Raw genomic sequence first — 224,985 nt, 5'->3', positions numbered from 1 at the left:
GGCCAAAAGGGAAGGCTCACTAGTAGAAAAGGGGACCCTGGTGAGCCAGACAACATTCCTTTCTGTCCCCTGAACCCGGATGCAGATCCAAGCTACTTTACGTTACAACCCACAGTCCCTGCCTCTGTCAGCTCTCGTGGGCTCTGGTGCCGAAGGAAACCTTTTGGATGAAAACATAGCTTCCCAGGCCGGAATTCCTCGGGAGCCGTTGAGTACCCCTCTGGAAGCCCGGGCACTGGACGGTAGACTCCTGGCCCAAGTCACACACTGCACACCAACCCTGTCTCTTATTCTCTCTGGGAACCTTTGGGAACAGGTATGATTTAACCTAATTTCCTCACCTCAATGCTCTTATACTACTTGGGTACCCCTGGTTAAGCCACCATAATCCCCACATTGACTGGTCCACCGGGAAGACAGTCAGCTAGAGTCCGTTCTGTCACTCCACTTGTCTACAATCGGCCCTTTCCCCTGTGAAAGTCACCGCGACCTCGTCTGCCGCTGAAAACCCTGAGTTATCCAAGGTTCCAGCAGAATATCACGATCTGGGAGAAGTGTTTAGCAAACAACAGGCTCTTTCCCTACCTTCACACCTCCTTTAGGATTGTGCAATTGACCTTCTCCCCGGAGTCCCTCTACCCACCGGCCAGCTGTATAACCTGTCCCGGCCCAAAAGGGAAGCAATGGAGGCTTACCTATATGACTCTCTTGTGCTGGCATTATCCGACCCTCATCTTCCCCTGTAGGCGCAGGTTTTTGCTTTGTGGGGAAGAAAGATGGTTCACTGCGCCCCTGCATTGACTGTCACGGCCTAAATAGTATCACCATAGATAATAAATATCCACCGCCCCTTATCAACTCTGCTTTTGAACCCCTTCATGGACCCACCATCTTGTCTACGTTGTGCCTACTAAGTGCCTACCACCTGGTCAGAATAAAGGAGGGAGATGAGTGGAAAACAGCTTTTAACACCCCTCTTGGTCACTTCGAATACCTGGTCATGCCATTTGGTCTCACCAATGCCCCCACCATCTTCCAAGCCCTGATAAACAATGTCCTTGGGGACTTTAATTAACCATTTCGTTTTTGTTTATTTGGACATCTTAATCTTCTCCCGCAGTCTTCAGGAACACACCCACCATGTCCGTCAGGTTCTGCAGAGGCTTTGGGAGAACAAACTATTTGTGAAGGCTGAGAAGTGCAAGTTTCATGTCTCTTCCGTCAGCTTCCTGGGGTACATCACCAAGAGCGGGCAAGTGAGGGCGGATCCCGAAAAGATCTGGGTGATGGCAGAGTGGCCAAAACCCACCTCACTCAAGCAACTCCAGCGATTTCTGGGGTTTGCAAACTTTTATCGTTGCTTCATCAGGGATTACAGCTGGGTGGCAGCGCCCCTTATTCGACTCACCTCTCCTACAACCCCTTTCCACTGGGACCCCGAAGCGGACTCAGCCTTCTCGGAGCTGAAGAGGTGTTTCACCTCCACTCCCATCCTGGTCCAACCTGACCCCTCTTGCCAATTCATTGTGGAAGTTGACACTTCCGACTCTGGGGTGGGAGCGATCCTCTCCCAACGCTCTGGCCCAGACCAAAAACTCCATCCCTGCGCAGCCTTTTCTTGCCGGCTATCCCCCACCGAACAGGACTACGATGTAGGGAACTGGGAGTTACTGGCCATCAAACTCACTTTGGAGGAGTGAAGACACTGGCTGGACGGAGCAGAACATCCATTCATCATCTGGACAGATCACAAGAAACTCACATACATCCAAACTGCCAAACACCTGAAATCCCGCCAAGCCCGTTGGACATTATTTTCTGGCCGTTTCAGATTCACACTCGCCTATCGTCCAGGGTCCAAGAACGGGAAGCCCGATGCACCCTCATGTCAATACATCTCCGAGGAGGGCCTTCCGAACCCCGAGACTATCCTTCCACCATCCTGTGTAGTGGCTGCCCTCACCTGGGAGATCAAATCCATAGTCAGGGACCCAACAGACTCAACCTGACCCAGGCAATGGACCCTCCAATCGCCTCTTCATGCCTGACTCGGTTTGGTCTCAGGTTCTCCAGTGGGGGCACACTTCTCATTTCACCTGCCATCCTGGAATTGATTGAAATCTGGCTCTTCTGAAGAGACATTTCTGGTGGCCCTCCATGGACACCCATTCCTTCGCCTCTGCTTGTTCTGTTCGTGCCCGTGGAAAAGCCCCTCACCGGCCACCTGCTGGGTTGCTTCATCCCCTACCAGTCCCTAGCTGCCCTTGGTCTCACATTGCACTGGATTTTGTTAATGGACTACCTCCTTCACATGGGAACATTGTCATTCTCACCGTGGTGGACTGCTTCTCCAAAGCTGTGCACTTCGTAGCCCTTCCCAAACTCCCTACAACCCGTGAGACAGCCGACCTCCTTGTTCATCACATCTTCCGCCTTCATGGTATTCTCTCTGACATTATTTCTGACCAGGGTCCCCATTTGATCTCTCAAGTCTGGAGATCCTTTTGTCAAGCCCTTGGATCCTCAGTAAACCATCTTCTGGCTTCTATCTGCAGACTAATGGTCAAACAGAATGAGCAAACCAGGATTTGGAAGCAGCACTGCACTGCATAACCACCAACAACCCGTCACCCTGGAGCACCCATCTCATTTGGGTCGAGTACACCCACACCTCCCTGGTCAGCACCACCACCAGAATGTCTCCCTTCAAATGCTCTCTCGGTTACCGACCCCCTCTGTTTTCCACACATGAAGATGACATTGCTGTGCCTTCTGTTCGGACCCATCTCTGCCGGTGCCGCAAGATCTGGAAGGATGCACGGGTGGCCCTACTCCACTCAGCCAGCCACAACTGGAGGATTGCCGATTGCCATCGAATTCCTGCACCAAATTATTGGCCTAGGCAGAAGGTTTGGCTCTCATCAAAAGACATCCCCCTCAAGAATGAACCCAAGAAACTCACCCCTCACTACCCAGAACCATTCAAGATTGAGTGTGTCATCAACCCCTCAGCTGTCAGACTCAAACTGCCTGGATCCATGCACATTCATCCCACATTTCACATCTCCCAATTGAAACCTCTATCTGTCAGCCCTTTGTGCCCTCCTGCCGAACCCCCTCCACCCGCTGGATCATTGATGACCACCCAGCGTACACCGTCTGGCAAATACTGGATGTGCGCTGCTGAGGCAGGGGTCTCCAGTACCTGGTCGATTGGGAGGTAAACAGCCCAGAGGAACGCTCCTGGATTCCCCGCTCTTTCATCCTGGACCCTTCCCTCATCCGAGATTTCCATCAAGACAATCCGAACAAGCCTGGTGGTTCGCCTGGAGACTCCCATTGTGGGGAGAGGGTACTGTCACTGTCCTGATTGTTAATTCCCTATTCTTCTCCTAATTTCCTTTGATAGTGCCATGGTTCTGACCGATAATTTCCCATTTGCTTCTAATTCTCTTTGGCACACCTGGTTTCCATCAAGACCTGCAACATAAGAACCCCAGTGTTACAACCACTAGTAGCTAGTAGCCAGATCGTTGGTTTTGCATGTGTGGTAATTAATGTTTCCCAGTCACTTAGGACTGTGTGCTTTAAGTTTTGCTCCAGTTTCAAGGTTTACCTGTGAAACTCCATCTCTGTGTCAAAGCTCCATGTCCAGATCCCTCGTGTTTGCTGTTCAACTTTCACGTCCATGTACGCATCCTAACTCAATCCCCATGCCTGTGTCCTGCACTAGGATTGCTTCATTTGCTCATTGCAATAAGTGCCAGGAGAGAGATTAGCAGGAGAAACAAATGGAGAAAAGAATCACAGAGGGAGCAACCCTGTGGGAAGCAGAGAGAGTGGGCTGTAGTAAATATGTTTGGTGTTAGGATCCCATTGAAGCTGGTGGAAGTTGTGGAGAACGATGTGTTGGATGTGGAGGCTCATGGGGTGGTAGGGATAGTAAGGGGATCACTATTCCTGTTAATCCGAAGTCTTATTCTTACTAAATATCTCATCTCATTTCTCATGCCTCTGATTGTGTCACTTAACTCTCAATTTTGTTCTGTCACTATAAACATGGCTTTTCACTTATCCATTACCCCTAGGATGGCAAACCTATGGTATGCGTGCTTCAGATGAACTGCGCAGAAATTTTGTTGGCATGCAGTACTGCCCCTTGATTCTTTGAACCCATAATAAAAAGATACATAGTGATGCTATACCTTTACTGCCAAATAAAGCAGTGAATAACTTTTATAACCTCTGAGCAGTGAGATGTTTTCACAGGAAATGCCTGACACCAGTTTGGTGCCAGCCAGATGATTGAGGAATGATACATTCTGAAAACCTTGCAGATCTCATTTACACCAGTATTTGGATAATACATGGCACTGGCTTCAATCTAGTTATATTTTTTCTTCTGTTACTTGTGAGTTAACATTGGATACTCAGTGACAATTACAATTACAATATATAAAATAATTGTCCTACAGCAACAAAAGTCTCATTGAGAGTAAGGTGTGTTTATTTTCTTTTCCTTGATTAGTTACTAATATGCACTAAAGCTTAAGTTTACATTCACATTTCTTATATTAAGCAGTATATGAGATACTATAACAATACTATTTTAAAATAGTCATTTTTCAATTCTTTTAAATATTAATAATTTTGAATAGGTTTTCTAAAATTCATTGATTTCAATCTCTCATACTTTTATTAATAAAGCAATAAATGCATGTAACTAAGAAACAGGACTCATCCTTTTTCCTTTAAAAAGTTCTTAATTATTATTACTAATTCATTTATCAATGACAATCTCATTCAAAATTACTGTGGCATGTGAGAATTTTTAGATCCCATGCTCAGAAAAGTTCGCTCCCCCTGCTAAGCAATTGTTGCTCTATTAATTTGCTAATTGTGCAGTTGACTGTTCACACACAACTGCAAGGCCAGACACCCGAGTGATCGTATTGTCAACTTCACTGATGACATGACGAGGGAGAGACGGCTTACAGACAGGATGTAGGAGAGCTTGAGGCCTGGTACCAGAAAAATAACTTCTTCCTCAACGTCTACAAAACAAAGGGGATGATTGTCAATTTTAGGAGAACTTGCACCACTCACATCCCATACACCGGTAGCAACTGCGAGCAGTTTCAAACTCATGGGGATGCATATCTTGCACAACCTCTCATGGTCCAAGCACACATCCTACACAATCAGGAAAGCTCACCAACACTTCCACTTTCTGAAAAGTCTGAGGACAACTGGATGACCTTGTACAGATGTGCAGTAGAGAGCTTCCTAACATGCTGCATTACTGCATGGTATGGAAACTACACTGTGATGGACAGGAAGTCTCCACAAAAGGTAGTCAAACTGCCCAGCTGCATCACTGGCACCACCCTACCTGCCATCAAGGACATATATACAATATGGTACTGGAGAAGGACCAGTAGTCATCATGAAAGGTCCCACCAATGCTGCTCATGGACTGTTCATTCCACTCCTGTGTTCGTCCCACTATGTGGCTAAGTACAGCTCCAACACGGTATTAAGTTTGCTGATGACACTACTGTTGTGGGCTTTATCAAAGGTGGTGATGAATCAGCATACACGAGGGAGAATGAAAATTTGACTGAGTGGTGTAAATAAAAATAACCTGTCAATCAATGTCAATAAGACCAAGGAACTGATTGTAGACTTCAGGAGAGGGAAACCAGAGGTCCATGAGCCAGTGATCATCAGAGGATCAGAGATGGAGAGGGTCAGTAATTTTAAATTCTTGGGTGTCACTATTTCAGAAGATCTATCCTCGAGCCATCATATAAATATAATTATGAAGAAAGCACAACAGTACTTCTACTTCCTCAGGAATCTGTGGAGATTCAGCATGTCATTAAAAACCTCGGCACACTTCTATAGATGTGCGGTGGAAATAAGCTGACTGGTTGCATTACAGCCTGGTATGAGAACACCAATGCCTTTGAGCAGAAAATCCTACGAAAGGTAGTGGATTCGGCCCAGTACATCACAGGTAAAACCCTCCAAATCATTGAGCATGTCTACATGAAACATTGTCATAGAAAAGCAGCATCCATCATCAAAGATCCTCACCACCCAGGCTATGCTCTTTTCTCACTGCTTCCATCAGGTAGATGGTACAGGTGTCTTAGGACTCACACCACCAGTTTCAAGAGTAGTTACCACCCATCAAACATCAGGCTCTTGACAAAAGGGGATAAGTACAGTCATCTAATGACTCTCTTATCTTATTTCATGCTCAGTATTTATTGCTATTTATTTATTATCTGCATTTGCAGTTTGTTTACAGTTTACAGATGCTGTTTAGAGTTACTGATCTATAGATTTGCTAAGTATGCCCACAGAAAAAGAATCTCAGGATTGTATGAGGTGACATGTATGTAGGCTGATGATAAAATTTACTGCGAAATTTGAACTTTTCCCATCTGGGAAGAGGCTATGTAGTATCCACTCCTAGACCAACAGACTCAAAGACAGTTATTTTCCAAAGCACTAAGGTTGACCAATACTTCCACTCACTAATCCACCCCTCCACACCCCCACCACCACTATTTGATTTCCTCTCAGTCACCTTATGTACAGACACTGCTGTGCCTAGTATCACTTTATGGACATACAATCAATCTATGTATATAAGCTATCTTATATATTTATACATATTTATTGTATTCCTTTTAATTATTCTGCTTTTTATCTAATTTTGTTTTAGTGCTGCATAGGATTATTTTGTTCTCCTTTACTCTTATGCACTGGAAATGATATTAAACAATCTTGAATTAATCTTGACTTATACATTTACAGCCTTTACAGAATTATTTTTCATTTCTTTTTATTAGTAGAAAGGATTCTCAAACGTTCAAACATTCTCCTCTGGTGAAACTGGGGTAGTACATTTCCAAGTATTAACCTGACATTCTGATATGTCTATCCATGGCCGCCTCTATTGTCAAGATGAAGCCACACTCAGGTTGGAGGAACAACACCTTATATTTCGTCTGGGTAGCCTCCAACCTGATGGCATGAACATTGACTTCTCTAACTTCCATTAATGCCCCACCTCCCCTTCATACCCCATCTGTTATTTACTCATTTATTATTACTTTTTTTCCTCTCTCTCCTTTTTCTCCCTCTGTCCTTCTCACTATACTTCTTGCCCACCCTCTGGGCATCCCCCTCCCCCTTTCTTTCTCCCTAGGCCTCCCGTCCCATGATCCTCTCATATCCCTTTTGCCAATCAACTTAAAAGCTCTTAGCTACATCCATAGAAACCATAGAAAAACTACAGCACAGAAACAGGCCTTTTGGCCCTTCCTGACTGTGCCAAACCATGTTCTGCCTACTCCCACTGATCTGCACATGGACCATATCCCTCCATACACCTCCCATCCATGCATCTGTCCAATTTATTCTTAAATGTTAAAAAAGAACCCACATTTACCAGCTCGTCTGGCCCCTCATTCCACACTCCCACCACTCTCTGTGTGAAGAAGCCCTCACTAATGTTCCCTTTAAACTTTTCCCCCCTTCAACCTTAACCCATGTCCTCTGGTTTTTTTCTCCCCTTGCCTCAGTGGAAAAAGCCTGCTTGCATTCACTCTATCAATACCCATCATAATTTTATATATCTCTACCAAATCTCCCCTCATTCTTCTACACTCCAGGGAATAAAGTCCTAACCTATTCAACCTTTCTCTGTAGCTGAGTTTGTCAAGTCCCGGCAACATCCTTGTAAATCTTCTCTGTACTCTTTCAATCTTATTAATATCCTTCCTGTAATTTGGTGACCAAAAGTGAACACAGTACTCCAGATTCGGCCTCACCAATGCCTTATACAACCTCATCATAACATTCCAGCTCTTATACTCAATGATTAATAAAGGCCAATGTACCAAAAGCTCTCTTTCTGACCCTATCTACCTGTGACGCCACTTTAAGGGAATTTTGTATCTGTATTCCCAGATCCCTCTGTTCTACTGCGCTCCTCAGTGCCTTACCATTTACCCTGTATGTTCTACCTTGGTTTGTCCTTCCAAAGTGCAATACCTCACACTTGTCTGTATTAAACTCCATCTGCCATTTTTCAGCCCATTTTCCCAGCTGGTCCAAATCCCTCTGCAAGCTTTGAAAACCTTCCTCACTGTCCACTACACCTCCAATCTTTGTATCATCAGCAAATTTGCTGATCCAATTTACCACATTATCATCCAGATCATTTGATATAGATGACAAATAACAACTGACCCAGCACTGATCCCTGTGGCACACCACCAGTCACAGGCCTCCACTCTGAGAAGCAATCCTCTACTACCACTCTTTGGCTTCTTCCAATGTCTAATCCAATTTACCAGCTCTCCATGTATACCTAGCGACTGAATTTTCCTAACTAACCTCCCATGCGGGACCTTGTCAAAGGCCTTACTGAAGTCCATGTAGACAATATCCACTGCCTTCCCTTCATCCACTTTCCTGGTAACCTCCTCGAAAAACTCCAATAGATTGGTCAAATATGACCTACCACGCACAAAGCCATGTTGACTCTCCCTAATAAGTCCCTGTCTATCCAAATGCTTGTAGATTCTGTCTCTTAGTACTCCCTCCAATAATTTACCCACTACCGACGTCAAACTTACCGGCCTATAATTTCCCAGATTACTTTTCGATCCTTTTTTAAACAACAGAACAACATGAGCCATTCTCCAATCCTCCGGCACCTCACCCGTAGACACCGACATTTTAAATAGATCTGCCAGGGCCCCTGCAATTTCAACACTAGTCTCCTTCAAGGTCCGAGGGAATACCCTGTCAGGTCCTGGAGATTTATCCACTTTAATTTGCCTCAAGATAGCAAGCACCTCCTCCTTTTCAATCTGTACAGTTTCCATGATCTCACTACTTGTTTCCCTTAATTCCATAGACTTCATGCCAGTTTCCTTAGTAAATACAGATGCAAAAAAACCATTTAAGATCTCCCCCATTTCTTTTGGTTCCGCACATAGGCGACCACTCTGATCTTTAAGAGGACCCATTTTATCCCTTACAATCCTTTTACTCTTAATATACCTGTAAAAGCTCTTTAGATTATCCTTCACTTTGACTGCCAAGGCAACCTCATGTCTTCTTTTATCTCTTACTATCTCTTCTTTCAGTTAGTCCTGACAAAGGGTCTCAGCCCAAAACGTCAACTGTACCTCTTCCTATAGATGCTGCCTGGCCTACTGCGTTCACCAGCAATTTTTATGTGTGTTATTTGATTATTTTCCGTTACCCTTTGTCAGAAAGCCAATATGATAATGAAATGCCTCCAGTAACTTTAGCTAGCTGATAACTGAAAATGATAAGAAACAATTCTGATCCTGTAACATGACCATTCAGTGAAGTTGCTTTTTGTTTATTTTATTTCAGTAATGCCTTATAACAGTGCCCATTACTGTGTTGTGAAAGTGGAAAACTTCCTGTTTGTACCAGGAGGAGAAGACCAAATGGAACCCAAATGGTAATAACAAACTGCATGATTCTTCTTACTTCCCTTCAAAAGGATGCATCAATATTTTTTGGGAACAGAAATAATGAAAGTTGATTTCATTTATGTTAATGTCAATAAACCAGAAAATGTAACAACTGTGGGGCAAGTAGAGGAAAGGTTGTTAAAACTGAGATATTTGTGGTGCTACTTACCTTACAGTCCAAGTTAATTTCCCTTTTCATCATAACTTTATTATTACAGTATTGAAAGCACTACCGTCCTGTTTCTCTCCACTTGACTTAGCAAGAAGCAAGTTCCCAGTTGTTGCAAATGGTCATTAAATCCTCTTTTTGTTAACTTCACCAGTACTTCTTTTTGTGCATGTAATCAATCAATGTAGGTAAGCTATTTTATGTACTTATATTTATTGTGATTTTGTTTTATTATTATTATGTTCTTTACCTTAGTGTGTTTTTATATGCTGTGTTGGATCCAGAACAATTATTTTGTTCTCCTTTACACATGTGTATTGAAAATGACATCAAACAATCTTGATAGCAACATTGACATTGATATTGAGAATTGATCATGTAAATATAACAATTATGACTACGTCCACATATATTTTTCATCACAAAGAATAACTATTTCCATCTCAGTGATATTATTACAGCTTTTTCTCATATTAACCAATGGAGCAACTGAAAAATAGAATCATTCTTGACTATTCCAATACTATTCTAATTATAAGTTTCTTCCTTCCTTGGTAAATTTCCATTGTCAGCATGTTATCTACTCACCATAACCAATTTCCCTGCTGAAATACTTTGGTTTCTTCTTCCAAGAGCACAACTTGGAAAGAAAAGAGGGGAAAAAAATACCGAGGTTGTGTCCATTCAGCAATCTGATGGCAGAGGGAAATAAGCTGTTACTGAAATGTTCAGTGTGTGTCTTTAGGCTCCTGTACCTCTTCCTTGATGGTAGCAATGAGAAGAGAGCATGCCCTGTGTGATGGGGGTCCTTAATGATGATTGCCATCTTCTTGAGGTATTGCCTTTAAAAGGTGACTTGGATGCTGGGGAGGCTAGTGGCCATGATGGGGCTGGCTGAGTTTACAACTTTCTGCAGCTTTTTCCAGTCCTGTGCAGTGACCCCTGCTTACCAGATAGTGATGCAACCAGTTAGAAGGTTCTCCACAGTACAGTATATCTGTAGACATTTGTGAGTGTCTTTGGTGACATACCAATTCTCCTCAAACTCCTAATGAAGTATAGCTACATTTGTGCCTTCTTTGTAAATGCATCAATATGTTGGGCTCAGGATAATTCCTCAAAGATGTTGACACCCAGGAACTTGAAATTGTTCACACTTTCCACTTCTGATCCGTTGATGACTGGTGTGTGGTCCCTCAACTTCCCCTTCCTTAAGGTTACAATTGGTTCCTTGGTCTTACTGATGTTAAGTACAAGGTTATTGCTGGAAAACTTCTCAACCAGCTGAACTATCTCTCTCCTGTCCACCTCCTCATCACCATCTAAAATTCTTCCAACGATAGTTGTGTTTTCGGTAAATTTATAGATGGCATTTGAGCTGTGCCTAGCTGTACCATCATGGGTGTAGAGAGAGTAGAACAGTAGGTTAAGCACGCATTGTTGAGGTGCATCAGTGTTGATTGTCAGCAGAAAGGAGATGTTACTTTCAATCGGCACAGACTGTGATCTCCCAGTGAAGAAGTCAAGGATCCAGTTGCAAACGGAAGTACAGAGGCTCAGGTGTTTGGAGCCTGTTGGTTAGAACTAAGGATATGATTGTATTGAGAGCTGAACTGTAGTCAACAAACAGCAGCCTGATGTAGGTATTACTTTTGTCCAGGTGATCCTAGGCTGAGTGGAGAGACAGTGAAATGGCATCCACTGTAGACCTATTGTGATGATAAGCAAATTGCAGTGGGTCCAGGTTCCTGCTTAGGCAGGAGTTGATTCTAGACATGACCAACTCTCAAAGCCATTCATTACAGTAGATGTGATGCTACTCGGCGATACTCCATTGAAGCAGCTCACCTTGCTCTTCTTTGGCACTGGTATGATTGTCACACTTTTGACAGCAAGTGGGAATCTTCGACTGCAGCAGTGAGCGATTGACGATGTCTTTGAACACTCCCATTAGTTGGTTGGCACAGGTTTTCAGAGCCCTACCATCAGGTCCCGATGACTTGCAGGGGTCTACCTTCTTGAAAGATGTTCGGACACCAGCCTCCGAATCAGAGATCAAAGGGTCACCAGATGCACAGGTGTAGCTTTATTCTCCCTTTCAAAGCGTGCTTAAAAGACGTTTAGCTCATCTGGGAGAAAGCATCATAGCCATTCATGTTGTTAGGTATTGCTTTGTAGGAAGTAATGGCGTGCAAGCCCTGCCAGAGCTGCTGTACATCCGATTCTGTCTCTAACCTCGATTGGGATTGTTTTCTTGCCTTTAAAATAGTCTTCTGTAGGTCACACCTGAGACTCTTGTATAGTTCTGGATCACTAGTCTTGAATGCCACAGATCTAGCCCTCAGCAGACTACAAATTTCCTGGTTCATCCATAGCTTTTAGTTTGGTATGTTCTCGAAGGCACACACTCATCCACACGAGTCTTGATGAAGTCAGTGACAACTGTGACATACTCATTCAGATTCGAAGATGATTCTCAAGTAATGCCCAATCCACTGAATCAAAGCAGCCCTGAAAGTGCTCCTCCACCTCCCTTGACCATACCTTGGTCCTCACCACTGGTGCTGCAGTCTTACGTCTCTGTCTATTAGCTGGGATTAGAAGTACAGCAAGTCGTGGGCATAGGATAGCACGGTAGTATGAAGTGTACTGACTGGCTGCATTACAGACTAGTATGGGAACACCAATACCTTTAAAGGGAAAATCCTACAAAAGGTTGTGGATTTGGCTGAGTACATAATGGGTAAACCCTACCAACCATTGAACACATCTACATGAAATGCTAGGAAAGCAGCATCCATCATTAAAGATTCTCATCACCCAGGCCATGCTCTTTTCTCGCTGCTGCCATCAGCAGAGGGTACAAGTGCCTTAGGACTCACACCAACAGGTTCAAGAAATGTTACTATCCGGCAAACATCAGGCTCTTGAACAAAAGAGGATAACTACACTCATCTATTGAAATGTTACCAGAATCAATTATCTCAATATAAGGACTCCTTATTTTGTTATTTCATGTTAGTCATTACTTATTGCTGTTTATTTATATTTGCATTTGTACAGTTTGTTACCTTCTATTCTCTACTTGCTCTTTTAATGATCCTTTTTATAGAAACATAGAAACCTACAGCACAGTACAGGCCCTACAGCCCACAAAGCTGTGCCGAATATGTCCTTACCTTAGAAATTACCTGGGGTTACTCATAGCCCTCTATTTTTCTAACCTCCATGTACCTATCCAGGAGTCTCTTAAAAAACCCTATCGTATCTGCCTCCACCACCATCAACGGCAGCCCCTTCCATGCACTCACCACTCTCTGCATAAAAAAAACTTACCCCTGACATCTCCTCTGTACCTGCTTCCAACTATGCCCTCAAGAGCTAGCCATTACAGCCCCGGGGAAAAGCCTCCGACTATCCAGGCGATCAATGCCTGTCATCATCTTGTATACCTCTATCAGTTCCCCTCTCATGCTGCATCGCTCCAAGGAGAAAAGGCTGAGTTCACTCAACCTATTCTCATAAGGCATGCTCCCCAATCCAGGCGACATCCTTGTAAATCTCCTCTGCACCCTTTCTATGGTTTCCACATCCTTCCTGTAGTGAGGCGACCAGGACTGAGCACAGTACTCCAAATAGGGTCTGACCAGGGTCCTATATAGCTGCAACATTACCTCACGGCTCCTAAACTCAATCCCATGATTGATGAAGGCCAACGCACCGCGTGCCTCCTTAACCACAGAGTCAACCTGTGTAGCAGCTTTGAGTGTCCTATGGACTTGGACCCCAAGGTCCCTCTGATCCTCCACACTGCCAAGAGTCTTACCGTTAATACTATATTCTGTCATATTTGACCTACCGAAATGAATCACTTCACACTTATCTGGGTTGAGCTCTATCTGCCACTTCTCAGCCCAGCTTTGCATCCCATCAATGTCCCGCTGTAACTTCTGACAGTCCTCCACACTATCCACAACACCCCCAACCTTTGTGTCATCAGCAAATTTACTTACCCATCCCTCCACTTCCTCATCCAGGTCATTTATAAAAATCACGAAGAGTAGAGGTCCCAGAACAGCTCCGAGGCACACCACTGGTCATCAACCTCCATGCAGAATATGACCTGTCTGCAACCACTCTTTGCCTTCCGTGGGCAAGCCAGTTCTGGATCCACAAAGCAATGTCCCCTTGGATCCCATGCCTCCTTACTTTCTCAATAAGCCTTGCATAGGGTACCTTATCAAATGCCTTGCTGAAATCCATATACACTACATTTACTGCTCTTCCTTCATCAATGTGTTTAGTCACATCCTCAAAAAATTCAATCAGGCTCGTAAGGTATAACCTGCCTTTGACAAAGCTATGCTGACTATTCCTAATCATATTATGCCTCTCCAAATGTTCATAAATCCTGCCTCTCAGGAACTTCTCCATCAACTAATGTAAGACTCACTGGTCTATAATTTCCTGGGCTATCTCTAACTCCATTTCTTGAATAAGGGAACAACATCTGCAACCCTCCAATCCTCTGGAACCTCTCCCATCCCCGTTGATGTTGCAAAGATCTTTGGCAGAGACTCAGCAATCTCCTCCCTCGCCTTCCACAGTAGCCTGGGATACATTTTGTCAGGTCCCGGTGACTTATCTAACTTGATGCTTTCCAAAAGCTCCAACACGTCCTCTTTCTTACTATCTACATGCTCAAGCTTTTCAGTCCTCTGTAAGTCATCCCTACAATCGCCTAGATCCTTTTCCATAGTGAATACTATTGTATATTCACTATTATATATTTATTATATATTTATAGTTACTAGATTTGCTAAGTATGCCTGCAGGAAATGGAATCTCAGAGTTGTATATGGTGACATGTACTATATGTACTCAGATAATAAACTTTACTTTGAACTTTGGTGTATTACAGTGGTCAAGTGTGTTGACTCCCCTGGTTTCACAAGTGATATGTTGGTGGTAGATGTTCAGAGACTTCTTCAAACCAGCCTAGTTGAAATCTCCCATTAGGGAAGGCATCAGTGCATGCAGTTTTATGCCTGCTGATTATGTTGCTCAGCTCCTCCAGCGCCTGCGTGATGTTGGCCTGAGGTGGGATATACACCACTACCAGGATGATGATGGAAGATTCCTTCAACAGAAAAAATGAACGATATTTGACTGCTTGATATTCCAGGTTAGGCGAGCAGGATGGAGACAGCGCCACCACGGTTGTGCACCATGTTGAGTTAATCATAAAGCATGCTCCTCCTCCTTTGTCTTTAAAAAAACTGAGCTGTCCTGTCTTTGTGGAGAATGGTGGAATTCTTGGGCTGCAGCACTGTGTCCAAATTTGCAAGTATGAGCCATGTTTATGTGAAGCAGAGTGCACAGCAGTCCCTGATGTTCCTCTGATACATCAATCTTGTTCTAAAGTCTTAAATATTATTTTCCAGAGACTATTCATTCACCAGCAGGATAGTCAGGAGTGGAAGTCATGTCTCGTTCATACCTGGAGGCTGGCGTGGCATCCCCGTTTCTGTTTTCTTAACGAGCCAAGTCTGCTATTTGAGGTTCATCAATTTTGAGTATCAACACCTTAAAACAATGCTGCTTACTAAAGTACCGATCATCATCTGGTGTAACCTCCTTTGCTTGACTGTTAGTGACTATGACTTCAGAGGCCTTGATTACAAATTTGTGGAATCTTCTCCCTTCACCACTGATTTGACCTTTTTTCTTATCCTTTGAGACCCACCCCCCACTTAAAGCCAATTTCTCTGACCAAGCTTTAGGTCACTGCTACTGGCATATCCACTGTTTGTCATCTTTTTTATAAACAGACCACTGTGCGATACCGAGGAACCATTTTCAATATGGCCCATATTTTATAAATGACAGCTGTTTCTTCTTGCATATTACTTTTGAACCATTATTTCCAAGTTTAGTCCACAATCAAAATTGTCATACTCTGCCAAAAGAAACAAGGCTATATCATATTTATTTAATAATTTCAGTGAACTTGGATAAAGAATTAAATGGGTAGCATAAGATATATCCAGTTAGTTCAACAACCGTTCAACTTGCATAACAGACAACATAACATAGAATGAAAAGAAAATGAGCAAAATTAAATATCCAATTTTGTTCCACCCAAAGCACAAACCCTTAATCCTTCATCAGGTATCTCTTAAATCTCTTCAATTTTCAAAGCACAATGACATTCCTTCAAAATTCTCAATAGGCCATGCACAATCTGGAAAAACAGAAGCGTAGTTAACATTTCAGGTTAGTGACCATGCATTCGAATGGTTCTAATGAAATGTTGATCATTGACCTTTATGTCTGCATGATCTATTGAGAATTTTTTAAAAGAATTTTTTCTCTTCAAATTTTATCGGGTCTGCTGAGTATTTTCAATATTGTCCACTTTTGTAGTTCAGATTTCCAGTATTTGCCATATTTTGCTTTTTGGATAACATTTGATTTAAGGTAGGATAACTAAAACTATCATATAATTCCCCAAAACATTGTGGGAGTCGCATTACGACAAGGACTGTAAAAGTTCAAAGCTTATAAATCCACTTGCAAACCTAACAGAAATGGTCAATAAATATAAGAACACAAGCAAATAGTAGTACAGGAGGTCTTCTAGTGATCCAATCTCCTGGGATAGGTATTTGATAGATTCACTACCTCCTGAAAAGAAATTTCCATGCCGCTACATTTTAAATAATCACACCCCTATCTCCCAGCATTTGAGACTCTCCAAGCAGTGAAAACATCTCAACATCGATCCTGTCAAGGCCCCTCAGGATTTTATAATCAGTGGTCATTTTATTAGGTGCACCTGTACACTTGCTTGTTAATGCAAATATCTAATCAGCCAACTCTATGCATAAAAGCAAGCAGACCAAACATCAGAATTGGGAAGAAATATTATTGAAGTGACTTTGTGGAATATTTGTTGGTGCCAGATGGTGGCTTGAGTATCTCAGAAACTGCTGGTCTGGGATTTTCATGCCGAATAGTCTCTTGAGATTTACAGTGAATGGTGAGAAAAACAAAAAAACTTCATAAGATCAGCAATTCTGTGGCTGAAAATGCCTTGTTAATGAAAGAGTTTAGAAGAGAAAGCACAGACTGTTTCAAAATGACTGGAAGGCCACAGTAACTCAAATAGCCATGTGCAGAAGAGCACCTCTCAATGGAACCTTGGGTTACAACAGCAGAAGACCATTAGGAGGTACTTAATAAAGTGACTACTGAATTTACATGTATTATTCTTCTAAACTCTAAAGAACAAGACCCAAACTGTTCAGTCTCTCATGATAGGGCAATCTTCTCATCCCTGGAATTAGCCTGGTGGATCTCCTGTGGACTGCTTCCAATGCTACTATATATATTTTTTTAGGTAAGGGGCCTGATCTGTTTGTAGGACTTGATTAGAATTAGAACTGGAATTGATTAGATAGCTAAAGGTAAAAGAACCCTTCGGGGAAAGTGGTGATAGTATCATCAAATTCACCCTGAAATTTGAGACGGAGAAGCTGAAGTCAGATGTATCAGTATTAGACTGAACTAAAGGGAATTACAGAAGCATGAGAGAGGAGTTGGCCAGAACTGATTAGAAAAGAACACTGGCAAGGATGACGGCAGAGCTGCACTGTCTGGAATTTCTGGAAGGAATTCAGAAGGCACAGGATATATACATCCCAAAGAGGAAGAAGTATTCTAAAGGGAAGATGACACAACTGTGGTCAACAAGAGAAGTCAAAACCAATGTAAACACCAAAGGGAGGGCATATAATAAAGCAAAAATTAGTTGGAAGTTAGAGGATTGGGAAGTTTTTAAATAACAACAGAAGGCAACTAAAAAAGTCATTAAGAAGGTAAAGATGGAATATGAAAGTAGGCTAGCCAATACTATTAAAGAGGACACCAAAAGTTTCTTCAGATACATAAAGTGTAAAAGGGAGGTGAGAGTGGATATCGGACTTCTGGAAAATGATGCTGAAGAGGTAATAATGGGGGACAATAAAATGGCAGATGAACTGAAGAAGTATTTTGCATCAGTCTTCACTGTGGAAGACACTAGCAATATGAAGGAAGTTCCAGGTATTAAGGGTCATGAAGTATGGGAGAAGGTTCTTGAGAAACTTAAAAGGTCTGAAGGTAGATAAGTCACCTGGATCAGATGGTGTACACCTCAGGGGTTTTGAAAGAGGTGGCTGAAGAGATCATGGAGGCACTAGTAATGATCTTTCAAGAATCACTAGATTCTGGAATAGTTCCAGAAGACTGGAAAATTGTCATGTCACTGCACTGTTCACTCTTCAAGAAGGGACAGAAGCAAAAGAAAGGAAATTATAGGTCACTTGGTCTGACCTCAGTGGTTGGGAAGATGTTGGAGTTGATTGTTAAGGATGAGGTTTTGAGTACTTGGAGGCACATGATAAAATAGGCCCCAGTCAGCACGGTTTCCTCTAGGGTAAATCTTGCCTGACAAATCTGTTAGGAATCGTAGAAGAAATAACAAGCAGGATAGACAAAGGAGAATCATTTGATGTGTACTTGGATTTTCAGGAGGCATTTGACAAGGTGCACACATGAGGCTGTTTAATAAGTTATGAACCCGTAGTATTACAGGAAAGATTCCAGCATGGCAGAAAGCAAAGTGTGGGAATAAAGGGAGCCTTTTCTGGTTGGTTGCTGGGACTAGTGGTGTTCCACAGGGGTCTATGTTGGGACCAATTCTTTGTACATTATATGTCAATGCTTTGGATAATGGCTTTGTTGCAAAGTTTGCAGATGATACAAAGATGCGTGGAGGGATAGAAAGTTTCAAGGGAGTGGAAAGGCTACTGAAAGACTTAAACAGATTAGGAGAATGGGCAAATCTATGGAATTCGTTGCCAAAGGCAGCTGTGGAGATCAAGTCTTCACGTATATTTCAATAGTCCCGTTTAATATCAGAGTATGTATACAACATACAATCTGAAATTCTTACTCCCCACAGACATCCTCAAAACAGAAGGAAAAAACCCAAAGACTGAATGACAGAAAAAAGGCATAAGAACCCTAAAGCCTCCTATCCCCCTCCCACACACGTGGTAATAAGCAGCATCTACCCTCCCCTGCCCCAAATTATGCTAGCATAAAGTATTAGCATTCTTACCACCCACTATGCAAGGAACAGCAAAGCCCGCAAAGAGAGACCATGGTTTACATGCCAGCAAAAACTAACTTCACTTCAATCAAATAGTGAAAGTGGACATTTCAGATCAAGACCCTTCATCAGAGCTGGAGAAAAAAGATGAGAAGTCAGAGTACAAACAAGAGAAGTTAGTGTAAGATGTGGGGGAAGGGGGAGGAAGATATAAAAGGTAGTAGGGGATAGGTAAAATTTGGATGGGGGAAATAAAGATCTGGGAAGTCAACCAGTGAAAGAAATAAAGGGCTGGAAAAGGGGGAATCTGATAGGAGAGGACAGAAAGCTATAGAAGAAAGGGAAGGGGTTGGAGCAACAAAGAGAAGTGATGGCCAGGTAAGGAGATGAGGTGAGAGAGGGAAATGGGAATGGTGAGGTGGGGGGACACCATTACCAGAAATTTGAGAAACTGATGTTCATCTACCTCAGCATTCCCCATTCCCATTTTCTTTTCTCACCTCATCTCCTTACTTACACATCACCTCCCTCTGGTGCTCCTCTCCCTTCCTTTACTTCCATGGCTTTCTATCCTCTCCTATTTTATTTCCCCTTCTCCAGCCCTTTATCTCTTTCACCAATCAATTTTCTAGATCTTTACTTCACCTCTCTCCCTGTCCCAGTTTCACTTACCACTTACTACTTTGTATTTCTTCCTCCCTTCCCTCCACCTTCCGACACTGACTTCTTATCTTTTCCCTCCAGTGCTGATGAAAGGCCTCAGTCCACAACGTTGACTATTTACTCTTTTCATAGAAACATAGAAAACATACAGCACAATACAGGCCCATCGGCCCACAAAGCTGTGCCGAACATGTCCTTACCCGAGAACTACCTAGGCTTTACCCATAACCCTCTATTTTTCTAAGCTCCATGTAGCCATCCAAGAGTCTCTTAAAAGACCCTATTGTTTCCGCCTCCACCATCACCACCAGCAGCCCATTCCACGCACTCACCACTCTGTGCGTAAAAAAACTTACCCCTGACATCTCCTCTGTAATTACTTCCAAGCACCATAAAACTATGCCCTCTGTGCTAGCCATTTCAGCCCTGGGGAAAAGCCTTTGACTAGCCACACGATCAATGCCTCTCATTATCTTGTACACCTCTATCAAGTAACCTGTCATCCTCCGTCGCTCCAAGGAGAAAAGGCCGAGTTCACTCAACCTATTCTCATAAGGTATGCTCCCCAATCCAGGCAACATCCTTGTAAATCTCCTCTGCATCCTTTTGTATGGTTTCCATGTCCTTCCTATAGTGATGCGACCAGAATTGAGCACAGTAATTCCAAGTGGGGTCTGACCAGGATCCTATATAGCTGCAACGTTACCTCTTGGCTCCTAAACTTAATCTCACGATTGATGAAGGCCAATGCACCGCATGCCTCCTTAACCACAGAGTCAACCTGTGTAGAAGCTTTGAGTGTCCTATGGACTCAGACCCCAAGATCCCTCTGATCCTCCACACTGCCAAGAGTCTTACCATTAATTCTATATTCTGTCATCGTATTTTACCTACCAAAATGAACACCTCACACTTATCTGGGTTGAACTCCATCTGCCACTTCTTAGCCCAGTTTTGCATCCTATCAATGTCCCGTTGTAACCTCTGACAGTCCTCCACACTATCCACAACACCCCCAACCTTTGTGTCATCAGCAAATTCACTAACCCATCCCTCCACTTCCTCATCCAGGTCATTTATAAAAATCGCAAAGAGTAGGGGTCCCAGAACAGATCCCTGAGGCACACCACTGGTCACCGACCTCCATGCAGAATACGACCTGTCTACAATCACACTTTGCCTTCTGGATCCACGAAGCAATGTCCCCTTGGATCCCGTGCCTCCTTACTTTCTCAATAAGCCTTGCATGGGGTACCTTATCAAATGCCTTGCTAAAATCCATACACACTACCTCTATGGCTCTACCTTCATCAATGTGTTTAGTCACATCCTCAAAAAATTCAATCAGGCTCGTAAGGCACGACCTGCCTTTGACAAATCCATGCTGACTATTCCTAATCATATTATGCCTCTCCAAATGTTCATAAATCCTGCCTCTCAGGATCTTCTCCATCAACGTACCAACCACTGAAGTAAGACTCACTGGCCTATAATTTCCTGGCTATCCCTATTCCCTTTCTTGAATAAGGGAACAACATCCGCAACCCTCCAATTCTCCGGAACCTCTCCCGTCCCCATTAATGATGCAAAGAGATGATGATGCCAGAGGCTCAGAAATCTCCTCCCTTGCTTCCCACAGTAGCCTGGGGTACATCCCGTCCGGTCCCAGTGACTTATCCAACTTGATACTTTCCAAAAGCTACAGCACATCCTCTTTCTTAATATGTACATTCTCAAGTTTTTCAGTCCACTGCAAGTCATCCATGCAATCGCCAAGATCCTTTTCCATAGTGAATACTGAAGCAAAGTATTCATTAAGTACCTCCACTATTTCCTCCGGTTCCATACATACCTTCCCACTGTCACACTTGATTGGTCCTGTTCTCTCATATCTTATCCTCTTGCTCTTCACATACTTGTAGAATGTCTTGGGGTTTTCCTTAATCCTTTCTGCCAAGGCCCTCTCATGGCCTCTTCTGGCTCTCCTAATTTCCTTCTTAAACTCCTTCCTGCTAGCATAATCTTCTAGATTCCTATCATTACCTAGTTTTTTGAACCTTTCGTAAGCTCTTCTTTTCTTCTTGACTAGATTTACAACAGCCTTTGTGCACCATGGATCTTGTACACTACCATCCTTTCCATGTCTCATTGGAATGTACCTACTCAGAACCCCACGCAAATATCCCCTGAACATTTGCCACATTAATTCCACATGTTTCCCTGAGAACATCTGTTTCCAATTTATGCTTCCAAGTTCCTTCCTGATAGACTCATTGTTCCCCTTACTCCAATTAAACATTTCCCTAACTTATCTGTTCCTATCCCTCTCCAATGCTATGGTAAAGGAGATAGAATTGTGATCACTATCTCCAAAATGCTCTCCCACTGCGAGACCTGACACCTGACCAGGTTCATTTCCCAATACCAGATCAAGTACAGCCCCCTCTCTTGTAGGCTTATCTACATATTGTGTCAAGAAACCTTCCTGAACACACCTAATAAACTCCACCCCATCTAAACCCCTCACTCTAGGGAGATGCCAATCAATATTTGGGAAATTCAAATCTCCCACCTCAACAACCCTGTTATTATTACTCCTTTCCAGAATCTGTCTCTCTATCTGCTCCTCAATGTCCATATTACTATCGGGTGGTCTATAAAAAACACCCAGTAGAGTTATTGACCCTTTCCTATGCCTAACATCCACCCACAGAGACTCCGTAGACAACCCCTCCATGACTTCCTCCTTTTCTACAGCCGTGACACTAATTCTGATCAACAGTGCCACGCCCCACATCTTTTGCCTCCCTCCCCTATCCTTTCTGAAACATCTAAAGCCTGGCACTTGAAGTAGCCATTCCTGACCCTGCACCATCCAAGTCTCTGTAATGGCCACAACATCATAGCTCCAAGTGCTGATCCACGCTCTAAGCTCATCCACTTTATTCATGATACTCCTTGCATTAAAATAGACACACCTCAAACCATCAGATTGAGTTCGTCCCTTCTCTATCACCTGCCTATCCTCCCTTTCGCACTTTTCATTGATGCTCTCTGGCCTGCTGAGTTCCTCCAGTATTTTGTGTGTGTTGCTAGATTTCCAGTATCCACAGATTTTCTCTTGTTTGTTCACTCTAATATTTCAACATCCCACAGGCTATCTGTCTCACTAACAAGGGAGGGACAGATATCACTCCTTCCACAGCGGCAGGAGAGACAACAGTTACTATTTCAGTCTGAAGCACTGCTTTTTATTTCAAGCTCCCTGACTCAAAAATCAGCAAATTGATTACTGAGTGCAGAGTCCTCTATAGCCACTCTCGCTGTTTTCAATGTTCCATCTCCTGTTATACTTAAGTATGTGACACCGACAAGAATTCATGTCCTCAGAACCGCGCAGGCCTTCCTGATGGCAGCAGTGAGAAGAGAGCATAACCTCGATGATGGGGTCCTCGATGATGGATGCTGCTCTCCTGCGACAACACTCCATATAGATGTGCTCAATGGTGGGGAGGGTTTTACCCATGATGGACTGAGTTATATCCACTACTTTTTGTAGGGTTTTCCATTCAAGGGCATTGGTCCATACCAGACCATGATGCAACCAGTCAATATATTCCCCACTATACATCTATGGAAGTTTGCCAGAGTTTTGGATGACATTCCTAATCTTTGCAAACTTTTAAGGAAGTAGAGGCACTTGTGTGCCTTCTTTGAAATGGTACTTAAGTGCTGATCCTAGGACAAATTCTCTGAAATTATAATGCCAAGCAATTTAAAGTTGCTGACCCTCTCCACCTCATGTCATTTGATAAGGACAGGCTCATGGATCTCCAGTTTCCTCCTAATAAGCAGCTCTTTGGTTTTGCTGACATTGAGTATGAGGTTGTTGTTGTGGCACAATTCAGCCAGATTTTCAATCGCCCTCCAGTATACTGATATACAGCATACAGCCAACAACAGCGATATCATCAAGAAATGTAAATATGGTATTGGAGCTGTACAGCCTCAAACTCACAAGTATAAAATGAGTAGAGCGGGGGGCTAAGCACACCGCTTTGTAGCGCACCTGTGCTGATGGTGATTGTGGAGGAGATGTTGTAGCCAATCCAATCTGACTAGTGTCCGCAATTGAGGAAATCAAGGATCTAGTTGCACAAGGAGGTATTGAGGCTTAGATCTTGGAGTTTATTGATTAGTTTTGAGGCGATGATACTAGAGTAGAGCACACACAGGAAATCTGCAGTAAGAGGATGTACAAACTCCATGCAGATAGCTGTGAGATAGTAGCACTAATCATGTGACCTACTGTCGAATGGGACTTAATGATATCCCCAAGCACCTGCTGCCTTTGTCTTTCCAGGTGATGGTAGTCTTGTGTCTGAGAGATCAATTAATTTATTTATTTAACCAGCAGTTTATATTTTTAAGAGACACCTACCATCTTCATCTTGTACCTACCCTGTCTATCCCTATTTGATTTATACTCTGTAGAAATAAAATGCACAATTCAAATGAAGTACAGGAAGAAATCAGCAAGTCAGGCAGCATCTATGGAGGGGAATAAACATTTAATGTTTCAGGACTGAAAAGGAGGTTGAAGAAGCCAGAATTAGAAGGTGGGGGAAAAGAAAGGAGTACATGCTGGCAGGTGATGGGTGAAACCAGGTGTGGAGAAAGGTATTGCTCCTCCAACTTGATTGTGGCTTCATCGTGGCAGTAGGGAAGACCATGTTGGAATAGGAATAGTAAGTTGAATTGAAATGGGTATCCACTGTGAAATTGTGCTCAATGAAGTGGTCCTCCTATCTCCAGGTTGGATCTCACCCATGTAAGAGCTGCCTTAATGACTATCGACCAGTAACACTCACATCTGCAGTGATGAAATGCTTTGAGGGTTTGGTCATGACTAGACTGAACTCCTGCCTCAGCAAGGACCTGGACCCATTGCAATTTGCCTATTGCCACAATAGGTCAAGGGCAGATACAATCTCAATGGCTCTTTATATGGCCTTAGACCACTTGGACAATACAAACACCTATGTCAGGATGCTGTTTATCGACTATAGCTCAGTATTTAATACCATCATTCCCACAATCCCGATGAAGAATTTACAGACCCTGGGCCTCTGTACCTCTCTCTGCAATTGGATCCTCGACTTCCTCACCGGAAGAACACATTCTGTGCTGATTGGTGATTATATCTCCTCCTCGCCAATGATCAACACTGGTGCAGCTCAGTGGTGTGTGCTTAGCCCACTGCTCTACTCTCTCTCTACCCATGACTGTGTGGCTGGGCATAGCTCAAATACCATCTATAAATTTCCTGATGATACAGCATTGTTGTATCATCAACAATGATACAAGAGGGTGTACAGGAGTGAGATATGCCAACTAGTAGGGTGGTGTTGCAGCAGCAACCTGGCACTCAATGTCAGTAAGGCAAAAGAGCTGATTGTGGACTTCAGGAAGGGTAAGATAAGGGAACACACACCAATCCTCATAGAGGGATCAGAAGTGGAGGGAGTGAGCAGTTTCAAGATCCTGGGTGTCAAGATCTCTGAGGACCTAACCTGGTCCCAACATATCGATGCAGTTATAAAGACAAGACAGTGACTATACTTCATTAGGAGTTTGAAGAGATTTGGTATGTCAACAAATACACTAAAAAACATCTATAGGTGTACTGTGGAGAGCATCCTGACAGGCTGTATCACTGTCTGGTATGGCAGGGGGTGGATGGGAGGAGGCTACTGCACAGGACAGAAAAAGGCTGCAGAGGGTTGTAAAGTCAGTTCCATCTTGGGCACCAGCCTACAAAGTACCCAGGACATCTTCAAAGAGCAGCGTCTCAGAAAGGCACCGTCCATTATTAAGGACCTCCAGCACCCAAGGCATGCCCGTTTCTCACTGTTACCATCAGGTAGGAGGTACAGAAGCCTGAAGTTACACACTCAGCAATATAGGAACAACTTCTTCCCCTCTGCAATTGGATTCCTAAATGGACATTGAACCCTTGGACTCTACCTCACTTTTTATATACATATTATTTGTTTTTTGCACAATTTTTAATCTATTCAATATACTGTATACTGTAATTGGTTACTCATTATTATTATTTTTTCTTCTTCTATATTGTGTATTGCATTGAACTGCTGCTGCTAAGTTAACACATTTCATGACACATGCCTGTGATAATAAACTTGATTCTGATTCTGACCTCATATTCCATCTGGGTACCCATCAACGTGTTGACATCAACATCAATTTCTCTAACTTTTGGTCATTTTTTTCCCCACTCCCCCTTCTCACCTTTTCAGGTTTCCCTCCCACCCCTTCTCCTCACCTGCCCATCACCACTGTCTGGTGCTGCTCCTCCTTCCTTTTCTTCCCTGGTCCACTATCGTCGTCTTCTTCAACCTTCCTATTGCACGAATCACCTCACAGCTTCTTCCTTCTTTTAAAGTGAAAGTCAGTGTAAAATTGTACAATATTCTACCCTGAGATTCATTCCCTTGCAGGCAGTTACAGGAAAATAAAGAAATACAATATGATTACATAAATATATACATAAACAAATACTGACAAAGAACCAATGTGCAGAAGATAAAAGTGAGTCTGTAGGCTTTGGAATCAGTTTTAGTGTTGTGGTGTGTGAAGTTATCCATGCTGGTTCAGAGCCAGATGATTGTCGATGTTACTGAACCTTGTGGCATGGGACCATAGGCTCCAGTATCCCCTGCCTAATTGTTGTAGTGAGACAAAAGCATAGCCTAGGTGATGAAGGTCCTTCCCAACCCACACTCTTTCCCCCTCACCTGGTTTCATCTATCACCTACCATCTTGTACTCCTTCCCTCCCCCCCCCCCCCCGACCATTTTCTTATTCTGGCTTCTTCTCTCTTCCAGTCTTCCAGTCCTGATGAAGGGTCTTGACCTGAAATGTTGACCGCAGTCCCTTCCCAGATATGAGGCCCAAAACTGCCCACAACACTAATGCCCAACAAGAGTCCCAGCAACACATCCCCATTCCTACACTCCAGACATCTCGAATGCCAACACCACACCTAATATCCCCACTTAGCCTGTATGCCATACCCTAGGGAACCCTGGAGTTGGAAACCCAAGTCCATTGCACATTTAACCTCTGAACCTAGGAAATAGTCTACGCCTTGATTCTGTCTACCAAGCAAATGACCTACACTGCATTCCATCTGCTAACCTCCACCCCCCCATCCAAATGCCCCTACAGACCCCTCCTTCGCAACACCACCCAGATTTGACTACAACGTCATCAATTCTACCACCTAGATCATCAACGGTTCCTTAAGGTTGTCATAGTTGGGGGAGGCTCCCAATGGTGTGCATCTCGAATAGCCTTTGAAAATCAGATCCAGCTCCTGGCCTTCACGTGTGACTTAACTACTAAGCCCGGCAGAACTATTTCTACTGACAGGAGAAAGAGCAAAGGCAGGTTACTGGTGCCTTAAAACCAGTCACTTTGGCCAGATGAAGCTTATCAGTCATGGTTGGCAGCTCATCTGGGAGAAGGAAAACTCTGATCTTAAATCGACGCTGCCTTGCAACTATACCCATTCATGGGGAAGGCTTCAATAGTAAACCCTGAGGGAAATATCTAGAGTTGGAGTCCCTAAGGCAGTCCAATGCTGACTGGCATCTTCTGCAATGCTGCTTTTGCCAAACTGTATCAGTCTCTGCCTTTCCTTTGGAGTCATCAGCTGTGTGGAAAGGATGAATCTGCTGCATGGGCAATGGCTTGCTTTCCATATTGTACTGCCCTGACTTGCGTGTCATGTTGAGAACTAGGACACCGTATGAATGGGCAACCCCAACCGATGGAGGGCCTTATAGAGAGATCACCAACATATAACATGAAAAGTAGTAGACTTGACACTGACCCCTGCGGAACACTACCAATCACTGGCAGCCAATCAGGAAAGGCTCCCTCATTCCCACTCCTTGCGCCTGCTAGCCATTCATTCCTCCGTCCACACCAGCATCCCTCCTGTAACACAATGGGCTCCCAGCCAATCCAGCTGCTCCACATGAGACACACCACCAAAGAACTTCTGAAAATCTAAGCAAACAACATCAATCAACTCTCCCTGGTCCACTCTGCCTGCTGTTTCCCCAAAGAATTACAACAGATCCACCAGACAAGAACAACCAAGGGATCCATGTCAACCCTGATCCACTTTACCATGTGCCTCTAAGCACCCCAAAACCCCAACAATAGCCTCTAACATCCTGCTAACCAACGAAGCCAGGCCAACCGGCCTTCAATCTCCCTTATTTTGCCTCCCTCCCTTCCCAAAGAACAGAGTGACACCTGCGCTTCCCAAATGATTAAACGAAAGATCAGAGGAATGGTAGCCACAGCAGTCAATTGACAGGTGATAGGGTTCAGGAGAAGACAGATGATATGACAAAACATGCTGAAAGGAAGGACAGCAAGGGCAGGCTAATAAACATCATGGAACTGATGGACTATAATGTGTTTATTTCAGTGGTAAGACTATTATGGGTAAGGAGCTTGAACTTAGAGCCTGGATCCGTACAGGAAATTACAATGACCTAGTTGCATGAGGGTCCAGGAGTGGCAGCTCAATGTTCCTGGGTTTCATTGTTTTAGATGTCTTTGAAAGGGGTATAAAGGAGGTGGAGGGGATACACTACTGATAGGGGAGACTATCACAGCAGCCTTCAGAGAAGACACATTAGAGGGCTCATCTGCAGAGGGTGGAGCTCTAAAATCAGAAAAGTACAACTTCACTGGTGGGATTATATCATAACTCCCAATCGTCTCCAAAATGTAAAAAAAACAAAAATGCACACAGATTATGGAAAAGCGCAAGAACAACAAGGTTGTTATGGTGGCTATGATAGGGAATGTACTTTAACTTCCCCAATATTGATTGGAGCTTTCATAATGCAAGAGGCTTAGATGGGGCAGGATTTCTTAAGTGCACTTAAGAAGGGCTCTCGAAACAGTATGTGGAGAGTCCACATACAGGGAGTGGAAATGGAGGGGGTCTTTTCTGGTTGGCTTCCAGAAAACATTGCTAACAGTGTTTGGGTTATTGTTAGAGATCAGGGATGCCTAGGAATGTGGGCCATCCAATCAGGAAAGAAGGCTGGGGACTGTTTTGTTTTTGTGCTTGACACCAGTGGGAGTCTTGGGAGATAGAGAGAGAAGACGCTGGAGAGAATCGGTCATAGGATTCGATCCAGGGTGGCGGGGGGGAGGGGACTATGATCCATGGAGCCAAGGTGTGGAAGTCTTCTGGGGATCCGTGAATATGGCTTTTGGAAGATTTGAAATCCAACCTGTGCATATTTAACTGTTTGATTATAATGGGCCCTTTTTGTTTGTTTCTTTCTTTTCTCTAATAACTCTTAAGTTAAGTTAATATTCATAAATATACTCTCTTAATTGTATACAGTGTGTGATCTGTTATTTCTGGCGACGAGCTGTAGCAGGGCAGCAAATCACACAGCATTCACACAAACTGGGGCTTGGATGGGTGAGACATCCCAATCTCACGTATTTGGTGGGACCAGAGTGTGTATACCCTAGATGTATGCGGCCGGGGAAAGGTCAGGTTCTCGGTGCTGACTTGGGAGGCTGCCAGTGACGGCTAATGAGCCCTTTCTTGAGACGTCCTGGAAGAAAGGGGGTTTCATCAGCAAAACTAAAAAAGCTGAATTGGGGGAAGGAATTGGGGGTCCATGGTCTAGTCCTCATTAAGGGACTAGATCATGGAGGTGGCGAGAGTCAGTAACTTTAAATTCCTTGGCATTATCATATGTCCTGGGATCAGCAAGTAAGTGCTATTTCAAAGAAGGCATGGCAGCTCCTTTATTTTCTTAGATGTTTGCACAGATTTGGCATGCCATCTAAAACTTTCTATAGGTGCATGGAGGAGAGTATCCTGACTGAATGTGTCAGGGTCTGGTATGGAAATACCAATGTCCAACAACAGAAAAGCCTACAAACTGTGGGGATACAGCCCAGTCCATCAGAGGAAAAGCCCTCCCAACCATTTTGCACATCTACAAAGAGCACTGCCACAGGAAAGGACTCATCGTCAAGGACCCCCACTATCCAGGCCATGCTCCCTTCTTACTGCTTCTGTCAGGAAGGAGGTACAGGAGCCCACACCTCCAGATTCAGAAACAGTTTTTTATTTTTCAACCGTCAGGCTCCTGAACCAACGTGGAAAACTTCATTCCCCTCACCACTGAGTAAGAACTTACTTTCAAGGACTCTACAACTCATGTTCTCATTGTTAATTATTTATTTTGTTTTGTATTCTCACAGTTTGTCTTTTGCACACTGGTTCCTTGTTGGTCTTTGTAGTTCGTCAAAGTATATTTATTATCAAAGTCTGTATACAAAATACAACTCTGATATTCGTCCTCCCAAAGGCAGCCATGAAACAAAGAAACAGTATGGAACCCGTTCAAGGAAACATCGAACACGCAACACATGAAAAAAGAACAAACTGCACGCACAGCAAAAAGTGAACGAACAACACATAGAATATGAAGCATTAAACCAGAAGTCCAGTAGTATTCAGTTTAATTCAGCCCTGTGCCGCTAGTCCACTACAGGCTGCACACAGAGGAGCCATTCTTCCCTGAAGCACCCCAGTCTATATTAATCATCTCAATCAACTGCTCAAGAACAGCAAAAAAAGAGTAACTAGAATACAGAAAAACATGCACCATGATCCTCGGAGTCTCCAAAAATGAATCCACAGCCTCACTGGTCATCCTTGCAGCATGGAACCCAAGACTCATGCACTTTCCTCCGAAAGCAGCTAGCGAGAGGGAGAGGAAGACCAATCAAATGCAGGCAGATGACACTGAACACCCACTTGTCCTCCATTCTCATCCTCGTCAACTTTGCTCTAGCTCAACACCTCAATTGGAGAGAAGCAATGGAGCCGATCATGAGCTTTTCTGGTCTCCAGGCACTCCGCTCCAAATGTCACCAAACTCCCTCAGAGACAGCAAAGTGCTAGACTGCTCAATCAGCCCAAAAACACACCATCAAAATGTAATGCACAGGTTCAAATCTAACACAGCTTAGTAGTAGGATCATATGTGAAAGAAAAAGAAGTACAAAAAGTAGTTTGGTGAAATGCCTGCAGGAACATCACCGTTGGTCATGTTGTTTGCTGGTGCTATCTTGCCACATTAAGATGATTCTTTTGTATTTCTTTATTCTACTGTGATGCTTGCTTGAAAATGAATCATAGGTGACATACCGTGATATACACTCAGTGTTTGTTCATGGTTTTCTGCTGCTGTAGCCCATCCACTTCAAGGTGTGATATGCTGTGTATTGAAAGATGTTTTTCTGCACACCGCTGTTGTAATGCATGAATTACTGTTGCCTTCCTGTCAGCTTGTACCAGTCTGGTCATCTTCCTCTGACCTTTCTCATTAAGAAGGCATTTTCAATCACAGAATTGCCACTCACTCAATGAGTTCTACACCAGAGATTATCCGATTATCAATTTAGTAAATGTCCTTTAGGCCTCCCAGCACAAGGTGGCAATATTGTTCCTCCATAGTCTATTTCTCTTGGTCTGAATGACCAAGAGTTTAAGAACACAGGAAACATGCCATGATTTGTATTTTCTCTTTATAGTTGCCCTCATTTTACAGATTTTAACTCTTTTTGTTCAAGTTATCTATTTCTAACTGCTCTCATTAATCCATCTCCTTCCTGCACCAGCTCTTTGGCCACACATTCAACTATCTTCCTATTTCTTGCCTTACTTGCCTATAACAGCAGGGAGTAATGCTGAGATTGGAGTCTCTGCCTTTTAATTTTCTTTCCAACCACCTAAACCCTCTCATGTCTCTTTTGACTTGCATACTAATTTGATCATGACCTCTGGTTATCACCCTCCCCTTTTAGTCAGACCCTTGACCCTGAAACAATTGAGGCAAAACACCATCCTGAAGTCTCTGTGACTATGGAGATCCCCATCATTACTGCTTGCCTAGAATTGCATAAGAGCCAGTTATGCTGCTGATGTTTTCACCTGGGAGACTATCCCCTGCAACAGTATTCAAAATGAGGAGACTTCTGCATGACCTGCCTGGGCACTTTGCCTGAACTTTTCATGTGACCACATCCATGAAGTTCCTATTTCCAAATCTTTCTGTATGTTCCTCAATGAGCCCAACTGCTGTTCACCTGGTCTAAGAGTAGCTGCAGTTAATCACCCTTCCTGCATACATGGTTGTCAGGGACACTTGAATGATCCCTCATATTGAATGAAAATTACTACCCAAAGAAGATATCTTAAAAGGATACAATCTCATGCAAGCAATACATGGCGGAGAAAATATTCACAACTTCGAACACCTGGAGGTAGAGCAGAAGGGAGTAACAGCAAAAGTTACTAAACTGCAAACTTAATAAACTCCATTGTGGAGAGGGAAAAATCTAATGGATGGTGAAAAACATTTGTAGGCCCAGAAAGATCTGAATCAGAAAGTTCATTGGCCAAATTATTTCAGCATTGGCAGTGAGCAATGTTTTCACCAAACTACGCAGAACTGTCGGGACCAGGAAGCTTGATGAATAATTTTCACTGTTGACAATATTTAACGCACAATTTAAAGGATATAGTTCCAATGATAGAGTAAGACACAATGTCTTTCAGCGGAGAAAAGATAACACCATGCAAAGATGTAGTAATCATAGTAAATTGCATTCAGACCTTTGGGGTGCATGACAGAGAATACAGCTATCATTTCTGACAGATCTGACTGTTTATTTTCAGATTGGACTCTTTAATTGTTATTTCCTTTACAGTTTAACAATTAATTGTCTGTTTGTATTTTATATAATTACTTACAGTATATACAAATAACTGCTCACTGTGCTTCCTAATGGTCACAGTGTGTATATGCAATTCTTCGGTGTGTCTCCTAGTGGTCACATTTGTATGATTCTGGAAGTTTCTCTTGGTGCTGCATAATTTGAATAGAGGGTATCATAGTGGTTGATTCTTATCTACAAATTTAATATGGAATTTTTCTTTATCTATGGTTATAAAAGAGCTGACCACGAGGCCAGAGGTCTTAGTCTCTTTGTTTTTCAGCCTTCTCCTACTAGCTCCTGTCACTATCCATTTCAATTTTTCTTTGTATTATTAATGCTTAGTAAAAAGATCATGAAGCACCAAGTTTTCTGCCTCTTTCATGACTTCAGAAAGAACCTTGGACCGAAACACCAGAATCCAACGTCTCCATGAGGCAATGGAAGAATGGCAAAGAATGGAGTTAAACAGAATTCTGATGAATGCATCATAAGAGAATGTGCCACTTCTTTGGAATGATATACCTGTTCAATGATACCCATATCAATTACCATTGATATTCATAATTTTCTTTAAATAATTGTTTCAGTTTTATTACATATTTTGACAAATGACGAATGAAACAATTTATGCATTAGATTAATCCCAGAAACTTTCTTAGCTTTTTCTCATTCTTTATTACTCCTGTCTTAGTGATAGTTGTGACTTTTATGAACTTGCCTTCACTGTCTAGCGTATGTACCAAAGTTTAAAGTTCAAAGTAAAATTTATTATCACAGTATATACATGTCACCACATACAACACTGAGATCCTTTTCCTGCGGGCATACTTAGAAAATCTACAGAACAGTAGCCGTAAACAGGATCTTAAAGGCATCCGTTAGTCTTGCGAGATTGCGCCTGGAAAGTCTTCACTCTCCAGGGCGCAGGCCTGGGCAAGGTTGTACGGAAGACCAGCAGTTGCCCATGCTGCAAGTCTCCCCTCTCCACGACACCAATGTTGTCCAACGGAAGGGCATTAGGACCCATACAGCTTGGCACCAGTGTCGTCGCAGAGCAATGTGTGATGAAGTGCCTTGCTCAAGGGCACAACACACGTTGCCTCGGCTGGGGCTCGAACTCACGACCTTCAGGTCACTAGTCCAATGCCTTAACCACTTGGCCACATGCCCACAAACAGGATCAATGGAGAACAAACTGTGCAAGTGCAGATATAAATAAATAGCAATAAATAATAAGATAAATGAATCCCTAAAGTGAGACCATCGTTGTGGGAAAACCAGAGTAGAATGAGTGTAGTTATTCCCTTTTGTTGAATCTGAAGGTGCGAGTCCAGAGGCATTTGTACCTTATACCTGATGGCAGCAACAAGAAAAGAGCATGGCCTGGGTGGTGAAGATCTTTGATGATGCTTTTCTATGGCAATGTTTCATGTAGATGTGCTCAATGGCTGCAAGGGTTTTACCCATGATGTACTGGGCTGAATCCACTAACTTTTGTAGGTTTTTCCAGTCAAAGGCATTGGTGTTCCTGTACTAGGCCGTAATGCAGCCACTCAGCACACTTTCCACCACACATCTGTAGAAGTCTGCCAAGGTTTTGATGACATGCCGAAGCTCCGCAGACTCCAGAGGGAGTAGAGGCGCTGTCGTGCTTTCTTTGCAATTATGTTTATATGATGAGTCCACGACAGGTCCTCTGAGATAGTAACATACAAGAATTTAAAGTTTCTGACTCTTGCTACCTCTGATTGTCTGACAATTACTGGCTCATGGACCTTTGGTTTCTCTCTCCTGTAGTCTACAATCAGATCCTTTGACCAAACCAAAGAAGGGCACTTTTTCATATGATAAGTTCACCTGATAAATTTAAAACTAATAAAGCTGTAAAAACAAAGAGACTGAAAAAGGAAATTTCAGATACTGCAATTTCAAGTAGTTCAAGATATTTATACAAAGAAAATCTCTACATTCACCCTGTTAAAATCATCAGGATCTCTGATGTTTCAATCAAGTTCCCTCTCACTCTTGTAAAGTCCAATAGTTACAAGCCCAGCCTGTCCAAAGATGCTCCTCAAAGGCAACCATCCCATTCGAAAGACCAAATAAAGGAATTTTCTTTAAACATTGAACACATTTTTGTCTTTCTTTAAATAAGGAGACCAATGCTGTAGAGGGTACTGTAGATGTGATCTCACCAATCCTCTATATAATGGAGGAATACATAGCAATTTTTGTATTTAATTCTCCTTGCTAGAAACAATAATATATTCTTACCTTTTCCCAATTAGCTGCTGCACCAATGTAATAATCTTTTTCAATTTGTGCACTAGGTCATCTAATTCACTATACATCACAAAGCTCTACAGTCTTTTATCATTTAGATCACATACTTTTTTTGTTTTACAGTCAAAAGAGGCAATTTCACGTTTGCTAACTATATACCCACTCACTTAAACTGTCCACATTTTATGTAGCCTCCTCATATTCTCTTCACTATAGGTCAGTAATAAATTCAGTTCTGTTTCCTTCCATCACTTAGTCCAAATTATTTAAATTGTAAATTGCTGAGGCAGCAATACCAATCCTATTGGTACATCTCTTGTTACATTTTAGAAAAAATCCTTTTATGCCTATTCTCTGTTTTGTTAGCAAGCAAATCTTCTAAATTCTTTCAGCAAATCTATAATTATGTGTTACCACCTACACCATGAATTTTTAAAAAATTTTCTACAAATAACCTTTGCAGCATCTTATCAAGAGTCTTCTGGAAATCTAGTATATTACATGTACCAGTTTTCCTTTAACCACAGTACACATTACTTCTTCATAGAAATCCAATAAAGTAGTCAAACATAATTTTCCCGTCACTAAATCTTACTGCCTTTGCATGAATACCTTGAATCTTTCTAGGGACGTATTTTAATCTTTAATGATACCTTCTAACATTTTCCTTGCGAAGGATGTTAACCAAATCAAATTTTAATTTCCTGCTTTCTTAATGTTCTGTCTGTCGAGGTACTATATCCGATGCGGACATTGGTGACCATGGTTTTCCATATCGATCTATCCCTCTTTCTTTGGATGACTTCCATTTCCTTGATGTGTAGTCACCTGGCTAGGCTTTTGATGTACATAAGCCGAGGTCTTCCTCTAGGTTTGCTGCCCTCGATCTTTCCAGAGAGTATGAGTTTTTCTAGTTCATCTTTCTGCATGATGTGTCCGAGGAATCTGAGTTGTCTTTCTCTTATTGTTGCTATGAGTGATCTAACTGCTTGGGCTCTTCTGAGATTCTTAAGGTTATTTTCAAGAAATGAGCACAGGTAGTCCACAAATGACTGTATTGACTTTATCACTTATCTCTTTCATATACATGAGGAGTAAAAATCTTTAAATTACTTATCCATCTAAACATGTAACGTGCAATTTATAGTAATTTATAATAAATAGTATGTACAACAGGACGGTCAATATAACATAGAAATACAGTTGTGTCAGCATGAATTAAGCAGTCTGATGGCCTGGTGGAAGCTCTCCCGGAATCTGTTGGTCCTGGCTTTTAAGCTGCGGTACCATATTCCTGATGGTAGCAGCTGGAACAGTTTGTAGTTGGGGCGACTCGAGTCCCCAATGATCCATCGGGCCCTTCTTACACACCTGTTTTTGTAAATGTCCTGAATAGTGGGAAGTTCACATCTACAGGTGCGCTGAGCTGTCCACACCACTCTCTGCAGAGCCCTGCAATTGAGGGAAGTACAGTTCTCATATCAGGCAGTGATGCAGCCAGTCAGGATGCTCTCAGTTGTGCCCCTATAGAAAGTTCTTAGGATTTGGGGGCCCATACCAAACTTCTTCAACTGTCTGAGATGGAAGAGGCACTGTTATGCCTTTTTCACCACACAGCCAGTATGTACAGACCATGTGAGATCCTCAGTGATGTTTATGCCGAGGAACTGAAAGCTGTTCACTCTCTCAACCCCAGATCCATTGACGTCAATATGGACTAGCCCTTCTTCATTCCTCCTGTAGTCGACAACCAGCTTCTTTGTTTATGTGACATTGAGGAAGAGGTTGTTTTCTTGACACCACTGTGTCAGGGTGATAACTTCTCTGTAGGCTGCCTCATTATTATCTGAGATTTGGCCAATCAGTGTAGTGTCATCAGCAAAATTAATTAGCAGATTGGAGCCGTGGGTGGTAACACAGTCATGGGTATACAGAGAGTAAAGGAGGGGGCTTAGTACACAGCCCTGAGAGACACCTGTGTTGAGGGTCAGAGGTGAGGGAGCCCATTTTTATCACCTGCCGGTGATCTGACAGGAAGTCCAGGATCTAGCTACACAAGGCAGGGAGAAAGTCGAGGTCTCTGAGCTTCTTGTCAAGCCTGGAGGGAATTATGGTGTTGAATACTGAACTGTAGTCCAAGAACAGCATTCTCACATAAGCATTCTTCTTCTCCAGATGTATAAAGATGGTGTGTAGAGCACAGTTTGCTTTTAGCTTGTCCAAAGAAGAGGAGTGAGCACGTCATGTTAAGAAGACAAGTGGCATGCTTGCCTTCATAGGTCAGAGCACAAAATATAAAAGTTGTGACATTATATTGCAACTACACAAAAACTAATTATACTGTATTTGTCTTTTCCCGCGATTACAGACATTTACACGACACGCTGCACCCGTAAAGCCAACAGCATTGTGAAGGGCCTCATGCACCCCTCATACAAACTCTTCTCCCTCCTGCCATCTGGCAAAAGGTACCGAAGCATTTGGGCTCTCACGACCAGAGTCTGCAACAGTTTCTTCCCCCAAGACATCAGACTCCTTAATACCCAGAGACTACACTGACATCTACATCATTTACTATTATATTGTAATTTGTCCTCTACTGTGCCTATTGTCTTGATTATTATTTACTGAACTGCCCTGCAGTGTTTTGTGCACTTTATAGTCATAGAACATAGAACATAGAATAGTACAGCACAGTACAGGCCCTTCGGCCCACAATGTTGTACCAACCCTCAAACCCCGCCTCCCATATAAGCCCCCACCTTAAATTCCTCCATATACCTGTCTAGTAGTCTCTTAAACTTCACTAGTGTATCTGCCTCCATCACTGACTCAGGCAGTGCATTCCACGCACCAATCATTCTCTGAGTAAAAAACCTTCCTCTAATATCCCCCTTGAACTTCCCACCCCTTACCTTAAAGCCATGTCCTCTTGTATTGAGCAGTGGTGCCCTGGGGAAGAGGTGCTGGCTATCCACTCTATCTATTCCTCTTATTATCTTGTACACCTCTATCATGTCTCCTCTCATCCTCCTTCTCTCCAAAGAGTAAAGCCCTAACTCCCTTAATGCATACTCTTTAAACCAGGCAGCATCCTGGTAAATCTCCTCTGTACCCTTTCCAATGCTTCCACATCCTATAGTGAGGCGACCAGAACTGGACACAGTACTCCAAGTGTGGCCTAACAAGAGTTTTATAGAGCTGCATCATGTCATAGTCAGAGTCATACTTTATTGATCCCGGGGGAAATTGGTTTTCATTACAGTTGCACCAACCAAGAATAGAGTATAAATAAAGCAATATAAAACCATAAATAATTAAATAGTAATATGTAAATGCCAGGAAATAAGTCCAGGACCAGCCTATTGGCTTATGTAGTCCTGTGTAGGTCCTGACGAAGGGTCTCAGCCTGAAACGTCAACTGTACCTCTTCCTAGAGATGCTGCCTGGCCTGCTGCATTCACCAGCAACTTTGATGTGTGTTGCCTATAGTCTAGTGTAGTTTTTGTGTTGTCTTATGTAGTCTAGTGTAGCCTTGTGTTGTCTCACTTAGTCTAGTGTAGTTTTGTGTTGTTTCATGTAGCACCATGGTCCTGGAGGAACATTGTTTCATTTTTACTGTGTACTGTTCCAGCAGTTTATGGTCGAGATGACAATAAAAAGCGACTTGACTTGTATTGTGTGCAGTCTGGTCACCACTATAGGAAGGATATAATTGAGTTGGAGAAAATGAAAAGATGATTTACTGGAATTTTATATGGATTGGAAGATATTGATTACGTGGAGAGTTTGGACAGGCTCTGCTTGTTTTCCCTAGAACAAGGAAGGTGGAGGCTTAACCTAACAGAGGTACATAACATCATAAGAGAAATAGGTAGGCTGGATGGTCAGAATATTTTAAGACCATAAGACAAAGGAGCAGAAGTCAGCCATTCGGCCTATCGAGTCTGCTCCGCCATTTTATCATGAGCTGATCCATTCTCCCATTATAAGTCACAAAGTTTGTTTCCTGAAAATAAGAGGGTACTGGTTTAAGGTGTGGGAAAGTGTTTAATAGGGATCTGAGGGGATTTTTTTTGAGTGATTGATATCTGGAACCAAAGAGGTGGTGGAACCAGATACAATCACTGTGTTAAACAGGTATTCCAATAGATGAGGCACAAAAGGATTTGGACTTAATACAGGTGAATGGGATAGGTGTTAAGACAGGCCACAAGGATAACATTGAATGTGTTTGGCAAAGGACTCGTTTTAGCATACGATAAAGTACAAGTGCTTCATCTAGGCTTGATGGTTTCCTGCATGATGACAGGAAGAGGTAAAAGGACAAATATTGCATCCACAGCTTATCTCAAAAGCAACTACATTCCCTTTGGTTCCACTATTCACTTACCTTTTGTCTCAAATTCCATCATCTGCAGCCCTTTGTTGTCTGCACTTTTCACTGTCTTCATCCTACCTTCTCCACGTGTCTCCATCTGTTAATGAACCCACCTTCGACCATTTATTCCCTTCTATTATGTTGCTCAAGAGTTTGAACATGTACAGAATCTCGTGGCCACATATCACTTGACAGCTCTTTCCCAGCCCCTCCTTTCAGCCTTTTTCTGCATATCATCTCTCATTCAATTCAGATGAAACATCTTGACCAACAGATACTTGATTAATCAGGGCATTAAGGGAAAAGGTAGGTGATTGAGGCTGAGAGGCAAATGGATCAGACTCAATGGGCCAAATGGCTTAATCTGCTCCTATATCTAATGGTGTAAAATGTCGACTATGCATTTCCTTTGTCAAAATGCATTGATCCTTTAGCAGCTGATTTTTCCCTCTGGATTCCAACATCTGCAGCTTCTTATATCTGCTCTCTGAAATGTCGATTAGCTTCCCATGGCTTCTACTACTTTCGCCCTTCGCAAAAAAAAAGAATTCTGGGTGAGTTCTCCACTTTTGAGGGGCTAGCCCCAGTTCTGGTTTATTCTAGAAACACAGTTCCCTGTAATTGTACTTCATAGATATTTTCCATTCAAATCTTCCGCCGCCCACAACCAGGCCAACTGCACGCTTCCCCGGCGCCGTCAACTGACGCATGCGCGCTGCATCAGAAGTGGTTTGCGTAACTGGCACATGCGTCGTGCGTTCGGGCCGGGTTTGCGTAATTGGCGCATGCGTCTTGCGTTCGGGCCGGGTTCCTGTGAGTGTTTGAACAGGAAGGCGGACATGTTGATCAGGAAAAGAAAGTTGCAACTGACGGCTGCATTTTCAGGAAGGAAAAAAATTGTTCTGCATTTTTGTCGTCTTTGAGAAAGAACCCGGAGAATTATAATCTTCGTTGCTTTTTGCTTTGAAACAAGTTTAATAATTAATTTAAATGAGCTGCTGGTTTTGTGATCTACGATAAGCGATGTGCACAGAGGATGTTAAATGCGCGCCGTTCAATACAGTCTGAAGAAACATTTGCAGAAGTTCATTTTCCTGAACTGAAGCTGTCAAGATACCAGATGTGTTGTTCAGGCCTTATATAACTGGAGGCTGTTACAGGAGCTTGAAAGTGTGATTTCCTGCAAGTTGAACTTTTAAGGCAAAATTGCACATTTCTACTGTTTCAATACGTAGATGATGAATGTATATATTATATAGGGTATATTTTTAAGTGCAGGTCAGAATACTTTTTGGTAAATAAGTCACTGCCCTCTTAAGTTTTGAAGAGAAACGGGAAGTCTATTTATTTTTAAATGCGGCAAAAATTCTCAGAAACTTCATGGGAGGTTTTATGGTTCCGAGTGTTGGGGAAAAAATGTTGGGTGAAGCAATGTCGTGAAGCGGTTTGCGACGAGTGTTAAACCCATCTTTTCGAGGCTTCTGAAAGGACAGGTGTCATATCGGAAGTGCTTATTTTATATCAATTTTGTTTACTTTAATTGCAACAAAACTTAAAATATCAGGACACGATGTCGTCTGGAGAAAATTTGGAGGCTCGGTTTGAAAAAATTGAATCCATGTTAAAGGATCCCAAGTGCGAGGTGAACTGCGAAAGTTTGCTGGTAGGTGAAGTCTAATGCATTGCTTGTGATACACCAGCTGTCTTGATCGTGTGTAGATGTGAACTTTCAAGTACAGTATCACACCGAGATTTATAATGGATAGTTTTCAGAAATTTATCATTTTATATTTCTACCAACAGTGATCAGTGAGATTGTTTACGTTTTAATCTAATCAAATTCCCGTTTGAATTTGATTTGTACAGTATTTTGGAATAATTAAGTACTTCTGATAATGTTTTTCTAATAAGGCACCTTAACCTTTCAAGTTAAAAGTTCCCTGTACATTGATTATCAAAGTGCAGTATACAACGTTGAATTTCGTCGTCTTGCAGGCAGACGCAAAACAAATACAATCGAACCCACTTTAAAAACATGCAGCAAAGATTGTCAAACACCCAATGTGTGTTTAAAAAAAAATCAAATCGTGCAAACAATAAAAAGGAAATAAGTAACACAGAGCATGAATCGCGGTGAATGAAGATTTCAAATTACGGAGTTCACAACCACGGAACTAGTTCAGCGATGCAGCCGGTCCAGGAGGCTGTCGGCTGCAGCTACCGAGCCAGTTCAGCGCTGAGCTTTTCTTTATTGCCAACATAGAAAAATTGAGTTGTTGGGTTTTAAAATGAGATCAACTGATTAGAAGTATTCTTATGATCAAGAAGGCGATTCAGCTAAAAGTATTGTAATGAGAATTACTGCTTTTTTAAATTTAAAAGGTGCTAGGGTGGTTTTGGATGGAGCAAGGGAGATTGAAAATGTTAATTTTTATTTTCTATAATTGTGGTTTGATATACACTAAAATAATTTTCTGGGTGTTATCAAGATGTTTTTTTTCTGGGCAACTACAATGCTTACTGTTGCATGTCCCATTTTATGGCAATGCCTTGATTTCAAAAGGGTTTTGTCTGCAAAGCATTTTGGGACATTCAAACATAAAATGGAGTGTATAAATGCTCATATTTTCGTTGTGTGTTTTGGATAGTCTGGAGATCTGCATCTGTAATCCTTTTTAGCCACCATATTGTTTATGCCTGGTTTAGTCTCTGTGTTTGTTCATTGGTACTGTCCAGGTGCTGAGAGGGCCTGGTGATGGTGTTTGGTTTTGAGGTTGTCCTTTCTTTTGAAAATGGTAGATTGTGTGGCACGTGCTTTGTGATAATTTTATTTCATCAAATTAACTCTTAATGTTTTCTGGATCTTGCTGCACTTTATCTTGACACTGATGGCACTGTACTTAATTGCAATTCTAAAATAAGCCAGATTCACTAATGTTCAGCAACTCCTTGGGTTCATTCTGAAACCCTGTTGAGGTTTCTCATTTCACCAGTTATCACTTTGTATATTTGGATAGTCAATCGCTTTAATCTAATCCCTTCATAATTTGAAATCTTCATTCACTGAGTAATTTCCCTTTTAAGGGGAAAGCATCATCTTGCATATGAAGGAAGAGAAAACTACAGACTAATAATGAAAGTTTGCTTTTGGAAAGCATATGTCAGATTCTCTTAATATCCTTTATTTTCATCAATAGCCTTCATTTCAACATAATGTCACATGAAGTTTTCATTAATGAAATTCCATTGCTCAAATCTATTCCTCAAATAATGAATTAATTTGGCCCTTTTTAGACAATACCTGGAGAACGTTCAATGATGGGCTGATATAGTGAAAATTTTTGTGCCATGCAATAGAAATCTGCTTGGTTATAAAATTTAAAACTCAACTGAACCACAGTCAACTTGATTGCTATATGATCTTGAGCACATGGCAACTCTAGCTGTACCCAATTGGAAATAATTGCTTTGTCCTAAACATCCATCCCACATTTGCTACTGAAAACTACCTTGTTTTACATAGAACATGGAGTAGTACAGCACAGTACAGGCCCTTCGGCCCACATTGTTGTGCCAACCCTCAAATCCTGCCTCTCATATAACCCCCACCTTAAATTCCTCCATATACCTGCCTAGTAGTCTCTTAAATTTCACCAGTGTATCTGCCTCCACCACTGACTCAGGCAGTGCATTCCACGCACCAACCACTCTCTGAGTAAAAAACCTTCCTCTAATATCCCTCTTGAACTTTCCACCCCTTACCTTAAAGCCATGTCCCCTTGTATTGAGCAGTGGTGCCCTGGGAAGGAGACGCTGGCTATCCACTCTATCTATTCCCCTTAATAGCTAGTATACTTCTATCATGTCTCCTCTCATCCTCCTTCTCTCCAAAGAGTAAAGCCCTAGCTCCCTTAATCTCTGATCATAATCCATACTCTCTAAACCAGGCAGCATCCTGGTAAATCTCCTCTGTACCCTTTCCAATGCTTCCACATCCTTCCTATAGTGAGGTGACCAGAACTGGACACAGTACTCCAAGTGTGGCCTAACCAGAGTTTTATAGAGCTGCATCATTACCTTGCGACTCTTAAACTCTATCCCTCGACTTATGAAAGCTAACACCCCATAAGCTTTCTTAACTACCCTATCCACCTGTGAGGCAACGTTCAGGGATCTATGGACATGTACCCCCAGATCCCTCTGCTCCTCCACACTACCAGGTATCCTGCCATTTACTTTGTACTCTGCCTTGGAGTTTGTCCTTCCAAAGTGTACCACCTCACACTTCTCTGGGTTGAACTCCATCTGCCACTTCTCAGCCCACTTCTGCAACCTATCAATGTCTCTCTGCAATCTTTGACAATCCTCTACACTATCTACAACACCTTTTTTCTCTTTTCAAGTTCTGTCAAAGAAATTTAACCCTAAAACATTATCACCTTTCATTGATGTTGCAATATGCTGACAGTTTTCCAGTATTCTGTCCTAATGGTGTGTTTGCGTGGGATTGTGCATTGAGTATACTCTGATCATTTTGAACCCATGTTTCTCAAATTTTTGCCAGGAAATTGAGTTGCAGCTTGAGAGTGGGCTTGAAGGAAGGACCACTGCATCAGTTTTGGATTTATAATTTCTGCAGCTTTCAGTGGGCTTCACTATGCGTGATGTTAGGGCACAAATAACACCACCCAGCTATCTGAATCTGGAGTGCTTGGTTCCAGCTAGAACTCAACACCTTAAATGTGTGTTTAAAAAATAAATATACACCTACCCTGAGTTGAATGCTTGTTTGTTGTTTGAATTTTCTGAGAAAGCATCAGCTCCAACTGAACTATTCACTGTATGTTCTAAATGCCCTTCAGACACATGCTTGACCGCAGAGTGCTGTTTCTTGTCTGACAATTTCCAGCAAGACAAGTCAAAGCATTTTAGATTAGTGTTCAATAGCATTATCACTGGTGAGATTCCTCCATTTCTAACATTGTTTGTTGTAATGATTTAGCAGAAACTTAATTAGGCAGATCAGGGCAACATCGAAGGTGGATAGGAGTTTCAAAAATCTTAATATTTTTTGTAAAATGCACCAGCCTTCAGAGTATGTTGTTACATTCAGAGTATAATGTACTGTTTCAGGTCATTGAAGGCGGTGGGAGAGCAATATATTTTTTAAAGAAGCTGGCTCTTCACATCTTTCTTTCAGGATAACCTACCAATGTCAAGAACTTCACATTTCATTAGCTGCTTTAATTCTCACCATCAGCTTTGTATTGAAATCTTTCATTGAGTTTCATTCACTTTCTTGTGAGTGGTGCAGTTGAATTTGCCTGCAGTGATACCTCAGCATTGCAGTTTGCCCCTACACAACTTGTTATAATAATAACAGAAAATGGTGGAAGCTTTCAGCTGGTCAGACATTCATCTCTTTCTTCAAACATTCTTCTGTCAACCGTCTTCTATATCCTCTAGTTTTTGACATCCTTGCCTATGGAAATAGATTCTGTGAATACCTTTGATTTTAAGTAATTGTATCAATTTCCTTCTCGTATCGTGACTGCTCACCTTCACAACCATTATTCAGTTTTTTGGAGAAAAAGGAAATTCTGGAGTGACTCAATAGTTCAGGAGCAATCGTTAATTCAGTTTTCTCCCCCATGTTTCTGGTTTCCGATATTGCAAAGAGGGAAGGGTTGGACAGAATAAAGGAAACATTTTGCAGCAGGATGAGACCCAAGTTTGTGTGGGTAATATAAATGCTGTTGATGCTACCCCAAGAGAGTGATGAATGTTAATATCATTTGATCTGCCCAGTGAAGTGTAAGTATAAGGACATGAATGAGGGCAACGTAGCAAAAATGAAACAAAAGTTGGAACCATGACTTGCAGGACACAGCAGTTTCTGAAAATTCTGATGATGAGAAATGCTGAAATGCTCATCAGATCAAGTAGCACATGTAGGGAGGGAAAAACTAAGTTGATATTATATGAGTCCCAATGAAGGATCTTGGCCCAAAACATCAACTATTTACTCTTTTCCATAGATGCTGCCTGGCCTGTTGAGTTCCTCCAGCATTTTATGGGAGCTGCTTTTGATGTTATATGTGGACAACCTTGTGTTATATCTGGCTAGTTCAAACAGTTTGCTGATTTGTTTATTGATTTCTAATGGCTGCAATGTGTCTAGATAGAAGATGCAATGCTCTTCTTTGAGCTTGCTTTTGAATGCTATCTCGGCCACAGGTACAGGTGAGAGCGAATTAAAATGATAGGCAATAAAAGCTCAGAGCACTCAATGGATTGATTGGAGGTGTATTGAAAAGTAGTCAATCAGTTTACATTTTTATCACAACAGAGAGGAGAGCACGTCTGGTGCATTGAATGCAGTTCATTAAAGTGCAAATAGTACAAGTGAATTGCTGCTTCAGCATGACTCCCTACATTAGATGTCATGGGGAAGCACCTTGTGTTATAAGGCAACTGTCATTATTTTTTTGCAACACATCCTCCCTAGGTAGACCTTTGGGATCACAAGTGACTTACTTCCACTTTACTAGTTTGTGGGTTTCAAGACAGCAATGTGATTAGAGGGCTTGTGGGATGGAGAGCTACCATAGGTTATAGAAGTCTGAGAAAGACTTCAGTAAAGTCGAGAATTTACGTAGAAAATGAATAAATAATAAGTTAAAATATTAAATAATATATTATATAATTAGTACAAAAGCAAGGAAATCCTTTTGCATTTGTACAGGGCCCTGGTGAGACCACACCTGGAGTATTGTGTGCAGTTTTGGTCTCCAGGGTTAAGGGAGGACATCCTGGCTGTGGAGGAGGTGCAGCGTAGGTTCACTAGGTTAATTCCTGGGATGTCCGGACTGTCTTACGCAGAGAGGTTAGAGAGACTGGGCTTGTACACGCTGGAATTAAGGAGATTGAGGGGGGATCTGATTGAGACATGTAAGATTATTAAGGGATTGGACAAGATAGAGGCAGGAAATATGTTCCAGATGCTGGGAGAGTCCAGTACCAGAGGGCATGATTTAATAATAAGGTGTAGGTCATTTAGGACAGAGTTGAGGAGGAACTTCTTCTCCCAGAGAGTTGTGGAGGTGTGGAACGCGCTGCCTCAGAAGGCAGTGGAGGCCAATTCTCTGGATGCTTTCAAGGAAGAGCTAGATAGGTATCTTATGGATAGGGGAATCAAGGGTTATGGGGACAAGGCAGGAAGCAGGTATTGATAGTAGATGATCAGCCATGATCTCAGAATGGTGGTGCAGGCTCGAAGGGCCGAATGGTCTACTTCTGCACCTATGGTCTATTGTCTATAATATACACTGCATGCCAACTGCTATGTGATTGGGTTAGCCGCATCTCCTTAGGGAGTAGCTTACAATGTCTTCAGACATTTATGTTTGGGTATATTTTGCTAAATGTGAAAATGGGACTTTCATTTATAAAGGTTGGGTCTTGCTGATTTAGAAAGCTGAAAACCTTTTAAGAATTTCACATTACTTAATGGCTGTGAATGCTCAGTTGATGATTAGACGCAAAATAATATGGGTATAGTACAGGGAAAAGGTGTTGAAGTTGTTCTTGCTGTTGTACTGTTCCGCAAAAAATTGCCATTTATTACCTCGGACTTTACTGATCTTACAGCAGTTCCTCCTCTGTACTTTCTGCCACCATCTGCAATATGCCACTAAGTTTGCATTTCTCACCTCTCCTGCAGAGTCATAATGGATCTATTCAATCAGAATTAGGTTTAATATCACTGACAATGTCCTGAAATTTATTGTTTTGTGGCAGCAGTACGTTGCAATGCATAATAAAAAACTATCAATTACATTAAGAAAAATATATATGTACAAAAAAGAGCTAAACAAAGTGAGTTTGTGTTGGTGGTTCATTTTCCATTCAATGGCAGTAGGGGAGAAGCTCTTCTTGAAAAGTGATGCTCTGGTTCACTCTTGCATTTATGATGGCACCCACTTCAGTTCTCTTGGCATCTTTTCGTACAATTGTACAAGATGCAGATCTGACCTTTCAGCACCCCCCCCCCCCAGCACCTTCACACATACTTAATTCATGCACTCTTTCCACATGAAGTAGCAATTGTGCTACGTCCAATGTTCTGTTCTCCATTCTATAGAATGGATGTGGTCATCCCCCTGTTTTGAAAACCAAATCTAGGTTAGAAATTGCTTTGCAGAATTCCATTGTGCAGTCTTCAAAGATGTGATCGTGACCATCCTTTTGCCTGCCACACTAATTCTTATCTTGCTCCCACTCTGACTCCTGTCTTTTGGCTCCTGCATTAAATTTGTTTTGTTCTTCATTGGAACCAAAAACCAGCACCCACATGTACCACCTAAGTATTTTGTAATCCTTGGATCTTAGCTTTGAGGTCAATATTTTTGTCAGGGTGTAGCAGAGTTGGCCGGTACTGGTTATCACTGCGCTGTTAACTGGTTTATTTCTTTATAGGTGCTACTGGACTTGCTGGCTATTTCCAGCATTGTGCTTATTTCACATTTTCAGCTTTAGGCAGTGTTTTTCAGTTTTGTTTCAATTCCAGTGTTACTTTCTATCTCTTCCCCCCCCCCCAACACAACACTTCTGTTTTTATTCATTTCCTCATATTGATATCCTCTTGAGACATTATCTACAGTTTACAGGCCATCACTACCTTTTCTCAGCTGGCATGGACCCCATTTGTGCCATTCAGTCTTCTCTGGTTTCCATCTTGTCACAACCATTCCCCTTGTTCTCCCCATTTCTCCCCTTCACTAGAACTTAAAATTTAATTTCTAAAGTTTCTTAATTCTGAAGAAAGGCTTTTAATTTGAGACTCTAAACTTCGTTTCTTAATTCACAGATGCTACTTAACCTACTGAATCTTTACGGTGTTTTCCTGTGATCCATTTAGGAATTTTATTTTTTATATAGGAAACTAGGCAGACTAGGCAAGCAATTACAAAGTCAGTATCTGATTTTTTTTTATTCTCTCCAGTCCTCATGAAGGGGCTAGGCCCAAAATGTCGATCATATTGTTTTCCATGGATGCTGCCTGGCCTACTGAGTTCCTCCAGCATTTTGTGTGTGTGTGTGTGTGTGTGTGTGTTGGTGCTGCTTGGATTTCCAGTGTCTGCAGATTTTCTCTTGTTTGTTCATTCTAATATTTCAACATCCCACAGGCTTTCTCTCTCACTAACAAGGGAGGGACAGATATCACTCTTTCCACAGCGGCAGGGAACATAACAGTTGCTACTTCAATGTTAGACAGTTTGAAGCATTGCTTTTTATTTCAAGTTCCCTGACTCAAGAATCAGCAGATTGATTACCGAACACAGAGCCCTCTGATAGCCACGTTCACTGTTTTCCATGTTCAATCTCCTATATATAATCATATAACAATTACAGCACAGAAACAGGCCATCTCGGCCCTTCTAGTCTGTGCCGAACTCTTACCCTATCCTATTCCCACCGACCTGCACTCAACCCATAACCTCCATTCCTTTCCTGTCCATATATCTATCCAATTTAACTTTAAACAACAACATAGAACCTGCCTCCACCACTTCTGCTGGAAGTTCGTTCCACACAGCTACCACTCTCTGAGTAAAGAAGTTCTCCCTCATGTTACCCCTAAACGTTTGTCCTCTAATTCTCAACCCATGCCCTCTTGTTTGAATCTTCCCCACTCTCAATGGAAAAAGTCTAAACACATTAACTCTATCAATCTCCCTCATAATTTTAAACACCTCTATCAAGTCTCCCCTCAACCTTCTACGCTCCAAAGAATAAAGACCCAACTTGTTCAACCTTTCTCTGTAACTTAGGAGATGAAACCCAGGCAACATGTTAGTAAACCACCTCTGTACTCTCTCAATTTTATTGACATCCTTCCTATAATTCGCTGACCAGAACTGTACACAATACTCCAGATTTGGCCTTACCAATGCCTTATACAAATTCAACATTACATCCCAACTCCTATACTCAATGCTCTGATTAATAAAGGCCAGCAAACCAAAAGCTTTCTTCACCACCCTATCCACATAAGATTCCGTCTGCAGGGAACTATGCACCATTATTCCTAGATCCCTCTGTTCTAAAGCATTCTTTAATGCCCTACCATTTACCATGTATCTCCTATTTTGATTAGTTCTACCAAAATGTAGCACCTCACAATTTTCAGCATTAAACTCCATCTGCCATCTTTCATCCCACTCTTCTAACTGGCCTAAATCTCTCTGCAAGTTTTGAAAACCTACCTCATCATCCACAACACCACCTATCTTAGTATCATCTGCATACTTACTAATCCAATTTACCACCCCATCATCCAGATCATTAATATATATGACAAACAACATTGGACCCAGTACAGATCCTTGAGGCACACCGCTACACACCGTCCTCCAATCTGACACACAGTTATCCACCACCACTCTCTGGCGTCTCCCATCCAGCCACTGCTGAATCCGTTTCACTACTCCCATATTAATACCTAACGATTGAACCTTCCTAACTAACCTTCCGTGTGGAATCTTGTCAGAGGCCTTACTGAAGTCCATATAGACAACATCCACCGTTTTACCCTCGTCAGCTTTCTTAGTAATCTCATCAAAAAATTCAATAAGATTTGTCAAGCATGACCTTCCACGCACAAATCCATGTTGACTGTTCCTAATCAGACCCTGTCTATCCAGAAAATTATATATACCATCTCTAGGAATACTTTCCATCAATTTACCCACCACTGACGTCAAACTCACAGGCCGATAATTGACGGGTTTACTCTTAGAACCCTTTTTAAACAATGGAACCACATGAGCAATACGCCAATCCTCCAGCACCATTCCCGTTTCTAATGACGTTTGAAATATTTCTGTCAGAGCCCCTGTTATTTCTACACTAACTTCACTCAAAGTCCTTGGGAATATCTTGTCCGGACCCGGAGACTTATCCGCTTTTATGTTCCTTAAAAGTGTCAGTACTTCCTCTTCTTTAATTGTCATACTTTCCATAACTACCCTACTTGTTTCCTTTACCTTACACAATTCAATATCCTTCTCCTTAGTGAATACTGAAGAAAAGAAATTTTTCAAAATCTCCCCCATCTCTTTTGGCTCCGCACATAGCCGTCCACTCTGATTCCCTAAGGGACCAATTTTATCCTTCACTATCCTTTTGCTATTAATATAACTGTAGAAACGCTTTGGATTTATGTTCACCTTACTTGCCAAAGCAGCCTCGTATCTTAGAACATAGAACATAGAATAGTATAGCTCTTCTAGCTTTTCTAATTTCTTTCTTAAGATTCTTTTTACATTCTTTATATTCCTCGAGTACCTTATTAACTCCAAGCTGCCTATACTTATTGAAGATCTCTCTCTTTTTCTGAACCAAGTTTCTAATATCTCTTGAAAACCATGGCTCTCTCAAACTTTTAACCTTTCCTTTCAACCTAACAGGAACATAAAGATTCTGAACCCTCAAAATTTCACCTTTAAATGACCTCCATTTCTCTGTTACATCCTTCCCATAAAAACATTTTCCCAATCCATTCCTTCTAAATCCTTTTGCATCTCCTCAAAGTTAGCCTTTCTCCAATCAAAAATCTCAATCCTAGGTCCAGTCCTATCCTTCTCCATAATTACACTGAAACTAATTGTATTGTGATCACTGGACCCGAAGTGCTCCCCAACAAATACCTCCGTCACTTGCCCTGTCTCATTCCCTAACAGGAGATCCAACACTGCTCCTTCTCTAGTTGGTACCTCTATGTATTGCTTCAAAAAACTATCCTGCACACATTTTACAAACTCCAAACCATCCAGCCCTTTTACAGAATGGGCTTCCCAGTCTATGTGTGGAAAATTAAAATCTCCCACAATCACAACCTTGTGCTTACTACAAATATCTGCTATCTCCTTACAAATTTGCTCCTCCAGTTCTCGGTCCCCATTAGGTGTCTATAATACACCCCTATAAGCGTCACAACACCTTTCCTATTCCTCAATTCCACCCAAATAGCCTCCCTAGATGAGTCCACTAATCTATCCGGCCAGAGCACCGCTGTTATATAATCTCTGACAAGCAATGCAACACCTCCTCCTCTTGCCCCTCCTATTCTATCACACCTGAAACAATGAAATCCTGGAATATTTAGTTGTCAATCACACCCCTCCTGCAACCACGTTTCACTAATAGCTACATCATCATATTTCCAGGTATCAATCCATGCTGTAAGCTCATCCACCTTTCTTACAGTGCTCCTAGCATTAAAATAGATGCATTTAAGAAACTCTCCGCCTCCCACTCTCTGTTTATCCTTAATTGAGCAAACAACTTTGTTATCTTCTTCTTCTTTTTTCCCTTGCATCAACCTTCCCTCTCCTAGTCTCCTTAATTTGATTCCCTCCCCCCAACCATTCTAGTTTAAAGTCACCTTAGTAGCCCTTGCAAATCTCCCTGCCAGGATATTGGTCCCTCTATGATTCAAGTGCAACCCGTCCCCTTTTTACAGGTCATGCCTGTGCCAATAGTGGTCCTGATGATCCAAAAACCCAAATCCCTGCCCCTTGCTCCAATCTCTCAGCCACGCATTTATTCTACATCTCATTGCATTCCTACTCTCACAGTCGCGTAGCACAGGCAGTAATCCCGAGATTACTACCTTTGTCGTCCTTTTTTTTCAACTCCCTTCCTAACTCCCTATATTCTTCTTTCTGCTGCACTTCAGTACGTGACACTGATGAGAATCCGTGTCCTCAGAACTGCGCAGGCTTCGAAGTCGCCTGACTTCAGGTCAAACCTGGACATGCCAAAATGAGGCTGATTGGCGAGCTTCAAGAACGGGAACTCGCCGTCATGCAGAACCGCAGTGTTTGAGTGCTGCTGTAGATCAAAGATCCCAATAGGACCCCAGTCAGAAAAGGAAAATAGAGACATTAGAATAGGAAGAATTTAACTTTTATGTTGATGAGCTACGAGAAATCACCCTCTGGTGCCATCTTTAGGTTGATAGATTCTTGTTTGGTCAGGGCAAGAGATTGGGATTGAGAGGGAAAAATGGATCAACCATTATGCATGATCCATCAGGCAGAGCAAACTTGATGAGTCAAAAATCTTCATTCTGCTCCTATATCTTGTGGTCTTATCTGTGAAGTTACTAACCATACATTGTACATTCTTCAACTAATACCAAAGAAGATACTAAAAGCTTTTTTTTAAGTATATGAAGGGTAAAAGAGTGTCTAGGGTAGATATAGGACCGAGAGAAAATGACGCAGGAGATATTGCGATGAGAGACACAGAGATGGCAGAGGAACTGAATGCGTATTTTGCATCACTTTTCACAGTGGAAGACATCTGCAGTATACCGGACATTCAGGAGTGTCGGGAGTGAAGTATGTGCAGTGAAAATTGCAACTGAGAAGGTGCTCAGGAAGCTTAATGGTCTGAGGGTGGATAAATCTCCTGGACCTGATAGAATGCACCCTTAGGTTCTGAAGGAAGTAGCTGGAAAGATTGAGGTGGCACTAACAGTAATCTTTCAAGAATTGATAGACTCTGACATTTTACTGGATGGCTGGAAAATTGCAAATGTTACTCCGCTATTCAAGTAGGGTGGGAGGCAGCAGAAGGGAAACTGTAGACCTGTTAGCCTAACATCAGTGGTTGGGAAGTTGTTGGAATCGATTGTTAGGGGTGAGATTATGGAGTACCTGGAGGCACATGACAAGATAGGCCAAAGCCAGCATGGTTTCCTGAAAGGAAAATCCTGCCTGACAAACCAACTGCAATTTTTTGAGGAAATTACAAGCAGGGTAGACAAAGGAGATGTTAGTAGATGTGGTGTACTTGGATTTTCAGAAGGCCTTTGACAAGGTGCCACACATGAGGCAACTTAACAAGAGCCCATGGAATTACAGGGAAATTACTAGCATGGGTGGAGCATTGGCTGATTGGCAGAAAACACAGAGTGGGAATAAAGGGACCCTATTCAGGCTGGTTGCCACTGGAGTTCCACAGGGGTCAGTGTTGGGATGGCTGCTTTTTACGATGTATGTCAGTGATTTGAACTATGGGATTAATGGAATTGTGGCTAAATTTGCCGATGATACAAAGATAGGTGGAGGAGCAGGTAGTGTTGAGGAAACAGAGAGCAAAGAATAGAGAACATGGGCAAAGAAATGGCAAATGAAATACAATGTTAGAAAGTGTATGATCATGCACTTTGGTGGAAGAAATAAACGGGCAGATTATTATTTAGATAGGGAGAGAATTCAAAATGCTGAGATGCAAAGGGACTTGGGAGTCCTTGTGCAGGATACCCTAAAGATTAGCCTCTAGGTCGAGTCCGTAGTGCAGAAGGCGAATGCAATGTTGGCATTCATTTCTAGAGGTATAGAATATAAGAACAGGGATGTGATGTTGAGGCTCTATAAGGCACTCGTGAAACCACACTTGGAGTATTGTGTGCAATTTTGGGCTCCTTATTTTAGAAAGGATATACTGACGTTGGAGAGGGTTCAGAGAAGATTGACAAAAATGATTCCAGGAATGAACGGGTTACCGGATGAGGAATGTCTGGCAGCTCTTGGGTTGTATTCCCTGGAGTTCAGGAGAATGAGGGGGGATCTCATAGAAACGTTCCGAATGTTGAAAGGCCTGAACAGATTAGATATGGCAAAGATTTTTTCCCATGGTAGGGGAGTCTAGGGCAAGAGGGACAGATGCAGAGAAATTACTTTGGTCAGGTGGTGGTTAATCTGTGGACTTTTTTGTCAAGAACGGCTGTGGAGGCCAAGTTATTGTGTGTATTTAAGGCAGTGATAGATACGTTTTTGATTAGTCAAGGCATCAAAGGGTATGGGGAGAAAGCAGGGGAGTGAGGAAGGATGAAGGAACGAACTAGGAAGTTAATTAGTGAAAGAGACAGAAGGCCACATAAGAAAGAAAATAATGGGTGGGGGAGGAGCACCAGAGTGAGGCGATGGGTGGGCAAGAAGATAACATGAGAGAGGGAAAAGGGGAATGGGGAAGGCACTGTTGGAAGTTTGAGAAAACAATGTTCATGCTATCAGCTTGGAGGCTACCCAAACTGAATATAAGGTTTTGTTTCTCCAACCTAAGTATGGCCTCGTCACAACAGTTGAGGAGGCCATGGATGGACATATTGGAATGGGAAGTGGAATTAAAATGGGTGGTCACTGGGAGACCCTGCTTGTTCTGATGGATGGAGCATAGGAGCTCGGTGAAGCCATCTCCTAATCTACATCGAGTCTCACCGATATACAGGAGGCCACATAGGGATCACCGAACACAGTATATGACCCCAACAGACTCACAGGTGAATTGTTACCTCACCTGGAAGGACTGTTTGGGACCCTGAATGGTAGTGAGTGAGGAGGCATAGAGGCAGGTGTAGCACTTATTCTGCTTGCAAGGATAAGTGCCAGGAGGGAAGTCAATGGGAAGGGACGAATGGGCAAAGGAGTCACGTAGGGAGTGATCCCTGCGGAAAGCAGAGAGTTGGGGGGAGGGAAGGATGTGTTTGGTTGTGGGATCCAATTGGAGGTGGCGGAAGTTTCAGAGAATTATGTCCTGAATGCAGGGGCTGGCAGGGTGGTAGGTGAGGACAAGAGGAACCTTATCCCTGGTAGGGTGATGGGAGGATGTGGTAAGAGCAGACATGTATGAATGGGAAAGATGCAGTTGTGGGCAGTGTTGATAGGGGAGAAAGTGAAGCCCCTTTCTTTGATAAAGGAGGACATCTCCTTCATTCTAGAATTAAAAGCCTGGTTCTGAGAGCAGATGTGGATATGGAAGAAGGAATGGAGTTTTTACAAGTGGCACAGTGGGATGAGGTATAGTCCAGGTATCTGAGTGACCATTGGTTTTTAATAGACATCAGTGGGTAAGTTGTCTCTGGAGACAGGCAGTATGATCTAGAAAGTGAAAGGAAGTGTTGGAAAAGGACCAGGTGAATTTGAGGGCAGGGTGAAAGCTGGAGGCAAAGTGGATGAAATCGACAAGTTCAGCACAGGTGCAGAAAGCAGCGCCAATGCAGTCGTTGTTGTAACACAGGAAACGTGGGGGATGGTGACCAGTGCAGGCTTGGAATGTAAACTGTTCCACGTAGCCGACAAACAGGCAGGCATAGCTGGGTCCCAGGCAAATGCCCATGGCTACTCCTTTTGTTTGAAGGAAGTGGGAGGAGCCAAAGGAGAAATTATTTAGGGTGAGAACAAGTTCCACTAGACAGAGGAGAGTGGTGGTGGAGGGGAACTGATTGGGTCTGGTGTCCAGAAAGAAACGGAGAGCTCTGAGGCCTTCCTGGTGGGGACTGGAGGTGTGTAGGGACTGGGCATCCTTATTAAAAATAAGATAATGGGTCCAGGGAACCTGAAATCCTTGAAAAGCTCAAGAACATGTGAGGTGTCATGAATGTAGGTAGGAAGAAGTGGGGATAAAACAGAATCCAGGTTTGGAGATTTTGGGGCAGGAACAAGCTGAAACAATGGGTCTACCTGGACAAGCAGGTTTGTGGATTTTGGGTAGGAGGTAGAACTGGGAGGTGCGGGAAGTTCCTCAAACTTCCAGTAGTGCCTCTTCTCCCCCGCCCCCCCCCCCCCATCATTTCCCATCTCCTTTCCCCTCTCTCACATTTTTCTACCCGCCCCTCGCCTCCCTCTGGTGCTTCCCCCCCCCTCCCTTTTTCTTTCTTTCGTGGCCTCTGTCTCTTTCACCAATTAACTTCCTAGCTCTTTGCTTCATCTCTCCACCAAGTTTCACCTATCGCCTGGCCCCACCTTTCAAATCTACTCTTCGGCTTTTTTTCTTCCAGTCCTGCCGAAGGGCTTTGGCCTGAAACATCGTCTGTACTTTTTTTCATAGATGCTGCTGGCCCGCTGAGTTCCTCCAGCATTTTGTGTGTGTTTCTCAGATTTCCAGCATCTACAGATTTTCTCTTGTTTGTGATCAGTATCTAATTTTACATTTTTACTTGCAGCAACTTCCACTAATGTGGGTATATTGTGATGTCAGGAGACGTTGAGATTTCTGTGCAATACTTAGTAGTTTTGTGGAAAGCTGATTTGTCGATTAGAGACCAATTTTGGTATTTCTATTTCCTATGTACTACTTTTAGTACATTCTCTGGGAACTGAGGGGGAAACAAGTTTGGAACATAGTCAGTAAAGAGATCTTAAATGTTACAAATATATTACCATCAGTGCTATTCCTAAAATAGAAATACTTATCATTCTCTGGATGAACTATGTAGGTTTTTAAAAAAAAGGAATAACAAACATCAAGTCTTTAACTCTTTGTTCTAAATTCGTGCACAATTGAAAGTTAAATTCCTTGGCGTTATCAGAGGGTCTATCCTTGGACCAGCACATAAATGCCATTACAAACAAGGCATGACTGCGCTTTTATTTTATGAGAAGTTTGCGCAGATGAATGAAGTATCCTGACTGGTTGCATCAAGACCTGGTATGGAAATGCCAATGCCCAGGAATGGAAAGGCCTACAAAATGTAGTGGATGCATCCCAGTACATCACAGGCAAAGCCTCCCCATCATTGAGTATATCTACAGGGAGTGCTGCCACAAGGACGCAGCATCCACAATCAAGAACCCCCACTATCAGAACATGCTCTTCTTGCTGATACCATCAGGAAGGCATTCGAAGAGCCTTCAGTCCCACACTAGCAAGTTTATAAACATTTATCAGTTTCAAATCAGCATGAAGAACTTCACTCAGATTGACTGAACTGATTCTGCAACCTATGTACTCAATTTCAGACTCCACAACTCGTTCTCAGCATTATTCATTTGTTAATTTGTTTATTTCACTTTAGGTATTTGCACATTGGTTGTTTGTCAGTCTTCGTGTTTAGTTTTCCATGGATTCTGTTGTTTTTTTTTCTACTGTGAATGCCTGCAAGAAAATGAGTTGCAACGTAGTATATTTTGACATTTACTAAATAAATTTGAAGGTTTTATTCCTGCTCTCTCAATAAAAGGATCCTCAAATGTGCCTTAAGAAGTTATATAATACCCTATTCTCTCCAACACACCTGAAACTGTTTTTTGGTTTCACTCAAAGATCGGATATTTAACCAATCTTCAAGTTTGTTTATTATTGTCTTTTATTTGTGTTGCTAAGTGTCTGTATTCTAGCATCATGGTCAATTGAAGAGCTTTATGTTTTGAAAGAGTGGACACAGATGTAGTACCTGAAAATTTGAAATTGATCGATGTGTTTCTTTAAATGATAAATAAGAACATTGATGTTACCTTGGGTTTGAAGTGATATCTAAAATCTGATGTTTTTGTGGATAGAACATTATTAAAATCAGCAATGCATCAGTTTGAAATATTTTTGCTAGGATGGTAGTATGGTCTTCGGTACGTATATCGTTAATTCTGTGTCGCTTTTAATATCTCAGTCCTCCCCTGTCTGTGATAAGAAATTGTGGGAAATGGTAAATTGCAATGATCCTGCCCATTTCAACTTGTTACCAAGATTATTTCCTCAGTGTTGTATCATTGAAAAAGAAACTTGATAATTAGGAATTTTCCAAGTTTTATTATCGAATCCATGCTATTTCCCAACTTTTATCTGACCTGCAGAGGAATTTACAGTAGGAGGGGAAAGATCCAATTGTTGTCCATGTGGTTGATCAGCGAAAAAGGTAGAGCAAGGAAAGAGGTTTTGCTGAGGGAATTTGAGCAGCTAGGGACTAAATTAAAATGCAGAACCTAGAAGGTGATGATTTCTGTATTACTACCTGAGTCATGTGCAAATTGGCACAGCATCAAGAAGATTAGCAAATTAAATGCATGGCTCAAGGATTGGTGTGGGAGAAGTGGGTTTAAATTCATGGGAAACAGGCACCAGTATTGGGGAAGGAGGGAATTGTTCCATTGGGACGGGCTCCACTTGAACCATGATGGGCCTGGATCCTGGGGAGTTGCATAACTAGGACTGCCGGTGGGGCTTTGAACAAGTTGGAGAAGTATGGATAAAGTAAAAAGAGAAAAATGTAGCCAAAGATAAAGTAAAAGCAAAAGTTAAAAAAGAGAAAAGTCAAGTGCAAAAGGACAACGATTACTAAATTTTAAAAGCATCATGAGTGTAAGGGCACTTGATCTGAATGCCCATAGTATTCGAAACAAGGTCAGTGAACTTGTGGACCAAATCAGTATAAAGGGGTATAATTTATTGGCTATTACAGAAACGTGATTGCAGGGTAGAGAGGATTGGGAATTAAATATCCCACTATGGAATAGTACGGAAGGATAGGCAGGAAAGTAAAGGAGGTCAGGTGGCGCCCTTCATTAAGAATGAGATCAGGGCAATAGTGAAAGGCGATATAAGATCTAAGGAACAGAATGCTGAATCCATCTGGATAGAGAATATGAACAGTAAAGGGGGAAAAAAATCACTGGTGCAAGTTGTCTATCGGCCACTGAATAATAGCATGACAGTGGCACAGGCAATAAACCGAGAAATATCTGAGATATGTAAGAGTAGAACAGCAGTTATTGTGGGGGACTTTTAACTTCTAACACGTAGATTGGGTGAGTCAAGTTGGTTGAGACAGTCTTAAAGAGGACTTCAGAATGCATATGTGATGGCTTTGTGGAACAGCATGTTACTGAGCTTACAAGGGAATGTGCTATCTTGGATCTGGTCCTGTGCAATGACACAGGTAAAATTAATGATATTGTAGTTGGGAATCCTCTTGGAAAGAGTGATCACAGCATGATTGAGTTTCTCATACAAGTGGACGGTGCAAAAGTTTAATCTAAAACCAGGTATTCTGCCGGAACAAAGGAGACAACAGCCGGATGAGGGAGGAGTTGGAGGCTTGTATGGTGGGATGGTTGAGGAACAGTGAAAGCCTTTCACAGTGCTCAACAAAAGTATATTCCAGTTCAAAGCAAGGGCAGTAGGGGTGGGAGGAGCCAGCCATGGATAACCAAGGAAGTAAAGGAAGGAATCAAACAGAAAGCTTGTGTGTACAAAGTTGCCAAGAGTAATGGGAAACTGGAAGATTGGGAAAACTTTAAAAAGCAACAAAGAGCCACTAAGCAAGCAATAAGAAAGGGAAGATAAGTTATGAAAATAAACTAGCACAAAATATATAAATGGATAGTAAAAGTTTTTAGAATTATATAAAGTGGAAAAGGGTGGCCAAAGTGAAGTAGATCCCTTACAAAGTAAATGGCAGGATACTTGGTAGTGTGGAGGAGCAGAGGGATCTCGGGGTACATGTCCACAGATCCCTGAAAGTTGCCTCACAGGTGGATAGGGTAGTTAAGAAAGCTTATGGGGTGTGAGCTTTCATAAGTCGAGGGATAGAGTTTAAGAGTCGCGATGTAATGATGCAGCTCTATAAAACTCTGGTTAGGCCACACTTGGAGTACTGTGTCCAGTTCTGGTCACCTCACTATAGGAAGGATGTGGAAGCATTGGAAAGGGTACAGAGGAGATTTACCAGGACGATGCCTGGTTTAGAAAGTATGCATTATGATCAGAGATTAAGGGAGCTAGGGCTTTACTCTTTGGAGAGAAGGAGGATGAGAGGAGACATGATAGAGGTGTACAAGATAATAAGAGGAATTGATAGAGTGGATAGCCAGCACCCCTTCCCCAGGGCACCACTGCTCAATACAAGAGGACATGGCTTTAAGGTAAGGGGTGGGAAGTTCAAGGGGGATATTAGAGGAAGGTTTTTTACTCAGAGAGTGGTTGCTGCGTGGAATGCACTGCCTGAGTCAGTGGTGGAAGCAGATACACTAGTGAAGTTTAAGAGACTACTAGACAGGTATACGGAGGAATCTAAGGTGGGGGCTAATATGGGAGGCAGGGTTTGAGGTTCGGCACAACATTGTGGGCCGAAGGGCCTGTACTGTGCTGTACTATTCTATGTTCTATGTTAGAGGATAAGAAGGGGGAATGAGGAAATGGCAGAGGCTTGAATGTCTATTTTGTGTCCAACTTCATGGTGGGGAATATGTCTAATGTGCCAAAGGGACATGATATGGATGCAATAGGAGGTGAGGACCTTGATACAATAGCTATCACTAAAGAGGTAGTGCTGAGCAAACTTGTGGGCCTAGATATAGACAAGTCCCCTGGTCCTGATGGAATGCATCCCAGGGTACTGAAAGAAATGGCAGAGGTTATAGTAGAGGCTTTGGTGATAATTTATCAAAAGTCTCTGGACTCCAGGCAGGTCTCGGCAGATTGGAAAAAGACCACTGTTCAAAAAAGGATGTAGGCAGAAGGCAGGTAGCTATCGGCCAGTTAGTTTAACATCTGTATTTGGGAAAATGCTTGAAGCTATCATTAAAAAAGAAATAGAGGGGCATCTGGAAAGAAATGGAACCATCAGGCAGACACAGCATGGATTCAGCAAAGGGAGGTCCTGTTTGACAAATTTACTGTTCCTTGAGGATGTAATGAGTATAATGATTAGTTGGTCTATTATGAGAGGCATTGATCGTGTGGATAGTCAGAGACTTTTTCCCAGGGCTGAAATAGCTAGCAAGAGAGGGCACAGTTTTAAGGTGCTTGGAAGTAGGTACAGAGGAGATGTCAGGGGTAAATTTTTTCCACAGGGAGTGGTGAGTGCATGGAATGGGCTGCCAGCAATGATGGTGGAGGCGGATACGATAGGGTCTTTTAAGAAACTCCTGGATAGGTACATGGCACTTAGAAAAAACATCTGAGGGCTGTGGGTAACCCAAGGTAATTTCTAAAGTAAGTACATGTTTGGCCGAGCATTGTGGGCCGAAGGGCCTGTATTGTGCTGTAGGTTTTTTATGTTTCTATTACAGAAGGTTGAACATGAGGTTTTCTTCCCTACACCCAACTATCATAGGAGGAGTAGCACACATCTATAATGGTGCCTGTCCTGCTGAGTTCCTCCAACTGTTTTCTGTGCTGCTCCAGATTTCCTGCATCTGCACTCTCGTGTACCCATAAGAGATGAAAGTATGGCCCTATGGGTGCTTCAGTTTATGAAGATGTTTAATAATGTGCAATCACTAGACACTCAGGGCTGCTCTTAGACTGAATTGAAGTGTTTGTTGCTTGGTTTCTCCATTGTAAAGGAGACCACATTGCGAGCAATAAATGCAGTATGCTAAATTAGAAGCATGAAAAGTGAGGTGGATGTACATGAAGGTGGGAGAATGAATCAAGGGGCTTTGAGGAAATGGCCCTTATGAATGCAGAAAGGTGAAGGGTCAGTTTTTGCAGCACTGATTCTTGGGATTACCACAAGATCAATGATGACTGCTGCCTCTGGTTTTGTGGGTTCTGAGGTAATTGAAGTCTGTAAGAGAATTCAGATACTTCTGCCTTTCCAGTGGGTGCCTAGTAGATGGAGGTGGTGTGTCCAGCTATTTATGAAGGGCTTCTGTGTGCTTCCAGTGCATGAGCTCAAAATTCTCAATATCATTCCATATGCTGCTTTAACACTTCTGAAAACTTGTTGCAAATTTTCAGGGAGGCTCTGCACACATTCTTGAGTCTTTTCCCCTGTCTAGCAGATATTCTGTTTCCTAGACGGAACTTGGACTAGTGCTTCAGGAGTCTGAAGTAATGCAGCTGAACAACATGGCCCATCCAGTGGAGTCATCTGAGCATAAGTTGAGGCCTTAATAGTGATGTGATTGCTGAATGGTTAGTGTTTTTTTCCCCCCCACTTCATGCACATACTTTATACCCATCCCTTCAAGCTTTGCATTGTGCATGTTCTTTTAAAAGAAATGAGATTGCCTATCTCTGATCTCTATCTGAATCTATAATGCATTCCTTAATAAGCTTGAATTTAGGTTGCATGTAAGAGACAGGCATCTTGTTTTGACCTTGAATGCCAGCACATCAAAGGACAGTATTTACAGAAACAAGTTGGTCAACCCAACAGGTCACAGATTTGCTCCATACAAACTGATGTAATGTGAAATTACCTAATTGAGTTGATGTATTTTTGAATAATATTTCCATTTTATTCTTTCAAATTACTTTTATCACTGCCACCAGGGATGAGTTGAGGGTCATAAAACTTAGCATGAAGAAACTCAAACAATTCAATGACCATCAAGGGGAAAACATTGCAATAGCTAAAGTCATACCTTGCTGAAAGAGAAGATTTTTGGAGATCAATTGTCCCAGTTCCAGCTCCAGCTCCAGCACACTTGTATTCAAGACTCACTGACTCACAGTTTCATCACTGGCTTTCCTTCCTTGTATGACTAGGAATGGAGATGAGTGCTTAGTATGATTTTTTTTAGCAGTCTATGCCTACTTGTAGCAAAGCTTAGACAGCATCGAAGCATGGGCTGATAAATGGCAATTTGCATTTCTGTCATGGAGGTGTCATGGAACAAGAAGCTCTAGAAAGAGTCAGATTACCTAAGCCTGCCACATGATGGTATTACCTCACCATGTCCTCCACCATCAATATCCTGGATGTCATAGTCAATAGAAGCTGAACTGAGTCAGTTTAATAAATATTGTGACAGTAGAGCAGGAGTATTGTAGAATGTGAACGACCTTCTGACACTTCAAATTCTTTCTACTACATTTCATAAGACCCAGGAACAGAATTGGGCCATTCAGCTCGTTGAGTCTGCTCCGCCAATCCATCATGGCTGATTTATTATTCCCCCTCCCCTCAACCCCAATTGATCAAGAACTTATAAACCTCCACTTTAAATATACCCAGTGATCTTGCCTCCTCAGCTACCTGTGGTAATGAATTCCACAGATTTCCTACCCTCTGACTAAAGAAATTCCTCCTCATCTCTGTTCTAAAGGGACGTCCTTGTATTCTGAGGCTGTGCCCTCTGGTCCTAGACTTCTCTGCTATAGGAAACCTCCTCTTCATGTACACACTATCTAGGTCTTTCAATATTCAATAGGTGTAAATAAAATCCCTTCTTTGTTCTACAAAGAAACAAGTCAGAAGCGTGAAATGCCACTTAAGAGACAAGAGACTGCAGATGCTGGAATCTGGACCATCGAACAACCTGCTGGAAGAACTCAGTGGATTGAGCAGCATCTGTTGGAGGAGAGGAGTTGTTGACATTTTGGGTTGGTTGAAGCTCGCATCATACCACATGGATGAGAATATTACCAATAATTATTTTTTAGTTCATCACTATTGGCACCCGTTGACTACCCAAACATACATTTTCGCAGCAATGATGCACAGTACCTAAATTGTACAACATCTTCATTGCACTGCCGTTACTCATCTTAGTGACACACTATCTACGCCTCTCATAATCTTATACACATTTATCAAGTTGCCTCTCATTCTTCTTTGCTCCAAAGAGAAAAGCCCTAGTTTACTCAACTTATCTTCATAAGATATGTTCTCCAATTCGGGTACCATACAGTCAATCTGTTCTGTACCACATCCCTCCGATGATGAGGCAACCAGAATGGAGCACAAACTGCAATAGTGGTCTAATTTGAATTTTGCAATGAAGTTTAACAGAATTGAACTGAAAACATTTTAAATTTGTGTGTACTGGGCAGTACCATTATTCTCCACATTATCTTGGAATTGCTTGATTCTGCTTTACCAGTCTAAGGACTTGATGGTTTCGAAATCTTTTTGTTCGTCATGCCTAAAGAATTTCCAAATAGATATTCCACTTCTCCAGGTTTTATGTCCGGTGTTTTGTCATTATTTCTGACTTCACAAAGTGTATAACTATCGAGTCGCGAATTTATTGAATTTTCATGCTGATTTGGTTTATGTTGTGGTTAAATCTCTTACCTAGATCTCATGATGATAGTTCATGCTGGAATTGTCTACATTCTGTACTGGTAATCTCACTATTGTGGAAGAGGTTTCTTATAGTTCTGACTTATTTAGTGAGTTTGGTAGTGAAGTAGATTTGCATTCCTCTTGGTTGGATCATGTGCAAAGAATCAAATTCATCAGTTAAAGAGAGGCAAAGAGCTGGTAGTTACAGGATGAAGGGGGAGTTCGGGCAATGCTTGAGGATGGGGTGATATTGAGTGCTAGTGTGGGAAGAGAATTTGTTGTATGTAGCAACTAGACAGAAACCAGCTGTTGGCCAACAGTAAAAGGAAGTTGAATGTTTACAGTTGAGAGCCAATCACACATAACTTAGTTTTCTCATTTGCATTATATTTGGTGCTTTCCTACCACCTTGCACAATGCAGTTTTAAGCTACCTTTGTTAATCTCCTAGCTTGATCTTTTAATTATATATAAATGCCCCAGGCATTTTCAAAGCCACTCTTCATTTTTGTGATGGTATTACTCCCTCTATTGAATAGTTATTGAACCAATCTTCAATGAAGGCTTTATTTAACTTACTCTTTAATGAAGTTTTTCTTCACTACAGAAATTGGTAGGAAACACTTAAAGACTTATTGATATATGTGGAAATAATATTGAACACTTTTTTTGATTGGGAAGCAATCTGCTATTAAATTTTGGTGTGGGAGGGGTATGGGTGCTGCAGAAAGATTCTCTTAAACTCTTGTGCTCTTCTATTTGACAACAATGGACATAAAATGAATGACTTTATTAAAGCAAGCTATGCTTTTAGTTATCCTCCTGCAGTTTATTTTTATGGAAATTTGAGGTTATCCAAAACTGTTAAGTTGGGCCTAAACTAACTCAAGTTCATTTGCCTATCACTCCAGAGTGAATGCTGAACTATGTTGGGTTGCAGTAAGTAATGCACAATTATAAAATTCTTCAAATTTTTAACATTTGTTTTCTGGTCCCTCATCTGTCCAACGTAGTACTTCTGATATTTCCTTTAGTAATACAACTCTGAGATCCCTGCATTCTTCTTTCAGGTCTTTTGACGAAAGCTAGTTAGAATAATTTCAATGCTTGCAACAGAAGACAAGGCTCCCAGTATCTGGTTTTTGTTTGGTTAACATTCTTCTTGCAAAATATTCTTCAGAAATCCAATAAAAATCTGTTTGATGGGCGTGCATAAAATTTTAAAACGATTGGTCTATTATCTCAATGGGACTGAATTTGTAACAGCTAAGAATGATCTTAATTATGTAATTGTCTAGTTTAATCTCAACTGGAGTACCATATTCGGAGTATTGCAATTCCAGTAAAGTACATTAGAGGTTGCGCTCATGATATGCCATGTTATCAGAGGTTAGCATGTTAAATTTTGAAGATGGATATCAAATAATTGATTTAAATTGGAATTGTTTTCCTTGGTGCTTAAAAGATCTAATTTTTCGTTTTCATCCAGAAGGTGTGTGCTTTGTTAGCAAGGTTAACAATGCCCATCTTTACGCTTGGTGCTTGAACCTCTGCGGTCTGTAGAAAGGAAGTACTCCTGTTGTGCTGTTATGTGGCTTTACAAGAATCAAATCTTCTGACAAATGGGCGGAGGTTCTTTTACAATCTTTGACATGGGTGGGGTAAAAAATGGCACTTGTAAGTTCTCATGCTGGCTTATCCTTTTAGAAACTAGACACTTAGATAAGTGCAGTACTCAGAATTGAGTATACAGTCTTGCCTATGACATAACATATGAAATACTAAGTGTAATATTTTGCATTGCTAACTTGGTTTATTATTGTTACATGTACTGAGGGAAAGTCCTGGGTGTTAACGCACAAACAACAAGGACACGTTTTTCTTTTGTTGAAACAACTTTACTTTCACAGTCTTCCTTCAATACTCGAGGGCCACCATGTTTACATCCCACAATTCCCCTCTCTGCACATGCATAACAGGGAGAGTGTGCATGTCTACTAAATACCTACATAGTCCAAATGAACAGAACTCAACAATCTCCCATCCCTTTTATGTACATAATAAAACATTAAAGACGATTCAAATGTCCATTAGGATAGGAAAATTAGTTCTAACCCTTGAAGTTCATTCAATTCTTAAGGTACCAGATGCCTTCGCTAAGTGCCTTTAACAGCACAATAGCTGGAGCTCCCTTCTTTGTGAGTCAGTCAGCTCGTTGTTCTTTTTTGGTTGACCATAACACATGATGAATTTTCTGTGCTTGGACAAGTTCCCTGATGCTGCTTATCTTTTCTGTAACAAAGCTCCTATTTTTTCTGTAACTGACAGTGGATTTGATGGCACCAACCAAAGAGTAGTTGTCTGTGACTGTCCTTCTTTGGGTCACCATGGAAAAGCTCAGAATGGAGTGTGGCCAGAAAAAAAACAGCATTCTCAATTCCTTCAGACATTGCAAGAGTTTTTCCTGCCAGTGTACTCAGTGCAACTTTTTGGATCCTTTTTGATTGCCAATAGAGAAGTGAAAAAACTTCCTTCTTCTCCCATCAATACAATAAAATGTCTCCCTTGGGTACGTACATCAGGAAGATTTCAAAGTGAGGCATCACTGAAGATGTGCTGGATGCCAAGTTGCAGGCATCTGACGTGATGCCATAGAATTTGACCTATCTTTGACCCAAGTTGCTCCGCTTCAGCTTCACTAAGAGGTGAATTCAGGTGAGTGGCGCATGAGGATTCCATGCAGGTTGTGTGAAGATGCTTGATGTAGCTTTCTTGGTGCAGTTGTACTGTTCTGTCAACAGCAAGGATGTCTATCCCTACCCAGTAGTATATGTCATGTTCCTCTCATTCAAAAGGTTAGGCCACACTTGGAGTATTGTGTCCAGTTCTGGTCACCTCACTATAGGAAGGATGTGGAAGCATTGGAAAGGGTACAGAGGAGATTTACCAGGATGCTGCCTGGTTTAGAGAGTATGCATTATGATCAGAGATTAAGGGAGCTAGGGCTTTACTCTTTGGAGAGAAGGAGGATGAGAGGAGACATGATAGAGGTGTACAAGATAATAAGAGGAATGGATAGAGTGGATAGCCAGCGCCTCTTCCCCAGGGCACCACTGCTCAATACAAGAGGACATGGCTTTAAGGTAAGGGGTGGGAAGTTCAAGGGGGATATTAGAGGAAGGTTTTTTACTCAGAGAGTGGTTGCTGCGTGGAATGCACTACCTGAGTCAGTGGTGGAGGCAGATACACTAGTGAAGTTTAAGAGACTACTAGACAGGTATATGGAGGAATCTAAGGTGGGGGCTTGTATGGGAGGCAGGGTTTGAGGGTCGGCACAACATTGTAGGCCAAAGGGCCTGTACTGTGCTGTACTATTCTATGTTCTATGTAAACTGAAAGGCTGACTTAAGCTAAGGGATAACTGTTGTGGCAAAGTTTTGTGAGCTTCCCCATATGAAGTGAGCTACATAACAGACAAGTATTCCAATCACATGATATCCTGAACCTTGTTGGTATAAAAACAGCTGGATCTACTTGTGACATCTTTCAACATTATTTCCTTGACCTTTTCATACTGTTAGAGTGATGCATCTGCTAGACCATACACATACTTTTTGAGTTCCACAGTGTTCCTTCACTTTTGGCTTCAGGAGGGGTTTTAATGTAAATGTCACATGACAGCTCCATTCCCTATAAGAATGCACATTTTATGTCCATGCAATGGGGTTGCCAAGGCTTCTCATGTATCGCTCAGAAGTAGTTGGAGAGACAATGCACATGTTGGTGAGCCTTTTCAGAGTTCTTCTATGTTTAGTTCCTCAAAATCTCAAGCCGCCATATGAGCTTTTGGTATAATTCCTGCTGGGATTGCTTTCAGGGTGTACATCCATCTTGAAGACACTATCTTTTGGCCAATATCTCTTGCTTCCTCAAACACTCCATTATTTCTACAACTTCTGGTTTCATCCTGTTTTTCAGATTCAAACAACATCTCTTGAGTTACTAGGGCACCTTCATCTTGATATTTCTCAGAAGGTCTAGCCTGATGATTCAATATGAAACCTGTCTGCACATGACATGTCGACTGACCCGGCAGTGCCAGTGACTGTGACTGGTTCTAGGTAATTAAAGTTGTACCAACTTTTGTTTCTCCTAGTGACTTTGCCTACTCGTCTTAATACTTCAGCTTTGTATGAGATGCCGGTGTTTTGGTCTACAAATCTCAGTTTGTCTTGTTTAAGACTGAAACTTCTGTTATCTTTGCACATGAGAATCTTTGTTCAGGCAAGTCTGTTAAGTTCTCAACTGTACTCTCTTCAGCACTGTTTGTGCCACTGAGCTGCACTCTCTTCATCCCTGCCTGTGCTATGTGACTGTGTGCCAAGTAAATGCTTTTCATTTTTTATGTCATTCTCCATGGAGTTCTGATGGCCTTCAGTTTGTGGTTTAGGTAGACTAGAAAGATGCACCCTCTCATATGTACCTCCATGCCTCAAGAATAGTACAACTCCATCCTGACCACTGACAACTCCAGGACTTTTCCATTCAGTACAATCTGCTCTTTTGTAACAGACTTTGTGCCCTGTGTCATTGAATTGACTTTATTACTTGCACCCTTCATATACACGAAGAGCAAAAATCTTTGTGTTATGTCTCCATCTAAATGTGCAATTTATAGTAATTTATAATAAATAGTATGTACAACAGAACAGTCAATGTAACATAGAAGTGCAGTTGTGTCATCATGAATTAAACAGACTGATGGCCTGGTGGTGGAAGAATTTGTCCTGGAGCCTGTTGGTCCTGGCTTTTATGCTGCGATACCATTTCCCGGATGGCAGCGGCAAGAACAGTTTGTGGTTGGGGTGACTCAGGTCCCCAGTGTCTTTGTAAATGTCTTGAATAGTGAGAAGTTCACAACTACAGATGTGCTAGGCTGTCCACACCTCTCTTTGCCGAGCCCTGCGATTGAGGGCGGTACAGTTCCCATACCAGCCAGTGATGCAGCCAGTCGGAATGCTCTCAATCATGCCTCTATAGAAATTTGTTGGGATTTGGGGGCCCATACCAAACTTCTTCATCCGTCTGAGGTGAAAGAGGCGCTGTTGTGCCTTTTTCACCACACAGCTGGTGTGTACAGACCACATGAGATCCTTGGTGATGTGTATGTCGAGAAACTTAAAGCTGTTCACCCTCTCAACCCCTGATCCATTGATGTCAATTCTCATTTGTAGAATAGACCTGTACCCTCAGTGCTGTTCAAATTCTCTCTGAACACTGCTTCAGTGAAAGCCTTCCTTGCTGCATGCAGTGCTGAAATATGTTTACCAATTCAGTCACTCCTTGTTGTGCCCTCTAGAGCAGGTGGTCTGTCAACCAATACAGAAGGAAGGCTTGGATTCTGGCGGAACAGCAATTGATACAGGTTGTAGCCATGTACATATGCATGGTATTCTTTGCCATAATGGCCCAGTCCAGAGCTGCATTTCAAGCACAGCCATTTCTTTTCATGGATAAGGATTTGATTGTGTCGCTCCAGAAGTTCAATACTCCAAGGACTATATGCCGCTGTCATCTTTGTTTCAATCTTACAGTTCTCTGCCATAGCTCTGAATTCATTCACAACTATTATCACTGAATATTTTACAAGGTGGACCATGCACACTTATACAGGAACTTAACCAGCATTGAAACATGTGAACTTATCAATGATGTGGAGATACCAGATTCCTTGTTCCAGTTCACGTAGGTCTACAGGCTATTGTTTCATTGTATTCAGATGCTAGTGGCGGACTAACCACAGGCTTGGGCTTTCCAAACTTCTTGGCACGTCTCACAGCTGTCAATTTATCTGCTTTAGAATGGAAAAATAATCTGCATCTTTGTTTCCTGCACTCCTGACCAGTTTCTGAAGTCTATCAATTGAAGCGTGTCCAAACTGCTTGTGAAGTTTGAGATACACTTTGCACTTCTCATCTATGGTCATGTTTTGTGTGACAGTTTAGTACTTCATTCTCACATTGATTCTCAGTCGTGTCTTTATCTAGAATGTAAACAGGGTAATATCCAGATCTGGTGAGCTCAAGGGACACTGGCTATTGAAACATCATTGCTTGGTCATTCTCCATACCCAGTACCGCCCCTGCTTTCTTTAGGGAAGGTTTATTGAGTAATGGAATGTTCAGTTGTACCTCCTCTGTTTCAATGTAATGATTTGTCTGCCCTGTTTTTACGAGAATTTTCATGGGAACGTATAATCTTTCCAACTCCAAATCTGAATGTTTTGTTACTAGGTGTATCTATGTTCACCTGTTTCTGCACTTCATTCTGGTTTAGTTCACTCGCATAGCTTTCAAGCCATTTTTCTCTGTGCACTGTATATGTGCATGCTGTATCAATAACAACAGGTCCTAGAGATTCTGTCATCAAAATCTCTGCCTTAGATATCTCTGCATTAGTGAGTGATTCCTTCCCAAACATTGTGATATGGCACTATTCGAAATCTTCAGATTTGTTATTTTCTTCCGATGTTTGGTTCTGTGCAGACAGTTTCTTGCTCAGAGGTAAATACTTCGATATACCACACATTTCGATCTCCTACCGTACTTGTTTATTGGATTTGTGACAGGTAATGGTAGTCTTGTCTAGTCCCTCTGGGATCTATGCTTGCTTTACTCTTGTTTCTGCTCAATGAAGTTTGTCATTTCCTGACACAAATTAATTCCGACTGTTGTCTTAATGCCTTTTTTTCCAAAAATCCTCTAGTGCTGATTTCATGGATACAGATGTAAGTTCTGTGCATGCAGTTAATGCTAGCTGTCTACCCTTTGTCTACACACACAATATTCAACAACTTAAAAGCTAATACCACGTCAGGAAGTTCAATTTTGTACTTCCGTATCTGAGTGTATGTTTGTTCAAAATCGATAATATAATCAGCCATATTTTTCAAATTGTCTATAAATTTTGTCAGTCTGAATATGCCTCATAAATCAGATTCGTACTGTCACCTTTGTTCAAGTCTTTCACTGAAATTCCCATCGAGGTCTCTCTCACTGTTCCTGAAAGCGACAACGCAACAGCCAAGGCTTGCTTCGTATTTTCGTTCCGTAACACAAGTCCATATTCCAATCTCAGTTTTCCAGCTTTCATAAGGCTTGCTCTCATCAAATGTGGCGGGATCCTACAATTGGAAGCCATCCTCTGCTACCACTGTTAACGCCCAGACAACAAAGGATATGTTTAAACAAAAGAAAAACAACTTTACTTTCACAGCAACACACATCAAAGTTGCTGGTGAACGCAGTAGGCCAGGCAGCATCTCTAGGAAGAGGTACAGTCAGCGTTTCGGGCCGAGACCCTTCGTCAGGTCTAACTGAAGGAAGAGCTAGTAAGAGATTTGAAAGTGGGAGGGGGAGATCCAAAATGATAGAAGGCAGGAGGGGGAGGGATGGAGCCAAGAGCTGGGCAGGTGATTGGCAAAAGGGATATGAGAGGATCATGGGACAGGAGGCCCAGGGAGAAGGAAAAGGGGGATGGGGGGGAAAAAACCCAGAGGGTGGGCAAGGGGTATAGTCAGAGGGACAGAGGGAGAAAAAGGAGAGAGAAAGAATGTGTGTGTATAAATAAATAACAGATGGAGTACGAGGGGGAGGTGGGGCATTAGCGGAAGTTTGAGAAGTCAATGTTCATGCCATCAGGCTGGAGGCTACCCAGACGGAATATAAGGTGTTGTTCCTCCAACCTGAGTGTGGCTTCATCTTTACAGTAGAGGACGCCATGGATAGACATATCAGGTTGGAGGAACAACACCTTATATTCCGTCTGGGTAGCCTCCAGCCTGGTGGCATGAACATTGACTTCTCTAACTTCCGCTAATGCCCCTCCTCCCCCTCGTACCCCATCCATTATTTATTTATATACACACATTCTTTCTCTCTCTCTCCTTTTTCTCCCTCTGTCCCTCTGACTATACCCCTTGCCCATCCGCTGGGTTTTTTCCCCCTCCCCCCTTTCTTTCTCCCTGGGCCTTCTGTCCCATAATCCTCTCATATCCCTTTTGCCAATCACCTGTCCAGCTCTTGGCTCTATCCCTCCCCCTCCTGTCTTCTCCTATCATTTTGGATCTCCCCCTCCCCCTCCCACTTTCAAATCTGTTACTAGCTCTTCCTTCAGTTAGCCCTGACGAAGGGTCTCAGCCCGAAACGTCGACTGTACCTCCTCCTAGAGATGCTGCCTGGCCTGCTGCATTCACCAGCAACTTTGATGTGTGTTGCTTGAATTTCCAGCACCTGCAGAATTCCTCGTGTTTACTTTCACGTCTCCCTTCAATACCTGAGGGCCGCCACCCTTACATTACACAATTTCTCTCTCTCCACAAGAGTGCACTTGCATAACAGGGAGACTTACATAGTCCAAATGAACTGAACTCAACAGTGGCTGGGTATACAGTCTCTGGAAAATAATATTAAAGACCTCCGAACAAGACTGCAATACCAAAGGGACATCAGGGTCTGTTGTGTACTCTGCTTTACAGAGACATGTCTCACCCTCAGCGCTTCATACACAACACTCCTGTCCAAGGGCTTCACCATCCATCACAAGACAGTGCATCAAGTAAAGGTAGAGGTGGTGGCATTTGCTTCATAATTAACTGATCGTAGTGCACTGGTGTGGCAGTTCTGTCTCAGTTCTGCTCTCTGTGGTGGTCAAGGTCAACCATTCTATCTGCTGAGGGAATTCTTCACTCTCATCCTGGTTGCGGTGTACACTCTGCTCCTGGCAAACTGGCACCGGAAGTGCTGAGCACTGTAATCAGTAGTTGTAAGACAGTGCACCCTAATGCCTTCCTGATCATTGAGGGCATGCACCGGGCTAGCTTGAAGTCTCAAACACACTATCACCTGTGTAAGCAGAGGAACCAATACACTTAATCGCTGTTTCACCACCACCAAGAATGTTTACTGTGCCATCCCACGACTGTATTTTGGCAAGTCTGATCACTTGGCTGTATTTCTATTCCTAGCATATAGACACACTTTAAACATTGAAGCTCCAGTGGTGAGAGTGGCAAAGGTATGGTCAATGGAGGCAGAAGAGCGCTTGCATGACTGCTTTGAATCAATGGATTGGACTAAGCTCGGGGATTCATCTTTGGATCTGAATAAATGTGCCACAGCCATCACCACCTTCATCAGGACCTGCATAGATGAGTGTGTGCCTTTGAAATTACAGCTCAGCATTAACACCATCATCCCCTTAGTACTAATCAGTAGTCTTCAAAACCTGGGTCTCTGTATCTCCCTCTGCAACTGGGTTCTTCATGGGAGAATGCAGTTAGTACAGATTGGTAATAATTTCTCTTTGTCACCAACTGCCAACACAGGCACACCTCAATAATGCCTACTTAGCCACTGCTCTGCTATACTCTGCACTCATGACTATGTGGCTGTGTATGGCTCAAATGCCATCAATTGGCAGAATCTCAGATGGCAATAAGGAGGCATGAAGACGTGCAATGAATTGGCTGGTTGAGTAGTATCATGACAGCAGGAATTGATTGTGGATGTCTAGAAAAGGGAAGCTGAGAGAATATCTACCTGTGTATTCGGCAGCCAGTAGTTGGAAGTGTGAGCTTCAAGTTCTTTGCATACCTGCAGCTCTACTACTTTAGGTGTTTGAAGAATTTTGGTATGTCACCAAGGATATGCAAATTTCTGCAGATATACTGGTTGCATCACTGTCTGTTATAGAGCATCCAATGTGCAGAATCAAAAGAGGCTGCAGATGGTTGTAGATTCAGCTGTAAACATAACTTTGCTAGATCAAAGAACGACAGCACAAAAAGATCGTTACTTATCTTTTCATCCGTTTATTTTTTCGAGCTCAACTGGCGAGTGAATTTGGACCCGACATCAGGGAGAGAATCTTTCTCATCTCCCCGGCAGTTCAGCAAGTTGACTGCCTGATGTCAGAATTGTCAGAAGTTATAAGGCCACCGATACAAAAGAACAATCAATTTGATAACCATTCCGGCCAAGTCAATGGACTATTGATACAGAAGTGCAATCAATTTGTTAGACACTCCAGCCGCCTTAATTAAAGAAAGGAATGTCTTACCTGGTTTGCTGGAGCCACAACTTAATTACAAAGATAAAAACATCCATCAAATTTATGCTTGAATTAGGAAAGGAATGTTCTGTCTAATTTCCATCAGGTACTGCTTTTTGTCAAAATCAAAAGGTGTGAAAAGCCCAGAGACATCTTATGTGGATCTGGGTGAACTTTAACCCTTGCTCCAATGAAGGTAGCTGTGAGACATTATTCAAACACACTGCAGTCATAGACATAGTCAGTACTGAATCCATTGTTTACAGGAATCTGAGAATTCCCCATTCCCTTAAACTTCATCACAGCCAGCTCCATCATGGACACAACCCTTCCTAGCATCAAAAGGTCGTGCCTCAAGAAGACAATATTCATCATTAAAGACCCTTATCATTGGGTTGTGCCCACTTCTCAGTGAGGAGGTACAGGAAACCAAAGACCAGCACTCAGCATTAGGAACTGCTGCTTCCCCTCTGCTATCAGATTTCTGTAAAGACCATAATAAACACTACCTAATTTGAACTGATTCACACAATTTTTTTTATTTATTTATGCTGCCCAAAACAACAAATTTCATGACACATCAGTGAAAATAAACTTGATTATAATCTTTGATTATGTTGGCTGCTTTACTGAGGCTGCAAGTGGTATAGACAGAGTCCATGGAGTTACATCTGCTTTCTAAGATGTAGCCACAACTCGGCACAATATGGTTTCTTGGAGTCTTGGGCCGAGTAGATGCCATGTCAAGCTTTGCACCTGGATGGAATGCCTTCATTGGTACATCAATTTAAAAACTGATGAGGGTCAACAAGGGCATGCCACATTTTTTTTTAAACTTCCTGAGGAATTAGATAGATAGATATACTTTGTTAATCCCGAGGGATATTTGGTTTAATTACAGCCGCACCAACCAAGAGTAGAGCGTAAATATAGCAATACAAAAAAACCCAACAATCAAACACCAAAATGCAAACTATGCCAGATGGAAAATAAGTCCAGGACCAGTCTATTGGCTCAGGGTGTCTGACCCTCCACGGGAGGAGCTGCACGTTCGATGGCCACAGGCAGGAACGACCTCCCGTGCCGCCAAGTGTTGTATCACGGTGGAATGTGGCCGAAGTCCAACAGTAAAAGGTTCAGTATCCAGTCTGTAAACAAGTTTCTCGATCGTAATATACCCCGGATTGCACCATCCGTTGTTAGCCAGAACAGTAAGCACCGAACTCCTTTACGCTTACCGCTCTTGGTGCACTTCCGGTCAGTCGGAACGGTATTACCCACCGAACTCCTCTTCTCCAAAAGTCTCTGTTGTCTCGACCTGGTCCTCTTTCCTCGGCTTTGTGATCCCCCTCTGTGTGTTTTCCTCCGGATTTCAGCAAGGGTGTCCACCGCTCTGTTGGCTAAGCCGGCCGGTCTTTGCTGGTCCGTGAAATACACAATGCGGCCTTGCTTCTGTCCCGCGTGTCGGGATGTAACCATTTCCAGCGCTAAAGAAAACCCAAATAAAACCCAAAGAAACACTGGTGTGTTTTTTTTTGGCTGTGGTGCCTGTGGTTGAACCAGGACAGGCAGTTGGAGATATTCAATCCTAGGAACATGAAGCTCTTTACCTTGACTCAATGCTGTTGATGTGAACAGGAGCATGTGCACTGACATCCCCTGCTCCATCCATTCCTGAAGTCAATGACCATCTGTTTTGCTGACATCGAGGGGAAAAGTTATTGGAGTGATAACATGCTCTAGGCACTCTGTCTCATTCACAGTTATTCGAGATTCTGCCCACCTGGAAACGTGTAGATAGAGTTGGAGCAGAATCTGGCTACATTGCCATGAATATGTAGAGAGTAAAGTAGGGGGCTGAGTATGCGGATGTTTAGGGGACCAATGTTGAATATAATTGTAGTGCAGGGTCTCGCTGCCTATCCTTACTGATCGTGGTCTGTTGGTCAGGAAGTCCATTTGCTAAGGGAGGTGTTGAATCCCATGTTTAGGAGTATTGGAGATGTTTGCTTGGAATTATAGTATTGAATGCAGAGCTGTAGTGAGTAAACATTAGTTTAGGATAGTCTTTACTGTCAGATGCTCCTGAGATATGTGTAGGGCCAGGGGTTCATTTGGTTGATCTCTTTTCAGAACTTAAAATACCTTTTGTCTGTTGCATGTTGAATTGTTTTTTTGTGTGTGTAATGGAGGGAAATTAAGTTACTATTGGGAAAATTGAGGTGACCTTTTCCAAAATATTTCTCTCCCCTCCCCCCCCCCCCCCCCCCCAAAACATGTATAAGAGAGTATTTTCTAAAGCAAGATATGAAAAGTGAAAATAACAACTGTTGATGCTGGAAATTTATTTTTTATTTAGTGATACAGTGCAGAGTAGACCTTTGAGCCACACTGGCCCAGCAGCTCCTGACTAACTCTAACCTAATCAGGGGACAATTTTAAAAATTAACTTATGTCTTAACAATATGTCTTTGGACTGTGGTACGAAACTGGCACACCCAGGAAGGATGTACAGACTCCTTAGAGGTGGCACCAGAATTGAACTCTGGATCACACCAAGCTGCAATAGTGCCACACTAACCACTGCACTACCATTGCACCAAATCTGAAATGGAAATGCCTAGCAGGTCAAACAACATCTGAGAAGAGAGAAGTGATGTGTTATAATTCAATAACGTTTCATTGGCGCACTGGCTATTGCTAGCATTAGCTAGAAAAGCTACCTCAGCTGATTTAATTAAATTCAAATTGAACCCTAAAAGTGCCTGGATAGACAAAGGGATTCCATAATTTAAGATTCTCCTCCTTGTTTTAAACATCTCCAATTTTCATGTCATTTGCACTGATGAATAAATTAACTTTAAGAACGTCATTTATCCTATTTAGAATTAAATAAATAATATTAATGGGCATATTTTGCAATTTCTGTAGCCTCAACATTTACTGTCTTCTTAGCCGTTGCTTACCCTTTAAATATTACATGCTGACACGGAAAATTGCAAAGTTGTTTATTGACTTTTAAAGCTTGCTAGACTTTTCTCAACTATAGACTTGGTCTAACTGATCTATAACTTGTCCAGTATCTCTCTTGCTTGCCTTTTTAGTTACAATAGTGAAGTGACAAATCTGTGCTCACAGAAGAAACAGTTCTGAAACTAGAGATCTTTGGAAAATCATAAATATGGCATCTGCAATGTTCTTAAAAATATAAAATTCATTGGTTTGTAATCTCTTTCTGGGGAATGTCGTAGTTTTATTCATAAATATTATTTTGCCTAGATTATTTTGGCAACCCCCCAATTCTCATCGTTTATTTCAATACTATGTATGGCAGTACTTTCCCATGTACTGCAAGTACTAATGTAAACTAATTATTCAACATATCTGACATTTCCTTTTTTTTTACTACATTGTCATAATCTGTTTTCCAGTCACCCCCAGTATCTTACCTCACCCTTACTTGGTGCCTTTTCTCCCATTACCCTCTTTCCATTCATTACCAAAAACCTTCCTTGCTATGCAAGCAAACCCTTAGTTTTTTCACCTCTCTCTCGCTCTACCCTGCTGTTATCTTGCTCTGGCTGCTACCTGCCCTTCTGTCTTGTTCATACTCATGCTTAGTAGGCTGAAAGGGCTGTTTCTTTGCTGTAATACTCTGTGACTTTGTGCCAACTAAAGGCTGCTGGGAACAAATGCTGGAAGAGCACAGCCAGTCAAGCAGCATCTGTGAAAAGAGGAATTGATCAATGTTTCATGTCTGAGTTTCAGATTCCAGCATCATCAGTATGATTTGTTTGCTATTGTTGCAAAGGTGTCACAGGCTCCCCTGGCCCCACCAACCTCTCCCACTACTATCACCATAGCCCTCTTCAAGACAATTGCAGATTCAGTATGAGAAAGACACACTGTGGTTTCTGTAACTCCATTTTATACACTTAAAAACTGATGGAGCCATGCTATAGAGTCCAGAGGACAATTGAAATAGACAACTTCAAGAGCAACAGTGGACTGCTTTTCATCTTCCGGTGCTTTAGAAGCAGTGGTAACTACCATGGAAAGCCAGCTTGCAGGAAGTTTTGTCCTGTAAATAGTACACATCAGGAAAATGGTGAGTTCCTGAACATATGTTATGGATTGCTTCAGCATCCTATCTGATTACCTGGCAGATGATGAAATTTAGTGAGTGTACCTTGGCCCATGTTAGAGCCTGGTCATCATCTTCTGTCCCTGGGTCCTTTCAGGATTCTTCCTGCTCTGACAGTAGACTTTTTTTTAGGGATAGCAACATCTTTGGCTTTGAGAGCATTCAGGCTTTTGACTGACCAATTTACTTATTGTGTACTGTTGGAGATTTTGCACACAAGGCTCTCAAGAAATTTCCACACTATCCGGACTCCATTTATCACGGAAGATTTCTGCTCCATTATGGGCCAGATAGTATATAATCACATAATGGTCTTCATACAGATTTGTGAAAGGTGTGTTATGAACTGGTTCATGCATCTTAGGGACAGTCACATTTTCCTCCAGCAAAGAAAGGAAAGGTTGGACAATTGTACCTCCTATGGTACATACTTCCTACTTTTTACCTGCTCCTAATCACTTGTGATAACTAAGTAACAAATCAATTTCTAACACCCGGCCTCCAGATATCCAGGCCTTGTGAGTTGGTTGTCAGGATTTGTTCAACGTCCTCCTTGATCTGTTCGGACCTCCAAATAGCTTTTGGGACTGGCCACTTTGAGGCCAGAGGCACCTAGCTAAAACATGGCGGATTTAATAAAGAACCCAAAGAAGGAGGAATACAAGCAGTTTATCAAAATCTACTTTCCATAATTTCTGATGTCTTGCATGTCAGTAGTATGCTGAGTAAATGTACTTGGGTACACTTGTTAATTTAGTTTCTCTTGAATAATGCAACTGTTGGCTTTCGAGATGACGTAAATCCTGCTGCATGCTTTACAATATAGTGAAGTACTGAATGTTATAGACATGGAGGGAAAAGAGCAGCAAGACGATGAAGCTGAGAGGAGTGGTATGCAATGCTATTGAAGATATTTGGGCTGTCCTGGCTGTTTTGAAGTTCAAAGTAAATTTATTATCAAAGTACATACATGTCACAATATATGACCCTGGGATTCATTTTCCTGCAGACAATCACAGTAACTACAAGAATCACAATAGTATCAATGAAAGACCACACCCAACAGGACAGACAAACAACCAATGTGCAAAATACAAAGTGCAAATGCCAAAACAAACAAATAAATAAATAATCAATATAAAGAGCAGGACATGTGATGAAGATCAATGAACCTCCAGATTTATCATAACTGACAACCACACTTTGCCTAGCCCTTTCCATAAATATTAATGGGTCCCATATTTGGTATTACATCCTTTGTCTACCCCTGTTGGAACAGTTCAATCTTTTTCAATAGTTGACGATATGTTTTTAAAAAAGACTGGTAGCATATGTGCCATTTGCTAAGGCTGAATACATGATCACTATGGGACAATACCATCAAATACATGAGCTTAGGAGCCGAGAGGTAATGTTGCAGCTATATAGGATCCTGGTCAGACTACACTTGGAGTACTGTGCTCAGTTCTGGTCGCCTCATTATAGGAAGGATGTGAAAACCATAGAAAGGGTGCAGAGGAGATTTACAAGGATGTTGCCTGGATTGGGGAGCATGCCTTTTGAGAATAGGTTGAGTGAACTTGGCCTTTTCTCCTTGGAGTGTTGGAGGATGAGAGGTGACCTGATAGAGGTGTATAAGATGATGAGAGGCATTGATCGTGTGGATAGTTAGAGGCTTTTTCCCAGGGATGGAATGGCTAGCATGAGAGGGCACAGTTTTAAGGTGCTTGGAATTAGGTACTGAGGAGATGTCAGGGGTAAGTTTTTTTTTATGCAGAGAGTGGTGAGTATGTGGAATAGGCTGCCGGCGACGGTGGTGGAAGTGGATATGGTAGGGTCTTTTAAGAGACTCCTAGACAGGTACATGGAGCTCAGAAAAATAGAGGGCTATGGGTAACCCTAGGTAATTTCTGAGGTAAGGACATGTTCGGCACAGCTTTGTGGGCCAAAGGGCCTGTATTATGCTGTAGGTTTTCTGTGTTTCTACATACTAAGTTTATTCAGTAATATGAAGATATAATTACACTTGTTAGGAAATCCACAAATTGTGGGATACTATCAGTTTATAGATAATATTTTGAGCTGTTCAGAACAAATAATCCAGAAAATATATTAAGTCTCCATTTAAGGTTAAAGGAAATAATTTGTGCAAAGATTTATTTTCTCACCTTTTTTAAAAAAAAAAGTAAATATTCCTTTATTGGGGATTTGGGCAGAATAGGAAATGAAAGAGGAAGACATAAGATAGAAATAATTGATGGTCTGCCTATATATAAAATCATACAAAATATATGTATCATTTTGGAATAGGCCAAAGTGGCACTCCATGCAGCTGTTGCTAAAGTGAACTTCAGTTTTATCATATAAATTAAGAGTAGCAAAACATTTTTTTTTAATTTTCCCAGTATTTACATTTTAATATACAATATTATGCAATGACATTGTTTGATTTAAAAAAAATTAAAGCCTGTCTTTAGCTGATACTTTTATCAGGTCACACTTCTGATACTCCAGTGAAAACAATTCAAGTTTGTCCAACCTCTCCTTATAACTAATACTCTGTTGCAAGCAACATCCTGGAGAACGTCTTAGGGCACCCTCTCGCATCCTGAGCTGCACCCAGTGCTTGAAATGTGATCTAACTAATGTTTTATGCTTCATAATTTTTGTACTTAATGCTTGACTGATTTAGGCCATTCAGCCCATTGAGTCTGCTCCACCATTCTATCATGGCTGATTTATTATCCCTCTCAAACCCACTCTCCTACCTTCTCACCTTATCTTTGACACCCCCCCTTCTAACCAAGAACTTATCAACCTCCATTTAAGTATACTCATTGACTTAGCAATGAATTCCACAGATTCACTATGCTCTAGCTAAGTAAATTCTTCCTTACCTCTTCTAAATGGATGTCCCTCAATTCTGAGGCTGTGCTCTCTGGTCCTAGACTCCCCCAGTACAGGAAACATCCTCTCTGCATCCACTCTATCTAGGCCTCTCAATATTCAGTAGGTTTCAATGAGATCTGCCCTCATTCCTCTTAACTCTAGTGAGTGAGCCATCAAATGCTCCTCATATGTTAAACCTTGCATTCCTGGAAACGCCTCTGGATTCTCTGCAATATCAGCACATCTTTTCTCATATAAGAGGTCTAAAACTCCTCACTACTTTCCAAGTGCAGTCTGACCAATGATTTTTGAAGCCTCAATCAGATTCTTGCTCTTAGATTTTAGTCCCCTCAAAATGAATGCTAATATTGATTTGCCTTCCTCACCACTGACTTGAGCTGCAAGTTAACCTTTAGGGATTCCTTTTTCATCACCTTGATGACAATTCATTGCAGCAGATTTGTTGCTTTAGTTTACTTAGATGTAATGAAACTTCGCTGAGACATTATTTCAAGAGGGTTTGAATAAAAGCAAGGATATAATGCTGAGGCTCTAAGGTGTTGGTCAGATTGCATTTTTGAGTACCCGTGTCTAAAGAAGGATGCGTTGGCATTGGATAGGATCCAGAGGAGGTTTACAAGAATGATCCTGGGAATGAAAGGGCTAACATACAAGGAATTCCTGATTGTACTGAGTCTGTACTTGCTGAAGTTTACAAAAATGCAGGGTGGAGTCATCTCATTGGAGTCTACCGAATATTGAAATCCTAGGTTGAGTGGACATGGAGAGTATTTTCAATAGTGGGAGAGTCCAGGACCAGATGGCACAGTCTCAGAATAGAAAAATGTCTCTTTAGAACAGAGAAGAGGCAGGATTTTTTTAGCCTGAGGCTGATGAATACAGTATGTGGAATTCATTACCACAGATAGCTTGGAGACTAGGCCCAATCTGAGTTGAAATTTGCAGGTGGCAATTCCACTGCTGCTGTTGATCCTTACTCTTAATAATTTCTCTTTTGGCTCCTCCCACTTCCTCCAAACTAAAGATGTAGCCATAGGCACCCATATGGGCCCCAGCTATGCCTGCCTTTTTGTTGGCTTTGTAGAACAGTCCATGTTCCAAGCCTATACTGGTATCTGTCCCCCACTTTTCCTTTGCTGCATCGACGACTGCATTGGCACTGCTTCCTGCACGCATGCTGAGCTCGTTGACTTCATTAACTTTGCCTCCAACTTTCACCCTGCCCTCAAGTTTACCTGGTCCATTTCCGACACCTCCCTCCCCTTTCTTGATCTTCCGGTCTCTATCTCTGGAGACAGCTTATCTACTGATGTCTACAATAAGCTACGGACTCTCACAGCTACCCAGACTGTTCCTTTTCCCACCCTGTCTCTTGCAAAAATGCTATCCCCTTCTCACAATTCCTCCATTTCTGCCGCATCTGCTCTCAGGATGAGGCTTTTCATTCCAGGATGAAGGAGATGTCTTCCTTTTTTAAAGAAAGGGGCTTCCCTTCCTCCACCATCAACTCTACTCTCAAGCACATCTCTCCCATTTCACGTACATCTGCTCGCACCCTATCCTCCCGCCACCCCACTAGGGATAGGGTTCCCCTTGTCCTTACCTACCACCCCACCAGCCTCCGGGTCCAACATATAATTCTCCATAACTTCTGCCACCTCCAACGGGATCCCACCACCAAGCACATCTCCTCCCCCCTTCTGCTTTCTGCAGGGATCGCTCCCTACGCAACTCCCTTGTCCATTCGTCCCCCCCACTTCCTTTCCCATTGATCTCCCTCCCGGCACTTATCCTTGTAAGTGGAACAAGTGCTACCTCTACCCTTACGGTTCCTCCCTCACCACCATTCAGGGCCCCAGACAGTCCTTCCAGGTGAGGCGACACTTCACCTGTGAGTCGGCTGGGGTGATATACTGCATCCGGTGCTCCCGATGTGGCCTTCTGTATGTTGGTGAGACCCAATGCAGACTGGAGACCATTTCACTGAACACCTATGCTCTGTCCGCCAGAGAAAGCAGGATCTCCCAGTGGCGACCTGTTTTAATTTCACGTCCCTTTCCCATTCTGATATGTCAATCCATGGCCGCCTCTACTGTCAAGATGAAGTCGCCCTCAGTTTGGAGGAACAACACCTTATATTCTGTCTGGGTAGCCTCTAATCTGATGGCATGAACATTGATTTCTCTAACTTCCGTTAATGCCTCTCCTCCCCTTCTTACCCCATCCCTTATTTTTGTTTCCCCCCTTTTTTCCCTTCTCTCTCTGTCCCTCTCACAATCACTCCTTGCCTGCTCTCCATCTTCCTCTGGGCTCCCCTCCCCCTTTCTTTCCTCCCTCGGCCTCCTGTCCCATGATCCTCCCCCTTCTCCAACTCTGTACCCCTTTTACCAATCAACTTTCCAGCTTTTAGCTTCTTCCCTCCCCCTCCTGTCTTCTCCTATCATTTCGGATCTCCTCCTCCCCCTCCCACTTTCAAATCTCTTACTACCTCTTCTTTCAGTTAGTCCTGACGAAGGGTCTCGGCCCAAAACATCGACTGCACTGCTTCCTACAGATGCTGCCTGGCCTGCTGCGTTCCACCAGCATTTTGTGTGTGCTGCTGTTGAAGATTTTTTGTAGCTTTCTGCCTTGAGAATGTACTAATTGCTTCTGGAAAATTTTGAGGTGTTACAAGTATGTTATCTAAGTACACATGATGGAGAGGGCTGTAGGGAATGATAGTTTCTTTGAAGGCAGTTGAGTGCTGGTGCACCACCCACAAGAACTGCTTTGCCTGAACCACTGTATTTCCTGTGGTCAGCACAAACTGATTTATCTTCACCTAGGGTTTCATCTCATCCATTCCAATGGACATGGTGTGAATCAGCATGAGGAAATGAGATGTCTTCTACTCTTTCCCCCTTGCTGACACTTGTGAGTACATATTACTAACTTGCTGTAGAGATATGAAATGAGAGCTAACTTTTTTGCTTGAGCCAATTATTTTTTATTTCCAAACAAGAGTAAATCTGCAGGTGCTAAATCTTAGCAGAAGGACTGCGAAGGGTCTCGACCCGAAAAGACAACTGTACTTTTTTTTCCATAGATGCTGCCTGGCCTGTTGAGTTCCTCCAGCATTTTGTGTGTATTTTTTTATTTTGGTGGTTGTTTTGCTTGCAAGTCTCTACCCTGACTCCAGTGCACCATATATTTTTTTTTAAAGTCAATCCATAGCCTCACTGTTTCTTGTATGTTAAAGATCATTTGGTATTCAGGTTGTGTAAATAAGTCATGCTTAGAAGCCCTTTTAACTGAAATTTGAAACTCTAACACTGTTAGAAACTCTAAAACTCTAATACTCATCTGGATAAACTTTTGCAGCAACCAATATGCTTTGTTCCTCCTATCAGAAGTTCCATTAAGGCTGATTTATACTTGTGCGTACTAGCTTACGCTGTAGCCTATGCAAGTGGGCTACGCCGTTGTGAGCATTTATACTTGTGCATTGGTGTGCAGTGTGCATTGGTGTGGCTGCGTCACTCTACAATTCACTGCCAAAACGCTAGTTGGCGGTGGGGTTTCTATGCCACTGTGTTGAGTTTCTTCATGTTGAAACTCAACACGAAGAAACTCAAACTTCAAACAATGGTGACTGAAACTGAAGGAGGGTGAATTTTCTGCGCTTGTCCGGCCACTGAAAGATATGGACGAGGAAATTCATTTCAAATATTTTTGGATGTCGGCAGGTAGATTTATCGATTTGGTTCATCGTCTCCAACCATTTATTTCGCATCGGTGTTTGCACAGTATACTCAGAGACTGGCAATCACCATTCGAGTTTTAGCTTCAGGTGGAAGTCAACAGGCTGCAGCAGGTAGATACAAACTGGCGTCAAGAACAGGGTCCTCCATAATTTCGGGGGTCTGTAAAGCTTTATGGAAAGCATTGCAGCCAGATTTCCTTCCCTGCCCTTCAGTCGCCCAATGGGAAGCTATTGCAGCGTAGGAGGAAATGCGATGCTACCAAGTGGACCAATCATAGTTGTTGTGGTCTGAGTTGCCGCGACGCGTAGTTAAATTTTTGGGGAGGTGCGCGTCTGGCTACGGCATAAGGTATGGTGTAGAGTACGCAGCTAAGCTGTACCTATGGCATCGATTTGACGCACAAGTATAAATTGGCCTTAATGGTGCAAACCTGTGGTTGGACAGAGGAGTAAGGAAGCTCTTGACAGCTGAAATAGACGGTCAATATTTTTGGTGTGTTGGAGCCTGAGGGCCCTGCTTTCTCTGTTCCTTTTCTGTTCAAATTTTGTTCTTGTTTTTCTTCAGAAATTGTGTATACTTTGTTTAACGTGTTTTCGTTGTGAAGGTGGATCTGATGCTCTATGCCTGCGATGCAGCTTTGAGTTAGTTTTTCATTGTGTAGGGGCTTCATCGGCATATAGCATCATATAAGCAGTCTTCACAAGAAAAGCATAAATTATGCAACACTTTACAAGAAAGACGACAATTAGAACAAAACGCCCATTTTATTGCAAAGTGGTCTTGGTGTTGCTAAACAATAGTGATTAGAGTTTTGGCTTAGGAACTAAATGGTTGAAGGGCAGGAGCTGTTTGTAAATCCAGTGGTGTGGGATTTCTTGCTTCTGTACCTCATGCCCAATGGTAGCTGTGCAAAGGTGGCAATGGTGATGGGGATCTTTGCGAGATGTTGCCTTCTTGAGGTAATGCCTCCTATTTGATACTATAAGTGGTAGGGAAAGATGTGTCTGTGAGGTATTGCACAGAGTCCTTTGCTCTCTGCAGCTTGCATTTCTGTGCATTTGAATTGTCAGGGTACTTTCTACAGTATATCTCTGCAAATTAGAGCACTCAGTGACAAGCTGAACCTCATTCTAAAAAAAGTGAAGACATTGGGGAGCTTACCTTATGATTGTATCTCTGTGTTGAGCCCAGGGCACATTATCTGATTATACTAATACACAGGAATTTAAAGCTGCTGACTCTCTCCACCTCCACTCCTCCCCCCACCCCCCGAAGTAGAACTGGTGCATGAACTGGGACTACCTGAGCTTTGAGATGGTGCAGGGTTAAGTATGGGTCTTGTGCTTTTGTACCATCATAGTGAGCATCAGCAGAAACTCCTCTGATGTTGTCTTGGGTGTCTGGGTGACTGTGGTAGGGAACATGCCATTGATAAAGGTAAAGTTGTGTGTAAGCAATGGCTGGATTGAAGAGTTCTGAAAAAGATGACTCAAGTTGCAAAATGAGCTGTTTGGAGGAATGGTGTGTGGAGTTGACGTCAGAGGGTAGATGAGCGGTATTGTAATCATCGATACATTAGAATAAGTGTGAATGAATTATTTTCTAAGCTGATCAGTACAACACACTTCTGTTGACTTCTGGGTCTTTTTCTAGTCAGATCTTGTGTTGTCCACAGATTTCTTCCTTCCTTCAGAAGGGGCTAGGATGGTTCTGTGGACCCACTATTGCTCCTGCCAAATGTTCCATTGAGGATTCTATAAATCTTATTTAATCAGTGCATTGGTCCATTGATTTTGATGTGCAGCCAAGTCCAGAGTTGTTCAAATGTGATTCTTACAGTGTGCTTTTCAATATTGGAGATGAAATTCAATTGTGTGTGTGTTATTGTGTCAGTATATTAAATCCAGAAATATCGTTGGGATGGCTGAGTTACAGTGCTGTTGATGGTACTGTAGAGAAAATTTCAGAACATTTAGTTTGTTCCCAGTACTTAGAGAATGAATGGACATATGCATGTAAACCCCAATGAATCCCTTCAAATTAAAAATGTAAGTTCAGTATGTAAAGTGGAACTCCATTTCCAACAGTTAGTGTGTTAAATGCATCTCAAATCCTATAAAGGCAGCTTATTTGGTAAGTGAGCTTGTTTATCTTAAATCTGCTCCATCTCTTTGTTTTATCAGCCACTGTTGTAGTTTATTAGAAGTGGTTTTCTGTCAGTATTGTAATTTTGTTATAAGAAAAATAATCAATTGTATGAAGATTCAAAATGGAAAAGCTTATTTAAGATTCTATTATGCATTTTTTAACAACATTTTGATGAAGAACAGACCTTGCATGAAATACTTTATGGTTTTACTGTTTGAAAAAAATATCAGAAAATTCTTTATTTTATTATTTACTAAATATATTATTTTTGAATGGCAATGTGTGTTGAACCATGGCTGTAATTTCAAAATCTGATATATAGCATTCATTGTTGTGCCTGTCATAAAGTACATATATGAAACATTTTAACACAATGTCTTTGTTTTCTGGAAGTTACACATGAATAGCAGACTTTTTGACTTAAACTATATGGTTGTTCTTTTAGGATAGCTTGGATGCCTTGATTTATGATTTGGACTTCCCTGCCTTAAGAAAGAACAGGAACATAGATAACTTCATTAATCGATGTGAGTATTATAGAATTACCTAGAGGATTTTGTGTTTCTGAAATGCTGTTTTGTTATGACCTCAAGTTTCCAAATAAGAATTCTTAACTTAATTTTTAAAAAAAATTAACAGAAGTGTCTCTTTATGAATATTGTTATGCAGCCTGAGTGTGCCGCATGCTAATTTAAGTGATCAAAAATAGAAAATTTATATTGGTTTAAATTGTTTTAATTGTTAATTACTGATAACATTTCAAGTTGATTTTTCATCAGAACAGATAATTTGTGTTAACTATCAGAAAAGAAGTAGTGTATACCATCCTGATAGGGTGAAGACCAAGAGAGAGTGACGCAAGTAATAGTTTTGCTGGCTGAGACACTGACAGTGAGACCCTCCGTTGGTCAAGCTGTTACCCAAGTAGCAGACTTCCCCTCTCCACACAGCTGTTGAATCCAAAGGAATGGCGGAGACCAATACAGTTTGGCATCAGCAGCATCGCTTAGACTCTGAGGAATTGTTATTTGAAGCTAACTTGCTTGGCGGAGGTGAAAATGGAGAAAGAATGAGACATAATGCTAGAGCTGTGAGACTTGAAGTAATAGAAGATGGAAATCTTGAGTGAAAACCGTGAATGTTGAAAATTTTCAAATCAGGAATGAAGAAAAATTTACAGTCTGGTGTTCATCAGAATTAGCCAAAACTGGAATGCATGGGTTTTCTGAAATTTAAGATCTGAGGAGTATGCTTGCCAAGTACACCTATATATTTTTTAAAAAAAGAGACTTCAACATTGAAAAAGTAAATGGGCAGAATAATTTTAAATATCAAACCGAAAGAAAAGTTGAGAAGGAAAGATTATTTGGAAATATTCAAAAAAAGGTTGTGCTCTTCAAACAAATTTGCTTCAGAAATTAAAAGGGAATTGTTTGTTATGAGGGAGAACACGGCAACGTGCAGGCTATTCAACTGAACTTTATTGATAACACTGCTTGAACAGTGTGTGAACTCCTCCCACCTTGCTCTTTAAGGCCAGCCTCCTTCACCACCCTGTCTACTTGTGACTACACATGCAGTGAACATGTACATTTACTCCAAGGTCCCTCTTTTACAATATTTACAATTTAGGGTAGCACAGTGCCACAGTGATTAGTGTAATGCTATCATAGCACCAGTGATCCGGGTTCAATTTATGCTGCTATCTGTAAGGAGTTTGTATGTTCTCCCCATGATCTTGTGACTTTACTCCAGGTGCTCTGGTTTCCTCCCATATTCCTAAGATGCGCAAATTTGTAGGTTAATTGGTCACATGAGTGTAATTGGACAGCACAAGCTTGTTGGGCCAGAATAGCCTGCTACTATGCTATATTTCTGAATAAAACAAAAAACTAAAATTCCTCAGGGCCCTGCCATTCATTGTGAAAGTCCTTCCTGGATTTGACTTTTAAAAGTGCAAGGCTTCACACTTACCCAAATTACCTCTGTTTGCCATCCTTGGCTCACTTACTCAATTGATCAAGATCCTCATAGTTTTTTGATAACCTTATTCATTGTCCACTATAGCATCTACTAAAAACAGATTTTGCATTTTTAACCAAATCATTGATGTAGACAAACAACAAAGGATCTAGCCCCAACCTCTGGGGATCACTGCTAATCATGAACCTCCAGTCCAAGAAACAACCTTTCACCATCACAACTCTGCTTCCAACCATCAAGTCAATTGTGTGTGTATTAACTAGGTCTCTCTGAATTCCATGCAGTCTAAACTTCCAGAGCAGCCTGTCAACGTGGAATCTTATCAAAAGCTTTACACAAGTCCATGATTACCCTCCGGCCACATCAAATTTCTTGGTCACATCATTTTAAATTCAGAAGACAGGATATTTTAACTTTTTTTGTTCCATCAGGATGAGTTTTAGCACTTCTAAAATTTTGTTCATGCAAAATAAAAAATTATAAATACTTCTATTTTAAAAAGCTGGTTTTCCTAAAGTGTTGCACATCATCAGCTTTATTTTACCACACCACTCAATTTCTCTTTGCAAATTTCTTTACTATCAACAGTAATAATGTATATACTCTTTCTGATCTATCACAGTCCTGAATAGTTTGATTTCAATGTTCAATCTTATAGCTCGTTAAAAGACTGAGCTGGCAATGAAATTGCCAGTAGCAATACTGAAATGCAAAGCATTTCTTTATGGTTTGGTCCACAGTTACTTTTGAGTTTTAATTTTACAGAAATCTAATGATCTTTACATGGCAAAATCTGCAGCAGTTTTGTAATGCATTGTACAGCTGGCTATTACAGATCAAATCCCAGTGGATTTTAAAAGACTTTTCTTGGAAAATGATAAAATGGTTATTTTCTAAAAGTTGCTTAAGGCAGAAGATCATCCAGTTCTGAACCATACATGAATGTGTTCAAATGCCTGTAGGATTTTTCTATGTTTTTCCATATAATTTGCCAAGTGCCTAAAATCTGCGTTCCAAAGTATAAACTGGTCATTGCTGTAAAATGCTGAGATAACTTCATCTAAGGGAACAGAGTAAAAATAACATTGGTCTCAATTCAACTTTTCTTTTTCCCCCAAATATGAGGTAAAGTAAACTATTGATTCAGTTTCGTTTGAATGTTAAAGAATATTGGCTAGGTTTATATATTTTTTTTCCACCATCTGTTTATTTTCCACGGATTGTTCAGGCTATCTTTACCCTTAAGATTTCTAGTAAGTTTATTTGTAACGCTTTATATTTGGCAAAGTGTAAGCTAAAGAATCTTGTAAATTTTAGACACTTGTGACATGTAGATTAAACAAGCACAACCAAAGCAATAGTGTTTAAAAACTGCAGATTTCATTCTTGAAATAGTTATTTGAAGCTTCTTTACTTCAGAATGTCAATTATAGATATAGTGCTTGTAAAAGTATTCAATCTCAACTCTTTTTCACATAGATGCTCCTTTTTTTGACAGTAGACCCCAAAAAATGGAAAATTGAAAAGCATGAAAACTAAAAATTGAAAACCTGAAATGTCAGCAGTTCAAAAGTATTCATCCCCTTTGCCCAGTGCTTAGTTGAACAATTACTTACTGCTATTACAGCCAGTAATCTTTTTAGATAAGTGTCTATTAGCTTTGGATAATGTGATGGAGCAAGATTTGCCCATTCCTCAGTGTAAAATTGTTCAAGCTGTGCCAGGTTAGTTGGGAAGCAGTGGTGGGCAGCCAGAGATCTTCGATCAAGTTAAAGTCAGGACTGTGATTGGGCCACTTAAGGACATCAATTTTCTTCTTGTGAAGTTCCTCCATGGTTGCTCTGGCAGTGTGCTTTGGGTTGTTGTTTTGCCAAAAGATGAACTTCCTTCCCAGTTTAAGCTTTCCGGCAGGGGCTATCAAGTTTTTATCCAGGATCTCTCTCTATTTGGCAGCATTTATCTTCCCATCATTTCTGATCAGATTTCCAGTCTCTACTGCTGAATAATGTCCCCACAGCATGATTCTCCCTCCACCCTACTTTATAGTAGGGCTGATGTTACCTGGCTGATGCACAGCATTAGATTTACACCATTGGTGCCACTTAGTGTTGTGGCAAAAAGTTCAACTTTAGCCTTATCCAACCACAAGACTATCTTCCACATCTTTACAGTATCTTTGAAGTGACACATTGCAGTCTTTATGGGCAAGGATATGGTTTTTCTCGTCAGGACGACTTCCTTGCCACACTTTCATAAATGCCTTTTTTGTACAAGGCCTTGGAGATTGTGGAGCCATGAACTTGATCTCCAGTTGCATCTACAGTTTCTTAGTTTGGGATGCACTTGTTTCCATTCTCACACTTTCCTTTAAATTGCACTAACAGAACATTCACAATCACTTGTGATATGCAATAAAAAGCAACTTGTTGCAAATATTGGCAATAGTTGATTATATTTTAAACCAGTCCAAATAAATCACAAACAGAAACAAAAATTTAGTAATATTCAGCATAGATGGCATCCACAGAAAAAAATTTAGAATTAACATTCAGGATAAACAACTATTATCCTTCATTGAACTTTTGAGCTCAGAGAGAAATGAAGTAAAACTGTAGTCTGAAGTGCAAAAAGTTTAGGTGTGGCAGTGTTATGCTGTCTTTAATAGTCATATTTTCTGTATATAAAATAACCCTCGCCACATTAATTGATTCTTGTTAAGTTATATGATCATTTTTTGAGCTATTCATAAATATGTAATGTGATCATCCATCAACTTGGCAACATCTGTTGATTAGATCAAGGGTTTCCCAACCTGGGGTTGATGGTTGTAAACCCCTGGATTAGAAGACCCTGCTAAGATTGTTGTACTTGAACGAATATACAAACAAAGCTGCATGGTTTACAACTTATTTTTTTAGAATAATTTTAACATTGAGTATCATTGTGAACACATACCACTTAAGTTTCAGTTATCCTAAATTTAAATGCACTAATACCATGCAGCTCATACCCACATAAATTGCTATAAGCTCTCAATATACTTCTAGCCTAACAAACTATATAGATAACTGCTTCTTCGCAATATCAGTGAGGTGTATAGATTGGCAAACAGGTCTGGTAGCTGGTTGCTATTCTTTTTGGCAGAATATTCTATTGTGCTGCAGGGATGACTGGGCATCTTCAGTTAACATGTCACAGACTGACCTCCCAAAGATATTCTCAGTTGATGACTGTTGTATATAGCATCCTTCTTGGCCTTCACCTTGTAGCATTTAGGTTGTGACTATTGCCCTGTGATTGTGATTTTGTGGCATTCATTCAATTTTCCATTTTAGTTGTCTCAGTTGTTCATCTTTCACTCTGTGCAAGCAACCTTAATTTAAAAAGGTGACATCCAAGAAACAATTGGATTCCAGCAATACTTTTCAAGCTTAGCATTTCCATCACTACTTTCATTTTGCATCTGTTCAATAAGATTTGCATTTTTCTGTCGCAGTTTTTCTCTGCCTCTGCAATAGTCTGACCTTTTGGATCGGCGAGGATGTCATTCACTGTACTCTTTTTGCCAGCCTAACATGAAATGTTTCAATTGTAGTGTTAGTTCCAAAATGAACCCTCAGACATTGATAGCTTATGAGAATTTTATTCAAAGTCTTCAGAAATGAATACTCATGCTGAAATTCATTCTTATCATTTAAGCACTACTTAAATAATAGATTAGGTAATCTAATAGATTGACAACTAAAGACATCCTGCTGTATCTGAAAAACAAAAATTCTCATCATACTATACCTTCAGATATGGCAGGATGTCTTTAAATGTTAGATAATAAATTTCTTTAAGTGGTTTGCGATACAATGTAAATTAGATCTCAAAGGGACAGGATTGTATCATTGTGCGATGATCTGTCTCAATCAGACTTTCATTCTCACTTCTCAGTTTCTCAGTGACAACCACTGGGTCATGTCTTAGAAGATTTCTTTCAAGCTGATTATCCTCTCCTAGTTTTTGGTGGTTTTGTCTTCAGCTTTCCATTAAGTGCATCTGTAAATTTGTGTGCTGCTACTTGTTGAACACAATTGCATCTGCAGAAGCTCGTATACTTGCTATCTGCCTGTACTTTTATCAGTTAACATTTACCGAGTTGCACAGACCTGCGATGGAGTTCTCTTCAAGTACAAAAACCTCTGCTTAGCTCTTTTCTACATTCTGTTAATATTTAAAGAAAATGGCTAGCACGGACAAATGCACATTATTAACTGAAGAAAATCAGTAAATAATGGTCTGAAAAATTGGCGAGATTAAAAATTGATAAATCAAGAATTCAGTGATTTCTCCCTCAAAATTTTGAGTGGTGGGTACAGAGGTAATGGATCCATTGTCGATCGTCTTTAAAAATGACGTGGTTTCTAGAGTTTTGCAGATTGGTGTGTAGCAAATGTCATCGCTATTTCAGAGAGAGAGAGAGAAAATGGGGAATGACACACTTCTTGGTGTAAAAATGCTGTAAGAAAATGCTGCTGTCTATAATGATGTATGCAATGACAGAGCATTTAGGGATGAATTGTTGGACTGAGCTGAGCCAGCATGGATTTACGGAACAGGCATGTATTGACATAATCTGTTAGATTATTTAAGGCAGTGTTTGGTTATCTTATTGTTCATTATTTGTTCTTGACTAAGACAATGAAATCTATTCCATATTCGTGCAATGTACATGGAAGTGGCTATTTGGGAACCTGGACAGTTCCCTTCACATGGGTGATAGGGTAGTTGGGATGCTGTAGCATTAGTGATTTTTGAGATTCTGTTTCTTCTTCCTTCCTCCTAAGAGTGACACCATTTTTAATGGGTACATGCCAGACAGAATGATCCAATACTCATTGTTCCCAGTGGTATGAGTCAATAATGAAGCTCTTCAAGGATGTTCTACGAGTCTTTGAATCCATTTTGCTGTCCATCAAGTGATTGTTTAACCTTCACTCCCCTCTCCTGAAAATTGTTGCTTTTGGTTTTCTGTCATCACTTTCTTCTGACATGTCTTGCACATCTGTGATTGCTTTAGCAATGTTTTTGGGACAGTATCTATGTGTCTAGAACCTTGTCCTGCCTGTTGATTTTACAGACCATGTGGAAGTGGTTAAGCTGTCTGGAATGTCTGCTACACATTGTCCATGTCTTTCAGGCAGAGTATAAAGTGGGTATGTCAACAGCACAATACATCTTCAGCTTGGTCTTTGGGCTGATACCTCTTCATTCACAAGCTTCTCAGTCTTTCAAAAGCAAAGCTAGCTTTTGTTGACCTGTTGCTGACTTGGTCATCAATGTTGACTGAGCTTGCCAACATATGTAAACTTGTCTGTTGTCGGAAGCTTCTGGAAGGGTTGTTTCTGTGTAAGACCATAAGATATTGGAGCAGTATTAGGCCATTTGGCCCATTGAGTCTACTCTGCCATTTCATTGTGGCTGATCCAATTTTCTTCCTGGCCCCAATCTCCTGCCTTCTCCTCATATCCCTTCATGCCCTGACCAATCAAGAATCTTATCAACCTCTGCCTTAAATATACATAAAGACTTAACCTCTACAGCTGCCTGTGGCAAAGAATTCCACAGCACCCTCTGGCAAAAGAAATTCCTCCTCATTTTCATTCTAAAAGGACACCCGTCTATCCTGAGGTTGTGTCCTCTGGTCTGAGACTCTCCCACAAGAGGAAACATCCTCTCCACATCTTCTATCAAGGCCTTTCACTACTCGATAGGTTTCAATGAGGTCAGCCTTTATTTTTCTGAATTCTCGTGATTACAGGCCCAGAGCTATCAGACGCTCTTCACATGACAAGCCATTCAGACCTGGAATCATTTTGTGAACCCTCACCAGCTTCAGCACATACTTTCTAAGATGAGGGGCCCAAACCTGCTCACAATATTCCAAGTGAGTCCTCATCAGTGCTTTATACAGTTTCAACATTACATCCTTGCTTTTATATTCTAGTCCTCTTGAAATGAATACTGACATTGCATTTGCCTTCCTCACCACCAACTCAACTTGCAAATTAGGGAATCCTGCACAAGGACTCCTAAGTCCCTTTGCATCTCAACTTTTTGTATTTTCCATTTAGAAAATAGTCAACCCTTTCATTTCGTCTAGCAAAGTGCTGACCATACACTTCCAACGCTGTAATCCACCTGCCATTTCTTTGCCTATTTTCTCCTAACCTGAGTCCTTCTAAAGCCTCTCTACTTCCTCAAAACTACCTGCCCCTCCACCTATCTTCATATTGTCTGCAAACTTTACAATAAAGCCATCAATTCCATCATCCAAATCATTGACATACGACATAAAAAGAGTCAGTCTTAACACACTAGTGGAACACCACTAGTCATTGGCAACCAGTTAAATAAGGCTCCCTTTATTCCCACTCTTTGCCTCCTGCCAATCAGCCACTGCTATATCCATGCCAGAGTTTTTCCTGTTCTACCACGGATTCCTAGCTTGTTAAGCAGCCTCATGTGTGGTACTTTGTCAAAGGCCCTCTGAAAATCCAAGTACGCAACATCAACTGATTCTCCTTTGTCTATCCTGCTTGTTACTACTTCAAAGAATTCCAACGGATTTGTCAGACAAGGTTTTCCCTTGAGGAAACCATGCTGACTTCAGCCTGTTTTATCATGTGCCTGCAAGTACCCTGAGACTTCACCCTTAATAATCAACTCCAACATCTTCCCAGCCACTGAGTTCAGACTAACTGGCCTATAGTTTCCTTTCTTCTGCCTCTCTCCCTTATTGAAGAGTGGAGTGACATTTGCAATTTTCCAGTCTTCTGGACCCATTCCAGAATCTAGTGATTCTTGAAAGATCATTACTAATGCCTCCATGATCTCTTCAGCAACTTCTTTCAGTACACCATCTGTTCCAGGTGACTTATCTACCTTTCAGACCCTTCAGTTTCCCAAGAACTTTATCTCTAATTATGGTAACTTCACACACTGCATGAGCCCTGACTCCTGAAACTTCCACCATACTGCTAGTATCTTCTTCCACATTGAAGGCTGATGCAAAATGCTTTTTCAATTTGTCTGTTATTTCATTATCCCCCATTACTACCTCTCCATCATTTTCCAGCGGTCCAACATCCAGCCACTCCTCTTTTACACTTTATGTATCTGCAGAAACTTTTGATATCCTCTTTAATATTATTGGCTAGCTTACTTTCGTATTCATTCTCATTGACTTCTCTTGTTAGCCATGGTTGTGTCATCTTTCCTTTAGAATACTACTTCCTCTTTGGGATGTATATATCCTGTGCCTTCAAAATTGCCTCCAGAAATTCCAACCATTTCTGCTCTGCCATCATCCCTGCCAGTGTTCTTTTCCAATCAGTTCTGGCCAACTCCTCTCTCATGCCTCTGTAATTTTCTTTACCTCACTGTAATACTGATACATCTGACTTTACCTTCTCCTTCTCAAATTTCAGGGTGAATTCAATCATATTATGATCATTTTCCCCTAAAGGTTCTTTTACCTTAAGCTCTCTAATCAATACAGGTGTAGGTTTTCTGTTTTCTTTGTGCCAATTGTGAGCAAATGTTGCCATAGATACAGGCAAATTTGTCCAGTCTTTCCTGCATATTAACTTACATCATTCTACTAAGTGCTCTACTGCTTCTGTATGCCATCTCATCATCATTCCTGATGAGTCATCAGTGAACTTGATTCAGTTTGAGTTGGATCTAGCGGTATAGTCATGTGTCAGCTGTATGAACAGCAGCAGGAGGCACCGGCAGTCAGCATGATGGAGCTAATAATATTGCTGCTAACATGGACTGACTATAGTCTTTCTGCCAAGAAGTCCAAGATCCGGTTACTGAGTGAGGTGTTGATTGCTAACGACAACTGTTTATTCACTAGCTTCTGAGGGATGATCATATTAACCGCAAAGCTGAAACAGCATCCTGGTGTGTGAGGCACCATTTTCTAGGTGAAATAGCTTGGAGTAGAGAGCAGAGACTATGGCATTGTCAGTGGACCAATTTGAGAGATAAGCTAACTGTAAAGGGTTTAATGCAGAAGGAAGAAATGATTTAATATGGTCCATAAACCCACTGTTCAGAGCTCTTGATTATTAAGGTCATTGCCAGTGGATGGTAGTCATTAAACCAGGATGATGGTGGCTGCCTTGAAGCCAACAGGGACAATGGAATGTTTCAGGGGGATGTTGAATATGTCTGCTGGAATTTCTGTTAACTGTACTGCACTGTCTCTTAGCACCAACCAAGTATGTTATCAGGCCCTGCAGCTTTTCATGGGTTTCTCACACCAACTGCGGCCAGACAGCGTGCCTGCTCCTCAGGGGTTGGGGGGGGGGGGGGGTTGTCTTTTCTTGTATCAATCGGTGACTAAAAGACATTCAGCCTATCAGTGAATCTTGATGATTTCATCGATGTTTTGGACCCAGGATAGAACTTCAGAGATGTTGATGCCCAGGTGCAAGCAGCTGCTCCCCTTGTCAGCATGCTGAACAGACTATTCCCCCCCCCCCCCAAAATTCTGTAGTTTGCTTTCCATTTCCAACAAGTACTCCTCTTCTCATTGCATTTTTCCAATCAACTGCAGGAGAGGCAAAACCTGCCCTTTTACCTCTTCCATTACTGTTCTTCCAGGTGAAGCAGCAATTCACTTGCCCTATCAACTTAGTGCATTTCATTCAGTGCTTACAGTGTGGTCTCCTCTGGCAAACCCATCAAACTGGAAGATCAGTAGTCAAAGTAGTTCAAGGATGAATATGAGCTTCTAGTCTTCTGATTCTAATTCTTTGTGCCACTACCACTCTAAATTCTGCTTTGGTTTAGTGATGGACAAGATAAGCTCAGAGTGTCACTTCATTTTCACCTGGCTTTATCACAAGCATGTTTTGAACATGGTAGTAGCTGCTTAAATTTATTTTATTTTTATCTTCTGTCTTTAACTGCTGGTTTGTAAAACAATTGTTAGCTTGACAGCTTTGGTCTCTGTCTTATTAAAGACATAGTCCCTGTTCTCTCCACCACCCTCCATTTAGCAACTTAAAACGAGTTTATCGTCTCACTTTTCCACTTCCTGTAGCGAGCTCTTGAGTCAATTTTTTTCTCAGTCTCCTTGCCCAACCAAATTCTAGAATTGTCTGTTTATTAATACCTGGTTGTAAGTTCATAATTCAATCTTCTTTCTTTATTGGATATTGTTTTAAACAAGTCACTAAAACTGAAAATTATTGCATTGCAGCTCATGAATTCAACAATGAATGCAACAGCAAACTTAATCATGAGTACATATGGATGAATTAATCATTTTTATATACATCTCTTACAGATAAAGATGCAATAAGTAAAGTTCGGGATTTGAGAATGAAAGCAGAAGATTATGAAGTTGTTAAGGTGATCGGTAGAGGAGCATTTGGTGAAGTTCAGCTGGTATGTTTGTGCTAGTACTTGTTATGTGTTGTTGAAGCCAAAATCAAAGTGGTGATGCAACAAAAAAACTCAAGTGCCACACCCTCTATTGCGGGAGCAGCAATCTACTTTTTCAATACAGCTCTTTCATGAATGGCAGATAGTATTGTAACCCCTTGATAAAAGAAAGCTGAATGTAAGTTGTGAAATTTTGGGAAAAATTGAATTGAGGATTAGGGTCAAGATAAAGGAATGGTCAACATTAGTAGTCCTGGGCTGTTAAAAGTTTTGCTGATATTATGAAATACATTTTGCGCAATTATCTTTTCTGGGGTATTGTAGTGTTCTCGTGCAGTGTGTTGAAACTCTGACTAAACACCAAGTTAAACCAGAGCCAATGAAGACAGAGTCATAGTAAGGTTAACCATTTACTGTTCACTCTTCCACATTAACATCGTATGGTGTAAACTGTTGATTAAAAAAAATACAAACCTATACAGCGTCTGTTTCATTCTGGAGACCACACGTGCTGTCTTCTTTTAGCGAGTGTCTCCAGCCGCCCCGAGTAGCGGGCGAGGGGGTCGCGTCAAACCGCCATCGTGCTCGAGCCAACCCCGCGTTTGAAATGGAAAAGCCGGCACGCGCGCTGTCCCAACCGCCGCTTCCTTAACAGAAACCGCGTTAATATTTTCTTATGAACTTACGACATTGCTTCTATAACGTTTCTTTGTGGGTAGAAACCGTGCTGTTCACGATCATGCTGCACACATGACACCCACTTTTACACCTTTGCGAACCAAGACGCGGCGAAACCGGACGTGACATCATCACATGCCGCGATATACCATAGACAATGAACTTACCTTTGTTATACTGTAACTTAATCATCAACCTTTAACTTTAACTAGAAAATAGTTACAAACAAATCATTTAAAGCGCAGACCCAACAAAGTCAAATAAATGCCTTAAGGGCAACACAGGTATAGTGAGCCTATTGTAGTGGAATGCAATTCCGGCCAGGTACAAGGAGGCATGTTCTTTCGGGCATCCAGCTAAATTTTATTATTTCATTATTGTCAAATATTACTGGGGTACAGTGGAAAAACCTGTATACCATCTAAACAGATCAATTCATTACAGCACGTCGATTGAATTAGTACAAGGTAAAAGAATAATAGAGTGCAGAATGAAGTGTTACAAAAGAGTACACTGCAGGCAGAATGTAAGGTGCAAGATTACAACAAAGTATATTAAGGTAAAGAGCCCATCTTGTTATACAGTAAAGTAGTTTTATAATACTGGGAGGAAAGCTGTCCTGAAGTCTGGATTTTACAGGTTTTGTATCTCCTGGCTGATAGGAGGAGGGAGAAGAGAATATTCATGGAGGGTATGAATTTTAATTAAGACTGTTCTGAAGCAATCTCAAGGTGGAGACTGTCATGTTGAAAGCAGGACCTTGTCTCCAAGGTTTCCTACCAATGCTGTAATCAAAGTCAAATTTATTGTCATGTGCACAAGTACATGTGCAATGAAAATCTTACTTGCAGCATATAAGCACCATTTACAAAGAAAAACATATAAATTGTACACAATATTTGCATGAAAGAGCACAGTTAGAATAAAAAAAGTCCATCTTAGTGCAAGGTGCTGAGATGTTGCTGAACTCTAGTGATTGGTTCAAGAACCACTCTGAAGGGGAGTAGCTGTTCTTGAACCTTGTAATCTGGGATATCAGGTTTCTGTACTTTCTGCCCAATGGTAGCTGCGAGAAGGTGGCCTGGGTGGTGGGGATCTTTGATGGATGTTGCCTTCTTGAGGCAGTGCTTCATATAGGTATTCCCAAATGTGGAGAGAAATGTGCCGTGATGTATTGGCTGAGTCTACTACTGTCTATGACTTCTTGTATTTCTGTACATTTGATTCATCGTACCAGATCATGATGTAATCACTCAGGATACTTCTACATAGGTAGAAGTATGTTTATGTGTTCGGTGACATGCCAGGTCTCCTTCACCTTCCAGGAAAGTAAAGAGATTGATGCTGTCCTTGTGATTACATCAATGTGCTGTGCTGAGGGCAGGTCATCTGGTATGTTAATGCCTAGAAATTTGAAACTATTGACTCTCTCCACTGCTGATTTTATCCCGGTGTAGCCTAGTGTATGTTCGCCTTCTTTTCCCTTCCTGAAATCAACAATCAGCTCTTTAGTTTTACTGATGATGAGTGAGAGATTGTTGTTGTGGCACCACTCAGACACGTATCCTCTCCTGCTCCAGTAGAATATAGGTACGGCGGGTAGATGGGTAAGAACATGGTCAAATAGGTTCTCTTCTCTACAAGTTCTATCACTACAGCCTGTGGCCACGTTCGAAAGCTGTTTTTTTTTTCAAAACCTGTCTGACTTCATGAGCATTGTATTACTGAGACATCTGGTGCTGGTGTTACACTATATTCAGTACTGAGGTACCATATATATGTGATGCTGCTTCAAATTAGGTTTTCTTTGCACCTATGCTTGCGTGTATTAGTACAAATATTTTTAAGCATTTTGCTTGTGATAAAGCTATTATGCATTCTGCTCTTTTGCTGCCCTCTTTTAATATTCCAACTGGTGTTCAGTGTAGAGTACTGATTTCATTGCCTGAATCTATAAGTGGCAATCAAAAGAAAATTGTTCAGCTTTATTTGAATAATTTAATTCTTAACTTGTGTTTATTGTTTATTTAATCAATAGCTGGGAAAAGAATGGCTCTCTTAAATATACTTGAGATGGTATGGGAAATCTTATTAAGTAATCATTAAAATTTTACTGTTCCTGAGATTACTTGAATGCATTCTGAATGTTGTAATGAAATATTTCTGACGTTTTTTTTATAGGAGCAGAATTGGGCCATTTTGCCCATCGAGTCTACTCTGCCATTTCATCATGGCTGATCCATTTTCCCTCTCAGCCCCAATCTCCTGCGTTTTCCCCCATATCCTTTCATGCCCTGACCAATCAAGAATATTTCATCGTCTGCCTTAAGTACACTCAATGACTTGGCATCCACAGCCACCCATGGCAACACATTCCATAGATTCACCGCTCTCTGGCTGAAGAAATTCCTCCTCTTCTCCATTCTAAAAGGATGCTCCTCTATTCTGAGGCTGTGTTCTCCGGACTCCCACCATAGGAAATATCCTTTCCACATCCACTCTATCGAGACCTTTCAACATTTAATAGTTTCAATGAGGCAGCCTTTCATTCTTCTGAATTACAGTGAGTAGAGGCCCAGAACCATCAAGCACTATTCATATGACAAACCTTTCCATCCCAGAAGAATTTTTGTGCACCTCCTTTGAACCATCTCCAATGTCAGTATATCCTTTCTAAGATAAGGGGCCCAAAACTGCTCACAAAGCTCAAGTGAAACTTCAGTGCTTTATAAAGCCTCCCCATTAAATCCTTGCTTTTATATTCTAGTCCTCTTGAAATGAATTCCAATATCACATTTGCCTTCCTCACCACAAACTTGACCTGCAAATTAGCTGTTTAGGAAATCCTGCACGAGCACTCTCAATTCCCTTTGTACCTCTAGATGTTTGTATATCCTCTCCATTTAGAAAATAGTCTATGCTTTTATGTCTTCTAGCAAAGCACATGACTATACACTTCCTGGCACTGTATTCCACCTGCCACTTCTTTGCCCATTCTCCTAATCTGTCTTAAGTCCTTCTGTAGCCTCTTTACTTCCTCATAACTACCTATCCCTCCACCGATCTTTGTATCATCCAGAAACTTGCCCATAAATTATCAGTTGCGTCATCCATCCAAGTTGTTGATGTATAACGCAAAAAGAAGCCATCCCATCACCGGCCCCTGTAGTCACCGAGAGTCAATCAGAAAAGGCTTCCTTTATTCCCTCCAGCCAAGGCTTCATGCTAGAATCTTTCCTGTAATGCCATGGGCTCTTAACTTGTTAAGCAGACTCATGTATGGTACCTTGTCAAAGGCTTTCTGAAAATACAAGTACACAACATGAACCAATTCTCCGTTGTCTATCCTACTTGTTTTTTCTTCAAAGAATTCAAGCAGATTTTCCCTTAAGCAAACAATGCTGACTTTGGCCTATTGCCTCCAAGTTCCCCAAAAGCACATCCTTAACTATAAACTCCAACATCTTCCTAACCACTGAGGTCAGACTTTCGGACCTACAGTTTCCTTTTTTTGCTTCTCGCCCTTCTTGAAGAGTGCAGTGACACTTGTAATTTTCCATTCCTCCAGAACCATGCCAGAATCAATTGATTCTTGAATGATCATTACTAGTTCTTCTACAATCTCTTTAGCCGCCACCTTCAGAACCTTGGGGTATATATCATCTGGTCCAGGTTACTTACCTACCTTCAGACCTTTCAATTTCCCATGAAACTTCTCCCTAGTAATAACTACTTCTCACATTTCTGCACACTGATACACTTAAACTTGCAGCATACTACTAGTGTCTTCCACAGTGAAGACTGATGCAAAATACTTATTCAGTTTGTCCACCATGTCCTAGTCCCCCATTACTTTCTCCAGCATAATTTTCCCGCGGTCCAATATCTGCTCTCGCCTGTGTTTTACACTTTATGTATCTGAAGAAACTTCTGGCATCCTTTTTAATATTGTTGGCTAGCTTACTTTCGTATTCCATCTTTTTCTTCTTTATGACTTCTTTAGTTGCCTTCTGTTAGTTTTTTTAAAAAGCTTCCTAATCCTCTAACATCCCACTATTTTTTGTTCTATTATATGCCCTCTCTTTGGCAATTGTGCTGGCTTTGACTTCTCTTGTCAGCCATGGTTGTGTCATGTTGCTTTTAGTATGCTTCTTCCTCTTTGGGATGTATATATCTGTATTTTTCCCAGAAATTCCAGCCGTTGCTGCTCTGCCATCATCCTTGCCAGTGTTCTTTTCCAATTAATTTTGGCCAGCTCCCCTCTCATGCCTCTGTAATTTGCTTTACTCCATTGTTATACTGATACATCTGACTTTAGCTTCTCCTTCTCAAATGGCAGGGTTAATTCTATCATATTATGATCACTTGCCCCTGAGAGATCCTTAACTTAAGCTTGCTAATCAATTCTGGTTCATTGCACAACACCCAGCCCAGAATAACTGATCTGCTAGTGGGCTCAACCATGAGCAGCTCTAAATAACCATTTCGTAGGCACTCTAGAAATTCCCCCTCTTGGGATCGAGCACCACACCAGTCTGATTTTCCTAATCTACTGCATATTCAAATCCCCCATGACAATCATAGCATTGCCCTTTAGGCATGGAATGTATATCTCCCGTTGTAAATAGTAGATCATATCTTTACGAAGATATTATGACGAAGGGTCTCGGCCTGAAACGTTGACTGTACCTCTTCCTAGAGATGCTGCCTGGCCTGCTGCGTTCACCAGCAACTTTGATGTGTGTTGCTTGAATTTCCAGCATCTGCAGAATTCCTGTTTGTGTTCATATCTTTACTACTGTTTTAGGGTCTGTATATAACTCCCATCAGGGTCTTTTTACCTTTGCGGTTCCCGAGCTCCACCGACATTGATTCAGACCTTCTAACCCTATGTCACCACTTTCTAATGATTTGATTTAATTTTTTACCAACAGAGGCATGCTACCCCCTCTGTCTACGTGCCTGTCCTTTTGATACAATGTGTACCCTTCGACATTAAGCTCCCAGCTATAATCTTCTTTCAGCTATGGTTCAGTGATGTTTCTTTTAATGTGCAATATTTTAGACGATCCTTTTCTCTTTGCTTCTTGAAAACTTCTGTGAAGTTTGTATTAGTGAGTAATGCATAATGGACAGGAGCTGAATGAGGACTTTTATTCAACCAGTTATAACATTTTTAATTTGTTGCAATGTTTAATATTATAAATATTTTTGAATCTTGGTAAATTTGAGACAACTTCAGTATTTGCATATAGTGCATGTGAAAGAATAGGTTCTAATGTGTTCAATAAAATTGAAATAGTTTAAATATGAAATGTTACAGTCAAAGTTATATAGTCATAATTTTTTATGCTATCAATGTCAATGACATGTTAACAACATTCATCTAAAAAGTATACAAGTCTTTCTTGGACTTATGTCTTAGCCTTGCATGTTGTTGGTATTCTTTTTTAGGTGAGACATAGAAATACGCGTAAAGTCTTTGCAATGAAATTGCTCAGCAAGTTTGAGATGATAAAGCGATCTGATTCGGCGTTCTTCTGGGAAGAAAGGGGCATCATGGCATTTGCAAATAGTCCTTGGGTTGTACAGGTACCTTGTGCATATTATCACTTGGAAGTTAATAGCTTTCAAATTCTGATTATAATTTGAGTCCTAGATTCTGAAAATGTCTTCATGTCATTTAAATTTCAAATTTAGAATTGGTTCTCATCCTTAAACATGAGAGATTTTAGCGAATGTAGTTGGTAGTTGAACCATACTAATTGGAAAGGTTCTGAGTTCAATGGTAATCAGCAGTTTTTAAATATTAACCCTGACATTGACTAAGAGTAAACATTTAGCTTAGACTTTTAATTTGAATTTTTTCTAATAGTGGGAGCAGCGTGAATGACATCAGATGATGACAGTTGCTTAATAGTAGATAGAATAATTGATGGAAATTATTACGACTTTATGATGAATAGTAGCAGCTGAGCAGGGGAATTGGGGGTTATGGGAAGAGGCAGGTAGATGGAGCTGAGTCCACAGCCAGATCAGCCATGATTGTATTGAATGGTGGAGCAAGTTTGATGGGCCAAATGGCCTACTCCTCTTTCATATGTTGAGGGAGTTATAGAGAGGGCATGTGCCCATATCCATATAACATTAGTCCCATTTCCCCATTTACTTCCTTACATTCATGCCATCAACTCATTCACACACCCCCCACCCCCCGCACACAGGTGCATTTTACTATTGTCATCCAATGCCGCACACTCTGCTTCCAGCACTACAAAAGCTACTTAATAAAATAAGAATAATTTGTTAACCATTTTACAAGAAATGAAAATTTGAAAATGAACAAAATAACACAAATTTTTTGATTCATAGCCATTTGATTTGTCATTCACCAGCACCCATTTTTGTCATTTAATCAGTTTGTTCACCCTGTAGATGCCTGAGAATTTTTGATTATTTTCTGATTTCTAGCGTCTCTGTGATGTGCATTTTCATTTGCATAAATGGAGCAGTAATATTATGATTTCATGCATGTGAATGTGCGGCGCTATGGTAGTGTAGTGGACGCTATTACAGCGTGAGTCTTCGGAGTTAAATTCTGATGCCGTCTTTCTCCCTGTCACCGAGTGCGTTTACTCCGTGTACTCTGGTTTCCTCCCACAATCAGAATCAGGTTTAATATCACCAGCATGTGACTTGAAATTTGTTACCTTAGTAGCAGCAGTTCAATGTAATACATAATCTAGCAGAGAGAGGAAGAAAATAGTAATAATAAATCTTATTCCGTATACTTTATACAGTATATGTATGTTGAATAGTTTAAAAATCGTTCAAAAACTGAAATACTATATATTTTTAAAATGTGAGGTAGTGTCCAAAGGTTCAATATCCATTTAGGAATTAGATGGCAGTGGGGAAGAAGCTGTTCCTGAATCTTCAGGCTTCTGTACCTCCTACCTGATGGTAACAGTCAGAAAAGGACATTCCCTGGGTGCTGGAGGTCCTTAATAATGGACGCTGCCTTTTTGACACACTGCTCCTTGAAGGTGTCCTGGGTACTTTGTAGGCTATTACCCAAGATGGAGCTGACTAAATTTACAACCCTCTGCAGTCTAAAAACATACTGGTTAGTGGGTTAATTGGTCATTGTAAGTTGTTCTCTGATTAGGCTAGGGTTAAATTGGTGGGTTGCTGGGTGGCATGGGCCAGAACGGCCTGTCCGCGTTGTACCTCTAAATTAATTAACTAATCAACATCAACTTTCCTCTTAATAGCTATCGTATGCTTTTCAAGATAATCGTTATCTCTACATGGTGATGGAATACATGCCTGGAGGGGATCTTGTAAATTTAATGAGTAATTATGATGTGCCTGAAAAATGGGCCAGGTTTTATACAGCAGAAGTTGTTCTTGCTTTGGATGCAATTCATTCCATGGGCTTCATTCACAGGTAATTATTGAACAGTTGATCATAACAATTGCAAATTGGTAAAACAGATTTGCTACAGTTATGTGCTAAACATGATATTAAAAACTAAACATTCATGTGAGTACCATGTTCACATGTTTTTGAGGCATGGTTTAATATTATTCCTCTAGAATGAGTCAGAAGGTTGCGGGCTCAAATTCCATTCTCAGGATTTGAGCTCCAAATCTAAGTTAACACTGCATGATATTGCTGAGGTGGTGCTGCAACTCTCAACGTGGCTCTCTCTGCCTTCTGGGGTGGGCATAAAAGTTTTTGTGCCGTGAAACAATATTTATCCCTTGACCAGCAATGCAGAAGCAGCTTACCTGTTGTTAAAATATTGCTGTTAATGGGATGTTGTCCATAATTTTTTTTGTTAAATGGCAATGGTAATCAGACTTCAGAGTACTTTAGCTAAATTTTTGGTTACATCCAAGAGTGATGGAATGTCCTACTGTAGTACTTGCTTTTCCTTAGTATGTCAGTGGGTGATTGTTAAGCATGTTTGTGTGTGAGGTGTATATTTTGGATGTTTTTAAGTACTATACTGAACTAAAGGATATAACTTGTGTATTTAAATAAAGTGAAATAACTTTTTTTTTGTCTTTTCAGAGATGTGAAGCCAGATAATATGCTGCTTGACAAAGCTGGTCATTTAAAATTAGCAGATTTTGGAACTTGCATGAAAGTGAATAAAGTAAGTTGCAGTGTCCTGAAAAATGATTATTAATTCTTTAAGTCTGCTACTTTTCATATTGCTTTTATCTCCCAATACACTAAATACCATATAAACCATTTAAAAATTACTGTAATAAATATGATAAAACAGTAGCATTCTGGAGTGATTTGATGGGCCAAAGCCCCTGTTCCAAACTGCATTTCCTTAAGATTCTATGGAGTGTCAGGGAGGGGTAGCACCTCTGATGGGGGAACATGTCGCATCCTTTTCAGGGCGGTTAGTCCACCTTTGGTCCCCACCTGGCACTCAGCTCTCACCTGTGGCTCCTCGTAGCTGTTTGCATGCGACAGCGGCCACACCCCGGGCAACGGCTTCGACAAGCCGGCTAAACCAGGTGAGGGTAGCAGACGGGTCTCAAACCCTCGGTGAGATAGGGAGTTGTCTATCCCAGCATGTGAAGACAGACCCCGGCGGATTGAGCGGATGAGACCAGTGGAAGGTCCAACGGTCAAGAAGGCGGTCTCTGCAAGCATCGTGGAACGTGTAGAGCAAGACAAGACACAGAAGACGTCCTGGTCATCCACTGCACCTAGTCCCATCTCCAGCCGTCTAGACTCTGTCTTGCTACTGGATCCAGATGGGAATTGGGAAGGGAGAGTGAGGCTGACACTGCGCAACTCTCCCTCAGTTAAATCCAAATCACACGCTAGTCTCGACACCATCATAATGGTGTTGAGGTCCTCATCGACGTCAATGATGGACGAACAACATACTGAGATGAAAAATGGTTTTGAGTGCTAATAATCTCCCGAAATTGATGATTATTCCTAAAACTATAAACAAGTAGCAATTTACCAACTTCTGTGAGTCTTACAAATTCCACCTGTATTCATTGTGTTATTGTTCAGAGCTTCCTGGTTAGAGTCTGGTACAAATAATTTTTAATTGAATAAAGGTAGGTTCTGACTCAGAAGGTGTCACATTGAAACAATGGCATTGCAGAATAATTTTAAGGCAACTGACTAATATATCCTTTTTATAAAGATCAATTTTTAAATCCAAGGTTTCTTTTCTGTTTTTTAGTTTCATCCATATGTGATAAGTACTTGTTAATAGCTTTATAATTGCTTTTAATGTAGATTTAATTGTTACAGAAAAGAATAACATGCATTTCATATCTTTCATTGAAAAATATTTTGGCAGTAAGGATTAATTGTAAGTTGTTGTTACTATTGGGCTTTGTAAGTGGTAGATGAGCATAGTAGCTAGGGCAACACTATTACAACAGCTTGAGTCGTCAGAGTTCGGAGTTCAAATCCAACATCGTCTGTAAGAAGTCTGTATGTCCTCCCCCAGGAGTGCATGGGTTTTTCTGGGTGCTCCAGTTTCCTCCCACAGTCCAAAGACATACAGGTTAGTAGGTTAATTGGTCATTATAAATTATCCTGTGATTAGTTTAATTGGGGGGTGCTGGGTGGCCAGAAGAGCCAATTTCGCAGTGCATCTCTATGAGTAGATAAATAAATAAATGCATTCCACATAAATCAGGGGTCCCCAACCTTTTTTGCACCACAGACCAGTTTAATATTGACGATATTCTTGCGGACCGGCCGATTGGGGGGGGGGGGGTGGTGTTCAAGTTCAACAGTGCGTGACGGAACGAGGAAAGGTGCAGCTGACTCATATTATTTCATATCGCCAAATCATATCGTTTCCGCGCGACCCAGTAGCACATGCTCTCGACCCGGTGGTTGGGGACCACTAACGTAAATAATCAATGTGATGTTGGATTGCCCACTGAGTTGAGAGTATACATTTTACATAATCCTGGGCCGTATCCTCATCCAAAAATGGTGCACCCAGAAATGCAGTGCTCTTTATTATTACTGGGGATGATGAATCCCTAGAGTTGAATTTGAATCTAAGACCTTCTGACTTAGCCAAGAATACTATGACTGAATGAATCAAATTCTCTGTATAATCATTGCACATTCTATCCTACATTTTGTCACATGTTTTTGAAATTCTGTAACTGCAATATAGGATTTTGCTTGGAATAAGTAATCATTTTACTTGTTATTGTAGGAAGGAATGGTGCGATGTGATACAGCTGTTGGGACACCCGATTATATTTCCCCTGAAGTGCTGAAATCTCAAGGTGGAGATGGCTATTATGGGAGGGAGTGTGATTGGTGGTCAGTAGGAGTATTTCTCTATGAGATGCTTGTTGGTGAGTGAAGAAATTGTGCATTAAATATGTGAGTCTGAATAAATATTAATTCTCACCAAAAATGCTGTTTTAAATTTAAAATTTCTGTAAACAATTTTTGTTAATCTTACGAATTTGAAAGAGACAATATTACTAAGGAAACTGGCATGAAGTCTATGGGAATTAAGGGAAACAAGTAGTGAGATCATGGAAACTGTACAAATCGAAAAGGAGGAGGTCCTTGCTGTCTTGAGGAAAATTAAAATGGATAAATCCCCGGGACCTGACAGAGTGTTCCCTCGGACCTTGAAGGAGACTAGTGTTGAAATTGCAGGGGCCCTGGCTGAAATATTTAAAATGTCGCTGTCTACAGGGTGAGGTGCCGGAGGATTGGAGAGTTACAGACAAAGGTTGAATAGATTGGGACTTTATTCCCTGGAGCATAGAAGAATGAGGAGAGATTTGATAGAGGTCTATAAAGTTACGATGGGTATAGATAAAGTGAATGCAAGCAGGCTTTTTCCACTGAGGCAAGGGGAGAAAAAAAACAGAGGACATGGGTTTAGGGTGAGGGGGGAAAAGTTTAAAGGGAACATTAGGGGGGACACAGAGAGTGGTGGGAGTATGGAATGAGCTGCCAGACGAGGTGGTAAATGCGGGTTCTTTTTTAACGTTTAAGAATAAATTGGACAGATACATGGATGGGAGGTGTATGGAGGGATATGGTCCGTGTGCAGGTCAGTGGAACTAGGCAGAAAATGGTTCGGCACAGCCAAGAAGGGCCAAAAGGCCTGTTTCTGTGCTGTAGTTTCTATGGTTTCTATTTGGAAGTTAGTGATTCTTTGTGACTGTAACATTTATACATGCTGCATTTATCCTAATGGTGGGACAAAGTCAAAGCGTGGAGTAATTTTTAAATGATATAACTGTCCAGGAATTCTGTTCAACTGGTGTGTTTTGGTTTAGATTTGCCCTTTACTATGTGTGTAATCTTTGGTTGCAGCTATATCAGCTAAAATAATTTGAATAAGAATTGAGGTCTTTGGCTGACTGAAAGACAGTGGAAGTGCAAATATGTCTGTTTGGTGCATTTTCAAGCTGTTCTACAGGCTGGATGCTTCCAAAATAAAATGAGCATTAAAATTGAATATTGTAGATGGTGAATTATTCTAGTGTAATAGGATGATATAATTTAATGGTGATCTGTTGTGGGAACTAGTATATACTATAATGAAATAAATATTGTGGTAGATAAAGTTATTACATTAATGATATTAATACTTACGAAGCATAAATGGTAACTTTCCACTTTTCTAGGTGACACACCATTTTATGCGGATTCATTAGTTGGAACATACAGCAAAATTATGAATCATAAAAACTCATTGTCATTTCCTGAAGATAATGATATTTCTAAGGATGCAAAGAGCCTTATCTGTGCTTTCCTCACTGACAGGTATGAAAGTTAATTTCAGCTGTCTAAATGCCACTATGCCAGCGGTTCCCAACCTTTTTTATGCCTATGACCCCTGTCATTAACAGAAGGGTCCATGGATGTCAGGTTGGGGCCTTCTGCACTGTGCAACTGATGTTCCATAGCAAATAAAATATATTTTCTAGATTCATTATTACTGAAAAATGTTAGTTTGGACTCATACTTGAAAGTAGTAATCAAGATTATAAGTAGTCTGATCTGTTTGTTTGAAAACTGCAAAATTCTAAATGAGAATCAACTATTTACCAGACTTCCATCCCATGTTCTATTGGCCTACATTTAGATAAATATAAAGATGGTGAAATTGTTGAACAATTATTAGCTTTATTTGTCACATGTACATCAAAACATACAGTGAAATGTGTCATTTGTGTCATTGACCAACGCTGTCTGAATATGTACTGGGGCCAGCCTGTAAGTTCTTCTTGATGCTTCTGGCACCAACACAACATGCCCACTGCTTATTAACCCTACCTCATATTTGTCTTTGGAACGTGGGAAGAAAGCAGAGCTCCGGAAGGAAACACTCGCAGGGAGAGTGTACAAATCCTTACAGACAGCAATGGGAATTGAACCCCAATACACTAACCTCTATACTATCGTGCCACCTAAATGGGCATTGAAATTTTCTCAAACATGTCAATTCAGCAATCATTATTTTGAAAGCCTATGGAGCCATGTCACTTCAAATATTCAGACTAAGGAAGTTTTCTATGCAAAAAGACTTCAAAAATATTGCTTTTGCCAGCGACTCAGATTAAAATTTTGAAAATTGGTTCAGTGATGACTTTTGTCAGTTTGGTTAATTTAGAGAGTTAACTAGAATTGTTAATGATTTTAAATTGAATTGGCTTGAAGGAAACTATATCCTGTTTGAAACACAGTTAAGCTATAGGTTATATACTTCTATTTTTCCTGATATGAAGTGCAGTATTTCGTTAGTATTGTTGATTGTTTTCACTAGGGAAGTAAGACTAGGCCGGAATGGTGTTGCAGAAATAAAAAAGCATCCTTTCTTCCGAACTGATCAATGGACCTGGGAAAATATTAGAGAGAGTAAGTTATCATAACTGTCACTCATAAAAAATGTTTTGCAATGTTATTCTGCAATTGTGTTGAAAAACATTATATCTTTTTGTATTTTCTGTTGGACACGATCATATTTTCTAGCAGGTTGGAAAATCGTATTCCATTGATGTCAATGTGCTATTTTTATTCATGTAGCTATAAATTGTGAGTAATGGCAAGCTTCTGACTCTATTGCTGATCTTAAACGTGATTTTTCCATCTTTACAGGTCACTTATCTTTATGGCCATCCTTCGTTATATGTCTGTAATCTATAAATCTAGGTCCCCTGATCCATGAGAAAAGATTGTGTTGAATGGGCCTTTGAGTTTTGAAGAATGTGTGATTCTTTTGTTGAAGCACAATTCTGAGGAGGGTTAACCATAGTAGAACTGTGAAAATGATTCCTCTGGAAGCTGAGTCAAGAACTAGGAAAACAGTCGCAGGTTAAGGAGAGGGTCACTTAAGGCCAGCAGTATTTCCTCATTTGCTTGCAAATCTTAGAATTATTTATGCCCGAGAGTCTTGGCGGTTAATCTATTCTCATCATATTAAGAGTTTACATTGGTTCCTTGTTGCCTCAGGTTTTGTATTCTACACTTCCGTAAAAACAAAACCAGAATTCCTATTTCTTCTTTATGATTAAGTTTGGAGAAGTGGCTTGGTATTGGTAACCATGTACTACTAATGTGTTGGAAAGTGAATATAGATGGTCATAGAGAAGTACAGCACAGAAACCAACTGTTCGGCCAATCTAATCCTCGCCAAAACCTTTTAAGCTGTCTACTCACATCAACCTGCACTGGGACCATAGCTCTCCATACCTGTACTATCCATGTACCTATCCAAACTTCTCTTAAATGTTGAAATCGAGCACGCATGCACCACTTTGTCCTGACAGCTCATTCCACACTCTCATGACCCTCTGAGTGAAGACATTTCTGCTCATGTTCCCCTTAAACTTCTCACCTTTCACCCTTAACTCATGACCTCTGGTTTCGTCCCACCCATTCTCAGTGGAAAAAAAACCTGCTTGCATTTATCCTATCTATACCTCTCAGAAGTTTGTATACCTCTATCAAATCTGCCCCCAAGCTTCATGTTCCAAGGAATAAAGTCCTAAACTGTTCAATCTTTCCTTATAACTGAGATCCTCTGTCCTGGCAACATCCGAGTAAATTTTTTTCTGTACCCTTCAACTTTATTAACATCCTTCCAAAACTGCACGCAGTACTACAAATTTGACCTCACCAATGTCTGATACAACTTCCAACATAACATCCCATCTGTTGTACTCAGTACTTTGATATATGAAGGCCAATGTGCCAAAAGCTTTCTTTAGGACCCTATCTACCTGTGATGCCACTTTCAATGAATTAATGGCCCTGTATTTCCTAATCCCTTTGTTCTACCACACTCCTCTGTGCCCTAAAGTTTGCTGTGTAAGACCTATCCTGATTGATCCTACCAAAGTGCAAAATCTCACACTTTTCTGCATTAAATTCTATCCACCATTTTTCAGCCCATTTTTCCAGCTGATGCAGATCCCTCTGCGAGCCATGACAGCTTTCCTCACTGTCAACTACAGCCCCCGATCTTGGTGCATCTTCAAATTTGCTGATCCAGTTAACCACATCTTCCAGATCATTGATATAGATGACAACCAACAAATGACCCAACACTGATCGCTGCAGCACACCACTAGTCACTGGCCTCCAGTTGGCAAGATAACCCTCAGTATGCACTCTCTGGCTTCTCCCACAAAGCCAATGTCAAATACAATTTTTTTTAGATTATGAGAACACTCAGTCCTCGTTTATTGTCAGTTAGAAATGCATGCATGCATTAAGAAATGATACAATGTTCCTCTAGAGTGATATCACAGAAAAAAAAGGACAAACCAAAGACTAACACTGACAGAACCACATAATTATAATGTACAGTTACAGCAGTGCAAAACAATACCATAATTTAATAAAGAACAGACCACGGGCACGGCAAAAAAAAAAGTCTCAAAAGTCCGGAGTCGGATCGACTCCCAAGTCCCCAATAGCAGGTGGCAAAGGGAGAAACTCCCTGCCATAAACCTCCAGGCACCGACAACTGCCGATGCATTGGAAGCACTCGACCACAGCCAACACTGAGTCCATCCGTCCGAAAACTTCGAGCCTCCCACCAGCCCCTTTGATACAGCCTCCTGATTGCCATCCTCTGCTGAGCGCCTTCGACCTCGCCCCGGCCGCCGAAACAAGCAAAGCTGAAGATTCAGGGCCTTCTCCGGAGATTCTGGACCACACAGTAACAGCGGCAACGAAGGAGGCATTTCAGAAGTTTCTCCAGACGTTCCTCCATACTCTCATGTCTGTCTCTATCAAATCAGAATTGTGCACGGTCCCCTACTTGACAAATAACAGACATCACCACCGAAGTGGCCGCGCGTACTGTGTCACGCCGCCATCTTCTCCTCCTCCCTACTTCATCCTGAATGCTGAGCAACTGAACATTTGACCTTGTCAAATGCATTACTAAAGTCAATGTAGACAACATCCACTGCCTTGCCTTCATCCACTTTCCTGGTAACCTCCTCAAAAACTACAAAATTGGTTAGCTGACCTACCAAGCATGAAGCCATGCTGACTATCCTTAATCAGTCCATGTCTATCTAAATACTTATATATCCAGTTCCTAAGAATACCTTCCAATAACTTTCCCCCATTTGATGTCAGACTCACTGGCCTGTCATTTCCTAGTTCATGTTTAGAGCCTTTTTTAAAGAGTGGATTTGGGAGAAGATGACAGTGCGATGACAGCGTGCGCGGCCTCTCTGGTGATGAATATCTGTTATCTGTCAAGTAGGGGACCGTGCACAATTCCTGATTTGATGGAGACAGACGTGAGTGCGCAGTGGAACATCTGGAAAACTTCTGAAATGTCTGCTTTGCTACAGCTCCTACTGTGTGGTAACCGGAATCTCTGGAGCTGTAGGCCTCGAAATCCTTGGCTTTGCGTGTTTCAGTGGCTGGGGAGAGGTCGAAGGCGCTCGGGAGGCTGTATCGGAGAGGCTGCTTGGTAGCTCGGAGTTTTCGGACGGATAGACTCAGGGTCGGCTGTGGTCGGTTGCTTCCAAGGTATCGGCAAGTTGACGGTGCCTGGAGGTTCATGGCAGGGAGTTTCTCCCTTTTGCTGCCGCTATCGGGGACTCGGGGACTTTGAGGCTTTTTTTTACTGTGCCTCTGGACTGTTCTTCATCAAATTATGGTATTGCTTTGCACTGCTGTAACTAGATGATATAATTATGTGGTTTTGTCAGTGTTAGTCTTTGGTCTGTCTTGTTTTCTGTGATATCACGCTGGAGAAACATTGTATCATTTCTTAATGCATGTATGCATTTCTAAATGACAATAAAAGAGGACTGAGTGTTCTCATAATCTAAAAAACATTGGCTATCCTCTGGAGTACTGCCATGACATTTTCACTGGTTACTAACGTCATCCCTGCTCTGTCATGTCTAAAACAACAGAACTCCAGAATATTGATCTGCCAGTACTGCCCCTCCTGCAACCAAGTTTCAGTAATGGCTACAACATCATAATTCCAGGTGTTGATCCTTGCCCTGAGCTTATCCACCTTTCCTCCGATGCCTTACAGTGGAGTATATGTGCTCAGGGCGCTAGTGGCACCATGCTTAACCTTTTGATTCCTGGCTTTGTCTGGGTCTTACCAACATCTGTCTCCACAACCTCTCCACTAACTATTAAGGGATTCTGGTTCCCATGCCTCTACAACTCTAGCTTAAAACCCACATGTAGCATTAACAAACCTTCCTGTGAGGATATTATTTCCCCTCCTTTTGTGCAGGTTCCACCTTCCCTGGAAGAGAGCCCTATGATCCAAAAATCATATGCCCTCCCTACTACACCAAATCCTTAGCTACATGTTAAACTGTATAATCTTAGTTCTGACCTCACTAGCACATGGCACAGTTAGCAATCATGAGATCACAATCATGGAGGTCTTGCTCTTCAACTTAGCAACTAACTCCATGAGCTCCCTCTGCCGAACCACGTCACGCGTCCTACCCATGTCATTGGTACCAGTGTGGACTATGACTTCTGGGTGTTCACCCACCCATTTAAGAATGCTGAGGACTTGATCTGGGACGTCCTGGACCCTGGCACCCAGGAGGCAACTTGCCATCTGGGAATCTCATTCTCGCTCACAGAACCATCTGTCTTTTCCTTTAACTACTGAATCCCCTATCACGAGAGCATGTTTTCTCCCCACTTCCCTTCTGAGTCAAAGAGGCCAAAGAACCGACCGCTGTGCCTTTCCTCTATTAAGTCATCTGCCCCCAATGGTATCCAAAGTGGTATATGTGTTGTTGAGGAGGATGGCCACAATGGTATTCTGCACTGGCTACTTAACCTCTTTCCCCTTCTTGACTGTCACCCAGTCTCCTGTATCCTGCGCACTCATCCACACAGCTCTTGAACTTGGTTGCAACTATGCTGTATGCATTCAGACTTGAAGATGAATTCTTGAATATTGTCCAGTCTGTTGACTCAGAGCAGACCTATAAGCATTCCTCTGTCTCCTTTGACCACACCTCTTGATCCTCCTGGCTGGTACTGTATTTTTTCGTCTCTGCCAGTATGACGGGAGGAACAGTTCATATACCCTATATACAGTAATGCATGCCTGTTTTTGAACTTTTTCAAGTGATTAGGCAAGTCCATATACACGGTCATTCCTCTAGAATTATTCTTAATACTGGCTTAAGTTGGCTAATTTAATTCTTAGCAATCAGTTTAAAATATTTTTTTCCTATTGTTTTAATATGCAGTGGTTATCAGTTTTAGTAGCAGTTTATCTGTTGCAATGATGTCCAAAAGTATTTTGCAGTTACTCATTTATAATGTTAACTTCCAGAAGAGAAAATTTTGATCCTGTTACTGGCACTGGCTGGCATGTTGTCACAACTACCCTCCATATTTGAACATTTCTTTGTGCTTCCAAACTTCTGAAAATGCTTTGAAGAATGTTTTGAAAATTTTATCCCATAAATGCTGACTGACCTCATTTATTTCCAGGCTATTTTGATTTTTTACAATAACATAGCTTCTCTTAAAGCAGACCTCTCAAATGTAGTTCAGCAGATGTAGAAAAAAATTCTGCAAAACTTGAGGTAGAACAAAAATATTAGAACCACAACATTCAAGTCCATTCAAATGTTAGATTAGGCAGTATTGGTACAGGGAGAAATAGATTTGATATTTTCAAGGTTCAAGGAAAATTTATTATCAAGTATATGTATGTCATCAAATGCAGCCTTCAGTTTGTTTTTCCAGAGTCATAGGAAAGTACAGCACAGAAACAGGCCCTTAAGTCCAACTAGTGCAGTTCAATCCATTTAGACTTGTTAGTCACATCGACCTGCATAGCCCTTCATAACCTTCCCATCCATGCACCTATCCATACTTCTCTTGAACATGGAAATTGAGTTCATATGCACCACTTGTGCTGGCAGCTCAGTGTACACTCTCACAACCCTCTGAGTGAAGAAGTTTCCCCTCATGATTCCCCTAAACATTTTCTCATCCGTTACCCCTCAGTGGAAAAGCCTGCTTGCATTTACCCAATCTATACCCATCATAATTTTGAACACCTTTATCAAATCTCCCCTCAATCTGCTATGTACCAAGGAATAAAGTCCTAACTTATTCAATCTTGTACCGTGGTACCGGAAACTTCGTGAATGCTGTAGAGTTTTCTGTTTCTGCATAAATATGACCTAAAATGTGATCAAATCTTCAAGTAAGTCCTAAAGCTAGATAAAGAGAACCCAATTAAATAAATAACATAAAAACATTATACTTGTTCATTTATTTATTGAGAAAATGATCCAACATTACATTTATTTATTGGTACAAGTATGTGAGTCTCTGGTGCTAATGCCTTTACAAAAGCTATTTGGAATCAGGTGTTCCAATCAATGAGATGAGTTTGGAGGTGTGGGTTGTACAGCTGCCCTGCCCCATTTAAAAAAAAAGAAGACACACAAAGTCCGGTTACTAACAGAGTCTGCGCTTCTCAAGAAAGATCTCTTTTTGTGCACCATGCTTCAATCAAAACAACTTTCAGAGGACCTTAGAAGAATTGTAGAGATGCATGAAGCTGGATTTCAACAGCATTTCTAAAGACCTGAGTGTTCATCAGTCCACAGAAGGAGAAATTGTCTCCAAGTGGAGGAAACTCAGTACTGTTGTCAAGAGTGGGAATCCTGCAAAGATTACATCAAGAGCACAACATACAATGCTGAAGGAGGTGAAAAAGAACACAAGGGTAACAGCAAAAGACGTGCAGACATCCCTAGAACTTGCTAAAGTCTCTGTTCATGTGTCCATTATATTAAAAAAAACACTGAACAAGAATAGTGTTTATGGAAGAACAGCACAGAGAAAACCACTGCTCTCCAAAAAAAAACATTGCTACACATCTCAAGTTTGCAAAACACCACCTGGATGTTCTACAATGCTTCTAGGACAACGTTCTGTGGGCCGATTGGGCAAAAGTTTAACTTTCTGTCAGAAATGCACATTGCTGTGTTTGGAGGAAAAAGGGCTCTGCACACCAACACCAAAACCTCACCCCAACTGTGATGCATAGTGGAAGAAGCAACATGGTTTGAGGCTGCTTTGCTGCCTCATGGCCTGAGCAGCTTGCACTCATTGAGGGAACAATGAATTCAAACCTGTATCACAACATTTTACAGGAGAATGTCAGGGTAGCATTCTGTCACTTGAAGTTCAATAATCCTGACCTTAATCCTAAAGAAATGTTGTGTGCAGACCTGAAGCAAGCAGAAGCAGCTCTTGCAAGGAAGCCCACCAACATCCCAGAGTTGAAGCAGTTTTGTAAGGAGGAATGGCCTAACAATTACCAACAATTATTAACAATTACCGGTACCATCTGGTTGAAGTTATTGCTGTTCAAGGGCATCACACCAGTTACTGAAAGCAAAGGTTCACATACTTTTTCCAACAAATACATGTAATACTGGATGATTTTTCTCAACTAATAAATGCGCAAGTATAATGTTTTTTGTTTTTTAAATTTGATTCTCTTTATCTGGTTTCAGAACTTGTGCCAAACGCTTTCTTTGAGACCATATCTACCTGTGCTAGCATTTTCAATGTGTTATGGGTCTGTATTCCCATGTCCCTTTGTTTTACCGCACTCCTCACTGTCCTACCGTTCTCTGTATAAGACCTAGCCTGGATGATGCGACCAAAGTGCAACACCTTGCACTTGCCTGCATTGAATTCCATCTGCCATTTTTCAGACCATTTTTCCAGCTGGTCTAGATCCCACTTCAAGCTCTGATTACCTTTCTCGCTGCTCTCTCAATCTTGGTGTTAATGTGCAAATTTGTTGATCTAGTGAACCACATTATCATCGAGATCATTAACATAGATGACAAAGAACAATAGACCCTGCTCTGATCCCTGGGGCACTCCACTAGTCACAGGCTTTCAGTCAGAGAGGCAATCATCTGCTACCACTCTCTGGCTTCACCCACAAACCCAATGTCTAATCCAATTTACTACCTCATCTTGAATGCCAAGTGACTGAACCTTTTTGACCATCCATCTGTGGGACCTTATCAAATGCCTTCATCAACTTTCCTGGTAACTTCCTCAAAAAACTTTTTAAGATTGGTTACACACACACAAAGCCATGCTGACTGTCCCTAATCAGTCCTTGTCTATCCAAATACTCATATATCCAGTCCCTTAGAATACCTTCCAATAACTTTCACACTACTGGTATCAGTATAATTTCCTGGTTTATTTTAGAGTCTTTCTTAAGTAGTAGATTAACATTAGCTAGGATGATTTAAATATCTCTGCTAGGGCCCCTGCAATTTCTGCACTTTCCTCCAAGCGAACATTTTGTCCGCTGGGGGATTTATTCACCCATATTTTTATCAGGACAGCACTTACCTCTTTTCTGTAGTGTGTAAATACTCTATTACCTCGCTGCTGCTTTGCCTCACTTCTAAAGACTCTGTGCCCATCTCCTGAGTAAATAGAAATGCAAAAAATCCATTAAAGATCTCTCATCTCTTTTGGCTCCACGCAGAGATCTTCATTCTGATATTTCAGAGGTCCAGTTTTGTCCCTTGCAATCCTTTTGCTCTTTACATATCTGTAGGATCCGTAAGATTCTCCTTCACTTTGTCTGCTATCGCAACCTCATGCTTTCTTTTAGCGTCTCCTGATTTCTTTTTCAGTATTCTCTTGCTTTTCTTGGACTTTATAAATAACTCATCTGTTTCTACCTGCCTATACCTGCTATACTCATCTCTTTTTTTTTCCTTAACCAGGGCCTCAATATCTCTTGAAAACCAAGGTTCCCAAAACTTGTTATCTGTACCTTTTATTCTGACAGGATGTACAGAAGTTGTACTCTCAAAATTTCACTTTTGAAGGCTTCCCACTTACCAAGAGTACCTTTGCCCAAAAACAGCCTGTCCCAATCCACACTTGCCAGATCCTTTCTGATACGATCAAAATTGGCCTTTCTCCAATTTAGAATCTCAATTCACAGACCTGACATATCTTTTTCCATTTTTACTTTAAAACTAGTGGCATTGTGATCACTAGATGCAAAGTGTTCACCCACACAGACATCTATCCACATGCCCTGTCTCATTCCCTAAGTGTCATCACTGGAGGAGTGACAACGTCAAGAGAGGGTTGTAGAGTTGTTGAATCTGACTCGTCAAGCCCAAAGGGATTTTAAAACTAGTATCACAATGTTAAAATAGAGGTGCTTCCAATACTAAAACCATAGTAAAGCAATTATTCGCTCTGCAGAGAAAACATTGATTATTGCACCAGGTGAAAGCCTTCATTAGAAATGGGCACTGGATGAGAAATAAGCTGTTTAATGGGATTGACTCAAAAAGAGCAGAATAGGCAAGTTGAAACTGACAATGCTAGCACTTGTTACACTATTATATACTTCCACATAAAGGTTAAATGCGTAGTGAATTTACTTTCATGGTGGGTATGTGATGTTGGTGATGGTGCCACATCTCAGTGAAGTTGGAATACAAAACTGAATTTGTGCTTCATCACACTTAGATTCCTCGACAGACATAAGCTTGAGGTTCACAGTCAGGTTCATATCAAACACTGAAGAAGAGCTTGGAGAATTGTATAGGGATTAGACCATGGCTGAGAGTTAAATTATGAAACAAGTTCAATTTATTTTTTTATGTATGTTCATGAGTTTGGAAGATGATGATTTGATAAAGGGTCCAAACTGAGATGGGATTTGTAGATTAAGTGTGTAGAGACTGTTTTTTGGCCAAAGAATCTAGATAATGGGAATATTCTTCAAAATTAAATCTAAGCTATTTCTGAATTGGGATGGAATAGGAATCTGAATCACTTGCTTTCAAAAAATTGTGAATATTGTGGTAAATTTATATTTAAATTTTCTGATGTGCAAAGGAGGGTATTTTGTAAGGCAAGAATGTTTATAGAGGAAAGGTCAGTTGATATCTTTCTGATTGGTAGAACCAGCCAGAAATGCTGAATAGAACTGATGTGATGTTCCTGTGTATAATGCAATTGACCCATGGATGTGTTTTATTCTAGTTTCTGCACCTGTTGTGCCTGAGCTAAGTAGTGACATTGACACAAGCAATTTTGATGATTTGGAAGAAGACAAAGGTGAGGAAGAAACGTTTCCTGTACCGAAAGCCTTTGTTGGAAATCAGTTACCTTTTGTTGGCTTCACATACTACAGAGACCACCAGTGAGTATAACCATGTTGAACGAAAAAGTCAAAAAGTCACCAGGCGCCATAATATTGAAGTAAAAACAAAGATGCTGAAGCTCTCAGTTCTAATGAAGGGACTCAGACTTGGAATGTTAATTATATTTCTTTTTCCACAATTGTTGCCTGACATGCTGAATGTTTCTAGCATTTTCTTTGAAATACATTCAACTTGTTTAAAGCAAAAAGCAAAGCCATGAAATCAAGATTTTAAATTTTAAAAGGACATTAAAAGCTATTTTTTTTTCATGTGTTGTGATTCAATTATATCTGAAGAGCAATTGGGTTCTGTGTGCTCACAATGCTTACTTTTGGCCAGCCTGTCACTGAGTCCTGCCCAGCAAGTCCAGTATTGTCAACAAGTACAAATTGCAAGACTGATGTTCTTTAACAATTTATTTTTTCCATAAATATATGTTACATGAGTAGCAAACACGAGGAATTCTGCAGATGCTGGAAATTCAAGCAACACACATCAAAGTTGCTGGTGAACGCAGCAGGCCAGGCAGCATCTCTGGGAAGAGGTACATTTGACGTTTCGGGCCGAGACCCTTCGTCATGGCCCTTTGTCGACTGTACCTCTTCCCAGAGATGTTGCCTGGCCTGCTGCGTTCACCAGCAACTTTGATGTGTGTTACATGAGTAGCATGTGCCTTGCCTGCAAAGTAGGTCTCAAGTAGAAAATAAAACCCACACTTTTCTCATTGGTCACCTCTGCCATCATCTTTGATCTACACTCAATCTTTCCTGCTACTTTCAACATCTGCTTTCCGTTCTACTCTTGACAATCTATTTTCCCCACAACCTGACTTTATTCCTAGGTTCTCCTACTGCCTTAAAATGAACTATCTTCTCTCTGATTCCATTAGTTTTTAACACTCATGATCTTTCCCCTCAGTTCCCTTCCTTTCTCTTCACCCTCTTCCCCACCACCACAATTGTCAAGGACTAATAGAAAGTTAGTGTGCATTAAAATATCATTGTTAACATAGAGGTGTACCCATCCCAAATGTCATCTTTGCATGGTATATTTTTACAAGTTGAAGGATTTCTACCCCAAAGTTTGTAAAACAGATTTGCAAATAATGACGTATTCATTGACGTATTCATTCTCTACCTACTGTAAATTTGGATAGAACGTACCTACATATTTCTCATCTGAATTTAACAATTTACTGTTTTCACTGAATTTTAAGCATTAGGGAATGTCATGGCTATCTGTATCAGGAAATAGTTAATCTTTTAAACAGTAATATCTTAACTGATGTTTATCAAGGATTAATACCTAGAAAATTATTCCTCTCCTACATCCCTTGGGAATTCTGTCCTTGGCTGGACCTGTCTCGAAGCATTTGGTCAAACATTCTCAGCATTTATTTCTCTGTGTATCCTTCTGCCTTTGTTATCTCTGCTCCACAGCTGTCATTCACACAAGGCATCTTATAGTGCTAAATGTCACAGACCAACTGATGAAAATATGCTTTTTCCAGTGGCCACACATTTTAATTCCACATCCCATTCCCATTCTGACATGTCTATCCACGGCCTCCTCTACTGTAAAGATGAAGCCACACTCAGGTTGGAGGAACAACACCTTGTATTTCGTCTGGGTAGCCTCCAACTGATGGCATGAACATTGACTTCTCTAACTTCCGCTAATGCCCCACCTCCCCCTCGTACCCCATCCGTTATTTATTTTTATACACACATTCTTTCTTTCTCTCTCTCTCTCCTTTTTCTCCCTCTGTCCCTCTGACTATACCCTTTGCCCATCCTCTGGGTTTTTCCCCCCCCCTCCCCCTTTTCCTTCTCCCTGGGCCTCCTGTCCCACAATCCTCTCATATCCCTTTTGCCAATCACCTGTCCAGCTCTTGGCTCCATCCCTCCCGCTCCTGTCTTCTCCTATCAATTTGGATCTCTCCCTCCCCCCCCCCCCACTTTCAAATCTCTTACTAACTCTTCCTTCAGTTAGTCCTGACGAAGGGTCTCGGCCTGAAGCGTCGACTGTACCTCTTCCTAGAGATGCTGCCTGGCCTGCTGCGTTCACCAGCAACTTTGTATGTTGCTTGAGTTTCCAGCATCTGCAGAATTCCTCGTGTTTGCGTTTTTCAGTATTAGCTGCTTTGACATAAAGTTATATTGAGAATGGTAATAGCTGTTTCCATAAATGTTTCATTGTTTTTATTCTCTTAATAGGAATTCATCTGGTACTCCTAAACAAGCAAGTGATTGTAGAACTCATTCTACCATGGACAATAGCCAAGTAAGCATTTTGTTATTGGTTTGAGATGATCCTCGAGCAGTTAAGTGCAATTCTTGATGCAGTTGTCACAGTTTTGACATTCTCTCTGCAATTCAAGAAAAACTATTGTAAAAAGTTTATTATTAAAGTAAAAAGGTGAGTCTCAGAGTAATACGTCAGGAATACTTTTGAAACACATGGGAGAGAAAAAACAAAATTGGCATCATCATTACAGGTCACTTCAATTTTTTTTGAAGTAGCTTTTTCAAATTCTTCAGAGCTAGATACTCGAGTGGAGAAGCAGATTTATGGTGTTTGGTAGAAATCTGTCACACAATGCTGAGGGAATGAGGAAGATTGGTAGAATTTGTTGTGGAGATGTGAAAAACATCGGAGCAAAATGACCTTTAAAACTGCTTTGCCATTCAAAAGATCGTGATGTCCTTTCCAAACTTTCAACCACTGTTCTAGTCTATCCCCAATCTCTCAATTACCTTAATATCAAAACTTGATTTTACTCTTAAAATTAACCTATTATTTGGCATTCATGAATTCTTGAGGCCAGAGTTTTTTTACAATTAAATGGGAGAAAAAAAATTCTTTTTACCTTGATTCTGAAAGTATTGATACCTTATCCTGAGATTTACTCCAGGGTCCTAAGGTGGATAGTCTACTTCAACCCTTCTCAGAATCTCATACATCTGAAAGAAATCACCTCTTATTGTTAGATTATGAGTTGATTTCCTTGGTCAATCATGCTCAATTTTTGCTCAAATGCAATTACATCACTAAAGAAGTTAAATGAATCTATCTTGCATCATTTATTAAACAGGTGTGAACTTTGTTAGAGTTGGACACCAAAATTGTACATGCAACAACAAAACCTTGTACAATTGAACCTTGCTTTAATCCCTCCAATTCCCTTGCAATGAAGGCCAAATTATTTTCTGTTTTAAATTCTTTGCTGTACCAGAATGTTAACCTGCTGCTGTCCATATAAGTGCAATTTTTTCTAATTGTTGATTTTTTAAAAAAACTTGCCACTTGCTTTTCTTCATAGGAAGGAAAAGTGGAAAAGAAACCAAATTATCAAAAGTAATGTATTAAGGACCTTCATAAAATAGCGTTGAAAAAGAAATGTAGAGGGCAATCTAATTCAGGAGGTAGTTTTGTTTTGCTGAAGATTGAAAATTTGGAGGTAGTATATACAAGAAGTTAATGTTCAATCTACTTTTTTTTCTTGATGCCTGATTTGTATGTGGATGTAGTAAGCACTTCCCCAGTTTGATATACAAATAAGGGATTTAGCAAAAAATACTGTTAAATATATAGATGAGTGGAAGAGACAGGTAAGTAGTAACGGCTAAAAGAAAAGTGTAGAAAAGTAACGTAGTACGTTATAAATTGGAGAAAAAATAAGGTAAGAAAAAAATATTTTATAGAAACATAGAAAATAGGTGCAGGAGTAGGCCATTCGGCCCTTCGAGCCTGCACCGCTATTTATTATGATCATGGCTGATCATCCAACTCAGAACCCCGCCCCAGCCTTCCCTCCATACCCCCTGATCCCCGTAGCCACAAGGGCCATATCTAACTCCCTCTTAAATATAGCCAATGTACTGGCCTCAACTGCTTCCTGTGGCAGAGAATTCCACAGATTCACCACTCTTTGAGTGAAGAAGTTTTTCCTAATCTCAGTCCTAAAAGGCTTCCCCTTTATCCTCAAACTGTGACCCCTTGTTCTGGACTTCCCCAACATCGGGAACAATCTTCCTGCATCTAGCCTGTCCAATCCCTTTAGGATTTTATACGTTTCAATCAGATCCCCTCTCAATCTTCTAAATTCCAACGAGTACAAGCCTAGTTCATCCAGTCTTTCTTCATATGAAAGTCCTGCCATCCCAGGAATCAATCTGGTGAACCTTCTTTGTACTCCCTCTATGGCAAGGATGTCTTTCCTCAGATTAGGGGAACAAAACTGCACACAATACTCCAGGTGTGGTCTCACCAAGGCCTTGTACAACTGCAGTAGTACCTCCCTGCTCCTGTACTCAAATCCTCTCGCTATAAATGCCAGCATACCATTCACCTTTTTCACCGCCTGCTGTACCTGCATGCCCACTTTCAATGACTGGTGTATAATGACACCCAGGTCTCATTGCACCTCCCCTTTTCCTAATCGGCCACCATTCAGATAATAATCTGTTTTCCTATTTTTGCTACCAAAGTGGATAACTTCACATTTATCCACATTAAATTGCATCTGCCATGAATTTGCCCACTCACCCAACCTATCCAAGTCACCCTGCATCCTCTTAGCATCCTCCTCACAGCTAACACTGCCACCCAGCTTCGTGTCATCCGCAAACTTGGAGATGCTGCATTTAATTCCCTCATCCAAGTCATTAATATATATTGTAAACAACTGGGGTCCCAGCACTGAGCCTTGCGGTACCCCACTAGTCACCGCCTGCCATTCTGAAAAGGTCCCGTTTATTCCCACTCTTTGCTTCCTGTCTGCTAACCAATTCTCCATCCACATCAATACCTTACCCCCAATACCATATGCTTTAAGTTTGCACACTAATCTCCTGTGTGGGACCTTGTCAAAAGCCTTTTGAAAATCCAAATATACCACATCCACTGGTTCTCCCCTATCCACTCTACTAGTTACATCCTCAAAAAATTCAATGAGATTCGTCAGACATGATTTTCCCTTCACAAATCCATGCTGACTTTGTCCGATGATTTCACCGCTTTTCAAATGTGCTGTTATCACATCTTTGATAACTGACTCCAGCAGTTTCCCCACCACTGACGTTAGGCTAACCGGTCTATAATTCCCCGGTTTCTCTCTCCCGACTTTTTTAAAAAGTGGGGTTACATTAGCCACCCTCCAATCCTCAGGAACTAGTCCAGAATCTAACGAGTTTTGAAAAATTATCACTTATGCATCCACTATTTCTTGGGCTACTTCCTTAAGCACTCTAGGATGCAGACCATCTGGCCCTGGGGATTTATCTGCCTTCAATCCCTTCAATTTACCTAACACCACTTCCCTACTAACAAGTATTTCGCTCAGTTCCTCCATTTCACTGGACCCTCTGTCCCCTACTATTTCTGGAAGATTATTTATGTCCTCCTTAGTGAAGACAGAACCAAAGTAATTATTCAATTGGTCTGCCATGTCCTTGCTCCCCATAATCAATTCACCTGTTTCTGTCTGTAGGGGACCTACATTTGTCTTTACCAGTCTTTTCCTTTTTACATATCTATAAAAGCTTTTACAGTCAGTTTTTATGTTCCCTGCCAGTTTTCTCTCATAATCTTTTTTCCCCTTCCTAATTAAGCCCTTTGTCCTCCTCTGCTGAACTCTGAATTTCTCCCAGTCCTCAGGTGAGCCACTTTCTCTGGCTAATTTGTATGCTGCTTCTTTGGAATTGATACTATCCCTAATTTCTCTTGTCAACCACGGGTGCACTACCTTCCTTGATTTATTCTTTTGCCAAACTGGGATGAACAATTGTTGTAGTTCATCCATGCAACCTTTAAATGCTTGCCATTGCATATCCACCGTCAATCCTTTAAGTGTCATTTGCCAGTCTATCTTAGCTAATTCACGTCTCATACCTTCAAAGTTACCCCTCCTTAAGTTCAGAACCTTTGTTTCTGAATTAACTATGTCACTCTCCATCTTAATGAAGAATTCCACCATATTATGGTCACTCTTACCCAAAGGGCCTCTCACGACAAATTGCTAATTAACCCTTCCTCATTGCTCAAAACCCAGTCCAGAATAGCCTGCTCTCTAGTTGGTTCCTCGACATGTTGGTTCAAAAAACCATCCCGCATACATTCCAAGAAATCCTCTTCCTCAGCACCTTTACCAATTTGGTTCACCCAATCTACACATAGATTGAAATCACCCATTATAACTGCTGTTCCTTTATTGCACACATTTCTAATTTCCTGTTTAATACCATCTCTGACCTCACTACTACTGTTACGTGGCCTGTACACAACTCCCACCAGCGTCTTCTGCCTCTTAGTGTTACGCAGCTCTACCCATATCGATTCCACATCTTCCCGGCTTATGTCCTTCCTTTCTATTGCGTTAGTCTCTTCTTTAACCAGCAACGCCACCCCACCTCCCCTCCCTTCATGTCTATCCCTCCTGAATATTGAATATCCCTGAACGTTGAGCTCCCATCCTTGGTCACCCTGGAGCCATGTCTCTGTGATCCCAACTATATCATAATCATTAATAACAATCTGCACTTTCAATTCATCCACCTTATTACGAATGCTCCTTGCATTGACACACAAAGCCTTCAGGCGCTCTTTTACAACTCTCTTAGCCCTTATACAATTATGTTGAAAAGTGGCCTTTTTTAATGCTTGCCCTGGATTTGTCGGCCTGCCACTTTTACTCTTCTCCTTAGTACTTTTTGCTTCTACCCTCCCTTTACACCCCCCTGTCTCTCTGCACTGGTTCCCATCCTCCTGTTGTGAACTAACCTCCTCACGCCTAGCCTCTTTAATTTGATTCCCACCCCCCAACCATTCTAGTTTCAAGTCACCTCAGTAGCCCTCGCCAATCTCCCTGCCAGGATATTGGTCCCCCTAGGATTCAAGTGTAATCTGTCCTTTTTGTACAGGTCATGCCTGCGCCAAAAGAGGTCCCAATGATCCAAAAACTTGAATCCCTGCCCCCTGCTCCAATCCCTCAGCCACGCATTTATCCTCCACCTCATCGCATTCCTACTCTCACTGTCGCTAGAAAGTATGCATTCTGGTGGATAAAGTCAACAGTAATTAACCATATAACAATTACAGCATAGAAGCAGGCCACCTCTGCCCTTCTAGTCTGTGCCGAACTCCTACTCTCACCTAGTCCCACTGACCTGCATTCGGTCCATAACCCTCCATTCCTTTCCTGTCCATATATCTATCCAATTTAACTTTAAACGACAACATCGAACCTGCCTCAACCACTTCTGCTGGAAGCTCGTTCCACACGGCTACCATTCTCTGAGTAAAGAAGTCCCCCCTCATGTTACCCCTAAACTTTTACGTTTCAATAATTGTTAAATATCAAACTAAATGTTTTAATGAATTACTTTAAGTTTAACTAAATGTTTTAATGAATTACTTTAAGTTTAATTTTGGAAAACATTTTAGTAGCAGGTAATTATTACGACTAAAGAGTTCAGGATACCTGCAAAAGGACACTGTTACACATCTGACACCATAAATGTGCTTTAACTTTAAAGCCAAAACGTGAAGTTAAACTATGATGAACCTTTTTAAAAAAAGACTCAAGCAAAATGAATGTATATGGCAAATGTAATATCAGCAATTTATCTTGGGCAAAATATGACTCTAAATCATGGTCGGAGTACAATGATCAAATGATAGTTTTGAAATCAGCTTGGGGCTGATATTTTTTGTTAAGAATACACTGGAAAAAACAGCAGGATCATAATGGCTTGCTTGCACTGGGCTCTGGTAGCTCATTGTTTATTACAAGGTGTGGACTAACTTCTTGCTGCATGGAAGCTAGAACTCAAAATATGAAGTGCATAATTATATATGAGACCATGAATTGAAATTTATTATGAAACTGGCTAGCTTGGGCTGATAAGTTGTTTGATAACTAGTACTTAACCTGGTTTATTTTGGTTTTAAGATTGAAAATTTGAAAAAGACAATTGATGAACTTGAAGAGCGATTGCACAATGAAATACAATTAAAGGATGAATGGGAACAAAAATACAAGTAAGTCCTATAACATGACATATTAATAACTGCTCCTATTGGCATGGGCCTGTTAGCCTTGGTCATTCCACTTCCATAAAGGTTTGGTTTCAACTTGGAATACTTATCTTGTAGTCTCTTGCACTTGGAAGAGTTTAAAGACAATTTCCTCTGGGTCCTCCGGTTTCCTCCCACAGTCCAAAGGCATACCGTTTGGTATGTTAATTAGTCATTGTAAATTATCCCATGATTAAGTAGGATTAAATCAGGGGATTGCTGGTCAGCGTGGCTCAAAGGGCCTATTCACCGGTGTATCTCAATTTTTTTTGGAAGTGCAAAATTATTTAAATAAATAAAATTGGCTAAAATATTTTCAAACATAGATAATAAAATAATAAATAGACCTAAAATAGTTTTAAGATATCTATTCTCAACTTTTTTTCCTCTGTAACTTTACAATCCCTATCAAAAGCATTGGGGTCAGGATTTTTTCTATCTTTAGCATTACAGACTTGGATGCTAGTCTCTGTCTCTCTCTCCAAATTTCACAAAAAACTAAGCTTCTCCATTACATTCCTTTGGACACCCAGGAGAAAAAGAGTGTAGCACACCATGTGCATGAGAAGTCCTAGACTTCCATTTAAACAAATGCTGGCTTGAATTTAAGAAAGCAGATACTTCTGAGGAGTATTTTGACCAAATATGCTAGGCAAGAATTTGTCTACTGTGCTTTTTCCTTGCTTTTGAAAGTGTTTATTGATTTTTGTTTACAGGGCAGGAAATGTGAAGTTGGAGAAAATTGCAAAAGAACTGGACGATGAGGTGATTTGTGTTCATGTTTATTATTTATTGTAATATTTAACTAGCATTTACTTCTATGTGTATACTTAAGATTTGTTTTGAAAATGTTGGAATAGTTCTTCTTATTCCTATTTAGAGATAATATCCTTGGGGTTGGTGGTGGTAGGAAAGTGGATCAGGATTTTTGAACAGGGGTTATTTGGACAGGGTATTATCCATGCAGGTCAATGATGATGCATTGGGAATGAACTGAACAGTTATTTTCGGCTGGAAGGTAGGGAGCAGATGATCATGGTTGAGGGGTAGTCCGGGTAGTCCACTGAGTGAAAATTTTTGAGTTGATATTAGCTTTTCGGTAATCTAGTTGGGAGGCTTGTAGCTGGTCAAACAGTTGACCTAAAGGCATGGGACTTCAAGATTATGTAAAGACTCAGAGCAAGGAGTAAGAAATGCTTCAAGGATTACCCTTCAAACATTTCTCAGATAGAATGTCTCATAAGAATTACTAGCCATACTTGAATGCTGAAGTAAGTTTCATCCCTCCTTTTAAGATCAATATTGGAGTTTTATGTAAGATTGTTGTGAAAGTGCAGTCAAAATGTGCAGCACACATTGTTCGATTTTACTGAGTGCATCTGGTGCCTTTGTGCATAAGCACATCATACATGTGCTATACCGGGAACTTCACTTTCAGTTAGGTTTCTAACAAAATTCAATGACTTACAAAAAAAATAGTTGGAAATGTTTTGGTTACTAATCTTTAGAAATTACCAATATAGTTCCTGATGAAGGGTCTCAGCCCGAAATGTCAACTGCTTATTCATTTCCATAGATGTTACTCGACATGCACAATTGATATTGTAGTTTTTCTGTGTTTTTCCAATCTAAAAAGTGTAAAAAAATCTTTCTATCACTGCCACTTGGAAACCCACCAAGAATTTTGCTTTTTAGGTCAAAACTCAGTTACATTCAGGAAAAAGTCTTGCTATATTATTGAATTCTGTGTTTTGTGTACTGAAGCTAATTGTGAAGCTACTCTTCTGTTCTCCAATGTTTCTTGTTTTGCTTTTATCCAAAGGGTATTGCAAGAAAAACATTAGAAGTTAACTTGTCTCAGCTTGAGAAGGAAAAATTGATGGCACAGCACAAGGTCAATGAATATCAAAGGAAATTAGAGCAAGAGGTTGAAAAGAGGCGCAATTTGGAAAATGAGGGTGAGTTCCATGCCAAAATCTGATGTGTTTCTGTTAAATAAAGTGGTGATATTTTAAAAATGAGCAGAGTTGACCATCAAATTAAACTTGGAAGAATTTTGTGTAAGATTTGAAATAGCAGAGCAAGTTATTCAGCCCCTGTGCCTGCTTTGCCATTCATTAGACAGAGTGCTCTGTTCTAGCTTTAGCCTTCCATCCTTCACATCCCTTAAAATTGTCCCTCCGTGATTAGTTTATATTCAGTTATCATTATGGTAAGTCAAATGCCAGAGTGCTTTCAGAAAAGTAGTGAAGATTCTTGGAAAAGTCAAGATGTAATGCTTTGTATTCCAAGGAAACTTATTTTGACCTGAGCAGTAATATTAATACACTCCTAATATTATGGCTCCTGTGGTTGGCAGGAACAGTTATGTGTGAGATTTTTACATTTACTTAAGATTTACAAGGAGAGAAAGCAAATCTATGCTGTTAGCTGGGATCACAATTCATGATTCTTAATTGGAAGGAGAAATGCAACAAAATAGATGAAGACCTATTTAGAAAAATGAATTTGTAATTGGCAAATAGATTTCAGTATTGTTGAATATGCAAAACTGTCTTGGTTTAAAAAAAGTGTTTTTTTTTAATAAACACAGTCTTTGTCTCTAAATATGATAGAAAAGCAGAAGTATGGGAAGTAGGGGAAAAAATGGTTCTGATCTATACTTTAATTAAAAGGAGAGGGGTTATTTGTGCAACACACATCAAATTTATTAATTGAAAAGGAGAGGGGTTATTTGTGCAACACACATCAAAGTTGCTGGTGAACGCAGCAGGCCAGGCAGCATCTCTAGGAAGAGGTACAGTCGACTCTTCGGGCCGAGACCCTTCGTCATGACGAAGGGTCTCGGCCCGAAACGTCGACAGTACCTCTTCCTAGAGATGCTGCCTGGCCTGCTGCGTTCACTAGCAACTTTGTGTGTTGCTTGAATTTCCAGCATCTGCAGATTTCCTCATGTTTGCGGGGTTATTTGTGGTCCACTCTTAATTAGACCAGATCTGGTCTCCATATTAGAGAAAGATATAATGATACAGGATAATTATTGTGACAAACAATTTTGAAATATTTTTCTGTAACATTCCCATGTTTTTCCTTATTAACATAGTATCTTCAGTTTGAGTGCTGAATGTACCATTCATTTATTGATAAATCCTTATATCTTGAATGGAGAAATTAAGTAATTTTGATGTCAAGTTTTTGAAGTAATTTCAGATGATCAGTCCATATGGTTTGAGACTGGCAAGTCAAATGGGGGCCATGGTAGAGAAAAAGCAGTACTTGAATAAATCTGGCATCGCAAGTGGCTGTCATATTCTTGTGAATTACAGATGGACACCAAAATTGAATAAATTTTGAGAAGTATTATAAGCCGAAGAGTCTGATATTTGTGTCATCTGTCTAGTAACATTTGGCTTTGCAAATGTCAGTTCACTCTTTAAGAAGGTAGGGTGGCAAAAGACAGGAAATTATAGGCCTGTTAGCCTGACTTCAGTGGTTGGTAAGATGCTGGAGTTCGTTGTTAAAGATGAGGTTTTAAGGTATTTAAAAGCACATGATAATACAGGCCAAAGTCAGCATGGTTTCCTTAAGAGGAAATCTTGCCTGACGAATCATTTGGAATTCCTTGAGGAAGTGACAAGCAGGATAGACAAACAAGAGTAAGTGAATGTTGCTTGAATTTCCAGAAGGCTTTTGACAAGTTGCTGCACATCAGGCTGATTAACAAGATAAGAGCCCATGGTATTACATGATTGGCTGACTGGCAGAAGGCAAAGAGTGGGAATAAAGGGAACCTTTTCTGGTTGGCTCTGGTGTCTAGCGCTATTTCGTGGGGACAGTGTTGGGGGTTCTTTTCTCGTTACATGTCAATAATTTGGATGGTGGAATTGATGACTTTGTGGCTAAGTTTGCAACAATAAGAAGATAGGTGGAGGGGCAGGTAGTGTTGAGGAAACAAGTCTGCAGATCAATTTAAACAGATTAGGAGAATAGGCAAAGAAATGGCAGATGGAATATAATGTAGAGTAGTGAATCGTAATGTACTTTGTTAGAAGAGATTGTGTTTCTGGTTACTACTTTTATTGCTATTTTGCATGATTTTGATCAGGGTGGGCTGGCTCTGCAGCCTGTAGTCAACGAACCACACAGTGCTAAATTGAACAAAATGTACATTCCTAGACTGGTTCTTGTACTCTGCAGTTTGATGTTTAATATTCTGTGTTACTCACTGATTTTTTTTTTGCTGTTTGCATGATTTTTTTTTTGCACATTGGGTTTTGGTTTTTCGTTTTGTGTCTATCTGTGGGAAGACAAATCTTGGTTGTATACTGCATACATACTTTGATAAATGTACTTTGACTTTGAATCTTTGAATAGAGGTGTAGACTATTTTCTGAGCAGGGAGCAAATTCAGAAATCAGAGTGGCAAATGGATTTGGGAGCTCTTATGCAGGATTCCCTCCTAAAGATTAACTTGCGGGTGGTAAGGAAGGCAAATGCAGTTTTGGCAATCATTGCAAGAGGACTAGAATATAAAAACGAGGCTTTATAAGGCATTGGTCAGACCACACTTGGAGTATTATGAACAGTTTTGGTCCCCATTTGTTTCCTATAGCAGAGGAGTCGAGGGCCAGAGGGAATAGCCTCAGAATAGAGGAACATCCATTTGGAACAGAGTTCTGGAGGGATTTCTTTGGCAGAGGATGGTGAATCTGTGGAATTCATTGCCACAGGAGGCAATGTTGGCCTGGTCATTGGGTATACTTAAAGCAGAGGTTGATAGGTTCTTAATTAGTAAGGGTGTCAAAGGTTACGGGGAAGGTGGGAGAATGGGAATGAGAGGGATAGTAAATCAGCTACAATGGAAGGGCGGGGCTGACTTGATGTTGGAGAAGACTCGATGGGCAGAGTGGCCTAATTCTGCTCCCTTGACTTGTGGTAACAAATATAGAAAGGCTGAATCAGACCAGATTATTTTTAAAAATGAGCACTGGTTATTGATGTTGTTAATTCACTCTGTCCACTGCCCTGTGCAACCAATTGGAAAATTTTAATTATATTCAAAACCTTGTAGTCTTTCTCTACCCTATCTCTGTAATCTCCTTCAGCTTCAGCCTCATCAGTGCCCTGTGTTCTTGAATTCCCTCAGCTTCTCTGTCTCTTCTGTTTCATCCTTTTAAAAGCATACTGAAGCTTTTTCACCTGTTCTGATATATTGCATTGTATCGTCCAGTGCTAATTTGTGCTTAATGTATTTTTCTTATCGCATTGTCTCAATACCTGAATTGCACACTGATAAGAATAACCACAGGACACCGATTTTTGCTTTTTTTAAATGCATGCTGATTAAAATGTAATGTGTTACATACTTTTGCCAATGTACTTATTAAAAACATTTACAAGCAGTCTCCCTTGCTTCATGAATTTATTTGATAAGCGGTGGTAACTTACACATTGTTATTGTTTATTAAGGTTCTCTGTTAAAGGAGCAACTTGAAGATTTGAAGAAAGTGACTCAGAGCTCCCAGATATCAAATGAGAAAATTGTGCAATTACAAAGACAAGTAAGTTCTAAACTAGTAAACTCAAATTTTTCCCAAGATCAGTGAGCTGAAATATGACAAATTACTGTTTGCTGTTTGTTAACAGTTAGAAGAAGCCAATGTTTTGTTACGAACTGAATCAGACACAGTAGCAAGGTTACGGAGAAATCAAACTGAACTAACAAAGAACATGAGCCATTTGGAGACCGTAAACAGTGAACTGCAGGAGCGAAACCGGCTTTTGGAGAATACAAAGCTACAACTGGAGAAAGATATTATCCAGCATCAATCTGCTTTGGACACTGAACGAAGAGATCGCAGTCATGGTTCAGAAGTGATCAGTGATCTGCAGGGTAATAGACATCTTAAAATTAATACTTGTTAATAACATGTTAAAATATTACTTCTTTTGGTTCATTTGTTTCTCTCGGGCAAATAGGAAAATATATTTGAGTTCCACTTGAATTCTTGCACTGAGACATACACAAGCAGTGAGATAATCACTCTCCCACGGATTTCTGAGGTAATTATTTTCTTTTTATCTCTCTGTGACAATGAGAAGCCACCTGAATTTGGAGGGGTGGGGGGAGAGTTAAGTGGCGGATGTGCTCAGGGAGTGCTTCATCAATCTGTGAAATCAGCCATTGGTCTTTTACCATATAATACGATCCATAGAAGCCATTGGGCCAATTTTGCTGAAAGCTAGGAAATTCTGCTTGAATTTCTTCTTGCTGGCTCATATGTTGACCATTTTTTGGCTTGGTTGTCGGTGAAGATTTTCCTTAATTTGTCTGTTGTCATGGGAAAACTTCAGTAGATCTGCATCACCTTTGAAATAACATGACTGGATCTTCAACCAATCTGATCACAAAATGCAGAGGCCAAACCAGGTTGAATAAAGTAACAACTAACAAAGTAAAGGATCAGAACAATTAAGATTAAGTAAGTGAGGTAAAAGATAGTTAGAAATCTGAAAAAGTATTTTTAAGGTTTGGTACCAATTAGGGAAAGAGACCAGAATAAATATATGATTTTTATCTGGATTAGAGAGATTGTTTGAGATTAAAATAGGGCATATCAGTACCAGTACATTTTGGCCCAATTAAGCAGCTGCCCTGATGAGTGAAGAGTTAAAAAGATATAAAAAAAAGATAAACTGTTGCTTAACCGAGTAAGCAATTGTGCATTTCAATGAAATACAGAACAAATTAGAACGCTACCAATACTATTGGTGGTTGCCCATCGTATCTGACGATGCCTGGAAACCTGTGCTGGAGAGTTTTAAAATGCTCTCGGGCAGTTCTACTCTTGACCTCGGAAGTCCGAGTCCAGTGGTTTGAGTAGATGTCACAACCTGGCTCTTCCCTGGTTGCAGTGGATGACCATGAGTATTTTTATGCTTCGTTCGTCATGCCCTTCATTTTCCACAGAGTGTTGCAGAACTGCCTTCCTGACCATTGGATCTCACTGTAGATCTCATTCACCAGAACTGACTTTGCATGCTAGGACAGGCATGTCCCTTTCTCACTGTGGTATGAGATGCACTAGCTTTTCTCACCTAGTCTGGCTCACCTATCAAAGCACTGTACCGGGATGTGGCCACTCTCACATACAAACAGCTACTTGGAGCCACAGGTGAGAGCTGGGTGTCCGGTGGGAACCACAGTTAATATTCAAGATGATTGTCAATATCTTCAATCTCTTTATGGTGCCTAATGTGATGAAGGAGTGAACATAGAAATCTACAGCACATTACAGGCCCTTCCACAATGTTGTGCAGACCACGTAACCTACCTTGGAAACTGCCTAGAATTTCCCTACTGCATAACCCTTTATTTTTCTAGGCTCCATGTATCAATTTAAGGGACTCTTACAAGACCCGATTGTATCTGCCTCTGCCACCTTCACTGGCAGTGCATTCCACGCACCCACCACTCTCTGTGTGGAAAAACTTGCCTCTGATATTCCTCTTGTACTACTTGCAAGCACCTTAAAACTATGTCCCGTCATGTTAACCATTTCAGCTCTGGGAAGAAGCTTCTGACTATCCACACGATCAATGCCTCTCATCATCTTACACACGTCTATCAGGTCACCGCTCATCCTCTATTGCTCCAAGGAGAAAAGGCAAAGTTTGCTCAACCTATTCTCGTAAGGCGTGCTCTCTAATCTAGGCAACATCCTTGTAAATCTCCTCTGCACTCTCTCTATAGTATCCACATCCTTCCTGTAGTGAGGTGACCAGAACTGGACACAGTACTCCAAGTGGGATCTAACTAAAGTCTTGTACAGCTGTAACATTACGTCATAGCTCTCGAACTCAATCCCACGGTTGATGAAGGCCAACAAACCACATGCCTTCTTAACAGCACTGTCAAGCTGTGCAGCAGCTTTGAGTGTCCTATAGACAGACTCCGAGATCTCTCTAATCCTTCACAGTGCCAAGAGTCTTACCATTAATACTATATTCTGTCTCCAATTTTGACCTAACGAAATGCACTACCTCACACTTATTTGGGTTGAACTGCATCTGCCACTTCTCAGCCCAGTTCTGTATCCTATCAATGTCACGCTGTAACTGCTGTCAACCCTCCAAACTATCCACAACACCCACTACTTTTGTGTCATCAGTAAACTTACTAACCTACCGTTCTACTTCCTCATGCAGGTCATTTATAAAAATCACAAAGATAGGTCCCAGAACAGATCCCTGCGGAACATCACTGATCACTGACTTCTATGCAGAATACAAACCATATACAACCACCATTTGCCTTCTGTGAGCAAGCCAATTCTGAATCCACAAAGCGAGGTCTCCTTGGGTTCCATGCTTCCTTACTTTCTGAATGAGCCTTGCATGGGAACCTTATCAAATGCTTTACTGAAATCCATATACACTACGTCCATTGCTCTACCCTCATCAATGTGTTTTGTTGCATCCTCAATGAATTCAATCAGGCTTGTAAGGCACAACCTGCCTTTGACAAAGCCATGCTGACTGTTTCTAATCATATTATGCCTCTCCAGATGCTCATAAATCCTGCCTCTCAGAATCTATAATTTCCTGGGTTATCCCTACTCCCTTTCTTGAACAAGGGAACAACATTTGCAACCCTCCAATCCTCTGATACTTTTTCCGTCCCTATTGATGATACAAAGATCATCGCCAAAGTCTCAGCGATCTTCTCCCTCACTTCCCACAGTTATCTGGGATATATATTGTCCAGAACTGGTGACTTAACCAACTTAGTGCTTTTGAAAAGCTTCAGCACATCCTCTTTCTTAATGTCTATATGCTCAAGTGTTTCAGTCCTCTGTAAGTCATCCCAACAATTGCCAAGGTCCTTTCCCCTAGTGAATACTGAAGCAAAGTATTTATTAAGTACCTCCGCTGCCTCCTCAGACTCCATGCACACGTTTCCACTATCGCAACTGATTGGTCCTATTCTCATATGGCTCATCCTCTTGCTTTTCACATACTGGTTGAATGCTTTGGGGTTTTCCTTACTCTTGCTTGCCAAGGCTTTCTCATGGCCCCTTCTAGCTCTCCTAATTTCATTCTTGCGCCCCTTCCTGACAACCATATAATTTTCTAGAACTCGAACAATACCTAGTTTCTTGAATCTTTTGTAAACTTTTCTTCTTAACCAGATCCTTTGTACACCGTGATTCATTTACCCTACCATCCTTTCGCTGCCTCAGTGTGAAATCATTTTATTTTCACTTTTAGCATCTCCAAGCCTGAATGCTTGAAACTGCAGTGAGCAAAACGTTCTCAATTGTTTTGCTGCTTATTTCTCGTCAGCTATCAATGACAAAAGTCACTGCATTTTGAACTCAAACATATGCAACTGATGCTATTTTAAAAACTGTTCAATCTAACCACGGTGTAGTGGCCACACAAGTACATGCAAATAACACTGGTTAGAAACTGTTCGGCAACAGTTTCCTGTCCCAATTAAGCAGCATAGTATGCCAAATAACGGAAGGGAATCCTGGCTGTTTTCTTCATTAGTTTTTTGTTCTTTAAACTTTGAAATTTGATGTATTTAGGGGCCAAATTTTTGGTACCAAACAGGTTGGTAAGACACTTAAATCCATTATACTGAAATCAATGCAATCCAAGATTTTTCAGTAACGTCTACAACAGTCATACAGCATGGATACAACTGTCCTGCCCAACTCATCCATGCTAACTCTGCTGCCCAGTGAGCTATTCCCATCTGCCTCTGTTTGGCTCCTAGTCCTCTACATGTCTCCAATCCACGTGCTTGTCTAGATAGATTTTGCATGTTCCTAATTTGCTGCCTCAACCACTATTACTAACAGCTCATCCTAAGTTTGCACCATTATTTGTATGAAGAAGCAGCCCCAGATATCCAAAAGACCATAAGACAAAGGAGCAGAAGTCAGCCATTCAGTCCATCGAGTCTGCTGCACCATTTTATCATGATCCATTCTCCCATTTAGTCCCACTCCCCCACCTTCTCACCATAACCTTTGATGCCCTGGCTACTCAGATACCTATCAATCTCTGCCTTAAATACACCCAATGACTCGGCCTCCACTGCTGCCCGTGGCAACAAATTCCATAGATTCATCACCCTCTGACTAAAAAAAATTTCTTCGCATTTCTGTTCTGAATGGGCGCCCTTCAATCCTTAAGTCATGCCCTCTCGTACTAGACTCCCCCATCATGGGAAACAACTTTGCCACATCCACTCTGTCCATGCCTTTCAACATTCGAAATGTTTCTATGAGGTCTCCCCTCATTCTTCTAAACTCCAAGGAATACAGTCCAAGAGCAGAAAAACGTTCCTCATATGTTAACCCTCTCATACTCAGATTCGTTCTAGTGAATCTTCTCTGAATCCTCTCCAACTTCAGCACATCCTTTCTTAAATAAGGAGACCAAAACTGCCCACAGCACTCCAAGTGAGGTTTCACCAGTGCCTTATAGAGCCTCAACATCACATCCCTGCTCCTATACTCTATTCCTCTAGAAATGAATGCCAACATTGCATTCACCTTCTTCACCACCGAATCAACCTGGAGGTTAACCTTAAGAGTATCCTGCACGAGGACCCCCCAAGTACCATTGCATCTCAGAACTTCGAATTCTCTCCCCATTTAAATAATAGTCTGCTCATTTATTTCTTCTGCCAAAGTGCATAACCATACACTTTCCAACATTGTATTTCATTTGCCACTTCTTTGCCTATTCTCCCAATCTATCCAAGTCTCTTTGCAGACTCTCCGTTTCCTCAGCACTACCGGCTCCTCCACCTATCTTTGTATCATCAGCAAACTTAGCCACAAAGCCATTTATTTCATAATCCAAATCGTTGACGTACAAAGTGAAAAGAAGCAGCCCCAACAAGGACCCCTGTGGAACACCACTGGTAACCGGCAGCCAAGCAGAATGGGATCCCTTTATTCCCACTCTCTGTTTCCTGCCAATCAGCCAACGCTCTATCCACGTATTAACTCTCCCATAATTCCTTGGGCTTTTATCTTGTTTAGCAGCCTCGTGTGGCACCTTGTCAAAGGCCTTCTGAAAATCCAAATATACAACATCCACTGCATCTCCCTTGTCTAGCCTACTGGTAATTTCCTCAAAAAATTGTAATAGGTTTGTCAGGCAGGATTTTCCTTTAAGGAATCCATGCTGAGTTCTGCCTATCTTGTCATATGCCTCCAGATAATCTGTAACCTCATCCTTGACAATCGACCCCAACAACTTCCCAACCACCGATGTCAAGCTAACAGGTCTATAATTTCCTCTTTGCTTCCTTGCCCCCTTCTTAAATAACGGAGTGACATTTGCAATCTTCCAGTCCACCGGAACCATGCCAGAATCTATTGACTTTTGAAAGATCATCGCTAATGCCTCCGCATATCCCTTTAAAGTCTCTTCTGATAATAAACCTGTACCCTCTTGGTTTGTAGCAATCCCTTCCTTAAGGGAAAAAGGCTGTGCTTTCACCGCCTCTATTTCCCTCAGGATCTTGTATACCTCTATCAAGTCACTCTCACTCTCCTACATTACAGATAGTGAGATCCTCATCTACACAACCTGTCACTGTAGCTCAGTCCCATACATCCAGGTAACACCCTGGTAAATCATCTGCATTCCTTCTAGTAACATCTTCCCTATAACAGTGCAACCAAAATTGTATGCAATACTCAATGTGCTGCCTTACCTACAGCTTTTAACTGCAACATAACTTCCCAATTCACATCTTCAGTGCCTTGACTGAAGGCAAGTATGCCAAATTCCACCTTCACTACCCTATCACCTGCAATGTGGCTTTCAGTGAACAATGCACCTTGCACTCCTAGATCCCTCAGTTCCATAACACTCCCTCGAGCCCTCCCATTCACTGGATTGAGCTCCCAAAATGCATTACCTCATGTTTTACTGGATTAAAAGTTTTTTTTGGCACTGCAATGGAATGAAGTTGATCTGATGCAAAGTTCTGGTTTTCTGTATGACATTCTGCAGAAACTGATGTTCGTTTTTTCTGTAATATTCTCAATGTTTTTCTTACTATAATTGCTGACCATATGTGGGGCCATTACTGCAATGTCTCAAGTTCAATTCAGTAACAAAATATTCTTAACATTAATTTCATGTAATCTTGTGTAACTTTGTTTAAACTTGTACAGGGGAAAAAAGGGTTATTATAGTGGTTAGCAAGAAAGTCTATTAAAGCTTATAGTGGGTTCTAGAACACCTAGAAAAATGGACTGAAAGTTTTTAATGCAGACAACTGTGAGGTATTCCATTTTAAGAGGACTTTGGGTAGGTCTTACACTGTGAGCAGTTAGGCACGGAGGAGTGTGGTAAAATAGGGGGATCTGGGAATACAATCCTTGAAAGTAGTTTCGCGGGTAGATGGGGTTGTAAGGAAAAAATTTCTGCACATTGGCCTTCATAAACCAATGTATTAAGTACAGGAGATGAGATGTTATGTTGAAGTTGTATTAGACATTGGTGAGACCTGATTTGGAGTATTATGTGCAGTTTTGGTCACCTACCTGCAGGAAAGCCGTTAATAAGATTCAAATAATACAAAGAAACTTTACAAGGATGTTTCCGGGACCTGAAGACCATAAGATGTCGGAGCAGAATTAGTCCATTTGGCCAGTTGAGTCTTCTCCACCATTTCATCATGCCTATCCATTTTTCATCTCAACCCAAATCTATTTTCCTGCCATATCCCTTCATACCCTTTCCAATCATGAATCTATCAACCTCTGCCTTGGATATACGTAATAATTTTGCCTCCACAGCTGCCTGTGGCAAAGTAACAAGACTCTCTGGCTAAAGAAATTCCTCCTTGTCTCCTCCTCATGTCCTTAACAAATGACTCCAAAAGCTTCCCAACTACTCAGGTTAGACTAACTGGCCTATAATTTCCTTTCTTCTGCCTCCCTCCCTTCTTGAAGATTAGAGTGACACTTAAGATTTTCTAGTCTTCCGGAACTATTCCAGAATCTAGTAATTATTGAAAGGTCATTACTAATGCATCCGCAATCTCTTCAGCCTCCTCTTTCAGAACCCTGGGATGTATACTTTTTGGGCCCTGTGACTTATCTACCTTCAGACCTTTCAGTTTCCCAGGTACCTTCTCCCTAGTCACAGTAACTTCACATACTTCATGTCCTCCGACACCTGGATTTTTTTCCATCATACTGCTACTGTCTTCCACAGTGGAGACTGGCATAAAATGTTCATTAAGTTCATCTGCCATTTGCTTGTCCGCATTATTAGCTCTCCATCTTTGTTTTCCAACAGTCTGATATCCACTCTTCAACATTATTGGCTAGCTTACTTTCATTTACCTCTTTAATGACTTTTTAGTTGCCTACTGTTGGTATTTAAAAACTTCATAATCCTCTAACTTCCCACTAGTTTTGCTCTGTTATATGCCCTCTCTTTGGCTTTTCTGTTGGCTTTGACTTCTCTTGTTAGTCATGGATGTGTCATCTTTCCTTCAGAATACTTCTTCCTCTTTGCAATGTATATATTCTGTGCCTTCCGAATTGCTTCCAAAAATTCTAGCCACTGTTGCTCTGCTGTCATCCCTGCCAGTGTTCTTTTCCAATCAATACAGGCTAACTCCTCCTTCATGCCTCTGTAATTCCCTTTACTCCACTGTAATACTGATACATCTGACATTATATTATACAATACATTAGCTTCTTCTCAAATTTCAGAGTGAATTCGATCATATTATGATCACTTGCCCCTAAGTGTTTGTTTACCTTAAGTTCTCTAATCAATTCTGATTTATTGCACATAACCCAATGCAGAATTGCTGATCCCCTAGTAGGTTCAACCACAAGCTGCTCAGAAAAGCCATCTCGCTGGCATTCTAGAAACTCTTGGAATCCAGCACTAATCTGATTTTTTTTTTGCCCCCAATCTACCGGCCTATTAAAATCCCTCATGTCTAATATAACGTTGACCTTTTGACATGTAGTTTCTATCTCCCATTGTAACTTGTAGACCACATCCTTACTGCTATTTTGGGGATCTGTATATAACTCCCAGCAGGTTCTTTTTACCTTGCAGTTCTTTAGTTCTACCCACAATGATTCAACACCTTCTGGCTTCTAATGATTTAATTTCATTTCATTATTTACCAACAGAACAACACCACCCTCTTTGCCTTCCTACCTGTCCTTTCGATACAAAGTATATTCTTGGAAATTAAGCTCCCAGCTATACACTTATTTCAATCATGATTCAGTGATGCCTACAACATTGTACATGCCAATCTGTAACTATGCTACAAGTCATTGACCTTATTCCATATACTGCGCGCATTCAAATATAAAACCTTCAGTCCTATGTTCAACCTTCTCAATTTTATTCATATTTTACATTGCAACTCATCCTGTTGACTGCAATTTTGCCCTATCATCAAACTCTTTGCTAGGAGCCTTTGTTTGTTAACCATCTACGGTACATCTTCAGCTCTGTCACTCCAGTTCCCATCTCACTGCCAGATTAGTTTAAACCCACCTGAACGACTCACCCAACCTGCCTGCAAGGGTATTGGACCCCCTTGGGTTCAGGGGTTATCTGTCCCATTTGTTTAAGTCATACCTTCCCCAGAAGAGACCCCAATAATCCATAAATCTGAACCCCTGCCTCCTGCACCAATTCCTCAGCCACGTATTCATCTGCCAAATCATGCTATACTTGTCCTCACCGGCACGTGGCACAGACAGCGATCCAGAGAATACTCTTCCGGAGGTTCTGTTTCTCAGCTTTCTACCTAGCTCCCTGAAATCTCCCTTCAGGACCTCCTCACCTTGACTACCTATGTCATTGGTATCAATATGTACAATGACTAATGGCTGCTCACCCTCGCCCTTGAGAATGCAATGGGCCAGATTTGAGTCATCCCTAATCCTGGCATCTGGGAGGCAACATACCTCACCCAAGCTTGATGAGCCAAAGCCACTCTGAAGACAGTCACAAGAATGGCCGCTAACTTCCATTTGAATTATTTTTTATTGGCCTTTTCTAATGAATCCCTCTTGCTGATTGGTCACTCCTAAACTTAGAGAAACTGCTGCAAACTCTGCCTTTAGAATCTTGATCACCTTCCTGATTTTAAAAACTAGCTCATTTTATGCACCCCTGATGTGGATTTACCAACTAAGAGAAAACTGGCTTGAAGCTCTGGTTTTTAAATCTTGAACGTGGTCCTGACTGAAAGGTATCTCTTTTTACATACTGCCTCTTGCTGATTGGTGTCTCCTCAACTCAGAGAAACTATCGCTAAACTCTACCTTTAAAGTCTCGACCACTGTCCTGATTTAAAAAGTAGCTCTTCTTACACACCCCTGATGTGGATTGTCCAACTCCGTTCTGATGTTTGATCTGAACAAAGACCTGAGTTATAGGAAAAGTTTGAGTAGTTTGGGACTTTATTCCCTAGAACATAGAAGACTGAGGGAAGATTTGACAGAAATATGCAAAATTATGAGGAGTATACAAAATTATAAGGCTCGTGCAAGCAGGCTTTTCAACTGAGTTTGGTGACATAACAATTAGAGGTCATAGGTTGAGGGTAAATGGTGAAATCTTTAAGGAGAACATGGGGGGAACTTCATTCAGAGGGTGGTGAGAGTTTGGAACAAGCTGCCAGGCAAGTGGGGTCGATGTGGGGTCAATTTCAATTTTTAAAGACAAATTTGGATAAGTACATGGATGACAGGAGTATTGGGGCTATGGTCCAGGAGCAGATTAATGGTTTGGCACCAACTAGATGGGCTGAAGGGCCTGTTTCTATGCTGTATTGTTCAATGACTCTATCTTGATTATTAACCTTATAATTGTCCTCTCATCACAAGCCAGGGTGAACTTCATTTCAAGCATCAAAAATAATAATTTGAAGTATCTGATCTAAAACACTGCATTTTTAGTGTAACATTTAGAATTAATCTAATGTGCTTTCTACATATAATTTAGTCTTTTGCTTTCGTCAAAAAAGTTAAAAGAAAAACAATGAAATGAGATTTATTATTGAACTTTTAGTTGTGAATTCTGCTTACTGTATGCAAACTGCATCACTTAATCCCTCATAATCTTGTCTGCTCCCCTTCCCTAATCAGTTTGAACTGATTGTTTTTCTTCCTTTTCATACCCCTATCACACCAATTCTCTTCGCATGTTCAAAAGAGCTATTGCCAGTTGTAACCCCTTCCACAATCAACACCCCCCCATCCCACCTGTTTATTTTTCTTCCCTCCACTGACTTCTTAACTATAAATTCCAAAGTTGATGGCTCCATCACTAACTCAAAACACTCAATTTCCCAACAGTCCCCCATGGATGGAGCTTAGAATCTTTTCATAGTCTTTCATTTTATTAACAGAAAAGGGCTAGCCAAATTAGCGATATTTTGAGCTGGATATGAAATATTTTTCATTTGGGAATGACAGCAGGTTGGTAGCTTGCTGGTTTATGTTAAATGAGGCTTGGGACTCAGTAAAGTTTATCCGTTCCGGCACAGAAACATTACAGTACCTCCTAGCCGTCTTAAGTAATTTCAAATACACATTTGTGCCTATTTTTCCCTATTATATTTATTAGATAGCCCTGAGACACGTCATAATTTTCCTTAGAATTCCACCTTCCTAGACTGCAATGTGCAACTTCACAGATGTTAGCACTCTGCATTACCTCTCCAACGTTATTCTTTTATAAATGAAATAATAATCATTCTATCCCAGTAGAAATTGCTTCAAAGTACTCTGGAGGAAAAATTGGTTTTATTTTCTAATTGCCACAAGTCATTGTTAGGACTCCAAAAAGTATGTCTGCCAAGGCAGCATAGGCCGTGGTTTGAACCGAGCTCCAGTACTCCAGTAGTCCATGGAGGTTAATAACATTGCACAGAGATACCTACATCATCTAAATCATCATCATACCTAAATCATCTCCAAGCATAATTTTTTCATAATGGCTTTTTTTTTAATTTTTTGACAGCTCGAATTACTTCTTTACAAGAAGAATTGAAATCAGTAAAACTTAACCTTTCCAAATCAGAGATGGAAAAGAAGCAAGCACAAGAGAAACTTAGTAATTTGGAGAAGGTACTAATGCATAATTAAGATAATATCTGTGAAAAGATATTAGCTTGAAATACTTTTTCTCACTACAGATGTTGACAACAGATTGAAGATTTCCAGCATCTAAATATTTTTTCATTTGTGCTAATATCCATGATTGTTACTTAAGCACATTGGTATTTGGTTTCCATTTATTCTTTAACATTTTTGTTTCCATCTTATTCAAAGATTGCTGATATCTATAGTTATTCAGTTCACAAGAAACAGATGAGTGCCTTTATAAGTGCTGGATATCTAAGATTATAAACACACATTGTCTTTCCTAAGTGTTTGTCTTATAAAGTCTTTCTTTGGTCAAAATTAATATTAGATGCTTTTAAGACCATAAGACATAGGAGCAAAACTAGGCTATTTGGCCCATCGAGTCTGCTCCGCCATTCAATCATGACTGATAATTTTTTTTCCCCTCCTCAGGCCCACTGTCTGGCCTTCACTCCGTTATCGTTGATGCCATATCCAATCAAGAATCTATCAAGTTTTAACTACACCCAACAATCTGGCCTCCACAGTTGCCTGTGGTAATAAGTTCCACAAATTCACCACCTTCTGGCTAAAGAAATTTCTCCACATCTCTATCATAAATGGATGTCCCTCTATCCTAAGCTGTGCCCTCTTGTCCTACACTCCTCTTCCATGGGAAACAGCCTTTCCACATCTACTCTGTCTAGGCCTTTCAAGATTGGAAATGTTTTAATGAGATCCCCCCGCCCCATCCTTCTGAATTCCAGCGAGTACAGACCCAGAGCCATCAAATGGTTCCTCATAGGATAACCCTTTCATTCCTGGAGTCATCCTTGTGAGCCCCCTCTGAACCCTCTCCAATGCCAGCACATCTTTTCTAAGATGAGCCCAAACTATTCACAATATAAGGCCTCATCAGTGCCTTATAAATCCTCAGCATCACATCCCTGCTCTTGTATTCTAGACCTCTTCAAGTGAATGCTAATGTTGCATTTGCCTTCTTCACCACCGAATAGTTGCAAATTAACCTTTCGTGTGTTCTTCACAAGAACTCCCATGTCCTAGATTTTTGGATGTTCTCCCCATTTAGAAAGTGGTCTGCACATTTATTTTTACTACCAAAGTGCATGACCATGCATTTTCCAGCATTGTAGCTCATTTCCCCTAAATCATTTATTGCAGTGTGGGAGGATGGGTAGTCCTGTGCAATGACTACGAAGAGGTACACCATATGACCTAAAAAATATTGTTTATTTTCTCTTGTGCGAAGGCATGTGCCTTCATCCTGTCCTCTGCATTTTAGTTGTGATTCCAGTTGTGGAAACCGAAAGTGCTGAAAATATTCAGCAGTTGAGGCACCAACTCAGGATATTGGCTTTATACATCAGCTCTGTTCTTTCATTACATGTGTTGTCTGACCTGCTGAGTCTTGCCCAATTTTTACTTGAGATTCACAGCATTAGTGTTATTTTAATTCTTTGTTGTTATGGAAGTGTTTTTGTCATCTCCCTTTTTTTTAAACTACAAAGGTCATCAGCTTAGCAATTTTAATCCATTATATTCAAAACATATAATTTTTTTTTTGTTACTTTTCCATTGTAGGAAAAGAATAACCTGGAAATCGATGCAAATTACAAACAAAAAATGTTACAGCAGCGACTGGACCAAGAGGTCGCAGAGCACAAAGAAACCAAAGCACGATTGGCAGATGAGTATGAATCCATTGAAGAAGCAAGATCTGCAGCCATGAGTGGTTAGTGCCTGCTTGGACTATTTGTCAAATAAGTGGATTCAAAGAACTAGACGTAGGTTCTACAGTCAACTTTACTGAATAGCAGCATGTATTCTGAGCCTACCAAATCATCAAATTTCTATTTAGTGAATGGTTTCACATTTGTGGTGCTACATTGGCCTCAACATACACTAATATTAATAAGTATGTCTTGATAAAACCCATTATTTGAAAATTATACTGTGAAATGTTTGACAGATTTGACCACGTGTGAAATTATGGAGGTTTCAATTCCAATTACTTGACTAATAAACATAGACCCTGTAACTTTTGTAAAGTTCCAAACATCTTTGTAGAATTCAGCACCTCAGCTAAAATGATTTTTACCAGTCATTCAAGTTTCTGTTTTATAAGAACTCAAGAACATCAGAAATAGGAGCAGGAGTAGGCCATCCGGCCCATTGAGCCTGCCCTGCCATTCAATAAGATCATGGCTGATCTGTCCGTAAGCTCAGCTCCATCTACCTGCCTTTTCCCCATAACCCTTAATTCCCCTACTATATAAAAATCTATCTAACTGTATCTTAAATATATCTAGTGAAGAAGCCTCAACTGTTTTATCTGCTGGATACTTGTGCTGTTTTATTTTTCTGACATCTTAAAATCCCAACCCTTGAAAATATAGCCAGTAGGATATTTATAATATCCTAAAATACCTGGAGTTTCAAACTGGTTTGCTGTGTTTCAGAAATGGATAACAAGTTGAGAGACGAGAGGTTGTCCAAGCAAAGAGCCGAGAATCAGGTGATGGAAATTGAGAAGCAGCGGTCGATGCTGGATGTGGATTTAAAGCAGTATAAACAAAAAGTGGAGCAGCTCAGTAAGCAGAAGGAAAGGTTGGAAGAAGAGGTGAGAAAATTTTATTTAAATCATCTCTTCTGGAGATTTAGTTTTCAGTATTTATTGGAACGTTAGATTCTAACAGGAAAAAGTAACAAAACCAAAGGTAAAATTTTAAACAGAAGAGATTCTGCAGATGCTGGAAATCTTGAGCAACACACACAAAGGTAAAATTGTCATGAGCAGAGAAACTTGATCTTGAACAAATAACATGGACCATTTTCATATAAACTTGTAATATGTTACATTAATTTTATTTATTCAACATACGTTTGAGGTTTGTTATTTAATCAATCATCTTGTTTCTGTTATAGAAACTTTCAACTTGGAAAGGCACAAAGCTTTCCAAGATGGTGCTTTTTTAAAAAAAAAAAAGGGTTTTGGTGGGGGGGGGGGGGCGGGGGAGTATTTAAGAAAGTTTCAACAAGACCAAAGATTTCTTTACCACTGATCCTCAATAATAAGTAAACTGCTTTGGATACTGTTGGGATGGTATGACCTACCGAGGGAATCTGCAATGACTCTGGTCCTGAGTCTGGCTCTGTGGCTCAGAAGGTAATTGGGGAAAAGGGGAATGCAGTAGTGATAGAGGAATCCATTGCTAGAGGAGCAGATAGGAGGGTGAACAGCTAGAAGTCATGGTACATATTAGTACCAATGACATAGGAAGGAAAGGAATGAGGCCCTAGAGAGAGAATACAGGTTTCCCCTGCTATCCAAGAGTGGAGGGTTCCTATGAAACCTTTCGTTTTATATGGAAAAAATTTTTGCACGTTCCCAGACCCAAAAAATAACCTGCCAAATCATACCAAAAATCGGCACGTACGTGCATGTGCACACACCTGCCCGCGCGAGGCTTCACGGTCATGGTAGTCTTTCTCAGGGTAAACACAAGTTTAAAGCGGGCGCCTTTTTTCTATATAAAGTAGAAATAATGTATGTACAGTGTAGTTTCACTTACCAGTATCGGGAAGATTTAGCCAAAAACTAATTTGTGGGGGGAAAAAAATCAGCACATACAACGACGCACACACACCTGCCCGTGCAAGAGCTCAAGAGCTCTTAGAGCTGATGTCGGATTTGAAGATGTAGAAACTTTGAGGGTAGAGTTAAGAAACTACGAAGGTTAAAAGATCCCAATGAATTCTATACAGACCTCTGAAAAGTAGCCAGAATGTAGGTTGCAAGTTAAAAAGGGAGATAGAAAAGGCATGTTGAAAGCAAAATGTTACGATAGTCGTGGGGGATTTTGGTATGCAGGTTGATTGGGAAAGTCAGATTGGCTTTGGATCCTAAGAGAGGGAATTCGTGGAATACCAGCAACACACATCAAAGTTGCTGGTGAACACAGCAGGCCAGGCAGCATCTCTAGGAAGAGGTACTGTCGACGTTTCAGACCGAGACCCTCCGTCAGGACTAACTGAAGGAAGAGTTAGTAAGAGATTTGAAAGTGGGAGGGGGAGGGAGAGATACAAAATGATAGAAGAAGACAGGAGGGGGAGGGATGGAGCCAAGAGCTGGACAGGTGATTGGCAAAGGGGATATGGGAAGATCATGGGACAGGAGGCCCAGGGAGAAAGACAAGGGGTGGGTGGGTGGAAACCCAGAGGGTGGGCAAGGGGTATAGTCAGAGGGAGAAAAAGGAGAGTGAGAGAAAGAATGTGTGTATAAAAATAAATAACGGATGGGGTACGGGGGGAGGTGGGGCATTAGCGGAAGTTAGAGAAGTCAATGTTCATGCTATCAGGTTGGAGGCTACCCAGACGGAATATAAGGTGTTTTTCCTCCAGCCTGAGTGTGGCTTCATCTTTACAGTAGAGGAGGCCATGGATAGACATGTCAGAGTGGGAATGGGATGTGGAATTAAAATGTGTGGCCACTGGGAGATCTTGCTTTCTCTGGTGGACAGAGCGTAGGTGTTCAGCAAAGCGGTCTCCCAGTCTGCGTCGGGTCTCGCCAATATATAGAAGGCCACATCGGGAGCACCGGACACAGTATATCACCCCAGTCGACTCACAGGTGAAGTGTTGCCTCACCTGGAAGGACTGTCTGGGGCCCTGAATGGTGGTAAGGGAGGAAGTGTAAGGGCATGTGTAGCACTTGTTCTGCTTACAAGGATAAGTGCCAGGAGGGAGATCAGTGGGGAGGGATGGGCGGACGAATGGACAAGGGAGTTGTGTAGGGAGCGATCCCTGCCGAAAGCAGAGAGAGGTGGGAAGGGAAAGATGTGCTTAGTGATGGGATCCCGTTGGAGGTGGTGGAAGTTACGGAGAATAATATGTTGGACCCGGAGGCTGGTGGGGTGGTAGGTGAGGACTAGGGGAACCCTATCCCTAGTGGGGTGGCGGGAGGATGGAGTGAGAGCAGATGTGCGTGAAATGGGGGAGATGCGTTTGAGAGCAGAGTTGATGGTGGAGGAAGGGAAGCCCCTTTCTTTAAAAAAGGAGGACATCTCCTTCGTCCTGGAATGAAAAGCCTCATCCTGAGCGCAGATGCGGCAGAGACGGAGGAATTGAAAGAAGGGGATGGCATGTTTGGGATGGCATTTTTGCAAGATACAGGGTGAGAAGAGGAATAGTCCAGATAGCCGTGAGAGTCAGTAGGCCTATAGTAGACATCAGTGGATAAGCTGTCTCCAGAGATAGAGACAGAAAGATCTAGAAAGGGGAGGGAGGTGTCGGAAATGGACCAGGTAAACTTGAGGGTAGGGTGAAATTTGGAGGCAAAGTTAATGAAGTCAACAAGCTCAGCATGCATGCAGGAAGCAGTGCCAATGCAGTCGTCGATGTATCGAAGGAAAAGTGGGGGACAGATACCAGAATAGGTACGGAACATAGATTGTTCCACAAAGCCAACAAAAAGACAGGCATAGCTAGGACCCATACGGGTGCCAATAGCTACATCTGCAGAATTCCTGTTGTATTCATAGAATCCCTATGTGATGGCTTTTTAGAGCAGCTTGTGGTTGATAACACTAGCGAAAAGGTAATTCTGGATTGGCTTTTGTGCAATGAACCAGATTTAAAAAATGAGCTGAAGGTAAAGAGAGGCAGTGATCGTAAAATGGAATTCACCCTTCAGTTTGAGAGGGAGAAACTAAAGTTAGATGCATTTCAGTGGAGTAAACTGAATTACAAAGACATGAGAGAGGAGTTGGCCAAAGTTGATTTGAAGCAGACACTAGCAAGGATGACAACAAAACAGCAATGGCTGGAGTTTTGGGGAGCAATTTGGAAAGCACAGGTAGATACATGCCAAAGAAGGAGTATTCAAAAGGACAGAGGAGGCAGCCGTGGCTGACAAGGGAAGTCTTTTGAGGGCCAGATCAGAGGCCTTCAAGTCTGGTGACCAAGAAAGTGACAAGAGGTCCAGAAAGCTGTTTCACAGATGAAGAGACAATTCTGGATTGAACTTGAATCAATGACGGATGTTCAACAGTTGTGGCAGGGCTTGAATGCTATCATCTCTTAAAGTTAAATTAAGTGGCATAGGTAACAACAGGGTTTTGCTTCCAGATGAACTCAGTGCCATCTATGCTCTCTTTGACCGTAAAAACATGGAGGAGTCATCATGCATTCCCACATCCCCCCAATGATCCTATAATTTCAGTCTCTGAGGCCGATGTGCGAGCAACCTTCAGGAGGGTGAACCCGTGAAAAGCATCTGGCCCGGATGGTGTACTTGGCCAAGACCTAAAGACCTGTGCTGATAACTGGCTGGAGTGTTCACTGAGATCCTTAACCTCTCACTTCAGCAGTCCGAGGTACCCACCTTCTTCAAACAGGCTTCACTTATATCGGTGCCTGAGAAAAATGTGGTAACGTGCCTTAATGACTATCGTCCAGTAGACCTTGTATCCACAGTGATGAAGTGTTTTGAGAGGATGGTGATGAAACTTGTCAACTCTTCCCTGAGAAGTGATTTGGATTCACTTCAGTTTGCCTAACTGAGCAACAGGTCCACAGCAGATACCATTTTATTGGCTCTTCACTCAACCCTGGGACATCTGGACAGCAAAGATGTATACATCAGGATGTTCCTTCTTGACTACAACTCAGCATTCAATACCATCATCTCCTCAAAACTAATCAATAAGCTTCAAGACCTTGGCCTCAATTCTTGTGCAATTGGATCGTGAATTTCCTCACTTGTAGATCCCAGTCAGTTCAGATTGACAACTTCTCCACCACGATATCTAACAGCACAGGTGCGCCAGAAGGCTGTGTGCTTAGCCCCCTGCTCTGTTTGCACTTATGACTGTGTGGCTAAGTATTTCTCCAGTGGCAAGTTTAAGTTTGCCGATGGCACCACTGTCGTAGTTTGAATCAAAGGTGGTGACAGCTTAGCGTATAGGAGGGAGACTGAGAATCTGGCTGAGTGGTGCCAAAAACGAGAACCTCTTACTCAATGTCAGCAAGACCAAGGAGCTGATTTTTAGCTGCAGGAGGAGGAAACCAGAGGTCCATGAGCCAGTTCAAATAAGAGGTGGAGAGAATCAGTAATGTTTCAAAGAATCTGTATTGGGCACAGCACAGCTGCACCTCTACTTCCTTAGGAAGTTGTAGAGATTCGGCATGACATCTAAAACACTGTCAAACTTCTTTAAATCTGTAGTGGGGAGTGTATTGACTGGCTACACCACAGCATGGTATGGAAGCACCAATGCCCTTGAATGGAAAATACTACAAAAAGTAATGGATACAACTCAGTCCATCACGGGTAACTCCCTACCCACCACTGAGCACGTCTATGTGAAACGTTGTCGCAGGAAAGCAACATCCATCATTAGGATCCCCCGCCAACCAGGGCATACTCTCTTCTTGCTGCTGCCATCAGGAAGAAGGTACAGGAGCCTCAGGGCTCTCACCACCAGGCTCAAGAACAGTTATTACCCTCCGACAATTGAGCTTTTGAACAAAGGGAATAACTTCAACTTCGTTTGCACCATCATTATTAATATCACCAGTAGCTGATGCTTATTCATGAGCAAAAGTATTGGGTTCTGAACACACTAGAACATGCGTTGAGAAAGATGGCAAGCTGAATAAGACATAAAATTTGTTATAAGATATGAATTTATGGGATCCATACTAAAAAGATGGAGGGAACAAGACAATTCTTGGGATTTAGGAAGATAATTGTTCAGATCTTTGGTAAAGGAAGCAAATGTTAATGTGAAATTGAAGCATGACTCATGAGCTTCAGAATTATCATTCAGAGAGCACCTCAACATGGAAACAAGCCCTTTCACCCATCTAGTCCATGCCAAGCTATTATTCTGCCTTGTCCCATCAACCCACACCTGGACCATAGCCCTCCACAACCATCCCATCATTAACTTCTCTTTAAGTGTTGAAATCAAACCTACATCTGCCACATAAGCTAGCAGTTTGTTCCATAATCTCACCACCCTGTGTGAAGAAGTTCCCCCTCAGGTTCCCTTTAAATATTTCACCTTTCACCCTTAACATATGACCTTTAGTTCTAGTCTCACCCAGCCTCAGTGGAAAAAGTCTACTTGCATTTACCCTATCTTTTCCCCTCATAATATTGTATACCTCTATCAAAACTCCCCTAATTCTTCAAGGCTCTAGGGAAATTAGTCTTAATCTATTCAACCTTTCCCTATAATTCAGGTCCTCAAATCGCAGCTACATCCTTGACCAGAGCTGCACACAATATCCAAATTAGGCCCTCCCAGTATCTTGTACAACTTCAACATAACATCCCACCTCCTATACTCAGTACTTTAATTTATGAAGACAAATGTGCTGAAGTCTCTATTTTCAATCCCATCGACCTATTTTCTTGGAATTATGATTCTGTATTCCTCGATCCCTTGGTTCTAATGCACTCCTCAGTGTCCTATTGTTCACTGTGTTAGTTCTACCCTGGTTTGCCCTCCCAAGTTGCAACACTCACACTTGTCTTTATTAAATTCCATTTACCATTTTTTTTAGCCCATTTTCCAGGTCGAAATCCCACTGCAAGCTTTGATACCATCCTTGCTGTTCACTGTTTCACCAACCTTGGTGTCATCTGCAAGTTTGTCAATGTCAAAGAAACGTGTTTTCAAAGCTGTAACATTTGAGGCATTACTGGCAGGATCATATTAGATATGGCAAAGTTATTTCCCATCGAAGGGGATTTTGGGACACAAGGGCACGACTTCAGGATTGAAGGACGTTGCTTTAGAACTGAGATGTGGAGAAATTACTTCAGTCAATGGGTGGTAAATCTGTGGAGTTTGTCACCATGAGCAGCTGTGGAGGGCAAGTCATTGGGTGCATTTAAGGCAGAGATAGGTTCTTGATTAGCTAGGGCATCAAAGGGTGTGGGGTGAAAGCAGGGGAGTGGAGATGACTGTAAGAATTGGATCAGCCCATGATTGAATGGCGGAGCAGACTCGATGGACCGAACGGCCTATTTCTGCTCCTATATCTTATGGTCTTGTATTCTATTTTAATCGCCGTTATAAAGAAAAATGAAGTATTGTTGGAGGGCATTTGGTGGAATGTTGCCCAATTGATTCTTGCATTGAGAATTCTTCAGATAGATGAAGTAGCTGTCCTTATGTTGTATTCAGGAGATAAAGACTCTGCTTCTTGATGGGTTTTGAAAATTAGAATGCTTAAAAATTCACCTGTTGTGCATGATTTTAAATTTAGTCAAAACTGTAGACTACTCTGATTTTAGTATGAGGATGCAAAAAATGTGAAGTTGTTTTATAGTGAGGATAGTGGCAATGGAAAGCACATCAGGATGGTCACAGATCGTGTTGATAAATTGAAGGCCTCCAAAGTAATTTCAGAAATTAATGTATGTCATTCAGCTTCTGCATTCTTCTATACTTCTTTAATTGTTAAACTCAGGATCTTGATTAAGGAAGGCCACACTGCACATTAATTAATGCAACCTTCAAATTCTTTTTTTTTTCAAATTTTAAGATACAATGTCACATTGCAACTGGTAGTTGTTCTGTTTAGGCCTCTACTGATACAAACCTTTGAAGAAGTGTCAGTGTGATTTCTGGTGATTTAATGCATTCTTGATTTCAGTCTCTGTCCATTTTAGTTGTGAGCTGCCATATTTATCTGCTGGTTAGTGGATTTCAGGAATTAAATCCTTGAATACAGGTACTTTTGGAATGCCCTGAAAGGTGAGAGAAGGGTTTTACAAATAAAATTATTTTGTCCCTGAAATTAAAGTAATTTTTAAGGGAGAGCTTATGGTCAATATTCTTGTTATGCAGGTGAAGAATCTGTCACTTCAGCTGGATCAAGAGAAGAATAAGCAGGCAGTGACAAAGAATGAGCTGAAGGCACAGTCATTGGAAGCGGACAGTCTTAAAGGATCAGAGAAACAGCTGAAACAAGAGATCAATTCATTGCTGGAATCCAAACGGTCACTGGAATTTCAGCTGGCGCAACTCTCAAAGTATTTATTTGCTTGGAATTCCTTGCATTTATTTTATTCATTTGAAGCACATGGCAATCAGTGGCTAGACTAGCGCTTATTGTCTACATTGAATTGTGCTTAAGATAGTGACTTCTAAAATGATTTCAAAGGAACCAAGTTTCAGACACTTTGCTAAAGAGTAGATTGGGTAAAAAGGGTAGGTTTGTTTTCTTGAAGAACATTGGCTCAGAATCTTTCTTTGAACAACGTGGTCATCGTACTGTAATTGATAAGCAACATTTTAATACAGATTTTTTTAAATACACTGCAGTAAAATGGTGATAATCTGGCATCTTTTGAATTTAAGTGTTGGATAATAGATGTTACATTTATTATTACTTAAGCATATTTTCCATTTCACTTTTCTGAAATTTATGTAGTAGCATAATTTTTTAAATGAACCCATGAGTTAAAAGGATGTGGGAAATATATAAGCACTTTGGAAGTAGGCACTGGCCACAAATCTGCACTCATTCCTAACCCCTGGGTTCCAGACCTCAACTGGTGCACTTCAGACCCCAGCTCTGGTTCTGCAGTCCTTTTATGCTCTGGATCCTTCGCTGACATCCCAGACTAATAAATGAGTACTGCAAAAATCGTAGGCACCCTAGCTATATATATGTGCAGAAGACTTTTGCGCAATACTGTAGCTGACACATTATTTCAAGAGGGATTAAATATGTAATGCTGATACTTCAAAGTGTTGGTCAGATCACATTTGGAGTATTGTGAGCAGTATTATCTAAGGAAGGATGTGCTGGCATTGCATAGGGTCCAGAGGATGTTTGCAAGAATGATCTTCGGAACTGAGAATGAAAAGGTTAATGTATGAGGAACTTTTAATGGGTGTGAGCCTTCTTGTTGAAGTGTACAAGAATGCTCGGGTGTGTGTGGCGGGGGTTGGATTTTCATTGAAGCCTACCAGATATTGTAAAGCTTAGATAGAGTGGACATGGAGAGAATGTTTTCAATAGTGGGAGAATCTAGGACCAGATGGCACAGCTCAGAAGAGAAGAACATCTCTTTAGCCAGTGGGGATGAATAAGTGGGGAATTCATTACTAAAGACAGCTTGGAAGCTATGTCATTGGGTATACTTAACGTGAAGGCTGATAGATTCTTGATTAGTAAGAGTACCAAAGGTCACGGGGAGAAGGCTGGAGAATGGGATTGAGAGAGAAAATAAACCAGCCATGATGAAATGGAAAAGCAGACTGGCTGGGCTGATCAGCCTCATTCTGCTAATATGCCTTATAGTCTTGTAGTTCCATGCAGAGCTGCAGGTAAATTATGGGCCAAGATCTGCCCTTTATTATGTTGCTGTTTGTCTTGTCTTATATACAAATTATTTCATTGCAACTAGACTTTCCAAGTGCTTCATTTGCTATAAGATACTTTTGGGATGTCCTGAGGTTCCAAAGTATTTTTTCTCCACATGGAAGTAAGTGTATATTTTAGTATTTTTTCACTACCTCTCACCTCTCACAGAGGCACATGGATAGCCAGAGGCTTTTTCTCAGGGTTGAAATGGCTAACATGAGGGGGGCATAGTTGTAAGGTGCTTGGAAGTAGGTGCAGAGGGAATGTCAGAGTTAAGTTTTTTTTACAGAGTGGTGAATGTGGTAGAAGCGGATACAATAGGGTCTTTTAAGAGACTCTTGGATAGGTACATGGAGCTTAGAAAAAGAGAGGGCTATGAGGTAGGGTAATTCTAGGCAGTTTCTAGAGTAGGTTACATGGTTGGCACAACATTGTGGGCCTAAGTGCCTGCAATGTGCTGTGGGTTTCCATGATTCTATGACTGGGGAATGTTTAGTTAGCTGCTGACTTATGAAGTTTAGTCAGTTAAAATTAGAGGCAAATGTAGCAATTTCACACAATGTCTCACTAACATTGATAACTTAAAACAGGATTGTCATGCTAGGTTTTTGTGATTGTGATCCAATTTCTATGCTAAATTGGTTGATGTGTTGGTAACAATATTATGGCTAATTACATTGATACTAGATATGCTTGCTTCATAAAGTATATTCAATTTAAAGCTGTGTACAGTAATGTCTGATAAGGCTGCATTCTTTTGATGTCTTAAGGCAATATCGAGGTAATGAAGGCCAGATGAGAGAGCTCCAGGACCAGCTCGAGGCAGAGCAGTATTTTTCAGTAAGTGTACATTTTCAATATTTGAGGAGCTGATATAGGATACCAAAATGCCCTTACTACTTGGATGCAAAATTAATATTTGAATATTTTAAGCACTGACTAATCTTCAGAATCAAGTTTGTTTTGCGCTTGGTTTCAGTAAGCTGTTATTAACACAAGCATGATTTCAGTAACAAGAATAGATGACACTTTGATTGTAACCTCAATTTCACATTACCCTCTAAGTTGCAGCAACCCAGATTTAATCCTGACCTCCAGTGCTATCTCTGTAGAGTTTAAGTGTTCTCCCTGTGACCACATGTTTTTTCTACTGGGCATACTGGTGGCCCTCCAGTTTCCCACCAATCCTAAAGATATGCTGAACGACGGGTTAATTGGCTACTGTAAATTGCCCCAGTAATTGTGGTAATTATAGAGAACATTGGGAAAATAACAACTAACATAGAATGTGTGCTTGATATTGACTTCCTGTGCTGAAGGCCCTTTTATGCTCATTTCACTGTTTGACCCTTTATTTTTTCGTGATGTTGCTTAATACTAGATTTTCTGACCAGAAGAAACACCCTTTCTTGCAGGGACCCTCAGGATACAGCTTATGATCTTATTTCTATAATATCCCTGGAAAGATTTTGCAAAGTTTTAGTGTGGAAATCTTGTCAATGCAATGGCCAAAAGAAATCCTTATTTCTCCTTTGAATTTGTTCGCAGACTCTGTATAAGACTCAAGTTAAGGAGCTCAAAGAGGAAAATGAGGAGAAGAATCGAATAAATAGTGAACTTCAGAGGAGGATGCAGGAGCTTGTTAGTGAAAGGTACAAAATTTGATATGGCGAACCTGTTTTACAAAGGGTGATGCTGAAATACTATAGTACATGTACATTCATGGAATGTTTTGCACATTGAGAGTGCTATCTACATATGAATGGAACCGTTTTTAAAACATTCTCTCATTCCCAACAGTCCAAACTGCCTAAAGTTCAGGCGATACTAGCTTGAATGGATGTAGCTAAAGTGCAGTTAATCCATTTAACCTGTGGTTTGGCATTGACAAGCCTGTCAAGCCTACTTCTTGTATGATTAAAAATGTACATTGTGCTAGGTTTGTTTTGGAATGCTTGATTCTTTTTCCCCCTTAAACTGTTTTCTTTTTTTTCCACATTGAATTGAATTGACTTTATTTCTTATATCTCTCACATACATGACTAAAAATCTTTATGTTATGTCTCTTTCTAAATGTGCAATGTGCAATCATAATAAATAGAACAGTCAATGTAACATAGAAATACACTCAAATCAGCGTGAGTTAATCAGTCAGATAGCGTGATGGAAGAAGCTATCCCCAAGCCTGTTGGTCCTGGCTTTTATGGTATGGTACCATTTCCCAGATGGTAGCAGCTGGAATAGACCGTGGTTGGGGTGACTCAGGTCCCCAATGAACCTTCGGGCCCTTTTTTCACACCTGTCTTTGTAAATGTCCTGAATCATGGGAAGTTCACAACTGCAGATGCTTGGCTGTCTGCACTGTTCTCTGCAGAATCCTGTGATTAAGTGGGGTACAGTTCCCATGCCAGGCAGTGATGCAGCCAGTCAGGATGCTCTCAATTGTGCCCCTGTAGAAAGTTCTTAGGATTTGGGGGCCTAAACCAAACTTCCTCAACCGTCTGAGGTGTAAGAGGCGCTGTTGTGCCTTTGTCACCACACAGTTGGCGTGTACAGACCACGAGGTCCTCGGTGATGTGGATGCTGAGGAAATTAAAGCTGTTTACCCTCTCAACCCCAGATCCATTGATGTCAATAAGGGTTAGCCCATCTCCATTCCTTCTGTAATCCACAACCAGCTGCTTTGTTCTTGCAACATTGAGGGAGAGATTGGGACATTGTCTCCAATCATAGGGAGCTCATGAACTACTTTGTTACTAACAGTGCAACCATCTAGTTGACTATCTCTGATCTTAACAGGTCAGATTTATTGCTTCCCTCTAGTGTACCTTTGATCTTTTTCAAAGGTTCAAAGGTCAAATTTAATGCCAGAGATATGTATACAATATACATCCTGAAATGCTTTTTCCTCGCAAAACATCCACGAAAACGGAGAAGTGCCGGAAAGAATGAATGACAGTTAAATGTGAGAACCCCAAAGCCCCCCCAAGCTCCCCCCTCCCACACGTAAGCGGCAGCGAGGGGCAATCCCCCCTCCCCCCACCAGCAAAAAAATAACGAGCATCGGTACTATCATTGAGCCCAAGTGTGTGCGCTAAGCAATAGTAAAGACACAGACCAAAGTTACCCCAAAGGCATTTCATCCGAAATTCGACAACCCACAGGTTCTCTCCCTCCCTGGCAAGAGAGAGAGAGGTATCCCCCATTTTCACAGCAAGCGGGAGAAATAATAACAACCCGCTGGTTTGCGATGTTAAAAGTCCATATCGCCGCTTTTTTTTCTGAGCTCTGTGTCCAAAGTTCGCAAAGACCTCGAGTCTTCAGGCCCACAGCGAAAGATTTTCTGGCCTCCCTGAAGACACACGAGTCTCCTCCCGTAACACCGACCCTTGATCTGCCCGTCTCCAGAGCCCCAAGATCTAAGGCTTCCGAACACGATCGAGATTCTCAGGCCAAACCCTTTGCATGTCAAATCGCGGCCAGTCGCGGAGCCCCGAGAACAGGTCCCATTCCTGCAAAGAACTGAAGCCTGCGTGTAACTCCAGGTTAGGGTCTTCAAAAGAACTCTGAAAGGGAAAAGTAAAGATATTAACGGTAGAAATAGAGCTGTTTCCGAAGATGCAAGCAAAGGAGACGCCATCAGGCACCATCGTTCTCCTAAGCTCTGCCCCCAGGTACTGTCTTCTGTCTTCAAAATTATGAGACATACTTCCTCTCCTGTGGAACTACTGACTATTTGGCTTCCCTTCCTGACTGACATATTGACTGATTTTGTTGTTCCTCCTTCCTTAAATTCTTTCTCTTTCTCTTCATCTGCTGTGTTGATGATACTCAGATTTACGTAAGTGTCATCAAGTGACGGTGGTCCCATACAATCACTAAAAAACTGTACTGAACACTGATTGGATGTGTCAGAATTTCCTCCAGTTAAACAGAGAAAACTGAAATAATTGTTTTGGTGCCAAAAAAGAACGATTAAAAGACGGTGCTCACTTAGAATCGCTGTTGTTCTAGTCCACAAACCAAGCCTGAAACCTTGGTGTTGTGGTGGACTCTGACTTAAATTTTAACTGCCACGTTAAGACAATTACAAAGTCAGCCTCCTACCATTTAAAAAAAATAGCAAGAGTTAAATTGCTTATGCCTCAGCAAGATCTAGAAAAACTCATCCATGCATTTATTTTTAGTAGGCTTGACTAGTGACGTTTTCACGGGTCTCTGTAAGAAATCCCTCAGACAGCTGCAGCTCATTCAGAACGCCGCTGCTAGAGTCCTCACTGAGACCTAGAAAGTAGAACACTTCACTCCCGTTCTCAGATCACTGTACTGGCTTCCTGTCCATCAGAGGATTGACTTTAAAATATTACTTCTGGTTTATAAAGCACTGAATGGTCTAGGGCCAAAATACATCTCCGATCTCTTGCTGCATTATGAACCTTCTAAGCTTTCAGGTCATCTGGGATGGGTCTGCTTACCGTCCCAAGAGTTAAAACTAAACGTGGTGAAGCAGCTTTTAATGACTATGCTTTACATAACTTGAATAACCTTCCAGATGATCTGAAGTCTGCCCCAACTTTAAGCTCTTTTAAATAGAGGCTTGAAAGTTTTCTTTTCGCTGTAGCTTTTAATTAGAGTCTCCTGTACTAACTTTTATTCCTTTTTTTTGTGATTATATTGTCTGAAATTTGATGTTTGATTTCTATATCTTGTTTTATGTAAAGCACTTTGAACTGCCTTGTGTTTGAAAATTGCTATACAAATAAACTTGCCTTTTGCTTAATGTTAAACCTGAGCTCATTGATCCATAAGCCTTTTGATTACGGAAATAATGGAGTCATAAAGCACAAAGGCACAGAATCAGGCTCTTTGGTTCATCTGGTCCAGGACAGATTCCTGTCACAGTGTGCTGACAGGCCGACTAGGGGGAATGCCATACTAGATCTAGTACTAGGTAATGAACCGGGGCAGGTCACAGATCTCTCAGTGGGTGAGCATCTAGGGGACAGTGACCAGCGCTCCCTGGCCTTTAGCATTATCATGGAAAAGGATAGAATCAGAGAGGACAGGAAAGTTTTTAATTGGGGAAGGGCAAATTATGAGGCTACAAGGCTAGAACTTGCGGGTGTGAATTGGGATGATGTTTTTGCAGGGAAATGTACTATGGACATGTGGTCGATGTTTAGAGATCTCTTGCAGGATGTTAGGGATAAATTTGTCCTGGTGAGGAAGATAGAGAATGGTACGGTGAAGGAACCATGGGTGACAAATGAGGTGGAGAATCTAGTCAAGTGGAAGAAGGCAGCATACATGAGGTTTAGGAAGCAAGGATCAGATGGGTCTATTGAGGAATATAGGGAAGCAAGAAAGGAGCTTAAGAAGGGGCTGAGGAAAGCAAGAAGGGGGCATGAGAACGCCTTGACGAGTAGGGTAAATGAAAACCCCAAGGCATTCTTCAGTTATGTGAAGAACAAAAGGATGACAGGAGTGAAGGTAGGACCGATTACAGATAAAGGTGGGAAGATGTGCCTGGAGGCTGTGGAAGTGAGCGAGGTCCTCAATGAATACTTCTCCTCGGTATTCACCAATGAGAGGGAACTTGATGACTGTGAGGACAATATGAGTGAGGTTGATGTTCTGGAGCATGTTGATATTAAGGGGGAAGAGATGTTGGATTTGTTAAAGTGCATTAGGATGGATAAGTTCCCGTGGCCTGATGGAATATTCCCCAGGCTGCTCCACAAGGCGAGGGAAGAGCCACTGGCTTGGATCTTTCTGTCCTCGTTGTCCACGGGAATGCTACCGGAGGATTGGAGGGAGGCGAATGTTGTTCCCTTGTTCAAAAAAGGTAGTAGGGAAAGTCTGGGTAATTATAGACCAGTGAGCCTTACATCTGTGGTGGGAAAGCTGTTGAAAAAGATTCTTAGAGATAGGATCTATGAGCATTTAGAGAATCGTGGTCTGATCAGGGACAGTCAGCATGGCTCTGTGAAGGGCAAATCGTGCCTAACAAGCCTGATAGAGTTCTTTGAGGAGGTGACCAGGCATATAGATGAGGGTAGTGCAGTGGATGTGATCCACATGGATTTTAGTAAGGCATTTGACAAGGTTCCACACAGTAGGCTTATTCAGAAAGTCAGAAGGCATGGGATCCAGGGAAGTTTGGCCATGTGGATCTAGAATTAGCTTGCCTGCAGAAGGCAGAGAGTCGTGGTGGAGGGAGTACATTCAGATTGGAGGATTGTGACTGGTGGTGTCCCACAAGGATCTGTTCTGGGACCTCTACTTTTCGTGATTTTTATTTACGACCTGGATGTCGGGGTAGACGGCTGGGTTGGCAAGTTTGCAGACGACACAAAGGTTGGTGGTGTTGTAGATAGTGTAGAGGATTGTCAAAGATTGCAGGGAGACATTGATAGGATGCAGAAGTGGGCTGAGAAGTGGCAGATGGAGTTCAACCCAGAGAAGTGTGAGGTGGTACACTTTGGAAGGACAAGCTCCAAGGCAGAGTACAAAGTAAATGGCAGGATACTTGGTAATGTGGAGGAGCAAAGGGATCTGGGGGTACATGTCCACAGATCCCTGCAAGTTGCCTCACAGGTGGATAGGGTAGTTAAGAAAGCTTATGGAGTGTTAGCTTTCATAAGTCGAGGGATAGAGTTTAAGAGTCGCAATGTAATGATGCAGCTCTATAAAACTCTGGTTAGGCCACAATTGGAGTACTGTGTCCAGTTCTGGTCACCTGACTATAGGAAGGATGTGGAAGCATTGGAAAGGGTACAGAGGAGATTTACCAGGATGCTGCCTGGTTTGGAGAGTATGCATTATGATCAGAGATTAAGGGAGCTAGGTCTTTACTCTTTGGAGAGAAGGAGGATGAGAGATAACATGATAGAGCTGTACAAGATAATAAGAGGAATAGATAGAGTGGATAGCCAGCACCTCTTCCCCAGGGCACCACTGCTCAATACAAGAGGACATGGTTTTAAGGTAAGGGGTGGGAAGTTCAAGGGGGATATTAGAGGAAGGTTTTTTACTCAGAGAGTGTTTGGTGCGTGGAATGCACTGCCTGAGTCAGTGGTGAAGGCAGATACACTGGTGAAGTTTAAGAGACGACTAGACAGGTATATGGAGGAATTTAAGGTGGGGGGGTTATATGGGAGGCAGGGTTTGAGGGTTGGCACAATATTGTGGGCTGAAGGGCCTGTACTGTGCTGTGCTATTCTATGTTCTGTGGTCCATGCTCAACAATTACTGTCTAGTCCCATCGACCCACATGTGGACCACAGCCCTCCATACCCCTCCCATCCATGTACTTATCTAAATGTCTCTGAAATTTTGAAATCAAACCCACATCCACCACTTCTGCTGGCAACTCGTTCCACACTCTCACAACTCTGAGTGAAGAAGTTCCCCTTCAGGCTTCCCTTAAATCTCTTTTCACCCTAAAGTAATTATCTCCAGTCCTAGTTTCACCCAACCTCTGGAAAAAGCCTGCTGCATTTACCCTATTTATACAGCTTGTAACTTTGTAATGCTTGATCAAATCCTCCCTTATTCTCCTACTCTCCAGGAAATAAAATCTTAAACTACTTAACCTTTTCCTATAACTCGGGTCCTCAAGTCTTGGTAACATCGTTGTAAATTTGCTCCGTATATCTTCTCTCTACTTCTGTTTGAAACCTGTTATGATCTTGGATGCCTCAGCCAGGGTCAGACCAAATTATTTTTTTTTTTCTCTCTAGAAATGCTTATTCCTTGAATCATTCTAATTAGACTTTCTTGTATGCTTTCTAAGATCTTTACGTCCTTTTATATTGTGGTCACAAGAATTGGATGCAATATTGCAGTTGTGGGCCAACCGGTGCTTTATATAGGTTTAGCGCTACTTCCCTGCTTTTGCACTTAATTCATTTCTTAAAGAATCCCTGGATACCATACGCAATATCGGTCATACCCAACTTGCCTTGCTACTTTCCAAAGATGCAAGTATACGTGCAAATTACTTTTTTTCCTGTAAACCCTGTGCCACTTAGTCTATATTATCCCTCCTTATTTAGTCTGTGTTCTCTCCTTTATATAAATCTGCAATAATCTTCAAGTTTATCTGCTATTTGTCTGCACATTCTGTCAGGCTATCTCTGCAGACTACCATTAACCCCTATTTAGCACAATACAATCATTCTGTCACCCAAAAATGTAAGCTTGCACCTTGCACATTCATGTCAACAATAACAGAGACTCAGTGGCCACTGTGTTAGTTACTCCTGTACCTAATAACTTGACTACTGAGTGTATGTCTGTAGCCAATCTACTTCAAGGTTCAATGTGTTGTGCTTTCAGAGATGCTCTTTTGTACACCACTGTTTTAATGTGTAGTTATCAGAGTTACTATTGTCTTCCTGTCAGCTTCAACCTTTCTGGTCATTCTCCTCTGACCTTTCCCATTGACAATACATTTTCACCCATAGAACTGCCACACACTGGATTTTTTTTGCTTTTCATTACTTTTCTCTGTAAACTCTAGAGACAGTTAGGCCTGAAAATCCCAGGAGATTAGCAGTTTCAGAGATGCTCAAACACCTTATCTGGCACCAACAATCATTCTGCCAACAAAGTCACTTAGATTATTTTTGATTATTCTGATGTTTGGTCTGAACAACATCTGAACTTGACCATGTCTGCATGAGTTGCTGTCATACAGTTGGCTGATTAGGTACTTGGATTACCGAGCAGGTGTGCCTAATAGAGCGACCACTGAGTGCGTATTTAAAAAAAAAACAAAGAGTTAATATTGACCTCTGAGAAGTAGTCCTGTCTAACATCCTCCAGTATGAGGACAGTCATTTATCACTATACTTTATATCTGTAATCCAATTTCATGGGCACACTGCACAAAACATTCCGTGGGCCACAATTCTATCCAGCTCTTTTTGAAAAGATTTATTGAATACTTTTAAAATTCCAGTCATTTCTACTGCATTACTTTCAACTGTCTTTCTGTATTTTATTCTAACACAATTTACCTTTAATAAATCTGTCATAGAGACATATAGCATGGTAACAAGCCATTCAGCCCACCATATCCACATTACTCAATTGCACCCTTCCAGCATGACTCCTAGCCTTTTGCAGTAATAAAGCGCTCATTTGTTAAATGCGCTCAGTGACGACTACTATCACTCTGAGGCATCTATTCCAGGTGCTCGCCATTCTCTATGTGAAAAGGTTTCCTGTACTCTACTCCAGAGATGCTTTTATACACCTCAATTTTGTCCACTTTTAACCAACGCTGCAGAGAAAATGGCCTTCAGATCGGAAACACTTCTCAAGTCACCCTTCAAGAACTGGAACACTGTATCCCAAGCAACATCCAGGTGGATCTCCTGTTCCCTCTCTTCAGCGTAATGACATCTTTTACTGCAGTGCAATATTCTAATTGAGACTGACAAATGTTTTTTAAAGTTGGAACTAAACCTTTCTCCTCTTATAGTCAATGTTGTACTGTTCTGCAAGTACATATCCAATTGTCGACTGGGTGTGATGGGATTTTGACCACCACCTCCCTTCCGAGCATAAATTTCAGATCTCTACATCCATCTTTCCCCATTTATCCCCTCAGCTATATATCAGTACTCCAAAAACTATGCCCCTGGTATTTAGTTCCTCTGCTTATAAACTAACCTAGGCATCTCAGTTAAGCCTCAGTTCAGCTTTGCTGTTCCCAAGAAAACAAGCTTAGCTTACCCAATAAAGATACCAGATCTGACAACATGGCCTGAAGTCTCCTCTGCTGAATTCTGATACAATCGCACATTTTCAATGTGATGAACAGAAATGTATGTACCACTCAAGTTGTGGTCTAACTGGTGATAGTCCCATCATGACCCCTCTTACTGATGTATAAAATATCAGTAATGTCATGGCTGATCCACTCGTTGCCTCCATATTGATACTTCCCTAATCTCTCTCCAGATGGCTTGCCTCATTTTTAATTCAAATGTTTGACAAGTGTCATACTTCCTTTCTTCTTTTCTTTCTCATTTGTCTACCAAGAATTTTGTTAGTTTTCTTTCTTTTTACTTTGTGTGAATAGGGGAATCTTTTTCAAGATTCTCTTGAGGTTTTTCTTAAAAATTCTACTCTATCCTAATCAAATCCGTTCTTATTTCTTTCAAGTTGCTCACTATCCAATTTAGTTTCCTTAAGATTTCTTCTTCAGTTTCTTATAAATATGCAGATGTTCTTATGGGTTCAGATGTTCTCACTCTGGTATTAATTTCTCTGAACCATACCAAGCAATGCTTCTTTTCTCAGGCTAGACACAGTGAAGAAAATGTTACTGATTATAATTTAGAAGGTCCTCTTATATTGCACCTTTTTTCCCATAATAGTAGAGTTGTCAAGCAGTACAACAAATACAGGCCCTTTGGCTTAATGAGTTCCTTAAGATTCCTTAAGGCTATAAGGTTGTTACAGCCAATGGTGTTAATAGGGACAAGCTCCTACTACCTATTAAATGCTTCAAATGGTGTGCACCTCAAATAACCTCTGACAACTAAGTCCAGCTCCTGACCTTCACGTGTGGCTTAGCTACTAAGCCCATCAGAACCGTTTTTACTGACAGGAGAAGGGGCAAAGGCGGGTTACTGGCACCTTAAAACTAGTCATTTTGGGCATATGGGGCTCGTCAGCCGTGGTTGGCAGCTCATCTATGAGAAGGAAAACTCTGATCTTAAATCTCTGCTGCCTTGCGGCTGTACCCACTCATGGGGAAGGCTTTGCAAGTAAACTCAGAGGGAAAAATCTGGAGCTGGAGTCCCTACAGCAGTCCGACATTGAGTTAATGTTGACTGACAACTCCTGTGATACTGCTGGTACCAAACTGTATAGGTCTCTGCCATTCCTTTGGGTTCATCAGATCCATGATCAACTCTGACCAATGAACGCCTCGGACTCGGTATAGAGTTAAACTGTACAACAGATACAGGCCCTTTGGTCCAATAAGTCCATGCTCACCATGGCACACACTCAGTTAGTCCGATTTCCTGCACTCAACTCATATCCCTCTAAGCCCAACCCTTGCCTGTACCTATCCATGCTTCTTAAATGATACTTCTGTAGCAGCCTCAAACACATTTCCTGACAGCTCGTTCTGTATGCTTACCACCCTCTGCATGAAGAAATTGCCTCATAGGCCTCTTTTGCATCTTTTTCCTCCTACTCTAAATTTGTGCATTCTTATTTTTGTCTCCCCTACTCTGGGGAAATGTCTGGTACATTTCTTTAAAGTTGCCCCTTATTCTCTTGTGTTCTAAGGAATAATGACTGAGCCTGGTCAACCTCTCTCTATGACTCAGACCCTATAGTCCTGCACTGATTCCAGTTTAAACAATCTTTCCTATAACAACATCATCAAAATTGTAGACAGTACTCCCAAGTGCATCCTCATTAGTGACTTGCAGAACTGCAATATGTTGTCTCACCTGTTCTACTCAGTGCCCTGACTGAAAACCAACATACTAAATGCCACTTTCACTGCCTTGCTTACCTGTGACACCAGTTTCAACAATTGTACACTGAAGTGCCTCTGTTGCATTACACTGCTTTGTGTCCTACCATTCATTGTACAAGTCTTATACTAATTTGACTTTCACCTCAAATTAATCTGTATTGCAATCCATTTGGCACTCCTCAGCCCACTTCCTTAACTGATTAAGATCCCCCTGTAATCTACAATAATCATCTTCAGTAGCAATAATACTAATTTTGTGTCATTTGGAAACTTACTGATCAAGCCTTGTGCATTTGCAACCAAATCAAGTAATAAGGGTGCCAACACCAATCCCTGTGTTTCACAACTGGTCACCAGCCTCCATTCTGAGAAGCAACCTTCAGCCACCATCATCTGATTCCTACCTCCAAGCCTTGGATTTCATAGGACTTAACATTCCAGGCTAGCCTGCCATGTGGGACCTTGTTGAAGGCCCTGCTAAAGTCAAATAGACTATCCATTGCCCTCCCTCATCTGCTTTTTCCTTTTTAAAAAAGAAACTCTAGCTCTGTCTAGCATGACTTCCCATGCACAAAACCATCTAATCAAACAGTCTACCCAAATGTTGGTAGATCCTGTCCCTCAGAATTCTATCTAATAACTTTCCCACTGCTGATATCAGGCTGATAGGTCTGTGGTTTGCTGTCTTGTCCTTGCTACTCTGTTTATAAAACAGAATAATTTTACTGTCTTTGGGAACGTCACAAGTGGCTAGCAGTAAAGCAAATATCTTCGCAAGGGCCTCCGTAATTTCCTCTCTCACCTGTCACAGGTCCAAGGATGCACTTGGGGGTTTATCCACCTTAATATGCTGTAAAGCTGCAAATACCTTCTCCCTGTTAATGTGTATGTCTTTCAAAACATCACCTCTTGTTTTCTCTCTTGAGCAACGATTGTTTTCTCAGTAAGCGCTGAGGAGAAATATTTATAAAAATTGCACCTATCTCCTGCAGTTCAGGACAAAGGCAGACCTGCTGATCTCCAAGGGGACGTACTGTCTTCCTAGCCAACCTTTTATACTTATTATAGCTGTTCAACCTTCTGGGATTTTCCTTAACCTTATCTGCCATATTTTATACATTACCCTCCTGACGTCCCTCTTAAGTGTGCTCTTAATCTTTCTATAATGTTCAAGAGATTTGCTCATCCTTGACCTCCTTAAGACCATGTTTGCTTTCATTTTACCAGAGACGCAATACCTCTCATCAATCAAGATTCCCTAACCTTGCCATGTTTACCATTCAGCCTAACGGGAATATGCTGCTACTGGACACATGATGTCGCACTCGCAAAAACCTCTCACTTGCCATTTATTCTTTTCCCTTCATAGAAGCTCACCCACTTGACCCCTGGAAAGATCTAAGTTACTATTGAAGTGATATTAACATTTATAGTTTGTGCACTTTTTTAATAATTTCCCTGTAGATTTGTTTCTCTGTACATAATTCACTATTTGATGACAAATGTAATCTCCAAGAAGATTGATAGCTTTCCCCCTCTTGATTTTTATCTCTATCTCTATCTCTATCTATCTCTATCTCTCTCTCTCTCTCTCTCTCTCTCTCTCTCTCTCTCTCTCTCTCTCTCTCTCTCTCTCTCTATCTCTCTATCTCTCTATCTCTCTATCTCTCTATCTCTCTCTCTCTCTCTCTCTCTATCTCTCTCTCTCTCTCTCTCTCTCTCTCTCTCTCTCTCTCTCTCTCTCTCTCTATCTCTCTCTCTCTCTATCTCTCTCTCTCTCTATCTCTCTATCTCTCTATCTCTCTATCTCTCTATCTCTCTATCTCTCTATCTCTCTATCTCTCTATCTCTCTATCTCTCTATCTCTCTATCTCTCTATCTCTCTATCTCTCTATCTCTCTATCTCTCTATCTCTCTATCTCTCTATCTCTCTATCTCTCTATCTCTCTATCTCTCTATCTCTCTATCTCTCTATCTCTCTATCTCTCTATCTCTCTATCTCTCTATCTCTCTATCTCTCTCTCTATCTCTCTATATAACTTTTTTGAAAACTACAGCATGACTCATTTAGTTTTCTTCCCTTTTCTGTTACTGGTATCCCAGTATTTTGTACCCACATTTGTTTTTTTTCTTTTGAAACATTGTTTCTGTTATGGCCAATATGTCAAATTCCACACTGCTACTAATGCATCTTTCTGCATTTGTATGCATTCAAGCCAGCTTGTTGAATTCATTCTGGTCTCTAAATTTGTTCCAATTTATGACTCCATTTTGCCTCTAACACTCACACTGCTTTGTGTACCTGTTCTTTTGTTCTTCTCTATGCTGATACCCTTTCCATGGACAGACTGACAAAACACCTTGGCACTAGTCACCTCTCTGTAAGGGCAAGGTCCCTCAGACTACAACTGGCCAAAGTGCCCCAAGTCTGAGGACTCCTTGTACATTTTTTTTGCTGTGCAGAAATCTCCATGTTCCCATTTCTATTCTCTTGCATGTGTCACTGGCATAGTTCAAAGAAGAGCACTTTAATGGTCATGTACTTTCTCTCCCTTTGTAGCTCCTGATTCTGACCATAGTATCTCAGTCTTTTCCTCTCATCATCGGCTCTGATGTGATCTGTGAGTTCAGGCTCCTCCTCTTGCTGGCACCAACAACACCAGCTCTTCAATCCCTTTGGAATATTCTCCACTCTCTTATTGATGTCTTTTATCTTAACAATAGGGAGGGAAACGTTCTGCTGATATTGATAGTTCTGAAAAAGACCTGTCAGCTCCTCTGATTAGGGAACTGCCTATAACAGCAGCAATTTCAATTTCCTTTTTGTCTTTGTGTACTTTTTTGCCTCTGGGTTGTACTCCTTCAGACACTTTTCACCTCACTCCTTCAGTCTCTGATGAACAACAATTTTGATAAAAAACAACATGCCCTGACAATATTTTTCCTACCCTTTCAGAAAGTTACTCAGGTCCAATCCTGCAGAGTATTCATCTTTGGAAAGTACAATCCAGAAAACCTCACCTTAATTTTCTGCTCTTCCATTTCTGATCAAATTCCTGAATATTTTAATGTTTAACTCTGCACTTACTTGCTTTAACATTTTTTTAATGAATACCAGTGCTTCGTCTCTTTCCCCATTTCACTGAATTTCCCTGGTTTCCAATTCCTGACCTTGGCACTCTGTTGAACCAATGCCCTCGCTCTGTACTTGATCATGAATGTTACAAAGACTATAAGGAAACTTGGCTGAGTTTCTTTGAACAAGATGGTGAATATCTTGCAAATAATGAAATCTAGACCTTCTATCCTTTTACTACACTACATTAAGAACTCTGGAGCTAAAATTTCAATAGCCTTACCTTTGTTTTTATACTTCAAGGGCAGAAATAGATCTATTGCTCACCTCCAGAAGTCTCTCCACCCTGCAAAGCATGACTTCCTTGCTCTGATCAGCCAAAATTGAGCCAATGTAGTTTTCAGGCCATATACTGAATCTTTTATTAGAAAAATGATACCTATTCTATTTTGTTTTTGTCCACTAGGGATTCAGTATCTTCACAACTGGATTTAACCATAACTAAAGCAGATTCTGAGCAGCTAGCTCGAGCAATAGCAGAGGATCAATGTTATGAACTTAACCAGGAACTGAAAAAAACAGTGGCACGACACAAGCAAGAGCAAATAGAGAAGGATAACACCATTAGCTCAGTAAGTTTGGGCGTTTTACACTCCCTAACTCAAATATACTTAAATTTTAATTTTACGCTTCAAGTAATATTTAGCATTGTATTTGTTCTGTTATAATAGCGTATATATTCATTTCTGTTTAGCTGGAGGAGTCAAATAGAACCCTAACCAAAGATGTAGAAAATCTATCCAAAGAAAAAACAGAGCTTGATGAAAAACTGAGGTCAATAGGAGAAGGTATGGAATGAACTTGACCTTGTTATAATGCTTATTGTTTAATATTGATCAATAAAACTTCTATAGTTTTATTGTTTTATTGTAGTGGTTTAAATCTTTACAGCAATTGCTGGAATTCTGGAATTGAGGACTACTATCATGAGTTTTTAGTGGCTCCTTCTGGAAAGCACATGCTTTAAAACCCTGATAATCTGCTTTCTGACCATTCAAAAATCCCAGTCACATCCCAGTCCTATCTGGACCATTTGGTAATGTATGCTGTACTCAGATTTACGAGCAAGGGCCTTGGATCCCACTTTCCCTTTTCAACCACTAGTGACGTAGTATATGTGCTCCTTTTCCACGTACTTAATTCATTCTTACACAGTGTAACATCTTTATCAAAAAAGTTAATTAAAAATTGTGAAAATCCAATTGCCTGGAAAATCTGCCAATACAGAACCATCCTGATCTTTCTAGGTTATCAGTGTTAACTGTATAAGCATTTCAGCAAGTGTTTTCTGGTGGCCCATTGGGCTGCATTATCAACTCAGACTTAAGTGAGCTACTAAAAGTATTCACACAGCTTTCATTTTCAGATTCTAACATGGTTCAAAGTACAGTGATTATCAAAGTACATATATATTATACAACCTCGAGATTCATCTCCTTACAGGCAGCCACAAAACAAAGAAACCCAGTAGAACCCATTTTTTAAAAAACCATCAAACATCTAATGTGCAATGAGGGGGGAAAAAACAAATCATGCAAACAATAAAAGTAAGCAAATAGCATTCAGAACTGAAGTTCACAAAAGTGAATCCACATCCATGAAGCCAGCCACAGCTGATTCAGAAGCCCATTAGTTTCAGGCCACAGCCTCAGTACAGTGCAGAAACCTTGTGAAGCAGTGAGCTGAATCCGCTCATCTCTCACCTTCTGTCCTGACACCTTGACCTTTTCAATCTGGCCCAGTGCTTAAATCATCGTTCCTTACTTTCAGACCCGGGATCTGTTGCTTTGATACTCTCTCATGCCCAGGCCCCACTGCCTTGATTTGGCCCATACCTGACCTTTCCAATTCAGTCTGCCACGAAAATCAATCAAACCTTGGGTCTTTCCTCACTCTGGGTCCTGAGCGCTGCCTTGACTCTGGCTCACCTTGGTTTTGCCATATTGAATCGCCTCCATCCATTCCAGCAATGACCAAACATTGGCTTATTCTCCACTCTCGTATACGGGCCAAACCACCTCGATTTGGCCCGTGCAAACTAACACCGTAACTGTCCTGCGCTTACAAGACTTCAGTTCACACTGCAAAAATGGCAGGTTATACAGGTGATTCTAAAGCTCATCTCCAAAAGGGAAGTTACAGGCTAGTGATCACTTCCCAGAAAAGATGTGATTAATAAAGTAGTCACTATTTTTGTTTGTTTTGTTTGCCACCAGCAAGTAATTGCTAAGCTTCACCAGCACTGTCTTAAACCATTTGGTGTCTGACAATATGCAATACACATTTTTCTTTGAAGAAATTGTGTAAAAGGTCTGGTTCAAAAATACTTCAAACACTTGTACGTCAAAAATACTTAAAATCAAAAGCTTTGAGAAACCAGTTTTACGGTAAAAGCAGTATCATCAGGCTTTACTTTGAACTTTAGAGTTATGTTATTTAAATTCTAATCCTTAAGTCTATATTAATACTCATTCTGTTGAAAATAAGTGTGTGTGTTTATTTATTTATTTAATTCATTGACCTACCCTGGTGTCCATTCACAACTGTGGTCAAACCTGCTTTCAGATCTTCTACAGAGCCAGTAGTAAATGTCTGTTGGACATGCAATTACTTAATTTACTCTGTTATCATCTGGTAGAAATGCAGAAAGAAAGTGTTAAGCTGGTCTAAGAACTACCACCTAGAAAAAAACAGAGAAATAGAAATACAAAATGTTCAAAAGATCTCAAATTCTGATGATCACCTGACAAAAGTCTGAGCAACAATTAAAAAGTGACTGATGCAGAGGACAGTTCAAATTTGAGTGCAGTTCAGAGCAAGGAGAAGAAAAAGACTATATTTGAATTGTTTAACAAAAGTTTGCTTTGGTGTTGTAGATATATATTTCTCTTGCCTTGTTCAAATAAATACATTCATTAACACTGAGCACTCATGGTATTTTGAATAAACATTCTTTCAGATTTACAAAAGAAGAAGGAAGAAGAATTGAATATGAAAAGCAACTATGAAAAAATGATTAATCAAGAACGTACACTGAAAACACAAGTAAGTGTTTTTTTTTAAATTATCATTTTCCAACCCAGAAATAGTCATGCTCTACTAGAGTTTTCTAATACCTTTAACTGATTTTGTCTTAAATTTACAATTGTTTGCATCCATTAGGCTGTCAATAAACTTGCTGAAATTATGAACCGGAAAGATATAAAAGTGGATCGGAAGAAAGCAAATACATCAGATGTCCGGAAAAAAGAAAAGGAAAACAAAAAATTGCAACTGGAATTGAACCAGGAAAAAGAGAAATACAGTCAGATGGTTGTGAAGTATCAAAAGGATTTAAATGAAATGCAAGCAGTAAGAAAATCTTAAATGTAAATTCTAACTGTCAATTTTCTTAGTACGAGAAGTCTGCTTGGGTATAAAACAAATCTAAGCACAACCTGAACACAAACAGATTATGACCGCTCTGAACTTGACTCAACCTTGGAAATCTAAGACTGACCTAAGCCCAAGTGCTTACAACTTTCTTCCATATCCATCTCAACCTGGCCATCACTGCATATATCACAACGTTGAATATGTTACAGATCTTTTTGATGATGATGCACCAGAATATGTTTCAAGAATGGAGGGCACAATAAGCAAACCATCCTCATCAAGATAATTGGTTCAGCGCAGCACAGCACAGCCTGATTCATCCCAAATCTGAATCTTTTAAATGTACATCTGATTCCACCCTGTCTAAATGGGCCCTTGTAGGTATATAATCTATAAAGCAGTTTTGTGAAGCACATGTCTAAACATTTCTGTTATAAATTCTTACATAGATATTGTAAGCTTCCATTTACTGACTCACAACTGTACTTTTCAACTGGGTAGGACATGTTGATACAGCTTTAGCACATTTCTATGAAGAAACAAATGAATTTTACAAAACTAAACATACAGTATGTGTAGTTTAACAATGGGACCTTAATCCAGATTGACCACTTCTGAATATGCAATTAAGATAGCTGGATGTATAGAAATGTTGATTGCTGATAATACTATTCTCATATGCTGTAGATTGCAGCAAATTTACCAAAAAACAAACAGAAAAGGCTGCCAATTTTCCCCCTTCCAATGCAATTAGTCATAGCAACCAGTTTTTTTCTATTAAAAAATAACCCTTCATGGACTTGTATGTTTGAAAGTAAGGAAGTAAAAGCAGTGTTTACCATTTGAGGGAATCAGGTGTGATATTATATAGATTTTTATGATTTATATGCAAGTGAGGGTAAATGGTATTGTTCCCAAGGTGGAAATGTCATTCTCGATGGCTTAGTGTTAAAGTGGGGGAATGACATATTTTGAAAGGAACTTGAGGCAAGTTTTTTTAGGAGTGGTAGTTATATGGAATGCATTGCCGGGGAAGTGGTGAAAGCAAGCAGAACAGCAAAGTTTAAGAGACACATAAACAGTTACATGAACTGGCAGGAAATGGAAGAATATAGAGCACAAGATACAGGAGTAGAATTAGGCCATTCGGCCCATCAACTCAGCTCTGCCATTTTAATCATGACTAATTTTTATTAACCCCATTCTCTCATCTCCCCCTAATCCTTAACACCCTCCTATCAAGAACCTTTAAATCTCTGCTTTAAAAACATACAGTGACTTGGTCTCCACAGCTCTGTGGCAACAAATTCCATAGATTCATAATCTTTTAGCTGAAGAAATTTCTCCTCATCTCAGTTTTAAAGCAAAGTCCCTTTATTTTGAGGCTGTGCCCTCAGATCCTAGACTCTACTACCAATGGAAATACCATCTTCCTGTCCATTCTATTCAGTCTTTTAAAATCCATACTGTAGAATTTATGCAGGCAGTGGGATTAGCTTCTGTTGTTGTTGTGGTTAACATAGACACCGTAATGGCGTAAACTGAAGGGCTTGTTCCTGTGCTGTGCTGTGCTGTGCTGCCCTGTCCTATGATTTGTGTATCCTTGTCAACCTTTTGAATAGTGGGACATCTAAAAGAGCGCATCATAGTTGCATAGACATGCGTAGCACAAAATAGGACTCTTTTAGTCCACTTTGTTAATGCTGACTGTGATTCCTATCTGTGCTATATCCCTCTGCACATTTCCTATCTCATACTCTGGTCACTTAAATTTTGCAGTTTCTCACTGGAAAAGTGACCACTCAGATCTCCTCTAAATTTTGCTTTAAACCTGTGTCCTTTACTTCTAAGCTCATGTGCCCTAGGATAAAGATTCTGGCTATGCATACTATGTCTCTATAAAGCTGTTTAAGGTTAACCCTAAGTCCTCCTACATTCCAAGTTTAAACCCAACCTATTCAACCTATACTTTTAACTTCAGCCCTCCATTGCAGGCAACATCTGGTGTGCCTCTTTTGCATGCTCTCTGTTGTTACCAGATCACTCCTGCAGTTTTATGCGACTGCAGCAAGTTATCCCGAGTCTAGACTCGATGACTAGGCCTATGATGGCAAGTATACAAAGTGCTTTTATTTTCTCTATCACATCTATCCGTGTTGCCACTTTTGAGAGCTGTGGACTTGCACTACACATTTTCTCTGTGCATCAAAGCTTGTTAAGTCCCTACCAATTACTCATAATGTGCCACCAGTGTTTGACCTCAAAGTGCATTACCTTATACTTTTGTGGAATAAGTTCCACATACCACTGCTCCGTCCGACTTTCTAGTTGATCTCTGTGGTCTATCCACTTTCCTATCTATGATTTCATCAATTTTTTTTTACAAACACGTAATATGTATGTTATAGGAGCAACTGTAGCTTTGTTATTATCAGGACATGTTTTCCCTTGCATTTTGACTATCTTCCTTGAATTTTACAGCAATTAGCAGAGGAATGTAACCTTCGCACAGAGATGCAAATGCAGCTTGATAGTAAGGACAGCGATATTGAACAGCTTCGTTCTAAACTTCAGGATCTCCAGCTTCGTATGGATAATACAAGTGTTGCCAGCTTGCATTCTGAAGATTCTGACGGAAGTGTAGCTGGTAAGATTAACTAAAACTGACCCAGTTTGCTTTAGGACAAGGTCCTTTTTCTAGGTGTTCACAGAAGAGGCTCACAACTGCACTATCTTCAAATTGAAGTATCTTTTCACCATGTTGAAAACTGCTGTGGTATTTATCAAGGTCCACTCCCTGTCTGGAGTTTTTCTGGGACTTGAGGGTTGTGCATATTCTTCCAGGTGGGCTATGTCTGTAATTTTTTGTTACTATTGATCTTAGCCAACTGCTTCCCCAATCAGAATTTGCTGTCCAAGACTTTCTCAATGGATTTCCTCTCTCTTTAATGTGAGAAGAGAAAATCTTTGTGTGTGTTTACACAATCAGTATTTATTCTGACCTGCCGTAAGGTAGAATATGCATAATTCTAATCTTAACCCCTATTAAGCACGCTTTTATATGAAATTTCTAGGCCAGATTCTTTTATATGATTTATCGTAAGTTAACCTGTTGAGCTGACCAGGTTCAGAGGAAGTAATTAGTGCACTGAATTGGTACACAGCCCTTTTTCCCTGGCCACGGTTTCTGTTGAGATTTGGTTACTGTGAGAAATTTGTGAGAATTTATTTTTTAACAGAGCTTGATAGTATCAAAGAAAAACCACTAGCTTTGATTTGGCATTTGTGATCTTCTTTGATGTCAAAAGGCTGATTGTACAAGTGGGGAAAAAACATTGTGGCAGATAAATGGAGCTTATTTCTAAATTTAAAAGATGTGACTTGGCCAAGAAGGAGTGAGCTTTAGTCTGTGACTCACAGTGCCAAATTCCACAGGAAAAAATGTGCAGAGCTATTTTTTTGTGCATTCAGAACTGAAAATTTTTTTGGTTCTAGAATTACGGTACTTGTGATTTCAAATGTACATCTTACACTGACATCTACCCACACTGGTATCGAGCTGCAAATGTACTTCATTATCAGATTTAACATTCATCAAAATGATACTTAAGGGACAAAAATACAGACAGTATTGTGGCATAGTTTTAAAAAAACATACTACCATGTTCAAGTAAGTCTATCTTATGAAAGTGTCTTTTGCTCTTTGTGTCTAGTTGGGTGGCCCTCTTACAGCACATGCCTTATCTTTCTCCAGTGAGTAATTGAAAGCCTTGTTCTATTCTGCACTTTCTGCTTGCTAGCTGGCATTTGAAACTTGACTCCATCTCTATTGGATTAAGTTGCTTTCTGATGTTTAAGGGACAGCATTCTTTTTATCTACATACATGGATGAATTGCAAAATTAGTCATGTGAATAGTTTAACATTATTAATTTAAAAGAAACTTTAAGATGCAATAAGCTGCTATTAGTATTTAATTTGTCATAGTTTTGAATTGACCATTCAAGGTTGCAAATTTAGAAATTTAGCTGAGGTTAATTCCCATCAAGTGCATGGTCATTTACAGAGTTATGCATAATGAGTGCTCCAACTATCAATAAATTTTAGCTGTTTTATCATTAATATTATTTCTTTATGAGGCATTATAAAACAAAATTGGAACTTGCGTAGCTTTGCAATTGAATTTTGGAGTTTCCTGTAAAATGATATATTGGATTAGGGTGCAATGCAGTTTTCTGACCATTTGGGATAAAAGATACTGTCTTTTAAACAAGTAAAATGCCAGATTTTAAAAACTATAAAAACTGAATGCAGCTTAGCATGTTATCTGAACTACTGTGGTTACATGACCTTTTTGCTACCCCGTTGCGTGTAGTTTGACTGTTTTAATATGATCCTCCTAATTGTGCAATATTTTGGACAATCTTAGATGAATCATTATTATGCAAGAGCATAATAGAAGCTTCAACTCCTGGAAGTTCTCGCCAGGTCACTGTGCTCTCTGGGAAGAGGAAAAGAGTTAACGTTTCTGTTGAAGAACAGTTCTGATAAAGGGTCTTCAAATGGAACACTAACTCTGCGTCTCTTCCCACAGATGTGGCTCAATTTGTTGAGAATTTCCAGCATGTTCGGTTGTTATTCTAGATATCCAGTTTGCAAGAACTAATAGGCATTGAAAAAAAAATTATTGTGGGTGTCTAAATCCACAGGAAGCATGCCCAGGCCTGTTTTACAGCAGCTCTCACGATCGTCCTGTGCCTTTTTGAAATCAAATTCCATGTTCAACGTCTAGATGAGTATAAATTGCAGTCTCCTAAACATTAGGAGTAGACAGCCATAATATCCCATGCCATCAAAGTGGCTTGTCACTAATTCCAAGTTCATCCAACCAGTCTCTTTGTTGAATGAGTGCTAGCATGTTTTGGTTTATCTCAGCCTGATTGCCTGCATCCACTAGACCCATTATATAGCTCCATCCATATCTCAGTTTATTTGCTGCTGAAACCTTCATACCAGTTCCTTTAATTTATGTGATCTTTCAACAGACTTCATATCTATTATCCTCTATAAATGAATTCATTTAAAGCTCTGCTGCATTTATTAAAACCTTGCATTATTTCTAAGCATGCTGACCTACCTCGTCCTCTGACAGATATGGAGATATGATGGGGAGTAAAAAATAATTAGGACCACCTAAGCCTACCAACCAAAAGCCAATTCATCACTTTTTTTTATTTTGTTTTTTGAGTGTAAAGGATTATCTAACTTAAATATTTTAAGTATACCTGATTAATGAGTAACTCATAGGAAGTGCAAGTGGAAGTGATTAATGAGCAGGAGGTGGGTGGACTCAACTATCTGGGAGGCTGAAAACTTCACAGATTTTTTTTTTACTGAGGTGATTACACCCAGAGTGTAAACTTTAGGTAGAAGATGGGTGACCACCAGGAGAAGTAAGGGGTGTAGGTATTCAGCAGGCTTCCCCTGTGGCAATTCCGGTCAGTAACAAGTATAGCCATTTGAATCCTGCTAGGGGTATGAACCATCAGGGCAGAGCAGCAGCAGCCAGGCCAGTGGCATTGTGGCTGGCTCCGACATTCAGCAGGGGAAGAGTATAGTCAAGCAAAGTGATAGTGATAGGAGACTCGAAGGTTAGGGAAATGGACAGCAGATTTAGTGGCCGCGAAATGGAAGCCAGGATGGTGTGCTGCCTCTCAGATGCTAGGGTCCAGGATGACTCAGAGTGGCTGCAGAAAATTCTCAAGGGGAATGGTTAGCAGCCAGAGGTGGTGGTGCACATTGGCAGAAAGGTCAAAAGGGAGAGATGTCCTGCACAGTATGTATAAGGAGTTAGGAAAGTGGTTGAAGACAAGGTAGTAATCTGTGGATTAATCCCAGTACCCTGTGCTAGTCAGGGCAGGAATAGGATAATAATACCAATGAATGAGTGACTAAGGAGGTGATACAGGGGGCAACATTTCAGATTTCTGGATCATTGGGATCTCTTCTGCGGAAGGTATAATCTGTACAAAAAGGATGGGTTGCATCTGAGCCCAAGGGGGATTGATAATCCTTGTGGCGGGTTTGCTAGAGGTGTTGAGGGTTTAAGCTAGTTTGGTAGTGGGATTGGAAATGGGGTGATAGAGCTGAGGACTGAGCAGTTGGTACATAAGTAGTGAGACTGTGAGGAAGGGTAGGCAGATGATGGGGCAAAATCACAGTCACTGGAATGAACTGAAGTGTAACAAATCAAAAAAGTTGATGAATGCAGGACTGAAGGTGTTATATTTGAATCCACGTGGAATACAGAATAAGGTAGGTGATCTTGTAGCACAGCTAGAGATTGGTAGCTTTGATGTGGGCATCAGAGTCGTGGCTGAAAGAAGATCATGGTCGGAGCTAAAAATCCAATTGTATCAAAAGGACAGGCAGGTAGACAGGGGGTGGCATGGCTCTATTGGTTTAAAAAAAAAAATGAAGATGTAGAATCCGTGTGGATAGAGTTGAGAAACTGCAAGAGTGTTTCTCCCTGATGGGAGTTATATCGGCCTCCAAACCGTAGCCAGGTTGTGGGATACAAATTACAATGAGTGGTAGAAAAGGCATGAACTAAGGGCAATGTTACGATAGTCCTGCCGAAGGGTCTCGACCCAAAAAGTCAACTGTACTCTTTTCCTCGGATTCTGCCTGACCTGCTGAGTTCCTCCAGCATTTTGTGTGTGTTGTTTGGATTTTCAGCATCTGCAGATTTTCTCTTGTTTGTGATTGGATTGCGATGGTCATGGGGGATTTCAATATGCATGTAGATTGGGAAAATAAGGTGGCCTGTGGTTGAGCCCATTGAGGGAAAGGCAGTTCTGGATTGATGTTGAGTAGTGAACCAGATTTGATTAGGGTGTCTAAGGTAAAGGGACCCTTAGGAAGCAGTGATCATAATGTGGTAGAATTAACCCTGAAGTTTGAGAGGGAGAAGCTAAAGTCAGTATGACTATTACAGTGGAGTACAGGGAATGACAGAGGCAGAGGGGCTCTGGGCAAAGTTGATTGGAAGGGGACACTAGCAGGGATGACAGCAGAACAGCAGTGACTGGAGTTTTTGGGAGCAATATAGAAGGCGCAGGATAAATGCATCCCAAAGATGAAGAAGTTTTCTAAAAGGGAGGATGCTGGAACTGTAGCTGATGAGGGAAGTCAAAGATAGCATAAAATGTAGCAAAATTAGTGGGAAGGCAGAGGACTGGGAAGCTTTTAAAAACCAACAGAAGCCAACTAAAAAAGCTATTTGGAGGGAAAAGATAAAACATGGAGGTGAGCTAGCCAATACTATCAAAAGAGGATACCAAAGGTTTTTATCAGATATTTAAAGGGTAAAGAAAGGCAAGAGTAGGTAATCAACTGCTGGAAAATGACACTGAAGAGGTACAAAGTAAAAGAAATTGCAGACAAACAATAAGTATTTTGCATCAGTCTTCACTGTGGAAGACACTAGCGGTATGCCAGAAATTCAAGAGTGTCGGGGGCAGAAGTGAGTGTAGTTGTTAGAAGGTACTTGAGAAGCAGAAAGGTCTGAAGGTAGATAAGTCACCTAGACCCGGTGAACTACACCCCAGAATTCTGAAAGAGGTAGATGAAGAAACTATAGAGGCATTAGTAATAATCTTTCAAGAATCAATCGATTCTGCCATGGTTCTGGAGAACTGCGTAATTACCAATGTCACTACACTCTTCCAAAGGGAAGGAGGCAGAAGAAAGGAAATTATAGGCCAGTTAGCCTGACCTCAGTGGTTGGGAAGATGTTGGAGTCCATTATTAAGGATGAATTCAAGGTACTTGGAGGCTTATGACAAAGTAGGTCGGAGTCAGCATAGTTTTCCTAAGTGAAAATATTGCCTGATAAACTTGTTGGAATTCTTTGAGGAAATAACAGGCAGGATAGATAAAGGAGAGTTGGTGGATGTTGTTTACCTGTATAGATAGTGAATGTGGAATCCTACAGGGAGTGACTCGAGGACCAGAGGGCACAGTCTCAGAATAGAGGGGCATCCATTTTGAACAGAGATGAGATGGAATTGCTTTAGCCAGAGGGTGGTGAATCTGTGGAATTCATTGCCACGGACAGCTGTGGAGGATAAGTCATCGACTATATTTAAAATGGAGGTTGTGGTTATGGGAGAAGGCTGGAGAATGGGGTTGAGAGAGATTATAAATCGGCCATCATGGAATGGCAGGATGAGCTCAATGGGCCAAGTGGCCTATTCTGCTCCGATGTCTTATGGTCTAAGGTAATTTAGGGTAAACCTGCAAATGTAGTGAGAGATGTAAGGAATCTGAGTGATTTAGAATCATACATCAACTTTGCATGTCTACATTCATGTCTTTCTTTAAAGAAAGAGACATGTTGTTCGCTAAAGGGAATCACAACCATTTCCACAAGAATGTTTATGATTTATATCAAATGCATAAATAGTCTCAAGCCATGTACTGAGTGACAGAATGCAGGCTGTGTGGCAGAAATAAGGTTGCGGTTATTTTAATCTTTCTTCAGCTGTTCTGAATTGAGATTATTGAAGAATTAAGAACTGAAAACTGTTCAGCTGTTCAGAATTTTCCTCACCTACATATACTGTATCCACAGTTGGAACATGTTTTGATTGGTTAATATTCACTGGTTCTTTTCTATTCGTTTGTGACTTCTGTTAACTTAAACCAATAATTATGGCAATATTCTGGTTATATTACTTAAGCAATAACTCTGAGTAATGGTTGAATAGGAGTTTTACATTCCGTCACAACAACTGTTTACATTGGAATGGTATTTGTTTTTAATTTTCTTAAAAATTGGGAGTATTACCATCTATATTGACCATAAACCTAATGGATTTGTTTTTTTTTTAAAAAAATGCACCTAGCTCATTTTAGGGAAAGAATATCCAATATCCAATATTTACCCAGTCCAGGATATTTAGAAGACTGACAATAATGTTGTCTTATTAGGAAGTAAGCCACTATTGTACAAATTGCTTGTTCAATGTGATTAAAACTGTCCATATCACCTGGAATTGACTCCAAATTCAACTCCATTGTGCAAAGGCATGCTCAGTTAATACTAAAGGACATTGGGGTCCCTGTCTAAGTTTGGAGAGCTCTTCCTTAGTTATTTTAAGAAATAGCCAGGCATAATTATTGTTACAACATTGTATCTTTCACACCATGTATCAGACTCTGTATAGACTTCTCTATTACAATGCCAGTGAATGTTCTGTTTCAGAGACTCACCAAAAGAAGTTGTACTGTAGTATATACCGTGGTAGGAGGGAGTGCTTTTAATATTGACTCCAAATGCACAAAGTCTCATGCACAAGATTTAAACTTGTGTGGTACCTTTTTGATCACAATCTCCAGAATGTTGAACACAACTTGAAATCAGTTAAGAGCAATGAAAGTCATGTAATTTGGATTGGGTCTTTAGTGTCCATCACCAAATCAAGGTCGTTGACCACTGCTGACTGAGCAATGTAAGCCATTCCATTAGGTAGTAGAAAATCTGCACTAATCTTTGCAACTGCTTGTTTCAGTGGTTGGATTCTTGGAAAGACCTAGCATTGCCACGTTTTGTAGGAAGGGCAAACCTTCAGGATTTCCATCTGCAATAGAGTATCTTCATCTTTTTCATATTCTTATGGTTCCATCCAAACATTTTAAATGTAAACCAACTAAGGAGGAGGAATACCAACTTTCTTTTTAAATTAAGTTTAATCTATTTATACATTTTGATATTAATGGATCTTAGAAGTAGCTTGATCGTGAAAATTGTTCACTTTATATAACATTTGTGTATTGACCGCAAGTAATGTTGCATTGTTTTCCACCGACTATTTTAACTCATTGTATCCTCATTGATTTCCAATATTAGAAACCAGGATGGAGGGCTGGTTATCAATACCAAACCGGGCAAACATAAAGCGTTATGGATGGAAAAAACAGGTGAGGTGCCATTAAAAATAAGTACTTTATTGTTGAATTATATTAAACTTCTCCTTTCCTACTAAAATTGAATTTGTTTATAATCAGTAATTTTATTGAGAATTAAGACTACAGATGCTGGAAATATGGGAAAAATGCTGAAAATAGTCAGCAGGCCAGATGGCATCTATGAAAAAAGAACCAAGAGTCCACATTTCAAGTTGGTTAGCTTTCATAGAAACATAGAAAATAGGTGCAGGAGTAGGCCATTCGGCCCTTCAAGCCTGCACCGCCATTCAGTATGATCATGGCTGATCATCCAACTCAGAACCCTGTACCAGCCTTCCCTCCATACCCCCTGATCCCTTTAGCCACAAGGAACATATCTAACTCCCTCTTAAATATAGCCAATGAACTGGCCTCAACTGTTTCCTGTGGCAGAGAATTCCACAGATACACCACTCTCTGTGTGAAGAAGTTTTTCCTAATCTCGGTCCTAAAAGGCTTCCCCTTTATCCTCAAACTGTGACTCCTCGTTCTGGACTTCCCCAACATCAGGAACAATTTTCTTGCATCTAGCCTGTCTAATCCCTTTAGGATTTTATACGTTTCAATAAGATCCCCCCTCAATCTTCTAAATTCCAGCGAGTATAAGCCTAGTTGATCCAGTCTTTCATCATGTGAAAGTCCTGCCATCCCAGGAATCAATCTGGTGAACCTTCTTTGTACTCCCTCTATGGCAAGAATGTCTTTTCTCAGATTAGGGACCAAAACTGTACACAATACTCCAGGTGTGGTCTCACCAAGGCCTTGTACAAGTGCAGTAGTACCTCCCTGCTCCTGTACTCGAATCCTCTTGCTATGAATGCCAGCATACCATTCGCCTTTTTCACCGCCTGCTGTACCTGCATGCCCACTTTCAATGACTGGTGTACAATGACACCCAGGTCTCGTTGCACCTCCCCTTTTCCTAATCGGCCACCATTCAGATCTGTTTTCCTGTTCTTGCCACCAAAGTGGATAACCTCACATTTATCCACATTAAATTGCATGTGCCAAGAACTTGCCCACTCACCTAACCTATCCAAGTCACCCTGCATCCTCTTAGCATCCTCCTCGCAGCTAACACTGCCGCCCAGCTTCGTGTCATCCGCAAACTTGGAGATGCTGCATTTAATTCCCTCATCTAAGTCACTAATATATATTGTAAACAACTAGGGTCCCAGCACTGAGCCTTGTGGTACCCCACTAGTCACTGCCTGTCATTCTGAAAAGGTCCCGTTTATTCCCACTCTTTGCTTCCTGTCTGCTAACCAATTCTCTATCCACATCAATACCTTACCCCCAATACCGTGTGCTTTAAGTTTGCACACTAATCTCCTGTGTGGGACCTTGTCAAAAGCCTTTTGAAAATCCAAATATACCACATCCATTGGTTCTCCTCTATCCACTCTACTAGTTACATCCTCAAAAAATTCAATGAGATTCGTCAGACATGATTTTCCTTTCACAAATCCATGCTGATTTTGTCCGATGATTTCACTGCTTTCCAAATGTGCTGTTATCACATCCTTGATAACTGACTCTAGCATTTTCCCCACCGCTGATGTTAGGCTAACCGGTCTATAATTCCCCCGTTTCTCTCTCCCTCCTTTTTTAAAAAGCGGGGTTACTTTAGCCACCCTCCAATCCTCAGGAGCTAGTCCAGAATCTAAAGAGTTTTGAAAAATTATCACTTATGCATCCACTATTTCTTGGGCTACTTCCTTAGGCACTCTGGGATGCAGACTATCATTTGTATGATTTATCTATTGGATATGTATAGTCATGTTCTGCAAAGCTTGTGTTGACATAAACGCAAAGAATTCATTTGCACATCTGTGACCCATAATTTTGAAGACATTTCATACACAAGCAGCCCTCCTCGGAAGGCTGAGGTATCCTGCTGCTCTCCTTAAAGGAAATAGTCTCAACTGATCATCAGCCATAAAGTTACAGGTTTTTCACTTCTCCTGTCCAACATACCCAGACCCCTTCCCTAATCCCAAACCTAGTACTTAGTCCTCATCTCTTCTACTACATTCTCAGGTCAATTTTTGTGTACTGCATTCAGTGATGACAGTATGGTTTCCACTACACTGGAAAAATCAAATGCATAGTGGTGATTGCGGAGTACTGTTTGCAGAAGTATCCCTGGGTTTTGTGTTCCCTGCCATTTTAATTTTCCATCCCAATCTAATTCTTTCTGTGGTCCCAATGTAATTTTGTGGAACAGTACCTGGTATTCCACTTATTAGTCATGTTGCTTATCAAATTATTCAGCTTGTTTTCTCTGTATGTATCTGAATGGGCTAGGTTATCCATCTGAGATATTGGCTCAGTTTTTCACTTCGTTAACACAGCATGGCCAGCTGGATATGTCCTGCTGCCTTAAGTTTCAGTTATATTTCTTTGTTCTTGGTTTGTAACTGCTTTCTTCTCAGTTATTATGAACAAAGAGCCATGATTCCTCTGCCTAACAGTCCCCATTGAACCGTTTACCAGATAATTTTATTTTCAGCTTATCACCAGGGAAACTTGGTTTCACCATAAGGAGAATATCCTCTATATCCTTTGCATTTCTCCTCCGCTTCCCCGTGTCTTAATACTAACCTGTTTTGTCCTTTCTGTTTCCCACCCAAAGTCTTTGACCTGAACCCTAATATTAATTTCCCCTTGCTACAACTGCTCAACTTGGTGCTTCCAGCATCTTCTGTCTTATTTTTAAATATTGTGATTATTACTGTCTAGTTGTTCCTTTATGCTTGCTGCTCTTAACTGTTCAGGTTGGTTCATTTTCTATTCCTGTCAATTAGTGACATTTCTGATTTTTAGTTGTATAAGGTGAAGTGGAATGCTGAAAAATATCCCCTCTCCTTGCCCTTTTTCTTGTCAGTTATCATAATTTAACATTTCAACCTTGGGACATATTGCAGAAGTTCTACAAATTCCAATAATACTTTGCATCCTCAATCCTTTTGTGATCAGGCCAGTACTTGGGGTATTCATTGATTGCAGAATGTTCAGTTCTGTTCGAATCAAGTTTATTGTCACGTGCACAAGTATGATGAGATACAGTACAATGCAAAAACTTGCAACAGCATTTGACATTTATTTATTTATCTATCTACCAATCGATGTGGCCTGACGAGCTGCACAGCCCAACAACCCACCAATTTAACCCAAACCTAATCATGTGATAGTTTGCAATCACCAATTAACTTACTAACTGATACGTCTTTGTACTGTGGGAGGAAAATGGAGCGCCCACAGGAAACCCACACACACACGGGAAGGAGAGTACAGACTTGCTTACAGAGGATGCTGGAATTGAACTCTGAACCGCAATGCCCTGAGCTGTTAATAGCATCATGCTAACCGCTACTCTGCCGTGGCGACCTAACAGACAGCACAGAATATAAATTATACACACGTAAAATTATACCACAGTGAAAAATGAAAGACTGTGTGATGCAGAAAAAGACAAAATCAAAGATAAGTCCATGGCAGTACAAGAGGTAATCCATAGTGTCCCTTTGCTGAGGTAGTGTTAGAGTTGTGCAGGTATGTTCAAGAATCTGATGATTGTATAAAAGTACCAGGTAGTGTGGGACTTCAGGTCACAGTATTAAGAGGGCATAACCCAGATGGTATGGTTGATGATAGATGCCATCACCTTGAAGCAGCACCTCCTGTATGTTCTGTATTAGTAGGGGAGGCTGTGCCCGTGATTGACCATATGAGCTTCTGGAGGATACCAGTTCAAATAGGTGATTGATCAACCCCTCAAAGGGAGTTCGAAATGGCAACAATACTGATCAGTGACTCCCAGATTCCATAAATGAATAAAAGAAACTCTTATCCTAACTATTAAGTTACCCCCTCCTGCCTTCCCTAAGTATTATCTGGCAGTTTTAACTGCTAATTCTATTCTTCATTATGTCTCATTTCACCTAATGCCTCCATTTTCCTTGTTTTCTTTATTTTAGGTGCCATGGTTAGAAGATAGCAATCTCAGCTTTTATTCTTTTTCCAGTACTGATTATTTACTGCATTTGTAGCTGCAAGACTACTGTTTTAGGCAAACTCATGTAACTCAACAGATCTTAGTAATTTGATGATGAAGTTTTTATTCTTTACATTTAGACTTGTGCATCAGAAGTTTTGATTCAGGTATTCAGACTGCTGCTGAAACATAGAAAACCTACAACACAAAGCAGGCCCTTCGGCCCACAATGCTGTGAAGAACACGTACTTACTTTAGAAATTACCTCTGGTTACCCGTAGCCCTCTATTTTACTAAGCTCCATGTACCTGTTCGGGATCTCTTAAAAGACCATATTGTATATGTGCCAGCAGCCCATTCCACACACTCACCACTCTCTGCATAAAAAAAAACTTACCCATGGCATCTCCTCTGTACCTAGATGATGGTTGCATTGCTTCAGTCCTTGGGAGTCTGACAGAAAAGAGTGACATTGTACTTGTTGGATTCAATTTCTTTTTCTAATGTTGAAACTCTTTTTGTTATTCACAGTATGTTGTAGTGAGCAGCAGAAAAATACTGTTCTATGAAGATGAGCTGAATAAAGAACAATCTAATCCTTCGATGGTATTGGACATCGAGTGAGTACAGCTTCCTAGTACTGAGAATTTGCAGAGAATGAGCATTTGTGAATAGGAGAACTTAGCTGCAAGATTGGAAAATTTGATTTAAAAGGAGAAAATGAAAACGTAATAATGTTCTGATTGATCTGTACTGTTCCATGCTTTTCTGTGTTCTATGTAAAATGTGGTCCAGATAGAAAGGTAGTGTTGGGATTATTGATTTGATTGATTTGCATTAACTGGCCTATAGATAAATGAAGTAAATTTTGAGTTTAGATGTACATACAGTGCCTATAAAATGTATTCACCCACCACCTCCTCCCCTTGAAGTTTTCATGTTTTATTGCTTGAGCAGATTATCAGTGCTGTAAACAAAATAATAATTTGTATAGGATATAGCTTAAAAAGTATATAAAGTATATTATTTCCCACCATAAGTGCAAGCCATGCGAGTAATTCAAATGGGTAAATGTATAAGCTTCACATTGTGACTTCAAATAATTTTTGGGTGATTCAGCAATTATAACTTTAAGTTTGCAAAACGGGTAAAGAATTAGTGATAGCTAACTGAAAGCTTGGGATTATGCTTGCTAATGAACAGATATTCCACAAATCGGTCTTCACAATGTAGTGAGAACCATACCATCTGTGATAAATGTATTTTATATACAAGTAAGTATATGTATGTTTCATCTGGAAAAAGTATTTGGTGCCTTAGACAGGGAGAGGAAGTAAATGGGCAAGTACTGCATCTGTTCTACTTGGGAGACATTATGTACAGCTGTTTAACATATTGCAGGGATAGCCCTTCAAAATTTAAAGTGGAGTAGAAGAATATTGCTGTATGGCAGTATTGGCTGAAGATACTGGAAATATTGTAGAATGATGCACAGTTCATGTAACATGGAGGCTGTTTGGGCTATTGAGTTTATGATGACTCAGAGTAATTCCATCAACCGCTTTGCCTTGTAACCTCTGCTCCCTTGTATGCTTCCTAGTTCTCTGACCATATAGTAAGTTTTATAGTGGCCAATTAACCTGCAAGCCAGCACATCTTTAAAATGACAAGCATGGCTTTTTAATTAGCTAGTTTCTATTCAATCCAAGAACCAGAAAATTAACCGACAAGCACATTGAAACTGACACTAAAGAAACAAGTCATGCGCAGGTATTCAGCAGACAGTGTCACACCTTTTTAATTTTGTAAGCCTTTCCTATAAGATGCAATTGGCGAATTGGAACACTCTTCACTTCCCTGATTCATGCTACTTGAGAAACATTCAAGAGCTTAATGCCATGAAAGAAATGTATTTAATTGTCACCCTGTTGCCTATCTTTAAATATTCTGACCTTCCACTCTTGGAGCTCTGGCTGCAATTTGTACTGATCTAGATTCATCAAGTCAGAGTAAAGTACAGTGCAGAAACAACCCCTTTGGCCCATCTAGTCCATGCTGAAACTATTTACTCCCATTGACCTGCACTGGGACCATAGCCCTCCATACTCTTAACATCTATGTACCTATCCAAACTTAAACATTGAAGTCGAGCTTGCATGCACCACTGGCACTGGCAGGTCGTTCCACACTCGCAACCTTCTGAGTGAAGAAGTTCCTGTCATGTATCCCTTAAACTTTTCCCTTTCACACTTAACCCATGACCTCTGGTTGTAGTCCCACACAACCTCAGTGGAAAAAGCCTGTTTTCATTTACCCTGCCTATATCCCTCATAATTTTGTATACCTCTATCAAATCTCCTGTCAATCTTCTACTTTCTAAAAAATCTATTCCTAAGTCCTAAAAAGTCCTAAACGATTCAGACTTTCCTTATAATTTGGGTCCTCCTAACCCCGCAACATTCTTGCAAATTTTCTCTGTACTCTTTGAACCTTATTTACATCTTTCCTATAGGTAGGTGAGGAAAGCTGCACACATTACTCCAAATTAGGCCTCACCAATGTCTTGTACAACTTTGACATAACATCCCATCTCCTGTACTCAATACTTTAATTTATGAAGGCCAATGTACTGAATGCTTTCTTTACAATCCTCTCTACCTATGATGCCACTTTCAACAGATTTATGGACCTGTATTCCTAGATCCGTTTGTTCTACCACATTCCTCAATGGCCTTTTGTTCACTGTGTGGTTGGTTCCACAAGTACAACACCTCACACTTCTCTGCATTAAATTCCATCTGCCATTTTTTCCAGCTGATCCAAGTTCCTTTGCAAGCCACGATAGCCTTCCTTGCAGTCTACTGCACTCCCAATCTTGGTGCCATCTGCAAATTTGCTTATCAAATGCCTTCCTAACGTCCATGGCAATAACATCCAATACCTTGCCTTCATCCCCTTTCCTGGCAACCTCATTTTGAAAACTCTATAAGATTGGTTAGACGTGACCTACCGTGCATAAAGCCGGGCTGACTATCCTTAATCAGTCCATGTCTATCGAAATATATGTATATCTGGTCCATTAGAATACTTTCCAATAACTTGCCCACAACTGATTTCAGACTCACCAGCCTATCATTTCCTGGTTTCTATTTAGAGCCTTTTATTTTAAAAAGAAGAGCAGAACAGCATTAGCTATCCTCCAATCCTCCAGAACCTCTCCTGTCACTAAGGATGATTTAAGTATCTCTGCTAGGGCCCCAGCAATTTCTGCAGAGTTCCGTAGGGTCCAGAGCATCTCGTCAGGCCCTGGGGATCTATCGACCCTAATTTGCCTTAGGACAGTAAAATCTCCTCCCCTCTAATCTGTATGGGGACCATGAAGTTGATGCCGTTTTGCCTCACTTCTGTAGACTCAGTGTCCATTTCCTGAGTAAATACATATGCAAAAATAGTCTATTTAAGATCTCCCCTATCTCTTTTGCTCCACACATGGATTACCATTCTGGTTTACCAGACGACCAGTTTTGTCCCTTACAGTCCTTTTGCTCTTAACATATCTGTAGAATCTCTTGGGGTCCTCCTTCACCTTGTCTGCTAGGGCAACCTCATACCTTTTAGTCCTGATATTAGTATTCTCTTGCATTTCTTAAACTCCAGAAACACTTCATTTCATCCTACCTGCCTTTACTTGCTATGCACAACCCTTCCTTTTTCTGAACCAGGGCCTCAATATCTCTTGAAAACCAAGGCTCCCTACACTTGTTATCTTTACTTTTTATTATGATAGGCACATACATGCTCTATACTTTGAAGATTTCACTTTCGAAGGCCTCCCACTTACCAAGTACGCCTTTGCCAGAAAGCAGCCTATCCCAGTCCACACTTGCCAGATCCTTTCTAATGCCATCAAAATTGGCCATTCTCCAATTTAGAATCTCAACCCATGGACCACACCTATCTTTTTGCATATTTACTTTGAAACTACTAGCCTTATGATACTAGATGCGAAGTGTTCTCCAACACAAACTTCTGTCATCTGCCATGTCTCATTCCCTAATACAGTGGGCCGCAAAGCATGTGTTACAGGGCCACGAGGAAACAGTATGATTTTGCGATATGAGTCAGCTGCACCTTTTCTCATTCCCTGTCACGCATTGTTGAATTTGAACACCCCCCAGCCCCCAGTCGGCCGGTCCGCAAGAATACTGTTAATATTAAACTGGTCCACGGTGCAAAAAAGGTTGGGGACCCCTGCCCTAATAGATCAAATATCGCACAATCTCTCATTGGGACTTCTACATACTGACTAAGGAAACTTACTGAGCACATTTGACAATCTTTATCCCATCTGGTCCTTTTACAGTATGGGAGTCCCAGTGGAAAGTTAAAATCACCCATTGTAACAACCTTATGTTTCTTGCAAAAGTCTGCAACCTTTCTCTACAAATTTGTTAATCTAAATCCCTTGGACTGCTGGGTGTCTGTAATATTGCCCCATTAATATAGTTGTACCTTTCTTATTTCTAGTTTCACCCATAGCACCTCACTAGACAAATTTTTTGGCTGAGCCCTGCCATGATATTTTCCTTGACTAGTAATGCCACCCTTCCTCCTTTAATCCCACCCACTCTGTCGTGTCTAAAACAATGGAACCACAGAATACTGAGCTACCGGTCCTGCCCTTCCCGCAACCAAGTCTCATTAATGGCTACAATATCATTGCTCCAGATGTTGATCCATGCCCTGAGCTCATCCACCTTTCGTACAGTACTTCTTGCATTAAAATATACACAACTGTAGATAATCATTGCAACATGCTCAACCTTCTGATTCTTGACTTTGTCTGGAGTCTTATCAACATCTGGGGGTATGGAGGTAAGGCTGGTACAGGGTTCTGAGTTGGATGATCAGCCATGATCATACCGAATGGCCTACTTCTGCACCTATTTTCTATGTTTTCTATGTTAACATCTCTCCACTAACTGTTCTTGCACTCTGGTGCCTATCCCCCTGCAACTCCAGTTTAAATCCCGCTGTGCAGCTCCAGTAAACCTTCCTGCTAGGGTATTAGTCCCCTTCCATTTCAAGTGCAAACTGTCTCTTCTGTACAGGCCCCACCTTCCCTGAAAGAGAGCCCAATAATCCAAAAATCTTATGCCCTCCCTCCTACACCAACTCCTTAGCCATGTGTTAAACTGTATAATCTTCCTCGTTTTGGCCTCACTAGCACATGGCATGGGCAGCAATCCTGAGATCACAACCCTAGAGATCCTGCCCTTGAACTTAGCACCAAACGCCCTGAAAACCCTATGCAGAACCTTGTCACTCATCCCACCCATGTTATTGGTACCCAAATGGACCCCAACCTCTGGCTGTTCACCCTCCCACCTAGAATGCTGAGGACTCGATCTGAGATTCTGAGATGCCCTTTACCCTGGCACCCGGGAGGCAACATACCATCCAGGAATCTCGTTCTCATCCACAGTACCTCTTTTCTGTTTCCCTAACTAAGGAATCCCCTATCAGCACAGCACGTCTCTTCTCCCCATTTCCCTTCTGAGTCACAGAGCCAAAGTCAGTGCCAGAGACTCGTCTACTGTGACTTTCCTCTTGTTAAGTTAACCATCCCCCCCAGCAGTCTCCAAAGTGATTTGCGTGTTGTTGAGGGGGATGGCCACAGGAGTACCCTGCAATGGCTGTTTAACCCCTTTCCCCTTTCTGACTGTCGCCCACTTTCCTGTGTTCTGCACCTTCAGTGTAACTATTTCTATATGTTCTATTTATTACACCCTCAGCCTCTTGAATGATCTGGAGTTCATCCAGTTCCAGCTCTAACTCCTTGACGTGAATTGTATGAAGTTGCATCTGGATGCACTTCTTGCATCGTCAGGAAGTGTGGTGTGGTCGTCAGGATCACTGGATGTCTCCCTGTCTTCCCACATTCTGCAAAGGAGCATTCCACTATTCTGCCTGGGATTTCTGCTGTTCTGACTGAGCAAATGTGAAGAAGGTGGAAAAAATAACCCTTATCTGCAGGCAACACACATCAAAGTTGCTGGTGAACGCAGCAGGCCAGGCAGCATCTCTAGGAAGAGGTGCAGTCGACGTTTCAGGCCGAGGCCCTTCGTCAGGACAGCTACAGCTTTTTTTTTGCCTTCTCTGACTGAAGCCTCAAAGAGCCTAAAGCCTCAAAATTCCACTGTAACACTGTCCTCTCCAAGGTGGCCACTGCAACGATGGCAGTGCTGCTTGCTCTTGCCTTACTTGAATTTGTTCTTGCTAATCGATCCCAAACACTGATTGGCCGCTGGTCAAAGCTCAAAAACTGCCGGGAGTTGCTGCCTTTTCCACTCAATCAGGAAACCTGAGTGAATTTTGTCTTCTCAGGCTTCTGATCTCTCTGACCACTGCTCAAAGCGCCAAAACTGTGGTGAGTTGCTGCCTTTTCTACTGGATCAGTGAATCTGAGTGAATTGCATCTATATGATGCAATGCTGTAGCTATCCAGATACTTTGACAATTCCAAACAAGCCTATGAACATAACTACCGAGGAGGATGGGGAGTGTAGGCAAATAGGAGCATAACCATTTGCAAGGCACAAGTCATTGTGGCCATAAATAACTTGTAAAGCATAGATTATGGTTTACAAGAGCAACTCACCACTACTTACATAAATACCATTTGAAGGTGGGTAACTAATGGTTGGCTTGATTACATTTCTTACATCCTGGGTATGGAAAAAAAATTAAGTACTGTAGTCAAAAGGTTGCATGGCTTCTAATGCACTTTTAAAGTACCACATCAATATTTTGTTCTTAAAGCTGATTTGCATGCATAATAAAATTTGCACTTCTAAATTTTATCCTCTAGCAAATTGTTCCATGTGCGCCCTGTAACACAAGGTGATGTATACAGGGCAGAAACTGGAGAAATCCCTCGGATATTCCAGGTGGGCGCTCAAGAATTTTTCATTTAAATTTCAATTTTTCTTATTATATGTAATAATCTGTATTTCAGTTTTGTGAAGGATATCAATGAAAAAGTTAGATGTGACAGTTTTACATATTGTGTTGGAGTTTGTTATAGATTTACTGCTAATTAAACTGAAATTATTTAGCAACCTGGACAAGAGCACAAGAAATTGGGAGTAGGAGTAGGACACCTTGCCCTTCAAAGCTACCCTGCCATTCAATATGATCCTGGCTGATCTGCTCCTTTATTAATCGAATTATTCATAGTCCTGAACTGAAGGACAATGAGAGTCATCCTGCTGGAACCCATATAAAGAAGGGTTGGGGAAGGGATTGTACATTAAAGAGCTATGGGTCCATAAGTTGGAGGGGAAGAAAGAAGTGCACCTTATAGTGCAAGGAAGAGGAGGAGAAACTGAGGAGTTGAAGGAGATGAACTTTTGTAATTAAAGACCACATTGGAGGATAAGATGGAGTGAAGAATTAATCTAGAATTTACCACGTTCATCCCTGTAAAACAGACATTTATTATGCAAGTGCAAGCTTTCTTGAGAATTGTTTAAATCCTAATTATTGACCAGGCTCAACCAGTGGCTTTCTAGCTGTGCTTCACGAGTTGACTTCATATGGTGTCCAGTGCTGAGGCAGGAATTTGCTTTGCTTTTGAACATGTGCACTGGAGAATCTACTGTTTCATTCTATACCAGGTAAAACTGATGCAGGGTATATGAGCCAACTTATTTGAATGGAAGTTTTATACTGACAAGGAAGAAAGATAGGATAACATTTCCTAAAGAAATTGTGTTCTTAAGCATTGCAGGATAATTTTAGAAACATAGAAAACTTAAAGCACAAAGCAGGCCTTTTGGCCCACAAAGCTGTGACGAACATGTCCTTACCTTAGAAATTACCTAGGGTTACCCATAGCCCTCTTTTTCTAAGCTCCATGTACCTATCCAGGAGCCTCTTAAAAGACCTGATTGTATCCCCCTCCACCACAATCGCCAGCAGTCCATTCCATGCACTCACCACTCTGTGTTTAAAAAAAAAACTTACCCCTGACATCTCTGTATCTACTTCCAAGCACCTTAAAACTGTGCCCTCTCGTGTTAACCATTTCATCCCTGGAAAAAAGCCTCTGACTATCCACACAATCAGTGCCTCTCACCTTATACACCTCTATCAGGTCACCTCTCATCCTCCGTCGCTCCAAGGAGAAAAGGCCAAGTTCGCTCAACCTATTCTCATAAGGCGTGCTCCCCAATCCAGGCAACATCCTTGTAAATCTCTTCTGCACCCTTTCTACAATTTCCACATCCTTCCTGTAGTGAGGTGACCAGAACTGAGCACAGTACTCTGTGGGGTCTGACTAGGGTCCTATAGAGATGTAATATTACCTCTCGGCTCTTAAAGTCAATCCCATGGTTGATGAAGGCCAATGCACCGTATGCCTTCTTAACCACAGAGTCAACCTGTGCAGCAGCTTTGAGTGTCCTATGGACTCGGACCCCAAGATCCCTCTGATCCTCCACACTGCCAACAGTCTTACCATTAATACTCTATTCTGCCATCATATTTGACCTACCAAAATGAACCATATCACACTTATCTGGGTTGGACTCCATCTGCCACTACTCAGTCCAGTTTTGCATCCTATCGATGTCCCGCTGTAACCTCTGACAGCCCTCCACGCTATCCACAACACCCCCAACCTTTGTGTCATCAGCAAATTTACTAACCCATCTCTCCACGTCCTCATCCAGGTCATTTATAAAAATCACAAAGAGAAGGGGTCCCAGAACAGATACCTGAGGCACACCACTGGTCACTGACCTCCATGCAGAATATGACCCATCTACAACCACTCTTTGCCTTCTGTGAGCAAGCCAATTCTGGATTCACAAAGCAAAGTCCCCTTGGATCCCGTGCCTCCTTACTTTCTTAATAAGCCTTGCATGGGGTACCTTATCAAATGCCTTGCTGAAATCCATATACACTGCATCTGTTGTTCTACCTTCATCAATATGTTTAGTCACATCGCTATTTTAACCATTTAACTTTTACAGTTTATTTCCTGTCTATTAGTTGATCTTGCTGAATATTAGGGACAGTCAGAAGCACAAAGAAATAGTCAACTTTGACAGAATTTATGGGTGCACCGAGCTGTCAGCTGAAAGATTTGTCAGAAAGAAATTTGTTGGCTTATTTGTTTTGAAATTTACCACTCAGCTCCAGAGCACTTTCAGTCAACAAGATCAGCATTCCAGTTGCAGCTACAGTCAATTGTAATATCACAACATTAATGGCAAGTGCAGGCTCACTCAACAAATTCTGGGCCTTTGTCATGTGCTATCTCTGGCGCACATATACAGTTCAAATGACTGGAAGTAGGTGTAGTGGGTTGTACACATCATGTGACTTGCCGTGTGCAATAACAGTTCCATTTTAGTATCAAGGAAAAACATTGATTTTGACATTTTCTCAGGTTTCCTGCTTCATAGGTATTATCTTGGACTAAAATGTTTCTGGACAGAATTATTCATGTGGTCTTGTGGTTTCCAGCTATGGCTCTAACCACTTAGTTCAGTTATTGTGTTTGAATAAACTGTATATTATTTGATCTTTCAGATATTATATGCCAATGAGGGTGAATGTCGGAAGGATGTGGAAGCAGAAACTGTGCAATCAGTGGAAAAGCCTGATTTTATACCTCATAAAGGTCATGAATTTATTCCTACACTTTATCATTTTCCCACAAATTGTGAAGCTTGTGCAAAGCCTCTGTGGCATGTTTTCAAACCACCAGCTGCATTGGAGTGCAGGCGATGCCATGTTAAGTGCCATAAGGATCATTTGGATAAAAAGGAAGACATGATTGTACCATGCAAAGGTAGGAATTATTTCTAACAATGAAAACAGCATTGATTGTCATCGTTCACGCTTAACTGCATCATTACAAGAGACAATTTATATGAAATTTGCTTTTCCTTTGGACTGAAGCTTACATAAATATGTAAATTTGATACCTTTTCATTTTACCAGCAATTATGAGCTCCACATAATCTCCATTTTTAAATTATATCGGCATAATATTGTCAGTCCATTGTACTTTGGCCAAAGCTAATCATTAAGGTCACTAGAATATGGGAGAGGGAGTTTGAAAACGTGTGCAATATTTTAAGAGTATGTATTTTCTTTTTAGTGAATTATGATGTCAACACAGCTAGGGATATGTTGCTACTGGCGTGCTCTCAGGATGAACAGAAGAAATGGATTGGACATTTAGTGAAGAAAATTCCTAAGAATCCTCCGGCTGTCTCAAGTTTTGTGCGTGCTTCTCCCAGGTCATCAAGTACAAGATCGGCGCCAAATCAGTCTTTTCGCAAACCTGCCAAACATATTGTCCCAGTCAAGCCCAGGTAATAAATAAGCAAATAGATATTCTTTTGATGTAACTGAATAGAAAATAAAATTACAAATATTTGTACTTTTGCAGGATTAAGTGGATAGTTAGACCATAAGACAGAGGAGCAGAATTAGACTATTCAGCCTATCGAGTCTGCTTCGCCATTCCTTCATGGCTGATTCCAGATCCCACTCAACCCTGTACACCTGCCTTCTCACAATATCCTTTGATGCCCTGACCAATCAAGAAACAATTAACTCCGCCTTAAATATACCCACGGACTTGGCTTCCACTGCAGTCTGTGGCTGAGCATCCCACAGATTCACTACTCTCTGGTTTAAAAAAAATTCCTCCTTACCTCTGTTCTAAAAGATTCCCCCCTCAATTTTGAGGCTTTGCCTTCCATGGAAACATCCTCTCCACATTCATCCTATCTAGTCCTTTCAAAATTCGATAAGTTTCAATGAGATGCTCCTCCTCCTCTCTCCCCCCATCCCCCCCCCGGTATTCTAAATTCCAGTGAGTACAGACCTAAAGTTGCCAAACACTCCTCATATGTTAACCCCTTCATTTCCCGAATCATCCTTGTGAACCTTCTCTGGACTCGCTCCAATTACAACACATCCTTTCTGAGATATGGAGCCCAACACTGCTGACAATACTCCCAAGTGCAACGTGACTACTGTCTTATAAAGGCTCAGTATTATCTACTGGCTTTTTTATTCTATTCCCCTTGAAATAAATGCCAACATTGCATTTACCTCTTTCACCACAAGCTCAACCTGTAAATTAACCGTCTGGGAGTCTTTGCATCTGTAATGTTTGAACCTTCTCTCCATTTAGATAATAGTTTGCACTATTGTTCCTTCTACCAAAATGTTTTATCATACATTTCTCAACACTATTCCATCTGCCACCTTTTTGCCCATTATTTCAATTTGTCTAAGTCCTACTGCAATCACATTGCTTCCTCAGCACTACCTACCCCTCCAATTATCTTCATATCATCCACAAACTTTGCCACAAAGCCATCAATTCCATTATCCAAATCATTTACAAACAATGTGAAAGGTACTGAGCCCTAAGGAACATCAATAGTCACTGGCAGCCAACCAGAAAAGACCCCTTTTATTCCCACTTGCTGCCTTCTGCCTGTCAGCCATTCCGCTACCCATGCCAGTACCTCTCCTGTAACACAACTGGATTTTATTTTGTTAAGCAGCCTCATGTAGCATCTTATCAGATGCCTTCTGAAAATTCAAGTAAATAATGTCCACTGCCTCTCCTTTGTCCACCCTGCTTGTTACTCGAAGAACTCTAACAGATTTATCAGGCAAGATTTCCCTTTACAGAAACCATGCTGACTTTGACTTATTTTATCATTAGTCTCCAAGTACCCTGGAACCTAATCCTTAATAATAGACTCTAACACTTTTTCCCAACCACTGAGGTTAGGTTAATTGCCTGTAATTTCCTTTCTTTTGCCTTCTTCCCTTATTAAGGAGTGTAGTGACATTTGCAATCTTCCAGTCCTCCCGGATCTTGCCAGAATCAAGTGATTCTTGAAAGATCATGATTAATGCATCTATTATCTCCAGCAACCTCTCTCAGGGCTCTGGGATGTAGTCCAGATGACTTATCCACCTGAAGATCTTTTGAGTTTGGCTAGCACTTTTTCCCCTGGCACTCACTCATGCTCCCTAACACTGATGGACCTCTGGCACACTACTAGTCTCTTCCACAGAGAAGACTGATGCAAAGTACCCATGAAGTTCATCTGCCATTTTTTTCCATTTCACCAGATCATTTTCAGCGGTCAAATGTCAGCTCTCACCTCCCTTTCACTCTTTATGTAACTGAAAAACGATTGGTGTCCTACATTATATTATTGGCTAGTCTGCCCTCATATTTCATCTTTTCCCACCTTACTGCTGTTTTTAACTGCCTTTTGTTGGATTTTAAAAGTGTCTCAATCATCCAACTTCCCACTCACTTTTGCTACCTTGCATGCCTCTTTCTTGGCTTTTATGCAGTCCTTAACTTCCTTTGTCAGCCACAGTTGCCTACTCCTACTATCTGAGAACTTCGTACTCTGTGGGATGTATCTATCCTGCACCTTGTGAACTTTTCCTAGAAACTTTAGCCATCTCTGCTCTGCCATCATCCCCTCCAATCCACCTGGCAAGCTCCTTTGGTCATGCCTCCATAATTCCCTTTATTCTATTGTGATACTGATACATGTAATTATACTTCACCCTCTCAAATTTGGACTGAGACCATAAGACCCAGAAGCAGAATTAGGCCATTCGGCCCATTGAGTCTGCTTCACTGTTTCATTATGGTTGATCCAGATCCCACTCAACCCCATACACATGCCTTCCCGCCATAACCTTTGATGCCCTGACCAGTCAGTAAACTAAGAATTTTCACTTTAAGAATAACCACAGTCTTTGTCTCCACAGCTGTCTGTGGCAGATCATTCTAGAGATTCACTACTCTCTTTATCATGTACTGGTTCTTTGTACCATAATTGTCTCAAATTTAGTCATTGCCACTTCTGTCACTTCCATCAGACCATTTCATGAAATGCTGTTTTCCATCATTCTTTCTCTAAATGTGACCCTTGGTGAATCTCCACTCCTCCAACAGCTACAGGATACTCTGCATTATTTGCATATTTCAGGGTGAGGGATGTCTCAGATCAATTCTTAAGGGGCAGAATGAGCAGCCACAAGTCATGATACATATTGGTATGTAGGACATAGGTGTGAAAAGGGATGAAGCCCTGATGGGAAGTATATTGGAAGCTGAAAAGCAGGTCCTCTAGGGTGGTAATCCCAGGATTGCTGCCTGTGCCCTATGTTAAATGTTCTGTGGTTTAGGTATTTCAATAGTGAAAGGGAGGGTTTTGAAGAGATGGCATTGCTAATTATAGATGGTATCACAGCTGCAGAAAGGGAGGTTGTCATGCAGAAATTGTCTACTAAGTGTTGGTACAATTTAGAAACAGGAGGGAGCAATCACTAGTGGGAATATTCTCTTGACCTCCCCCTGCCCCCCAAATAGCAACAGAGGCTGAGGAGCAGATCGGGAGGCAGATTTTGGAAAAGTGCAAAGATAGCAGAGTAGTTGTTATGGGTGATTTCAACTTTCATAATATTGATTGGTAGTTGGTACAAAATATTTAAATGGAGTGGAATTTGTTAGTTGTGTCCAGGGAGGATTCCTGATTCAGTATGTAGGTAGGCAGATTAGAGGAGTGGCCATACTGGATTTGATTGTAGATAATGAATCTGGTCAGGTGACAGATGTGTCAAGTGAGGATTTCGGAGATAGTGACCACAACTAGTATGGGGAAGTATTTAACTGGAAGAGGTTGAATTATGATGCTGTTAGGCAGGAACTTGGGGGTGTAAATTAGAAACAGAAATGAGGTTGTTTAGGGAATATTTGCATTAGATTATGGATAGGTTGTCCCATTGGGGCAAGGATAGGATGTAAGGTGAAGGGACTGTGGTTGACAAGAGATGTAGAACATCTAGTGAAGAGGAAGAAAGGGGCATACTTAATGTTCAGGAATAAAGAATCAGACAAGGTTCTACAGAGTTACAAGGTAGCCAGGAAGAAGCTTAAGAATTGACGTAGGAGAGCTGGAAGGAGATGTGGGAAGGCCTTGATGAGTAGGATGAAGGAAAATCCCAAGGCATTCTACATGTATGTGAAGAGCAGGAAGATGACTAGAGTGAAGGTCAGGAATGGAAGGGGAAATGTGTGCTCAGAGTAAGAGGTACGAGAGGTACTCAATGAATACTTTGCTTTAGAATTCACAAGTGAGTGGGACCATGACAAGTATGGGGATAATATAAAACATTATGCTTGAGCATAATAATGGAGGATGTGTTGGAACTATTGAAACACATCAGGATAGGTAATTTCCCACACCAGTTGGGATATGCCTGGGGTTACCATGGAAAGCAAGGGAAGAGATTGCTGCACCTTTGGCTTCAAGAGTAGTACCAGAAGACTGGAAGTTGCCAAATGTTAATACTTTATTCAAGAAAGATACTTGAGATAAATCTGGGAATTACAGACCAGTCTCTCAGCAATTATCATCAAGCTATTAGAGAGGATATTTATATCCTTTTAAACAGGATTTTTTTACCATTTGGAGAAGCATAGTCTGTTTAGGAATAGTCAGCATGGCTTTGTAAAGGGGAAGTCATGCCTCATGACCCTGATAGAATTATTTGAGAAAGCGACTAAAGAAAATGATGAAGGTATGGTGTACACGGATTTTAGTAAGGCATTTTACAAGGTTCCTCGTGGTAGGCTCATTCAGAAAGTCAGGAAACTTGGCAATATGGACTCAGATTTGGCTGTCCACGGAAAACAGGGTGATAGTAGATGCTTGAAGGTCGTTAACCCCTGGTGTTCTGCAGGGCTTAGTAAGTTTGCAGTTGACAGGAAGGTTGGTGGTGTTGTGGATAGTATAGAAGGTTGTTGTAGGTTACAATAGGACACTGATAGATAGCTGAGCTGAGAAGTGGCAGATGGAGTTCAATCCAGAAAAGCGTGAAGTGGCCCACTGGAAAGTTGAACTTAACAGCAGGTACGGGGTTAATGGCAGGTTTCTTAGCTGTGTGGAGGAACAGTAATCTTGGGGTCCATGTCCATTGTTGCGGTGTAAATTGATAAGGTGGTTATGAAGATGTGTGGGATTGAGGATTATTTGGGGATTGAGTTCAAGTGTCACAAGGTAATGTTGCAGGTCTGTAAAAATCTGGTTAGATCACACTTGGAATACTGTTCCTTTCTAGTTGCTTATTATAGGAAGGATGTGAAAGCTCTAGAAAGGGTGCAAAACAGATTTACTAGGATGCTGTCTGGATTAGAAAGTTTTTCTTATAGCGAATGATTGCATGAGCTAGGGTTTTTCTCTTTGGAGAGCAGGAGAATGAGAGGTAACATCGTGGGCCGAAGGGCTTGTACTGCTCTGTCTCAGTTACCTTGGGACCAAGTACGAGAGTTCCTTCACTATCTCCCACAACCCCTTTCTTTGTCTGGTTGAATTAATAACGTTTTGATTAAACACCTCCTAATACATTATTAATTTTGGTTGCAATTCACCTATATCAACATCTTTCGGGATGCAGCATGGGCTGTTATCACTTGTTTGTATTTAAATCATGTATCCACTTCATGACTAAGGGAAATGATACCTACAAATTTGATCCCTAGCAGTCGATTTCATTGAATGAGAAGTGATGTAATGAAGAGAAAGGGAAATGAAAGTATCTTTATAATAAAGCCACTAAGTCATGTTTTAACATCTAATCTCTGGAATTCCTTTCTAATCCTTTTACTATTCCATATCTCATTGCTTATAAATATGTCTCTGATTAAGCCTTTGCTTCACCTCAGCTAATGTATCTTTGACTGACTGGCACTTGTTGAATTGACTCTTGTGATGTGCCTAGTAGCAATGTGGAATGGAATAAGTCCTTTGGGTCCACAGAGTCAGTGCTAACCAATGTGCATCCATTTTAATTCTGCACCATTCTCATTTTATTCTGCCCACATTCCCAGGCTCTGCCACTCTCCTACATGCTAGGGGCAATTTACTGTAGCAACTTGCATGCCTTTACCATCTGGGAGATGCCCTCTTCTTGTTATCGTCATCAGGGAGGAAGTACAGGAGCCTGAAGAGGCACATTCAGTATTTTAACCACACTTTCTTCCACTCTACCACCAGATCTCTGAATGGTCCACGGACTCATGGCACTACCTCGCTATTCCTCTTTTGTTGTATTTATTATTTTATTGTCACTATTTTTTGTCTTGCTCTGCATTGCTACCACAAAATAAGAAATTTCATGATATATTTCAGTTATAACAAACCTGATTTTGATGTATTTGATGCGAGAGCAGCTAGGAAAACTCACGTGTTCACACAAAACATGCAGAAATTTGGGACTGAATGCCAGATTGCAAGAGCTTCGAAAACATACACTGCTGTCCAAACTGCTTGGTGTCAATTTGTTAAGATGTTGTAGTTTGAAGAATGGGAAGAAACTAAAACTAGTAATACGGCACGTGACTGAAATAAAAATTACAATGAGGAAGATATCTGGCTTTGGTGATGTAGAAGTAATGATTTATTAAGTTGGTGCTTATGACTATCATGAAAACAGTGGCTTTGAACTCACTGGAATTCAGCTGCAACATTACCTTGTGACTCTTGAACTCAATCCCCAATAGTGGATATATAGACTTCGGAGGCGGTGCATAGGGGGTTCACCAGATTGATTCCAGAGATGAGAGGGCTAGACTGTGAGGAGAGATTAAGTCGCCTGGGACTGTACTCACTGGAGTTCAGAAGAATGAGAGATCTTACAGAAATTTATAAAATTATGAAAGGAATATATAAGGTAGAGGCAGGAAAGTTGTTTCCACTGATAGGTGAGACTAGAACTAGGAGACATAGGCTCAAGATTTGGGGGAGTAGAGTCAGGATGGAGATGAGGAGGAACTGCTTTTCCCAGAGAGTAGTGAATCTGGAGAATTCTTTGCCCAATGAGGCAGCGGTGGAGATGAGCCCAAGGCCAGATCAGCCATGATCTTATTGAATGGTGGAGCAGGCTCGACAGGCCTGATGGCCGACTCCTGCTCCTGTGTCTTATGTTCTTAGTGGCTTACTGTAAAATTCAGTTAAAATAACATGTTTTCAAACTAATTGCTACTATTTGGTGGCATTTTTACTTCAGATATATGGAGAAGTTCTGTTGATTGTGATTTTTCTTTTCTTTTTCAGCTAACCATTTATGGAATTTGGATCCAAGATTCTTTTCTAGGAAGCAGGGCTTTGTGAGATTGAAAGCAAGTGCAAAGTGGATTCCTTCCAATTTAAGTGTTACAAATTTCAGGGTTAAAATTATTTAATCTCCACCTTTCACCTACTTTCTATTCCTGCACTATTTGAAATGTGTGCAAGGCTTTTCATTGCACATTTACCATTCCAGCATATTTTTTTTTGGATTGCAGCAGATAGCAATCTACATATCGGATGATTTCTCTCTAATAGGCAGGTGAACATGGAGAGAGCTCATTATAGAACAGCAACAGCCTCATAAGTTTTTTTTGTGTGTGTTACTTCACCAAGTAAGGGATAGGGTAGCTGCACGAGGGAATAGCTTATGCTAAAGCAAGGAGGGAACTGTGTGAAATTGATTTCTGAAAATAGTACAAGACACAAAGAATTGCTTTGAAGGTGGAGTCGGGTGCTTTAACAAAAACATTGTTACATTGAATTTGTTATGCCTCAAGTTACATGCCTTCTGTGCATATCCGTTGAGACCATTAGAGCTTTAATATGTCATGGCTTTAAGATATTCAGTCTGCTAGAATAAAAGCTTAAATTGAAATGTTTAGCACTGGGAAAATTTGACAGAATATTTCGCTCATGTGTTTTTTGGAAAGCCATAGTAGTTGATATGTTGATGTACCATTTTTTTTTAAAAAAAAGAAAAGGATAAAAGAAGCATTATGGAATAAGCAGTAATTCAAAAGACCAGGTTTGTATTTTGCGAGGCACATTATTTTGTAATGATTTTATAAATAGATGGCCTTACATTTTAAATGAATTCTTATCAGATGGTAGACAGCGTTAACTTAACAGATAAATTGTGCACTGTTTTAAAACATAAATTATTCTACTTTTAAACACTTCAACAGGAATAACATTATCCTGTTGATGCCTTACTTTTGAAGAACTGTTTTCCTGCCATATAATTCATCATAAATTTTAAGTAACTGCACCAGCTTCAACGATTTTCATTGCATTGTGAACAGTTGTTTTGGGTATTTTGAATATGATTTGAAAATGAATAAACTGCCTGTAATCAGTTGGAATTATACATAGGAAAACCTGCAGCAAACTTGAACTATGGATGGCATTAGATAAGATTTATTTCTGTATTATTTCAGGAGTCACTCCAGTAAGAACTGTTGTATTTTCAGTTTTATTTTTGCCAGTCAGCAGGAATATATTCATAAAATGGATGATATGGCTTACTGTACCTCCCATGTAATATATAAAGGTTTTGCAGTTACATGTATTAAAGCACTGGAAAATGAATTTTTGTTGAAGATGATCGCATATTTTAAGTGATGTTGAAAGTCGCACTGATTGGTATGTACCAATAAACATATCTATATGTATTTACCTGTCTTACTACAATGGGAAATTGTTCTTGCAAACATCCCCTGTCAGATGATTTGACTTAATTGAATCTGATACCAAGATTTGTAGACTGAATGTTATTGAAGCAGAATATATTAATTCTCAGAAGAAATGTATACCATGAATGCAAAACAGCACAGAAAATAAAGGATTGATGTGTATTTGATAATATTGTTAATATCGTTCTGAAGCAAGGTTTCAGAAAGAATTCTTTGCTTTGGAAAGAATGCCATGACCTGGAGCTTTTTGTATAACCTTAATTGACTTATGTTGCTTCAGACAGGATATATCGCAGCACACCAACAAATGATGTGCTCCTCAGACAGTTACCCAAGTTCCTGTGATACTGTTGATATGTAGGCAAGCTCTTGGCAAGAAAGATAATGATTTGGTGGGGTGTGGAAGGCGGGGAATATCAAAGGCAGATAGTCGGTCTAAAGGATGATTTTGTTATCTGGCACTTCTGTAGCAAAAATTCTACTTGCCACTTATAAGCTCATGTTATCTGGAACTTGCTGTAACTGGACATGGGCTACTTCATTTGTTAGACTTCTGAACTTCCAGTTGATAAAGCAATAGAGGATGGTTACAAGAAGTATATTGCCCAACTCCTCAGTGATGTTCTGGCATTGAAATGATTGATCTTTGACAATTACAGTCAGTTCTCCCCCCCCCCCCCCCCAGAGTACCTTGATGCCACATTTGGTCAAATGCTGCTTATTGTTTACAACCCCACAGACTATAGATTTTAGTCCATGTTTGGTTCATGTTGACATCTTCCCTCACTCTGCTAATTGAGTCTGGAATAGAATGAGCAGTAACAAGTCAGCTTGGATTTGTCCTTCTGTTAATCAGATATACCTGCTAATTTTCCATTTTTTGGATAGTTACTCCTGTTACTATATTGAGGTAGGCTGGCCAGATATGCAGCTATTCTAGAGTACAGGTCTTCAACCCTAGAGCTGAGAGGTTGCTTAATCTCATAGATTTTAAAGTATCTCATTGCTGTCACCCATTTCTTGATGTCACATTGAATCAAATTGGTGGGAGATGGGTATCTGTGATGGCTGAGGATCTTGTGAGAAATTATAAAGCTCTTCTGATTAAACATAGTTGCAAATGTTTGACAAGTTTGTGTCTTGGGTCTAGTCATTGTTGAGGATAGGGTGATCTACTTGAGCCCACTCTTGTTAGTTGCTTATTTGTCCACGGCCATTCACAATTGGAATTGTAGACTGCAGAGTTTTGATCTAATTCATTGCTTGTAACAATACTTAGCTCTGCCTATCACCTGTTCATTTTGAAACTTTGTATGTATGCAGTCTTTTATTGCATTCAATATTTAGCAATGCTTGATCCTGCTCTTAGCATGCCAATCTGCACTCTTCATTGAATTAAGTTTGATCACTTGGCTTGATGAGAAATGATAGAACAAAGCACATGCTGAGTCATGAGGTCAAAATAGTGATAGGTTTATTTACCATACAAGCCTCATTGTTACCCAGTTTGAGCTGCCAAACCTGTTTTAAACTGTTTATCCTTTTTATAGTGTCACACAAAACAGGAAGTTGTCCTTCATGTGAAGGTATGCTTTTGTCCAGTTCAGGATCTATTATCATTCAACCATACATGAATATAGCCATATGAAATGGCATTCCTCTAAAGCCACGGTGCAACATACATTACCAACAGCACATTGCACAAATAACACGTATGTTTTATTTCGGCAGTTGAACAGGGCACGACTGCACAGGCGCGTGTAAGTCGGACCGTGAGGCAGTGGGAGTATTTAAAAGAGAGCAGTTTGTGGAAGTCGATCATTTTCTTCGGCAGTTGAACGGGGCACGACTGCACAAGCACGTGTAAGTCGGACCGTGAGGCAGCGGGAGTATTTAAAAGGAGAGCAGATTAGCGGAGCGGGCGAGGGAGTAAAGGGAGACAGAGTAGGAAGGCTTTGGCTCCTGAGGCTTCAGCGAGCAGAGGCTGAGGAAGAGCTTCACTCCAAGTGAGGTAAGGCCAGGTAAGTTCCTTTAATAAATCTAAGTACCTTACGAGTAGGTAATGGAGGCAGTTAGGGCAGTTGAGAGCTCCATTTGCAGGATGTGGGAAATCAGGGTGAACACAATAGTCCCTGATAACTACAACTGCGAAAGGTGCATCCAGCTGCAGCTCCTGACAAACCGAGTTAGGGAACTGGATGAACTTCAGATCATTTGGGAGGCAGAGGCAGAAATACAGAGGAGTTACAGGGAGATAGTCACCCTTAAGAGTCAGGAGACAGGTAGCTGGGTGACTGTCAGGAGAGGGAAAGGGAATAGACAGAATGAGCAGAGCACCCCTGTGTCCGTTCCCACCAAGTGTATCATTTTGGATACTGTTGATGGGGACGACCGACCAGGGACAAGTTGCAGTGGTTGCGTCTCTGGCACCGAGACTGGACCCTCAGCTCAGAAGGGAAGGAGGGAAAAGAGGAGAGCAGTAGTGATAGGGGATTCGATAGTTAGGGGGACAGATAAGAGGTTCTGTGGAAGAGATCTAGAATCCCGGATGGTCTGTTGCCTCCTTGGTGCCAAGGTCCGCGACATCTTGGATCGTGTTCTCGGAATTCTCAAGAGGGAGGGTGAGCAGCCAGATGTCGTGGTCCATGTAGGGACCAATGACGTGGGGAGGAAGAGTGAGGAGGTCCTGAAAGGTGAGTTTAGGGAGTTAGGCACCAAGTTAAAGGACAGGACCTCCATGATAGCAATCTCAGGATTGCTACCAGTGCCACGTGCAGAAGGGTTTAGAAATAGTAAGATAGCACAGATCAACACGTGGCTGAAGACATGGTGCAGGAGGGAGGGCTTCAGATTTATAGATAATTGGGCAGTTTTCCAGGGAAGGTGGGACCTGTTCTGGCAGGATGGTTTACATCTGAACTGGAGGGGAAAAAATATTCTTGCAGGTAGGTTTGCTAGAGAGGCTGTGGTGGATTTAAACTAGATACGAGGGGGGAGGGGAACCAGATGTAGGGAAGAAGGAAGAAAAAGAAAATAGTAAAGTTGTTTGCACCATTAGTGAAACAGAGAGTAAGAGGTGGAAAATTTCTTAAATGCATTTATTTTACTGCTAGGAGCATTATAAGAAAGGTGGATGAACTTAAAGCATGGATTGATACCTGGAAGTATGATGTGGTAGCTATTAGTGAAACATGGTTACAGGAGGGGTGTGATTTGCAACTAAATATTCCTGGATTTAATTGCTTCAGGTGTGATAGAATCGGAGGGAGAAGAGGGGGAAGTGTTGCACTGCTTGTCAGAGAAAATGTTACAGCGGTGCTTTAGCAGGATAGATTAGAGGGCTCGTCTAGGGAGGCTATTTGGGTGGAATTGAGGAATGGGAAATGTGTGGTAACTCTTATGGGGGTGTATTATAGACCACCAAATGGGGAGCGAGAATTGGAGGAGCAAATTTGTAAGGAGACAGCAGATACTTGTAAGCACAAAGTTGTGATTGTGGGACATTTTAATTTTCCGCACAGACTGGGAAGCCCATACTGTAAAAGGGCTGGATGGTTTGGAGTTTGTAAAATGTGTGCAGGATAGTGTTTTGCAGCAATACATAGAGGTACCAGTGAGAGAATGGGGCAGTCTTGGATCTCCTGTTAGGGAATGAGATAGGTCAGGTGACAGAGGTTTGTGTTGGGGAGCACTTCGGGTCCAGTGATCGCAATGCTATTAGTTTCAATATAATTATGGAGAAGGATAGGGCTGGACCCAGGGTTGAGATTTTTGGTTGGAGAAAGGCTAACTTTAAGGAGATGTGAAAGGATTTAGGAGGAGTGGATTGGGACAAATTAATTTATGGGAAGAATGTAATAGAGAAATGGAGGTCATTTAAAGGTGAAATTTGGAGAGTACAGAATCTTTATGTTGCTTTTAGGTTGAAAGGAAAGGTTAAAAGTTTGAGAGAGCCATGGTTTTCAAGGGATATTGGAAACTTGGTTCGGACAAAGAGAGATATCTACAATAAATATAAGTGGCATGGAGTAAATGAGGTGCTCGAGGAATATAAAGAATGTAAAAAGAATCTTAAGAAAGAAATTAGAAAAGCTAAAGGAAGTTAGGAGGTTGCTTTGGCAAGTAGTGTGAAAATAAATCCCAAGGGTTTCTACCGTTGTACTAATAGCAAAAGGATAGTGAGGGATAAAATTGGTCCCTTAGAGAATCAGAGTGGACAGCTATGTGAGGAGCCAAAAGAGATGGGGGAGATTCTGAACAATTTCTTTTCTTTGGTATTCACCAAGGAGAAGGATATTGAATTGTGTAAGATACGGGAAACAGGTAGGGAAGTTATGGAAACTATGATGATTAAAGAAGACGAAGTACTGGAGCTTTTAAGGAATATAAAAGTGGATAAGTCTCAGGGTCCTGACAGGATATTCCCTAGGACCTTGAGGGAAATTAGTGTGGAAATAGCAGGGGCTCTGACAGAAATATTTCAAATGTCATTAGAAACGGGGATGGTGCCGGAGGATTGGTGTATTGCTCATGTTGTTTCATTGTTTAAAAAGACTTCTAGGAGTAAACCTAGCAATTATCGGCCTGTGAGTTTGATGTCAGTGGTGAGTAAATTAATGGCAAGTATTCTTAGAGATGGTATATATAATTATCTGGATAGACAGGGACTGATTAGGAACAGTCAACATGGATTTGTGCATGGAAGGTCATGTTTGACAAATCTTATTGAATTTTTTGAAGAGGTTACTAGGAAAGTTGACGAGGGTAAAGCAGTGGATGATGTCTATATGGACTTCAGTAAGGCCTTTGACAAGGACCCACATGGAAGGTTGGCTTGGAAGGTTCAATCGTTAGGTATTAATATTGAAGTAGTAAAATGGATTCAGCAGTGGCTGGATGGGAGACGCCAGAGAGTGGTGGTGGATAACTGTTTGTCAGATTGGAGGCCGGTGACTAGTGGTGTGCCTCAGGGATCTGTACTGTGTCCAATGTTGTTTGTCATATACATTAATTATCTGGATGATGGGGTGGTAAATTGGATTAGTAAGTATGCAGATGATACTAAGTTTGGTGGAGATGTGGATAATGAAGTTGGTTTTCAAAGCTTGCAGAGAGATTTAGGTCAGTTAGAAGAGTGGGCTGAAAGATGGCAGATGGAGTTTAATGCTAATAAATGTGAGGTGCTACATTTTGGTAGGACTAATCAAAATGGGACATGCATGGTAAATGGTAGGGCATTGAAAAATGCAGTAGAACAGGGGTCTAGGAATAATGGTGCATAGTTCCCTGAAGGTGGAATCTCATGTGGATAGGGTGGTGAAGAAAGCTTTTCGTATGCTGGCCTTTATAAATCAGAGCATTGAGTATAGGAGTTGGGATGTAATGTTGAAATTGTATAAGGCATTGGTGAGGCTAAATTTGGAGTATTGTGTACAGTTTTGGTCACCGAATTATAGGAAAGATGTCAACGAAATAGAGAGGGTACAGAGAAGATTTACTAGAATGTTACCTGGGTTTCATCACCTGAGTTACAGAGAAAGGTTGAACAAGTTGGGTCTTTATTCTCTGGAACGTAGAAGTTTGAGGGGGGATTTGATAGAGGTATTTAAAATTATGAGGGGGATAGATAGAGTTGACGTGGATAGGCTTTTTCCATTGAGAGTAGGGGAGATTCAGACAAGGGGACATGAGTTTAGAGTTAAAGGGCAAAAGTTTAGGGGTAACATGAGGGGGAACTTCTTTACTCAGAGTGGTAGCTGCGTGGAACGAGCTTCCAGCAGAAGTGGTTGAAGCAGGTTCAATGTTGTCCTTTAAAGTTAAATTGGACAGCTATATGGACAGGAAAGGAATGGAGGGTTGTGGGCTGAGTGCAGGTCGGTGGGACTAGGTGAAAGTAAGAGTTTGGCACGGACTAGAAGGGCCGAGATGGTCTGATCCTGTGCTGTAATGGTTATATGGTTATGATTTCAGAAAAACATATCCTCACAAAGAAAAAGAAAATAAAAATGATATAGCCTAAGTCCCTGAGTGACATGATTATAGTCCTACTCCAGCTTGTTCTCCCACAGAGAAACCATCAGAGAGCAGCACTAATAGGAGGAGCCAGCCCCCAACCCAGCGCAGATTCCAGTTCGCCCCACAGAGGCTCTTCCTCTCCTGAGTGGCTGCAACAGGTGAGTCCATGGATTTGGCCTAGACTTTGCCACAAGAAAGCAAACACAGCTGCCCCCACCTTCACTGATCTGGACTTGCAGTATACTACATTACCAGTGTACAACAGGGTCTTGCAAAGCCAATAAAAATGCCCACGACAATCACTTGCACTGTGCATCACCAGGGAACAGTGGTACACAACAAGTTCAGGAGACAACACAGTAACAGAACATAGTGAGTTTAACTCCATCGCTTTCTTGCTAATGAGATTGTCCTGCAGTAACCTGATGTACTTAGTCTCCAGCAGTGACTTGCAATCATAAAAAAGGCAAACAAATACACCTTTGATTGAACACTGAATGGCCACTGCATCTGAGCACATTGCCATCTTACCAGAAGAAAATGTAAAGGTTATCGTAATAATACAACACTCACAACACGCTGGAGGAATGCAGCAGGTCGGACAGCATTCATGGAAACGATCAGTCAACGTTTCAGGCTGGAACCCTTCGTCAGGACTGAAGAGGGAAGGGGCAGAGGCCCTATAAAGAAGGTGGGGGGAGGGTGGGGAGGAGAAGGCTGGTAGGTTCCAGGTGAAAAACCGGTAAGGGGAAAGATAAAGGGGTCGGGGAGGGGATAGGCAGGAAAGGTGAAGAAGGAATGGGGAAAGCACAATGGGTAGTAGAAGGAGGCAGAACCATGAGGGAGGTGATGAGCAGCTGGGGGAGGGGGCAGAGTAAAATAGGGGAAGGGAGGGGGAGGGAATTACCAGGAGTTGGAGAATTCTATGTTCATACCAAGGGGCTGGAGATGACCTAGATGGTATATGAGGTGTTGCTCCTCCAACCTGAGTTTAGCCTCATCATGGCTGTGGAGGAGGCCATGTATGAACATATCTGAATGGGAATGGGAAGCAGAGAAATGATCGGTTTTATTAATGCCATTACAGACAAATTACTGTCACTACATGTCTGGTGAGGACAACATCGTAAAGTGCTCTATGGTTGACTTCTAAGTTTGTAGACATTAACAGTGATGGAGTCTATACTAAGTAATCATCTTCAGTGTTTAAAAACCTTCCATTGATACCCAATTACACATCATTCAAAATCTACTATTTATTCTTTGCTGTTTTATTTCACTTCAAGAAAAGTGACATTATCAGCTTTTGGCTGATTGTGATAAATACATGAAATTATGCAAATATGGGTAATCTTCATCAACACACAAAATGCTGAAGGGATTCAGCAGGACAGGCAGCATCTATGGAGAGGAATAAACAGTTGATGTTTCGGGCCAAAGCCCTTCATCTGGACAAAGAAGGGTAAGAAGCCAGAATAAGAAAGCAGAGGGAGGAAAAGAAGGGAAGTGTGACACCAGCCCCTGATACCACCCCCACTACTATTCAGGATCCCAAACAGATCTTCCAGGTGAGATGATACTTCACCCATGAGTATGTTGGGGTCGTCGATGGTAATGGATTTAATCGAGGTGGCAAAATTTAGAATATCAATTACAGTGACTAGTCATAATTCAGGTGCATTGCTTGAAAGTATGGTGGAAGCAGATTTATTAAAAACTTTTAAAAGAATTGAATAAATAATTGAGTACATCATATATATCTGTTCCCAGAACATGGCTGTCCTTTCCAGGGACATCAGAGATGCCCTCCTTCTTTAAAGAATGGGGTTTCCCTCCCTCCACTATTGATGCTGCCCTCATCCGCATCTTGTCCATTTCCCAAACATCCGTGCTCACTCCATCAGCCCCCGCATCCAACAAATTATCCTCCACAAATTCTGCCATCTCCAAAGTGATCCCTACTACCAAATATATCTATACCACTCCTCGTGATTCCTGTGTCCATTCATCCCTCCCCACTAATCTCTCTCCTGGCATTTAATCCCTGCAAGTGGTTTAAGTGCTAACCAATTTCCCCCGGGATCAATAAAGTATGACTATGACTATGACTAAACTGCCCATACACCACCTCCCTCCATACAGGGCCCCATGCAGTCTTTCCAGGTGAGTCAACACTTCACCTGTGAGTCCGTTGTATCTGGTGCTTCTGATGTGGTTTCCTCTACAATGGTGACACCCATTGTAAATTGGGGGACCACTTCAACAAGCACCTCCACAAGCGGGACTTCCTGGTGGCCAAATATTTTAATTCCCATTCTGACATGTTGGTCTGTGGCCTCATCTTGGCACAAGGGTGCAGGAACAGCAACTCTCAGGGTGCAGGAACAGCAACTCGTATCCCATCGGGGTAGCCTCCAATCTGATGGCATGAAAATTGATTTCTCCTTCTGGTAAACAAATTTCTCCCCTTTGTTCCTCACTTTGGCCTCTTACCTCTTCTCACCTCTGCCTGGCTCCCCTCCTCCTCCCATTTCACCTATGTTCCACTCTCCTGTCCAATCAGATTTCTTCTTCTCCAGCCCTTGACCTTTCCAACCCACCTGGCTTCACCTATAGTCATAGTCATACTTTATTGATCCTGGGGGAAATTGGTTTTCGTTACAGTTGCACCATAAATAATAAATAGTAATAAAACCATAATTAGTTAAATAGTAATAGTAATAAAACCATAATTAGTTAAATAGTAATATGTAATTTATGCCAGTAAATTATGAAATAAGTCCAGGACCAGCCTATTGGCTCAGGATGTCTGACCCTCCAAGGGAGGAGTTGTAAAGTTTGATGGCCACAGGCAGGAATGACTTCCTATGATGCTCTGTGTTGCATCTCGGTAGAATGAGTCTCTGGCTGAATGTACTCCTGTGCCCACCCAGTACATTATGTAGTGGATGGGAGACATTGTCCAAGATGGCATGCAACTTAGACAGCATCCTCTTTTCAGACACCACCGTGAGAGAGTCCAGTTCCATCCCCACAACATCACTGGCCTTATGAATGAGTTTGTTGATTCTGTTGGTGTCTGCTACCCTCAGCCTGCTGCCCCAGCACACAACAGCAAACATGATAGCACTGGCCACCACAGGCTCATAGAACATCCTCAGCATCGTCCGGCAGATGTTAAAGGACCTCAGTCTCCTCAGGAAATAGAGGTGGCTCTGACCCTTCTTGTAGACAGCCTCAGTGTTCTTTGACCAGTCCAGTTTATTGTCAATTCGTATCCCCAGGTATTTGTAATCCTCCACCATGTCCACACTGACCCCCTGGATGGAAACAGGGGTCAGCGGTACCTTAGCTCTCCTCAGGTCTACCACCAGCTCCTTTTTCATATTAAGCTGCAGATAATTCTGCTCACACCATGTGACAAAGTTTCCTACCGTAGCCCTGTACTCAGCCTCATCTCCCTTGCTGATGCATCCAACTATGGCAGAGTCATCCGAAAACTTCTGAAGATGACAAGACTCTGTGCAGTAGTTGAAGTCTGAAGTGTAAGTGGTGAAGAGAAAGGGAGACAAGACAGTCCCCCATGGAGCCCCAGTGCTGCTGATCACTCTGTCGGACACACAGAGTTGCAAGCACACATACTGTGGTCTGCCAGTCAGGTAATCAAGAATCCATGACACCAGGGAAGCATCCACCTGCATCGCTGTCAGCTTCTCCCCCAGCAGAGCGGGGCGGATGGTGTTGAACGCACTGGAGAAGTCAAAAAACATGACCCTCACAGTGCTCGCTGGCTTGTCCAGGTGGGCGTAGACACGGATCAGCAGGTAGACAATGGCATCCTCAACTCCTAGTCGGGGCTGGTAGGCAAACTGGAGGGGATCTAAGTGTGACCTGACCACAGGTCGGAGCAGCTCCAGAACAAGTCTCTCCAGGGTCTTCATGATGTGGGAGGTCAATGCCACTGGTCTGTAGTCATTGAGGCCGCTGGGGCATGGCGTCTTCGGCACAGGGACGAGGCAGGACGTCTTCCACAGTACAGGAACCTTCCAGGTAGCCGCCTCCTCCTCCTCCCCCCCCCCCACCTTTTTATTCTGGCATCTTCCCCCTTCCTTCTCAGTCTAGAAGAAGAGCCTCAGCCCAAAATATCAACAGTTTATTCATTTCCACAGATGCTGCCTGACCTGCTGAGTTCCTCCAGCATTTTGTGTGTGCCTCTTTGCATTTCCAGCATCTGCAGATTTTCTTGTATTGATGTTTGTTCTCCTTCATTTGAAAGATAATTGCCCAAGACTAGTGAGACAGCACTGACCATACGTGAAATGGATTCACAATCAGCCAGAGAGACACAGCAGATCAGGCAGCATTTACAGAGACAAATAAACAGTCGCTGTTACAGGCTGAAACTCCATCAGGAGTGGAAAAGTGGGGGAGGGGGAGAAAGACAGAATAAAAATTTGGAGGAGGAGGGAAGGAATACAAAGCTGGCAGATGATAGGTGAAACCAGGTGAGGAGAAGGTGGGTGGGATGAAGCAAGAAGCTGAGAGGTTATGAGAAGGAGGAATCTGATTGAGAAGACAGAGGACCATGGAAGAAAAGGGAGGAGGATGGGCACCAGAGGGGTGTTGGGCAGGTGAGAAGGTGCGAAAGTGGAACCAGAATGGCAAAATGAGAAGGGGAGAGGGGAGCGGTATTACAAGAAGTTAGAGAAATTTATGTTCACACCATCAGGTTAGAGGACAGAATACGAGGTGTGGCTCCAGCCTGAGTGTAGCCGCGTCATGGTAGTTAGAGGCCAACCTGTCTGAATTGAAATGGGTGACCATTGGAAAATCCCACCTTTTCTGGCAGACAAAGCCATCTCCCAATTTAAATTGGGTCCCACTGATGTAGAGGAGGCTGTGCCAGGACCACTGGACACAACAGGACACAGATGAGGAGAAATTACTTTTGCCAGAGGGTGGAGAAACTGGAGGATTCATTACCACAGATGGCCATGGAGGCCAAGTCATTGGGTACAATTAAAGCCAAGGTTGATTAGTAAAAGTGTCGAAGGTTACAGAGAGAAGGCAAGAGAATGGGGTTTGGGGGATAATAAGTCAGCCATAACGGAGTGGCAAAGCAGACTCTATGGGTCGAATAGCCTAATTCTCTTCGCATGTCTTATTGTCCACACCGACTATGTTGCCTTCCCAGCTAAATGCAATTTCCTCCATGTGGCTCATATCTCTTCAAGCATAGACCAATCCAAGTGTTTCTTAAATGATACTGTTATATACGCCTCAAAGACTTCGTCTGGTATGTTGTTCTGTACACTCAATACCCACTGCATTAAAAACGTTGTCCCTCGGATTCCTTTTAAATCTCCCCCCCCCCCCCCCCCCAAAACTTAGGCCACAAACTTTTGGACTCCGCTACCCTAGGGAAAAGATTGTAGTCATCCACATCTTTCCTTTAACAGCATGACCAAACTGTCATGGTATTTTCAGGAACTGTACTTTGAGGAAAGAGAAGCAGAATAAACAGTGTAAAGACAGTAAGGTAGAAGGGCTGAAATGTGTGTACCTCAATGCAAGAAGCATCAGGAACAAAGGTGATGAACTGAGAGCTTGGATACATACATGGAATTATGATGTAGTGGCCATTACAGAGACTTGGCTGGCACCAGGGCAGTAACGGATTCTTAATATTCCTGGATATCAGTGCTTTAAAAGGGATGGGAGGAGGGGTGGCATTACTGGTCAGGGACACTATTACAGCTACAGAAAGGGTGGGTAATGTAGCAGGATCCTCTTTTGAGTCAGTATGGGTGGAAAGTCAGGAACAGGAAGGGAGCAGTTACTCTACTGGGGGTATTCTATAGGCCCCCTGGTAGCAGCAGAGATACAGAGGAGCAGATTGGGAGGCAGATTTTGGAAAGGTGCAAAAATAACAGGGTTGTTATCATGGGTGACTTTAACTTCCCCAATATTGATTGGCACCTGATTAGTTCCAAGGGTTTGGATGGGGCAGAGTTTGTTAAGTGTGTCCAGGACGGATTCCTGTCACAGTATGCTGACAGGCCGACTAGGGGGAATGCCATACTAGATCTAGTACTAGGTAATGAACCGGGTCCGGTCACAGATCTCTCAGTGGGCGAGCATCCAGAGGACAGTGACCACTGCTCCCTGGCCTTTAGCATTATCATGGAAAAGGATAGAATCAGAGAGGACAGGAAAATTTTTAATTGGGGAAGGGCAAATTATGAGGCTATAAGGCTGGAACTTGCGGGTGTGAATTGGGATGATGTTTTTGCAGGGAAATGTACTATGGACATGTGGTCGATGTTTAGAGATCTCTTGCAGGATGTTAGGGATAAATTTGTCCTGGTGAGGAAGATTAAGAATGGTAGGGTGAAGGAACCATGGGTGACAAGTGAAGTGGAAAATCTAGTCAGGTGGAAGAAGGCAGCATACATGAGGTTTAGGAAGCAAGGATCAGATGGGTCTATTGAGGAATATAGGGAAGCAAGAAGGGAGCTTAAGAAGGGGCTGAGAAGAGCAAGAAGGGGGCATGAGAAGGCCTTGGCAAGTAGGGTAAAGGAAAACCCCAAAGCATTCTTCAAATATGTGAAGAAAAAAGGATGATAGGAGTGAAGGTAGGACCAATTAGAGATAAAGATGGGAAGATGTGCCTGGAGGCTGTGGAAGTGAGCGAAGTCCTCAATGAATACTTCTCTTCAGTATTCACTAATGAGAGGGAACTTGATGATGGTGAGGACAATATGAGTGAGGTTGATGTTCTGGAGCATGTTGATATTAAGGGAGAGGAGGTGTTGGAGTTGTTAAAATACATTAGGACGGATAAGTCCCCGGGGCCTGACGGAATATTCCCCAGGCTGCTCCACAAGGTGAGGGAAGAGATTGCTGAGCCTCTGGCTAGGATCTTTATGTCCTCGTTGTCCACGGGAATGGTTCCGGAGGATTGGAGGGAGGCAAATGTTGTCCCCTTGTTCAAAAAAGGTAGTGGAGATAGTCCGGGTAATTATAGACCAGTGAGCCTTACGTCTGTGGTAGGAAAGCTGTTGGAAAAGATTCTCAGAGATAGGATCTCTGGGCATTTAGAGAATCATGGTCTAATCAGAGACAGTCAGCATGGCTTTGTGAAGGGCAGATCATGTCTAACAAGCCTGATAGAGTTCTTTGAGGAGGTGACCAGGCATATAGATGAGGGTAGTGCAGTGGATGTGATCTATATGGATTTTAGTAAGGCATTTGACAATGTTCCACACGGTAGGCTTCTTCAGAAAGTCAAGAGGCATAGGATCCAGGGAAGCTTGGTCAGGTGGATTCAGAATTGGCTTGCCTGCAGAAGGCAGAGGGTCGTGGTGGAGGGATACATTCAGATTGGAGGATCGTGACTAATGGTGTCCCACAAGGATCTGTTCTGGGACCTCTACTTTTCGTGATTTTTATTAACGACCTGGATGTGGGGGTAGAAGTGTGGGTTGGCAAGTTTGCAGATGAAACAAAGGTTGGTGGTGTTGTAGATAGTGTCGAGGATTGTCAAAGATTGCAGACGGACATTGATAGGATGCAGAAGTGGGCTGAGAAGTGGCAGATGGAGTTCAACCCGGAGAAGTGTGAGGTGGTACACTTTGGAAGGACAAACTCCAAGGCAGAGTACAAAGTAAACGGCAGGATACTTGGTAGTGTGGAGGAGCAGAGGGATCTGGGGGTACATGTCCACAGATCCCTGAAAGTTGCCTCACAGGTGGATAGGGTAGTTAAGAAAGCTTATGGGGTGTTAGCTTTCATAAGTCGAGGGATGGAGTTTAAGAGTCGCAATGTAATGATGCAGCTCTGTAAAACTCTGGTTAGGCCACACTTGGAGTACTGTGTCCAGTTCTGGTCGCCTCACTATAGGAAGGATGTGGAAGCATTGGAAAGGGTCCAGAGGAAATTTACCGGAATGCTGCCTGGTTTAGAGAGTATGCATTATGATCAGAGATTAAGGGAGCTAGGGCTTTACTCTCTGGAGAGAAGGAGGATGAGAGGAGACATGATAGAGGTGTACAAGATAATAAGAGGAATAGATAGAGTGGATAGCCAGCGCCTCTTCCCCAGGGCACCGCTGCTCAATACAAGAGGATATGGCTTTAAGGTAAGGGGTGGGAAGTTCAAGGGGGATATTAGAGAAAGGTTTTTCACTCAGAGAGTGGTTGGTGCGTGGAATGCACTGCCTGAGTCAGTGGTGGTGGCAGATACACTCGTGAAGTTTAAGAGACTACTAGACAGGTATATGGAGGAATTTAAGGTGGGGGGTTATATGGGAGGCAGGGTTTGAGGGTCAGTACAACATTGTGGGCCGAAGGGCCTGTACTGTGCTGTACTATTCTATGTTCTATGTACTCCAAATGTGGCCTCATTAATGACTTGCACAATTGCAACACATCTCAGCTCCTGCACTCTGTGCCCTGACTGATGAAGATTAGTCTTGCTACTCAATTTTCCTTCACCCTGTCTCCCTGTGACACCACCTTCAACGACCTATATATAGTGGTGCTAGAAACTTTGTGTACCCTGCAGAATTTTCTCTAATTCTGCATAAATATGACCTGAAACGTGATCAGATCTTCATGTAAGTCCTAAAACTAGATAAAGAGAACCTAATTAAATAATAACACAAAACATTATACCTGTTCATTTATTTATTGAGAAAATGATCCAATATTGCATGTATTTGCTGGAGGAAGTATGCACTCCTCCGTGCCTCTGTTCTGTAATACTGCCTTGTCCAATCAATCATAGCAGAAGTCCTGCACCGATTTAACTTCCAAAATGCATCACCTTACTTATCTGTATTGAAATCCATTTGCCACTCCTTGTCCCATTGCCCTAACTGACCAAAATCCCCCTGTAAGCTATGATAACTTCTTCAGTATCAACAGCATCTAATTCTGTCATCCTCAAATTTACTGATCAAGCCTTATGCATTTGCATGCAGATTATGTACATCAATAATGAATACTGTAATGAGTTTCCCGACACCAACCCTGTGACACCCCACTTGTCACTGGCCTCCAATCTGAGAAAGAACCTTCAACGACCACCCTCAGCTTCCATCCTTCAAGCCAATTTTGAATTCACCTAACTAGCCATTACAGATTTTAAAAGGCTTTAAAAGTGTGCCACAATTCACCTTCCAGTATAAAAACTAATCTTTCTTGTTATTAGCCATGCTGTGCCTGGTTGTTATCCATCGTACCTGACAATGACTGGAAACCTGTACCGGATAGTTTTTCAAGTGGAAAAACCATTACACTGGATCAGTTCCATTCTCTCGTCCTCAGAAAACTGGTCCAGTGGTATGAGCAAGCGTCACAAACTGGTGTCTTCGTTGGTTGCAGTGGATGATGAACATTCTCTGTGTCTTGTCATGCCCTTCGCTCTCCATGGAGCGTTGCAGTACCGTCTTCCTAGCGTTGGATCTTAACTATAGATCTCATCTGTCCAGTCCATCAGAGCTAACTTTGCATGCTAGGACAGACATGTTCCTAACTCAACTGGCTAAGAGGCTGCCAGCTACCCTCATCCGTTTAGCCTGCCTGTCAAAGTCGTGGCTATTGCATGCATACAGCTCCCTGAAGCCACACAAGAGCTGAGTGTCCATTGGGGATGGAAGGTGAGAGAGCTACTCCAGAATAAATACAATAAGCCCATTCACTAGAGGTGATACCCTGAGTACCCCATACACCCCTGGAGGTGCTGTGCCTATCCTTTTCACAAGTTTCAAATGATTTTTGATTCTCATAAATATTCCTCTACTGAATCTTGGTGCACTTCTTTCTCCAGAACTAGATCCAAAAATACTTCTAGCCTTATTAGAATGGAAACAAATCTCTAGAGAATTAACCTGGACACGTAAAAACTTTTCA

The 224,985-nt window shown here is 41.2% G+C and overlaps 1 protein-coding gene across 1 annotated transcript; it reads left to right on the top strand.

Annotated features, from left to right (window-relative positions):
* Positions 1 to 39,866: 39,866 nt before the first annotated feature.
* On the top strand, positions 39,867 to 209,236 carry rock1 (Rho-associated, coiled-coil containing protein kinase 1). The gene is made up of 33 exons (XM_072255733.1): positions 39,867 to 40,716; positions 87,361 to 87,442; positions 98,248 to 98,348; positions 104,478 to 104,615; positions 106,298 to 106,473; positions 107,104 to 107,188; positions 109,256 to 109,400; positions 110,697 to 110,835; positions 111,839 to 111,930; positions 121,609 to 121,768; positions 123,986 to 124,052; positions 129,721 to 129,809; positions 130,562 to 130,610; positions 131,668 to 131,803; positions 135,315 to 135,406; positions 135,492 to 135,738; positions 146,898 to 147,004; positions 148,604 to 148,754; positions 149,482 to 149,642; positions 156,886 to 157,070; positions 159,181 to 159,250; positions 159,959 to 160,062; positions 173,465 to 173,630; positions 173,753 to 173,846; positions 176,018 to 176,103; positions 176,221 to 176,409; positions 178,915 to 179,080; positions 186,346 to 186,416; positions 190,972 to 191,060; positions 197,312 to 197,390; positions 200,041 to 200,302; positions 200,615 to 200,831; positions 207,630 to 209,236. The coding sequence occupies exons 1-33, from the start codon at positions 40,624 to 40,626 to the stop codon at positions 207,631 to 207,633; spliced, it is 4,092 nt and encodes a 1,363-aa protein (XP_072111834.1). The 5' UTR covers positions 39,867 to 40,623; the 3' UTR covers positions 207,634 to 209,236.
* The last annotated feature ends 15,749 nt before the right edge of the window (positions 209,237 to 224,985 follow it).

This window comes from Mobula birostris, chromosome 1, assembly GCF_030028105.1.
Source record: "Mobula birostris isolate sMobBir1 chromosome 1, sMobBir1.hap1, whole genome shotgun sequence".
NCBI classification, from domain to species: domain Eukaryota; kingdom Metazoa; phylum Chordata; class Chondrichthyes; order Myliobatiformes; family Myliobatidae; genus Mobula; species Mobula birostris.
This window is presented reverse-complemented; position numbering and strand designations above follow the sequence as displayed.

Bases quoted from the DNA above. Each gene is read 5' to 3' on its own strand.
- rock1 (XM_072255733.1), top strand. From the start codon at position 40,624: ATGTCGTCTGGAGAAAATTTGGAGGCTCGGTTTGAAAAAATTGAATCC. The intron at 98,349-104,477 runs GTATGTTTGTGC...ATTCTTTTTTAG, and splicing joins CATTTGGTGAAGTTCAGCTG to GTGAGACATAGAAATACGCG. The intron at 197,391-200,040 runs GTGGGCGCTCAA...TTGATCTTTCAG, and splicing joins AAATCCCTCGGATATTCCAG to ATATTATATGCCAATGAGGG.